The 288358-nt window shown below is 49.5% G+C and overlaps 7 protein-coding genes across 12 annotated transcripts in view; 2 read left to right on the plus strand and 5 right to left on the minus strand.

The window, feature by feature from the left end:
* Positions 1-10050, minus strand: part of LOC120898388 (PR domain zinc finger protein 13-like) — a 14867-nt gene extending 4817 nt beyond the window's left edge. Inside the window, exons 1-2 of the mRNA XM_040304192.1 lie at positions 9902-10050; positions 7734-7852 (exon numbers count right to left, since the gene is read on the minus strand). The gene's annotated coding sequence lies outside the window, so the exon portion shown is untranslated. The remainder of the gene's footprint in view (positions 1-7733; positions 7853-9901) is intronic.
* A 70494-nt stretch (positions 10051-80544) lies between these two features.
* Positions 80545-182849, plus strand: LOC120895226 (transcription factor Sp1-like). Of its 3 annotated transcripts, none has more exons than XM_040298373.1 (7): positions 80545-80654; positions 81811-82368; positions 88322-88394; positions 145527-145653; positions 172394-173545; positions 178703-178900; positions 178993-182849. In XM_040298373.1, exons 5-7 carry the CDS (start codon positions 173108-173110, stop codon positions 180865-180867), a joined length of 2511 nt encoding a protein of 836 aa, XP_040154307.1. In that variant the 5' UTR covers positions 80545-80654; positions 81811-82368; positions 88322-88394; positions 145527-145653; positions 172394-173107; the 3' UTR covers positions 180868-182849. The 3 variants fall into 3 exon arrangements, with proteins under 3 accessions (XP_040154307.1, XP_040154309.1, XP_040154308.1); XM_040298374.1 differs by lacking the exon at positions 80545-80654 and adding an exon at positions 80682-81122; XM_040298375.1 differs by lacking the exon at positions 145527-145653.
* Positions 182850-183026: 177 nt separating this feature from the next.
* On the minus strand, positions 183027-184252 carry LOC120895227 (charged multivesicular body protein 2a). Its single transcript, XM_040298376.1, has 2 exons — positions 183538-184252; positions 183027-183461 (listed from the first exon to the last, which is right to left on the minus strand). Exons 1-2 carry the CDS (start codon positions 184087-184089, stop codon positions 183315-183317), a joined length of 699 nt encoding a protein of 232 aa, XP_040154310.1. The 5' UTR covers positions 184090-184252; the 3' UTR covers positions 183027-183314.
* Positions 184253-184508: 256 nt separating this feature from the next.
* Positions 184509-187725, plus strand: LOC120895225 (integrator complex subunit 4). Its single transcript, XM_040298372.1, has 4 exons — positions 184509-184656; positions 184724-185481; positions 185546-187151; positions 187215-187725. Exons 1-4 carry the CDS (start codon positions 184609-184611, stop codon positions 187623-187625), a joined length of 2823 nt encoding a protein of 940 aa, XP_040154306.1. The 5' UTR covers positions 184509-184608; the 3' UTR covers positions 187626-187725.
* Positions 187726-216656, minus strand: LOC120895224 (FERM, ARHGEF and pleckstrin domain-containing protein 2). 4 transcript variants are annotated; one of them, XM_040298367.1, is made up of 16 exons: positions 216529-216656; positions 211037-211348; positions 210065-210431; positions 209535-209865; positions 209302-209425; positions 208995-209238; positions 208751-208911; positions 208599-208673; positions 207025-207137; positions 205956-206285; positions 190305-190753; positions 190027-190221; positions 189255-189954; positions 189032-189189; positions 188690-188949; positions 187726-188617 (listed from the first exon to the last, which is right to left on the minus strand). In XM_040298367.1, the coding sequence occupies exons 3-16, from the start codon at positions 210263-210265 to the stop codon at positions 188512-188514; spliced, it is 3447 nt and encodes a 1148-aa protein (XP_040154301.1). In that variant the 5' UTR covers positions 210266-210431; positions 211037-211348; positions 216529-216656; the 3' UTR covers positions 187726-188511. The 4 variants fall into 4 exon arrangements, with proteins under 4 accessions (XP_040154301.1, XP_040154304.1, XP_040154302.1 ...); XM_040298370.1 differs by lacking the exon at positions 211037-211348 and having other exon boundaries at positions 216529-216651; XM_040298368.1 differs by lacking the exon at positions 216529-216656 and adding an exon at positions 216005-216143 and having other exon boundaries at positions 210065-211348.
* Positions 216657-217006: 350 nt separating this feature from the next.
* LOC120895715 (replication factor C subunit 1) lies at positions 217007-220626 on the minus strand. The gene is made up of 3 exons (XM_040299282.1): positions 220500-220626; positions 220296-220376; positions 217007-220234 (listed from the first exon to the last, which is right to left on the minus strand). Exons 2-3 carry the CDS (start codon positions 220302-220304, stop codon positions 217082-217084), a joined length of 3162 nt encoding a protein of 1053 aa, XP_040155216.1. The 5' UTR covers positions 220305-220376; positions 220500-220626; the 3' UTR covers positions 217007-217081.
* A 28759-nt stretch (positions 220627-249385) lies between these two features.
* LOC120896804 (pair-rule protein odd-paired) lies at positions 249386-283657 on the minus strand. The gene is made up of 3 exons (XM_040301255.1): positions 281759-283657; positions 252256-252425; positions 249386-251745 (listed from the first exon to the last, which is right to left on the minus strand). The coding sequence occupies exons 1-3, from the start codon at positions 282984-282986 to the stop codon at positions 251023-251025; spliced, it is 2121 nt and encodes a 706-aa protein (XP_040157189.1). The 5' UTR covers positions 282987-283657; the 3' UTR covers positions 249386-251022.
* Positions 283658-288358: the final 4701 nt, after the last annotated feature.

Genomic DNA, 288358 nt, shown 5'->3' on the forward strand with positions numbered 1-288358 from the left:
AGGGCGGCGTCGGTGTGTGTGTGTGTGCTGGCTCGTTTCGTTGCAAAATTTCTGGCAGTCTTTATCGGAGGGAAGCTATCTTGCTTTTTTCGCCTCTTTAAGTGGAGGGAAGATGCTAATCGGTTCGGAAAATTAGGCTTATGATTACGTGGCAGGTGGCGGGGTGCGAGAGACTGTAAATTAACTCTCCATTTTGGCATCGTGTTTTACATTTTCGTGCGCGTTGAGTGGTATCGGATTTGGCGCGAAATAATGGAACCGTACATTTTGGGCAAAGTGACACAAATTGAGAGCTTTTTAAAATGGAATCTGCATCTTTGGCCGCCGAGTGTCGAGAATATGTATACTACCAACGATCAAAATTGGGATGATTCAATTAAATAAAGAATGACCCACCATTAGCCGGCGACAGCGGGAAGTGTGTCATGAGAAATTGGCAAATGTGTAATGTGTTTTTGGAATTTTAAACAAATTAATTGGAAAAATCACTTACATCAATGGGATATACCTGGCTTTTTAAGCTGTTTTGTTGCAAAGTGAGTCAGTTGCAATCAAATAATTTAGATTGTGGTTTCGATAGCTCCATTTTGTTTTTTTTGTTGGTGTTTTGTTGAGCTTTTCGGTGAAACAGAGCAAACGCAAACGCAAAAACAAAACACCCTTTCGAAGGCGTTAACGGGCGTTAGTTTCAACGTAATGTATGAATATTAATTAACTACCCTCCCCGTGTGTACCACCCCGTGTGTAGCAGTGTAAGCATACATTCATCGGGGCTGGTGGAAAAGCCTTTTCCTAGCCTTGCGGCATAATCATAATGGCTAGATGGCGTCGAATTAGTGGAGTGAAACAGCTCCCCCCCGGGGCGGGCAAAACCAGCAGCTTGGCATGGACCCCTGTCATCATCCTTCGAGCGGAATGGAATGCATCGAATTACCGAAAAACGGCACTGTTTTGAAGGTCCATTTGTGTTGATGCATGCAGCCCGGTGCACACCAATAGAGAACGGCCATTTATACGCATTTAATTACATGTTTGTTATCGAACATTTAGGCAGTGTGTGTGTGTGTGCATTATTAGTGTGCTTAACGGGGAATAAAAACAGCGATGTTTTAAGGCGGATAGAAGCAAGTGTAAACTATTGGAAGAAACATTTAGGAAAAGAAAAGGAATAGAATTGCAACGCACTGCCGAATGCAACATTCCAATTCGGTTAAATGCGTGTGCGTGTCCCTCGGTAAGTGGGTTAAACATTTTCCCAATTTCTCCATTTCCATCCCTCTATCGTCGCACCATTATTTGAACGAGGTCAAAAGTCATCTTTCGAGTACGAAACTGGACAGACGACAAACGCGAAGCGCAAGAGAAGATGTTTGGGGCTGTTTTCCGATAGGACCGCCGTGAGAGGCCGATCGGGTGAAACGCGGGCGTGTGTGTGTGTGTGTCGCGGATAAAGCGGATTTTCTTGTCAAGCCGCATTTTCTTTGCCGCATACACGCTCGCAACCGGGGTGGCAACCGGTTAGTGAAGAGCGTGTGCGCAAAGCGCGTTCTATTATATTTTCGCTTTCATCGTTGGCAGCTCGCGATCGGGTCAATGGGGGGGTGGAAAGGGGGAAGCAAGAGGGGGTAAAGGGTGCAATGAATGATGCAAACTATGCGCCATGTGTCTAACGGGATCGGGCACTGCTGCTGCTGTGTGTGTTTGGCACTGTGCGAATGATCGTGTTGTTGTTTGCTTCGCGATCGTCACACAATCTCCCTCTCTTTTCTTCTCGCTTCTTCTCTAGGCGCTTTCCTTTTCCGCGCGTCCGCACGAGTGATCCTCTTTCTCGAAGGCATGTATGTGCGGTAGTTTCCGTTTGCTGCGGGTAGTTGGTTGGTTGCATTACAGGCGACTTTGACCCAGCCTTTGAGCCAACGGTGGCTTTCACTATTTGTCGCGTCGGAAGCAAGCGGAGAGGGACGATGCTTTTTTGGGGGTGACAATTTGGACGCTGGCACTGAAACCCCCACAATCACACACACTCACACACACGCACAGAAGGTGCAATAAAACAGCCCCACAAGGACGTCCGCGTGTGCGTGCCGATACCGGAGGCGTTGTGTGTTTCCTTCCTCCTTCGCCGGTTACTAATAATTACACACACCGCCACCCCGGACCCCGACCGGATGAAAGCACTAAAAGCAAACCAACCGACCGAGCCGACTATAATAGTCTCTCAAGGGGGAGGGGTGGTGTTATACGAAAAACATGCGAAAAAACACCCTAGAAGTAGAAGAAATCGCGACGCAACAGCAAATAAAACAGAGTTTAAAATTTTAAACTTGCAATCAAATGGATCGAAACGAAACGAAAACATCCACCTTTGGGGTGGCAGCTTTAGAGTGTTGATGTTGCTGTATTCGCTGTTGTTTGGGGGGACGCCTTCAATAAAGTCAACCTTGACGCACCCTGGTGTGGTTTTTTTTTGTGTTGTTGGCGGCGTAAAGGAGTGCGTGTTAAGAGGAGGTGAGGCTTAACCCCACCCTCGACCGCGGCCAAAACCTAACCCACGTCCGGTCAAGGTTTTTCTGGTTCAAATGCCAATCCGTGGCGATCTCCGTTCTGTCTGTTTACGGCTACGGGTTTAACACGCGTGTCGCGCCGTTGTCGCATGAAGCTTAATCTCGGTTGGAGTCGTTTTTTTTTGTGGCCGTTGTGTGGTTATTGCAGCTTGCAAATTCCTCCTCCTATTAGGGTCCTCCCGGCTTGGGGTGGTGGTGGTGGTGGTGGTGTGGACCCTGTTGTTTTTGTCTCTGTGCTATGCGCTTTTTTTGTGCACCCCAACTTGAGGTTAGAGGGGACCCTCGAAATGAGATGGTGTTTCGTATCGTGTGGTTTAGGAATAGTGCGTTTTTTGTTGGTTGGTAGGTTTATGTGCGAACTCCAAACCACCACTCCGACTCCCCCTCCCGAATCCCGGGCATTCTGGACCGTCATGTCGACAAGGGACACCAAGGAGGCTGCTCGTGTTTCATGTCTTGTTTTGCTTTGCTCCCATTCCGGGACGATCGTTGCCTCGTTTTTTGTATGACTGCTCCACTGCCGGACCTCACCTGTACATGGGCCAAGGAACGGTCGTTGTCTTTTTTTATGCGCTTTCGTCGAGAATCTTAATTAGTTTCAAATAATCTGCGCGTGTGACCTGAAATGGGTGCGTGTGTGCGTGCCTGTTGCCATAGCAGGGCGTCATTTTGGCGACGCACTTTGGCGTTGCCATTTGCTCGAAGAGTACGTGAGAGTTGTCTTCCTCTGTTGGACGGGAAATGTGCAACGTGCGCAAGGGAAAGAAGAGCGGATGGGTGGAGTGCCTTTTCCAGCCCAAGCTTCCGACCAAGTTTTTTGAAGCCACATGCACACATCCATTTGGGGGAGAGACACTGTCGGCCAGCGTGACAAGGTAAATTTCATCTTCACCGTTGATCGTTCCTCACGCTGGCTGGTGTGGTTGTGGCTGTCTCGTTTACGCCACCCTCCCGCCTTCTCGATGGCCACTTTGCTGCTGTCCTCTGTTCACCCTAGCATGGTAGGAGGAGGAGGAGGAGGGAGGCCGTTTTTATGTTAGGGTGCTTTCGATGATCTAAAACCATGAAAATGGAAATGAGGATTGGAATGAGGCACACTCGAGCGTCTGTGCACGAGTTTAATTGCATGCCAACTGCGGTGCTTGTTGCTGCCGGTGCTTGTACTTGGCTGCTGCTGCTGCTATCTGACTACCAACCTCCTCCTCCACCACCACCACCTATGTGGGTGGGTGGAAGGGTCTGCTCCCAAGAACGGGAGAGGAGAAGAGGATGTGAAACGAGCAATGGCATGCAGGCCAACGATACTCCAGCTGAGGGGTTGTCTCACGAATGGAAGCAGCCAGCGAAGGAAATAGATCAAGTCCGCGTGATAAGCTTTGGAGCTAAGGTGAAGAGTGTCTGTGTGTGTTAGTGTGTGTGTGCTGATGAGGAGGAAGTGAGAAGTGAGAAACAAAAGAGTGCGGGAAGTCCGAAAGCCTCAATGGAACGGGATGGCCGAACGATAGTGCCGAGCCTCTAGGGTACTCATTTGGGTGAAATTAAGCGGTGTTGAGATCATAAACAGCACCACTTCCCTGTAAAGGGCCCCTGCCGAAGGGAAGGGAAGCGCGCGGGGGACGAATGAACATTGATCGAAGAACACGACCACACTCGGGTGTCGCAGGGAACGAGGGCGAGCGGGCTACTACGCGAGCGCTCGAGGGGAAGATGAAGAATTCGTGGCTTAAATTTCACGTTCAAAAGGCTGCGCTGGCAGGCAGGCAGCGAGTATCGCTCCGTCATCGATCTATGTCGCTCAAAATGCCGAAGATAATAGGCTGAATGTATGACGAGCGCGCACTGCTTCAGAAAAGGCACTCTGGAGGACAGGCAACAGGCGGGCCAGGGAAGGCCGCATTGTAAGGGAAAATGTGGAGAAGGCGAACAGCTCAGAGAAATGCATGCGGACGGCAGGGAGGAAGGGATTGAATTTAGATGCCGCTTTTCATAGTTTTCATCCTTCATCATCGTCGACGAATGTGCCGCATGCTCCGTCCTCCCATGTGGGGGGAGGGGGAGGGGTTTCTTGGGCGTTTTTTGTTGTTTTGTTCTCAAAGTTCCACCTACATTTTCCGGATGAGTTTTTGTTGCTGCTGTTGTCGTTAAAACGTGTACACGTTTGTGTTGAAAAGAAACAGTTCCATCAACAAAAGGGAGCTTTAGAAAGAAAGAGAAGAGAAATAGAGGGGGGTGGGCAGGGGAGGGGGGGAGCAAAACAATTCCACCAAATGCACGATCTAGCGTCATAATGCAAAAACGCTTCGTCGGTCGGTTCGTCGCTTGGTAGAAGAAGTCTTTCGGTCGCAATGTAATCATGGGCACAAAATCAACACGAATACTTAGTCGGAAAGAGAGAGAGAGAGAGAGAGAGAGAGAGAGAGAGACAGAGAGAGAGAAAGAGAGGGAGAGAGAGAGCGCATGGGAGCGGGTGCGGATAAAGGGAACGTGAACGCATCGCAAACACTTACATTCTTCCGCTGGTGGAGCCGCAAAATTGGTTGAAAAGAGGCGAAAAACCTACTCGAGGTGGCTGGAAGGAAACTAGGTCAGCCGGTGTCGGGTAACCCGGGAAGTGGAAAATTTTATTACAAAATAAAGAAACGCTTTATTGGCGGTGGTGGTGTTGGGTACGACGCACCAATCGCTATCAACTCCGTGCCCCGTGTCTGTGGGAAAGAATTAGCTCGACGACGGTGGCTTACGGGTGCTACGCGATGTTCAATGTCCAATAATAAAAACCGGCACAAGCTCATTCCCGATAGTGGGTCGGGCTCGGGAAGGGAATTATGGTCTGTTTAAACCGTCCAGCGTCCGGAAAAAAGCTTCCCTTTATCTAGTGCGCTTACACATTATCAGAAAATGGCTGCGAGTGCGAGAGCTGGCAAAAAGGCACACTCCCAGAAACTGGCGGGGAAACGGTTTCCAACGTTTGCAGAATGCCCGCAACCGGAACAGAGGGAGAGTCCAAAGTACCTCCGCCGAACCATTCTAATCCGGTGAATGGGTTATAAAGTTGTTGTTTATGGCCTTGAACCAAGCGCAGGCGAGATTAAGCTACCGGACGGGAGTCGCATTGGATGTGCCGGACTGACCGACTGACCAGACCGACGCGCGTGAACTCAAGGTCTTCCCCCAGTTCCGTTCGCGAAAGACGTCCGACAGACAGTGAAATTAATCGATAGGTGAGTACGCCTCTCGGTCGCCCGGGTTGGAAAAATAAGCTTGCACTGTAAGTGTACAAGTACGTGGGTCCAACGCGACACGCTACTACCGCACCACGAGCTACAAACCGCATCAAGATCATTGGAGAACTAGTTGAGCTAGTTCCGCTTTTGCGTCTTCGTTTTGGCGTTCTTGCTGCGGCGTCCGTTCTGTCTCGCTGTGTGTCTGTGTGTGGAGTGGTCGATCTTTTAGCACGATCTTTCCGCGTGGCCTTGTGCTTAACGAAGAAATAGGTTAAGATTGACATCGTGCCCCCGTCCCCCTCCTGCTGTACCGTCCAGAACCTTTTGCGCTTCCCGTGGGCAAGTGAGTAGGGCAGGAAAAACACATCACAGCTCCTCCACTAAAGGTGGCCATTACCACGTACTTGGTTGTTCGCCTTGAAGGTTGTGTGTGTGTGTGTGTGCGCACGTAAATCCTTGACTTTTCAGCGACATTTTTGCCGATCGTACAGGATCGGCAGGAAACAAAAGTATTGCGTGAGGATATACTTTTTGATTATTTTATAGAATTACTGAGCCAGAGTGGAAGTGGAGAATTAATTGCAGCTTAAGATCAACAAAAATTTACATTCATCCTTCGCTAGAGACTTGGACTGCTTTGGAACATACGTGGCTCGATTTTATGAGGTTCTTGTTAAAAATCTCGTACCCTAGGCTCTGTTGAATAGCTGACCCCAAAGCTCTCCAATTTTCAGCGTGTCATGTTTGAACGAACGGCCCACCGAACGATTTATGGTTTCTTATTGAAATTAAACATAATCTAAAATAAGTGACCGGCAAGTGACCAAGCTGTGGAGAAGGAGCAGAAATAAAGGGCTAGCGGACGTGTGATCTCGAAAGAAAAACAAAAAAAAAAGCCCAAGTCATACACTGCTCACTCGGAGGGGGTCACAACACACGCATACGCCGACCATGAGCGAGGTGGAATGGAAAGAAAGCTGAAAGAAAGTCACCCAGCAGCCACTTTGGATAACTATTGGCAAAGCCTAATCTTATTGGAACTCCTGCGCTTGTTCCCCTCCGCTTGTCACCCGTCTGCACCTGTGGTTCTGCACACACACACACACATTTGGGCTTTTTGAAGGCGCGCTGGCGTACGGGGCGGACGGAACAATAATAACCACAATCATTGGAATAATAACATCCATTATTCGAAGTTGCTGACCGTCATCAGGCCGGGGATCGGTTGAGAGATTGGATTGGCTTGGTTGCAGATCCGCGACAAAACACTATCAGACCCCGGCCCAGGCGTCCCGATAATGACCGACTCCAGACTAGGTGTGTGTGTGTGTGCGACGAACATACCGCTAGAAAAGTCATTTAATTTGGCAATCGAATTTTCATAGCCATCACACGCCGTTGCTCGGAAGCGCATTAGAGGGCGATCGAACTGGACCAGTTAATTGGCCTGCTCGTCGAAGGAGGCGAAGGAGGAGGAGGAGAAGGGAAGTGCCAAAGGGTCACGCTGTCATGCTGTGTCTGGAGCAGCGGCTCCCTCCTATCGGGAGCTCAATTTCTTTTAACTACGCCACGAAAGTCACGTCGCTTTCGGTGCCAGCTCCGCGGTCCGAAATGGGCTTTTGCGAAAGGTTAACGCGGAGGTTAATCGAAAATAATGCTCCGAACGCGACTTTCTTTGTTTTGTCGCGCGCAAGATCGACACGCGGGCGATTGGGCGATCACATCGATTGACCTTAGGCGGCCAGCAGCTTCCGCTTTGTCTCGAGGGAGCGTTTTATTGGCGAACCTTTTTTTTGGGAGATTGTCGTACAACTGGTATGGGTGCGATAGGAAGTATTTGTTGAGAGTAAAAATGAGCTAGATTTAACAAATTAGCTGTGAGTAATAAATGCAACTACCATCGCCCAATAAACTAACAAACTTAAAGTGAAGCTCATATACTTACACGAAGCAGTCAAATGAAACCACGCGGTGAAATCGTTAAGAAAATTACGTCCTATTAACAATTGTCACTGCACATAAGCGCTCGTGAATAGCTTCTCTCAATTTCGCACTTATTTAACGCTAGGTGTGGAGGTTTCCAAAATATCACCAATTAATAATCACAATCGTCGACCTAACGAGCGTGTTTGTACCAAACCTCTCCCGCGAAAATAACAGCAACGCAAACGGTTGCGTTTGCCGTACTTCTCTTTCTCTCTGTGTGTGTGTTTATTTCACTTCACTTTCTTCCCGTGCTGGTGATTGGATGCGCCTTTGCACCTTGCAAACCGTGGCTTTGTCAAACATTTTTAACCTTGCACCTCCCGTGTACGAATGCGGCGCAACCGCAGGGTGTAACGCGCGTGGCAGATTGGGCAAATCGTCACAAAATCAAACAACGGATAAATAAAGGCCACTCGACACGGGAACTAAAACCGCATCATCCAGTAGTGCTTAGATGCGCACACGAAGAAGTAGAAAAAGAAGAAGAAAAAATTGCAATCCACACACACACACACATAGGCACACGGGCACACTTGCACACACTGTATCGCTCACACGCGTACACAAAATATTCGAGTGAAAGCACACACTGGCGCATTCGTCACGCCCCAGGATAATCAATTCATAGGCTGAGACGCTTCCGAGGGTTTCGCGTGGCCGCTGGCAGTTTGAGCGGGCTGGGAGTGGGGGTTTTGTCTATCGAGCGATCTATCATTCGCCTGTTGGCTGTTTCACTCTCGTGCTCCTTCGCTCGCGATGTGTTTTCTCATTTTCCTTTTGCGCTTGTCGTTTGATTCACGCTTTACTTTTTTTTGCACGCTCCACCATGTCACTCTTTTGCGGGGCCAGCCTGCCAGCCAGCCAGCCTTTCTTCACGCCATACACGCCACGGCACACGGCATATTTTTTGTATCCGAATGCTCTTTTTTTTGTTCTCTGTGTGTCACTTCCGCTTTCCCTTATTCTGGTTTGGGAGGAATTTTCACTAGCACTAGGTGTTTGTCCTGATTATTGGCAGCGCTTTTGTTTTCTTGCTTTTCGGCAGATGACGATGCCGAGTGAGCGAGGGTGAAAGATCGGTCAGGCTTCCTTATTTGTACATTGACACTGCACAGCGCGCGGCACCGAATTAGCACCAGCATCTAACGAGATCGCTTTCGAATTAGCACGTCGGGCGAGTGGGATTTACTTTTGGCTTGTGTTTTTCTTTTTTTTCTGTGCAAATCACGCGCATAGAACGATCACCACAAGCTCTAAGCACACACACACACACACATACACAAACATACACACGATAGATCGGCTGATCGGGCACGCACCGTACGAACGACCACGGTACACACGAGGCAGCTGGGTACGACTAGGCAAAAGGAACCGCCGTCATGTCGACATGGGTACCGCTCTCTAGACCGACTGACCGAGTAATACAGTATTTCTTAGATCACAACCGAAGCCGTTGCTCGCGGAGGCCCCCATCGCCATCGTCGTCGTCGTCGTCGTGGTCGTTGTCGTCGTCTTCGTCGTGGCCGCCTGATCGGGTTCGTTTTCTTCTAGCCTTTCCTTTCTTCTTCGGTGTGCATCGGCACCGCCAGCCATCGACCGCCCTGCCCTGCCGGCCAGCCCGCTGCTCTCGCCACACTCGAATCTCGGATCTCGGTCGCGGTGGGGAACCGGCTCCGGCTTATAGGTGTTTGCCGTACTGGTCCACGGACTGATCTACTCTCCTGCACACGATCTTCGGTTGCTCACTGGCATCGAATCCGTTAAACGGACGGCTCAAAATCTCCGACCAGTCACTCGCGCCACTCACAGACTCCCGAACCTTTTGCTTACTCTCTCGCTCGCTCTCTTTCCCTTTCTCGACCCACCCTCTCGTGAGTGCACCGAACGGCAACGGAGCAGAGATTGGGGAGCTTTTTTCGAAGCGATCGCGCGAAACACGAAAGACTTGAACGGGCGCGTAAGCAGGGAACTCTAAAGTGCACTCTAAAGCTCGCGGGTTGGGCTGATCGGCGAACTATTCTGGAGTGAGGCTGCGTGTAGAACCCGGCGTTACGAATCTAGCGGACGGTGGGCGGGATGCGCACAGGGACACAGGTCGACACAGCAGGCACTCGAAACACCTACGGAACGCTGCACAAATGCTAATAGCACACTCGGGCCGGCACACACACGCCGTTTGAGCGAACCGAACCGGCCGGAGCTCTACTGACTGACTGACTGACTGGCTCGCTTGGCGCGTCCGAGCGACTAACGGTTGTTGTTGTACGGCTGATCGTTTTGCTCTCCTCTATTCGCGTTCGCGCCCTATTCTTAGCGTGTAGATGATCGGGGCGACCTCTAAGCGCTGGGTCCTCGGCGTGCCGTGTGCGTTGGTGTGACGGAGTAATTTGCGCTCCACTCTGTACGGGATGGATGAGTTTGTTTGAGTGTGTGTGTCGTGTTGCTTTTTTCTGCTTTGAAACGTTGACGTAAGGGTGAGCATATGTTTGGAATGGGTTGAGATTGAATGTTCCTTTTTGCTGTATGTCATCACGGAGACAGTAGAAAGGAAGCGAAGCTGTGCACGAAGAGCAAGAATGTAGAACGGCGGATGAAATCATTTAAAACATCAAGCGGAGAAAGAGATTTGTTTGCCTGCACCGATCGAAAGGGCAAGTCAAAATGTCAAAGAGCTGTTTGATGGTTGAAAAGCCTCCCCTGTCTGACGCCGGGTACTGTACCAGAAATTGTTTCGCCAGCTATCTCACTCCCCAGTCCGCATCGATTGATATGTATAATCAAAGGGCATCGCAAAGGAAGGATGATTTATTGCCCAACAATTTGCAATGCAGCGCTGGCCATTTCTGCGAGCGAAAATTCGACGGTGGTGTTCCGGGGATCTCGTTACGGATTTTTCGCCCGTCGAAAGTGTGAATATACGACGTGAGAAGTGTTATCAGGTGAGCCATAAATTCATTTTTCAAACATGATGTCTTCTTCAGCCGGGGCAGGATCCTCGGGGCCGAGCCGACGCTTTCGTCCTGCCCTCTGTTGTCTCAATTAGAAAGCTGGAAAGGGGAGGGAAGCGAAGTTCAATTCGTGCCGCCACGATTTCAACCGTGCTGCGGAAGGATGTGGGCTCAAGCTTTAAGGAAGTTTTTTGTTTTTCGGTGTATTTCACTCCGGTGGAACGAGAGATACGTTACGAGAGCAACATAAATGATTGACGATCGGCGTGAAGTAATTTGTGTAATTTATGAAGAAGCGGGACCAACTCGACAAGCTGCGAGCGCTCTGACCGTAAGGTGTGTTATCGGTGTGGTTTCGTTGGGGTGCGAAAACACAACAAAAAACACGCGCAAAACGGACAACAAATTTAGCGCAAAGTAAAGTTCTCAGAATATGACAACGGTGAAAGATTGATTGCGCTCGGCTAAGGTTCAAGGCTCGAAGACGTTGTGCTGCCGCAAGGATAGCATGTCCTTGGCCGATGCCGAAAAGGAACCCGGAACGCGTCTGTTGAAGCTCACCTGAGCGCGAGCAAGCTTCATCAGCAGTAAGAAGGAAGAAAACGGTGAGTGTTCGTGTGTGTGTGTTTTTTTGGGGGATTCGTTAAAAATGTAGTTTGCAATCGATCGAGTTCGCTTGATTTATTGGAACGTGCAGCTTAATATAAATCAGCCAATTATTTAATTTTTCAGTGTCAGTATTGTTTAACAAAGCTTGACATTATGAGATCTTTATTAAGGGTCGGTGCAGCACTGTAATTGAGGTATTTCATTGAAATCATTGAGAGCTCGAGGAGGGGTGGAACGTTTAAACAGCAAGCTACATTCTACATTGTTGCAACTCGATTTTCCAAGGACTTGTGGAACGCAAGCAAAAGAACGCCTTTTTCTACAAGTGAGAATATTGTGCAGTGAAGTGTTTTCTGAGCCCACGCCTGTACGTTAATACCGTGAAGCAGGACGGATTTAAAATTATATTCACTTTTCACATACATTGATCTCGCGGTGGTGGTGGTGGTGGTGTGAAAAAGCGAGCTCAAATTTACCATAATAAGACACCGACTACCAATTATGTCGGGCACGGGGGGGGTATTGGAATAAACAAAAATAAACTGAGCGAAACAAACTCCCCGACACCAGCCGATGGGGCCGATGGGGCTCGTCAGTACGACACGTTTGATAAAATGTACCCCTTTTGCATGTTTTGTGGCATTAAGGCATCGCATGTGAGCGTCACTTACGCGTAAGTACATAGCCGTTTGCACACGGCTCCGGTCAGAAACGTCAACAGGCAGGTGGCTTCGGCCGTCGCGGGTTTTGCGTGCTGGGCGGCCGGTCGGTCGCTAGGGGACCGCTGCGCACCGAGCGGAACTATTTGGCACTGGTTGAGAAGTCCTTGTCACAAGTCCGCACCGGGGCATGCGGCATGCAAATCCAACCGGCAAGTCCCGCAAAAGCGACCAAAAAGTGTAATATAATTGCAACCAATTACTCAAACTCGACAAAGAATGCCGCGGCAGAGGCAAATTATACAACCAGTGAAGTGAATATCCTTCGGGGGTCGAAACACCCCTTGGTCGGAGGAGGCAAATCCGTTAAGCCGTTGCTTAGCAGAAGATGGAGCTGGTGCGGCAAGCAGCAGAGGTGTGGAAAGTGCAGCCGACCAAATTAAAACGCTCACGAAAGGGACCTTCGTCGATCGTCCCAATATTGGGCGAATATTTTGTTGGCTGGAGGTTGGGGAGGATCTGACCCCGGTCGGACGCTTTTGCTTCGTTGCTTTCTTTTCAGTAGAGATCCCGGCTTTGCACCCTTTCGTAGGCTATGGTTAAGGGGAAATTATTTCTGACAATTGCTGCAGGACAGATTAAAAGACGTACGGACGTGCGAAACGCTTTGTTATGTTCGCTCTTCTGCTTCTGGTAGCCAGCGGTAGCCTGCGCAGAGGATGGGAGCACGAGACGAAGGACTGGAGCGTGACCAGGAATAACCAGAACCAGGAGAGACCTGAAGGGCAGGAAACGGAGGGCGAGGTAAGGCAGGGCTGCAGTTTAATGAGTCGTTTAATTTTGACCCAATGGGTATGTAAATTTCACACATTGACCTCCCGCGTTGACAGCGACAGCGTAAACGGGTGACGGTGTGTCAAAGGTGTCCGGACACTTGAATCGTGACAATACACGAGGCTGATGGCTGCTCGCTCGAAAAACCGGGCCGCTCTTCGCGCGTGTTATGTGGAGTGTGCGGAGGTGGCGACTTTTGGAGGACTTTTCTGGCGGACCACCGGCGACGATAGAGACGATAATGACTGCGACGATGGCGCACGGCTTCCAAGACCTGTCAATATGGGCAGGATGCCCGCGAAAGTGTCACTGCTCGGCAACTGAGTGGGATTAGGAGAGTCGAGTGGCCAGCAGGGAGTGCGGGAGAACGGGAGAGAAACAGAGAGAGAGAGAGAGCACTTGACATGAATGTCGATCGGTTTTTGCTTTTGGGGCTATGGGGATGAAGTGGACTTGGAGCTTGTTTCGGCTAGATTTGGGACCCGGACGAGTAAGAGAGCGACACAAATGAGTCAGCGCCGAGTTGGTCAAACATTCGGATGCCGTAAATCGATTAGGTTGTTTGCGCTTGGCGATTCGCTTTGCGGCGACAATTACCGTGCTCACTTAGTGCTGCGATCTAGATGATCGTGTGTGATCTGGCGAACGTACACAACACTCAGTACACCGCCGCACAAGGTGTGTGTGTGTGTGGAGCGAAGAAAGATTTGTCGATGAATGTTGTCGTTGATCGTCGGTGTGACGATCGACATCGATCGATCGATCATACTTGACTTCTGTCGATCCGCGTCTGTTTGTCGATGGGTTTGGTGGCGCACCTTCGACCATTAATCTGCATCTGTACTGCCGATCACACGGGGCGTTCCGCGGGGGCCCGGTCGCTGGGCAGGGCGGGAAGGATTTCGGATCACTCTTGCACTGGTTTCGCCAATGCGCACGCCTTATACGGCGATCATCGATCATCAGCTTGCAACCGCTGCAGCTGCAGGCTGGCGCTGGGGCACAGACACGAATGGCCGTGATCCGAGTGGTCTGATAGCGCGTTGACGGCTCGACAAAATATTTGACAAATTCTCCGTCCCGCGAATATGCATCTCCCTTAGTAATGCCGAGAATATGGGTTGGTGGATTGTTGCAGTTGGCAGCGTCTTGGCTGGGGAGCAAAAAAAAAGAACGTGGAACATTTAATGGAAAAAGCGGGATAAAGTGGAATTCTGCGGGATAACTAATGAATGTATCAGAATCATATTTGTTATTAACATGACAGGCTGCTATCGGGGTGCTTGGTGGGGTAGGCGATGAACAGTTTAACAGGATTATTGAAATGCGATGACTTTGTACTTGTTTGTGGTTGCGTATGCAGAGGAGCTGCGAGCAACAAAATGGCCTTTCCCGCTCTCGCTGTCTCCTTGATTGCATTAAATATGATGAGCTTTTTATTGGTAAATTACCGGTGTCTCCAAACTCAATTTCTTCAATTACAAGGCTTCAGATGGCTTTTGACACACCATTTTTTGGGCAGAAAAGCACATTAACTGGCTTGCCTTGTAGAGTACTTTGCAGCAGCAGCATCAGAGGCACCAAGAGCAGTAAGAAGAGCCGCCTGATGTATATAATTTCACGCCGAGTGAAGAAAGAGCTCGACCCGGGGTAGAATACAAATTTTTCGCATCGTTCTCTGCGCTGGTCGGCAACTCGCACGCCAGGCGAACCAAAGCCAAGGTTCCATCCTCCTCCATCCGATCGACACAGCCGTTTATTTGCATAAAACCAACATCATTACGCTAATTACTGCTATCCAATGTCGTAGATCGACCTGCTTTAGATGAGCGATGAGTGCAAGTAGTTGTGGTAAAAAATAAGTTTTGAAAATATTATAAAAACTGCCCACTCACTTGTACGGCTCTCCCGCGTTCCTCACGCCCGCCAGCTTTTGTGTGTGGGGAGCGGGCCAAAGATTCTTGCCAATGCGCGCCGGCAGCACTATAATCAAACATGCACCATCGATGAAACCTTTGATTAAGTGACCCTACAGCATGGAAATTGTATCAACTTTTCAACGCCATGATGCAGAGTGGAACGCGTTTACGGTGTCGATTCAGATGGTGATGGTAAAAGTAAAAAAAGAAACAACCGTGGCCGAGGGCGCCAGTGGGTCGTCCGGCACGATGCTTTTTTGGGGGGTTGAGGTTGAACGCGGCACTAGTGGCGCTATACGCCTCGGAGGGAATACATACCGGGATACCTGAACGGTTGCCAAAAGGGCCGGATGATCATCATCAGTGCACGAGTAAATGCAGCGCTGGGCATGAGAAAGGGCTTTCGTCTAAGCTCGGGCTTGGAATTTGGTGTTGGCAGCGCTTTTCTCTCAACAGCCGCGAAGCAAACTGGTGCGAAGGCACAACGGTTTAATGACTTAATAAGTGACCACAGTAACCGCATCGCTACAGGTGAGGTGCGAGCTAATGCGCGGGAGTTCGAGGGCTTCGAGCCGAGGAGTTGTGCGAAAAAATCGATTACCGATCGATGGTGCGATGGACCGTGCAGAGCTTTGGACAGTTGTGGGGCCGGTGTAAAGACGTGTAATATCGATTTAAAATAATTTGTTCTCGTTTACGGACACGTAGATAGTGTGGACGCCGGAGAAGATGATCAGCGTGATGATGTGTGATGATGTTGGAGGGTTCTAAAATTTCTCCACTTCTTCGCGATGAGGCTTTTGGGGACGAAGTCATTCTGAATCGTCCGTGGAATTGAACGACGATCGAGATTATCACCGCAATCAATGCAACTGCTGACCAGGTACCGTTTCAAACATGGCGCACACACAGCGCGAAAGGTGAAACAAATGAATTATGATGGATTTGTGCTGGGACGGCTGCACCGTAATACAATACTTTATGTTGCATGCGGAAATGCAATCAGGCGCTGCATGTTTATCACTCTGCATTTGAGCGTTATCTAGATGTTTACGAACCTGTTCATTAGCCATCTAGCAGGCAATTTATTTTATTTCTTTTTCTCTCGCCAAACAACCGACACTCGGCCGAATGTGTTCATCTGCTCGGCCGTGTCCAATAGACGCGAAGACGTGTCCGCTTTGACCTCCGGAGGTCCACCCCGGGGGAAATGGTCAACTCGCCGATGCACCGTTTAATCCGTCGACGCAATGTGCAGCGCGCAACGCGTCCAGTTGAACTGACCAATAGTGCGCACCGTTTTCCTTGATTTCTTTCTAGTACCAACCAACGAACGATGCCCCACCAGCGATGACAGCCAGCGCACAGACAGAGGGCACATGATTTGATTAAGATAATTGGCAACGCTTATGGTTCTCGCGGCCGGCACGCAGGAACGCTCGGTGTGCGGATTTGTGCGGAGAAATATATGCATTCAATTAGCCTTAGCGCCTTCAACAATTTGTTTCTTTTTGCGAGGCCCAGGCTGCTTAGCCTTCGGCCTGAGCCCGCCGGACAGCGGTCAGCGTCTTCGGGGGTACAATCACCTGTTTGTTTATAGCGCCAGCGGACAAAGGTTAAGTAAACTGACACCGGCGGAGGGTTAGTGTGCACCGGAGATCGGGTGGTGAGAATTTCTCGCAATAATAATCCAACCGAAAGCAGGCAAGCAGGTACGCAAACACGCCACGCAGTCAGAGTTCCGATCCTCTAATAGTGAAAATGATTGGGTGATAATCGAATCGTCATACTTTCGTACGTGCAGGGTCGCATCGTTGCGCTCTTTTTCGCTCGCGATCAGGATGCGAAGGTTTCGGCAAAACATTGGGGAAGGGATGGTACGCAACCGCTGTACACAGGATAGTCGGTGGGAAACGATGCTGCCGATTCTCAGCCGTATGTGGCAATAATCATAAACGAGAATTTCTGTAATTTTGTGCAATAAAATGCAGATACGTTGTTCGGGGAGTTTATTTGCGAAGTATCTGCGCCCTGGTCCGAGGATGGTTTTGCAGGATGGTTCGATGCGTAAGCGGCTTTGTTGGATAATGTCCTTCCTTCGGGTTGGTGGTGCGGCCGGGGAACATGTTTCGGTAAGCGAGGTAAGCGATGAGTTCTTATTACACGAGCATTTTATGCGCTTGCAGATACGAATGTTTGAAATTGGGAAGGAATTTATCTCTCAATTCCTTCGGCAGGCACACACAAACAGACAGACAGACAGTCAGAGCCGCGCCGCATTTCGACAATTCATTTTGGAAGATTTTATGACCCATGGCGACCTCGTCCGCCGTTGGGGCATCAACGCGCAACGCGGTAAGTAGAGAAGAAGTGCGCAGCTTGTGCTTGGTGCGCGTACAAAGTTGAGCGGTCGTTTTCACCGCTCATTGTTGCGACCGGCAGCCCTTTTGGGAATGACGGAAAATCGATAAAATTTTATTGTCCCGCCGAAGACGCCCGAAGCCCGTCTGGCCCATGTCAATCATGCTGCAATGGATGGCATCCACTCATTAAGATATGCGATATCGAGTATCGATCGTTATTTAAGCGGCGTTTTAACAGGTCACTGCTGGTTGATTTGGGTTGGAAATTAGGTGCAGAGTGAAGTCTCCGCCAGGCGTGACACGAAGAGCTTCTTGCGCCGAGAAGGGGTGTGGCGTGGACTTCAAGCCCGAAATCTAGCATTACCGGGCGCGTCGTCATTGACGGCGATGGAATTGGAAAATGCAATTTATTTTCATCGCCTGATTGCGTTTGGAGCGTCCATAAAGTATGATTTATTGCAAGGTTCTTCTCGGTGTGGCGTTTATTGATTTCTGGTGTTATTATTTCTGGCCGATAAGCCGGCGGCTAGCGCAGGCTGTCGATACTGAGGTCATTCTTTGCACCATCGCCTACCGATGCGTACGTTTGCTAGCGCTGCAACCTCCAAATGACGTGTGACAAGCGTTGGTGCGTTTCCTTGATGCATGCGAGAAACCGAAACGAAAAATACGGCCAATCGTCAAGATACCGATCGGCAGAGACCTTTTAATGGGTTTTCAGTTTCGATACTGGGTGTCATGCACTTCACGGCGATGACGACGACGACGACGAAAACGACAACGGTTGCGATCCCATCTAATTGGGTTTGGGAGGTGTTTTTGGTCTCGGAAACTCGTTTTACCGCTCTAGCCCAGGCAGTTGCGCGGGTCATTCCGCATCCGCCAATTTGAGATCCGGCCCGTGTCTTTCCCGCCGTCTCCTCTCCCGACGGTCAGAATCGGTGCATCAGAAACTCGTAAAGTGTAGCATTTTAAGTTTTTGTTCGATTTCATTCACCATAAAACGCCGAACGAAATCGAACGACGACCCGATCTTTGCTGCGGCAAGCCATAACATCAACGTCATCATCCTGATGTTCTCGTCCTCGTGTTGCCAGTTCATTCGTCGCAGCCGGTATCGGTACAGTCGAAAATCAAAACGGTAAAGATTACGCGTCGGTCATGTGTGGATCTCGTTGAAAATCTCGTCAAACTGGGCGTTGATCAGTTGCAGCGCGAGATTTTGGGAAGTTGCTCATTCCACTCGATCGTTCTACAATGACTGAGGAGAAAGTTTAAGGAATGTGTTCATACAAAGCATCGCGAATAAAGTGTGTAAAGCATTTTTCGAGAATGAAACGCCATCTTGTTCCTTAACAGTATTTGGCATTACAGTTTTCGATTTGATGAAGCAGTTTAGCTTCATAAGAGCTTTTGTGTATGCTATTGATTCTTGGATCAACGTTTCATATGATCTTTAGGATCACATTCCAGTTGACGTTGTTCGGAATTGTTTTGGAAAGAGCGCTAAACAACGAGTTTTGTCTAAAAAGATAGATTCGATTGTAATTCTACTATTAAAAAGGAATTAGGACAACTTTCATGCATACTTAGGATGTTCATACTTGACAGTTTCACGGCGATCGCTTCTGAATCGTTAAACGTTGTTTATTAAGCTGTAACGATAATCAGAATTAGGAAACTTATTTCATTTTGCGCGTGGCCATTTTTATTAAATATCCTTAAATTCCATACATGACATTCATGTAACCAAAAGCTTAAAAAAGCTGAAATTCCAAACCTATAGTCTGTTTTTTGAGAACTAACGTTCGCTGATAGCACACAACCAACGATCATCGCCATGTCTCATGTCGTGATAACTGCGTGGCAATTCTCCCGATCCTTTTATCTCCCCACCTGCGATGCCCTTTGCTCACTTTAATCAGCTGAGGCGGAGCCAGCCCGGGAGACATGGCAGGGAACTTATCGTCGACTGTCCGTGCGTCCACGGTTTCGCATGAGTAATGACCTCCCGGTGAACCTGCAGCCTCTTCTGGCCGGCGACCGATTGGTCAGCGGCAGCGGTTCGCTCCTCGACGTACGGCGCAGTGCGTGTCTTTCGTCTTGTATCGTGTGTGTGTTTTTTTCTCTCTTTATTTTAAACCGTTGTGCCACGTTGTTGCCCATTTTACGGCTTCTGACACATCGAGAAATGCAGGCGACGAATTTTGGCGTTGCATATATGACATGGCCCGGATCGGAGCGAACATACACACGCACATACACATACATGCTGCACATGCTGCACGTACTGAAGGGTTTTCGTTTATTTTGTGCAGTGCATCGTCGCATTTTTGTTGGTCTGATCAAAAGGGGAAAAGGTATCGGGCGGTCGCCTGTTCGCTGCAAGTGCTGTTGGTGGGTTCGCGTCGCCCGGTCACAGGCATGTTTGTGTGTGTGTGTCCGCGGACCCAAATTATGTGTGAACAATGGCAGTCCATCGTGATTGGTCCAGGATGTGGTGAGGTTCCTTGTCGTTGTTTTTGTTTTCCGCCGCTCCTGCTGCCTGTCGCGTTTCATCTTTCCCCGCTGGCGCGGTGATATTGTTCCTTTTTTGCTGTGCGGATTTTGGGGGATTTTGTTGCCCGTTTTTTGCTGTTTTTCCCTGTGGCAGGTCGAGGCGATACATACGAGCACAAAAAAATGGGGGAAAGTTGTACTGCGATTGCTGTAGTGCGGTTGCAGGTTCCTGTTTGGACTCTTCGATAGCGTCCTGCGACCCGGTGCCCGGTGGTAAATGGCGAAACTGGTGGATCCAGCTACACATTTTACTTTTAATGTCGTTAACGGAAAGACGAATGTTTGCAGGGAATTATCGCAAGAAGGTGTGTGTCGGGGGTAGAGCGGGTTGAGGTGCGGGTGCGATTTTTCCTCGAAGTAGGACAGTGCCCGATAGTACCTAGTGACAGCTACAAAGGCACCGGTGACAATGGGCTGGGTGTGGGTAAAGATTTTTTAGTGTATAATTGTATCGGACATAAGGGACATTAATTAACGAGGCGCTCTTGATAGCGTGGTCCGCGCGTTGTGTGAAAAGCATTCGGTAATAATTTTAGCAAAATTGCCAGTTACCTCGTAAGCGGTTGCGGTGGAAGTCCTTTCTCTTCATTACGTTTGAGTACGAATATCGCCGAGCCGGAGCGTGGAGTCGAATAAAAATGATTTGTAATTAAAATCAACAGGAAGGAATCTTGTCCCACTCCTCGCTCGCCTGATATCTTGCTCAGTTGGCGTGAGATGAATCGAAACGAAAATGCTCAACCTTTGCACACTCGATAAGCGATGGTCGAAATGATTTGCTTCAAATTAAACGTTTTCCCTTTCGTCCGATCGTCTTGGGGAGCCATCCTCTTCAATGTTAATGGCGAGCGAGATTCCTGCGCCAAAAAGTCTCCCCCCACCAAAAAAACGCCGCACGATCGTAAAAACAGTTAAAAATGTGAGCTTTTATAGAAGCAGTAATGTAGCGCAGTTTATGAATTTTTAACAGATCGCATCGTAGAAGCTGGCACAAGTGCAGATGCAGATGCAGATGCAAATGTGTTGCGACTGTGTGCGAATCCTTGCCGCCGAGAAAACGGAGAAGTTGTGACCGCACTGTACTTTCCTTCGAGTCTGATCAAAGTTTTTAATGAAGTGTTATTTTACGAGACAACTAACCAGCTGTGAAACGGTGGACACGGTGCAAAGAGTTCACAATTCCACCATCCACCACCTCTGCCCACTTCCATCCTCCACGAGATGGCTTGCTTAATGCCATCGCACGATAAAGAACGGTACGGAATTGGACCTGCCAGTGGTCTGTGCGAATTGGTTTGCGCTTTTATGGCATTAATAATTATCCCGGGTCATGCCGATCGGGCACCCGGGGTCCATCTTTTCCCCTCCGGCAAAACGGTATGCTGACCTTCTCGGCCCGCCGCGGACCGTATCTCGGGAAGGCTTTTTGCTGGACCCGGGCGGAGAGACATATTTCGGCACACCATTTGGCCACAGCGACCGATCAGTGGAGCTAAAGACAAAAAAGCTTTCTGGAGCGAAATTGGCATCGATTCGTTTCTTGATTGAAAATGGCCATAAATGGATTAGCGTTTAATAATGCCCCACAAAACATTGTGCAATGCACCGGCCGGGATGGAAAATGGGTTCGTGTGGCCGGGAGAGGTCCATCGGAACGTCGGTAGTGCGAAAAACGGTGATGCCGTGGTTGTGCTTGTGCGTTGGACAAATAGTGAACCGGTTTCGGGGCAGCGCGAACACTCCGCACCAAATCGCTACCAAAAATCGAATCGCTGAGTGCAGCGCGCAAAGGAGATCGAATTTTATTGTGTATAAAGATATTAACATTTAAATATTGAATATACATACTAGCTTCGAAAGTGGAGTAACACGGCCAATAATTGTGTGAGCGTGTGCATGTGTGTGTGTTGTGGCAGAAAACACGCAAACCAGTGGGCTATAATCGGCTTTTTTTTGCAGCGAGCTGCACAAAGTGCATTTGTTCGCGGGTTGAATGTCTCTTTTCTGTAGTCTTCTTTGGCGGATTTCGCTGCTGCCTACAATAGAGCATTCCTTTAGCACGAAACCTTACTTTGATTATCGTAAAAGTGGTCATTTTACTGGAGTTGGCTTTTGTGCTAAATAGAGGAGCGATCGTGTGCCTTTTTTGTGTGTGTGTGTGTTTCATTTTCGTTGTGTATTATTGCTTCGTTCGGTTTATGACTCTTATGCATCTCCGAGTTTGAGTGGATTTCTCAAGATCGAGTCAAATTTACCACATTTTGAGGGGATGCTACGGAGGTCACAAACAAGGATCTGCTGCAGGTCGAAGAAGGTGGGAGCGGGGAATAAAGGCACTGATAAGCATGGCGATGCATCTCCCTAACGAGCCAAAATTTTATAGTGGGAGATAAAATTTGGACGAAATTTGTAGTAAACGTGGTGCAGCGTATTAAAAACCATTTATGATTTCGTGATGCCTGCCATCCCCGGAATCGCTTCTGACAGAGACGGTGCAGTACTTTGATGCACGATAATCTCGTGTAAGGTCTTCGGCTCAAGATAATGCCGCAAAAAACACAATCACACAGAATGATCTTGGCACACACACACACAAAAACAGCATCGAACGGTGATGGAAGAAAACGAGCAAACGAACGATGCTGAACATCATCATCGCTTCTGCTACTTTATCGATACCGATTAACGCGCACCCTGGTGCGGCTGTGTGAACACGGATTTTTAATTTACTGTCCATTCCTGTTGGCACACACACGTACACACACACACATTGAGAGGGGAAGGGGAGGCGTTTATGAAATGGTCTGGAGAGAAGGTTGAAGTTAAAAGGTAACAGAAGCAACAAAACATCGATCGATCCCTTGGGTAACGCAATCCGACCAATCCGGAGGTCGGCACCGGTTTTGCATGATGCTGTTCAACGTAACCAAACGAACAAAAACCCAAAAACAAAACAAAAAAAAGCTGCACCGTACACCCGGATACATACTGATGGTCTCTGTCAATATTTCGTGGGGAAAGTGAGAACAAGACTCACGCAAACGTCAACGAGCCGCGCGCAAAGAAGAAGCCGAAGGTGCGTTAAAGGACCTGCTGCACCGGTCGCAGGAAGGAGGTCGTGTGATAGGACATGCCAGCAGCCCATTGGAAAGGGCCGTTGCTCCACCTTATAGTGTCAAGGATTTGTTGGATGTTTTTGGGTGCGCGCGGTACTGCCAGCTCAAGAGGTTATCGGGTTTTACTCCTTTTTGGTGAATTGTGTCTGCTGGTACATGGGAGTAGATGTTCGGTGCTTTTTTGTTTGCGCATGTGGTCGCAAAGGGGAGTCGCCCATTCGCCAGAAAGTGCAGCAAAGAGAAAGTTGCATTGTCGGATGCAACGGTATGCAGTCGGTGGAGGAGATGGCGATCAAAAATGGCCCTGGCTGGAGGAGTGTTGCTAAAGGAGCTTTAAGTGCAAATGCAGTTTATATTAAAATTAATTTTAAACAAGTGTATGAAGAGTTATTTCAACAGTTTCTGAAGTTTCACACCATTAATTGGGGGCTACCGATGCATTCACCACCGGTCTATAGCATCACCGACCCGTGGGACATTAATTAAACATTAAAATTTTGCTGATCCAAAAAAGCGGTCACGACCGGTCACGACAGCTTTATCCCTGAAAGATACACACACACTCCTACGTTCCTTCATCCCTGAGAACAAGCCTGCAGCTAATGCCCAGACACACACACATACACAAACACAAACAGTGCGCCCTAGTTCGCTCCACCCGTTGCACTTGGCGAAGCAACAAAAGGCAAAACGTTGCCTTCCAAATCCCTCCACCCGAACATTTCGGTTCACTTGCTCGTTTGCTGATAAGAAATGCAAAATAAATCATTCGGACTCGATCCATAAGCCAGCATCAGAGAGGTTACGAATAAAGCATAAGCACACACATGGGTTGGGACCGAAGTCCTCCAGAATGTCCTTCCAGAACGCGGTTCGCGAGGCTGGTGATGGTGGTGGTGGAAGCGTGGGATGAAGCAAAAAAGCGGGAACAGAGAAAACGTGCCTCGGAGTCGGAATTTTCGGCTTATCATTCCGTTGATATCAGAGCTTAATGAGGAAGGAATGTTTGTTTGTTTGTGCTGCCTGCATCCTCCGTCCAATGTCCATCCACCAGAGGAGCAAGCTCAGTTCAGTTCCAGAGTTCGGTGCTGGCACCGGTCAACCCGCGTGCGATGTGCAAGTGTGCAAGGGCTCTTGTGGTTGCATTTTTTAGCGAACAATTTCACCACATCCACTGGGCGGGAAACCTGTTTAGAGGTTGGCTTGGTTGGCGGAAAAATGTACGTATGAAATATTAGCAAACTCAAAGCCCCCAAGGTGGAGTAATGTTTCAGCGTGTGATAAATTAGTATTGATAGGGCTAACATTCGGTGTCCGGTTTGATTTAGGTTTGGAAGCAGTGCCGGAGCTGATAAACAAACGCGCACACAAATGCCATCGAAAGTATGGGAACGGGGTAAAAGAAACACTTTTAAAATACAAATACCTTTTCGGAGGGTCGGCGCAGAACGGTAAGATGGAAATTGCCCAAAAATTACACCTCTCGCGCTCCCCGGTGGCGTGGTGTTAAAATACATAAAACGAATGATCTTTTGATGGGCGCCAATCCGGGCGCGGGTCATCATCCCGAGAGTATCATCACTATCGTGCGGCCCAACGCCTTGCAAATCTTCCCTCCTATGCGCGCTCTGTGCATCACTCCTCTGATGATGATGATCACGTTTGTAATTAGTCGGGGCGAGCGTACTTAGGCCCCGAACTTCATCCCCGATTTTCATTTCGGCAGTGGCAAAGCAGTGCATACAATAAATACATCAACCCCGTGTGATGCCGGACCCAGCCCCGAGTGCGGGCAAAGTGTCGATTGCAGTTTCGCATGTTTCGGCGCGTTGCACCTTTGCACCGCAACCTCGCACTTGATTGCAACTATACGTTTGCCTCGCCGTGTCGGTGTGACTGTGTGTCTGTGTGTATGTGTGTGAGTGTGATGTAATTTTTATCACATTTCAAGTGCCAAATCCGCAGGGTGATCATTAAGTGCTCACTGGCAGTAGTGAAACATCGCTTGGTCCGGGCGGCGAGGTGGGTGAAAATATCATTTGCGTTCTGTGTGTCTTGTGGGCACAGGTCGGTCGGAAGGGCGGGCGAGTGCTTGTTTTTACATTTGTTTCAACGATCCGGCGAGCGGTGCTCGGGATGCAAAAGTAAATTGCTTTATTTAGACATCGAAGCGTCGGAACGCAAGCCGTTTATTATCACTTCTTGCTTCGTTGCAGATGGGAAAATGTTAATTCGAATTTCTGATCGATGTATAATGACTGAAAATTACACCGGCTCCTCCTGCTGCACCCGGTCCCCATATGGACTTTTTTTTGCATCCACGAGAGCGATTTAAAGAAGTCGATTTTGTTGCTCCACCACCATTTCTACTCCGTCCTGGCTCGCCTCCACCATCGGGGGGTTGCGGTGTACGGATATCGATCGAGAACGAAGCTCGTGCGGAAGGGAGGCACAACAAGCGAGAGCGACGGGATACAGGGAAGAGGAAGGAAAAAGGTTAAACGGACGAAGGGACAAACAAGGCACAAGACTGTGGCAGAAGTGCCGCACTGTCCGAGGCACACAGTTCGCGCTTCATCAACTGCGCGCCGGGCGAAACCGTGCGAAAATAAAAAAGAGAAATTGAAAATAAATATCAAGTTTTATTAAGTTATTATATTTAAATAAAAGCGATCATGGTGAAAACAAGCATCAATGGGGAGAGATAAACGCGCAAGCATCAGCAAGATCATCACCGGGACCGGGAGAGTTTGTTGTAACGGCGTGTTCGGTGGAGCTCCGTTTTTTTTTATGCTGCTGTGCTGTTGTATGTGCGTTGTTATGTTGTGTCGCTCCAGCCTGCAGCCGGGCGAGGCTTACATTGAGGCAAAGATTTTCTTGCTAGCTTGTTTGCGAGGAAGCTTTTTTGGCTCGTAATTTTAGATGGCTGCTAATGGCGTGCCGGTGGAAGCCGGCCCGGGCGACGACAGAAGAGTGGACGTAGCGGAGGGTGCTTGTTTCATAGCTCGTCTGGCGTTTCATAAATAATAATTTTATTAACCAGCGGTCCCTTGGCGAGGGCTCGACACGGGGACGCTGGGGGAAAGGGGAGGGACGCAGTATGTAACCGCAACGTCCGCGATTTCGGCGACGTCTCGTGATAATGCAGATAATTTGATATAAAAATTATGTTTAAACTTCTCCCTCCGCGATCCTCCGCGCGTCCTGTCCGTGTGCTGTGCGGTGTGGAGGAATTTCCTTCCTGCCCGCTGGCCTATCTCTGGCTGGTTTCTCGCTCGTTTAAATGTTAAAATATTGAGCGATAACATATTTCGGCCTCGAAGGGACCCTTGTTAAGGTTTTTTGGGGTGCATTTTTTCCCACTCCTGCATGCGCTGGGGCACCGTCGTCGTTGTTCCATTGCTCCCTTGAAACCGTAACCCGACCGACCGACCCGCGATGAAGGTGGAGAAAAATTGGCCATCCGAAATAATCAAGCCATGTCTTATGGGAATTTTAACATGTACTTAACCGTCGCCGTGCACCGTCGCCGCTTCCTCGAGCCACCACGAACGGCCCCCACCATTGGGCTTCTAAAATAAGTTTTAATTTCCAATACAACATTTTGCGTGCTCCTGGAACCGTGTAATCATTGTTGAACATCGAAAGCGATCCATTTCCCACCCGCTCCTGATCGAGCGTCTCTGTCGCTAGAGTTGTCGCTGTGTCGCCATGTGTGTGACGGTTTTTTGCTGCTTTTACTGTCGGTCGAGATCACCATGTTTCTTGGGGTTGCATTCGTTAAGGTGGCGCCGTTTGTGCGAGCAAACAATGTTTTCCGGCGCACCGGCGCAGGACGCACGTACGGCGCGCGGGGGGATCGTTAAAATTTGGGCCCGCAACGATTCCGATCGCCCGGACATAGGGGATATCGGGCGAGAGAGTATCTGCCGAAATCTCAGAACACCCGGGCCGCGATTTTGCCGCGTTCAGCTTCTCAAATTCCTCGGCTCGGCTCGGTCGGCCATCCGCTTGGTGGAGGTGGTCATTGTGCTGGGAGGGTAGGATATAAAATCGATTTACATACGGAGGACGTACAGTAAGGGAGTTGAGCGATTAAAGCCCGACTCGGAGATGCAATGCTGACGGGAACGAATGTTCATGCCCTGTTACTGAGTTCGGTATGTGCCTGGGAACTTTGTTTGGGACTCCACTGTTGTTCTGTGCGATCAATGTGCCGATAGCGGGAAAAGAAGTAAGGAAGGTCTGTGCCGAGCTGTAAGACTGTCTAATTGGAGAGTGATGGTGACACAAATGCCGAGCAATCGGAATAGCCTAGGACTTGATGTCCCCGCGGTTGCAGTAAGTTCCTTTGCTCCGCTGTTTTTATTTTGCTTCTTTTCGCCCGTTTATGATAATGTTTTAATAGCAATTATTGGCTTCCCGCGGTTTGCAACACGCACCGTAGAGTGCAATCGAGACCGTTGGTTCGAGGACACGATAATAAAGACCTCATAAAGCCAAATTTTGTTGTACAAAGCTGACGTTGAAAAATGAAATAATTGCTTGATTTGTGTGAAATTAATGTGGTTGCGATAAATCACCCCACGAGGTCCAGGGGGCTGCAAATGGAGAGGGTGATTTTTATCACCTCCCGGGGTTTTCGCGTGCGAGTGCGTGCGATTTTTCCGATTTGCTTTCGAAAGAGCGTGCGCGGTGGTGCTGGAATGGTGGAGCGGAGTGCGTCGATTTTCGGAACCTTCGGCCGCTTAGGCGGGACGACCGTCCGACCGGTTCCAGTAGGCAAGCGTTTGATCTTTCCCGATCGAACATCAGCCGAGAAGATCTTCATCAGCGCCCCGGTCCCAGAGGCTGGCAATCAATCTTACTCTTTGTCGCATTCTTGAAATATTTCAATCGGTCGCCTTCCCGACGAACCCCAACCGACGCTGCACAACAGTGCGCACACTCACACAGACCGTTGTGGACGTACATAAATTTCAATTTTTTCCCGATGATCGTCAATCATCTCCTGGGCGTTCGATATACTTCCACGAAATTCCACACTTGCATAGGGACACGATTCCGAAGTCACCGCTTGGCAGAAAGGAACGGGGAAACAGGAGAAGTGGCAAGTCCCCTCGACACCCGAATGGTGTGCAAACAAAATCTGAGGAAGACATCATGTTTGAAAAATGAATTTATGGCGAACCTGATAACACTTCGCACATCGTATATTCACACTTTCGGTTCGGCTCGGAACTGTCGGGGAGGGAGATGTCGTGCCGTGGGTCTGGGGTAAGATGCCTCGAACACGTCCTAGGGGAGTTTCCCCCGTGGGTCGATCAAGCCCTGGAAACCGTAGCATCTTACCCCTGAGCCCTGAGCCGCGCAGTGCAGGTGCCAACAAAGGGCTTTATCGTGATTGCGCGTCCCAAGTGGCGGCCGAGAGCATCCACGAGCTCCAAAAATAAAAAGCGCATTTGGCGATCGATTTTGTGCTTTGTTTTAGTTGCGGTTTGGCACAACGAGAGGGTAACGAAAATTGTTGGGTAATAAATCATTGCATTTCCGCCTTCGCCGCGTCCTTCCCGAGGAGGTCGGCGGGGCGTGGTAAAGACAGCCGAGGCCGAGAGCAAACACAAGGAGGAGCAGAGCTGGGCAGAAATCATGCCCGAGCGAGCGAGTTGAAGGTGTGTAGAATATGGATTTTCTTTGACAACTAAATTGTGCTGCTCGGGCTGGATGTTGTTCTGCCTCCGATACAGTCTTGTACAAGCATCCAATTAAGTGCGCAAACTCACCCTGGAAAGAGCTCAAAGATAGAGCGGTCTGCTTTGCTGGGTTTGGGCTTTACTTCCCACTTTTGCCATCGCCGGTGCGCCAGCGGGCGCTTGATAATTAAACAACACACGCCGCACATGCGAATGCCTCGATTTCCTCGATCGAGCGCCACCCCGACTGACTGAAGTCGTTCATTTATTTCACACCATCGAAGCCAATCGATCGACCATGTCGTTCGGTTAGACGGTCGCTCGACCGGGTGGTTAAGCGGTAATCCGGCGTAATGAGTTCCTGGTTGAAGTGGTCGTGGTGGTGGTGGTGGTGGTGTTGGCAGTGGTGGAATACCACGTTCGAATTAGGCTAGTCACTAGTCGCTCAGGTGGCGACGGTAACAACAACCACAGCATTCTCTCTCCCCCCACTGCACGCCTGCTGAACGGACCGACGCCCCGGAGACAATTTACAATCTTTCGTTCGATCGGAATAAAGAATCAATTGGCGGTTTATTATGAGGTGGTGGATGTTTTTTTGCTTACCGTGCGGCACACAGTAGCCAGTTCCACCTGACAGGATAGCACAAGCAGGTTACGCTTCCCACAGCAATCGAATGATCGAACGGAGCGGGAGCGCAAGAAGGGAAGGGGAGCGAATTAATGGTCCGAGCTCGAGGTCGGCATCAACAAGAGCAAAAACGGAAGGACGGAATTCATCTTATCTCGTGCTGATCGAATCGCACAATCGCAAAAGGACAAAGCGATCCAGCGATTGTGAGTCGTGTTGAGCGAAGCAACGGCATCGGAAACGGATGAGGTCCTCGCGACAAGAGCCGTGGTGATTTAAATGAGCGACAAGAAGCGAACCGTTAAAAACGAGCCGAAATCGGTTTAAGAAGTTTGCTTACCATTTTCGCTGCTTACCTCAACGGCGATAGGTCCGTCGCGGTTCGTCCGCAATGGGTGCGAAGTAAACGGGGCGAAGCAGCCGGCCCGACCGGCGAGCTTGATTTCTCAACAGGAAGAAATAAATTATCAGCATCATAAAAGATCAATCATGTTAATTTTGTAGAAAAAGGAAGATTGTGTGCCCACCGTTGGCTGCCCGGTCCTGCCTCTCCCGATGCTGATCCTGCGGGTATTTTGGTGCTCCTCCGCGCACACACCGCAGCTTGGCAGCAGCCTCTCAAGCGATCGTGAACGTAAGATGGACGAGCATTAAAGTGACAGCCGAGTGTTCAATCCGTTTTTCGATCTTATGAATTTCGTTTCATTGCATTTCGTTACCTTTTAGATTTCCGGCAAGCAAAAAGGGTTTCAGCCAGCACCCAGGCACCCAATCCCTCCAGCCGAAGCTCTTGATAGGATTTGTCGAGAGTTTAAGCGTTGTTTTCTTTGTGCAGTGTTGTTTTTTGTTATCTTTTCTCTTGTCGACTGCTTTTCGGGCGTTTTATTTGAAAAGTACCGCTGACACTTGTTTCACGTTCCACTAATCTTCGGTCGGATCCGTTGCAATCACATACACACACGCTGCACCGGGGTCGCGGAACGACTTGCAGCGGGGGAAATAAACTTCCCGATTACCTTCTTCATTATTCGTTCGCGTTCAGCTGCACCGAAAATTGGCACCATGGCGGCCAAGGAGCCTTCGCTTATCGCTTTGCGAAGAGGCAAAATAAATATTTGCCCAAAACTGTGCGCAGCCACCCGGCATGGGGTCGTCGTGCCCGGTGTGGTGGAGGCGCCGTAAAGACGTAAACCAGCCGAAGTAAAAGCCGGCATCGCGTCAGCGAAGCGGCGGGATGTTGCACCGGGTGCTGGTTCGCGTTTGGGACTGATGGTTGCGCATTTTTCAACGCACATAGAGGGACTTGAAATTACGCACCCGTGCGCCCAGTGGTGCGAGAATTAGTGCCTGGTGAGAAAAGGGGCATCAATGTGTAATCCTCATCATCAGCCGGATATATGTTGTGTTGTGGCCGTGTTTCCTGGGGGCAGGGATGTAAGTTTTCGCATTTTATCATACGACCAAAACCCGGGCCAGTCAGTGGAGGGGTTGGTGATTTCTTTTGTCAGGTTGAGTGAGCTAATTCACTGGCGATTATCGGCCAAGCGCAGGCGGCAGCGGTGTAGCGATCCGTCAATGCTTCGGCTTGGCGTCGTCAGGCATTGTCATTAGGCAGTGGTCCGATCCTCCGCACAAAGGGAATCAGTTGGCTGCACGGGAGCTTCTGCGGTAACGTCCCTTTCTCCGTCCGTCCGGCGTGTTATTATATGCACCGAGGATCGTGTCATTATGATCGTCGTTTTTTTTTTCGTTACTTGCTCCGTGGCGAGATCTACATCTTTATTAACTCATCAATAACGAGTCGGGAGCATGACAGGGTGGGGGCCAGAGATTTACTTCCCAAACCCGGTGGACGTCCACATCAAATCATACTCGAACAAGAGGAGAGAGAGTGTGTGTGTAACGCGCTGTGTAAGACACGAACGCGGGAAGAGATTTTTTGATAATTAGCTCGATGATCGATTGATCGCGTTTGTCACGAAAAGCGCTGGCTCATTGGGGAAATGAGTTTTGATTGAAATTAGTAGATGATTTATTGGTCCAATCAGTCGACCCGATTGAAGGCACGAAGGCAAGCCATCTGAGGGGGGTCTTAGCAAACGTTGAACCATACGTTGGAGCAACGATTTGTTGCTATTGATCGGTACGTGCGCTGCGCTGCATTATTACGAGCGATAATGATCTCGTTCGCATAGTTTTAATCGATTCATCGTTACTTTGGCTACGCTTGCTGGGTGGTTGGTGAAGTTCACCTTTCCACAAAAGCGATCGCAACCGCTTTGGCCCGGTATGACATTTGCTTCCTGAAGGCGGTGGAAGTGCCGGGAGAAGGCGAAACTGCAGCGACACGGTACCAGACAACGTTTGCATTGTTTTCGACTTCCTGCACGGTTCTAAGTTCTAAGAGTCGGGCGAGGTACTTCCTTCTTCAACCGCGCAAACACAATGGCGCAAGCACACAAAACAGACAGCGATTAGGCATCAATTTCGCAAATCAATTTCGTCCTCCATTCAATGGAGGAGAAAAACAGATTAGCTTGCCCCGTACGCTGGAACGACGGCGTGTCACACCTTTGACTGCGTGCGGCTTGTTGGAGGCCAAAGCACGACTTGCGACAGTTCGTACAAGGTTTCTGTGAGTTTGGTCGTCAAACGCGGGAGGGGTTAGTGTCGGGGGAGCTTGAAAGAGTTCTCACGGAAACGGTGCGCGCGTTGTGGTTGGGAACGTTGCTCTTAAATCCCCGTAGCGTGTCACCAGGGCATGAGAACATCTTCATCGTGATGTGTATCATGTTTCGGGATTTCTGTCGTCAGTTTTCATCGATCGGAACTGGATGGTGTCTCGTACAGGACTGCTGATGTTGGGAGGCTCAAAAAGACGGGATCGTTAGGCTATACTTTATGGGTACTCAAAACCAGTCATCAATAAGTGGGATAAATAAGAAGATTTGTGCTGTTTCCTTTGCTTCCAGAGACTTTGCAATCCTTCAGTGACCTTTCAGGAGTTTCCGATCAAGGCGAATGAACAATTACAGTCACATCAATTCACCATTATGAGCAAACAAAACTTAAAGTGTTAGACAAATTAATCTTCGTGATTTATTGACTGATAATGCCCTCCCAAAAAGTGGTCGGGGAGAAGAGAGCTACTCGCATCACGCACCTCAGTCGTCATGCTGCTGCCTGTTTGTGTATGTGGTTTGGATTGGCTACAGAAGCTGCGATCCAAGGGGGTGAAGATAAGCATACGGCGCGTCGTTAATAACACGTCTTTGGGGCGACGTACCGTGCGGCTAACGGTAGTCTATGCAAATACGCCAACGATCCATCACGCGACACACACGCACACGTTTTGCCTGCAAAAGGCAGCTGTCTTAGCGCTCACCCCCACAGTTTAATTGTCCATCGTTGGGGAGGGCAGGGCAGGCAGGCTTTGTATTTTAGGTGGAAATAATTGGAAAATTTGCGTTTGATTCGTCGATGATCGGGCGCACGTTGTCTGCACGAAAGGCCGGTGCTGCTCATTGTTGCTCTATCTCGCTCGTGCTTTGATCCGCTAGAGGAGCCTCCGGTCTTGGATCCGGTCGATGCAGGCACGCGATACCCATTTGCATGCGGCCAGTGCGGCCAACATTGTAGCAGCAAAAAGTGGGTGATTTTATTGTGTCGAGAGTCGAGAGTGGAAAAAGGAGGAACACAACAAAAAAAAAAAACACATCGTACGGCGCTATCACCTCGTAAGCATCTAAGGAGGAGGTGCCGATTTTCTTCACCCATTCTTTCTTTCGCCCGGTATTCCTTATTCCCTTATCAACGCCGCACGCAGCAGCAGCAGCAACAGGCCTGGGCAACGAGTCGAATATCAGCTAAAGGGCAGATATGCTCAATGGTAGCGCAGATTAGGACGTTTTGGTGCCGGACGTTTGACGGCGGAGCTACATCGTGACGCAACATCAAAATTCCTTCCGCCAGTTCCCGCCCGGCCCAGCTCGTCGCACCCTTCGGAAGCGAAAAACGAGGTAATGGAACAATTCGTTTCAATTTCTTCGCTGCTGACGGCGTCCGGAATAGAAAAAAAAGAACAGGGAACGAACCGACAAAGTGCGCTTTGAAAGGAGAGGCAGAATTCGGTGCGCAATAAGCACACAGATACAAAAAAAAAAATGCTCACATCATGATCGGACACTGGGGCGATCATGATCTGTACGGACTCTGGGGCGGCGGTTTTGTGCCCGATTGGCGTATGTTCATGCGAGGACAATGGACCGATCGGAGCGCTATTTTTCATACCCGTGCCCGTGCCGCCGGGCGCTCAGCCAAGCTCAGCCGCCAAACCTAACCGCGATGACTGAAATGGACATCATCTAGCAGCGAGGGGATGCTGTGCGGTTGCGAGCGGTGCGGTTGATCCGTTTTCTATGGGCTGGTAATGGAGGGAGATCATAAAAAAAAGAAAACCGGAGCATAACATGAGACTTGCCATTTTGTACCTACATTTCATCTTCCATTCATTGATCGGTACAGTTTCATACGGAATTTGGGCCAAACGTTCAAAAGGAGTTTTGGAGTCCTCGTAGTGTGTTCTTTTCCCCCTTCCCCGCCTTCTTCACTAGTGTCTCTAGTTTGAGGATGCGAGTGTTGAGGGCCTAAGCTGCTGCCTCTGGCCTCCATCTCCTAGCCTTTGTAAGCAATTTAATACAGTGCCTATCGGCACAATCGGGTTTGCTCCAGTTGGGGTGTGCTCGGGGACGGTGGAAACCACTGATCTCGTTGCCCTCGAAGCGCGATATTTTGACACTGATATCATCTATGAAGGGTTGATGATCAATCGTTCTGCACTGTAGCCCGGCTGTAGCCCGAACCGACCATAGTGGACGTGTGTCCGATCCGGCCGTATTGTTTGCAAGCCTTCGCTAGTGTTTGGAGGTAGAAACGCCCGCAGCCGCAAGGCATACTTGGTCGTGGATGTAAGGCGAAAACCTAATCTAGGATCAGATAGCGCACGCGAGTGCGAACGAAATAATAAAAAAGGGTTCATTAGTCTTCGGGTTGGCGGTGTGGATCTTTTTTTTTCGCAAAATGATCAACATTGTACGCGATTGGGCGGCCACCAAACGCTACCACACAAGATAAAGCGCCAAGAAGAGGGCGGCAGTTTGCCGAGGGGCGATTCGTTGTGTCCAACAATAGAGATGCCTAAAAATGGAGACACACCACTTCATTGGAATGGAATTGAACGCAGCGCATGACGCGTCAAAGTGGCTGTGGTTGTATTCTTTTTTGCGCGCCCGTGCCCGGGTACGGTTGCGTAGGGCACCGCCGAGAGCTTCCAGCGATCGATGAATAATTCATTCGGCAAGATTTATGATACGGTACGGTGCGGTTTTTTATGGGCGTCGAACGGATGCTGCCTTACCGCCGTATGTGCGATGGTAAATCTCACTTTCGTCTTACCCCCGCGGGTACTGGGCGACCACCGGGACGAAAGATTCGAGCGCGCGGACAGGCGGGAAAACTTTCGCTTGCTAATATGAGCGTGCGCGTGAGGCGTATTTTATAATAATCTTGTTTAAATCGATTGCAATCGTACTTCGGTGTGTTTTGTATCATACTTGTTTGCGTTCTGGCCCGCAAATGGCAACACGTGTACGATGACATCAACTTCGATTCCGCTCATTATTGTACCAGTGAAAGTGAGATTTATAATTTCCCTCCTGCTACAATTCCAATAATTGACTGCATAATTGGCCCTTCCCTCGGGCCGCCGGTGGGAAGTCGGCGGGGTGGATATTCTAACCCAACCCAAAGTCAGCTTCTCCTCTCCCGTGGTGTAATCGAGGCGGCCCCGATACAGTACGCAGGCCGTACATTCGAAATGAAGATCGATCAAGTGCGCTCGGGCGAGATCGCACGGAAAGAACGTGTGGCATTGACATTCATCCGTAATTGTTGTCTCGTGGAACTGGTCACTGGTGTGCCGATTGTGTACGGCAAATAGGCGCGTTTATGTGCAGATGATGGCGATTATTATTTCTCCAATTAGGTCTCATCTTGGACATTCTACGGAAAGTTACGTGACGTGCCGCAGGGGAAACTTAAACGAGGAATTCCACCAATCCGATCGATGGGAAATCGGTGCCAGATGTTGCCTCAGCACCTCAGAGAAGCGCCAACGAGACTTGTATCGTCCACCAACTCCCTTTTCAATATGGTTCAAGTCGTGATACTCAGTTGGCGAATATTAAATGCCTTTTCGCAATAGCTCAGGAAAGGCACTGCTAAAAAAAAAGACAAACCCAATTGCAACTGTGTTAAACTGCATTATTTAGATAACAGCTCCCTCAAGACTTCCACTTCTACATGACATATTTATTGGGGCCGGTTTGCCCTGGTACAGAGCAAAATTGATCGAGTACGAGCGGCACAACTGACGTTACTGCACGGCTGATATCGATTGGACGGCTAATAGTGCAGGGCACATTGATTGAAATATGAGATGCAACGGCACACGATCCGCTACCGGATCGGTAAGGATCATTAAACTCCCCGGGACAAGCCCGGGTGCGGGTGGGGTGGTTCCAGCGTTCACAAGGCTTGAGCTCGGCTTATCCGACGTCATTCCGGCCCCGATGGAGGCCAAACGCGGTCCGAACCGGTTCCCCGGCCTGATTCGCCGTCAACGGACAGTGCGCGTCATCTGTGTAGAAAGAATAGGCGAATGGGGAAAAATATATGGAAAAATAACCTGACATCACTGTTGCCTTCCCGTCCACCTCTTCCCGATCCCGACTGGCCAGTTGCAACATTCGTTCGATTGATCTGAATATTTATGAGAGAAAAAAATAACAGATTCTCAAGAACGCACCGAAAGCAGCAGCGCAAGGAAGCGACGGGTGGCGAGCAAGTTGAACAGTTGGACGATGCTTTAATGATAGATATTATATAATTACGGTGAGGTCGTAACTGACACCGGGCGGTTCAGTTCTGGCCGTGCGAACGCGCACAGCCGTGCCCAAGTGTCCTAGAGCTGTTTGTGTAGAACAAAGTGTCCCCGGCAGCGGTCATATAGCACCGTCACCGTAAGAGCGCCACCCGCCATGTGCCGCGATGTCGTAGTAGATAAGAGGGAACACGGGAAAAATCATTACAGACCGTTATAATTGAATTATTGTAATTTTTGAACAATTCGCAACGCACCGCGTGCTTGATACAGGCAGATAAAAGTGATTTTAATGTGTGGTTGATTGTCGATTGCAAGGACCTGTTGTGGATTAATGATAAGAAATCCGATACTTGCTGGCTTCCAATTAGGAGGGGAAAGGCTGCCACCAATTCTATCCGGTTAAACGTTTATTAATCGTTACTGTCTTACGGTAGACGTTCAAGATGCAAACAAATAGCCATTTTATTGTTAGTTCCTATCGCACGGTTCCATGATCCTCACGCTAATCTGCACTCTTTTCTGCAGCGGAGCTTACACACATATACACAACAATCACACTGCAATTGGTGGTGTGGCTTTCGCTTTCGGTAGCATTATTCCTATTTCACGCTAATTGATCATGATTTATTCCTTCGTCAGGCTCCCGGGCTCGAGCGGGCCGGGCTGGCGATAGAAAAGCGATTCCTTGGAAATAATTAGCAACAGCTCCGTGCTTTAGCTTGAAGCTTCGCTCCCTCCACCCACCTCCAACAGGCGCTTCTGTTCTCGTTACAATTGGAAATGGCAATTACGTAGCGTTTGTTTTTGTTTAACGATTTGCACCGATGCAGTTCTATTTTACGTGCACTCGTCCACGGCCTGCGGAGCAAATCGATTTGTAACGCTGCTTACGCTAAGCACCTAGCCTTCCTTCGTCCCTCCTTCACAACCCCTAGGGCAGCCCGGTGTGATCGATGAATCGAATAATTAATGCGTCTTGTCAGCTTACACACTGGTACACACAGCACGGGCAACAATAAACGCGCGTGTAAGGCGGGACGGGAGCTGGAGACAACCGCAAGCAACCACGCTGGACGCGCGTAAATTGCGTGAATGTTTGCTTTAGACAACTGACTTTGCCACGATACTGTATCCGGGTGGCCGAACTGTGGCCGGAAAGCCGGGACATTCTACTGTCACTCGGTCTCGGTGGGCTGGCCCTCTTTCGCGCAAGGCTGATCGTTTCACGCCACCCGCCCTGGCGGCAGTATCGGACCGTTCGGTAGCGCGTTTGTTTTGGTTTTGGCGCAGGCGATCGGGCACATTAAGGGCAGGAAAGGATCAAAGCCTGGTCGCCGCAAGGAGTGTATCATTTGTCATGCACACACCAGCAGTTTGTCAAGGTGTGTTGCTGCAGTGAAAGCTGCCCGGGGAAAAGTTGACAGGTGGGAAGGGAAAAAAGTGATAAAAAGCAGTTTTGTAGACGATTTAAATGGGATCAGTCGTTGAGAAAACTACCGCTCCGTACGGGGAGGTATTGGAGTGCTTGGTTGCGTGTAGTTTTAATGAGAGCTTCAAAAATAAAGACACGAACATCGAATGTTGGCAAATGATGCACGTGTCCTTGTTGTGGGTTGATCGGTTCAAGCAAAATGAGATGCCTATCGCATCGGATTAATGGAGCTGACACGATCAATCGACCACGATGGTAGATAACATTTTAGCACATTAATGGAAGATGTCTTCGCCTCAACACGATCGTTTCATTTGCGTCACATTTTTATAGATAACTCTTCATTAGTTTCTTCTTGATCGAACACGGGAAGCAACACACAATCACACAAATGGAGGCGAGTTGATTAAAAATTCCGGCGCCAAAACAAAACCCAGCGCTGCTTGAAGGTCGTCGTCAGTGGCGTATGAAGAGTATATGTTGTGCGGTGTGGTTTTCGATGTTAGATAATGTTTCCGCCGTATAGCAGGAAGTGTACTTGGTAAGTACATAATTTTCACGCTTCACCGAGCCTCAACCAAACGAGCCCCAACCCCGCCCTGCGTTGGACCGAGAATTCCAAAGCTCAGCAATGTCGGAGCCTTATCATCGATTCAGTCGTGACCTTCGAAGGGGGTCAGGGAGCGGATAAAATAAAGCATTCCGAGTCGATGGAGCAGAGCGCTAGTTTTTTTTTGGAAGCGTAGCTAAATGGAAGAATTCATTTCAATAAAAATTGGTCAATGATAATGAGAGTATTGTGAAATTGTGCCCGTGCGTTTGACCGGACCAGGGGAGTTGGGTGGATTTCCTGTAAAATACAAAAAAAAAACATGCTTCCCCAACAAAAATGTAAACTGATCACGTCTACGACACCGCGCGATCGGTCGTGTCGATCGATGATCCGATTATGAACCGATCACTTTGATTGTAGTACAGAATGCCGCCGGATGAAGATGCGATCGAAGATCGGCGCGTCTGCCTCTGGGGCTGGCCTCGGTGTCCTCCAGAATTGCCCACTGGTCTCGTTGCGGAACGGGCCAGAGGAAGAGTGTGGAGCATGATGGCGGAGCGAATGTTGCGCTGATTAACGTTTGGTTTGTTAAAGGGGATGATGCTGATTGGGCCGGACCCAAATTGAACTCCGACCGTCTGCCGAACGAAAGGGACGTGACTTTTTCCGAAGTCGTCTCGCTTTGTCCACCGTCGCACCGTCGGCAATGCGATCAACGTGAGCTGAAATTGATTTCATTTTAAATTGAATCAACTGACTCATTGTCGCAAAAGGGGAGCCCACTGCTTAGGTACTCGTGTCGTCTCAAAAGGCGTGCACGATCGGCGAAGGGCTGAGGCTGAGTCGTGGGACGTGGTGCACAATTGGTTCGAAGATTCGACGAGCCGTGGCCCACAAAGAGACGACGCCGTGCTCGTGATGCTGCTGCCCGATGCTGCTGCTGCTGCTGCTGCCGGGGCTGCTCCGGAAAGGTGTCGTGGATGGTCACCTCGCAATCGTACGCCCCTTCACCTTGAGCGACGAAGCATCGGCAAAATTGGGTCAATTAAAATGTAAACAAAGTACGTAATTTAAGCCCTTTTCCACGGCGATCACGGCTGCGGGCATTTGTTTCGCTTTGTTTTCGCTTCGGCTGGATGGGGTGGGTGGATGTACGGGGCGAGGGTCAGCCACAAGCCGCTGCTTGGCGCAGCTCAGGCTAAGAACCTTCGGCTGCACGGCCGGATACGATCAAGACGTCAAACCTGTCCCAGATGTAAGGCTTCAATCAATCGAATTTTCGTCCGCCCGTTACGCCCGGGCGTAGTTTGGGCCTGCGTCGTCGTGCGGAGAGTTACGCTCGTCCGCAGCGGGATGACGGACGTTTCCAAGAAGCGCCGACGAAAAACCAACGAAACGAACTGGAACGAATTGGAGCGGGTGGCCGCGATGAGTGAATGAAGTCGGCCAAAGAATGATCTAATTTGGAGCAGTTTTAACCAGCGTGGGTTGGCTGTATTGGCGATGGCAGCGACACAGAACCACATCCGATTGGGATACATTCGGGTGCACGCGGAGTTTCTTTCGCAGACTGGTCACTACCGTCAGCATTGCAATGTAATTGCCCGAACAAACAGGATTGTAAATCTGACTGTCCGGTTTTGGGCGCATCCTGCAACATCCTTGGCTACCTTGGCCATCGTCGACAGGACCATCGGACAGCCGGCTTTTGGCACGATGGGGCCCGTAAAACGATCACCTCGCCAGCAACATTGTGCACATTGTGTGACCAAAAACAGGCAAGAAAGTGTATTCAAAATATCCAATTTCGGCTAATGACCAGCGGATTGACGGCCATAAAGTCGCTCCAGTTGGTTGGCCGCTCGGTGGGGTGGCTGGCGTCAACAACTGGTGTAGAAAAAAAAGCGGGATAATCTTCTCCCCCGCGCAGTTTTACAACATCCTTTCCCCCCCCCCACCCCTTTTGGCGGGCCGGAATATGATGCCGATAAATCACACCGGGATAGCTGAGCTGGACACCTACCACGGATCAAGCGGCTTTTATTGCTGTCTGCAGAAATTTCTCTCTGTAATTGGTAGTCTGCTCCTCCTCACCATGACATAACGCGCGGGTGTGTGTGTGCTCGTGCGCGCGAATCTCGGTGGTGCATTTGCTGTTTAATAAATATCATCAGCCAAAGCACGGCGAGCTGCCTCTCGTTACAATGTGTACCCGCCGGTCGGGGTGGTAAAGATGTCAATAAAAAAGTGCACAGTTTTTGTTGCTGCTCCACTCCCGCCAATCCCTTGATTATGATGGCCGGTGTAATCATGATGATGGAGATGATCACTCCACCGTCGGCAGCGGATTGTCGGACTGCGCACGGGACTGTTTTTGTGTGTGTGATGGACGAAAAAAGCCACGGCGGCACGAAATTGATTGATGTGAGCAGCTCGAGAGTGTGCACCCAGTTCCCGTAGTTTTGCGTAACATAAATACAACAGGGCAGACGGAGGCCCGAACGAATCCCTTTCGTCCCTAAGATTCCGGTAAGATTCCGGTTGTTATGAGAGTGAAAATCAGTAGCACGAATTAGACGAAGAACCTCGACAGCACAATGAGAAAAGTGCGCAACCCGCGCGAGTTCCGGGGCGTGACATTAAACAGCAATCAAAATTCTGTGAAACAAACCCGACCAATCTAGCATAAATATTTATTTTCGGCAAACCGCCTAACAACACCCCGCCACAGATGAAGCGACCTTTCTCGATCTCGACTAATTGCTCCCGGTCACACTGCTGTTGGGTGGTTGGGTGGAAATGCTCTCACGACCGAGAGCTTCCGGTTTTGTTTGCCGTTATCGGCGCACTGTTGTGTGGGCGTGTGTAGCTAGCAGCGAAGCAGCAACAAAAGCTAGTAAATAAATTCAAATGTGACCATTCCTGTGATAAGTACAAATATTTACAAATGCAGCCCCGCACTGTGTCTTCTAACTGTTGGCCCCTTTGGTTGGGCGGACGAAGATAGGAAAGCAGAAGCACCGGCAACATCAACAAACTCTATGAGGCGATGCATCATGCTCGGCTCGCTCATCAAGGCAGCACACAGCGCCGAACACGAAGCGTGCGACGGTGGTAAAGATCGAGGTGAAAATTGAATTAACTAAGCCTAAAACGATCATCAGCCGGAATTAAAATTTCGTACAAACGACGCATAGAAGTAGACACACAAAAAAACGCTCCGGAAAACGCTGTTTGAATACAATAGCGTGAAAAATGTATTTTCTTGTGTAGTGGTCGGCGCGTTTCTGTGTTTGTGTGTGAGGGAGGGTTTTTTTTTGGCGGTTGGGTGTTAAGTCAAGATGAGGCGCTCGTGGTCGTTCGCGCACCGTAAGAAGGATGGAATTAATCATTTTGTCGATTTTTCACTTAGTGCAATTACAGCGCCACACCGGGGGATGGTGTGGGAATGGGCCGCAAAGGGAAGGAAAATCCGTACTTCCGCTCGTTTGGATAAGTGTGAACAAATAACGAACCGAACAACAACAAAAAAGGAAAAAAAAACATGAGGTTAGAGTAGCAGTATCGTGTTTGTTTTGAGCCGTGTTTGATTGCGCTTGAATCTGTTTCGGTGTTCGGGGGGCTACGGATGTTTAATGTGTTGGAGTGTGTTGGCTGTATGACTTTACGGTTCTCCGTTTTCTCTCCCATGTTATGGCGGCAAATGAAGCTACCGTATCGTAGAGCCTGCGAAGGAACATCGCATTTTATGCGAACGAAAACTTGAGTTTGAGGCGGTGGATGGTCATGAAACAAAAAAAAGGCTTTTTTCGAAAATTAACTATACAGTAGCGGCGAGGCGATGTGGTTTGCAGATGCAAAAATAGCTTGAATAACATCTAGATTAGCAAACCGGATGTGTCGCCATGGTCCCAAACGCAGTGAGCTTTTCTGCATGCTGCTCGATGCTTTCCCGTTAGCCCGTCCGAGGCAGCGGCATCTGTCCTTCCCCGGTTATCTGTCAACTGGTATCAAACAAGCGTCCGTCGGGCGAAAAATGCGAAATAGTTTCTGCCTACTGCCACTGCCCTGTACGACGCAAAGGGTCAAAACGGTTGCGTCCTTCCGTCGGTGCGCGGATGTGTTTCCCTGATCCCTCCCGTGTGCATCACAGGCATTAATCATTGATCTGCAGCCATTGCCCGTGCAATGTGGCATGCGTCGGTTGATTGTATTTTTGCGCGTTGGCGTTGGCACACACCAGCACCAGGGCACTACTCGCTGGCAATAGGCACACAGGAGTAGAAATCGAAAATGGGCAAGAATGCGGGCTGCCGATGAGCCTCGTCCCGGCGCATCGTCTTTTGGATGTGCAATCGGTTAATCATCCTGCTTGTTGCCTCGTTTGCTGCATAAATGCCACGCGGAACGGAGGGCTTGCAGCTGAATACGAAGCTCTCAAGCAACCATTCTGGCAGCCATTAAGCGTTGTCGCGCTTGATAAACGGCAACTTCCGGGGGGTGGAAAGGTAGGATCGCTTCGTTCGCTTCGGTTGGGAGTGAGTTCATCGCTTTCGCTACGCTGCGCGCTGTGTGTATTGAGTCTTACAAACCCTGATGAATCATTATGATTACTCGCGCGCGGTTCAATCAGATTCGTCTGTGACGCAAATATATTATACGTGGTCAAGTAGCTCGAACGGCTCCGTTCCAAGTATGAGCATTATTTTGAGCAGGCTTAGTTTTCACGGTTCTTTTTCGTTGTGCAGATGTTGATGTAACTTTCTCCCACACTGGCAGAAAAAAGACAATCTCAGATTGTCACGAAAATGCAAAAGAGGAAAGCAAGAAGCTCGCCGTACCCTTTCAACCGTCCGGAACTGGGGGTTTCGTGGTTTCGTATTGTTCTCATTTCCTCCTCCCCGTCAAAGGCTCTGTCACTCTGCTAATAGGCCTGTCACTAGATCAAATAAAATTATGAAGAAAATGACAGAAACTCACGAAACAACAGTCAGCGACGGCCATTGAATTACATCCCCTTCCCCCACCGAACGCAGTCGGCATTTTCCGCAGACCCACTGCTATGCAAAAGGGGGTTTGGTTGTCGGGTGTGGGTTGGGTGGATTGTTATCTGCACAGAGAAAGAGTAAAAAACACCCCCACAGACCGACGGTTGAATTAGATTGAGACGACGCGTTTGATCAACAAAGACCACATTTCCCTTGCCGTTTCGCGGTGGAGCGGGTTGGTGGGTTGCGTTTTGGGGCTGAACGACGACTTTCAAATGCGGAAATAGATACTAATTCCTAACGATGCCAATGTTGATAATGATAATGATAATAATAACAAAAGCCGACCACAAAGGCGCCCCTCGTGTCACGGGCGTTTGATGATGGTTGCGATCCGGAGGTGAGATTGTGTAGATTTGGGCCCCGTTTTCTCTCCATTGAAACGTGACATTACACCGGTTGCTGGCGCTCGGGTTGGTCGTGTGCCCGCACTGTGTCGATCAGTCAAGAGAAGTGGTTCAGAACCGGCGTGAATGGGAGTTAGATTTATTGCTCTTGCTTGCAGAACTTTTCCTCTTCGTGCCGTGGACGGTGTGGAGTATGCGAACGGGTTGAGACTCACGACCCCATCTGGTTGCGTTTTGGTGTTTGGTTGTTGTTTGCTCGGATGAAACCGGAAGGAAACGGGCTGTTAAATTGGAGGAAAAAAACTAAAAAACATTGTACAAAAAGAAGCAAAACCCACGGATTAGCTTCATCCAGGGAGCGGGAGAGTGTGATTAATAAACATGGAAAATTAATTAGCGAAAAAATGGCAAAACTAAATAGCCCGAGCATGAGGCAAAATATTGAGCAAAACGAGGAAAAAAAGGGAAAAAACCTTCCCCCCCGGTGAGGTGTTGTTGCAGATTTTATTCAGCAGCATTTATTAAGCACTTTCGCATGTTGTAAACTGCCGTCCGGAAAATGGAATTGACTTGAAAAGGAATTGAGTTGTAGCGGATGAAAGGGGGGGAGAGGAAGGGAGAAGAATTTCACACGCGAATTTGTGCGTTTTTGCTGTTGTTGTTGGCGAATGCATGATGAAGGATAATTAATCGGCCTGTGGTTTTATTTATATTTTAAGCACAATTCAAGCATCGAAAGAATTGGAACATTTGTTCCCCTCTTGCTCGATTGTGGTGAAGTTGACATGTTTTAAATGCCAAAAAGGTCGAACCAAAGCACTCAGCTAAGCAATTGCTTTGCTCTAGTGTGTGACTTTGTTTTCGTTTTGTGTAAGAGCTTCTTCCAAACTCCACAACACTCGCTCGTTGCTGCTTCAATTTGTGATCCATCCGTTAAGGGTTACGATGAGCATTGCTATTAAAAAATCCATCCTCGCAGGTCGGCCGCGCACTTCATTGCGCTGTTCGCACTTCCCTTGTGGTACGAAAAATAACGCGTTTCCATTTCACGCAAATGCCCTAACGCCTCCTTTCCCAGCATTCCCGCTCATTAGCTTTCATTTTTCATCCAGTTTAGATGCATTTGGAGTAATAATTTCAGCAGCTTCCGACACTTATGACCGTTCGGGACGGGACGGGCCGCTTAGGACCGAAGCTATGACGTAGGTTCGAACGGCTACGCTGTTTTTTTTTGTCGGGGGATAGTTGCCCCCAAATTCGAGATGTACACAAACATAATTAAAGAATAAAAGGCCCAAAAGCTGCAATCCGTGTGTGTGAGACAGAGAGAGAGGACGCACGATCAGGTTAAAGCACTTTGATTTCAAAACTTCGAAAAATAAATCAAAACACATTCCATTAAAATGCTGAAAACGGTTCATTTCGGCCGGACGACTGGTGCGTTGAAAGCGAAGACCTCGGGTGCTCGGGTATCTACACCTCGGGGAGGACCGTTGCACTCCTTCCTTGGCACTTCCCCGTTTTGGAACGAAGCGAAGGATGAGATGTGCTCTCGTTTCGGTTGTCATCGTTGGTGGTAACATTTATTTGTAAGATTGCGGTTTTTCGGAGAATTCGTTTATCATTTCGCTGCGTCTGCCCGGCTGTGAGTCTTTGTGGTCATCAACGAGGCCCGAGCCTTTTACCCGTGGTGACATTCCGGGCGTGCAGTAAATAAAAATAAATCCTGCCTGCAATCGTGACGCTGGTAACGCATCTGTCTGGTGTTACGGTGACGGTGTGTATCGAAAGCAAAACGATTCGTTGGTCGGTCGGTCGGTCGGTCGGACGAGGCGCGAGTGTCAAATGACATTGTCAGTAACGGGGCTCTCTTATCATAAACTGGTTCCATTGCGGGATGAAGAGGCAAATGTTTGCGTTGCGATCGGAGCACACTTTTTAGCATAAAAACAATCCGTGAATAATGTGTAACCAGAATGAAGGATTAAGAATTTGAAAAGAGGCCACCACAGAGAAAAGAGGAAAAAGTTGCAATTTCCAGAACAACAAAACGTCAATTCTCGAAGTAGCAGCAGGTATCGTTCGTTGCTGCATCATCCCTTACGGAAGTGCACTTCGATCCCAATCGGTGTAGATCACATTTCAAAACGATCGTTACGCGTCATTAGCGTTACCTGGGGGAGGGGCGTGCCTAGACCAGCTGGGGCATGCAGGACTGCCCATCACGACCGGGGTACGGTATGAAAAATGATCCTCCGGCGTACATTAACTTTCAATTACCGGGCGAATAGCTTCGGGCGCTCCGACCAGGCACTCGGTAGTGCGTAGTTACAGTTCAATAATGCGCAATGCAAGTCTGCAGATGCACCTGCACCAACGCCTTCGACAGAAAGGGAACGGGAGGCTGCGGGAGGTGGGCTGAGCGGTTGTTGCCGCTAGAAATTGAATTACCCGCCCATCCGCTGCCGCTGCTGCTGCTGCTGCTCCAGGGGGCAGATGATGTGCATCCATTACCACCCTAGCTGAAAGGCGATCCTCCTTGCAGGCATCCTCCCGGGAGGTACGCGCGATGCATGTGTACAACAAACGAGCGCTGCTTGCGTCGTGGCCAATCAGTTACAGCCAGCTGACGGTTGAACGTCATTAATCTTCCGCTCTTCCTAGCGAACGAACGGGATGCAATGGCACACTGTTTGTACGCCCCGTCCCGGAGCCGGAGCGCTGCAGAGTAGCTGAAATGCACCGGAAAATCATTCGCGTCACGAATTGTTGATTAAATTATGGAACAATTCCCTGTCGCTCGAGCACTGCTGCTGAGAAAGCTTTGCATACCCCCTTTTGCAAAAGCGTTACATTCTGGGTGGTGTGAGCGAAGCGAGCTAATTAAATCCCTTTCGTACGAGAACCTCTAATCAAGTAGGTGACAAGCAGCAGCGCATTTCATGGCGCCACCTAACACAGCTCGCTCGTTGATCTCTATTAACCTTTCGGTTCGATCGATGAAAACAGATAGCAGGCAGTTGGCGGTGCAGCGATCGCTCGTGCTTTTGTCAACTGCACTTTGTGAGCTCACCTGTGCTGGCCCGGCTGCCGTCACCCGGGCGATCGATCGTTGGCGTTGGGGCGAAGGAAAAACGGCGAGCAGGAAGAAGGGCTAGAATTAACCAATAACATTACGCCTAATGACGATGCACGGGGTGGTAAGTGTGGCTTTTTATGCTCAATCGAATTAGTCACCCGTTGAATCGAAAACGGTTTGCGGGATGATTGATACGGCGATGATAAATGCTGCCATTGGGGGAGGGTCCGGAGACAGGGAGGCCCGAGTGACCGGAGTCTGGCTGTGGATGCTGGGTCGATTGGCTGATGAAATCTAAGACTCTCCGGTTAATGACAGTGATTATGCTTGTTTGCTGAGGCCATCATCTTCCATCGATGCAGCAGTGCGCAGTAGTGTGAGCGCGTGGGGCAGGGAGATGGAATGCAGTCCAGTCCAGCCGTCGTTTGTCGCAGTGATGGGACGGGGTGGGGATGGTGGTGGTGGTGGTGGTGCAATAATTGCCATCGAGTTTCGTTGGCGATAATGAGCTACTGAGCGCACGCTTGCGCGAAGCAGAGGAAAAGTGCATAGCGACAGAACGGTGCACACCAATCGGCCAGATTGATGGTAATAGTGGGAAAGGAAAACTTGCCAACAAGGTCGTATGAAATTAGAATACGGTTAAGTGGTCTCACTTTATTTCCTGCGGCCACCTGGAATGTGGACAAACATTCATGGAAAGCGTTTATGTTGAATATTGTTCGAAAGCGTTCTTTTAACCATCTCGACATAAATGGAAGAATATACAATAAAAATGTAGTAAAAGGCTGTGCGCGAGAACAAGGAACGAAACAGCTGGAGCTCAACAAATCCCTAACATCATCATCATCATCATCATCATCATCCATATTTCATCAGCGACAAATTGCATCGTTATGTTATGTTGACTTCTTTTTTTTCACTTTGGTGTCGCGTGTTTTTTGTGTGTGTGTTATAGTTGTGTTTCGTTTGGTTGGATGTATTTTTTCATGAGCCATGAAACACGAAACAATAAAACAGACGGCCAAGCGACGGCCACCATCCAATGCTTCATCCAGCCGCAGGGATGGGGGAGTCCCAAGGTGTGTAAAGGCGGTGCTGATTTGGTTTACTAATTGCATTTCGTGGCTAGCTGCAGCCCGACTGCAGTTCCCGTCGCTAAACTTTTACGACCCGAAGGCATCACCGGTTCCCATTCACGCTGGGTGTAATACGGATACCGCACTGGGGTGGGGTGGGTCGCCACCAGTAGTGACGGTGTCAAAGTGGCAAAAACCTTCCTGCATGACCCAGCCGATGGTCGTCAGCAGTGCGAAAATGAGGCAAGTTTTTGTCTGTGGCATAGGTTTAGCAGCTCGCCTGCTCGGTTTTATTGCCCACGCGAGCTCTCGAACTCAATTTCGGACGGTGCGGACGCACACGGACACGCTCGCGGACAATACGACCATCCGGGGACGGAACACGGTGTCGGAATTGCATAGGCATAGGCTGACTGGCCAATAAATCACACACACCTTCCTGGCGGTGTTTTAGCGGTTTTATTCGGTTTTGTGTGGCCGCCGGTCGTTTCGGTCGTTTCGGTTTCGATCGGTGTACCGGTTTCGGGGATGGATGGATCGCGACCAATAACGATCGGTCTGTTGCCAAGCGCCACCGGCACAGAGGTGTAGCCGGTCGCGCCTTCAACGCCACCATTTGTCATTTCCTGGGTAGGGTTTCCCTTTCAGTAAGGTTCGTTCAGAGCGTGCCGACTTTGATCCCTTTTGGGAAAAGCGGGACAAAAAGGGGAGGATAAGCAACACTTTTAATTAATTTGTTCGATCACTCGAGATCAAAATCGTCGTATTCCGATGCAGACAGTGTTTGAAAATAAAAATTTTCCTTTTTTTTAAAACGATTTTCAAATAAATCACATCAACAAGCTGAAAGAATTCCTTCGTAACACATTGGTCAACGTGTGTGTGTGTGTGTGTGAAATCGAACATTCTTTCTGCAGTCGGTTCGAAATAAAAACACAATTTAGACTCCTGCCAAATGATGCAACCTTGCATGGATTTCGCATTAAACCGCGCACTAATGTGTATGCTAACCCCAATCGCTTAGCTAATGGTGACAAGCTCGTAAAAATGTCGCTCGCATCGTAAATAAAAAATGGCATGCATTGAACCGTCTGCTGCTCCATCCTCACAAACTCGATCACTCGCGATGTGCAGAAGATGTGCAGTAGCAGCAGCAGCAAGGAGGCTCACCGATCTGGACCGAAAAGTAGTTTACCTACTTTACTTCCATGCGCTTTCAAATGCGCATCGCCATGTCTTCTCGAGTGAGAATCGGCGCATTTGCTGGCAACTATCACCGAAGCCAGCGATCACCAGATCACCTCCAATGCCTAACGTGTGTGTGTGTGACGTTTCGCAATGCCATCACCCTCGTACGGCCCACGACGTGTCTGGGGCTATGTCTTGCTGTGGCTGTCTCTTCCGAAGGCATCATTGTAGCATCTCTCGGCCGTCTGATATCGCGCGCGACAAGAAGCGCACACATTCCAATGGGTGCTCGTTTGCCTAAGTACTGCTGCGTCAGAAGCTTGATGGGCAGAGATGGGTTCTTATGTAATCTAGATTTTCGTGCCACCGGAGTGGGCTCGCTCCGCCAGCACGTCAGATGGATGCGTAGGAATGGGTGCGGAGCCGGGAGACATTCTTGTAATTAAGCGCCAATTAAGATTTGTGAAATGTGCAAGCGAAAGTTGAACGATTGGCAGAGTGTAGTCGAGTTCGATCCGCAAGATACGCTATCCTATCGCGGAGGCCACCGAGATTACTAGAATGTCGAGAGAGTGCTGTCGTTATGATGATTCGCATAAAGTGAGGGTTGAGCAATGCTGACTTGCCAGGTATGTGCGCCAGGGTTGTGCTTTACAAAATAGTATTCATGCAAAGTGACAGTGCTATATGCGATGCTGTCAGAGTGCTCGGATGTCTCTGGGACAGGGGAGTGCACAGCGCAGAATATTATGTTACTGCGACGGTACAGCCAGCTCTGGATACGAGGACGGTGGGCACGCATTCCGTGAGGCTTTTTCGGGTTGTTCAACATGCAGAGAGCGGTTTGTAGGAGTAGAAATTAATTACCTACGAGCAAAAGCAGAGCGAGCGCGGGACTTTCGAATGCAGCAACTCGTGTGCAAGATGGAGTAACTGGGCAAAAAAGCGTGCGCATAACTTCGTGTCTATAGTTTTTCCCATCAATTTTAAGGCGTTCTGTGCAGAGCTGCCGTTGTACCACGTCTATAATTCTTCAGGGAGCGAAGAAGCTAAAGTTGGCTGTACCACCTCAAGCGAAAGCTCTCGCAGGCTGGTGTGCAGGTTCTTCCCGGGTCTGCGTGTAAAATCCCCTATTTGGAGGACGGTAAATCACGGGCCACTTCGATGCTCGTCGAGCTCAAGTGTGTCGGGCCCGGGCAAACTTGAGCTCGAGCAGGTTCGCCCGAACCGTACCGGCTGGCATTTGAAGAAAACGCCGGAGCACGCCACAACATAAAGAACGAAGCCGGGCGCAAGCGATAGACGCGCAAGGGGAGAACATCAAACAATTTATCTAAGCGTACCGGGAAAGCTGAATGCGCGACGCGCTGGCGAACGATGATCGCCAATGATCGATGAGCTGACCGTGGTGTAGCCGTTGCGGGACCGAGTCGTGGTAACTTTGACCTTCATTTCCATGTTGTACCCTCGGCAGTTGGCCTTTCGGGATCGGATGCATCGCAGAAGTGTGGGCTCGGCAACGCCTCCCGAAGATGGTGTGCTGAGGGCTTCCTGCATGAACCTGACCTCTGGGAATAAAGGTGCCCCGTGCGCCGTGGCCGGTGTAAGTGCGCCGTTCTTTCACCGGCGTTGAACCCCAACACCGAACCCGGTGGTGGTGATCGATGGGTTCTGATTGTCCGGCACTTCAACGCCATCTTTCAACACCTCGTTTTCGTTGGATTCGATGGATTCGGTGAAAAGTGTAAAGTGTTGATTTAGCTATAATTCGAATAAGCGCCCCAAGCGACAGTGATCGACGACCGATCACAGGGCAAGTCAGCGCAACCTGTCGAAAATAGGAGACGACGACGATGATGATGATGTTCGCTGGCCGGCGAGCTCATCAATCCGTGCGCGGGACGACGGCTTTTAATTGGACAAGATTCGGAAATATTCTCTCATCGCCAGGCGAAAGTCCAGCCTCCAGCCATGTTGGCAGAAAAGCGAAGGAAAATCAATTAAAATTGTCGGGATTAAATGGTCACCGGCGGGGACTGGACACACACACGCCACACCGGTCGGAAGTCGGTCGCTTGGGATATGTCGGATGAGCTATCCGTGTCGGAATCTCGGCGTTCGCAACCGATCAGTATGGGAAGATTAGACGCTGGGTCGGGGAAGGGACCAGTGTCCCTACGGAATGTTTAGCTCGCGTCGCTAATGAGCCTTGGCGTTAACGAATCGCTTCAGCGGCGAGATTGCAGCCATCATTCAGTCAGTTCTATCGAAGCAGGTTGAACATTTCCTCCTATGTGTTGACTTCCCGGGAGAACCAGAGGATTTGAGGAGATGCCTGCCTCCTCCAAACCCATGATAATCATCATCATTGATCGCTTTTGGGAGCACGGATGCGAGCAAGCCGTAGCGGAAAGAAGCGCTGCACGATCGTGCGAGGTGACGAGGAGAAATGGATTGATTAACTATCTTAAACACGTCTTAATGGTTTCTAATGATGGTGATAATATTGTCGTACGCAACACCACAAACGTCCCCAATCCCGGTGAGGCACCAAGCGGGACGGCGCAACCGAAGGGAACTGCTTGTGAATGCAGCCAAACGGCATAGGGGTTGTTCCTCGCTTGCGTTCCTGGGGATGATCTATCGAACGTTAATTTAACGGTGTTTTTGTTGCGGTCGTTGGTGGTGCTTCCTTAATTTTTTCTTCCCGCCATGTTGGGACCCACACACACACACTCTGCAGAGTGCAATAAAAACCCGCCGTTTGCCCCGCACGGAGGCCGTACGATGATGTATGGTACGAGTTTATAATAATTACACCACCGTCGTAATCTGTTAAATGGAAAATATTTAGGGTTGATAAGCATTCACGGCGAGCACCGATTTTCCCTCCGCCATTCCAGGTGCACGGGAGACGCTGAATCGATGTAGGAAGCAGTTAATTTATAGCGCTAAACGTATTTAGAAATTATGTGTGCTTCGGGAGTGCTCTTTGGGGGGAGAGGTCGTCGTGCTACTCCACTTGCGACTCCAGCGCTACCCCGGAAGGACAAACTAGCTGTTCGATTGGTGTCATAAAGTGTAGATAAATGTTCGATTCGTGCAGGTGAACTGGAGTGCCGTTTGCTGTACGAATCGCGTCTGCTGCTTTTCTCACGTTCCGCTGCACATCCATCAATGTTACACATTCTCAATTCCTCCTCCACCTCTTCCTTCGCGCGCGTCTGTGATCCCGATCTAGGGTCACAGTTTGGGAAATGCTCCAAAATACGGTCTGTCTGCTGTCGCAAGATCGCAGCTCTAAGACACTTCTGCTGGAGGTGTATTAAATCTTCCTTATTGGACAGTTAGTAATCGACGCCCACGGACGGGAGCAACAACACGTCCTCGTTTGCGCCCGGAAGAAACCGGCATCTGCAGGAGGCATCCCGAAAGGAAGATAAGATTTATTTCCAATAATTTGCGCCGATGGGACGGGTTGTTGTGTTGCTGCTGCTGCTGCTGCTGCAGCGGTCGTAAGTCAAGGTTGAGGTTAAGGATGCAACGGGAACAGACTTTTTTCACGCAGCAATTAGTTCCACAGACACACACAAACACACAGACTCAAGGGGCATAACGAGATTTGTAGCTGCAGCAGTGTGAGAAGAGCCAGGCACAGGCTGCCACCAAAGGAGCGTTATGCTGCGAAAATTGATTTTTTAAATGCTGCTTTGAAAGCTACAAAGTGAATTGAGGTAAATATTGGCAAAAGGGCAAGTCGTGCCTACTGCAGCCTATCAAACCAGCTGCATCACACACACACACACACACACTATTTGGAAAGCAGAACCGATTTGCAATTTACCGCATAATGTTTGGTGTCCGTGTGTTAAAACGATTATGAAGTGAGTGTGTGAAGTGTTTTGTTCCCCGTTTTTTTTGTAGCACAAACAAGAACTGGGCCTGTTACATGCACCGGTGGATTGCAGTATGGTTTGGGCAAAAACAAACATCATTACTCAAATAATTGTTATCACCGAGGCCGAAGTTCGATCGTGCCGTGAGTCGAATTTGCCGCAAAACCCAAACCAATGGGGCTGTGTAATCATGCTCGTCCTGTGCCCGAACCACTGATTAAATCGAACCGATAGGCGGACGGTTGGTGCGGTGCGCGGGTGGCACCGAGCTGGAAACGGGGTGCTACGTAAGCAAATTTCGAATGTTCACAAGTGGCATGCGGCGGGATCGGAGACGCTATTCCCAAGCGCCAAGCGCTGCTCCCAAAGCAGGCTGGCATCACGAAAGTGCAACGATGTGCCGCCGCCGACGTGTATCGAGAGCATGCATCTCTTAATGACTTAATAAGTGATTTTGGCGCTCACATCCATCCAGCGGGGTCCGCACGATGAAGCATTTCGCGTGCTGCGTTGCCTGTTTCCGTCCCCGGCTTCCCGGCGTTCCCTCCCAACAGCGATCATGTTTTGCTCTCGAGGCAAACACAGTGCAAAAATATCGATTATGGACGGAACTTTAATCAACCACACCCCGAGTCGCGAATTGGGTGTTGGATGCTGCATTACATTTAGTGCCGCGCGCCGCGTCCTTCTCCGCCCTCGATTTCGCACTCCGGCGCACTCGCTTCTGTTTTTGGGAGCTCCCATCGGTATACGGTTGCCCCGACCTGGCGGTCACGCTGACGTGGCTGCCGCACATAAAAGACCGATGGCGTCGATTTAAAACAATTTCTATACCGTTAGCGAGGGCTTTTTATTTTGGGCCGGCTGGTCGATCGGTGTGTGTGTGTGTGTGTGTGTGTGTGTGTTTCTGATGGTTGTTATCGCGATGGAGTGATCGCGTTTTAACCGAAACTTGTACGCTGCGCTGCGGAGCAGCTCCTGGGACTGCCGGTGAGTAGGGCTGCGCGAAATAAAAATCAAGATCAGCACTACAATGTCCCTGGGGGAGTTTGGACCCTGGTCCCACCAGGAATAGGCACACTGGATCCATTCATATATTGTTCGTACCTTTCCGCACTTTTCTGTGAACTGTGTGCTTTTTTTTCCGTTTTTTCGTTTTCGAATGCAACTCTGTCGAATGCAAACGTTGATGGTAATTGGGCACGAATGCCCCGAGATATTTGGACCAATTTACATTCGGTTGATGTCGAGTTGTCAACGAGTCAATTGTCACCGGCCTACGCCTTTCGGGAACTGCGTGTTTTGCGTGTTTGGGAACGAGGGAAATGGGAAGGGAATTAAAAAGCTTCCCAACAACCCGCATGTTCCGGGCACCGGAAGGTTGCGTGTTGATGGCATGTTGTTTAAGCCGTTTCATTGAGAACGCGCGCAAGCGGAGCAGGACGCAAGGGCGGCGGGGCGAAAAAAAACAAACTCCCCAAAATGCATTTGGAGTTTGCGTGAGGTCATCATGGTGAGGTAGTAAGGGGGGGGGGGGGAAGCGGACCAGCGGCAGGTGGTGAAATGTGATTCCTGCTGCTTAGTGTCACAGCGCCGATGACATGACAGTTTGCATATTGGGACGTCATAAAGTAGCCATTTTTAGAGGGCCCGGCCTGGTGGGATGCATTCCTTTGGAGTGCTGGTGGTGTTGCGCTGTTTGGTTGCCGTTTGGTCCCAGCTCGTAAAGATTAAAATTAATTTATTTTCGATCCTCAAAAACGCTGCGGGTTCTGTGTCACGCAATCGTACGGCGATAGATGATGGAAAAGGTGCGAATGGACTCAGTGGTGCTCTCTGCGTATGTGTGCTTGTTGTACATACTAAGTGTTACACATTGATTGAGGTCTTATTCCTTCAAGTGATAGTTTTGCAGTTGAATAGTTGACAAAATCATTCCCCCAATAATGCATTTGTGAAGCGGGTTTTTTTGGGAGGAAAATGTTTCTCGCTGGGTGCTAGTGGATCACCGAAGCAAAACGCTGCCGCGAGTAAAACAGGTAGAGGTTCACCTCAGAGCCGGCCTGGTAGCGCGGCCTGCGCGAAAAAAGTGAAAGTAATTGAGTTTACCAAAAAAAACTGCACTCAAGGATGAAATTCTTCACATGCAGTCGATTGTTTCTTATGTAAACAGGGGTGGGGAAAACGACAACGATAATCACACACATACACACACACACACATACACAAATACTCACACCCAACGAATGGCTAAAATGCATCGAAAATCGAAAAATGCAACGAAGAGAATGGCTCGGCCGCTGGATACATGTGTGCAAGTGTGGCACACAGTGCAAGATGGCGAAGGGAGCACGGCGAAGGGGAGAGCCGCATGAAGGCACTTGAGTGCCAGCAGGAATAAATCTTTTCCTTATCTCATGCAACGGATTATGGTTGCACGGTACACAAAAACCGTTCAGCTCAATGTCGGAGGGGGAGGTGGCAGAGTAGCTGAGGAGGACTGCACGATGAAGAAGGACCTTTGCGCTATTCTTTGCGCTTGAAAGCGTTGCGGCGGCACGGTAGGGAAGCTTTGGGTCGTTTGGGCTAGCCAATGGAAAAGGGGAGCAGCGCCAAAACGCAGCGAGAGTGCGTATCGGACCGCCTAGTTGCGTAAGAACTGAGGTAAGGACGCAACGCAACGCACACGCGTGTGTGATTGTAATTATGGACTATAACAATCAAGATAAGAGCTGCAGCAGCAAGTGCTCTAATTAGTAGCAGCGAAAACAAATTTTTGATATAGTTTACGATTTCCTGTCCGATTCGGGACGGTAAGCTGCTTGGGTAAGTGCGTCCGGTAGGCACCCAGCCCAGCAGCACCACACCCAGTCCAATTGGAATCTGCCACGCCGAGAGTTCGCGATGGTTGCCTCCGGGTCAATACGGTACGCGAGCGCGGTAAGCCACAATAAAAAGCATTTTTATTAGCTACAACAGAGCGCCTTGGTCGGATGTTTACCGCTTGACTGAGAAGTTGTAAATGTCAATAAATAAATCGTCGGTAAAGATATTCCAGCGCGCAAGGTTATCTTCTGGTAAGATCGGATACCTTTTCGGGGGCAGTAAAAGTGGCGACCCACAAAGCGTTGGAGTTGATACTTGATCGACCATTCTTTGGCTTGCTAAACGGCGCAAGATTTATTGGAGAACTCTTCTTCAAACATGCGATCGAGATTTAATTACACGTTAAAGCAACCGGCGCTGCGTACCGGTTTAATCAATGCAAAGACTTTATTAGACATTGATGAATTTCCACCAGACAAATCATTTCCTGGAAGCGTACGGCACCTCGCGGTGCGGTGAAAAACAAACACGCACACAATAAACGCTCGCAGCGTGTTGCCGAGCGCGCCGAGCACCGAGAGTCTAATCAATCGTGAAGTCCGGCTGGCGGCCCGAACCAGGCGGCCCGAGCGCCCAATAAGGAAAGAAGCATGGCGGAATTTTAATCGCAACGCACGAACGAGTTTTCCCTGCTGAAAAATTCATGATTTTTCATTTCGATTGGCGCTCGGGATAGATTTTTCCTGGGCCACAAGTGGGTGTTTACGGTGGGGTAGTGGGGCAGGGGGTCTGCCGTTTCGGATTCCGAGATCCGCGCGCAGCGGGCCCACATGGAAGGAATGCTTTCGCGATGAAAATAATTCATTTCTGTCACTTTCTATTAATCGCTGTAGGGGCTGTTCCTTTTTTGTGTGTGTGCGATGCGTTGTGTGTGCTTATGGGTGTCTCGTCTCGTCGTCATGTGCAGCTTCAAATGTAAGAATAAAGACCAGTGGCGTGTGGAAGACGCTAACGAGATGTCGGAAAAACGATCGCTACTGGATGGTGGAAACAGATTTACTGAAGAAACGTTAACAGCAGGAAGGGATACCATCTGCTAATTCTTTGTGTGCATTCGCTATGCAGCCAATTATCATCCGTGAAGCGTCTCGCTGGGAAGAGTTTTATTCAAACAACAGCGGCAGAAAGCATGAACCGTTTTGCATAAACGTTCAATAAAATAGTTCACCAATGGGCTCCAGCAGTTGAATAAAATAACGCCATTTCCACCTTTCTGTGTTAGAAAGTGTCACGCTGTTTGCGTTGTTGCATTTTAGTTTTTGAGTACAAGTACATTATACGCATTATTCCACTGGCAAAGACGACCCCAGTGTGTGGGCCGCGTGTGTCCTGTCCGGCGGAGCGTAACTAAGGTTCGGCTTCGTTAGCATTTGACCGCCCGTGCCCGTGCTGCTGAATTTACAAAATGACACACCGGAGCGAAGCGTGTTCGAATACGAAACGATGTGTTAGTGGTAACGGTTATCTTTTGAATGCGGAAATAATTTGTGTCGGATCATTTGAGGCGCCGAATGTGTTTGAATTTAGAGCGACGAATAAACGAACGTATTTGTTACAGTTCGCAAGAGGCGGCCCAGAGTCAACAGGAACCAAAATCAAAACGAACGTTGCGTCCAAATGCAGCAGAGCAAATGATAATTGAATAAAAATTGAGGGAACCAGCTGCATGGTGGGGTTTCCATCGCTTCCAAAAGCAAACCTCCCGGAGAACAGTGATAAAGAGCCATTTGCACGTTTCCGCCCGGCAAACCGGCGATCAGAGCAAAACGGTTTGGCGCGCCGAAAACAAATCGAAGCTCACCTGCTGGGCGCGCATCACACACCGCACTGGTTGTGGTAAATGATACCAGGATGTGGCACCAGCCATTGCATTAAAACATTACCTTTGATTACTTAATAATAGTGAAATGATTTATTCGAATTTAATACGTCCAGATGATGAAATGCTGCCGTCTGCGACTGATGGTAGCTTACAATTGGTTGCAACAGTGTAATACAAATTGGGCAACGGGAGCTAAAAAGACACAAGCAGCGACACGGTTCTATCCGAATGCGAAACGATCCGTGACGATCTTACTTTCGCAATGCCGGCCAACACACGCCGCATATGTGGGGCCGCTATTTGGGTTGGGTTTTTGGCGTGGTAATGCTTACACAATCGGCACCGTCCATCCCGTACTCCCGTAGGTGATCTGCTCCGAACCCGTCGTGCGCATATTGCGTTCAATCTTGTCCAATTGATGTTCGTCATATTCCAACCCTCGGAATGGGGAGCAGCCACCAAAGGCGAAAGGAGATCGTGGTCCGAACATAATTATGCGTCTGTTTCTTTGTTTGTTTCTACAAATGAGGGATGCGCTTCTGGTACCGTCCCGCCAATGCTGCTTCCCGTTCCGCACGCCAGGAAATTCAATTAATCGAAGAATCAATAAGTACCCCTTGGCGGACCGGCAGGATGGGGTGCGATTATGCCTTTGTGTGTGTGTGTGTGTGTGTGCGTTTCGGGACTTGTAGGAAAGATATAATTTCCTCCTGGCATATAAACACACAAAGCAACACGGAACACCGCATCACATCGATTTGGTGTAATTTGCGATTACGATCCCCGTTCAGCTGGAAGTCCGACAAAAAGGGACCAACGCCGTCTTGGAGACATCTCGGAGCAGAGAGAAAGGCCTCGTCCGTCCGGGTAAGACTCATAATCGGACTCCATGACCGGAAGGTGGATGCGCGTTGCGTATTGCCCGCACGGCCGGTACCGCGGAATCGATGCAAATGATGGACTCAGTTAACGCGCCCATTACGCTCATGCCGAGAGGGAGTGTGGTGGCGTGTGTGTGTTTGTGTGCGTGTATAATTTAAACCCTGGCACTGGAAAGTTAGGCACGACGAGCCGCAGTTTTGCTGTACCGCGGAATGTTAGTTTAATTTTGTTTTAATTTGGTATTTTAAACACAACCGCCGACGATGAACGCCGCGCGATAAGCAAATTCGAAGTTTCTTCATTTTAAATGGGTCCGGCCGGGTTGAAATGAATATCTGTGCTTCTCACATTCATGAGGCATAACAATAAAGAGCTACAGTATGATACCGTTTGCTAGCCATTTGGGGGTGGGTGTGCTGTTGCCCCTGGCAGATTGCACGATAAACCGTTTGGAACGATGGGCAATGGTTTTGGTTGAAGCGGTTATTTGCATTGATAATTACTCCCCGCGTGGAAAAGCTCCCACTGGGTGGGGGGTGGGGACGGTGCAATGATAATTTTTCCGTTTAAATTAGCTGCAACATTTCGTAGCACTAATGTCAGCAAGCAATGGGAAGGGAGCTATGAGGCGAAAAGGAAGACAGTTCCACTCGACCAATCCCCACGAGCAGGTGGAAGGTTGAAAAGCGGCCGAGGGAAATGGTTAGAAAGAAAAGCACACACACACACACACAAATTGTGTTGTGTGGGCCGGACCTGGTGAAACATAAAAACTATTAAATATTTCAACAACATTCCACGCCCGGCCACCGGTCAGTGTGCATAAATTATGCTCCCGGTACGATAAATTGCATTTCATGTGTTGCATGTCGTCGGTTGTCTGCGCGAAGCGTCCGGACGTTTTCCCCCCGGGGCTGCGGAAAGAGAGTGACTGCGCAGTGAAAGACGCAGTGTGCGGGAGCAGGAGAAAAAGGGCCGTGCAGCGTCGTTTCACGTGACAAAACGCTGCTGCCGGGCGCGGGTACTAGTGCTCGTGACAGGATTGGCGTGGCTGCTGTACCACCAAAGCAAAATGCTCCCCCATTGCATTGCAACCATTGTCCTGTGGAAAGGGCGGTGGCGAGTGGAGCTTTGGGTGCGGCGCCTGTAGGTCACGGTTAGATGGCCGGTTTATCCTCGCCCTCGCCCGGCGTAGGTGGATTGGGCCAGCCACAGAAGTGAAAGTGAGCATGTGCGAATGATTGTACCTTCTCCCGAGGCTGACTGCAGCATGGGTTTTATGCCTTTTGCATGTGGAAACCGTGGAGCGAGGAAACCGATCAACCAGAACAAGCCGGAAAGTGGTCGTAAAAGAAATGTTAAGAATATCCTATTTAAGCCGCGCTCGCTTCGGGAAATTTACGAGCAGACGAACACGAATGATATGTTAAGCGCGCGTTCTACATACACCGAACAGCCGATCAAAACGGTGCGTGCAGTTTGTCGAGCACCCAATTACAAACATTCAGAACACATTCCACAGCCCGCCGAGGAGAGCAGACACTGTGGCATTTCCTCACCCGCGTTTAATTTACATTCATTCCGATTCGTCCGCTCGCCGATCCATTAAGCTGGCCGAAAGACCTTGCTCACCTTTTAATCGCTCCGTTCTTGCAACCCCCGAAACCGCACTCTTAGCCTCGTTCCCGCGTCTGCACTCTGTGTGAACGATCGATCGATCCGAGCGGAGCAAAAAGCCCGACCGAGCGCAAAGCGATTAGGTGTAAAATGTAATTATGTTTCGCTGAAATTTACTGACGATTAGGAAAAATAAACATCTATTAAACGAGTCGATGCCATTGCTCGGGCGCTTCCAGCTGCTCTCGGTTAGCATTTCGATTTCTATCGAGCAAGCGGTGAGGCCGCAATGACACCGCTGTCAGGTCTCCGTGGTTGGACCGTGCTGTGCAGGCAACAGCATCGCCGCATTCCGGTAGCCACCGCGCACCGCTGGGCAATGGACAACCGGTTCTGGTGCACGGTGGTTGATGTACCTTCGCTTTTTCTTCACCTTCTGCTGCTACCCGCCACTTGGACGGCACAGCATCGAAACATTTGGGAAGCACAAAACATTCAATGAAAAGAAAGTCATTCGAGGGATGCCAGCGAGCTTGTAGGCAGCACAACAAAACAGACCAGGAAAAAAAAACACACACACACAGCCCTATCTCCCTCCCAGTCCAGCAGGAAGGGAAGAAAAATTAGTAACATAAACAAATCCCATGTCTTCATCGTGGCCGGCCAATTCAAGGATCCCGCATCCCGCAGCTTCCGAGACAATTTGTAGATTTGTCGGAATCGGGCAGAAAGAAGGTGGCTTTTGAGCATTTAAGATAACGAGCTCCGCACGGGATCTGGCTTGGATCTGGCCGGACGGGCGGCACAACTTTGAACTTTTTACCCCGCATTCGCGACTTCATTGAGTCATTGAGGCCACCAGCAACTGGCGGAGTCCGGCTTAAAGGAACCTTGTCCCCGACCAGGCCGCGCAGGAACAACAACAACGATGGAAAAAACTCACTCCACTGCTAGTAATTTATTTAAATCCCTTCCTTTAATGGTTGACCCCAAATCTGGCCGGTAATTGTCGAACGTCGGCGGTCGCGAATTATTACCAGTCGCATCACGTCCCGTGATCTGCGCGCGAAGGCACAAAAAATTGAGTTGCAGTGTAGATTTCTATCCCCCGCCGGTGGCGTTAACTAGAACGTGTCAACATCCATAGTGACGCCAGCATTTCTAACGTCCCGCGGGCTTCGCTGGAGCCGTCTCAGACTCCGAAGCATCTTCTTCCCGGTGACGATGATTATTGCTCCAATCGTAATCGAAACACGCCGCAATTGTGCACCGGGAGTCCCTCGGGAACGATTCCAATGTTTCAGACGCTCGATAATTGCGTTGGCACGTGATCGCAGGATGGATTTTTCCCTCTTGCCCGGTCGGTGATGTGCTAGCCCGGTCCTATTGACTGTAGAGCATAAATCAAATGCCAGTGTGTGAGTTGTTTTTTTGTGTGCGTAAATCTCCACTTTCTGGCGTCGGGAAGCTGTCAGAGCCTGCGGCAGGCTGGAGCCATCATAAACAGGGTCGTCGGTACTTAAAATGTACCTACCATATCTTGTTTCGTTCGTTCCGACGGCGAAGGTCTATAAATATTTATGGCTATTTTACGAGAAAGAAATCATACAAAATTGCGTAGAACTTCCCGTTGCAGTGGTTGTTGCCCCCTGTTGTGTCCTGTTGACTTGGGTGGAGTCGTTTCATTTCCCTCATCTTGTTCTGTGTTTTTGGGACCAGTTGACAAGTTGACGCAAAGAACGCGACGCCAGAATGCAGAAACAGGAATGAGGAAAAATATGAACAGGCTCGTAAAACCCCGAAACAAGCCAAGTTATTAACAAAAAGCTCTTAAACGGTTGTACTGCAAGCTGGCAGGGGGTTGCGCTTAACCTCAGCCGGAGAAATGTGTTCCATCTTGGGCGTAGAAGTGCTGCAACCATTTTGAGACCGGACACATTCTTCAACCCGGGCAGGATTAGAGATTATTTCCTTGGAACTGATTAAGGCCAGCGGAATTAGATTTTGGGCTAGTGATGCATATTTTCAAGTGCATCTCGACCGGACCTGGAGCTGGCTTTCGACTGCCACTGTGGAACGAATTGACCGTGTACAATTTATCTCGTGAAGTTAATCTCCGGCCCGCCGACTAAACGCGTCAAAAGTCGTCTCATAAGCCGGCTCAAGCCCTCGAATGTCCTATTTTTCCTTCCTGGTTTGTGGGAGAGTGGCGGGGATCATTTTTCGTTCGTTGCCGGCGATGATTTGTAGGTTTGTTTGTTTCCGAACGGTACTTTATACCCACCCGCTAGGACCGTGGCACCGGTCTAAGTAGTTTCTATTTACGAGCAATGCCCACTCCTTAGCCGTACACAGTGAGGCGCGAATTGGCGCGATTTGTCACAGCGTTTGATCAATTGTTGTGGCTGGGTGGTGGACGGTTCATTGTCGACAGCGTCCGACAGGCCCTTGGAAGGGTGTTGGAGCGGTTCATTACCGAGAGGCATGACTCGGTACTTTACTAACGGTTGGGTTGGGGAGCGAGTTATTTGATTTGGGATGAACTTTTCCTCCCAGCGCTCCTTTAACGTTTTGCGCTGCCCAGCACAAGGGTGGTGCATTGTGAAATTGTTAAAATTGAATGATTCGAACGGAGAGATAAACTGACTGCATTCTGCACCTCCTTTTGATTGCTTGATGCTTAAATGTTATATTATTAGCAAGACACTTTAAATGTTATGATTCTTGGCTATTAGCAGACGTTGAGCAGCGTCCAAGTGATCACCAATGCCAATCGAAGCAGCATTTCAATTCGAAAAAAGGCTCCCCAAACCTTGTCCAAACTCATTAAATAAAGTAGGTGCATAATGTTTGCACTTGTTCGGCTCAGTTGCCAATGTTTCCACCCCCTGCATCCCTATTGGCAAGAACGCACGCCACAGCAAAACATCGCTCTGCACTCCAAAGAGAATGCAAATGACCGCACACCGACACCGACGCAGCAAAAGCGAACACGATGCTTACACCCCCGGCACCCCTGCAGACTTATTAGGGCGCAACAGCTCCACCCCGTGGCGGCCGAGGGTGTGTACGAGATGTGTTGCGCACCCACAAGTCTCCCATTTCCAACCGACCGACCGACCGGACCAGGACACAAAGTAGGTGCATAGGTCAGTGCGGTCCATTGCTGGCGAACTGTTTTTAAGATTTTGCTTGATTTATGAGCTTACCGATGTGTCGCATGGGGCAGGCTGGGTCGAAGGAAGGCGAATTTGCGAGGCGAAGGGTACTGTTTTTTTTGTGTACGCAACTTGACCAAATGTACACCGAAGCGGGGCCCGGGTCATGCCCTCGATGCGCGTGTGCAAGTTCCTGGCAAAAGCATCGCCGCCGCCGTCGTCGTCGTCGTTCCCCTTGTGGGCAAAGGAGCTTTCGTGCACTCGCTCGCTACTGATGACTTTTCCGAGCGTCCCGATAAGCGTCCCCGTTCAAGGGTGGTGCAACAGAAGGGAGAGTGCAACAAGTGTCGCGGCAGCATAGGATTATGCTGATTTAGTTCGTCTCTGGGGCGAGAATGAGGTTCGCCGGCGAGCGAAGCAAAAGCTCAAGGCGTCCATTCGTCTTATGCTGCGGACTGCGTTAATGTCGTCCGTTGAACCTGTTGGACATGGTTTTGTATCATGTCGTCCGCCGTGTGCACACCTGGGCCAGCCCCACGTCATCCACTTCTCCTCCCCTGTTCAGTGCACAATGCAGCTGACCGGCAAATGCATATCACAACCTTCATCACGTGATAATGGTTCCAAGTGGCCGGTGGCAGGCCACTTCCATGAACCTTTATGCTAAAATGGGACACCCTGCCAACTGCCCCCGAGCAGGTACGCTCTCCCCCCACTCCCCATCCCCCTCCTGCAGCACCAGCAAATCAACGATCAACTGTCCACTGCTGCGGTGCGGTCGGGGTTTCGATTCGAGGCAATAAATTTGAAATCTAAAGCTTATGAAAGTGATTTCGTTAATTAACGTGGGATTAGCGCGGTAAGTTACGTGGCCCAAGCCCTGGCAACAGTCTTTTGTCGATCACCGGCCGCACGGTGGTGTGTTGGTCTGCATGTGTTTATGCATTAATGAGAGCCTGCAGGGGTGGGCGAGGTCCGATACGACAGGTGTTGCGAGCCAGCCAGCCAGCCAGCCAGTGTTGCGCCGGCTCATTCTGGCCCTCCACTTGTTGCTGAACAAGTTCTTGGTGCTAACGAGAAAATCGTGGCCCGAAGGAAAGCACTGGCTGCAAAATTATTGTGCAGTGGATGATTGCGACCCTAAGCGAAGGGTCTGGGTCTGATTGTACTTTATTTGAAGAGGTTCGCTTATGGCCCGAGACGGGAAGGATACGCTCGATCAAAGCACGTCGCCGGCGGACAATCGATATCGGAAGCAGTATGCGAAGGAGCTTTAAATTATTTAAAATAATAAATTCAAACGCTAATGTGCTAACGGGTGACGGCAGTTCATAAAACTATTGCCCGTAAGATAAGCCGCAAGTAATATCTATAAACCTCCTTGCTCGGTGTCGGTACTTTGAGAGAGGCTTAACGGTTGCTACAAACGAACGATATTGCCTACGATCAAATCGTATTAAAATCGGTACGGTGCAGCTCTTAAGAGAAGCTGGAACAAAACACATTTTCAGACTTTGTATTAAAGCGGTTTAAGCTTCAGGCCATGCAAAAACTGACCATCATTGGCGGAGTCAGTTTGGGAGCATAATTTAATTAGCACTGTTTCCAACCAGTTTTGGCAATGGGTGATTAAGTGCAAATATTTAACCGTTGCTCGAAATTAAAACACAAGGACACAACAGAGCGAGACCGTGAGCTTAATGGTCTGAACCCAAGGACCGGAAGGTGTTTGCAGGAACTGAACCGATCCAATCGCCACACGCCCCATCGATATCTCTATTTCCAAGAGCGCTTTTGACACTTCACAGCCAGCCCGTCGTTGTCCTTCGGGTCGTGCACGCGTGCATATGATCAATCAATTCGGAGCTGCATTACGTAACGGCCTCTCGGTCGGAGAGTGGCCGGTGTCGCCCAACAAACCGTCAACCGTGCCGCTGCCGCGCATTGTTCGATCGCCGATATGCGAAAACTCAATCCATTCTGCGCCATGATCATGTGGGGGGGTTCGGGGTGTCCGATGTTGCGATCCGATTTCGATATTCACGCTTTGCTGGCGTTCTATTATGGATTTAGGGTGAACTATGTGTCCGTTTTCGTTCCCACTCTCCCTTGCCGCAAAGCGATCAACCTGACGCTTGTCCGAACGGTTGTCATGTCTCGTCAAATCTTACGATCATTGCGAGTCGCTCGGCAGGGCTGCTACCATTTTGCTGTCCGCCCTTTTGCGCATGTACCGAGCCTTAGAATATCGTGACTGACCGATTTGTGGCGCGCGCGCGTGGTACAGAGCGCTTACACACGCAAACAACGTGGAGCATGATCGGTCAGCCAACAGACTCCCACATGTGGTTCGCTTACGGGGAATGGGAAGGTACATGATTCATTGACCTCTTCGATAGGGCCGCGAAAAAGAAAAAAAAAACAAAACACCGACGATCAGAAGTGATCTAGAACGGTTACAATATTGCATCATAGTGGGACGCATTGTAAATAAGGTGATAAGTGTATGGATGCCAGGCTCGTTCATAGCATTACATCAATTTGCTGAGCGGTGTATGTAAATAGGAGATTTAAATTGCTAAACCAACATACATTTGCATTGCTTCTTGTGTATCATAAACATAGCTCCGACACTTAAACCGTGTGTACCAAACACGCCAGTGACTAATCAATCCGCCTGCCCGCCGGGCTTTACGGTGGTTCAATCGAAAAGCGATCAAGACAGTGTGCCGGCCTCCGTTCCACACCCCGGACACGTCGATCAGGTGAATTACACGTCCTGAAATCATAACACGGCCCGTCCAAAACCCGCTGCAAGGCGCAACTGCACCGACCGATCAGAGGGTGTCAGGATGTGTGGAATATTGATGAGAAACTATCTCCACCCCGGAGGGACACCGCGACCGAACCCACCGACCCCTCTCCCCGCCGCCCGGGAGAGTGGGAGTTGGTGCACTAAAGTGTAGCAAACTGCGGCGCAAAGCGGGTGTACGGCTTTCAGCTTCAGCTTCAGTGCGCTGTGCACTTGTCAAATCGTTTCGCCTCCGGGATGTGTTGGTCGGGTTGGCGGCGGTGGCAACTCCACACCACAGAGCTCCGGACCGGTTTGCTGCTCTCATTCGCCCGTCCGCGCGTCATACAAACAAAAGCATTATCGCATCGCCACCACCGCAGAGATGTGAGAATGGAGCGAAAAGGAGAGCAAGAGTGGAGTGCATACGCGCGCGCAAGAAAAAAAAGGTCTCCCCCCGATAAACATCCCACGAAAAGGGCTCTCCCCCTCTGTCGATGGGACCGGGCGGCGGCGGCTGCGGCCTGCAAAAGAGTAATGATTATTTCATTATTTGAGATAAAAAGCGCTGTAAATTATGCTGCAAATTGGCAGTGTTGCGTTTTCAAGGCGACTGTGATTGGATGTTAAAAGGCTGAGGCAGAGAACGAGGCTTACGTGCTAAGGTGCTTAACGTTTTGACGCTGGTTTAGGTGGCCCCGCTGGGCTCCCCACCACCACCCGAGGTGACACCCGAGGGCGGGGCTGCACGGGCAGGAATGCAGCAATCGCCAGATTAATTAGAATGAATTCAAAATATTCTTCGTCGGGCAGCACACTCGGGGCCGCGTAATAAATTGAACGTCACAATTATTGGCCACTTATCAGATTCCGCACGGCGGACCGGCTTGAGTTTCGTGAAATAATTAATTTCAATTAAACAGCAAAACCCAAATACGCCTTGTACGGTTGTGGTATCGATAAATTTTCCAGATAGCAGGCAAATGTAAATGTGTTTTGTGGAGTGAAATTTCGGGAGCTTGTCTTATCGGTCTCCGCAGATCGGGTGCGCTGCTGATAAAGATCCCACACTGCCTTGTGTCTCCTTCATCACACACACCTCAAGGCAGGTGCAAAAAAAAGAAACAGATACCGCCAACTGGACACAGACAGCATTAAGTTCTTATTTTCGGAACACATTTTTCTGCCTCCATTTGTTGCGCGTTTCGCGAGCTGCTAACGAAAATATATTGCACTGATACTGGGTTGGACAACCGCAACCGCTCGAACAACGGATTCTTGTGAGGAGAAATTTCAACATGCGGCTACCGTTGCATACATCAATCAACGGACCAAGCTGGTGGTTTGGTCAGATTATCGGGAGCAACAGAATTCCCTTCAACCAAACTGCAGACAACAGTCCAGCCGACTGTCCAACCCACTGCACGGAAAGGATAATAACATTGGCAAACAGAGGCAACCTGGCAGCCCTTGGCATGGAGTTGTCCGAGCGCCCAAGTCCAAGACATCGATAAAATATGAGTCGATTGTGTTGAGTTCTAGCCATGCAACGCGTCCGGAGTAATTTATCCCTACAAAAGTTCAACCGAATGATCGATGGGAATTGCGCCCGAACAGAACGCACGAAAGCGAATAGAGAAATTGTGCATTCATTGTTTTATTGGTCAATTGTGAAACCTGTTGTGTGTGTGCGAGGCTTTTTCTCTTCTTCTAAACCGTTTAGATCAAGCAACTATGATGAGCGAACAAAGGTGAATGTCGCTCGATGGCTTTGTTCCGCTCTTAAATTATTAACACACCAAATGCGCAATATTCCCACGTGCGCCTGCGGGTGGAAACGATTGGAACATTCAGTTTTTTACATAAACAAATCCTCCTCACTTCTTCAGGCCCGCAGCCATCCGCACACTAATGGGCTGAATGGTGCAACAACACCACACAAATAATGATTAAAGATCGCACAGATCGCGAAGGAAGAAGCATTCCATTCATACACGGTTGCCCAAGCCGGCCGAGAAGGAGGAAATTTCTAATCAAACGCCAATCCGCCAAACACGACCCCGCGAGATGGTTTGTAAAATGCATTTCCTCTATTAAAATACCGACTGCATACATCGATCGTCCATATCGCGGTGACCTCATTACGGTAGCGCATGCTGTGGGCGCTTGTGGGAAAATGCTTAAATGTTGAATAACCGGTAGAAAGCCATTAGCGGTTTATGGGTCCCTGCCCGGTTCGATACGTTGTCGCTTGCCGGTTTCTGGGGTGGATTGCGAAGGGATAGGGGGTGACTCGAAAATCCCAGGAACCTGACACAAGCAAACTTCGTGCGCCTGTGTGTGTGTGCGGATTTTTCCTTTGCGGCGAATTATTTTAACATTTCTTGCGTCTTTTATTTAAATGCAATGAAATTATGCTACATTAAAATAGTTGTAAAAATGCAAATTCCCCTGCTGTCTGTCAGTCTTTTGAAGATCACCCCCGACCGTGTTGTTAATTGTTCGGCACAGAAACTGTGGAATTTCGCAGCCCACAAGTGATTAATGAGACAGCTTTAACTCACAGCCCGTCCCCGGCGCTGGTGGAAAAGTTTAATTTTCTAATCAAATTAAACGACCAGAAATACAATGCGTGCGCTTTGGAGTTTAGATAAAGCTCGGCTGAACTAAATAAAATAAAAAGCTAATCATTAAGACGTGCCACGATGGAGACTGGGCAAAGTGTTGCAGAGTTGCCCGCTGTGAATGAGAATTCGAGGAATCAAGTTACGGCTATAATTGGAGTCCATTTTTTACATCACGCGGCCGCTTAGAAATGGACCGTGCACTAAGTGCTAGCTCACTTGTTCACATGAATAAACATCGCATTCAACAACAACAACGACGCCCAGTTGGTTGGTTTGAGGCACACACACAAAAAATGGAGGTAGAATATGTTCCTGGAACAAACAAAATTCCTCCCCGAAACTAGTTCGAAGGCAATCGCTCAACCACCAGCCAACCCATCAAACCAAACAAGCATGATAATAACCCTGGCTTCTACGGTGTGTGTTACGTGTGTGTGTGTGTGTTGCGTTGCAAAAAAAATCCAAAAACTGATTTGTTTTAAATCCACCTGATCACCGGATGATCGTACCATAGTCGGTCGGGCTAGTAGCCTACCGAACGCAGGCACACAAAAAAAAAAGCTAATCCACGAGGAATAAAACGAGTTTTTACCGGTTCGAGCGGCGAATCGCTTCCGCTTGGCGAAATATTTTGACTCCTCTAGCGGCGAAACCGCCCGCGAAACCATTAGGCTGGACCGATACTGCCTGACATCCTAACCGGCACGGCCTTGACTCTCTCACTCGCCCCGCTTCAAGGCGCTTCTGGTGGTTTGACGGATTCGACTTGTTAGCGTTACGCGCCACGCTTGTTAGCTCTTGATTGATTTGGTTTTTATAGGGGCTGCGTGGCTCATTCAACCGATGCAGACTTGGGACGGCGAGCCAGGGTATGCACATGTGTGTGCATAAAGTTTTTTTGTGTGCCGGACCCAGTCGCGTTTTTGACGTTTGAGCCTTTATTTGCTCAGCGGCTGCGGTCGGTAGCGTGATACGTGAAATCGAGGCACTCTTTCCGGCAATCGGGAACCTCGACCGCGCTCCGACTCCACCGAGCCCCGAGGTGTGGACAGAAGGAACCCGCCTAAACCAGTTTTAAGACACCACCATATTATTATACACTATTTAAAGGAAATATTATAAAACACGACATAAAAGCTGATGGATCCTGCCTTTCGCAGCTACCGCCCCAATCGCCGTGACGACCGCGGTCCAATCGCCCGCAGACAATTGTTCTTTGTGTTGTCACAAGCGCTATTTAGATTCGTTTATCAGACCCGAGCTGGCCAACAGGTGAAGCGAGCGCCCGATCAACATTGGCGAGGAATGAAGCAAAACCTGACGACAGCTACTCCCCCCTGAGAGGACAACATTCTTGGCGGAAGCGAAGCAGAAAACAAACTACCACAGACCAGGCGCAGTTGTCAGGATCCTTGAAGAAGGAAATGAGTGTCTGGCTCATATCCCGCAGGCTATAGTGGTCCCGTCCGCCGAACTGAAATGAAGTTATCGATGATACATCAAAGACGATACGGCACCGATCGTCCTGTGTGGAGTTGCGCCGCCGTTTCTGGCCGATTTAATGACCCAATTAGGAGGAACCCATGTTTAACAACCAGAATGCAAACGGGGCGATCGAACCGAATTGAAATTCGTCGCACATCGCCCGCGAGCCAATATTGCAACAATTTAAAAGCTCCTTAGCTCCGCCAACAAGCCACTGATGCGAGACATTAATTATCGTTCCTGGCGGACCAAAGAGATCAAGGATGTTTTCGCTGCTGTTATCATAATTTCGCTGACCGAGAATGAAGTCTTGCGACTCGGCAGGGCAAAAGTGCAGGACATGTCTTCAGTGTCTCAGGGGCTCACACACACCCGTGAGATGCTTATCTCTGGAGTTGGATCTTTGCTGGCGCGTTGTTTGCAATTAACGTGTGTACTCATGGCACATCGTAAATTACACTTCGATTGAATATCGCGACCAAAGCCGACATTACCGGCCGAATCTCCGGCCGACCGGGTCGAAGCACAGCAAGACCTTGGCATTGATAACGCGTACGCGTCGGATACGGTGTGTGTCTGCCCTGAAGGAGCCCCCTGACCTTATCCGAAACCCCGGCGAAAAGTCGATCGATTGAATCGATCAAATTTAATGAAATAATCACAAGTTTCGTTTTCGGTCCGTCTGCAAACCAGTTAAACTGCTCGCGTTGTTGAGTGGGTTCATTTCGCAAAGCCATTATCGAGTCACCAGACCTAGCGAGCGAATTGACCCTCTGATCAAACTTGATCAGGTCGATCGACAATCAAAGTTACAATTCATCCTTGATCCTTGACTTCTTCGGTACGTTTCCGATGCTCGTTACAGCTTGCGACGGCTCGCGAAATGGGCTTTGAACATGCAGCAATGCGTGTGGTCCCCGAGGTTCGCACGTTTGCTCGCCGTACGTTGCAATGAATTTGTTTTCACCTGCACCCAGTGAACATTTCTTCGGGAGTTTCGGAGATGGCAAGGGGGGCGCAGGAGAGCATTGAAAAAACAGAACACGAGCAGCAAGGAAAAAATTAACGCAAATTGCCATAATTATGACAATTCAGTCTGTCATACAAGATGATTACGATGAGGTAAGGGATTTTCGGTTACGCTACCTCAACGCCATGCGTTCCGGCACTCGAATTATTATTTGTAGATGCTTTCAAGCCGGCCGGATAACTGAACCAGGCACCAGCAGCAGCAACAACCACAACAAAAAACTGGGAGAAAAGCCAAGCAGATGATCTAAAAAGTGTTCGCACGATCGGGGACGCGAGCGATGCAGCGCCCCCGAAAATCAATGGTACAATGAAGCGACCACACGAACCCACGTTGAACGACCCCCGGGGGGAGGGGTGTTTATATGATCGTTCCGACCGCACTGAACAACGACAACAACAAAAAAACGGACGCCTTAATGCGGCCCGAAGTGAACTTTTGGTGTGAAAAAGTGGTCTAAACTCTTTAACATTAAAACGCCGACTACCAATCAAGCTGTGACCCACCGCTCGGGTTTGGGTTTCGGGAGGCTTAAGAGGCCCTTAGCAGCTTGCGGCAGCCCGCAAAGCCGCCGTGATCCCGATACGCACGGACGGCGTTTAATTCGGGTAAAAATAACATGCACACCTCGTGTCAAGCGTGTACAACACACGCAGGGCTTGGCCGATTGTTTTTTGAAAAGGGATTTTCGGGGGGTGCCGAGATTGACAGAGCCCTCGCCCCGACACCGTTGCGTGTGTCCGGTGGTGCAGATGTATGCAAAACAGCATCCCGAGCCAGAGAGACAAGCGTTTCGGCTACTAGCGCGGTGTAAAATAATTGCCAACGATTATCACAAAAGGCGAGTGCGGGCTAAATTGCACTACGCGTCCCGAGCCCCGAACAAAATCACAACTTTGGAAACGAAGGATGGATGGTTTTTTTTTGTTGTTGCATGCGGATCCTACTCGTCGAAGACAGGACTCCTCCGTCGGAGCAAACAAGAAGCAGCCAAACACAACACGGATCGCTTACCTCAGGTCCAAAGACCTCAAATTTGGGGGTTTCTCTAGATGCGGTTTGCCTCTTTGGTGAAATTGTTCCTGACAAGCGCCCGAAGCCTTCGGAGGAGAAAACACGGATCCAACGGTCTCAGGGCAAAGGATATGGTGTCTCTTTTTTACCTCTGCTGGACCATTCGTGCGGCTCTTGCCATTTTTAACAAGCGGAAAACAGAATAAAGTAAGCTCCAAATAGCAGCTGAGGCTTGTTGTATTTCATTTCGGCTCATTGGATGTGTAAATTTCACACTTCTACCTACCACGACGAAACGCAACCGAGCGGACCACACTTTCTGCCAAACAGGATGCCCGGAGAGCCCGGCAAGAAAAGCAGAAGTTGGCAAAATGGTAAAGCATTTAAACGTCCATTTAAATATGATGGGTTTGGGGCTTATGTTTGCTCACTGTTAATCTCCAGCGATGTGCCACCCACATCGCTGGACGGGATGAGAAAAACTGCTCCGGTTGAACTGGGAAACAGACAAAAAGATTCACACACGCACGGTTCACGCAATTGCAATCAACTCAAATAAATACTTCGTAATGCTGCTGATCACAATCGAATATGATTTGTGACTACGCTTTAACACAATAAGAAAGTTTCGCCGACAAAAGCAAAAGCACTAAATCATCTTAAGGGCGTAAAGTTTCATACATGCCTCGTACCCGCAACCGACGCTCTTATTTGGAGCTAAATTAATTTGTTCAATATTTTAAGCCCAAATCTCGGCACGGTGCCGTTGGTGGTCCCGCGTCGGTGTGGTTCGATTCTTGCGGCATATTTTTTTGTGGTACGATCCGCACCCAACCGAGCGCAATTTTTCCACCCCGAAATTGGGCGCCAGTTCTGGGCGGGACGGGTATAATAACATCAAGGATGTTTTAATTAACTTTATCGCCCTGAATAATCAATTGTTTACCTTTGGACGGCCTGCAGCGCTTGGCGCCGCAAGCGAGATGATAAGAGAACACGAGCAGACAAAAGGGAAGGAATGCGTTTTTTTGCTGAAGAAATGTAATTTACTAATACATTGCTGTCGAATATAACTTTGTTTCTTTACTATGGCCACCGTTGTGGCAAGGTTCTTAATTGGAAAGGACTTAACTTTAACCTCCTGCGCGCACAAACTTCGATTCCCATTCCGGTCAGGTCGGGACATGGCCTCATTAAGCTATTGCAGCAACAAGGTTCGCGTTTTTACAACCCTATCCATCCTTCAGCAACATTTTAATGCTGAAACTTGTTTGCCTTATGATGCGTGTCTACAGCGTTTTGTCGCACGTGTGCGTGTGTGTGTGTGGGTGCACCGAAAACAAAACAAAACAAAACGCGAGTGCAAGTGCAAAACGAAAACCAAGAAAACACAAAAAACAACAAACCAGCTACGGTGCAATAAAACTCCAAACCTGTCCCAAAACGCCCAGCACAACCGCTCGTACAAACTGTGCGCCACCGAAAAGTCCGACCCAATCCAGCGCAAAAGCAATCAAACCTGCAGCAAACCCCCGTGGCCGATAGCGATAGCAACGAGAAAGTTTATAAAAACAGAAATTTATGCGAAGACATCAAAATGCTCGCAATAAAAAATAAATATGCAGTTTAAAAGACGCACACAACTCCAGTGTGGTGCAGCCCGCATGAGCTTGTGAGTGAGTGAGTGCAGCAGCAGCAGCAGCAGCAGCAATGACACACGAAGCAGCAGAAAATAAAGCAGCGGAAAAAATCTCTCTCTCCTGGAGTGCGCAGGGAGATTTAAAAAAGGAAACCAAACCAACGCACAAACGAACGCCCGAACCGCACCGCAGGAGAAGATTCGTGGTCTCGTGTCAGCGGCATTGTGTGGCTGCTTCAGCAACTGCACCGGCAGCAGCAGCAGCAGCAGCAGGAGCAGCAACAACCCACGAATCTGACAACGCGCGACTGGAGAGGCATTTTTCCAAACTTCGTCACCTTTCGTCACCGGGCGGGGAAGCAAGGAAGCGAGAAGGATTGAGCGGCGTGTCGTTCGATTTCGGGCATTGAAGATTCCGTTTTGCGCTTGTGGCCGTCGTGCCCCCGCGCTATAGATCCTGGTCGAGTGACAAACGTGAGAGTGAGATGGTTACATAAAGAGCAGCCACCAGCATAAAATGACTCAAATGTCCGTCCCTTTTGTTCCTCGCGGGATCCTTCTGCCCCATTGTCCACCCATCAGTAACCCGGGAAGGACCATTTTTGCTTCGACAACCACTTTTTTGTGGTGGTGACCATGTTGCTTCTTGCTGGTGTCTTCGTACCTCCCTCCGTGATTCGTCTTTCGCCCCGACGACGTACCGTTTTCGGCAAGGGCGTTCGATGGTGCCGGAGTGGGGCAAATGCATTCTGCAGTTGATCGATATAAAATGGCGATTACAGGACAGAACGATGGTGGGGAGAAGCGCGGGGCAGGGGGGGGGGATGTGGAGGAGCAAGAATTGGCACCGAAATAAAGCAAATGTTGCATTCGACGAAGCTGCAGCGAACGAGAAAAGTAAAAACGGGAAAATAACATATAAAACAAAATCCCGTTTTGCCTCTTTAGCGAGGTTCGCGACTTTTTGGGGAAACCGGTTGCTTTGGTGGATTTTTTTTTCGTTCAACCCCGTGTGTGTGTGTGTGTCCCGACAGGCCCACATGATCGTATCATTTGGGAGGAAGTCTGTGTGTATTTATTTGGTACTTGTGGTTTTGGAGCGGTTTTTTCCCTGATCAACCTCAGAGCTACTGGATTTTTGGCTCGATCGAACGTGATCTCGCGAGCGATCGAAGCGTTGATCGAGCTGGCCAAACTGCCCAAATGTGCCGGTCGCCTTACCCCTCGGGAAGGATCATTACCGCTCGTAAGGATAACAAGCAGCGAATGCTTTACGATCATTGCACCAATTTCGTACGCGAACAATCAAAACCAACCAGGGGAGGGGTTGATGCTGCAAGCGAGGGAAAAGCCGAACCATTTAGCGGAGGGAAAATTACGACGCCATGGATGCGGCGCAAGACATTTGATCCTTTTTGGCGGTCCGGCCCCAACAGTTAGTGGGTGATCTGTTCTCTAATTAAGCCCGCAAGTGCAACAAGTAAATAATGTGTGCAACAAACACAAAACAAAAACACTCGGAGCGATGAAAAAGCGAACATAAATTTCGTAGCTTATCACTCGCCAGTTGACAGCCGAGCCCATTTGGCGTGAGGAATCGTAAAGGGGGTTTTGAAGCGACGAACCGTACAGCGGGGGCCGGCATAAATGAGGCTCAGATTTGGAGGGTTTCCCTCTCCACAAAAAAGCGCTTACATAAAACCGAGGGCAATCAACATTGTTCGAATTATGCTGGAAATAAAGAAGCCCTTCGTTCCCTTTGGTCGCACTGTTGACGCACTCTAATGTAAAGAATGCACTTTTGAAATGACACCGGCTGTTTCGAGCGCTTTTTGTTGCGCTTGTAGGTTCAAAATGTTACACGAAGCTTGACATATTTCTGATCTGCCATTGGGAACTGGAACTGTGGCAGGAGGGGCGTAACATTCGCCCGGCATCCGATGAATGTTTATTTGCCTGGTTTTGTTTTGACTATTTGATGACTGAATTCTCCGGCCCTTCCTCTCCCACCCTCCATTGCTCCGTCGCTGTGGCGAAAGGTCAAAAAGCGACCAAAAGGTGACGAGAAAAGGCCGAACATCGGAGGAGAGAAATTTCATTCTTCCCGGCCGTCTGGCCGTCTGAGGGGTCTGGGTTGGGGGAGGAGACATTGTTTTGGCGACACGACTCCGTTGGGGAAAAGGAGTGCATTCCCCCTCCCCCCCCCCTCGAAGGCTTGTCCCGTGGATAGATTTATACAAAGTTTCATGAAATATTATTCCGATTACATTCACGTTGGGCGAAAAGCCGAAAAAATTCACTCCCGAAGAGGAAACAAAAAAGTCAGCCAAAACAAGAGATGGCCAGGAAACAAAGCCAGAACAAAGGTTAGGCCTATGGCCAAGCAAAAGACAAACAGTGACCAAATAAAAAAAAAACAAAACAAAAACCAAAAACCAAAAACACTAAGACTCAGTGCGCGCGCTACCGTAGTAGAGTGCCGACTGTCCAACTGCTACCCCGTTGCTGGTGCTTATAAAATATGTGAAAACAAAAGAATGCAAGTTGGAAACCTTAATTGCATTATTTTAGTTTTAATTGACTGCGTTTATCTTTTCGCTTTTCCTTCGACGGTACGCGGTGGCCGCGACGCCTGCTCGTCCGTGGCAGTAGTAGCGCTCAGACCCCGAGAGTGAGAGAGAGGGGGAGAGAGAGGTATAGAAGTGTGTGACTATGTGAGCGAGTGTGTGTGTGTTGGTTTTCTGGTGCACACTATATCTGGTGCTGAATACAATGCGACAAGCAAATGAAAAACAACAACAAAATCTGCACCGAAAATCTTGTTTCTTCTTCATTGACCGCGCGACAGTTTGGTTTTTGTTTCGAGGGTGGAAAACGGGAGGACCAGAGGGGATGCTGCGGGGGTGAAGGATGCATCCGTATCCGCAGCCGTGCAGAAGAGCTCCAAAATTTGGCCATTCAAGAGTGGGGCGGGAGTGAGTGTGGGAGGAAGCCAGATAAGGCGAGCACGGTCAAAGAAGGGCAGGCGCGGTCGCTTCTGTTATCTGAAAGGTGAAAAACCCATCGAACATTTTAGTGTTCCACTTTTCAACCCACCAAGATATCGAACTCTTGTACGTGGGGGGGGGGGGAAGCAGCACTTCATGAATAAATCTTCGCGCACGGCGGTTTCGCAAAAAAAACATACGATCGAATGTGATCGTTACTTGGTCCCTTGAATCCCTGCTCGCGTATCCTTTGTATGTGGTCGAACAGTCCTGCTTTACAGCAGGTCACTGCTGCAAACAACCCGTGCAAATTTCCTCGCTCGAAAGATATAAAATAAATGTAAAATACGTCGATGCAGGTTCGGCATTGTAAGTGGTTGCTGCTGGAAAGAGGAACGCAAAAAACCGGGGGGGTTGAATATTAAAAAGTGCAAAACGCCCGCCCGAGCCTGCAATTGGAGGGCGAGCGGGCAATAAAAGCAAACCGAAAACCGAGTCGTGCAGGAACCAATCAGGGTTGAAAGTCATCATTGTTCACGCAAAGGAGCACGCACGAGCACGCCTTCCGACAAGACCGAAAACCAGTACCCGCGGGGTCATGCGCGGCAGCGAAAACAAAACAACAACAACCAGCAAGCGCGCAGTATAAATCCGAAACCGGCACCGTACGCAGACATTTCGTACCCTTTAAGTACGGCCTCCATACGGCGCACGGAGGATCCCTTTTTTGGACGGCAGGCGATGGCGAAGAAATATGATTATTACAGCACGCAACCATTTACAGCCGGGACAAACATCGCACTTGCAAGCACACCGAAGCTCGTTGTCCCCGATAATGGCGTTCGCCGCCATTCCCGATGGCAAACCCGAGGCCCCGAAATAGGGCTTTTTCTAAATGATTTGCCGAAATCATCGGGGGGGACACCCGCAAGGCGACAACCGCCCTTAAACTGTCGGCATTCCAGCCGGGACGTACCGGGCCCTCCCAAAACAGGATCAACTTTAACCGCAGGTTCGATATCGCATCCTTGCACGGGGCACGCAATTACCCCGCCCGACAACACCCGTCGACCTCGGTCCTAAGGCTCCCTGCAAGCGCGACAACGAACCTATTTGCGCAAGCGGCCAACGGACGATGTGCAACACTTTGCGCAGCCTAAGTAGTCCAATTAGCGCAGGAGCGACTTCTGCGCCCGCAACAGCAAGGAACACCGATCGGGTCGAATTTTAACGATTCGACTCGTTTTCGTTCCCAGCTCTTAGTACGCTCGGCCGTTTGCAGAACGCTGGCAAGTGGTTTTTGCTTCTTTCGATTTCCTGCAATGCCCGTGACGCGCCACTGCCTGCGCTGCACCGCAACACATCCTTCCCACACCGGCAATGGCAACGGCAGCAGCAGCAGCACCGCGACTCGCACTCAACAATGGCCAAACAAGGAAAGTTTCCTTAATGAAGCGTCAAAAATCAATAAAACGGAGTAATGAATCATATTTTATGACAGCTAAAAATGCGATCAGGCGATGAAAATAAATTGCACCCCCCTGGCTGGGCTCCCGCTCCCCAGCGCGCTGCACGAGCAATGACGGTGCAGGATAGGGCCTTCCGACTCAAGGGCCGATGTTTATCATGGGTAAACTATGTCTTACTTATGAGCTCGGTAAGCACTGTACCCATTCCACCCCTTCCTACCCCCTCTGCTACCTAGCGAGTCGTTGTTTGGAGTCATTTTCGCGTTCGATTCTTGTTTGCGAAATGAAGACAAATGATCAGCTGCCGATGCCGATTGTGCATGATTCCGGGGAAACAATAAAATTTTATTGTTTTTCCATTATTTCGCAGACGCTGCAGCGATGCAGTGTTGCGTTGCGTTACGATGCTCTTTCGTTTGGAGGATGGCGCAGTTTTGGAGCTGCTCGAGGGAACGGTGTGCGTTAATGGTGTGTTGTCTCGGACTGTCGGACGCCTGCAAACGGATCAAATTTTGATGAACAGCATTCGGGGCCGGGAACGGAAGATTGAGATGCGCGATCGACGGCGACGAGCATTAGAACTGGACGAAAATTGACTGGATCGCGCCCGGGGAGACTGGGCGAAAATCCTGTCCGCCCTGCCTGACTGGACCTCTGCCTGTACGGCGTGATAAACGAACAACTGACTTGCAGGAATTGAGTGATAAATTCTTGCACCATGCACGCACGCAGCTCGGCCGCTCGATCAATTATGCGCGAGCAAATCAGCCATCCGCAGGCGGATACCGGGAAGGCCAATCGATGCAAAAATCCGACAGCAACAAAACGGGTTGATGTTGAGATTGGCAATGCACAAGTGGGAGGGGGCGGGGACGCCGAAACACGCCAAACAGGCGCAGTTCCCAATCCCATCCCAATGATATGCCAATCAAGCGAGAAACGTATTTTCATTTTATTGCATAAAATTACAGAAATTTCCGTTTATGATTATTGTTTCATGATTCGCCGCCGCAGCCACATTCGCTTGCGCTGACGAGTGGAGCCGGGTGCATTGCTTGCATTTCGGGTGTTCGGGAGTGCAGCGTGCAATCGATCGGTATTTGTGTGCCGTAATGGCAAGACTGCTTATCGATCGGCCGCACATTGCATACGCAACAGCGCACCCGATTGATCGGCAGTGGTGTTGCGGTTAAACAGCACACGCTGCATTTAATTTGCTCGCATCCCACGGGCACAGGCATGAGCGGTCGAGGGATAAATCAAAACTCTCTTCCTGCAATACCGGGTACGCCGGGCATGGCGGCAAAAGGGGTCAATCTCGGTCAATTATTTAATTGCGTACGTCGCGGCATCCGATAACGGCTGCGCGCAGGGTTTTGTTTACTTTGGACCGGGAAGGCATTCTGGGTAAGGGCGAGTTTTTCGAGAAGAAAGAAAGATTTATTGCACATATTGCCGGGTGCAATTGCACGATGGCCGCGCCACCCAGGGGTGACCATTCGGTGGTAATAAAAGACGACGATGAAAGTTCCGGTGACATTCCGGGTGGTGACTTCATGGTGGTCCGCAGGGACAGTTTTTATGCGCTCACTGATGTGTGTTTGAATCGTTCTGGTTGAGCTTGAATATTCCTCGTAATATGCATTTTTGTTTTTTTTTTTCATTGCATTGTTTCGAAGAAGGTATTAAAATACAAGTAAAGAGTAAGTCTTTTGGAACCGGTGTGTATTTGCACGTATGATGGACGTGATTCTCTGAAAAATGATTTCCATTGCAGTCGATTTCATAAGCGTCACACGTTTTCGTTTGTTCTGCGCGCGCAAAGTAATAGATTTCCTCTCGTAATGACCGAGTCGAGAGCAAATCAGTGCACTCAAATGTTATCTTAATCCATACTGCACTCGAGCCTCATTACTTTACCTCGAACGAACATTAAGCATGTTTTCGCATGGTTCGGACCCAAAGCCGCTTATTAAACAGTTATTAAAATCGCTCGCTTCTACACGCCCGTCCAGGCCGCTGGACATTTTCTTTGTTCGAGCGGTGTACCACTGGCCTGGCTGATCGATCGTCATCGTGCCCGTGCGGTGCGCTGCGAAAGCTCCACCGATCGTGCTGTGAACGCAAAAGGTTCGTTTCATGCTCGCTCGTTGAAGTCTTCCGTTGCTGTGCGAGTTACCGCCGCCGTTAACCGGGATCGAGCCGCGTTGCTATGGCGATGGGTGACTTTCGTGTGCCAGCTTTCTCTCTCTCTCTCTCGCTCTCTCGATACGGCCGTTTGCTCTCAGTAACGGGGTACACGATCTCGCCGTTTCGAAGACGTTCGGATGTTTTACTGCTGGCTGCTGCCGCCTCGGTGAGTGCCCGCGGTACCCAACCTGTTCGGGCGCCCATTGCAACAGAGCGAGGGCGAACGTGTCCTCGGTTGGGAACGCCGAGATACTGTATTACTCGGTCAGTCGGTCTGGAGGTACGACATCAACATAACGTTTTTTTTCACCAGTGCATAGTTTTTCCTTCCTTTCTTCTTCGTGCTCTTCTAGCGTGCGCCGTTTGTTGTCGTCTTCTTTGTTGGTGTGCAGCCCCCACCGTTGTCTCGCATCCTCGTACCACCACCACTTCCTAACCTCACCCCACTCCCACTCACCCCTTTCATTTCTATTACTCACCCGCTCGTGCTGCTGCTGGTGCTACCAATCATCGTTTATTCACGCGTCTTCCCTATCCGGCGATGAAAAGCACCATCGTGGACGCTAATCTAAGCACACACAGACACACGCGAAATACGGTTGTGCATAGCTGTGCGACACTTGTCGTCTTACTGGGTCACCGCGGCTAAGCCAGTGCCGCTAGTGGCGGTACATTCCTACCAAATTCCGCATGGATTATCACCGACGGCATTGTGGCCCTTGTTGTTGCTGGCAAATCGAGCAAAGAATCGCGTCGCGTCGCAGTGCAAATGAAGAAAACATTTTCGAGAGAATGTGTGACAGCTTTTTCCTGCGGATCTAGTTCGTGCGGTAGTGAAATGTGCGAGTTTGAGTGAGTGATAAAGCCTGGAAGCAAATTGACAAGCAATCAAGACGGATGTGCACCTCCAGCAGCACTGTGAACGGTGTCACTGTGCAATGTGATCTTTATCATGCAAACACGGAGGGAAAAATTAACGAAGTGGAAGGCGCAAACGTGAAACATTGCCATTCTTTTCCAACCCAGCGCTTGCAAGTGGATCATTAAACATCTCCATTTCGGTTGGCGTGAGGTATGGGGTGAAGTTAAGGAGCTAGTAGTGGCTTTTCTCTCTCTCGAGAAAATGAATATTAATACAAATGCGGAACATCGCTGCCATGCTGCTGCATTGTTGGTGCATTGTTAGCGTACGATCGCCAAACCGAGATTGCTCGCTGCGAGTAAAAACAAAGCTCCTGGCGTGCCGTGAATAGAGTTTCTAATACGCGCAGGGTTGAACAAGCGAAAGAGGGAGAGAGAAAGAGAGAAAAAAATTGACCGCTCAAACAGTGATAAATACAAATTAAATCTAGCCAGCAAGAAAAGCAAATAAACGGGCGGCCTCTGAAGAAAGCCTTTTTTGCCGAGACCGGTGAGAATTGGCAATGCGTACCGGCCAGTATCCCAGCCCACGGTCCAAGAAAGTGATCGATGATCCGTTTGGTTTTTCGCGACGGGGAAAAAGTGTGTAATTATCTCTTGCCTTTGTTTTTTTTTGCAGCGTTTGTAGCCGGTTCGAAAAATTGCCGCACAGTTTGACCGTGTGCAAGTGTGTGATTTGTGCGAGTTGCAGGTGTGCCGTCCGCTGTGCGTATGTGTGTGAGTGTGTGTGCATTTTCGAGTGCGTGTGACCGCGAGGCGTAGCAAATTGTGACGCTACCACAGCTTCCTCCCGGTGGCCGATAACGGAACGAAACGAGCAATCACGATGAAGTCATTGGTTCGGTTTTCGTCACTCCCGGAGTGACCGTAAAGAAGCGATCGCGAAAAATCCGCCGCCGGCCGAAATTGTTGGATAGTAGTGGTAGTTGTAGCATTGGCAATTTCTAAGCCCCCAGCGGAAAGGGGGCCCCCAGTGAAGAAGCGAAAAGGAGAAAAAAACCCCGCTCTATGTCTGTGCCAGTGCCCTGTGTCGGTGAGAGTGTGTGTGTGTGAGAGAGTTTGTGAGGATTAACTTGTGACCTTTGCTTTGGACCGAACCGACCAAAAGACCGCCATCCACCGTCGTCTCCGTCATCAACGCACACACCATCGGAAGACAGCTGTTCGCGCGAAAAAGGTAGTTTAATTTATCGCGAGCCTGTGCCCGCCATGTTCCACTTTTCTTTGTGCGGGATGAATAGATGGGACCGCGAAAGGCGCGAATGCGACCTTCCCTCATGCTAAATACGGAACAAGCGCGAACGCACAGGATTTGGACAGCGTATCGCATTGGATTTATTGGTTCATTTGTGCTGCAATTGTTTTCGAAGGAAAGTGTATCCTAGAGCGCGTTTGCTGCGGTGAATGGGAACCAACGCACGCCGTAAAGGGTACCTTCATATATGGTGCTTTGGCGTGGTGGTACAGCGTGCTCATCTCTAAAAACACGAAAAACAATTGAGCGCTTTAATTACACCCCAAAAACTATGCGCGCTCCACGTGACTCGCACAATCGTAGCCAGATTCGATTTCGTTCGAATTCACCCAATCGAAAAATGGGGTAAGGGTAGAAAAGGGAAGGGCGAAGCAGAGAAAGAGTAGGGCTGTGTACCACATGACGGCACCATAAAATGCCGTGTGTAACTGTGAGGCTAGAGACTCACCACCACGTGCACACCACGCGAGAGGGAAACTCTTTTCGTTTTGGCTGTGCTCTTACGCTTAAAACTTCGAAGCTACTAAAAGCAATGAATGGGAGCCAAGGGAGGCAAAGGGGTAGGCGAGACAAAAGGTACGGTAAAGTAGCCTCCGAAAATAAGAGTCGAAGGAGGGAGGGAATTGGAAAAAAGAGCCAATGACCAAAATCAAAACGAAAAATCGTTAGAGAAAAGCGAATCTATCCATCGGCACAATAACTAATACGAAGCGAGCTGATGAGCGAGAGTGACACGGAGGCCGGCCTCACCTGCCAAGGGAGTGCTGGTGGTGGTGGTGGTGGTGCTGAGTAAAACAAATCGAAGAAGCATCAACAATTGCACAATCGAGCAGCAGCAGCAGCAGAAGTGGCGGATGTGTTGCCGCGAGGGGCTCCGTTTTTCGTTCGGTTCGTTATTTGTTCGTTTTTCATTTTCCTTCCCAGCTAACAAAAAGGCACAAAAAATCGTGATTGTTCTGTGTTTGCGCGATTCGTAATGCGCATCTCGTACTCGCGGGGCTTTGATTTTTCATCGGCTAGATTTGTTGTGGTGGTGCTGTTGCTGCTGCTGCTTCAGCGCTTCAAGTTCGCGCATAGAAACAGCCCGCACTGCTAATTCCGAGTACAGTCAGAGAGACGCACTTTTTGGAGGTCGTGTGGTGTGCGATGGCTGCAACTTTTCGGCAGGCCTTGAACGAAGACCTGCTCGTGATCTTCTTTGCCCATTCGGCCACGTGCGGTATCGGAGGAGGAGGAGGGAGCAGACAGATCTTTACAATCGGACGCTCGGAGTTCCTCGATCATCGTTTTGTTAGATTCAATTGGCTTAGGCTCCAGCTGCGTTGCGGCGCTGTGATTCAAAGGTCATCAATTTGTGGGTGAACTCTCGACCGCCCCAGAATTTGGAGCAAAATACGCAGGCGCACATCTCCGGGGCGATCACGCAGTCACGACGATCGTCTCCAAACACATTCCAAGGGGCTTTTGCGTGGCGAGCGAGTGAGCGAAGGAGCGGAAGCGAAGGAGTGGAAGCGAAGGAGTGGAAGTTCAATACTTTAGGGCTCTTTTCCCGCTGAGTGCCTCCGGTCGTCCGGCGTCCTTTCGCAACGCGATGAGCACTTCGGTAATTGCGCAAGCGCACGGTAAAAAGTACAATTAAAGTACGGGCCACTTAGGTGCGTTCGACATTTCTCGACCGAATCGCCCGACCCTTGGGCCGCCGATCGTCCATTTCGTAGGTGTGCGGTAGTACGCAGAGATCACGCTGGTTTTATTTTAGGAAAACGCAAAGGTTTCACCTCGAAATTGCGTCCGTCCATTTGGAAACCGTTCCGAAACCCGAAAACCAAACGCAACACGAGCGCTAGAGGGATTCCCAGGGATCACGAAGGTCGGCTGTGCGTGATCTAGTTTCGATATACAGTTCACCCAGCCGCCAAACGCTGCCAGCTGCTCAGTGTGTGAAAGGGTTTACCTTTCCTAATCAAATCATCTCCAACCAGTATGCGTCGTCCAGTGGTGCATGGCGGTCGTTGTGGAGTGGTGGCGCCGAGTCCACTTGTTCCCACAATGGAAACTGAGACGAAAAACAAATACCCGATGCCATTTATGATAACTGCATCTTGATTGTACGTCGTGCACACACCCGATTGAAGCGCCCGATAGAAAATGGTTCCTCATTTGCCTTCCGCCACCATCGTCACCCGGTGGGGAATGTGTCACCATGCGAGAGGTACAAGCGAATCCAGGAAACCCGTTACCGTACATGCCGATGAGTCTCCAGTGGAATCTGGCTGGCTAAAATAAGATATTAGAGATGCAATTTGTCTATTTTGCACCGGTTCGTTTGAAGCGTACCGGCGTCGGCTGCTAACGATGCATCATCATGCTTCCCCCGCCCGTTCCGTTCCGGTTTAACGGCAACATGCGTTGTTTGCCTCGCGCAAGATTGCAATGTGGAAAACTCATAAACAAAAAAAACACCCCCCCACCCCCTAAAACCACCGTTGCTGGTGCTTTCCTGGAACGAGACAATACAAAACGGCAGTCACGAAGCCACGGGGATACATACCGCTGGCCACTTCCTTCGTGCGGTCTCATCGTTGCACATAACTCAAACTTCTCCTCAGCACCGATGCTTTTCCTTCTTCACATTCCACCCCTCGCTTCTGCGTGGGGAGAGGTGTGCGAGGAGCGAGGATGAGGTCGCATGTGGGAAAGTGTCGGTGTAACATGGCACCCGGGAACTCGGCGCACGCCACCCTCCTACCCCCCTCCCCGTTGAATGATGCCGACGAAGAAATCCATAACCTTGAAAAATTACTTATCACGATAACGATAAGAGGAGTCGTGGAAAATAGTCAATTATTTCGTGTTTACTCTCCCACTGCCACGACGACTGCCCGAGCATACGTGTGTGTGTTTGCCCGTGTTTGCGTGGCTTTCTCATGTCGTGGCTCATTGTGTTTATTGGACGGAAAAGGTGATTGGATTGAATCGTTTGCCGGTATCATTAGGATGGGGCTGTTGCGTTTGTTTGGTTCGTGTTCAACGGTGGCGAGCAAACAAACGAGCTGCAATTGCAGCGCTGCCACGACGAGCTAGGCCCCGTCGGAGGCTAGGCCCTTGGTTGGAAATTGGCTCGTTCCTAGAAACTATCAAGCCCAACCCGTGCAGAGTGTGGGGCGACCTTTACACGTTGGGCCTCGGCGAAACCGACCGTGTTTGCCTGCCTTTTTGTTGCCGTCGCCTCCCTCCTCTTACATGACCCAATTAATTGAGAAGCGCTGAAAGGGGGTAGGATTAATTTCTGCTCTCTTTTGCTTATCAAACCCGACCCTGCTCGGAGAGGGAACAAACGCCTAAAAAGCTCCCCAAACCATCCCTCAACCTTTACACAACAGAGCGACCCCCCCTCCCCCTATCGAAGCCACCCGCGTGGGAACCTATAGCCGCGGTTGGCATTGCAATGGAGCAAACAAAATCAAACAGCCAGCAATCAACGAAACGAGACAAAACCTTGCCAACAAATATCAGTCAGCAAATAAAAATGCGCAACAGCAACGCGTAACAACACACACTGGAAGACAGAGAGAGATGGATAGGGAGGGAAGGAGAGAAGCACGCAACGAGGAGAGACAAAACGGATACGAATAAATAAACCCAGCATTAAGAGGAGAACAAGAAGTGCGCCTCGGGAAAACACAACAACGAACAACCAAAAAATCACACATCAAGTAATCGGAGCACAAGTTTGATCGGATCTGTTTCTCCCTCGGTTTCGTTTCGTTCCCATCCACCCATCCCATTCCCCGGGCCCGTCCCGTCGTCTACTGATTACTTCGACAACGAATCATTTCGTCGGAGATATTTACAGCGCCCATAAAATAAACCTTGATTATGCCTGCGATTGCAAACTTGCGAATATTGTTGTGTATGCGTGTGTGTGTGTGCGTGTGTGGTTAAATTGTTGAGGCTGAGATTGTTTCTTCAGCTGCGGTGCTGCGGTGGCGACGCTATCGCTGTCCAAGGTCCGATGATCGCGCTCCAAGGAACGCGCAAGAAGCTGTGTTTAAGTGAGCCAAAAAAGGGATGGGATGGGAAACATACAGCGGGCGGGGGAGGGGAAAGTATTTCCAAGTTCAACAACATTAAATTGGACTCGATGATGCAAGGCAAACAAAGCATGAACAACAACAAAAAACCAACAAGTGGCCACGGGAAACCAAAACCCCAGAAGCTGACCGCTGGACAAAAGGGAGTGAGACGGCTTAAAGGCTGTTTTCGTAATAAGCTTCATCGATTCTGTCCACAGTGCGTCCAAAGCTTCGGCCCCGGAGATGATCAGGTCCGTCAGTCAAAGGGAGAATACAGAACACTCAATCATACATACAAACGCACAGCCACAAAGAGAAAAACAGAAGAGCTGCAACTAAACTAGGACAGCGTGAAAAGTGAAACACATTTGCAAATGGCATCATTTCCATGACGAGCGTTCACACAATTGATCATATAATTATTGCTGATGGCGGAATAAATATACATTAATCCGCAGGCCCCGCAATTTGCACTCGCACAAACGCGGCGGATGGAAAACGCGCGACCGTGCGCGTGTCCTCCGCTCTTGAGGCGATCTGAAAAATGTTTGTCTTTATTGCCGCGAGGAAGCGTTCCTTTTGTGGAGAGCAGCGTGTTGTTTTTTCCCTTTCTACCGTAAACAAAACAAAATTCATATACCATCCCCCCCACTTGACCACTCACAGACAGACGCACACAGATACACACGCCGAGCGCTACAAAAACCCTAGTAGCAGTGCCGGCGTGAGGTCGCGTGTCTCTTCAACCGTTAAAAATGAATGTTAATGAGGCTTTTATTTGACTTTAAATTTCTTCTTTCTTTTGTGCCGCGCATCACGTCCACGGTGAGATCCCCATCGTCGCCACCGGTCGGACCGGGCGGGGGGATATGCATTGGGAGGGACACACCGGACAGAAGAGATAGAAAACGGTGATCTATGGTGAGATGTAATTTAGTGATAATTACTACGTATTTAACGCTACCGTGCCCGGTGTGCGACCTCTGCTCCGCTTCGACCTGTGTCTGGAGGAATGTCTCTTTGCGATCGTTGCGACGTCTTCGTTCGCTTTCTGCAGCCCAAAGGGGAAGCAAGATGTTTGTCTTAGGAACTTACTCATCGCCACTCCGTTTGAGATTGACCATTTCACTTCACCACCGCTGCATTCGTAATGATCTTTTGATCGTAAAATCACAATAAACTGGTGGGATGAGTGGGATTGCTGCACCTGCTTCACCACTCGTGCAAGCGCAATAGCGGAAACATAATAGAGCGAAGCAAAGGGCCAACGTTTTACTACTTTTAAATAGCCAATCCGAGCATCCGTGTCGGATTTTCTATTGGCAATCGTGTCGTTAAACTGCCAAAACATAAGCTGCATTAATTGCAACTTCCCGCAGCTCAAATAGTTAAAAATTCATATCGTAAATAGTTTTAGGAAACAAAACGGTGGTTTTGAATTATTGTTGGATTAAGGCAACAAACATCAAAACTTTACGTCCGCCAGCCAGCAGTTTATGTTTTGTGTCGAACGACAGTAAAGAAAATGTATGCTTCACGGCATGAGGAACGAGGGGGTTCGTGTTTTACGGTGGCATTCAAGTTCTTTATGTCAGCTTTACAGTAATCGCCCGCGCATTACACCACATTTGTCGGACAGATTTGATGGCGATTCGCTCTAATGGCAAGCAGTGCATTGCGCATTGAGACAACCCCCGGGAGGGAAAAGCAATGGATACGCGTGGCGCGTTGTTCGAGCGTTTGATGGGATGATTTGCTGATCGGCATTTTGTTAATTAATCTTTGTAATTCATTTGCAGATAACGTGATTGGAGCCCACCCGTAACACCCGGGCGCGCATGCAGCGAGCGAGCGGAAGGGAAGAGCGGCAAGGTAAGCCACCGGCATCCTCCAGCGCGACTCTACAAGCGCGCTCGCTAATAACAGGATTTCTTCAATTACTATGCAAATTTACTGATTTTTGTATGTCACGCGAAACTCAACGAGCGCAGACGGCCGTGCGCCGTGTGGTCCGTCTGCCAGGGCACGGCTCCAAAGGAGGGGAAAGGAATGGAGGGTGATTATTTCACTCCGAAGCTGCGATTATTTGTTTTAGGTGGAAATAATTGGAATTCACTCGTCCGCCACGCGCTCCAGCCTGTTTGTGTGTGTGCTCTTGTTTTTTTTTCACTCTCTCTCCAACCCCTCCACGTCATGGTGTTGTGTGCTGATAGATTCGGTGATGGCTCAATCGGAAGCGTCTACACAGACGTGGAGACGGGGCGGTGTGCGGCTTGAAGGGCGCATATTTTCGTTGCCGCTGCGCTCTTTCTCATGTCAGACAACGCGGGCATATGTTGTTAATCGCGCATAATCAACTTGCAAATCGAGCTAAGTTTATGATCGCGAGCGCGCGGGCACCCCGCGATCAGTCAGCGGATCGCACCCCTCCCCGTATCGCACTACCGCTGCTGCGTACTACAAATTGGTGAAATTGTTATAATTTGTTATTACAATTAATTAGTGGTTTGCAAGCGGGGCAGCGTTCGAGGCGTTGGGGCGAAGGGGGAATTATGCGCTCATGCAGGGGGCGCTGCGTCGGGACTGGCTCGTCGCGCTGGTCTGGCATGTCTGAAATTGGCACCCTCCGTGTGGCTGCTCTCCCGCATTGCAGCCCTTTTTCGTTTGCAAGCCGGACGTGTCCGCGGCGTTGTAATGCACCGTGTGCTTGTAATGCCGTAATAACAAACTGGAGCATGTTTGATCGCTCCCCGGCCTCGGTGTCTGTGTGTCGGTGCAGACACCCGTGTACCCCGGTTGTTGCGATCGGTCCCGGTGCATTGCTGTGAGCGCGTTTGAAGCGTAACCTTTGCCATTTGGAAGCGATCGAGAAGGTGTGCAATTTGTAGCCCACCTTTACCGGAATCACTTGCCCGCCTGCGATGGGCTTGTGGTTGGGCACGGTATTCAGTTACAAACACGTAGCGATTTGCTTAAATGCTTTTGTACTTCTATTCAGCTTTAACTAGCCCAAAAGGTGTGATATTAATATTGCTTTCCATTCAAGTTAGAAAACTACTTCTCGGTCATCCACAACACGGATTTAGATTGCCTGATTTGTCTGCCAGCGGGCGGATGAGCCATTTCGTTCGCTAATAAAGCTACAACATTTTAATTCCCCTCGAAAGATCGCGACCTGTATTTTTTCAGAATTGGACGAACATAGGGACAGGGCAACAAGAGACAAGAAGAAGCGAGCGTTGCTTAATTTGTGCTTCTGCATACAAAGCTCCCCGACGCAGATGAGATGGCCGTAAGTGGGGAAGGTGGCAGGGCTGGCTGAAAACTCCGGGGTCCGGGAAGAAATACACTCAGCACGGGACGCACCCGCAGGAAGCAAGCAAGCACGGGGAACAGAAGCGCTGAGAGAATAGAAACGTGCAGCTACGGCTCTAATCTAGTAAATGGGCAGTAAAATCTACGTTTATAGCACGAAAGCACCTAGCGACGAGTCTGCTGGTCTGCCTTTGTTCTTCTCGTGCGCTGCTGTGAGTGTATGCCTTACCACCGCTTCTGATCGCTTGGACGCTCGGGCGAAGATGTTGGAAGAGTGAAAAGTGGTGTCGCTATGACGCGCGGCCAACTGTACAAAACGGAACGGACAGCACTTGCAACAACCCGTTGGGCTAGTTCTCTTTGAGGAGGGGTTTGGGTTTTTTGCTGTTTCGAACTGACCGAAGAGGGTAAAGCATTAAAGCGAAGAAACCATTAACGGGTGGTGTACGCGGCACATGCTCTTGAATGCATTTCCTGCTCCGAGCTGGAGGTTCTGGCGGATGATGTGCGACACAAACGGCAGCAGGGAACGAGCAGTTCCATCTCGCGCCATGATCGATCGTTCAAATGGGTACTGTGTGTGGGGTATGGGTGGAGCTTTGGCAGCGGACCACGGCATGAAACTAATGCATATAATCGGTTAAACGACTGTGTTGACATTTTATTAATTTCTTCCCTGTAGCGAGCCGCTTCCCTTTGCGAGAGCAGGGTTTAGTAGGGCAAAATGGTACATGCTGTTTGTGGGACTTCCAGCCAAAGGTGCAAAACGGAAGCAAACAGCGTTTATGATACTTGCGTTCAGAGGCTTGGTTTTGTTTCGAGTCTTACCTATTTAAGAATGCATTACGGGGAGGGGAAATTCTCCCCAAGAGAGCGATCTAGCAACTTCATTCGAGATTAATATTTTATACACGATAATCCAATTTCCATCCCATCATTACCGCTGCTGCATTCGTTGGTTCGTTGTGCTGGCCGAACGAACGAAGATCATGCCGCAGCCAAGTGGCGTTTTGCGCCGGAAATTACGTGAATGAAATAACTAGCCTCGACAGTGCGCACACCTACTCATTTCATACATCCCTGCCCCATGCCGGCTCGCTCCTGACGAGCGAACGACTCAGGACTCAAGGGTAAGCTTCCCTCTTTTGAGGCTGCAGCTAAGGCTACTTTGTCCATTGCCGCCCTCCATTGACCAGTGCGCAGTGGTGGTTGCCGCAGCACAGAAAAAAAAGAAACTAAATCAAAATCGAGGCTCGTGAGCTAAGCTGGGTCAATTGGCATGTACGAGCAGGGATCTGCACGGATTTGTACACCCAACCCCTTTGCGCGCGCGCGCTCGCTCGCTTTGGTGAGTGAATTCGTTTATTCGTTCTCCTTTAAGTCGCTCACACCGTGCCGCTGCGCTGGTAGCGTGCGCACCGCGGTGAGATGATTTCAATTTTCGTTCATTAGTCAAGCGACGAACCTTGCGCATTTACACAAACGAACTGCAAACCGACACAACAGAGCCTGCGGGGCTGTTTTGACGGTTCGTGGCCGTCGCGGCCCTTTTGCGACTAGGCAAAGGCAGCTCCGCACGCCAACAGATATGCTTCTATGAGTGATGACACTCGTGTTTAGACCGCGCACTGGTGCCATGTCGGTAAACGGGGAGCTCGCCCCACGTACGTGGGTCGGCCTGCGTCATGCTCAGGCGCGCAAAAGGGGGCGATGGGAATGCATGCTCGCGCTAAACGTAGACCCCGGTGACAGTACAATCACGAAGGCATTCAACACTTTTGACAGCGAGCAAAAGAATATGTCGCCTTACCCCTTTCGCACCCAGTGTCAGAGAGCGAGCGAGCACGTGTGTGTGTGTGTTATGCGGTTCGATGTCGGCTGGGACGGCCAGCTCTAACGATCTACGCTTATTGAGCTGACAGTCTTCCCAGTCCTTCTCTCGGTCCTTCCTGGCTTCGAGGTGGCTCTTGTAAACGATAGCTACTTCGCCGAGAGCACCAGCTTGTCCTGGTTGCCGGTTTGAAGACTTCCTGCACACTCAAAAAAAAACACAACCTTAGACACACCTGGGTTCTTCAGTGGGGCAAATGTGGCGGAGAGCCTCCAGATTCCGATGATTCATCGTGGTTCAATTTAGCGAATGGTCGTGATTTTGAAAGAAACTTTATCTCAAACCGCAACCGAAATCCCTTCAGCAAACACACACACACCACCAACCCCTACGACACTCTCGCGCGCTGTAGTGGCCAGTGCCTTTTGTAGTGGCAGCATGAGGTGGCGAATTCGTTTTTTGCTGTTGTTGTTATTATTATTCGGTCCGCAGGCCCTCGTCAGCGAACCCTGCCCTTGGGTTTGGGTGCGGCTGTGGATGCGCGTCGCCCGACCCGAACACAACCCTAGCTGCCACGGGGAGCGTGTAATTGAAAATCTCATCCGGTCACGCCAAAGAGGCCAAGTGCGCCAAACCCTCGGTCGTGGCCGTCGTCGTTAGCGTTAAGTCACGGCAGCCCATTTTGGTGGCTTATCTCGACGTTTCAATCGATCATTGGCATTGTGCGAAAGTTGTGAAGAGTGCAAAACATTGTGACGAACTTCGGACATGCCGCACCGGATGGGTCTATATTTATGTTTATTTATTTCTTCTTTCGCGAGATCTTCCCCCAAGATTCTGCTACGATGGAGGACGGAGAGGAAGCATTAGACACGAGCGTGGTTGTCGCTTTTGAACAGGTCAATCACTGTTGCTGGCGGAAGGGCATGGCTTTCTTTACGTCCTTTATGCACGTAACATCACGATTTCATCCTGAAACATTTGTATGTCTTCATGTGTTGAGGGGGCCATGCTGTGGCCCATTTCATCCAAGAAGCGAATGATGAACAATATATAGTGCCTCGAGCACCAGTCACAACAGTCCAATAACTCCACAAAACATCAAACAAAACACGGCTGAAGCATTGCGTAATGGGTGTAAATGAAAATTAAACACGCAAATTACACAACGCGCGTATGATTCCACCAGAACGCCTGCGGAACCGGCAGGAAATCAAACACGCGAACCGTACGGCGGGGCGTATGTTTACTCACACCTTTCTGCTACCAGGTTCGGGGGTCGGTTTACGGTTGCAATCGCGTACGTCACGTTTAATCGCGATCCGCGTTTGTTGGTGACACGCGGATCGTAAAGTAGAATGACCAAATGGGATAATCAACATTATTAGCCAATTATCCGTTCTACGGCCGGGTGGCGGTGGGCCGGATTGGTGCACAAGATGTCGAGCAAGTTTCGCTCTCGTTTGTCACCTAGCGGGCGTTTGATCGAACGACAAGACGGGGTAGGGTTGTTATCGCCCCTGCAGCACTACCAGTGCCTGTACCTGGCCTGGTACCAACGACGGGTCGCGGCCGAGAGTTATTACCGTCAACGCAATCGACCCGGGCGGCTGTGTAGCATCCGGTGCGCACGGTCGGCTTTACGCAACACACACACACACGCGTACGTACAAAAGACACGCAAAGGGTGGGAAGGTAAAATCTCGCCAGAAAAGAAACCACCGGCCTCGCGTTACTTTGTAGTCCAGTACGCCCGGGCACATCGGAATGTTCCTACAGCGTCGGCCCCCCAAACGAATGTCCCGCAAATGGAGCTCGACGCGAGCGACGCAAACGTGACGCAAACCCCCTTTTTCCGCCTCCCGCTGCAAAGCGTTGCCCGTTCCTTAGCGCATATCGCGTGTGGGCATCATTATCAGATAAAAAATGAGACCCACATTTCAAACGCTTCGGCCATCGATCTCTCACGGATCGACCTTTTACAAAATTTCCCACTCCCCTCGGTGTGTGTGTGTGTGTCAATTGCGCCCTCCCGCGGCGCTGGTGATGATGATCCTTTTTGGCTGAAATAGATCACACCATACATCACCGCACCGTTTTGGCGGTGCACGCTCTGCCTGGACGGATCCTGGACCCCGCGGACGATGGGGCCGACGAGCGTCATTAGCGAAATCCCACCGCAAGCGCGCTGGGGCAAAATAGAGAGACTCATTTATCCCGCTCAGACCCCCGAAGGCAACCTGCGATTGTTGATGAACGGTCATGATGAAACAATTTGCCAAACTGCTTCGGCAATTCCTCCAGCAAAACGCCATCGCCAGCCAAACGGGACGGATTGCCCTGAGCTCCAGTTTCCATTGCGCGCCAATTGTGTGCGCGATCCTCCGGTGCCGGTTGCGCAATGCGGGCCAATTTCCGACACAAGAAAAGCGTACTGTCACCGTGCGCCGTGAGGACCTCTTTCGTATCTCCCCCTTCGTCCCTTTCCTGCTAGGAGTTTCCTTTCGATGGTTCTCTTCCATGCCGCGAGCATGCAAATGACACATTCTAGACGAGCAGCTTGTGACGGGACTTTTACTTTTACCGCAACAGCGCCACGCGATCATCGCAACGACGGGCTGATGAATGATCATCTCGTTTGACCTATTTGTTGGGTTGTGTTTTTGTGTGTGAGTTTGTGCTGCTCGCATACCCGCCGGTCCCGTGGTGGTGATGGTAGTTTCGCTTGCTTTATGGTCTCGTTTTTGTTTCGACTTTCTAGCTTTTGTTTCGTGTGCCATTTTTTGCCCTCTCTCGTTTGTTGTTCCTTAATGTTCTTGGTTACAATCGGTTGGGGTGTTTTTTGTGTGTGTGTGGTTCTTATGGTTAGGTTCAAATAGGCTCAATCTTTTGGAGCCCCGAGGGTGTCTGGCCTTTGGTTCACACAAAAAGAAAAAAAAATACATATTTCGAGAGCACCTAATTACGCCCGAAGTGATGTGGTCGGCTAAAGGGTCGAGTAACGCCTGAGACGATTGATGAGAAATGCTGCCTGAAACCGTACACCCCGCGTTCATTTCAATAATTGCTATTTTATGTTTTAAAATCATATCAAACGCTATCATATCTGCAAACGTTTCGAAAGGAAATTATGTTGCCTTGTTGGACCGTTGTTTGCTCTTCATTCATTCTACCTCCCCGTTACAGCAACGGCAACTGGAGCAACGGCAGCAAATGTGTGGCAAACGCCGGTTCTGGTTCTGATAACTGGGTCATAATACATAACACTTTCCTTCCTTTGGATCGAGGTCCGCGGCCCCGCAGGCTAACCAACAGGTGGGAAAAAGTTGACGAACGGGCCAGTGTCTAAGTGCACTTGCTGCTCTCACTTTCCAATCGCACTATAGACAAACACACACACACACACACACGCGTACGGACCCACGTTAGCCGGTGCACACACGATCGCAACCCCGATCAAACACACATACACACACACACACTAACATTGCATAATCCAAAACGGGTTAATTGCGCATAAATTAAAGGCACAGGGGTGAAAGAAAAAAAACAACAGCGATCAACACACACACAAAGGAAAGATCGCATGCAGAACCCTTCAAAGCCCTGCGTGGTCCTGTCGGATTCCATCGTGGCTGCAGGGGTTGTACGTAGTGTGTTTGTGTGTATAAAAGTGTGTTATCACGTCACCTGCATACAGGGGCGGCGAAGGTTTGTCGTCACCGATCGATCGCCCGATCGATCGGGCGGAGTCCGGGTGACGAGGTTCGCGATTTACGATTACGGGGCGTTAGGCGTAGAAAAAACGAAGAAATAATAAAACAGACAACGAAACCGGATCAGCGGCAAGATTTGCATCACTAACGCTGGAGGTATCGTGGCGGCTGGGGGATGCAAGCGGTAAGGGCTAACAAGTCGATCGATTAATGCATCGTTACGGTGACAATAGAGAGTCAGCCAACCAGCCTGCCGGGACGCGGTGGTGGTGGTGGTGGTGGAGGTAGCGACGGCAGTGTTGAGGTGACTTGCCGAGGACCCTCTATCGTGGGCTTTTGACGGCACTGATTAAACACAATTTCTTTCGCAAACGACGACTACAACCACGGCGACGACGACGACGACGAACCTTTTCTGGGGGCCTCTCATTAAGTGGTTAAGATATTTCATCACATCACACCGTCGAAACACAGACCGCCGCTCAAGACACCGCCATGCCGTGCTGGATGGTGTAATTGGACGGGTTAATGAAAATGAACGATAAAATTGGTAATATCGCCGGCACGGTGAGGTTAATTTTGGTGCAAGTGTGTGAGTGTGTGTTTTCTTTGCCTCACTGCATCAAACCTCCGCGAACGAGCAACCTTGATGTCATTTTCCGCACCAAGTCACACTTACGATGTTTGTTCAATGTTCTGCCAAAACACTCGATGCACCAGCACGCCGTACCGTTGGGTTGTCCGGGCTCCGAGGGAAACCCCCCACTCGATCGCTAAAGTGTGCTCGATCCGCCAACTGCTCAATTCCCGCAGCACCGTACCGGAAGGAGCGGAGGACAGCAGAGGCTCGCAAAAAACGGCCTAATGCCCAGCGAAAGTGATTAAAGGCGTCACGATGAAGCACACTTTGGACGCCTCGAAGTCACCGGAGTCAAGTCAGGCGCTGGTTGTGTTTGCTCGCAAACGGTCGTTGCAAACGTCGACGTCGTACCAATCGCACGGACCTGAGGAGAACGGCGACAGCAACGGACGGACCAGCGGCAGCAGCTCAAGTATTGGCCGGGCTAGGGGAAGATTGATGCCAAACCACTTGCGGTCGTCGTAGATAAGCTCTTTTCTCTTGCTGCCCACTCTTGCTCTGCGCTCTTCCCCGTTGCGATCTCTAATCGCGCTGCTCTAATCTCCCGTTTGACAGGTTTCGATGGTCGATCGACGAGCAGATCAGTCACCGTGCAAGGCAAGTGTCGCACACTCGCCACCAAACTACCGCCGGCTGGACCAGACACACACACACACACACTCACAACCACAAACAAACTAAGCCAAACCAACGACAAAAAACGCTCTATCTTGCGTCTGTGTTGGCGGTACATACCCGGCACTAGGCTCGCACTCGATTGTTTAGATACGAATCCGCAGAGGACGGAACAAACAAAAGTACAAGAAGCAAGTAGGGAGGAAAAAAAGCCCAAGACACAAACAATTCCTCCCCCTTTGCGCAGTCCTCAGGGGAGAGAAATTCCGTGCCCGTGTGTTCCGTATCTTATGCAAACATTTGTCATATGGCTTCCAGCGAAAACGTAAGGCGCAAAGTCAGGGGGGGAGTTCAGGCGAAATGAGTGAAAATTGCACTACTCACTACTCCCGCTGCCATCCATCTACCATTCCACACCCGTGACAGTCAGTTTGATGACAGCACAGTCATCTCTAATTGCATCTCGCAGCAAGCTTTCCAGTAGAAACACACAACACTCACACACTTACAAGCCAACTCCACTCCTCTGCGCCCTTTTTATAAGTGATCGCTACGCTGAAGCGCTGGAGAGATTGAGTCGCTGTTCGCATTCTCCAGTACCGCGCTCCACTGTTCTTGTCGCTAATTTTCGATGTCGATAGATCACTATCTACACAAACACAAACATACACACACAGCCATAGAAACGCTAACACTCATCGTCAGCGTAGAAGATGACGGTGGGCCATGCGAACCTTAACCAGTCGAGGGACTCTAACAACAAAAAACTAGATACATTACAGTGGAGCGGCCCTGGGAGAGGGAAACTACCGTTAGTTGTGCGTCCTTGAATTTCCTTCTCCGGTTTAGGCCTGCTAGACTGTAGCTGTCACCGTGAATGTGTGTGTGTGTGTTGGCCAAGCGAGAGTGCGCGGGAGGTGTGCGGACAATTATCATACCATTTAGACGTGTTTTATTCGCAATCATTTACCGTAAAGCTGCGCGTATTAACGGCACGCCCGAAGGTATCGGCCATCTCCTACGCCACGCCGCCCTGGGAACAACGACGGCGACGACGACGACGACGCGGTGTATTCTGGCATTTAATCTGACGTTGGTGCTGACGACTTGCGCCGAGCCTGACGTTGACTGATTGCCGCAGCTTAGCGGTTGTTGGTGAGCGCTGGAGCCGTATGGTTTTCTTGGCCCGCTGTGGGAAGTCATGCAAGGAGATATTTGCTAACAAAATCTTCATAATTTCTTCCCCTAACTTACGTTTAGTTCGTACAATGTGAAACAGCTTGCAGACGGATATAACCTCCTCACCCAACAAACTAGCAACCGGTTCGATAGGCCGTGCCGTTGTTCCGTGCCGCTCCCCAGCACGGTAACCCCCGACACGAGCCTTATGCTTGATAGTTTTTTGTTGTATCGCAGTCATTTTACTACTAAACCGGGCGGTTGGTACGTGCATTCGACGGCGGATCACGCTTCGCGATCATCTCGATGTCGCATGGAATGTCGCAAATGTCGTGGCATGAGGTACAACACTGCGCTTGATCTGAATATTCATGAGTGTAAGGAGACTTGGTGTGCTGATATGTATGCTGGGGGGAAGGGATCGTATGGGAGCGCAGATCTAAACACACACACTTGCACAGATGCAAGCATCCCGGCACTACACGACCCGCTAGGGTCTGGATACTGAGGATACTGCGGACTTGATTGACACAGCCACAAGGCAACAGTGATAGAGCGATAAAAAAAAGTTGGGCGAAATCAGTGGAGCAGAGTGTGACAGCTACGGCAACGCAAAAAAGGCGAAGGAAAAAATACTTTGCTATAAATTAATAATCGATATTATGTAATTATAGGGCCCAACACGGGCTAGGCTTGGTACTCGCGACATGCCGTTTGCCAGCAGGCTTCGTGGGCCCCTTGACAAGCCTTTATTATTATTGCGCCTTACACACTACACCTCAACGACCCTATTTATTCGCGGATTCTAGCGCGGATCGGTGTGCGAGGGGCCGGAGGAATAGCAATATAATGCGGCCACACATACTTGTAACGGTCCTGCCATCCGGTTTGGAGGCATCCGTGTTTCAAATCCACACACACACAAAAAAAGAGCGACCGACGTCAAATCCGCGTCTGTCAAAAATCGGTGATGACGATCGAGTAACTTCATCGGAGGTGGAATAAAGCGGAGAAAACAAAACCCACAGGAAGGTGGATTTAAGGCCCACTAGGATCAGCTATCGGGAGCATAAGAGGTAGAGAAATAACGGGAGAGAGAGAAAAGGAGAGAGAGAGCAGAAGAAAGAAAGAGAGTGGGAATTAGAAAAGCTCCCTCGATCCCTCTGCCACACTCCCGAGATCCGGTATCGATAATTTACAAGTGTTTGTAAGGGTAAATATTATTGAAGTCGTGACTTGATATTCCGCTACCACCGTGCGGACGATCTGAACCGCAAAGCAGGCAAGTAAACAACGGAGCAACCAACCGACCAGCAGCACCCGCCTGCCCCAGCAAACGGCCACAACACACACACACACACACACACACACAAGAAACATTGACTTTTCTTCGGTCATTGTGGGCTCTCTTTACGCGGGCTGCGGTCTCGAGCTGTCAGTGGGTTCGTTTTCATTCAACGTCTTCTAAGACAACAACATCCTGCTCGCCGTTCCGATGCGGGAGTTCGGGCACGGGCCCTGCTGGCCTTTGCATGCGGCCGACATTAGATTGGATTTTATCAGATTAAATCAGTTATGTTTGTGGCTTGCACCAGATACTTCTTTATGTGGCAACGGATGATTTGTTGTGTCTGCCGCGCTGCGTCTTATCGGGAGCGCAAGCGTTCGCATGCTATGACACAGCCATTTGCTACCCAATAGGTCAAAGCAATAAGGTTCTCATTAATTTAATATTAAATTGGATTTCTTTGTACGCTTCGGTGTACGCCAGTGCAGCATAAAACCCCAAATTCAATCCAGCCGTCCGGCGTGGGGCGCTTGTGGGCTGGAACACGCCGTATTGATACGTCAAGCGAAGCGTTCCATCGTCACCATGTCCACGGTCCACAGCCTGCTGGGCGAATCATTATTTTCCCCATCGGACCGTACTGTTGTTGCACGACTTCAATCTCAAAGGAAATTGAACCGGTTAGTGGCCCGGCCCCGGTAATTAGACCAAATTTTGTTCAAACCGCTCCGCTTCCCTCGCCTGCGCCCAAACCGATGGCGTGTAGCAGAGGAGGGGACATGCAATCGACCGGGTTGAAGTGTGACTCTCGGACGAAGGAGGAGAGCTTTTGTTTTGGTTGCGTTTTACGCCACCTCGCTTTCGTGGAGAAAGTCATCGACTGGTAATGGCTAGAATCACACTACCAGCAGCATTAGTTTCACTTTTTCCCCATTTGAGGCTCTTGTTTCTTTTTACTTCTTCCTTTTTCGGGGGTTTCAAGTCAGACACACACACGCATTCCTTCCGCGGTTGCGTTGATCCTTTGTTCCCGTTCCACGAAACCGGTACATTTGACGAACAGCGAGTTGACGAAAAGTGAAAAAGTCAATTAGGCGTACGAACGGGTAGGGGAAATAGAGGGAGAGAGAGAGAGATAAAGAGAGTAGCCACAAATTATGTCACTCTCAGAAGCGTCGATCAAACGTCGCGACGCTGCGATCGAACGCGCCCGATCGCCTGGTGTGCGTGCATTAGCCCGAAACGGAACGCATGGACCACGCCACGCTGAGCGGTCGTATCTAGTCCAAGTCTCACCCGCGACCCACCCGACGAAGTGAAGAACGGAGCAGGAGCAGTGGGATGGAATTTCCTTTCTTACGTACGCCTCACAACCGTGTCAGATGCTATCGACGTGAGCTGACCCCATCTGGTGCAAAAGACAATGTGGCAACTGTGCGCGGCGGCGTCCAGCTCGTGGGAAAACGGGAGAGTGGCATCAAATCACCGAGTCCGAATCGGGGTTTTCGGCATTTCTGGCGCCCCGGCCCTTTGGCTCGAGTGTGCGAATCAATTGTAACGAATATGCTAATTACCGTCGGGACGGAAATAAACACCATATAAATATGACCCGACGGCGCGGGAAACTATCAGCCCCTACGTTTTGTCGACACGGGTTCGTCGCTTGCTTGCTTCGTAGCCCACGAAGTCGAACGTTGCGCCGGAGCACAGTGTTCTTTGGAGCCGGTTTCGTTCGCTCGCACAACAGGAAACCGATTTGCTGGAGGCAGTTATTAGAAAAAGAAAAATCTAAACCATCTCCGCCAGCGCCAGAGTCTCCCATCCCCCCCCCATTCCTCTACTCTGTTTCTAGATGCCCCCGGCGAGATAGAGCAGCGCAAGGGCACCGTCGCTCCAACGGTCCACGGCGCAGGAAGGTATTAGCTCTTGCCGATATGATTTATGCTGCTAATCAGAAGCGGGTCAAGTAGTTATTTAGTAGCCTGGCCGGGCAACGAGTACCAATTAATTTCCACCGCCTCTTTAATCCGGTGACCTTTGTCTGCGGGTCCACCGAGCGTCCACGTGTGGCGCTTGAGCCGAAGGCTCTACCAGTAGTGGTAGCAGCAACAGCAGCAGAGTTGCTATCGGAGCACCCGCGACCCAGAAGCTCCTGCCAGTCAGTCGGCCGGCGCACTGCGATCGACGCTTCTGGACGTCTTCGGGCCGCGCACGACATCTCTAGCCGGGCGACGCGCGGCAGTCCGTACGCGAGCGATGGTAATAGTTAAATAACCTCTTCTGACCCAAGCATCTGAAAATTATTGCCTTCATGCACCGGCAAAAAAAAATGGGCAGCCCGCGCAGTTTTATGAAGCCCCCTTTTTTGATTTATTTCCCTTGAACTTCGGAAGCTGCGCGGCTCCGTGGTGGCGTGGCGGCGAAAGCAAACGGCACCACTGAGCCACGCTGCCACGGTCTAAAGACAAGGTTACGGGCAGCGACGACCAAGACGCTCAGGCCGCAGCTCCGTGGGGGAGTGGTTCAAATGCTCAAAGGCAGAGGAGGACGATCCACCAGTGCCGGTGCCGGTGGACGGGTGAAACAAACGGTGGCGGAAATAAATTCACCGCACGGGTAATAAAGTGTTATTAAAAGCAATTACAGTGCTGAGTGGAATCTCTCAAGGCTGCTAAAAATGGACCACTTTTGGCGCTGTGTTTGCTGATGGCGTCCGAGAACTTTTGACGGACGAGAGCGTTCTGGAGGTAGGTGAAATGGTGCTCGGCGCTTCATGACAGACAATTTGGAAGCCATTTCTACGGGGTCATTATGTCAAGTGTGCTTAAGCTGTTGGAGCCCCCTTTGGATAAGCGTTTAATAAACGATGCGTTTCGGCGGAATGATCGGCAAAAGTGGTTAAGTAAGAAGCTGCGTAATATAATATAAGTTTGCTGTAAATTGATTTTGAACAGCATTGATTGAATGCACCTTAAAAGAGATCTTAGAAGAAGAAAAAACTTCCACCACAGTATTAATTAAAGGTCTCCACCGATGACAACCCCGGCCTGCTGTGAGCTTATTCGATTATCCAAGCATTAACGGTGTCACTTTTTCCTCGAGGGCTCAACCTCCGCTATCTGTCCGTCAGGCCGTTGTTGCGTGCCAGGCTTGTCAGTTTCCTTTTGGAAATTATAAAAAAAAAAACCGTCCCAAAAACAGGTTTTAGCACCGTGCGGCCGCAGCTAACGCCACCGTCGTTAGATTTGACCGGCATCGCCTGCGGTAATTTTCATTTCGTTCGATTTCGAAATTCCTTCCTGCAGCCAAACAACCTTCCCCCCATGCAACGGGCTCCATCGCAATGTTGGTGGAGTTTTATTCAAAATCTCCGTCACCCCAAACAAATTGCTCCAGGGTAGGAGGGAGAGAAGAGAAAAAAAAATAGCGATGATGGATTTCTCCGCCCGGGATACGTTTCTTTACCCGTGGAAAGAAATTTCGGGTTCGCCGCCTGCAAGAGTCTTTCAATTTCAAGAGTTCGTTTGTTTTGGTTTTCTGCTTCTTGGGCGCTGGACCATTTTTTTTCTCTTTCTCTATGGCTCGATCAGATTGCTCTGCCTACGACGTGATTTGTGCGGGCAGAGAGCAGCCACCAAACACACCTTTCGTCCTCCCCCACCCCGCAGTGTTTTTCGTCGGAAGGATGGCATAAATCATACCGTCTTCCTGCGGGACGGAAAGCTATAAATAGTTCACAGGCTAGTCCGTACCACCGGATGGCTGATCTTGAGCGACAATGTTTGGCTAAAGCAGTAAAGCAGTCGGCGGTAAAATAAAAATAAAAAAGCGAGATATAAGCCAACTGACAGACGGGGACGTGGACTGTTTTAAAACATACATTTTAGTGCGCGCGCTTTGTTTCGTGCAGTGGCATGATGGATCGGTCGAAACCGGACGGGCACGCGGGAAAGCAAAACGGTCATCAAAAATCGATTAAAATCCGAGTAATCAAAGCTGACAGCGCATACGAATGCCGAAGCGCGTTGCATTCTTCTCGCACGTTCAGCGCAACGTGTCTGTTGTTCCTGGCTGACCGAAGGACCTCGCCAACTCCATCCATAACGCAAACATGTTTGCTCAAAAAATCGCACCAGCATCCTGCAGCTTCCGCAAAGGATGCGACTGATGATGATTTCCATCCTCGTACAGCTGCAGGGCTCGTGATGCGAGCGAGCTCGTCCCGAAACCGTGTCGTGCGGCCTTGACAGAAGACGTCTCATTTTTCATCAAGCCCGCAGGCACCTCGCGCAGTTCGCGCCGTCTTTGAAGGCCGCGGCGCAAAACACGGCGTTCTTCGTCGAACGCGCAAAGGATCAAAGGTACCGGGAAAGCCGTCCGCGTTGCAAGTTTCGAGCGGCGAAATACCATTTGTCATGTCACGCAAGCACACGTACAGGCACGCAGTTCAAAGGGCCCCAGTGGAAGGGAAGCACAGCAGAAACAAAACAAAAAAAAAAAAAACCGCTGGGCGCCGGTTTTCCCGATGCAACAGATTAATCTCTTAATTAAAATTGAGTCAATCGGCCATCGATCGTCACCATTACATGGCGAGTCGGTGGAAAGTTCGTTCATCATGCGGGTTCATCATCGACGGCGCAAGAATGAAGGCAAAATGGTGGTAACGGAGTTTTTTTGGTTCGATGTAGCAGTTCTTTCTCTTTACCGCAGAAGAAAACCCTCATTCTGTTTCTGTCTCGTTTTCTCGCTCTGTATCTGCTGGGTGCGTCAGCGATCGATCAGTTGAAGGCGGTTCGATGCGATAAAATTAATAATTGCTACAACCATTACGCCATTAAGGGCGACACGGTTTCCAATGAAGGGATGTACAAAAGGGCGCTGCTGATGGACGGGCCAGGGCGTGTGGTTGTGTGTGCGTGCAAAGTAAGTAATTAATTTTTAATTAAATGTTAACCGATCGTTGTTGTAGAAAGAACTGTTTTTTAGCTTATTTTGAAACATTATTGCTTCCTTATACCGTTCGAGAGGATTCCGCTCTATAGTCTATAACTACCGATGCATTGGTTTCTAATTCAAAACAAATCGTTACCCACCCACACAGCAGCAGTGCTAATCGCCCTTCGCACATTCCACCAGCGGAGAGTTTAACGTATCCAATGACATAAAACCACCGCTAAAGCGCCACCAGCGCCGCGTAACGTTCAAAGTCAAGTTCAAGCGTACTGCAATTCGGTAGCCCTTTTGCCTTTGCCTTGTCAAGTTCAGCGCATTCAGGCGAATAATGGCAATAAAACAGGGCGAGGGAGGGGAAACCGTTTCGCACCCGCAACGTCTAGCAAATCCAATCGAAAAGACGAAGAAACGTTCGCCACCAGCAGGGCCAAGCGGAATCTATCCGAGGAAGGGAAGGTAGGGAGGGGGTTTGAGAACAAATTTGACGCCCGTATTCGATACCCTTTCGCCCTTCCCGCCGTTAACGTAAAAGCGAAACACCGACCCGACGCGGACCACCACCTGTCAGTCAGTGCCCGGTGGTGGTTAAGTGATCGCGAAATGGTTTCCAACGAAGCGAAGACAAAAAAGTGAGCGGCCAGCTGGTCGATCGAACGAAGCCGGAGTGAAATAAATACCCTACTGGCTGCCCTGACCGATAATGCAAAAACTACCCCAGCGTGCCCGACAGACTAAGGCGTGATTTATCGGAGGCGTCACATTCGTGGCATTTGCGGAGGTGGAAAAACGGCCCCATTCCTGCCAACAAGAGGGAATTTAGCAAAGAGTTGTTTTTTTTCTTGCTGGCTTAGAAAACCACAGCCTCCCCGTGGAACGTGGCTGTGCGCGCGGCAGCAAATGGGAAGAAAATCGTACACCCAGAAGCCGAGACTGATTAGTACGTGTCCTCGGGGCGACATGGCAGCACGGGTGCACTGGGAACAACAATGGGAGAGAGCGAGACGGAGGAAATCGCATTATTGGAGAAGGGATAATTTCACGTTCAAGGGCAAAGCAGTAACGCGCCAATTCCGCTCGCATACCGATCAGGAGTACTGCAGTAGATCGACTCGAGCGAAAAGAAGGGTAAGAATAAAAATGCCACTCACACACCCCCTAGGAGGGTTGGCGGGAATTCCACTCCCTTTCGACTGGGATCGATTTAATCGGAAGAGACGACGAACCTCCGCGTGGGTGGACGGAATAACGACACCAAAGCGCGATCTTCTTCGCCGTCGTTCTTGAGCATAGGACCCGGAAGCGGTCGACGAACGCGGCGAAGAAACATGCCTCCTCCTCACAGCCAGGCTCCAGAGACGCTGTGCTGTGTCTTAAGCTTAAGCCCCTCGAGCGACAAATGGATGCCATTTCCACTCCCCACTTAAACCTCGCCGACTGGCCCGGGCTGGGAAGGAAGATTAATTATAATTGCATAATTAAATGATTTATGATTGCCCTAACGATGGCATGAGACGGGCGCTCTATGCTGTCGCCCACACTGGTCGAGATTACTCGGGCCCGACGACGGCGCAAACCGAGTGCCGCTGCACAGGTGGGTGGGGAACAGTTCTGAGCTGCTGTGCAACATGATAAGCGAGATTAAGATTAACCCAACCCCGGCTAACAAATGCGGACAGATCGACGAAACAAAAAAACGGAGGATGCCTTTTTGCGCAGGTTAGTCGTACCGCGTTAGCCACGGGAACAGAAATCGTGACCGCAGCGATTGATATGACAGATTCTGCCCCCGAGGGGCGAGCTGACGCGGCTACCAACAACGCCGGTGCTACTACGTCAACCGAACGGCAGCGGCAGCAAACCCGATCACCGGGGTAATCGTGAGAAAGAAGTAGCCTTGAACCATTATAAAATCGTTCGCGACCGCCAATCCCCTGCCGGAGCGGGACCGCAACGGCTGGCGTTCTTTATTGGATCTATTATTGCTATCAATGGCGAAGCGAGCTTCTGTTTGTATTTGAGGCCAAACACTGTTGTTTGCTTCAGTGGATCATGATGATGATGATGATGATGATGATGATGGTGAGGATGGTTGGAAAGTTGCGAGCGAAAGAGAAAATATGTATATTTTCATATTTAAAACAAGCCCTGCCCGTGACTGTCCCGTGCACAAACGACTCAATTATTCTGGTCTGGTTTGTCCTATGCATTCCAGCGAGGGGAGGGGAAACAGTGCGCTTCCTCGCTGTATCGAGCGTCAATTAGCGCATGATTCCTATCGCGTTCCTTTTCGCACTAGCCTTCCTTGAGTCGCGGGCAACATGTTGGGGCTTTAGCAACGGCCCAAGGGCGCCAACAACTCGACATGCCCAGCGTCCTGTTGCTGGGCGTAAGGTCTCCCAATCAGCCAGCGCGGACTCATGTCGGGATGTTTTCTACAAACCGAGAGCCAGAGCTCGTTCCAACACGGACATGTTTTTTTTTTTAAATAAAAACAACGATTTTTGCCATCATTTGCGACGAAAAGATGTCACAGGAACGATGTTTTTCTTTTTACTTGTGCTGCCTCGTTTTCCAGAAGGTTCGTCGCTTGTTTGCTGGTTGATGTTGTTTGTCAAAAAAAAAGCCAGTAACACGGTATGATCACTGTGTGACGCAGAAAGAAAGGAGGGAAAAAGGTGGGCATGGCTACCTGTTGCATTTCGTGCATAAATTATGCACTCATGTTTCACACAAACATACACAGACACGTACTGCATAGGCCCATCTACAAATGCATCCCTTCCCGGGAACGATCTTGCGATCGTTTCCTCGATTGTACGCCCGGTGAAGGAAGAGCAGCAGAACATCGTCGATCGTTCAGCCTGTACAACTTCACTTGAAACCCAATAGACAAACGACGAGTTCTAGTGGGCCGATTGACCAACAACACCAAACAGCCAGCTGGAAGACGAAGAGCAGCACGATGGAGGCAATGCAAGAAAAGCATGTTAACCCATTAACCATATGGTCACGAGCAGAGGGAAAATTTTCCACCCCGTGCGCTGTTCGACGGCCCACGCCTTCGAACGGTACGGGTGAGGTTGGCTGCGGCTCGGATGCACCGCTGCAAGCCGAGGGAAATGTGTTGTGTATTATATTTCCCTACCCCGCTCCCTGTGCTCTCCCTGCCCCTGCGATGCAGGACCTTATTTACAACCTTTGCAGGGTGGACAGGTTTTCTCGAGGCCATCCCTAGGTTTTGCTCGGTTTTTGGGGCCATTGGGACATCGAAGGCAGTGCTCCGACGGTGGTAACCCCTGCAGGCTTTGGAGAGTATTTCCATTCAGTGCTTCATCATGGGCAATCGAATAGCAACGAATATGGATGGAAGAGGACTGCGCTATGGCCGTGAGCACACGAGCATGAATTGTACGTCCGCACCAGCGACGAACCCGCTAAACCCAAGCTGTGCCAGAGCCCACGCGTAAGTTCCTAGAAAAAAGGCCCTCCGCAACACCGTTATGTTGTGCGTTTATGAGCTATGGTCGATCATTATTCCGGATATTGGATACAAACATTCTATCCGGGTTGGCAGCCACAACAATGGTGTGCGGGATCTTCGCTTGTGGCACGCAGGGAGGGACAACGGGTAAAACACAAAATGGACTTAAATATCTTTCTTAAAAACGCAATATTTCTCACGACATTCCTGATCGAGGTGGAAGGATAAGTTGCAGGCTTTTGTAATAGGTTGGCACATTCCGCAACAACCCAGCCAACCGGCCGCAACACACACCCAAACGCAGGCCCAAACGCAGGTCCAGTTGCGGGACATTTGTCCCCAGGGGTAATCATTCCAAAGACAGTCCGGCTACGTAGCTGCGACAACGCTACGCCCGCAGCTATCGCGATCGATAAAGCACGTACCTCCGGTGCCCCGGTTCGCAGTAGCAGGGCGAAATAAATGACTCCGGCGTAAGTAAACGATTTTCAAACGATTCAACTCCGAAAAGGAGTGGCCACGCACTACCCGCACGCGGTCGCAACTGGCACACTGGCAGTAGCCGATCGATCGATCGTGTCGTACGCTTCGGTGGTACGCTTTTTTTTTAAACGGGAGCAAAACGGAGCAATGGAAGACAGAGACGGAACGGTTACCCACCAGCGCAAGAAGCGATATGTTTACGAACGATAATAAAATTTTATTTCACCGTGCAAACACGACTGCGGACACCGGGGAACGGGGGAGCGAGGGGCTTACACGGGGCCAGTGAGATCTCCGCAAACAGAAATAGAGACATTACTGCTCCGATTGACGTAACGTGCGCACACTGTTTAGTGGTCGAATGTTTACGATAATATCACGAGCATCAGCATTCGGGTCGGCCAAACCATTATAACGAGCCTTCCGTTTGCGCCCAGAATCCGGCCCCGGCGTAAATGAGCAGGCAGTCGGGAGGGTCTATCCACCACTATTACACCACACTGTCCCGATTGACTGGGTTGGGCACTGGGCAATTGCAGTTGGATGATTTGTAGATCCACCAGGCAAGAGTGTGCGCGTTCGCGATGGTTTGCTGTTTGGCGCAGTGAGTCACACACGCGCGCCACGCGGGACCAGTGTTGCGATTTAAAGTGCTTGTTTAATTACACGATCTATGCGTCGTTATGCTACTGGTGTTTGGAGTGGCATTGCCGCTGGTAAACATTGGCCGTTTAGGACGCGTTTCAGCTGTGTTTCAAGACGGTTCCACACGGCCCTCAAGTGTGGGAAGAAATAAAAATTTGCGTTTTCTCTTTCTTCTTGCAGGTAAATAAAAGCAATCTTCTTATGCTGTGTGTCTTGTGGCTTTTGGGTAAGATAATAATGTCTTCATGTATGAACCCCAATCATACGATCCCGCAACAAAGTCTCTGCCTTGTTTTGTGAAATCCTACCAGAAGACATCATTTCGGTCCCTAATGTCGTAGGTCCTAACGATTGAAACTCCAATCAGTGAAGCGTGCTCATCATCCTACTACGCAGGCACCACAGCAACAAAACCGCTCCGAGGTTGAGGCCACACCGTCATAAGCGTCGCGTTTTGCCCTTCGATACACACTCACACACATCGAACGCTTTTCTCTATCGGGGGCGGAAAAGACGTCACTACTGGAAATAGAAAGGTTTCGAAAATTGCGCGCGGTCCCACTCTTGCGGCCCTGTGCAATCAGCGTAATGATAGTTCATTAATCCGTTGCCACGATCGAACTTGTGTGGCTGGCTTTCCGGGGCCCCGCAATGTGTCTTCGTTCGATGTGTCCGAGTATGTGTGTGTGTGTGGAGCGACAGTTTTTGTTGTTTTTATGTGCCGCTCCCCAAACACCGTCTTGGGTGGGCAATGGAGCCGAAAGAAATTCCAGACGCCATACTCCACCCGGCGGGAAATCTGCTGCCCGATCCCAATTGCCGATACGTTTTGCACGGATTGTGGTGAGTTTTGTGTCTGCCTTTTTTTGAGGTTAAAAGAACGCTTGTACCTTGTACGATCCGACGAGATGGAAATGTTGGGCCTGACAAGTACATTATCTCGAGCGTGCCATTTCACAACCCGCTACATAAATTGTCAACAATTTATTATTTTTTAAGCAGCACACAACGCCCCGATTTCCTCCCCTTGTCAGCGGCAGAATACACTGAGAGCCACAAAGAGAGCTGGTAGAAATACCGAAATTATAAACTCCAACCACTCCAACGAGGGGGGGGGCAGGCACGGAACGCCTCGGCAAACAAGGTGAACAACAATTAGCGACACATTTCAGATATTTTGCCGTCCATTTCCCACGATTGGTGGTGCTCGCGAGGGCCCACCGATTCCTCTGGACGCGCTCAAGCTTAGCCTAGGCCCTACCATTTGTTCTCATGTGTTCGCTTCCCTCTCCCCATTGCGCACCGCAGTCGGTTGGTCTAGGACCGGGAAATTCCCTAGTTCAATGTCGCACTGCTGGAGGGGTGTACCTTGAGGAGGTGCCATTGGGAGGAAGACAAGCCAAAGATTGAAGCTGTCGGATTTGGCAGGTGGAGGCTATTGTGGCGTAGCGTCGACTCTTCCATGGACGCCCTCTTTCGGTGTGCCTGATTCGTTTTGCATTCTTTCGTCTCGGAATCAGATCAATGCTAATGGATGATTGATTTTGGAAGGCTTGATGGGTATGGGGATTTGGTTGATTGTGTGTGTATGTGTGAGTGTGTGTGATTTTGTGGCAATGAATCATACCACCACTCGCATACTGCTTCGTGCGCTATTGAAGGGCCTCCAAATGGAAAGATTAATTATGTTACTTCATTCAATTAAATGCTATTTATTTTAATCAAAAGGCTGCATAAAGCAAGTGTTGACAGCAGGGAAAACAGGGTTTCATCTTTTGCCGACACACACAAACACACACCGACACGAACGACCATAAGAAAGCTACCGCAGCAGCCTTGTGTGAAACCCGCAACCCAACCCGAGACACATCATAGCTCACCGGGAAGTGGGATCAAGTAACAAAACCTACCACCACCACTACCTGCTTGCTTGCACTTGGGCTGACATTCTTTCGTTCGACGAAAGCCGCCTTTTATTCGCCACCGCTTGACCCTATTCGTCGGGCAACGGGGGACGAAACCCCAACGGCAACAGCACCGAGGAATGGGAAGGGAAAACAGGGAAAACGAAAGCGAACCGATTGATAGAAGCGTCGAATTTTCCTCGCCCCAGCGGGAGCTCTTCGGGGAGGGAGTCGATACGGTAAAATGATACACTTTCATCGTCATCTCTGCGGATACTCCGGCACATAGAGATGTGTTCAGAGGGGAGCGTCCCCAAGCGTCGGATTCTTTTCATCGTTCGGCCCGGCCACTTGGTTTTGCGCCGACATCCAAGTGGCTCTGCTGCCTCTCGCTCTCCCCCTCCCATCATCCCCAGCAAAACGTTGTTCACCGGTCGTGTCTGCAAAAGGTCTCAAATTGCAGGTGTTCGACCTAGATATTGCTCACCCATTGCCCCGGCCCCGGCTGCAAGTCCCGCGCAAGACACGAAGGTTTCGTATGACTTTGGCGTATCCTCTGTCTCGCCACCTCGCTCGATGCATTTGCGCAGCTCGCAAAGGGTTTGTTGAAGCAAACACACGACAAACGTTCAGCAATTCAGCGCCCAAAAGTACATTCGGAGGATGTAGGACTGCCTCCCGCACCGAGAGAAATCAATTTTTCGTGCCGAACACCGACGTGTCAACCTCGGCGGAACTGAGTGGCCCCCTTGGATCGGTCGCTGTTAGTTTGTTTCGGAGTTCGCACGCGTCCCAATCGCAGCCGGGGAGTCATGCAGAGCTAATTTCTCGCTCGGAACTCCCCAGGTTTGCACCCCCGAGGTTTAACCTCTTTGTGGCGTGCTGGGACACGCTTTATCAAATGCTAAATAAATTATTCACCTCAAACCGTACGTATGGGGGCGCGCGCCCATGTGTGTGTGTGTGTGGGTAGGGATCGACAGCACACAGGACGGTACCGTTTGCTGGCACTATTGGTCCTTTCGTGGCTCCGGCGTTTCTATATCAACCACGCGCAACACACAGAGCCGATCGCACCGGAATGGTTCCACCACGATAAGAGGTCGCCACAGTCGCTACGGTGCCGGCGGTTTTGTTGCAGACCGATAGTGCGCTGTTCCGTCGCCTCTGCAACCGTCGGCGGCTGTGTGTGCGTCGGCGAGACAAGTGAAACGATCACTTTACCGAGTGTGCCATTGATCACGCGGGACTTTACCCGATAGCTGACTGGGGACTGACTGTACCTCCCAGGGACTGCCGCTTGGTGCACGCTCTGATCAAATGTCGCAGATTTATTACATTGTAAGCGGCCTATTAGGTGCACATAATAGGATAAAGGCGGACACTTTGTTGAGGGAAACATAGGGCCCACCTAAGCAAAGCGCCCGTGCGGGGCGATAGGAAATCGCAAAACAAGCTGTTAAAATTAGCGCCCAGTCACGTTGACGTGCCGTTGACTGTGGTGCCGTGTTGCCGTTGCAGGCTGGCTTTATGCAACTTTATTGCCTTTCGTCGGTGATTGCAAGGCGACATCCTCGTTTAGGTTCTGGTAACGATCTGCACGATCCTTATCGAGCCGCGATGCGTTGATTGCCAAAATAAAACAAACAAACGAGCGCCGTAAAATGTCACCACTCGTGTACGTCCTTTCGCATACCATTTGCCATCTACGCAAGCAAAGCAACCAGAAAAGAGAGGGAGATGGGAAAGGGAGAAAAATGAGCCACACTACAACCCATTTACGGACGGCAAGCCACACGCCCGCCCAACAATGCAGCACGGGGCGGCATGATCTTCATCATGATCAGCATCGCTTCCTCATCATCGCTGACCATACGTAAAGCGACGAACACTCTTCCCTGGAAGCAGCCGGTGGTACCGAAGGGGTCTTTTATTTATTTGAGAAAACTGTCCAAATTTGCGAAATGCACCGAAAGCTGCAAAGGAGGCGCTTCCCACGCGCGTGCACGCTTTCGGTCGGGCTTTGTGAATGCAAATGCGCCAGCGCACACCAGGAAGAAATTGCAGCGAAAGGAAAGGAAACTGAGAAACTCGGAACCAACGCAACAGGGGGAAGGCGGGGCACACTGGCAAGATTACGGGCTTGACAATGAAGAAGCTCGTTCGCTGCTGCACGACACGCCAGCCCGACTGCGGAGCGCGATATGTGCATCGAATTTCGGAGCTAATTAAAGATCTCCCACATAAACAACAACCTGTGGCCGCAGAAACTGTGCGGCCGGGTCTGCTTTCGGGCAGCGTAAAGGCGTAAGGCATATCCCGGTATCGTTGCGTCGTTGTCGACGGTCGCTTCTTCCGGATGAGCGTGAAAATCAATAAACTACCATCTCGAATGCAAAATGTGCGGCACCGGAGCAGCGGTGACTGGCAGGCAACATGGTATGCACATTTACCCCGAGAACGAGACAAGCATTTCTTTCTTTCGTCTTCCTGCCGGTGCGTCTTCGCTGGCCAAACGGACGATCACTCCTTTTTCGCTATCGGAGCATCACCCGTTGCCCATTTCTTTTATTTTTCCCTTCCTTCGATTGGTGTGTACGGTCCACTCGAGCTTAATGTGGACTTATCCCACCGCGGGGACCCCAATGTGCAGCCTCCCCCGGTGAGCAGTGATAATGCATTTTTTGAACCATTTTATGCCGTCCCGAGCTGTGCGCGTTTTGTACATATAATATCTTGCTTTTTATTATGATTGCACACGTCTGATCCGCTGATACGCTGCTGATGCAGCCCAAAATTGTCCAAAAGCTCGCATCATCCATCGAAAGCCGCTATTTTGGCCATTCGGGTTCGGGTGTCGCTCGGCTGTGACCTCTCACCCAAGGCGGCAAGGCATTAAGCTTTCTACAGACCACCGTCCGTCCCTGGCGTCTCATCCCATCGCCGAATGGTTTAATGAAATTTGGACATTGAAACAAAAATCTCTCACTCGCCCGTTGGTTGGGAGGGTGGAGATCAGAATTGTAGTCTCTCGCCTCTTTTTCGCTGTTGTTGTTTGGTTGGGACTTCATTCACTACTCTTGCCGAACGACCATTTCAGTACGTTTGTTTGTGAGATGCCGCTGATTCGGTGTGTGCGTTATTTTGTGTGTGTGTTTTTTTAGCGCGCCGGCCCAATGATGATGGCGTTTCTTTCTTTTTTTTTGCCTTTTGCTGACTGGCACCTTGACGAAAAATTACCGTTGGCCGTGTTCTGTGGGGTGGTTTTTCGCTTCCCCCTCCGTACGCACTCCATCCACCGCTCCGATAATAGGCCTTTACTGTGGCCGACCGTTTCACACCTTCGCACGGGTGTGTGCACAGCTTCGCGAACTCCCCGATCGGGTCGCGCTCATCCTCCGTCCAGAGATTAATTTTGACGGACGCGTATAAAAAGGCGATGTTTAGTGGCAATTACTGTCGGGGTGGATTCCCATTCCTTGCACACCGGCTCCCATCCGCCCCTGCTGACCTTCTTCACGCCCCAAACCGCTCGCGTAATGTTCTCACACCGTCATGCTTTAGTGGACGCGCCAGACGCGTACGTACGTGTATGTGCGTTTGGGGTGCCCACTCTCCAATCCCCCCCCCCCCCCCTCAAAACAACGATGATCGCATTTTTCCGGAACGCATTATTTTACTTTTAAGATTCCGTTTGTTCCAAAGCCGCCCTACACACCCGCCCCTTCGCGCGAGCCGCCAGAGAGCACCAACGCTTCAGCGTGCAACAAATGAATGAATGGAATGAATTTTAATGAATTTTTCCACCTCTCCCCCTGTCGAATGTAGTGTTTTTTGTCTTTTCGTTTACGATGGCTCTCTATCGCCGTCATCTACTGCTTCGTCTTCATCCTCCCTAAAACACCCTCCGAACCATCCCAAGCACTAATTGTGCATGTCCCTCGAGCAAAGTTTCACGGAGACAAAATGTGCAAACTACCGAGAAATGGTGCTCCGTGTGCTCCCGCATGCTACCGCTCGGCCGGGAAGAGAGAGGGGGAAATTAAAGTCAAATAAGTAATTTCTTTGATAAGTACAAATATTTACAAATCCGTAGTTGCCTCTGGAATTTCACCTCACAACGATAAAGCGGAGCGAAGGAACGTGGGTGGGGCAAGGGTACGCCACGAGCTGGAATAATGATGATCAAATCAAATTAAAATTTCGACAAACACCCAACAACACACTGTGTTAGGCGAAACTAACGCTGCTGCCCGGGGGCGAAGGTGTGAGCACGTGAGAGAGAGAGGAAGAAACAATAGCTTAAGCAATCGTTTTGAAGCTTATTACACTTTGTTTCTTTCAACACCGATCTCCGCCGCCAGCACAGCACCGCTCCGTTTTCCGGTAAGTGAAGCAAGAAAACAAAAGGAGAAGTGAGCGTTTGATTTTCTCATTTTATATGATTGACGCTGGGAGGAATTTCTAGCTGCACACCAGCATGGCTGGTTGCAGGACGTGTGCGGGCGGCCAGAAAAAGCGGAAAGCACAATCAAATCATCACAACATCGAGCTGTTTTTTGTTTCTCTGGAAGGTGAATTATTGATAATAGCCAGCGTGCAGTTAAGACACGCGGGGAGGAGAAGCCACGGCGAGCTAATGCGATTATGAAACGAGTGATTTAAATGCCACAACACGAAAGGAAACCGATGATTGATTGATTGGAAAATTAAGAAAAGCGTTCCGAACAAATGATGCTGATTTCGCCTGGGAATGGCCCAATGCCCAATCAGCCTTCAACTTTGAACTACATATTTAGCAGCCATTAGAGGTCGATTGATGAGTTTTAGCTGATTGGAAAATTTTCGTAATTTTTGTAACGCTTTGCCAAAATGCGTGCCAAAACCATTATGGCCAGGGACGAAACGATTGGAAAAGTTTTCGCTGCTAATGCGATGGGAAAATAGTTTTATCCACTATCTGTTGCCCATTGCCGTACCGAAAGGCTGCTAGCCATTAATAGTGAGCAAACTATTGAACAAATCGAATCGAAACTCTGCCCCCCTGCCCCACCGGTCCATATCGAATGAACAGTCGCCTGCAGCGATGCCTGCATCCGACCCCGACTCCGAGCGTAGCTTATCGCACCGATTTTCATCTCCAGATCAATCGATAACTCTGTGCAGCCTTCACCACCAGAATGCATCCCGAAAATGGAGCCCATCACTAGCAGCAACACCACACACACATGCACAGACATCGCACTGGCTCTGTACATGCTGATGATTATCTGGCTGAACGGCCCTCGGCCCAAGGCTGGCTAGCGAAATTAATTACCAACCGTCGCCGGATTCGGTGAAGCGCCGGATCGGTTCAGCAGGACCGAAACAAAACCCTGGCCGCAACCCCATCAACAGCGCAAGGCCTTCTACGGGAGGGCGGTAAGCCGTTCGGCATCCAGAGAAGAAGGAATTAGCTTCACTTGGCAGCGCAGCTCACAACACACAGCGCATGCTCGGCAGGGCCCCATTGCCGAACCAAACGAGGAAACGAGTCAATCTTGTTACGGGTGCAACGGGTGTTTGCGGATTTGCTTGCTGGATCCAAGTCTAGAAAACGATGTAATTATCACCTGCGAATCGACAGCCAGCGGGGCTCTGCGGCGATCGTCCCGACCGAGACACAGAGAGAAAGAGAGAGAGAGAGATCTTCTCCGATAACCGTCCACAGCGCTCCAACGGGACAACACAAAGTAAGCGGAACCTACCGAGCCGGCGACATGGACGGAGAAGAAGCAACGAAACCCACGACAGGGGAGGCGAGACCTTCGGGGAGAAAACTCATGTCCAAATCGAATGCGTATGTTCAGTGAGCTGCAGAGACATTTGTTGAAATGCTTCGGCTTGGATCGGTCGACTAGGTCCACGAATCGGTACGAGGAGGAAGGAGAAAGAAAAGTTGGTCCGATATCGCGCACCTCCTTAGGTGGCTGTGGTACAACAACTTGCCTCTTTTTCCTGTTCGCCTCGCTCCTTCTCCTGCCGCCACGCCACACCACTAGAGGGCATATTTATGTCCACTCTGGCTGTCATTACATTTGCCACTTTCTAACTCCCGGTGTTTGTAATGGTCATAATTATCATTTTTGCATAATTAATGGACTTATCGGTGTGTCTGCTTCTCGGCATGCCCAAAACCAAAACGCGGCTCAACCCCGGCCTTCGGCCGCTACGAAGGGTTTCGATATAATCCTGCCTCGCCCGTGCATAAGGTGATGGTGCCCGTGGTGCCTTTGAGCGCATGATAAATGATTAGATTTGTTGGGGAATTAGGTTTCATGTAGCAATCAGTCATGGTAAAACATGGGATGCATAATTTTAGTCATGTTTTAATGATAATTATCTGTCTTGTGAGTGATCTGTTCCAACGAAGAGTCCAAAATAAAAAGCTGTTCTTAAATGTGGTTTGGACTTTGGCTATCAAATAGTCAAATTTTATAGAGAGAGTATTTCCAACTATTTGCCTGTGGCAAACTCAAACCATTATCGTAAAAGTTGGGATTTTCCGGTACTTTTTCTCCAAACTATGGGAATGAAACGTTAATCAAACAGTCGTGGTTTATCGATGGGTTTTTCCAGACTCACTTGGATGACACCTTTAATGGGAAATCAATTAGTTGTTTGCAGTCATTCGGGATTTTAGTGATGGAAAGTCCTCTACAGAAAAGGAAACATTCAGCACGTTAATTGATGATTTTAACTGTGCCCTGCTGGATATGATGCAATGCCAAAAGTCTTATAAATGAACAGATTTCTTTAAGTTCCTTAAGATGATAATATGGATTTGCTCATCATTATTTTCACTCAAAAAGGATGTTCAGAGCGAAAGTCAAAACACGAAACGGGTAAAGTAATCCTCCAAATATTTGTATTCCGCCATCCAAACCAAGCATGTATCAAACCAGCAAGAAATTATGTTCAATCGCAATCCAAACCAGCACAAAAAAAATGTAAACACACTCTTCCCTGTTGGCCGTTCGCTCGACAGCTCGACGTGCGGCGGAGGGATAATCGTAATTTAGAAAAGCGTGAATAATGTTGATTGAGGCAGCTGGTGGCGGTGTGTGCGCATTGTGCGACCCCCGTGTGATAAATGCTGGTTCGCCCATCTCGATCCCGCGCTAAGCCGGACTGCAAAAGACCAGCGTGAAACGAGGCAATAAGCATACGGGCGACCAAGAAGACGACGCTACGATAAAGACGTTGTCGAGCTCGCCGGTTCGCGACTCGTTCCCTTCGGTGCCTGGGTCAGTTTTGCGAAAGACAATGCTGGAGGACAAGGGTTCTTTTTGTATATACCCACCCCGCCACGCTTGATTGAGTGCCAAGAAGAGGCGGTGGCATGTTGGCGATTGGCCACCCAGGCCTTTTGTTTCCGACGGATGGCCTTTGCCCTCCAGCTCTGCAGATTGCGTTCGGCGCTCGGTTTCACCTTCAACCGATCGGACCACGCGGCCACGCAAGCGGAATTGCACCGTTAATGGGAAAGTAATTAAATTTTAATAATTGATCGGTGTTTGAAAAAGGGAATGAACCTTTTACCGGGAAGGAGGAGGAGATCATTCAACACTGCCATCAGCGGTGTGGTGTTGACGACCGAAACTAATCTCTGGTGTCAACTGGGTCTATGAAAACGATGCTTGCAGCGAGACGTGCCTCTTGAGGTTGGTTCCTTGTTTATTGTTCACATTCACATCATCTTAAGATAGTGTCAGGACAGCATCGCATAACAGTGCAACAGGTGTGTGCAAGGGAAACGCCGCCAGCCGATGAGACCTCCGTGTGAAAGCCCCTCGCGAACGACCTGTTTTATTCGCAAAAAGAAAGGTTTTAATCGTTTAATCATCCTGCCGCGCAAAGTGCCCTGTCTAGGCCGAGAGCGGTGGTGGAAAGAAACCTCATTCCAGCCCAGCCGCCGAGCCATACCGACCGGTGTGTGGTGTCGCCAGTGCCCTGAACGCAACCCCACAAAACGCACATAACGTGGCGATGGTATTTATCGCTTCACGCGATAAACGCAAATGGAAACAATGGCATCCCTGTTTCCGCTCCGTCCCATACGCTCCGAGGCATATGTGTGTGTGTGTGTGTGTGTGTGTGTGTGTGTGTGTGTGTGTGTGATGTGTGTAAAAGCATGCTCGTTTTGCATCGCAGCTTAGGGCCTGCGACGGACGCGTAGACGAAGGTCGGAAGCGAATCGCAATTCGCCTCGAAGGGTTTTTCCTTTCCGATTCCAAATCTGAACCCAAAAGACACATTACCGCTCAGCTGCGTGGCTGCGTGAACAAATGCCGCCCTTTCGCACCCGCCCGAAAAAAAAGAGGTAAAAGAGCTCCATTTCCCAGGGGCTAAATGAATAATCAGCTTTCTTCGATCAGATCCAAAGTCTCGCCCCGACCGCGCGACATGAGAAAACACGGCCACGATGAGAATGCGACTGGCCACGCGCATTTCCGCAGGATGATCTCCCAGCGCGAATGCGGTCCCTCTGTGTGTGTGGTGTGTGAAGATCGGGCGGCATCCTCCCGCCACCGTCACACAAGCGCATTTCTGAGAAGATGTTACCGGCAGATTCTCTTTGCCGATGGGGGTTTTTTTACAGCGTTTTATGCGTTGCCGGGCTATGTGTTTGCCTTTTGCGGCAAGTTCAGTTAATTGATTTTTTTTTTGCACCCCAAAAACCTTCGCCATCGGCGGCATCGCTTTTAAGAGGCGGTGTGTGCGCTGCGTAAGCTGATACCGACGCGCGCCCTATCGTGTCCATCTGCCTGCACTGTTGCCTGTTTTTGGAACTGTTAATGGCGTGATAAATATCCTGCTGCAAGACCACCTCTCACACACATCCGCATCACGCAGGAGCTGGGTAGAGGGGGGAAGAAATTCGCACAAAAACGGACACATTTTATTCCCACCGGCGCTTTCGCTGTAATCGGTGCGTTGGGACTGCCGCGGTTGCGTAATTGAAAGTAAACTGTTTGGCAATATCGGGCGGACAAGTGCAAGTGCCAATTTTTGTCCTAACAATGGGACGGGGTGTTGCTGGTATTGATTACAAACAATCGCTTCCCATCGCCGCCGGTCATGAAATGAGCTTTGAAAAATTGCGTTACCGCTGCGCCACATCCTGCCCCCCTTCATGGTGGCTTATCAAATGGTGTAATTGTGCCGAACGGGAACAGTGAATGTGATGCGAGAGTGAGCGGAATGCAGCATACAGGACCCTGTAGCCTTGCCGGTGCGCGTACATATTGTAAAGACTCTGGCTCTGGGGCGCAAATCACACAAGACTTCAATGCTACGGCAAGCGAGGAACGCAACCCTTGTTTTCCCATCCCGCAAACCAAACGCTATCATTATCGCAGCAAAGGACTGGGTATTTGTTTTCACAGCCTGCCGGGCACACACACACACACACTCCCTGCTGACACTTGTCTCTCCCGCTGCCTTTGATTGATAAGCAGTTGCGGCCTAAATGCAAACATAAGGAAGGTGTGCAAACCATTCGCCAGCCACTCGAGTCGATCAACTTGATCGAGTCATTACTTTGACATTGCAGTCATTTCGCGTCGCGGCGTCCTCGTGCACCTGCATCCGGGAGCCAGGGGTGCCGGTAGCACTGGCGTGCGGGGTCGCTCCGGTTCGGGTGGCAAATGGGAAGCAATTATTATGACACACCAGCTCATTCCAGTTGAAGCCCCCCCGCTGGAAAGCCACACGCGTATCATTTCCATTGACCTCGTCCTGATTTTACTGGCGTCCAGCACTGACAGCGGGCTGCTGTTTTGACGTACTTTTGACAATTCTGACTGATCGCTGCCACTCGCGGAACAAACGGTAACAAGGAGCAGCTCGCTGTCGAGCTAGTTTCATGCCAGCCACCTTTAGAGTTTGCGAAAAAAAGGGTCACAATTATCACCCTGAATCACCACAGTCGCAGTAGTGGTCGTAAAATGAGCTACTGTAAATTGGTTCATGCCTTCCTCTCGAAGCACTCGAACGCTTCCCTTCCCCTAACGGAGCCGGCGAAACGGAGGGGAAACGACACAGTGTCAGAAGCGCATGCCCTCTGGCAGCGCAAATGCAACTGCAACTGCAACAGCAAACGCGCACACAGTCCGCAATCCGCGGTGCAAAACCGTTTTCAGTTTCAATTAACTCGGAAACCGATTAAAATTCTTTCGCTTTCGCGAGCTCTGCCAGTGTGCACCGCGGTGTCAACCCGTAACGGTCGTTGGAGCACTCCGCTGAGAGTGTGAGCGAGTGAGGAAGAGAGCGCGATCGCTCGAATGAATTTCACACGCTCTAAGAATTTACGGCCTGCCTCCATTAGAAGCAATCTATTATGCTCCGAAACCCTGCTGCGCAAAAGTCTGCGCACTGCGTCAACGAAACTCTACTCCTCACCACCACCACACACACACACACATACATACGGGAGGCGCTAACGGTAGCCTCCATAACCACCATAGCTCACCGGCATCAGGCAAGAGGAAGGAGAAGGAGTTCCCAACGACACCAAACGAGCGCGAAACGTGGCTCCTCCGAGCGTTTGCCCGCGGTGGAGTAGAGCAGCGAGCGGGCACTGCGCCGGTGGCGTCTGCAGCAAACCAATTAAACTGCAAACCCTCTGGACGCTTGCTCTCGGACGAGCAAGGCTCACTTGCATGCTGCTGCACATAGTTTACTCTTTGTCAACCTCCGGCTCCAGTGAAATCTCCTTACGGAGCAGCTCAAACTGCACGGCGAGACCGACGAGAGACACTGGAACGCTAGCCGGCGCGAATCATTTGGCGCATTAGGCTTCCTCGGCGGGACAAAGAACCGAAACGAAACCGACGAATAGATCTTCCGTTCGAGCGCGCGAAACGACCGTATGGCACGCGAGTTTGCGCAGTCGCCGACGATAACGAATGCGTTGCATCGGTTGCGATCATAAATTTTCATACAGTAATTAAATCTACTTTGTTTCATTTTTTGTTTCACTCTCCCAATCCCAATTCCCCCGTTTCGTCGGAGCAATGTTTGATTCCGGAGACGCGATCACGATCGTGTCACAGTCACGTTACCGATGATGATGTTCAAGATGAGTCTCGGTGGTGCCCGATCGCAGCAATCCGTCGGAACCGTCGCACGGAAGAGAGTAGTAGAAAGTGAAGCATTGCACCACATGCTACCGAGGTGAAAATGAAGCGATTTGTAAGCCACGCGCAATGATCGAGTATGTGGCGAATGGGAAATTTCACTTACGTGATGTGCAATCGATTAAAGCCGCCCCACCGTCGCCGCTCGCTCGATCGCGTTTCGCTAATCTATCTTCGTCGGGCCCCTGCCGGCCTGTGATACGATTTGACAACGATAATTACCCATTCTTGTGTTGGTATGAATTATTCCCCGGCTGCATTCCACAGCGCTCAACAAAACAAACGTATCACAAACGACGGCTGCGATCATCTACCGATAACCTCGCAGTATTCTTCAACCCGCCCTTACGCTAATGATTAGTTTATTTCTATGAAATCGCCATTACGAGGATATATTGTTGCCTTTAATTAAACTAACGGGACCTGCCGGGTAAACCCCCTCCTGGCCATTCAGTCGTGATCGTGAGCTCCGGGCGGTCCACTTGCTTGCTCCGTTTGGTTCTACTGTACTCTCCCGCTCCCCCCCCCCGGAGCTCATTGAGAATGCGGAGGAAAATTTGCTTTCAGCTATTTACAGTCGCAAAAGGCTGTAGCACGCCTACCCCCGTTTTCGCCCGGTGTTTATCTCCCTCCGGTGGCATAAAATGGGGCTGAAACGTACCCGCGGGCCATTCTGCCATACGCCCGATAGTGGGCCGACAGTGGGCACACGGGCCCATCCTGCGGGCCCATTACTCAAATGTTTGTTTACATCGGAACAATTCCAGAATTATACGGCCATTACCGTAATGTAATTATCACGTTGCTGCAACGAGCCCCGTCCAGCCTGTGTCTCTTCCCGCAGCCGTGCGAGAAGGTGCCACACCGTTGGGCCGGTGTCACGCCCCGAGGGAGCATTAGAGAAAAGCCCTTCGTCTGTCCATGCTTCCCATTCTGGAAGCACTCTGGACGCTCTTTGATGTGTTAAATAGCCGTATCGAAAGAGGCAGAGAGACTAGAAATGGCACCGATAATGGACGATCGAGTGGGAAAGTATTTTCCAGGGCGGACCCGAGTACGCTGGTTCGTTTGCGGCAGTAAGAGTAATAACTGCGAAACAAAGGAGCAATAATCCCAAATCGGAATCGGAAGGAAAAACGGTTTCTTTCTTGCGGCTCCCTTTTGCACAAGCAGCGACGATTGATACGCTCGGTCCATTATATCGCTCGCCCCAAACACTGCAACCAACGCTGCAACGCAACAAAGTCCAGGTCCGATCAATGCGATGATGGCCTAGTTGCAACCCAGGACCCAGAATGCGCACCCAGCGCCTCGTTGGAGAGCTTCTTGTCTAGCAGCGGGCATCGAATGCTTGGACCGATTTCGCGTAACGGCGATAAATTATAACGACTGCGTCCTGCGCTGAAAGACCCGTGTCGAGCGCTCGACGGAATGGCAACGTTTATGCGGTCGGTGCATTCGCGAGACCATTTAATTGATACCATTTATAATTCATCGCATCGATTCCACCTTGATACCGCGTGCTCGCCAAACCCCGATGGCTTTTCGTTCACTTTCTTTTCTTTCTGCGATCGGTCAGTGTAGCATGCGGTGGAGGACGGGAGGAGGATTGGGTCTGGAAATGGATCTCCGGGATCAGCAGGGAGCAACGGTGCTGCGCTGGGCAATCAATTGATGTACTTAGAAGTGGAACATTCATCACGCGGGTTCGTTGCCTTGGTGTGCGTTGAAATCGTTTGTAGTTTGTTGGAAGAAACAAGGAAGCTCGTTCGAGCCGTGGCGTAGCGTTCCCGAGTCGCGAAGGTTAGCCACAAGGTCTCTGGCCTGGTTTTGAAAAACGACACTGCGCTGATGAGGATGATGATGATGATGGTGATGGTGATGAGGTTCTGTAATTTATAGGCTGCAATATGTTGTGTTCTGTAAGGCGCTACATTAGCTAGTGTATTTTGCAACTACTCCCAAGTCACTTGGGAGACCTGGCACATTCCAAGGGCTGCCCAAGTGGCTACGAGCTGCCTGCCACAAAGCATGTTTCCCCCGGTCCGAAACGTTTTTCCATTACGATCACAATCGTTTACACAGTTAATGCTCAATCCACAACGAAATGGCTTCTTGATGCACGATTTTACACTCCCCCTTGCTCGGTACGATTTAATTTCACCCACCCAATATCACACCCTCCCGACCGGGGTTTTGCTGCTCAAACAGACGGACAAGCACAGGGGACAGTTTGGTCAAGCATTTGTTTGACCTGGTGTACCCGTGGTGTACACGATTTACACTCCCCCCCGCCATTCCTTCCCTCGTGCTCGATGCTTGTTTGGTTGAAAGCGTGAAATCTTGCACAAAACTCCTCATGCTGCTGCCTGTCGCGGGGGTTTCGCTCTCGCTTCAGAATGTTTGATTGCTATCAGATGGAAATTATAAAACAACGCCAGTGTTTGCATTCCATCCATGCAGCATAAGTTGCGTTTTCCCTGCCCGTGCCCAGCGCACCCGGCCCTACGTACATGCGGCCGCTGTGTTTGCGCATAAAACTATATTGTACACAGAAAATCACTCCAGCACTCTCGCCGGGATATGGGTGAGGCAGTAAAATAGAACAGCAACCATGACATGTTGTCGAGAGGAAGGGCCCCCACCACACTATGAGTCAGCACGGAGACCCTTCGCGGAGCGCGATTGGCCCCGATCCCTGTCCGCACGTTGATATGAATCATAATAAACGTCCTTTCCTCTCCGCGATGCGATGAGAAATCGTCTTAAAAGGGGTACGATAAAGCCTCCCTCTCTCTCTCTCGCTCTCGCTCTATCTGTCTTCCCTATGAATCCAGTGGAGCGTAACGGGGGCCCTGCTGCATGGGGATCTTGAAGTGCAGCGGTAACAATGCAAACGGGAAATTATGGAATTATGCTTCACGCGCTCACGCTCCCTTTTATGCCTGCTCCATAACCATAAAGTACCGGGGCCAGCCCCCCTCTGCATAGAAAATGAACCACGCTCCGAGCTGGACACAGAAAAACACACACACACGCCCTCCCGCCGGCAAAAACAGAGGGTTGAAGGAAAACGTTTGTCCCCCGAAGGGTTGCCCCTTATCAAGATTGCTCGGCGAGGCTGCGCGATTAACCCTCGGCGTGGTATCACAACCCAGCCAACACCCTTTCCTTCACCCCTTTCCCCTCCACCAGCTGAGCAGTTGAGTGATATTGTTTTAAAAGGAATACGTACGTCACGCCGGACAGTTGCTTTCGGATGGGGAGGGAACGCCCGCGATTTTCGTTTCTGTCACCTGGTTTGCGGTCGCATATTTTGGACCACCGACTGGCGATCGCGATCGACGCCACATTGACAATTAGCAAATCAACTTACGCGTGGGAATCAACCGGCCGGCCCGTCGAGTGACAAATAGAAAACGTAGAAAATGCACTGCAAACAGATAAAAAGCAACCCTCTCCCACCGAACCGGTGCGCGGCTGCTTTGCAGTGAGAAATGATTTCACAACGAAAAACGCGCGAAAGCATTCCGCTTATCAGCACGCTCCAATCCGATCCGCCACGGTCCCCACCTCCCTCATTCGCATAGCAGGCGCATCGGATAGGTGAGATGAAAAATGGAAACGACTCAATTCGCTAACATGGCATCATAAATTCGTGCTTATCGCACCCTTGCAATCGGGTTTCGCTCATCATCATCATCCGACACGCAGACGCGCCACTTGTGTGTGAGAAGTGCTCGGGAGGGTAGAAAAGACGAACGAGCGCCCAACCTACCCGATGGTAGGTGTATGCCTGATCTACTTAGGGACTGTTTTTCGTTGTAAGAGAGACAAAAAATGCGCTTCACAATCGTTCAAGTGTGACTAACACTAAAAGCTCCAAAAATGGTGACTCTTCTCCGTAGAAAAGGCGAAAAAACATACCGCCTTGAAGCGATTGCGCCTTCCCCACCGTGATGTGGCCTTGTTGTTTTGATTTATGATGCGACTGTGACAAAAGCCTAGATGCTTATCGGCGCCCCCCAACCCCTCTCCCTGCCACCCATTTTAACCCATCGATCTCAAAAGCCCGTCGAACGACCCCCGTGTGTCATCGATTTTGATTTATGCTAACACTAGCATGATTTATGTGTGGCGAGCGATTAAATAAAATGATTCCAATGTATTTACTGCTTGTGCTTTCGGGGAGGGTTTTTTTTTGTCTGTCTTTGCATCATTGTTTTCGGACCTCACATGCTCTCTCAGTTACACAAGTCACCCAGTTACACACGATGAATGGGCAGTGTGACGGCGGTTGACTCGAGTAGTTGAATTTACTCATCGTTGAATTTAAATGAAAACGTCTCCGCGTTAATGTCTCCCCGCCCTGTCGTGGTTTGCTTCCGTCCGGCAATCGCCCCGCCACTGATACCGTGCGCCCCGTTAATATTTCTAATTTATTTGCTAATTCTCGCATCGGTTCTGCTCGGGGAAGCAGGTTAAGGTAGCGTAGCCACGCAACGCACGGAGGGAACGGTTCACAGCTGGACTGACTAATTCCTCTCCGCTGTGCTCCGAGGCTCGGCGAGCGAACAGCTTTCCATGCGTAATGGGTTGCGCCGTGGGGTTTGTGCATTGGTGATATCTAATCTTAATTTAAACGGCAATCGCATCCTCCAAACCGGCGATGACGGTGCCGTTGGATGCGCCACGATGCTTGGTTCCGCCGTCGCCGCTGCCGCCGAGCAGTTCGTGCTGCACATTGATTAGCATCTGTGTAAACACGGCGCATACATTTCCTGCTAGATGGGGGGAGGGGGGGAGGGGTTGATGGTGTGCGCTGCTAGCGAGGAATTATGGGCGCTTTTCCCGATCGGTAAGGTTGGGCTAATTTTACCACTGCATGATGTAGCTGTTTTTCGCTGCATTACGGGACGGATTTGAATGGGTGATTTAAAAGGGCGTAGACTTCATTTTTACAATCACACCAAACGCATCGGAGCGTTCAGTTCTTCATCATCATCCCCGCAGCACCGTGTATCTTGCTCGAGGGTCATACACGTATTAATTGCTTGTTAGAATTTACGACCAACTCTTCCCGGCTCTTCGATTCCATAAGCGCAAAGCCATCAAAAACAGGCCCGTAAAACCGATCCGACTGTGCCCAGAACAGCGGTTTAACCGGTTGAAACGAAGTGCCCATCAAATTTTTAATACCATTTTTTCTTGGCAGCACAAGCGGACCACCCCAAGGCACAAAATGACACAGAAACATGTTTTTTTCGTAAACTAAATTACGCATTTTTTTGTATGCATCCAACGGCTATGAACCATCACAAACCTTCTCCCTAGAAGACGGACAGTTTCAGGCGCATCCTTGGTGCGCCAATAGTGCATCGGCTGCAGCACCGCAAGGGCTCTCAAATAAAAAATCGATTAAAACCTGTTACTTTCCAATTTACGAATGTACTAATCACGGTACAACTTAATTAAGCGGGCGAAAATCAACCGTCCACGACGGTCCGGAGAGGCCAAACTGACACGATCGGGGTGAGACGGGGGAGAGGGGAGAGTGGCAGTTTGTGAAGAGACGAATTCCGCATGCCCTTCCTTGCGCGCCATCGGAATGTGCCCGTAAACTGACTGCGCGGTGGTGCCAATCGTGCTACCAGCGGTTCGATCTGTACCGGTTCGCAGTTTTCCCCTTAGCGATGGTGGAAAATGCGGCCACCACCCAGCACTCCTCCCCAGAGAAACACAGACTGAGAACGAGCGAGTGATAGAGAGAGAGCAAGCATTCCCTACTGAGCGATGGAAAAAAGCGCGACCCATCGCGCACACTCGCGCAAAGGCTATCGGGCGCTGTTGGCGGCTGCTGGCTGTTTTAGGAAATTTGCCACATGCCATCGCACGGGGCCGGGCGACAACTGTGCCATGCTCCCACCGACGCTCACCCCGAGCTGCTCAAGCTAATTTATACCTGTTTCCGATGGAGATTGCGCGACGCGGGCCCGGCATTTGCTTCGTTATGGGAATTCAAGGTAATCAGTGGGAATTCGTCGCCATTTCTACGATACACACACACACACACACACACACACACACACACACACACACACACACACACACACACACACACACACACACACACACACACACACACACACACACACACACACACACACACACACACCGGGGACGCGAATTGTTTCGGGCAGGGGCACTGGGGAGGGTGGGCAGTACCCACCTGTGGCAACGTAAATTACTAATTATCGTACTAGACGGATGAATTTAGGCGGCAAACTGTTTAGGTGTTTTGATGAATCTATCGCTGATTGGTTCAAGATGGGAAGAGAGGGACGGAATGGGGAGGAAGAAGCCTAATTCGAGTACTAATGACTTGGCTGCTTTTTGCTCCCCGCAAGCAAGCTGTCAATCAATCGCACCCGCGAAGCGAAGTTTTGGTAACTTTGATGGTTTCTCAATTCTCAAACAGAGGACAAAAAACGCCCCCGTGGCATTTACAAAGCATTTTCCAAACAAACTTGCAACACACTTTTCGCGGTGAAAATGCGTTGAATACAGATGGGATAATTGTAGTATCCCTGGATGGTAGCGCGGTGTGTCGCTCTGTCCAACGCTAACCCCACGGCCCCCTAGCGCTAGGGCAGGAATTTCAACAACGGTCCCTTAAAAATGTACTAATGAGGAAAACATTCTTCCACTTGCCCAAGCCAAACCTTGCACCACCGCCGACGCGATCGGTCACGCAATCCGCCCTACGACTCCCTCGGACGGTTTTATAACAAACAAGCGCGGTCGGTCGGTCCCGGCAAAATCGTGCGCGTTTTTCACACAGTTTTCCTCCAACAGCCCCCCGGCCTACACGGCCTGCACGATGCAAGTTGGTCCACGCCCAAGCGCCAAACTCGATCGCCTTAACGAACAGCGTACGCACCACCGAATCGAATCGGATCGAAACTAAACGCCCTCCGCTGGTTGTGGTGGAACAACTCACTCCTGCACTGCACAAAAAGGAGCAGCAGCAGCAGCAGTATGTCCAACAGTGCCGCTGCAGCTCCAAAGAGGAGAAAAACGAAACGACACATAACACAGACACGTAATTACATAATGGTTTAATTATGATTCGTAGCCAATTTTAATTTATTTATCAATTAGACTGCAAAACGGTGGCCCCTGCTGCGCCGTACGCACTTTGTTCGATGTTTACCACACTTTGGCGTTCAGTTTTTCCCTCGTTTTCGTTCGATTCCATTTCCAGCACCAAACCGTGCCGAGCGTGATGGTTTCGGACGGTGTTGTTCCCTTGTGGTTGTTCCCTTGCGTGGCCCATCATGACGAGAAGATCGGGAAAAGCGAAATGCAGCGTGTGCACGCCCAAGATCGCAATGTACGCGCACTCGGACTAAACACACACACAGCCCAAGAGCACCTCCAACTCGGGAAAACCCCGTGCAAAACCGTCCCTCACCGTACGCAGACACGTTCTCGCACTTGGCCGTTTCTCAGGCGACGCTTTCGGGGTGTGGCCCGTTTTCCAATCCAAGCGCTACGCTAAAGAGCAACCAGGGCCTCCAGCATCATTGGCTTGGGCGCTTGGAGGACGCTGGACTGTACTCGGGGTTCGGTAGAGTGTGCTCGGGTGTGTGCACTTTTTTTACTCTCCCAGATGGACCCGGCGGACTGGTGCTCTGGTGTGTTCGGAGGGCTTTTTGGTTGATTTATGAGCTTTTCGCTGGGCAGTTGTGTGGCGCGGCGGATCGCTTTTGTAGAGGGCACACACACACACCCCCAGCACAAGCAGGACTACGGGCGTGCGCGCGCGAGCGCAGCACAACAACCGCGCAAGTGCGCACGAGATTGGGAGGGAAAGATTTATACGCCCGAGCAGCCGGGGAACTGGAGTATGGCGCGAGTCCAAAGAGGTAATGCCTCAAGTTGCTGAGGTGTGTGTGTGTTTTTCACTCCACTGCAAACAGTCGACCCCCTCAATCCCTCCCCCTCGATCGGTCGCATTCGATCGATCCAACGAGCAGCACGATTCAGTGTTTAGATGGTTGTTTTACTTTTCATTCAATTTAGATTCCAGAACCGGCTCGCCCTCTCTGACCACCACCACCACAGGGTGGAAGGGCGAGCGGATTGGATTGCGGTGGCGTGCGAAGAAGGGACAGGAGAGAGAGAGAAAAAAGGGCACGATGCAGCAGGTTTTACGTTGTGCTACAATGTCCGCGCCGCGATAAATGTCAGATGCAACAAGTTACAACAATTGTGTAAAAAGCATATTATTAGGGAGGACGGCGCGCTGTGGATGAAAGTAATGAGTTAATTTACCTCCGCTCCTGTCCTGTGCTCCAAGCCCCGCTCGTTTGGCCCGACCGGAGGAAGACAGAAGGCCACACACTCGGGCTCGGGTGCACAAATCAATAGAATCAATCAAGAATGCCTAATTATAACGTGACAAACTGGATTATCTCGCACGGAGCCCCGACCGTGCATGTGTGTTTATGGATTTTGGAAGCTCTCGGTAAAGGTCAATTAAGCATCGGGAGGGGGGAGGGAGATTTGCCCCAGCAACTCACCAGCAAATGATGGCCCGGCGTAAATTGGAATTTAATTTTATTAGCCCACAATTCAAATTTTCATAAAAACCCCTGCACAGGAATGTCGGTAATGTCGATCAATGTGCGGCGGCGTGACATGTTGCAATTGTTTCAACCCTTTTAATTCCACATCCCTTTGTGGTTGTGTCGGTCGTGGTGGTAATTGATTGTCAACAACGGACCTTTAAGCGAGCGAATGATGAATAATGTCCTGTGGTGCGTAATTGTTGAGCAAGAAGCGAGTTTAATACCGATTCCTGCCTTGCTTTTCGTGCGTGTCGACCGATCATAATCTGCCAAGATTGATCTGTCATTTGTGACGGCTGTAATCGCTTCGAGAGCGCACAACTAATGACGCATTCCCTAATCAATGCGCTAATGACATTCGTGCCACTAATTTGCATACACTTTTGCGTCTTTTTCCAGCCCGTAACCTACATAACTTTTGCACCAATGACATCCAGCAAACAATCCAGTTGAAACGATGCAAAACAGTGTTTCATTCACCACGGACAAGCGCGTTTCATGTTTCGGGCAATGTAAATCTTACGGCCATCTGTGTGTGTATGTGTCGTGGCATGTTTGTGACCGTAAAACAAAGTCATCAATCGTCTAACGAGCTTTTGATCGATAGAATTTGCCAATTTTCCACGATCGACTCAACTCACACACACACACACTCGGACATGTGTCTCGGGTTGCACAACATCGAGGTTTTAGTTATTTAGTCTTTCGCTCCATTTGTCCCTCTTGAGCATTCGGGCAGTGTGTTTTGTTGGAGTCTTGCAGAGGTTGCCCTCGAGTGGACAAACTCCACGAATCGTACGCCATGCGCACGAAAACAGTCCGACTGACTGACTGACTGGCTAGCTGACTGACTCGTCAAACTGATCGCCTCGAGATCGATCGGCACTAACCACGGTCAATGATTTTTGCGAACCACTTCACTGTCTCGAGGCCCCTCTCTCAACCATGGGGGACGACATTTCTGCCAAATCACGAGATTAATGATGGCAAAACTGTTTTCACCAATTGAAATCTCGCAAATCTCGTAGCAGTCGTCGTCGCAGACCACCGAAATCCGCAGTCGACATGTCGCAGCCAGCAGACGGACACACGCCCGGCACAATGGGTTCCTTTTAGCTCTGCGACTCGCTAATCCGCTGTCCCCGCAGCTCTGGATCCGTTTTCGAGTATTTGTCTATTTCGACGGCGTCCACCCGCCGCCAGCTCGCTGTGACAAAGCGTTGGACCAAACCTCGAAAATACGCAAAGCCCCGACCCCGTCGAACCGAACTGGGGGTGCGCTGCGTACATGTGCGTGTTTGTCATGCTTGCGTGCCAGCGCCGGGCCACGCAAAGTGGACGCCAAAGTCCTCGTCGCGGCGAAACTTGAGATTGATAGTCATCAATCTCGGGTCCCCGGGAGCCCCGAAAGCGGCCTACACCTTCGAAGGAGACACAAATCTGATCCGCGCGATCGGTTCAAGTCGAATCGCTCGGTTTCGATCTCTTTCGCTCTTTCGCTCTTTCGCCTCGACGAGGCATGCTGTGCCATTTTGTGGGCACACATGCGAGGCAACCTCCAACGGTTACCTTGGAACTGTCCTCGGGTTGCATCACGATCAAACAGCCGATCCTTCTCATCGCGGCATCAACGCCATTCATTATGTGTGCAGGAGATGTTCCTACCTGTGTCTGTGTGTGTCTGTATGTGTCTGAAGGGTCACATTTCTGGGCCTAAACACCCCATCGCACAATCGCTTCTGATTTTGGAGGAGCCCTTCCAAACCTCCAAAAGCGAGCACCCATTTCCCAACACTAGAATACGGACGAGAAAGCTCTTTGCCCGCCACCAGCATCCAAGAAGTGTGGCGGCTGCTGGCAAGACAAAACGGGCGGCCACATCAAAGCGCCAGCGAAGATCACAACGGGCAGGCGAACGTGTCGGAAGATCGCGTCACCCGATCGCTGCTCCAAAAAAAGCTCAACTAGACAAAACAACAAAAACCGCTCCCGCCAGCCCAAAAGGTCTTGGCTCATTTCGCTCTCAATTGGAGGCTCCATTGATGCGCCGTGAGACTGTGTTTGATCCACAAAAGGAGGCAAAAACACACGCACGCATAATGTGATGTGTGACGCAAAGTGTTTTTCACGATCCCGCTGCCCCACCTCCCACCGCCCGAGGGTGTCAGATACAATGGATTAATTATGATGCTAATTCAAGAGATGCGACTCGCTGCAACAAAAACGGGAGGAGCTCAAGTGTACCAGTACCTCCTACCTGGGGGTCGACTCTTCACAGTAGCTGCCGTCGGATCCGCCTATTCAATTTTCGACAGTGCTCTCACAGTGTGTCGCTTTCGCTTTCGGCACTGTGGCACTGTCAACCGGCCGACCTGTCCTCACCATCCGTCATTTGCTGCATGCTGCCCGATTGCTACTACTACTACGACCACTGCTACTACTACTTCTCCCGCCGGCGTTACGAGCCGCGAACGAAAAGTAGGCGGACACTGTTGTTGACTCCATCTCGAATGTGGTGCGAACGTACCGTTTGCGCGTGGTCACGGTTTTCGCATTCGCACTCTTCGCGCGTTCGCATAAACTATTTGCCCCCCACACACACACGCATTATGTAATGCACTTCTCGCCGGTCTCGATTGCGTCCTGGGCACTGGTGACCGTGCGCCATTTTCGATCGTGCTCCTGCGCCTGTTCGAGCAGTATTATGGCAACGATCTAGATGACTGAAACGGTGGCATCAAGTCCTTCCTCCTAGCTTTAACTGAGTGGAAACCTCTTAAAACTCTTTTAAATGTTCACTTTTTCAATCATACAGAAGCTTGATCGAGATCTCTATCACGTCCGACGCACAAATCGTCTTTCAATTTACCCTCAGTCGTTGCCGCTAATCAAGCAGGACACTCTGCGCGGTGCTTCGACTCGAAGCTGGTGTGAGGATAATTTTCAATTAAAATGTAAATTAAATGCCCTTTTAGCACACCGCACAGCACACGATCGATTGCCACCGGTCGAGAGCGAAAGAATAATTTCCCGCTTCATTTTCATCGTCCAACCGAAGCCAAAGCCAAACGGTAGCCTACAATCGTCGGCTCTACAGGTCGTAAATCCGTTTCGCTTCACCACCGAGCGAGTGATAAAAATCGAAGAAGATATCAACGCTTTAATCGATTATGACAGCTCAGCTCGATTACAAACGGCTGCTGCACCCCGTCGTAAAACGGTCGCCCATCGGTAGCGCTTTTTTGTAACTGGCGAACAACACAACCGATGAACACCCGGAACACTGTTATTGCACCAGTTGTTGGCAAACGATGAACTTTTGCTGCTAGAAATGTGTGACAAATGCGAACTCGATGGTGTACCCCCCCTATAAAATCGAACCCCTCACTTGAGATTGACCCACGGACGGCACCACGGACGGCGCACGGCTGGGAGAGCTTCAGCCTGTGAGAGCCTGTAGAGCAGAAGCATAAGGGCATCGGGTGTCTTTGTGCATCGCCGACGGGCACAATCGGCGCACACGCTCAGCGCGCTTAGTGCTCTTGCCGTAACTAATCCGTAGCAGACTAACGCGTCCAGTGTGTCGTGTATGGTGCGGCTGGACCCTACAACATCTACACATCGTCCACCGTTTGTCTGGAGATGGATGGCACAAGGGGACGTGAACATTGGGGGAAGCGAATGCAAAAAGGACCGCTCCACAGCAGTACATAAATTACGACGCTTCGCTAAGTGACAATAATTGATTTCAACCATTTACACGGATCAACTGGCCGAGATTCGACGATCGTTCGGCGAGGCCTAGGCAAGCGGCCTAGCGACGGCAAGCAAGATTAATGGCAGCTGAATGAGTCGCAAAGAGGCCGATCAAGCGGCTGTTCAGGGTTTGGTCACTTGTCAGCCGGGACAATTGCCGGGATTGACAGTGGAATCGAGCTGCAGCATCGCACCGTTAGGATCCCTGGTTCGGTCCAAAGTCCTTGGCGCGCTCACTGATGCTTTGCTACCTGTGCGTCCTATGCGAACTTTGCCGCATGTCCAATCGATTCCGACCATAAACACGACAATCAATTAAAGCTTCCGTGCGACTGATACTGACGGCTGGGCGCAATGAAGAAGCTACTAGAAGAAATGGGTTGAACCCGTCCGACACGTGTCTAATGGGAATTTAATTTGCCAAACAACCGCTGCTCTTCGTGTGCGATCGATCAATCTGCAATCTGTTTCCACCATCTTGGATTAATGGGTTGTTTTTATGCTCGCAATAAACAAATTGATTCAAACGGTGATCTTTAACCTGCGCCAACGCGAGCTGAAGATGGGTTCGGGTGCCTTCAAATATTCCCAGAAGAAGTGTACAACCGCTGTTAAGATCAGTGTTAAAAACTGCTTTTCTCAATAAGAAAATGCCTTGAAAGCACACACATATTGCAAACCATTCCTTCATTAGAAAACGAACAAATATCTACAAGAAGAAACGAATGTATTTGCTTGTTTCACAACAACATAACTCGCACAAATATTGCAAATGTGTTAACTCACGGAACGTTTCCTGCAGCGTACTTATGTAGTCCGTCTTGTCCTCTATCCAACTCCAACCTCCCTCCTTCGTGGTAATCTTTCCGCAAACATTAATGAACACGGGCGTAGTGCCCGTGTTTTTCTCCCACATTTGTAACGCTTCTCCGGCCGTGGCGCAATCGATGGTGTATTAAAGCTCCATTAATTCTTTTACGGCTCTGGTTTTGTTTTGTTTTACGTACGAACAACAGCGCGGATACGTGCTGCTGTATCCACCACGCCTCGGCAGTTTCTCGGCTGCAGCTGGTAAAACAACACAAAAGGACAGACCCTTGCCATCCCGCAGGGCATTCGGGTGTTAAAGGTCACGGTGAGTGTGGTTCTTGGCGGGAGTTGCGTGCTCTACACCCGATCTGGCATTGATTTTTCGTGTTCACTTTTATTCAGGCTGCTATTGCATAGCCCTCTCCCTTGTTCCATTTGTGATTGTTGTTTCGGGCACCAAATGACTTGCATTTGATTCGTGAACATCTCAACACCACTGGATGGCAAACCGAATGGCTGATCGCATGGACCGTAAGGGAAAATGTTGAACTTTTGCTCTGGAAATGGTCATTAAATTGGATGATAGCGTTACTTAGCTTAAAATATTGTTTTAATCAAGCTTTTGTCGTAAAGAGACTCTTTTTACTAGTATTAATTACAAAACATTATCTTACTTACAGGCTCTTCATGATCATACTTAAACATGATTTCGAGAGCTCAATCGCACAATAACACAAATAATTTAATAATATATGGCCTCGAGTGCTTTAACCAATGCCAAAACAAAGGGAGTTTTATGACCGACAAGAATCGTACATTTAATTTCAGCCCTAAGGTATAATTATTGGCTGTACGTGTGTCGCTGCATCTTACTTGTATCTAAAAGCATATGAAAAGGGAATTCTTCACAGAAAGAGTCAATTTATAATTGAAAATGATTCTGTTTCATTGAACTTGTTCATCGACACTGCATTTTTAAAAGTCTACAAAACATAATGCGTTTAATTCCTTTATCTTTGTGACTGTACTATCAAACCTTATGTTCCATCTTGCAACCTTTCTCACGAATAAGTAAAAGTACCGTTCTTTGGCATTCCAAAGAGGTCTACAATTATGCACCATTTTCCTGCTTCCATCCATCATATCTGGTAGCTTGGTAAATGCGCTTGTTAACACCTTCGATTAGCTCGTCTAGCAGAGTAAATCGTTGCCATCTCCCCAAAAGGACATCCACAGGTGCGATAATTGCCTTCACCTCAATTAGCTACCGAAATATTTCAGTGCGCGTGACGACACCCGTATGCAGTGGAGAGGAAAATCGTTTACCGCTAATACTCCCTCGAAAATCCTTAACTACATCTCGGTGCAAGATGATTTCATGTGTGTGTGTGTGTGTGTGTGTGTGTGTGTGTGTGTGTGTGTGTGTGTGTGTGTGTGTGTGTGTGTGTGTGTGTGTGTGTTTCTACTGCCTTTTAAAGAGTGTGCACTCCGAAAAAATCAATTACCCGCGTGATAAATCGAATCCACTCCAGCTTGACACAACGAGGGCAATGGCAAAAGGTATCAAGCAATGAGCATTTATCATTTGCAAAGCTGATTCCGAAACGATTGTCTAATTAGTTTCCATCCGCAGTGTCTCGGAGGGTCTTTCGGAGGGCCATATCGATCGAGGCGCGCAGCCAAACGGGAGCCAAACCGATCGCATTTCGTTCGTGATGTTTCGCTTGGAAGCGGATCGCACCGAGAAATCCCCTTTCCCACCAGCCGTCGGGGTCGGGGTTTTTCCGAACTCTCGCAACTGGATATGACTGGTGACTAATGAGCAACAAAGAAGAAAAATTGCACCGAGTGTCGTACCCCGAGCGCGGTGTGGACCACGCGTGAACCACAAAAACTGAGGCGTGGTACTGCAGATTTCAACCAGCTTTTGCACCACATCGGACAGCACCACCACGGGAATGGAAGGGAGGAGAGTGCATAAAAAAAAACATCACTCGCAACTTACTGATGCTGGCCGGACATTCCGATTTGGCGGCCTACTCTCATTGGCCACCGGTTCGCCATCAGAGTGCGGGCCCGTGTCGATTTATTTGCCAATGCGACCCTCCCGCCGAAGCGATGGAAAGGACCACCGGTTTGCCAGGGAGCAGCAGCACCCATGCGATTGGACACAGTGCGAGGGAATGATGAAAGAAGTACATTTATTTCGTAATCACGATTTCAAATTGCGACCCATGCATCATGCACACCATGCACCGGAGCTCCATGCTACAGGCCCTGGCCACTGCGTGGCGCTCTGATTTCGCTTTCGCGCTCCGAATTGCGCACGCTGGTGCGTGTCAAAGGCTAAGGAGTCCTTCGGAGCGCACCTTCATCCCGAGTGATCTTACTGTGTTAGCAACAGCAACCGTGGCTCGCAACAAACGCACGATTGGTGTGTTTTGCTGCTCCCCCTCTCTGGCACGCATAGAACATCGACAGACCCACACACACACACGCACACGGGGAGCGCTTAATGACCACTTGTAAAACTATGACGATCGTTCTCCTGGGAAGTGCAAACAGTTTGAGATCTATCCTCATCAGTGCACGACAGACCATCCTCGCCTTTTGTCCAGCGAGGGGGAGGAGGATGTTAGATGCTCATGCCCGCGGCTAGGAATTGGGAAGGCGGCAGCTACGACAGCTCGACAAGCGGCACACAGCGGTTTGCGACATCTCGATGGCATCCCGCGACATGGCGGAGCGATGATCTTAAGCGTGCCCGCGCGCACCCGAGCGCGAATTACGACGATCATCGTGCGGACAGGATCCCATATTCGGACCAGAAACACTACATTTCCCTCCCCCGAAGCGGCTACTAGGCGCGCAACATAGTTGGGACCGTTGTTTCTGGCTGGAGGCCACCACATTCAGGTCAGCTTAAGTGGACCTCGGTGTGTGGAGCGGTTCGGCCAAACGAACAACACGTCCCATTCAGACGCACACCGACGGACGGACACTCGCCGCGCAGTCTCCGGGGGGCTGCTTGGGCGAAATATTCCGATAATCTTGCTGCTTTGATCTCTTCAACCGTGCTGGCAGCTTGCGATGGGAAGATGATGAGCGCACGCGGAGGGCGGAGGAAGCGTGTGCATGTAAATATTTGCACGAACTTTCCGCATTGGCGCATTTTCACACGGAGCGGAGCGGCAAAGGGAAATGAAGTTCGGGCGCAAAACCTGTAGTGCACTTGATCATCAGCGGCGATCAATCTTGCGGATGAGATCGTGCCGTGTTAGCACCATCCCTCGCATGTAAGATTGTGTATGTCCCAGCCCGTTTCCTTGCGTTTGCCGCACGTGAAGTGCCATACTTTTCGCCGGACTTTCCCCCGCTTGCAGCGGGAAAGCGAAAAGATGCTTCGCGTCGGAAAGCGATATGAGACGGCGAAGCCTTATCTCTCTAACGCCACGGCACCGCGGCGGTTCGTTTGCATATGACGGACACACATTCGCTCGCAAGCGCGGGTAAATTTGAATCAATCAAATGTGCGCAAATGGTCAACCGGACACGCCGGCAATGATTCGTCACGGTCGTGGGTCGCGGGATTGGAGAAAAAATTGGAGATGCACCCCCGACTTGGGAGCTTGGGAAATGCCCTGCCGCCGCAAGAGTTCACTGGTCATAAATTCTTATGGCACGCTGCGGTGCGTCACGTCCGCTTGGGTCACACTTCACGGCATAAGGCACACGGAGCTACAAGGGCCACTCTTGGCAGGGGGAAGAAAATGGACAAAGAATTATTGACCAATGCTAAGTGCAGCGTGTGAACCGTTCCTCGCTTCACCTTGCGCCCAACTCACCGGACGAAACAAAGCGAGATGAGGCGACCATCTCCGACCGCGATTGCCGTGTGTGCAGTGGATCAGAAATGGTAACGTAGATTGACACCGGACCGATGCGGAGATTTCCCAAAACCCAAGACACTTCCCGCTTCGCCCCACCCCTCGGTCTGACAAGACCAATTTGGAGTCATCTTACACGAGTTCATCATTCGGACAACTCCACCGCATCCCGTTGGCACTCTACCGGGATGCTGTGGTGCCTCGGGGCGTAGGGTTGATGCATTTTTACTTTTTGGAGTTTGTCCTTTGTGCGGTTTTGTGCCGTTTTGCGGATGCAGGACGATCTGCCAACAACAAACCGCATGCAACACGATGCACCTCTCCCGTCTCTCTTTCTCTCTCTCCCCCCTGATGTGTACGGTTGGCGCGTCCGGGATGCAATCAGGTGGAACAACACGGCCCCGAGCGTTAAAACATGTGTCCTGCCAACGGACCGTGTCTGGGCGGAATAAGTCCAGCATAAGCATAGCCAGCCGGAGGTACCATCCAGCGAAAAACCGGCTAAATGCACATGACACTGACAAAATTTTGTGACTGATCACTCTCGGGCCGAACGAGCCCTCGGGATCCGGCGATATTGGATTACCCGGGGCAGTTCTCGTTTCAGCATTTCAGACGACCTCGTTCGATGCACTTTTCGGTGCGTTCGGTGGAGGGTCCGTTGCTTCATTCAGTGAGCACACGCACTTGACGCGAACCGACATTGCATTGGGCGGTGTGAACTCACTTGTCCACTGTTCGATCACATCACCAATCCGGTGAAGCGTGAAAGCTCGTACAGCCGGAGTAATTAACTTGCCACTACGCCCGAAGAAGACCACACCGAACTGCTACAATGTTTCCGAGAACTGTCGCTCGCCAGAGTCCCTACCGTTTTGGTCGTGATGGCGCAGTGCAACTCGCAACTTGTGGTTTGTTTTGGGTTTGTATCGGTAAGAGGTCAACCCAGTTTGCGGTCATGCAGGGTAGCAGGATCCAACAGATGCAGTGCACGGTATGTTCGCAGCACAACCACAGGCGCGACGGATATATTCACCTGCCGACCAATACGGCAGGTACTTGGCAACCGACTACAGACTCATGACTCATGCAATATTTATAACCTCAACCTCCAAGCTGCAAGCTGCTTTGCATAAACCGCACAACGCACCGAGCCGAGCTGCTCGCACTCGATAATCGGCCACCGGTTCGTTCGCTTGCGTGCATTGCCGCGCCGTCCTGTGGTCACTGTAGCGCTCCTTATCGCTGGAAGTCCACTTCGACTACCCACTTTCCCGACTTGGGCAGAAGTCCGACGCGACCCCAACATGTATGTAAATACGGTTGCGCCTTTGCGTGCAATCTTTTGTTGCCAACTTTGCCAGCATCATCGCGGCGAGGAGCTCCGGAAGGTCGGTGGAGTAATTGGACAGCGCGGCTCCTTCCCCGCTCGTCGGCGGCTTGGACGAATTTTGACCAAACCCCGATTGTGGTAGAAATTCTGCGTCGTTTGGGTGCAGTTTGGTCGGTCCCCCGCAGAAATACCGACGGCGCTCAAGTCGGGGTGCATTTTCATTGCTCACAAGCTCGCGCGCGCGCCCGATCGAATGCCTGCTGCTGCTACACCAAATATGGCACCACTAATAGCGACAAACGGGGTGCGCTCCTTTGCCGCTCGGAATCATTCCGCGAAACGGTACCAACACACACACACACACAACAAAAAATGGCACCCAAACCGAAACGGAGATCTAGCGGCGTCGACGACAAAAAATTATGCAAGCCGCAGCACTCGCGCACCTAGGACACCCCACGGGAGAAAGAATTTCATGGCAAAATTCCAACGTCCCTGTCGAGTGTGGCGCGCGCGTTTGCATACAATCGGCGCAACCACCTCCGGGGCCCGCGCCTCGTCGGTAACAATCATAATTATAATGGTTTGTGAAGTCATTAAATAAATTAACTGTTTTCCCTCCATTGCCTTCCTCCCATTCCGTCCCAAAACACACCTGGCTGCATTGGGGACGATAAAAGGAAGTAGACCTTACACACTCCTTCTTCGATTCTGGGAGCGGACGGGTTACAAACAACCCGCACCTACACATACCGCATCCATGATCTCATCCAACGTTCATTTATTTCTACCACATTTGTGCCCTGGTGCACCGATCTGTTTGCGGCGAATAGCCTCGGGTTACTGTCGGAAGTCATTTTTCGTGCCTCGTGTTTGCGTGTCATTGCTTCCCGAAACGAATCGCTACGCGAAAAGCGCGACAATGAACGATTCGTATCTGAGCGATCGTTGTACTAGCTCAAGAAGCATTGCAACGGAGCATTCTGGATTGTTGCCACTGCTAATAATTCAATTATCCATCCAATCTAACAGGACAATCTCGATGTTCCGTTTTTGTGCTCCAAAGCTCCTCCCCATTCCACCGTTTCCATCTAGATTATTTGCCAAAACTTCCCGCAATCAGTCCGCGAGCTACGACAAATTTTCCGGACATCCTTTGTCGTCGCTCTGTCCCGAGGCAACTCCACGAGACCACGAAATACGGTCAACTTCGTCCCATACCTCCAGGCATCGCGACAAACCGATGTCTTCCGGCAACCAACGTCGAGGAAGTGTCCGCGCGAAGCTGCTCCAGATTTTTCAGCCAAACCGAGCCAAAGCCAACCACCTCATGAATAATGCAAATATCTACGCCCCGGGGCTCCGGACGCGTTCGATCCGGTCAGAAATGGTCTCAACAAAGAGCGCGTTCACGTTTTGTAGCTGTAACAAACCACACCAACCGTGCAAGCGGAGATGATTCATTGGAAGGAATGTTTCTGGACAAAGGCGAAATGCCAAAACCAACCTCAGCGGTGACAACCCGATAGTTAGGCCGGGAGTTTCGTTCCGGCCAAACACACCTGTACGCCGATCCGGTCGAAGTTTATCATTATACTCCACTCCCGGTTTGGTTTGGGCACGAAAGCTTGATTGTTTCTTTTCGTTTGGTGGATGTGTGTATGTGTGTTTGTGTGTCGTGTATTCGAGCGAAGCCAATCGTAAATCCAGCCACCGCCGCTACATCATAATGACATTCGATCGGTATTGGTTCCGGGGACCCACCACACAAACCGTCGATTATGATGTATTCATTCCGTTAAGCTGCTGCCCCGCACTCTCTCTTTCCCTGCCTCCTGCTCAGGACGCACATTAGGAGGCAATTTCTATTGATGATAAAATCACGATTTATGATTATTTGTTCCCTCGCCGAATCGAGCGCGGGCGCAAGCACGGGCCCGAGAGCAGAGCCCTGCTCGTAAGAACATACTCAATAAAGCAAACGTTGCGATCGTCGGGCGTTGTGAGGGAAGGATGATGGTTTCCACGTTTTCCAATCGTTTTCCAATCGCACAAGGTGCTTTATGGAACACGATCGTTTTGTTTCCTCGTCTCGGATCGTCCGGCTCGTCCGGCACGGTGAAATACAGGCAGTCCGCTAGCTAATGTTGAGGTAATTTGATGTTAAATTGTTTTGTTTATCATTTTTCATTCACTAGCGAATGATAAAACATGTTTCGCTCGCTGCGATTAGATGATCTGTGCGCGGCGATCGCCGGTATCTTGGCGATAGGTTTGGGCCCCCGTCATCAACGCTCAACACAGCTGCACCGTGTTCTGCCAGGTGACGAGAAATGGAAGAAAATTATGGCCCTCAACTCATGGTGCGGCTCAGCGGGTCGAGATGGGAGAATATGCACAATCGCTTGCTCGCCAGCTCGGTCGGCTGTCGGCTGCTATCTCTTAAATGGCTTTTATTTTCTGCGAATAGATCAGCCCGGCTGTGCACTGTCCTGCCTAATGGAATTGAAGATGCAACGACGACCAGTATCGTTCCCGTTTCACCAATCAACGCGCAGATATTTATTTCCCCTTTCGCTCATCATTCCGGCAAAGATTGCCTTCATGATATTTAAAGGATTAGGTACGATTTGAGGCAGTGAAAACTCGTCCCAGATGCCGTCTGCACAATTTCTGTCCAATCCTAGCAAAGGTTAGCCGAGGGCTGGATAAATTTCAACAACTTTCTTCACTTTACTTTACAACCCTTGTTTTTTGTAAGAAAAAACCGATAAGTGGAGGATGACATCCAACGAATCAAACAGCGCGCGTTTACTAGTTCATCATAAAAACATTACTGTCGCACGCTCACTAAAGTGGCTTTCGTTTGTCAAATGAACAATAAAGAAACAACGCTCGATAGTGATCTTCCCGACCCGGACGGGCGCATTGCTGGAATGATCAGTCGAACTGAACATGACTTTTCTCATCGCATCCAATCGCACCGAACCATCGGAGTGAAAACATCTGTTCCCGTGGCGTGGCAGGTGGAAAGCATGTCCAATTTATTGCACCCGGGAGTACGCGTAACCAGGTCGTGGCTGAGAGGTCTGTCGAGTCCCAGACCCCCGGACGCCTCGTCGCTGGGTGCTGCCCGTCTTTGGCTGACGAGCTAATTGATTGCGTACTTGTCCGTCATTTGTTGGGCATCGTGCGGTGGCCATCTCGTTTGCATACCCCGTGGCCCGATGGCGGAAATAGTACACCTAATTGAAACACCTAACGTTTGGGGTCAGTCCCTGCCGCCGCCCGTTCGTTGGGCGGACTGGCCGCAGCCCGTATGACGATTTACGAGTTGTCATAAAGCAGCCGACGAACGAGGCGAACGAATTCCCTCCAATAAACCTCGGCATCCGGACGGGCCAGTGTAATGGGCAAAGAACAACGCCGATCCGATCCGGCTGATGCCGCGTACTGGATGCCATTTTAAATCAGCTGGAAATTTATGTTTTCGCATTGCGACAGGTTTCCCGACCACACGACGATGGCGACGGCAAACGATGGTGAAGAGAAAAGCTCATAAACTCTTTCCACAACCTGCGCTGAGGACGATCTAGGAAGTGCATATCGTGTGCCGCTGGCCAACTGTCTCCATTTGCTCGCCCATCGGGTCGGAGTCACCCAAGGTAAAGGTGGTAAGTGGTGCAGCGACATTCGCACACTCGTGGGACGCAGAATGATTGAACAGGTGGGAAAACGGGTGGGAGTTCGGAGCTCTTGCTCGACTCGTTAGGGGTAATGTGTGTGTGTGTGTGTGTGTATGTCTGTTTGTGTGTGTGATGGTGAAGATCATCTGCTCCATTAGCGAGAGACATCGGCGCTCATCAGTGGAGCATGTCATGCGCTCTGCCACTCATAAATCTCGATCCTCCGAAATGGCTAAGAGTAAATTAGCTCGCTTGGCTCGTATGAACAAATAAAAGCGATGTTTTTTTTTGCGCACATCTTTACCGAAGCAACAAGCTGGACTGGAGGGGAGAAATTGCGTGAGAATTGGCCCACGAACATGCTTCCCAAACACCTTTTTCAGGCACGACACAAAAGCAAGCGCTATTTTCGGTTCCTATCGATCGGTGGTCTGGTGTGAACCGACGCAAATGGCTTGGCCCCCCCTGCGTTGTCTCATTTTATTCAGCAGTCATTTGAATTCATTCGATGCGCTAACAAGATTCGACCGCTAAGTCGAAGAGTAAGCGAGTGAAACGTTATAATTTTCCATCGATCATCCTTTTATTACGAGCCCGCCGAGCCCTCTAATCTGGTTAGATTTTGATTTACAAGCTAACGACCCGGGCCCGGTTCCGTTCCGCGAGTTACCTCAGCGGTCGGTGCAGCTTTTCCGCAGGAAGTCTTCTGCGGGCCGACATCCGACGACGAGTGAGATCAAACACACCCAAAACGGAACACGCATAACATCTAAATAAATGTTTTCCTGCGGCCGGCCGGCTAAACAAGCACCCGGGAGAATCTTATTATGATGATGGTGATGAAACCCCGCCACAGCCACAACCGGATGGAAATGAAAGGGAAACCGTATTGGGTAGTAATTAGATGAAAACGAAACACACCTCTCTCTCAACTGGTGTCGTTGGGTGGATCTCAAGTCGGGAAAATTCCACCACAACCAATCCCAGTCTGTATTTACCAGTTCACATGGAATTTATATTTCCTCCGCCATGCATCGTCCCCAGCACGCTCGCTGGCAAAGAGATGCGGAGAGGAAACTAATCTATTAAAGTTACAGTTTTACTAATTATAGTAGCCAACTGATCGGATCTTGTTATAAATCACCCTTCCTTCTGGCCCCATTTCTTTCTCGCAGTGACATCTACGATCGGTGGTCATCGGACTCTGCTAAATACCGAACGGGTGTTTACAGATAAGATCGAACAAGATCGTCGGTGCAATATCATCAATTATCTCCAGTCATGCTCTAAGCCGCCCCGAACCCATTCTCAGCGGTGAAGCCCTCTCTAGCTGCGTATGTTGCGGCCATAAATTAAGAACCCCGTTTGGGTCCTTCGAGTCGTAGTTGTTGTTGGTTGTTTTTTTTTTTGCGCAACAAAGTCACCTTCTTCACGGTGCCGCTCTATCCCTAACGCGATAGTCGAGCAGCGATCGCATGAAGATGATAGTTGAAATAAAATTTAATTAGACTGTCACCATCGGTGACGGAGGGAATTTATGCAGCTCTTTCTCCTTCTCGCTATGCTGCCATGCTGCCCGATCAGTGTTTGTATGGTTTTAGTTTTTGCTCAATTAAAATCTTACCATTGCGCTCTTCTCCGCTCTTTTCCCCCACCATTTCATTCGCAGAACACTTCGCACGAGGCCGGCTGGTGGTCTGCAGTGTGTGCACAAACCATTCCGACTGATGCAAGATCAGGAGGATCGAGCTGGAACACCGACAGCGAGCGATAACATTAAGCCCGTAATGATGATGGTAAGTACGAATTATGTTAGCGAGCGCACCTTTACGGCTGCCTTTTCCACCGGCCGAGCGAGCCGAGATCTCGATCGATCTTGCATAAGTGACCTCGGCCGAACAGTGAAGAGCTGGACAAATACTCGAGTCGGGATTAAAACGGGGTGGCCCCCGACAGTCGGCACAGCAGATCGGAAACACTTTTAGTAACATGTCGGGCCTTGGGCACTCGGGCTTAGAGGAGCAGAATTACAAACTGCTGTTAATAGCAGCGGGTTGCCCCAAGGACCCCCCCCGATCTATTTGCTCTCATTCGTTGATCGACAGGCCAGGCTCGACTGTTGATGCATGAGCCGCAGGATTTGCAACTATTTATGATGGCTGTTGACGCCTCGGATGATCCGGTTTCTCACAGGGTATCAAAGGGCGATAAGCGGCACACGAGGGATGTAGCCCGCGCGGAGACACAAAAACGTGACGGCATGCACGATGCGTGCGACATGCACACTGGGACGACCCACACAGCCACACACACACACGACCGGCACCGAGATGGATCGAGGGTTGACTCGGGGCATCATTTATCTTTCGTGTCGATTCACGTGCTGAAAAGGCGGCGAGACGATACTTTTCTCACGCTGCCCGGGATGACACCCGCCGTACCCGCCGGTCGAATATCAATTTGTTGTTGGCCGGGACCTCGGCACACAACATTGTTGGCCCATTTGGTTCCATCGATCGTCTGCCAGCGCGTCTGCCAGCTGACGGATATGGATATGTGAGCTGCTTTTCAAACATTCGCGCAAGTTCCGGGACTGGTGCGATTATGCACACCTCAAGTACGGACACACACTCACTCACACACCTGTCAGGCAGGAGTGGAAGACGAATGGCACCTGGGCTGAATGCGCTATGACTTAGTTGACTAGCTAAGGCACCCTCTTGTGCTGTGCCATCGAAGTGCCACCATTCAAATGCATCTTCCCGTTCGGCGAGAACCTCAAACCGTCCGACCGTCGAGCAATTCACAAACGGACAGAACCTACCTCGTTTTGGTTCGCACTCCACTCGAAGCTCTCGATAGCAATAAAGTTGTTAATAATCATCTTCAGCGGCGGGTCGTTGCGGAGGCCACCGTACGCCGTCTCGATCATCAGCAGACGATTGTGATTATTATTAATTTTCCTAATTTTCATAATTTGATAAAGCTCGCGCAAACGCCAGCCAGCCAGCCCAATCGAAGGTGCTTGAACGGTCGGCGGGGTCGCGTGTGCCCACCGAAACGGCCAATTCCGGTCAGCATAATAATAATAAAAAAAATACATCCCGTCCATAAAATCCGCAAATCACGCGCGTGCCTCCGGTTCACGATGTCGCAATTACTGTTTATGACATTTTCTCTCACTCTCCCCTCATCTCCTTTTTGGTTCTTGCTTTCCCAAACCAAACTTTTCTCCCTCGAACGGGATGGGATCGAAGCCCTTGATCGAGACTGGGCCTAGCTGATGGTACACTGATTGGCTATTTCGGTTCGCGAGCCATCCCGAGCCATCCTGGGCAAGCGGGCCTCCCTTGAGGATGGACCTATCCGAACAGATTGCTACAGCGCACAACCAAACACACACACACTCACGGCTCGAGGTAGCTTGCAATCCATCGATTGATTCCAAATGATCTTCGTCGATCACCGGTCAGGAGTGGAAGATCTCCCCTCCGCTTCGGTTTTGGGGTCGGTACATTTTGGGCTTCGAAATGGACGATAATATGGGAAAGGCAATGTTTGATGTGGAATGTTGCGCCGGAATCGACCCATCCTTCGTGGCAGGGGTGGTGGTGGGAAAAAATCATAATCAATTTCAATTATTCCGTCATTTATCAAATTGTTGACCCGCACGAAGTCAATCAATAGCTCCGAATGGCGCAAATCTCTTCGGGCCTGATCGGGCGCGCGCTCTGTGGGGTTTTTGGAGGTATTCCCGCGTGCCCGAAACGCTCAGTAAAAAGTGACCAAATGCCCGTCAGCGCGGAGATGGAGCCGGACGGAAACACCGCGTCCAGCGGTGAGTGAGACACGCAGCTCGCCTAGTGACGCGGGTGACTAGAGCGTTCGATATGACTCCATTAATCATTGTTCGCTGATGACGGTGATGCATTGACCACCCAGAGACCCCGGGACACTCCGAACCCGTCCTTTGCCATCAGAAACTCGGGCTCAAAGTCTGCACACGAGCCCTCGAAGACGTCGAGGGACGACTCATGACAAATTTCTCAATTAAACGGATGGGTACCGATTCCGCGTGCGTCGCTGCGAACAATTGTGACCTTTGAGAACGCATTGGGCCCTAAAATTGAAACGTTTTACAGCCTCCTTTTTGAGTGATGTTTAACAAATTGTGCCGTTTGAAAAAGGTTTATCGTCGCGCGAAGGTCGCAACTTTCTAAAAGTGAAGAATGGAACAATTATAACCCAAATTGTACAAGCTATTGGTAATAATCAATCACAGACAAATGTTGTTGAAGGAGAGCTACACATTTGAAGGAACGGGATTGCCTAAACAATCCCATGACATGTTGCTTGGCCAACACACAACCCAGCTCCCATTGCCAGCATGCAGGAAATTATAAACCGTTCAAACGCGTTAATTGGACCACAATAAATGAATGAACCAATTCATTCATCATCACACCGAAGCCACTGTGAATGGTCACCATTTTCCCACGGTCTCCAGATAGTTAGAACGCAGCCCGGGACCGTAGGACACACAGCTCGACCCGAGGGTGCGAGCTCTCCGGTGACGAAGAAAATGTGTGAAAAGAACCCATCATCCCCCCGCCTTCAAGAGACCAAACGCCAAACGTGAAAATACATATTTGCATAGCAATTTGCACATGCTTAGGTATCATTATCACGCCGATGCTTTTCTCTTTGCCACCTCAACACTCTGTCAATTTGACCGTTGCTGCCTCCCCGGGTCTTTTGCTGCCACTTTTGCGGGTCAATTGGTTCCGGATGTTTATGTGGCTGACTGGCTGACTCATTGACTGACTGACTGACGGACGGACTGACCAGATGGACGTCGGGCCTGCAGGACCGGGCAAGGCAGCTCGGTAAGCACTCGGACACGTCCGATGACAACCTCGTCGGGGCAGAAGACTCCAGTAGCAGTGCTGATGCATTAGGCGAAGCCAGGCAGCGAGAAAAACGCACTCTCATCAACGTTTGCCCCGCTCGGTTGCCGTTGCCGAGAAAGAGGAGAAGGAATGAAAATTGCGCATTCGATCTTGCACCCGTCTAGACCGGCTCGTCTACTGGTCCTAGCGGTGAACGGGAGCAAACGATATTTTGTCCCCCCATCCCAGTCACTTGCACCCTAGCCCCGCACTGGAACACCAAACGTTCGCCCAACGGTACACAACGGGCGCAACGAAACGGCCGCGTGCAGTGCCCGAGGGCTTGTGTGAGCCCTTCGCACGAGAGAGTGTGTGTAATGAGCATGATTGAACGGCCGATTGTGCAAGATTATCGCATTCTGATCGAGAGCACACGATCCTCTTCGGAATCGGTCGGTGCATCTAGGCCGGAGGACGACGACGACGACGCCACAATTAATGCTCGTCGCTCGATCGATTCTCCCGATCTCCGCGGGTTAGATCGCGCACGCTTGCGCAAGTAGACAAACGGCAAAAACAACAGCAACAGCACACACAAAAACAACACAAACAGATAGACACATACCGAGCAATGCCGGGGCTGCTGCTCCGTAAATCACTCGCTCGAGACGCTTCGTTTGCCGACAAGCCAGGAACTGGTTCTTGTGGCCGACAAGCATCAAACCACAGCGACGATCCCTTTGGGTGGATCACTTGCTCTCGAAGGTATGCTTCCAATTGTATGTGTGTCTGTGTGTGTGTGTGTTTCCCGGTTTCTGGCAAAGTGAAAAGGGCAGAGAGCTTTTGCTTGGAGGTTATCACCCAGCACAACCAAGATATCAAGTTTTGCCATTTTATCGCGCCGTATCAAAAGCGCTTAGCGGCACGAACTCACACGAAAGCATATCTTTCGATATGTTGAGTGGAATTTAATCGTCGCCCTCCCCACTCGCACTGTGCGGTGAATTTCAAGGAGTCGATTACGTTTCGGGCCAATGAAATCTTCGCTGGAGATTTGTCGTCATCACGCCTTCAAGTCTGCGCCTGCGCCCACCGAGCCTGCGGTCCCTCTGTTTCGTCTCCAGCCTGCAACAGACTCAAGGAAGCATGCGGAGTTTTACGATATTTGCACCATAAAAACAACCTGATTTGTATGACAGTTTTTTTTTGTCGTCGGTCTTATTTTCGCTGGCCTTCTCACTACCTACTCCGCTCGGTCTTTCATTTACTTTTAATGGTTATCGCTGCCACCCAAACGGCATATATCCAAATGTGCGCTAAAATGACCCCCGCCCCCCTACCACACATGGCCCCACAATTCTTTAGATCAGACAATTTCGTCCCACGCCAACACGGTCGAACTGGTTTTGGGGGAGTGAAAAGTGACGGCATTTCAGCCTTCTTTCTTAATTTTCATCTTCGGGGAAGCCTTATCTGCCATCGAGTACGGTGGAAGAAATTGGCAACCGATGTGGGGAGGGCAAATGATAGGTAATATAATGTCGTCGCCCGAGCTTACGCTCTTAATTCGTGGTACTGCGAGCGGAGGGGCCTAATGGCCGACAGCTTAGGAACGGAGTAAAACTTAACGGCCTTCATAAAACCTGCAAAAAATACTCCCGAATCGGCCGTTTGGAGGAAAGCTTAATTCTTCGATAATCGATCCGAACCGGATGGAATGACCGGACGGGTCCTTACGTCGTGACAAATGGGCTGGGACGATGCGCGCCTCGGGGCAGTGATTGATTGAAAAGAAAAAGAAAAATTTATAATGATCCTAAGAAAGTGTCACTCTTGACACTAAAGCATAAATAAAACAGTCAGCTATTAAGTTTTGCTGTAAAATGAACAATGTTTAAGCTGCAACTAATTTTCATTCTTCGACCATGATCAACAATTAAAGCAGGGAAGAGAAATCACATACCAATGATTGAACAAACTTCCAATGTAGACTCTTAGCACAGCGTGAGGTTCGTTTCATACTACCTGCGTTGAAGTCTTTCGTGTGTTTCAACACGCCCCCGGTATCGCCAAACTGCTCCATTTGGCCCAAAACGGTCCACGATTACTGATCCGCACGCCAAATTAACGTGCCGATTGCATCAAACTCAAACCGTCGATACAAAGTAGATCATCGTTTGGGCGATCGAACATGGGGTGCACCCGTCGCGCGCAAACTGCAGGCGCAGCAGCACGACGCATCACTACTACCGGGAGTGTGCGACCAATCACCCTCACCCTTGACAGGCGTGTTGCGACAAAACTCGCACACCCTAAGCACGATTTATCGCGATCGTTTCTGCTGTCGTTCCACAATTTATCGTTCGCCTTCCGAAATCGCGCTCGATCGTGATAAAAGTGATTTGCGTTGCATTAAGCGCGCCAACGGTGCCGTCGGTACAATGCTTCTTCACACCCCGCGGGCTCGAGCATGGAGATGCTTCCCATGTTTGCCATGTCATTGCGAAACATTGAAACACAAAATTCGGTCCTTGAAAATTGGAGCAAAAGGGAGCGATGATTGAATGTGGTCGATTAGTTATTTCCTGTGAGTGCGCCCTGTCGCACGATGGTTCAAAGGGAGCGCGAGCGCTCTGTTTGCCTCACGAAAGTACCAAAACGGCTGAAAGTAACAAACACAAAAATCCTCGATCACACTTTCCCTTAATGTTGCGGATCGCTTTAAGGTAGCTGCAAACCGTTCCTTACAAACTGCACTCTCATTTATCATTGGAGCTCCCAACTAAAATCGTTGCCTAAAAAAATCCTCTCTTCATCCTCTGTCTTTGTGAAGCAAAATTGTGCCTTTGCTTTACCCGGACGCCACCCGACAACAAATGATTCGCTTTGAACGAGCCCCGACGTTCTTTATCGGTAGTGATTTGCTGGCAAGAACACAAAGATGAGCGACGAACCTTAATTTATTCAAGCCGACGTCTTTCGCACCGTTTGGCCCCTTGCAGTACTTTTGATTGATTGCTGTTTCCACTCCGCCAGGTAAGAAAGAGACATTTAGTAATGCTTCGCTAGAGGTTAAAAGTGCAACATTGCACATCGCGCTGCAATCTTCAAACGATATCGGTCGTTTAAATACGACTATAAGAACCGTTTTGATGGTTCAAGCTACGAAATAAGCGCTTGCAAATGTGTTCTTCTTTCAATAGTTCCACAACATTTCATTTCCCGCCTGCCCTCCAACCACCAGCACTATCGGGTCCCATAGAAACATAAACATGAATTATGCATCTAAATGTCGATTTAATCGTCGTTTTGATCGGAACAGTAAACAGGAGAGCGGAGTGGAGCAAAAAATCGTAGCAACATTCCACGCCGGGGCCTGCGATCTTCCCCGAGTCGTGCAATTCGATCTGATGCACCCGATAGACGTTCCCTCACCCTTCGTTTACACTGTTTTATGTACAGCGCTTCAGCCCGCGAGAGCAAAGAGCAAATCGAACATCGATTAGAGCCGATCGCCAGACGGCAATAAAACGGCCCGGACTGACCGTGCGCGGGGTTCAATCTTCGCAAATCGCAGAAAATGCGTGAATCGCACGCGTCCCGCGCCAAGAAGAAGACGACACGAGACGGTGAAGCAAAGAAACAGCGCACACCAGGGCAAACAAACCGAGCAAGGGTGAAGAGACAGAGAGAAAAAAAACTGGAATATTGTGTTAATTAAGTGATGTACCCGTGCGGCTAACTGCAAGCGAATGCAGCCGTAGCCTGGCACCGGTGCGGCCTTTAATCATCTCACCTTTTAGAGCGACTCGGGTCACCACCATCATCACCCAAACGCGTCTCCCCCATCCTACACACCCATTTGATTGCTTTTCTATTTGCGCGATGCACCGCCAACGCGCTCCCGGTGAGCTTCGAGAAGAGCTTCGCTCGAGTCTGTTATTTTTCTTGCGCCTCCTTATACGTTCGAGGCGACGAGGCGGAATGGAATCACAAACTTGCTGCATCGTAGCAAAAAATAAACATCGCACGCACCCTTGCATCCAAATGCTGACAGTGCACACACACACACACGCACCCATCGGTGTGGAATGATGCCATTTGAAACCAGTCGGTCTAGTCGCATTCCGCATTCTATGCTCGATTATGGGGAGCAGTCAACGGCAACGAAAGCAACAAAAAATGGTTCGACTGTATTCCGTCAGTGTTTTGCATGATCTTGTGTCAGGTTCGTCGCTTGGTAGAAACATTAATGAAAGAGAAATACTAGCGCAATATTTAGCTCATGTTAACATGTAAAAGCTTACCATCCTTCACAAGTCATAAACTATCTAGAGCCGATTGATAACGATCTCGAAATGAAGCAAAAACAATATCCCTCCCCAGCAATGCCAGAAGCCAAGCACAGTTTCTGTCTTCATTAATCTGCCAAACGAATCCGCTCCGTTCGACAGTCCCGCATGCTAAAGTCCGCGATTGTGATAAACTGCAGGTGGTCGAAAGGCTCACTGTCGAGATCGCACCTACCTGCCCTGCCCTCCCATTGCGTCACGATCACGGTCATGTAAAATCGATGGTGATAATTAAAATTCTCATTTTTAATTGAAAATTCGGTAGCACTCATTTGCGCGCCAAAGTCGCAGTGCGCCCGAACCGAAACAGTACAGCGTAAAGTAAAACATTGCCGTTGATTAATCAGCACACCGAGAACGCATCGCTGTCCCATAAAATGGCCACAGGAAGCAATACACCTGCGATAGCAATCAATAAGTTTTGCGGCCGATCAGATTCTGGCGAGATTTTGGCGAACCCCGCAAAGACATTGGGCACCCATTTTTCACAGCCCCGTAGGACAGAGAGGGGGGGAATGTGACCAATTTGAGCCGAAGGTCGCGTCGCTGCAACGCTTTCACGATTCGCGAATTGTTTTTCACGTTAATTAAAATTAATTATTTCGCAAGTGCTGCGGGAAAGGATCGCGCGCTCCCCGAGTACGATTTGCGCGCTTCAAACGACGCGGCAACGACCTGCCCCCTTGGTCCTTTCGGGAGTGGTGGTTTGCTGCGGAGACCAGCAGAGTACAAAACACGCTCATCGCAATCCACCAATCGTCGATTTCATTTCGTCCACAACCATCCAAAACACACAAAACGAACTCCAAACACACAAAAACTGCGCGCGCTCGTAATTAAAAATGTATCAGGTTTCGATGCCTTTGCCCTGTGTGCAAACGACACCCGACGACATTCGCACACTGGCCCCTCGGTTGGATGAGCCCCCGGGGCAACTGCTCGACTGGCCCTCGCCGCACCCCGCTGCCATCGTTGCCCTGGGGACGGTGATATTAATCAAAATAATCAGGCAATATGTCAAAATGTGTTTTCTCCGTCCGTTTCGACCCGGAGCGGGAGATTTGGCTGCCAACCGAATCGAATTTAAAAAGGTGCAATTGCAGTTTGTGGCCTTTGTGACCGAGCGTCCCCAAAACAGACGCGAAATAAATCTCCGTGGGTAAACGATTTTCGGTGCTGATAATTCAATTAAAACCATTTCCCAATGCTGGTTGCCCGTTTTGCTTGGGTTTCTATCGATACCGAAAGCTCTTTCCACTCGCCTCTGGGACCTCTTGGCAGGATCAAATGGCCTTTGCACGTTTCTGTGTATGTGTGTCTGTGTGTGTGTGTGGTGTGTCGTTAAGAATGAGTCGCTACCATTCCGGGTTCTATTTAATTGGCTCCGTTTGGCCACCAATTAATGACCTCTAATCTATTTCGAAACTTTGTTGCACTGCACAATGTTCGGTCACGAGTTTGGAGCTTTGGTTGCGAATTGAATGGCTCCACCTGACTCACACGAAACCACGCTGTGCGACGACGACGACGACGACCAGAAGCCAATTCATTCCGATTTCGTTAAATCATCCCCAATTAAAGCATGCCGCAATGGAGACTTCCGTTGGGTGGCGCGTGTGCAATCGACTCGTCGCTGGGTACCGGTACGGGGGTCAATAAATTTTGCCAACTCCACGGTGTGTCCCCGCACCGAATGGCCGGCGGCATCGACCAAAAAACAAAACCAACACCCCATCCGGAAGGTGGCGTAAACTCTGCGGGGGTCGGCACAAAATCACCTGCAACCTGCAACCGACCCACACGGCGGTGCGGGCATGTGGCTTTTTTGCGACTCGCTGAACAGCAAAGACCCACAGACAGGACGCGAATATCTCGCCGTGGTTTCTCAGTTCGCAGAAATACAACTAAATCTTTTCCACCGCCTCGTGGCGGGGCGGTGTGCACGGGAAGTGTCCTACCACCACACGGTCCTCCAAAAAAGACAACCAGACACATCGCCGACCGCGGCCCAACCTTCAAAGGAAGCACGCAAAAGATAAAACAAACGACCCTGGCCCTCGCCGCCCGACCGCATGGTGCATTAAAACGAATGGTTATAGCAATTCCTGGCGAAATGGTCACCACCAGACCCGCCCTCCATCCTCTCGCACCTGCTGCGAATGGACAAATTTCTTTCCCCCCATCCCCCTCCCGTGTGTGTGTGTTCTGGTGAATTTTAATTAAATGGACTTTTAAAGTGCATCTGAATTATGCTGCGTTGTGCGCCACTGGAACTGCGCAAGACCCCGCAAGAGGCCCGCCAGGGTTGCACCGTATGCGATCGTGGCCTACTTCAAGGGACTGTGTGTGTGTGTCTGCGTGTGTTCAGTTGCTGCTACCAAACGCAGTTGAAATGATTTACGAGAGGAACTGATCTCTTTATGACACTTATGGCGCAATGTTCCTTAGCGTCGATCACACACACACACACACGGTTCAAATCACTCATCTACCCGTAGTGCAGGTGGAAAGGAAGCAACTCCCTGATTTGGGTCGCACGATAAGTAACTCCTACGGTAACACGGGTCGCGTGAAATATGAGTTATTATTTTAATCTTTTCCGAGGAATTTTCGGTCCCACTTCGCTCACTCGCTGCCTCACTGTACCAATGAAAGAAACCGATTACGGATAAAAGCTTCTCAAATCGGTAGCCCTTCATGGCATCTTTCCTGCACCCTTGAAATGAATCCTCTCCAAAAATCGAATTATCACCTGTGTTCGTCGGCCGGCGCAAACCGCTCCAAACTTAAAAAGGAATGCGTTGTTGTTTGTCTTCGCTGACTGGCGGCAACAAACTGATTGCCTCTGATCGCTTATTTCCAAGCACACACACACGCAGGAGAGCGAGGAAATATGATGGCAATTATTTTCGAATTTATAAAACCTTTTTTTTTTGCTGCTCCTGCTTACCTTACTGGTTTGTGCTTGTGCTGCGCTTAAACAGTGCCAATAATCGTTAACGAAAAGTGCGGTTGCGATCATAATATTGATTTTTTTTGTTTTGCGGCTGCTGCTGCTGTTGCCATCTTCCATCTGAGAAGACAGCATCCGGACACACACACACACATCCGATAAGCATCCGGCAAAGCCGCCACCGTCAAAACCAATAATTTACGATCATTTAGTGACCACCGGACAATATTTTATTTTGCATCTCTTATTAAGGCTCCGGGATATGTGCGCGCAAAGCTCGTTCGCCGGCCGTTCGGTGCATCCTCTTTCATCACCCGAAGCGTTCCGCGTGTGTTGCCGTGTGTACGTGTGCGTATATTGCCCCCGGTGGCTCGAAGGGGGTTCATTCGCATCTCGATCGCAGAGGTTGAGCGTATAAAAATCGTATCGAGGCTAATGCACGCGACGCAGCAACACATTACGGCGTCTTAATCGTACGACGCTGCGAGCCCTCGACCTTGCTATCCAGCGAACATCAAAACTCAATATTCATAAAATGCTGCTACGATTCATCCCCCTTGTCGGGGGTTTACTTTTGGAGGGGGAAGGTGAACAAGAGGTCAAGAAGAAGAATTATTACCACTGCAGAATGCATTTTACCTTCGTATCAACATTTTTCGAATCAATTTTAAAATAAGGAATCGTCACATTGCGCAACATTTCTGTTACACATTCTGTGTAGGATTATTTTTACACTTGTCCCCATTTGCTGTGATCGACATTGGTCGAGCTCCCGCACCCGACAGGTTAATAAAAATGAACTTTATCTCCCTGGGGACCATTGCCGCTGGTCAAACGCGGCTCGCCACATAACTATGTTGCGAAAGATCCCGAACAGAACAGAAGGAGTTAATGCTAGATGAGCCGGCAGGCGGCATGATTTATAAAACTGCCCTTAGCAATGCACACCTTGCGCACTTGGCAATGCGCACTGCAAAGCGGTCTCCATGCTGCTGCTGCTGCTGCTGCAACAACAACGCGAAAAAAGGGAGCTTGCACCGTGCCACAACCCGCGCCGCTAGAGCCCTCTCCGATGCGGTGGTCGATTAGATGCTGAGTGTGTCTATTTTACTTATGAAATATTACCTTCAGATTACATGCCATAAATAAGCCCTGCACAGCAGCAGCAGCCGGGCCCCGCTTTATTAAGCGATACGACGTCGTCATCGTCGATACACACCCTTCCATCCTTACATCCCTTTCCCCAATGCCCAATGCTTTCGATTTGGCGCTGCGTTGATACGGAGAAATAATACACAAGCTGTGACGAGAACGGGGTAGTGACACTCGAAAAGCAAAAAAAAACCAAACACGCGTTCGCCTGCTCGAAATGTACACCTACGCGCCTGTGTGCGGCGGGCGGTATGTAATTATTATAAGTTAACATGTTCATTTGCATTTGAAGTTTATTGTACGCACGCCGCACTCCAGGCAAGCACGGTGCGCGGTGCGATGTCTGCGCAAACAAACACCTTTGCGCGGTCTGGCCGGCGCGCGATGATTAATTGGACAAACCTGTCACCGAAAGTCTGGCTTAAAGTTTGCGCCTTCCTTTTTGTCGCTCGCTGGCAGTATCGATACACGCATCGCGAAACGATGCTGTTGCGAAACTCGCCCCCCAGCCCTCTCATTGCGGCTATCAATTCGTTCTGGCTTCCTTTTTGCACCTGCGCCAAACTGCACCACCAACCCAAACAACAACAAAAAAACGAGTCGTGTCATAATGCATTTGAGTTGTTATTTAGTGCGTGTTGGGGTGCGTTTTTTTGGCTCCTTTTGCCTTCCTTTTGTGGCCCACAAAAGCGACTCCATTTGCCTTCTTTATGCATGTTTTCACACGCTATAAAAGCAATCAATTTAACAAAAGCTAACAACACACGCCACGGTACGCTCCGCGGCAGGCGGTGGCAATAACTTACGGCCAAACAAACAAACATCGAAAATAAATAAGATCTTCAGAAAGGAAGCGCAGCCAGCCAATGGGGAGCAGAAGTGCACCGAGAATTGGAATCGGATGCATCGGCAACAAAAAAAAAACACAGTCACGAATGTGTCGTTTGGAGCATCTGCGTTTTACGCGCTCGCTTTGGCGGTGTTCGTCCGCCCTCCCTGGCCTTGTTTTTTTTTTTTTTTGCCCTATAAGTGTGAAAAGTGGTCTCATTTTAAGCGAAAAACACCGAGCAAAACCGAGCCAGCCAAAAACCGAAACCCACGCGGCGGATTGTACAGAAGTGGAGAAGAAAATATGATATATTGTTATGTCCTCCAAACATGCATGTGCCACATCCGCGCGGGAACAGGATTCTCCCAGCGCGTCGCAATGATGCTCGGTGGCGTTTTACTACATTTTATGTGTGCAAATGTGTGCAAACAACAGCGGGCAACACGGCACACGGAATGATAAATGTGTGAACTTGCGCCATCCGACAACTATTAGCCTGGTGATGTATTAATTGGAAATTCGGGCAGAACCGTCGGGTTGGCTAGCCTTTTAACTGCCACCATCACTTGCAGTCAGCAATCCAAAATCATCGTCAAACTTTGACAGCATCACAGGCATCAGAGAAAGACGGGAAATTCAGTTAATAAACTTCATCCCGACCCTTTGCAACACATGCAACCCGCCCCAGACAATGATGGATGCGGCGTTGAGCGAAACTCCTCGCGCTCCTTCACGAAAAGATGTCCAACACCACGGGGGAGGAAGATTAAATGGCTTCTGAATATGTTGCCCCTCAGGGGTGAACGCTTTAATCCTGTCTACTGTGCATGCAACATTATTTCTGCCCCATCAACATCAATGGTGGTGGTGGCGGATGATCATTTTTGACGGCAGCCGAAATTTTCGCAGAGTAATAATGTTTCAACACAACGTTCACATCTTCCCAACGCCCAACCACCACCCCCCGCGAGACGCCCTTGTTTTGCAGATTCCCGCCCGAGGGCACCAACAGCCAGCAGTGACAGTGAGCAGCCGGCCTGGCATGGCAGGGAGAAAACGCAAACGCACATCAAACAGGGTGAAAAGCTTCCCCGTCAGAAGCCACCTCATTAGGCGACATTGAAACGCTTGATCGTATCTCGCGCTTGCCTGCCCTCTCCTCCTCGCTTCTGTCACTGTCACTGTGGAGTTTTTCATTAGCACCGGAGATTGAACTGGGGAAGCGTGGGAATGCTCGCGAGCACCGAGAAGCACGAGACGAACTGCCAAAGGGCAACCTCGTTTGCTTTTCGAATAAAATTAGCAAAAACACGCTTTTGCGATCGAACGCTGCGATGAAATAATTTCGTATTGATATACAGCAGCTCTCCTTCTCGCTCTCTTTCTCCAGCTGCGGGAAGCATGTACCATCAAGGGAAAGAATTATTTCCCTCCCGAACGGTTGAAACAAACCGTTTCCACTGCTTCATTAGACTCGATCGATCGAACGATTTAAATCAGTCGCGCTTCCACGCGAAAACATAAACAGCGCGGTTTAGTACACGGACCCGTGGTTTGGTCTACTTTAAGGTATCGCCAACTTTAATCAACTCCACGCAGAATGCCACTCAACCGACATTAATACCGTGATGATAAATAGCGCCGGTTTCCGCTTCCACGCTGCACAAAGAGAAACGAGTGAAGAAGAACTGCTGTGTGATAAAGCGACATCCCCATTCGTCCATCCGGAAAATGTCTAGCTCTTTCTCACTTGCTCCCCGTTCACTGGAGATCATCTGTGTTGCTTCATTCATGCCGAGCCTCCCCATTCATGCTTATGCTAACAAGGGGCCCGAAAAAAAAGCGCGCTCGTCGATCCCCACCGACCGATCGGTAGCATATGGAAATGAAATGTAAATGTAAATACAATCCGATTCCAATCCGGTTGAGTGGAGGTTCGTCTTCGGCAGCTCGTATTGGTCGTATTTTGTTGACCAAGCGCGCCTCAACTTCACACCGAATAAAATAAACATTAATTTACAATCGACGCGAACGGGGTTCGTCGCCTGCGCTCGCTTGCGTGCCTTTTGGCGTGCTTCCCCAGCCAGAAGGACGAGGATCCGATAGAGCAGGCTGGGAGCTGTTACGAATCATCAATGAGACGACGGTGAATCACGCCCTTCGGATCGCAGATTAGGCGCTGTGAGGGTGTGTGTGGGTGGTGACTCCAATTATGTCAAAAAGTCATGCTTCATTAGGAAGGTCGTGAGCGCGGTAGGTGACGTGCGATTGGCACCTTTGCCACTCACTGGTACTGCAGCAAACGAGGGGGGGGGGGGAAGAAGGGAGGGGATAAATTAGTACATGCAACCAAGAATGCACCCAAGATCGCGCTCAGGTTGGGCGCGGTGCACAAAATTGTTTGGTAATTTACCCGAACACGACAATTTTGACAGTACAACCAGCGCCCAGAAGCAGCCCAGACTGGGCGGCTCCCCTCCGGTCCCAGCTGGGCATGTGGTGTTCGGCATGAAGGGGCAATTTGTTGACTGCACAGAAACAATCCCGATGGCATGCCCGCGCACCTCCAACTCCTCTCCGCGTGGCTCTGGTAGCGATCAAGCGACTTGCCAAAACATTAGTTATGATTCATTATTAATTAACTTCTACCCGTGCACTAAACGTGGCGCAGGGGCGTTGGTAGTACGCGAAACACCTCCTTCTCCTCCTTCTTCTCCTTCTCCACCGACTGTGAGATCAATTTATTTTGATCTGCACCAACAGCTCACTCTTGTTCGTACGCTCTCGGGGCTTCAGGGTGGTCCCGGGTTGGAGCGATCGCGATCCAATCTGGCCGCGATCAATGGCGATCGTGAATGCTGATGCATACGTAATCGCGATTCGCCCCAACCACCGGGTACGATGGTCAAGCCCTTGCAGACAACTGGAAAGACCATTTTTCCAGACCGGCAACGCCCCAGCTCCAATACATTACACGCACATTTTGTAGAACATGCTGAAAGTGTCTCTCTCCCTCTCTCTCTCTCTCTCTCTGTGAGTCACTGCAAATGGTATGTGCCAAACCATTTGGAGCTCGACATCGTTAGCCCGCACCTTTAACTACCTTGGCGACCCCTGGAGGCGATGGCGGCTTGTAATGCATTAGAAAGAGAGAGAGAGAGAGAGGCGGCAAAGTTTTCCCACCGGCTACAGCGCAACGCAAACGCAGTGCACACGCATCAATGCGCGCGCGGAGGGCAACATCACCGCCGGGGTCGTTTTGCAGTCAACTGCAGGCGCGCGATAATCATGTGCGTGCATCTTTATGACCTTGCTCTAGTCGACCGCCCGCTTCCCTCCCACCGCTCGCCGATGAGAAAAAGTCAGCAAAGATCAATTTCATTTCATCCGGTAGTGGGACACAACGCGGTCCCTCGGTACTTGCTCTGCTGCAGCGCAATCGGCAGGGCAGCCCCGAGGAACTCGGCAGTAATTGCGTCTGTTTTTTTCTTCTCTTCCTCTCTTGCCCCTTCTTCTTCTTCTGTTTCCTTACCCACCAACCCACTTTTGCACATCCGAGCAGGCCGCCGGTACACTTGGCGCAACATTATTTATGCGCTAAAGATCGTCGTGTGTCCGCTTCCTCTCGTTAAGGGCTGCCCGCTGCCGAGGGCATGACACGGAGATGTTTACCGGTAGGACAGAGGAGAGGCATAACACGAAAGGGAGAGGGAGCAGTGGAAGAAAATCACGCATACCTTGCTTCTGGCGCTTGCACACACTCACACACTCACACACACACGCCAGCCTGTCTAGTTACGGTTTAGGGACCACCGTGAACCTCCGATGACTGCCGAGCTGCCACCAGAGGTCGCAAGACCCCGGCAAGTTCCCATAGATCTCCGCTTGTGGAGTGTTTCGCAGGAACCTAAATCAAATTACTGCATCACGTTCGAAATCCAACACCCGAATTGCACAATTCCACCCCGCGCGGCCTCCAGACAACCAGCGTTTGTCCGTGTTTGTGTGTGTGTGTGTGTGTGTGTGTGTGTGTGAATGGCGCTCCCGCGCTTCCTCACGACACACAAATCGAGATTCGTCGTTCTACAACTGCCACACAACGAATCGGCAAGTTGTCTCGGTGCGCGCACACTCCAGGACACAGCTTCCAGGCCCCTTCTGCAGCCACCCCCATGTGTGATGTGAGATCGTGATGTTGGTTTTATTTATGGCACTCGACACTTATTAGTCGCAATGGTTAATGATACCAGCGAGGCCCTCGAACAAAAAGAGATGCTCCGCAAAGAAGGTAGCCCCGGTTGCCGGTATCAGATCGCACACTGCTGAGCGTGATTTACGTAACCCCTTTCGGCAGCTTCTGGGCCATCTTCTTCGGGGCGCCCTCGTGGATCAGCTCCAGATTCGCGTACGTTTCGCGCTGTGTTTGCCAATAGCGTGACAGCGACCCGGATTACGGAGACAAACCGTACCCAGCTGTCGGGGGCGTACAGAGACGTCCTACACCTACACGCGACCGTCCGCGCCGGTGTCGGTGTACGTGTTGAAAATGGCGCCACTTAGAATCTCGTTGCGCGAGCTACCGTATCTTTCCCCATGCTGCAGGTAAAATTGGTTCCACTTCATTCACATCTCCGTTCGTTGAATAATTCATCGGCGCTATCAACTACCGCACCGGCCCTATCGGCACGCTCTCATCTTCTTCTTCCCGCGTGGACGGCGCACGGCGCTAGCCTGCTTAATCATTTGCGCACCGGAGGACTCGTATGCGTCACCATATTTCACCAGCCCGCTTCCGTTGATGCCGTCCGTGTCGCTCGGTATCGGACGCTGGTTTCCCAGCAGCGAACAGGCCGGCTGCCTCCTACCTACCTCGCTCCGTAACGGCGATGGCACGACACCGTCCAACGTCCGCCACGACGAACCACGGGAGAGATAAAGAAATTGTAAACAGCAGAAATACTCATAATTAATTGGTCGCCGTCAAAACGGTCGCCTACCGGTAGTGCGCGGCTCGCCCGCCGTGCGACGTGCGAGACCCCAACAAATCGTGCTTCAGCTGTCACATTTCAAACGGGCCCCGGGAGGCCTACCACTCCCCCGGCAAGCCGCTTTATCGTCCCGTCCTTCCCGGCCGTTTCGTTTCTCGAATCGCTACGCGCGTTCCCAAGCCCCGAAGAGTTCGAGTTGATTAGAGCGACCCCGGGCTGTCGGGGAGCGCTTTTTTCGGGAGGAACACCACAGATTGGATTCGGTTCGGGGTTGCCTGCTTTTTCCCGTGTTCGATCGTCAAACGCCTTCCTCTCCCACCATTTCCTCCATTCGAAAACGGGCACGTAAATGTCCCGTTAGGTGTTGGTTTCTCACCGTTTATCAGACGGTTTTATTAGCTCGGAGTGTGATATAAAGCTGTCCGGAGGGTTTCGATCGCGACTACCACGCTTTCCGATCGCGAGGTGTCAAAAGCCGCGTTCCAAAGTAGTACAAAAATGCCTCATCGAACTTAACTACGCTTTCATTTGCATATGGCAGGCCATTTCAGGGGTTCGTGTCCTGCCAGCGATCGGAATCTGTGCGGTCTCGCTGTCACATCAACACACCGCACCAAACGGATGCGATCGGGGTGATGATGATCGGTTTTTGCATTTTATGATCGTCCAAACACAGTTTCATTTGCTCGACATTCGCCTGCAATCGGTGATCGATCGCCTGACGGATCCATTGCTGCTAAACTCTGCCAATCGAGGGAGAAGAAGCATTTTATCTACTGACCAAGATTTCCACGGCTGAAGCAGGGACGGGGTTTTCCTCTTCAACCACCCATTCGCAATCAGGTGGCACTAAATCATCTGCTTTACGAGAGCAACCCTACCCATCGTGCCAGCCAGCGACACACCACGGCACGGAAGTCGATAAAGATTTATTTTCGATAATGCCAGCTCGTCTAGGTCCTGTGGGAGAGCTGCTTAATTAGAAGCGTCTTGCGAGCGGGGCCCTTTGGAGCCCGAACGATGCGCACCCGTGGGGCGTAGGGTAGGGTTTAATGTTTGTCACGGTTTTCGCACTACGCGCACCGAACCCATCGGGAGGGGGGAAATGTTTCATAATTTATGCGCTCAGCCTTTCGCGGCAAAGCTGCATCATTTCTCTTGCTCCCACCGATGGGTTCACGGTGGACGGCAAGAATGTGTGGTAGCGCCGGTGCATCCCCCGTCCCATCGTCCCGCAACCCCGTGAACGTGATGTGCGAAGTCATATTTTGACATTAATACACGACCATAAATTAAAGCGAGTCCGCGCGTCGCTTCGGCAGCAAAGTTCATCCTTTGCCGCGGGCGATCGATAAAAAATCATGGTAAAATTGTGATGCGCAAAACACACACACACACAGCCTCTTTGGGGTCTCTAATAAGTGGCTCATTGATGAATAGGATCAGTTTTTTCGCCCGATCGTTTCGTTGCACCTCTACAAAGTAGCGACCGGCTTCGCGGTCGGTAAGTGATTTTGCGATAAAACCTAGCATTATCTACATGGACTGATCGGATTCCTAGCTTCAACGAGCTATCGGTTCCGCGTTATCTTCATGCCTTCCTTGCGAAAGCAACACATGCAGCGTGCAGGAGACGCATGGAACAAGTGCATGTGCAACAATGTATTTCGACACAGGCAGCATGTGAAAACCCAGTCCCCACAGCGAATTTGCGTGAGATAAAGATGGGGCTCACTGCTTTCGTTACGCCTTCTTCGGCGAGGTACGCTAAACGACCAAATCGTGACACACCACAGAACGGTGCACTGTTCTAATTTCCCTTTCAAAGTTAGACAGACTTCAAAGTTTTTAATTTCACTCCACTCAAGTGAAGGAATCTCCGCGGCCAGCTTGCACAACTAGTTCCCTCTCGTCGTTGTTCGTCGCAATGCCTTGGTGGAAATGTTCAAACATTAAACACGCAGCTCCTCCATACACACACACCGTAACGAGCCCCTTTCGGGAGGACCCTATTGGAAACGGAGCAAAGGCTTCATCCACAAACGAAATCGAACACAACGCAGCCCGAGATTCGCCATAATGAGAGCACTCGCACCTTCCGGGCATCACGTGTAGCCGCACCGCGGTGATGCCTTTTTTTCTAGATCACGACCAAACCTCCTCCGCCTCGGACCAGGCGCTCGGACCACCGCTCGCGACGCCCTTAACGAGCGGGGCCGAGGGCCGCAACCAGCGCTCATAAGCACCTAAGCACGCGCTCACACCGAGACAGCCGAACGGATCGGGTTGTAAAATTATCATAGCCATTACCATTTCGTACGCGCCTGTTTGGCCCACTGCAGTCAGTGTGCGCTGTTGTTGATTTTATTAATACTCGCCATGCTTTTGCCTCGGCTGGCCGCGTCAGATGCGCATTAGGACGCAGAGGCAACCCGTGTGGTGGCCCCCAAGATGGGGTAAATTGGGAATTGCTCTCGTTTTTTTTTTTCGAGGCTTTCGCTTTTTTCCACCCTCCACCGCGATGTGCTCTAACCATCGTTTGTAATGTTTTTGGCCCCAAGTCTAAGTGCCGGCCCAAATGCCCGCTCCAATGAAGTGACCCTCCGAACTGGCCACAACCGTTCATTATGTGACACGACTGGAAATGTCGCAGCAGGGATTGTCTGTTTCAAGCCAGACTGTCCATGAAATGGGCATAATTTAGTTTCGGTTAAATTTATTAAATTGAAAACACATTGTTTGGCCCGCGCAACGGCTTGCTAATTTTCCAAATGTCAACCTCCGGACGATTCGGTGAGGTGCTTTAGTAAAATTATTTTAAATCACTTTACCACCATCTCGAACGTCCCATGCTGCAATTATGTTTAGTTCGAGGGGGGAAGAAAATGAAATAAAACACAAAATTACTCTCATCAACGGGTTCGGCTTTTAGGTTTCGGCACAATCGCGGCGGCCCGTGAATGTCCAGCTGCAAATTGTTGTTTGGTTTTGAAACGGTTTCGGTTAAAATGGTTGCCCTTTTGAGGAAGTGAATGCTGCATCACCACCAGCGACACACTTTCTCTTCTAGCGAGGATGTTTCAATATTTCCCAAAATCAATACCCGCGTCCCGCGTGGAACAATACGCGCCTGACACTTTGCCACCACCTTCTTAATTGATGTTATCGCCCACTGCGGTACAAGCGGCCCTTTCAACAACAACAGCAACTGCATAACTGCCCTGAACAAAGGTCCCAAATTCGGTGTCGGTAGCCCCACGGGTAACCTCATTTTGGGTCTAACAATGGCTGGACAAGCTTCTCGCCCGAAAAACTCTGTCCAACGATCAATCAATACGACTCCCGAATTGAAATCGATCGCGCAGTTTGTCCAGCCAACTGCATCATTAGCACTGGAATGTCCGATCGTCAGTATCGGAGGCGGCCAGGGATTCAATTTTCCCCCGACGGGCGTGTATATCCGGTTAAATTAATCTCCTTCACTAACGGTGCGAGAATTGAAATTCATTCCCAATCGCTCGATCACCCACGTGAGGTATGTGTCCCTCGGGAACAGAAATTGATCATCACCAGGGGGATCCTGCCAAACGTATACGCTAGACCTGACCAATTGCCATCACCATCGGCTCTGGGATGCTGCGTGTATGTGTGCGAGCGATCATCAATTCGATCGGTTAGCGCTATTATTAATCCCCAGCCGAACGGGTACAACATGCGCCATTTCCCTCACGTGGGACGACATGGCACTGGCAAAAGATGGTGGCCACATTTGTTTCTCCAGAACCGAAACCTTTCCGATAGCATCCCAATGGGGGGAAGCGGTGGATAGGAGGGGAATTATTAATTGAAAAACGATTTCTCGAACAAAAAATAACACGATCCGCGTCCGAAACGCAGCCTGCAAACGAGCGAACCATCCCTTTGGCCGCCCGGTTGGCGTAGAAAATCCGGAGGGAAACAATATTAAAACCCACCACCGCCACCACCATCGCCACCGCCATGATTGATCGAAAGAAAGTGAGCGTGCGGGTGGCGCGTGAGGCCGACCCCATCCGGACGGAATGATGATGGATGTGTGTGCACCGTTCGGCAGACGAGTCCCGCTTGTTGCGAGGCCCGGGCGGCAACGCGCGATTTTTCGCCACGTCAATTTTCGACCCGCAATGGTGGAAGCGGGTGAAGGATGAGAAGGAGAAGAGAGAGTCCTAAATCCAATCTGCCTCCCGGTTTTGTGCCGCTATGAGTTTTGCGATAATTTGCCACAACCAAGCCCCGGTGCCGATGACCGGTGGACGGGGCCGCCGGGAAAATAGAAACCTCCCCCTTTGGGATTCGTGATCCCGGATGGCGGGTGCAGAGTGAATTGAAAAGAATTTTCTTCTCGCCTCCCGTAGTGGCCCGTAGTATCGTACCGCACCGCATCGAATGACGGTGGGTGGGTGTGGGTGTTGGCACACAAAATCCATTAACCTTTTGCGTGCCTTCGCTTATCAAAGCTGCCCATCATAATTCACCCCACCGCGGTTTTGCGCTGTGTGGCCTCCCGCTCCATACAGCGTCGTCCATCAAACGCAAACTCTCGACGATTCTCTTGCTGAGCCAGAGGGAGTTTGAAATGGCGATTCACCAAGTCCGCTTTGCCGAGTTACGGGGTGGACGGTTTCACTGGCTCGCTCCAATAACGCCGCTGCCCAAAATGTGCTAGAGGTCGCGCTCACACACACTGGAGAACTGAAGCAGCAACTGGGCAGATTTGATGCGAAAATCTCCTCCCAAGCGTCCAACGCCCCCATGAAGGACCACTAAACAATCAAAGTAGCCTATGGTTTGGGCGATTTCGGCTGCTGCCGCTCGTTGCCATTGCCTGACGACGCTGTCGACCGGGTCAAGGCTAATTTGACCGTCCAATCTAGGTTAAGCTGGTGTGATGGAATTCCTACCACCACTACTACTACTGCGCCGTGCAGGGTGGTGCGTGCGTGCTGCCGAGTGAGTGACTTGACAATAAAAAATAGCTCCACTGCAACGGTACGACCTACGCCCGCAGAGAACGACCCCCTGTCGCCAAAGCCCCCCCTTGAACCAGGGTCTCCACACTCAAACACACACACGTACGTACGAGCACACCCAAAAATGAAGAAGAAGTAAAAATGCTACCCCGCCAACTCCGGGACCAAGTTCCGTGTAATTAATCATAATTTTTGATGAATCTAATTTCACCTCTATTCAACCGCGAGTGGGTTTTCTGTGGCCGTGTTTTTGCTTCGCTCACCCTTTCTCCTCCACCTCCTCCTTCTCCTCCTCGGTCAGTATCGCAACGAAAGTGTCCATTGATCCGGGGCAGGAAGGCGATGAGATTAACATTGTCCATTGGCCATGGGGCAGTGCGGTTGTGCGGTTGGAGCCGGAGTCCGCCCGGCTCGAGCTGTGTATGTGCATAATTATCAATTTTTCTCCTCCTATTGATGCGTTGTTGACGTTTCTGCTTCCAGAACAGACGAACAATGGCCCGCAACCCCCATTACATGCGCGGGAAAAGGCAGTGGGCCCGGGTGATGGTGATGGTGGGGACCCAATTTCTCCTCCCAGGCCTAGGTTTGGTAGGATACAATATTCCTTTCGACCGTGTGTTTTTGTTGCTGTCCCCCGTCAGCTTGTGACTGATTTCTAAACGACAGCCAACCTGTTATTGACCGCTCCACACGAGCGACGAGTCCGAGGAAAATGCGACGCGACCGAGAGCGTTTGCGTAGAGAATGAAAAATGGTCCGGACCACAAATTGATGCGGGGCGCGATGCGACGAAAAAATAAACCACCTCCCGACATCGCCAGCCCAAAACTGTGCTCTAATGCGTGTGGAGCATTTGGCGTTTTGAGGGTTGGGGGGGGGTTCGCGGGGACCACCACGCAAATGTGTCCCGCGATGAAATGATTGATTGTCCACCGTACAGTGCCGGGTGCATCGCGATCGCACACAAATTTAGTCGCTGCTCATTTGAGGCATGAGAAGAGCGCGAGCGCTCGTGCCCCTGTGTAGAGTTTGTTTTGCTCCACTTTCTTATCCTTTGCTTCAACAGTGCTCGCCCTCCCCTAACTTATGCTGTTTTTGTTCCGGGAAGTGTGTGCGTGTGCCGAACACAACGGGGCTTTCTAATTTGTTACGGCGAGTGAGGAGCTTTGCGACTCATCGCCCCCGTCGGTTAAGCCCGGTCCGGCCACTCATTTACCTATCCGTTGCGGTCAATCGAGCCAACCGTGCTTGCGCATGTTTGTTATTAAATATCAATTTGTGCATGCCGTGTCGTCCCAAAATTTCTCTCCTCCACGACCAGCGGCTCACGCTAATCGTTCGAAATTGCACAAGCCGAGAACGAATGACTTCAACGACGCAGCAACAAGCGGCGAACCCGGCTGCGACGGCGAACATTTGTGCTTAGCCTGGGCCAGGGGTAGTCGCCGGGAGTCGCCGGGGTCGGACCATTGTTATTTTAATGAATTACAGCCAATGCAGCTAATCGGTCGTAGTTTCGTCCATTTCGTAGTCGATTTCGCGGGCCCGCTGCTACCCATTATTGCGCCCATTGCGGGAGCGGGAGAGTGAGAAAATGACATCCGACTGTGAGTTGACCCGACGGAACGGACCCGAAGACCCCTGTGGCTGGGCTGGCCAGCTGTGATTACGATGGAGGTCATTAGTTAATTTGTGAATTAGTGCTACGGGGGCCGCCTCGAGTGGTGGTCAGGTGTCCCAAAATAAGTCCTCAGGCGCAGGCTCCCTCGTTCGCCCTTCATGCGCTGCCTGGATTTTGCTGGTTGCTTTGTTGCCCGTTTCATGCGGCAGCAGAAGGGGGTAAAGTGTCAATTTTCATCTCTCAAGAACCGAGCCCGCGGGCCAAGAATGGCCGCCACAAATGGAGATTCCACACGACCCCCTCGCGCGTTCGGGTCAATTGCGGGTTAACCGTGGGTAACGGAGCCTGAACCTGCTCAAGCATTCGCACCTGGACAAGCTCCAGCCACTCAAAACATCCCGTGTTCAAGCTCCCCCTATCCCCCAACACCCTCTCTTGCCAGCAGTGCTTTCTTATCTACCGTGTGACTCGCTTCCACCCCAGTCGGATGCGCTTTCTTGTCGTTTGAATTCCGAAATTTGAATTTGAATGGAAGCCAACGCTGCGAATGGAGGTGTCACTGGCGCGGGCGCGTAATCTTCCCCGCGTGTTTGCTTTGCTTTGTTGCGCTTGCGCGTCTACCGCTCGCGGTGGAAAAGCGCCCTAGCTGCCTGTGGAAAAGAGCGCCCCATTCCACGACCATTGCTCGGCCGGAACGAAAACAAACTCGCACGTTCGATTCACGCGAGCGACACGAACACGAGAATTATCATAATGCGATGCGATGTCATTTGGAAAATTATGCATTTAGCGTTAGTTCGTTCGCTTCCGACTGCGTACACGGCCGTGTAAATATGTGTGTGTAGGAAACGAACAATACGCGACAAGAGGTGCGCGCAAAACCAGCAAAAGCTGCACAATCTAAGGCGCAACGCAACACGCAGACCGCACTGCACATGCACTTCTTGAAAACCGAAGAGGATGACGACGATGATGATGATGATGATGATGCAGAGGTACGCGAACTCGCAAAGTGCATCTACTTTGCATGCAATATTTTATCAACACATTGCATTGCGCTGAGGGGCGCTCCCACGTGCACACCAAACGAGCGGCGGCTCCGGACTGCTCAAGAGGGCATCGCAGGTTGGCACGACTTGCCAACGGTTCGCTCCGCCACTTGGTGGAACTTTTGTTTTCATTTGTTCTCGATTTGTTTGTTTGCTAGTTGGATGTGTTTGCTAGCTGTTAGGGGTAGTGCACCTATGGTGCTGGGGCTGAAACGGCAGCTAAAGGGTGCATAACAATGTCTAGTACTTACAATCAACACATTCAGGCACACACATGAACCCTCTGTCTCTCCCTCCATCTCTGTGGCAGGCATACAATTGCATTGCATTTATTGGTACGAGCGATCTTGAGGTCGAGCCGGGAGACAACCAGGGGTGTACATCGATTCGAATTTATGAATCGTTTTGTCTCAAAAGCCATCGACAGGTCGGACCGCCGTCGGCTGAGCCCGCAAACTCGCTAGACTCGCACTGAAAATGGCACCGAACGACGCTTAGACGATCCATTAAAACCGTGTGATCTACGTTTAATTGTGTCCTTCGTGCTGCTGCCCCTTGTTAGAATGTGCATACTTTTGCCATAATTTACGTTTTCTATAACTTTATCTCGAATTTAACAATCTATTTTAAAAGTACTTTTAATGCTTTACGTACGCGCACGGTGCTGCGCGCACGGTTTGCAAACGTTCTCGTGCGCCGCACACACACACTGGACGAACGTGCGGTCGGATTAACGTGCCGCGGCCCTTCCCATGCGGTCTCTGAGAGCGCGGCGCTGCGCAACACACCAAGCGCTTTGTTAGGCTTTCATTGGTTCCGCACGCCCCATACGGAGGGAGTGTATATTGGGGTAGTTTGGTGCATGAAATTTATGATTTTCTGCACCTCGATCGATCGGCTGTGCTGGGCGAGTCGGCAATGCATGTGCGCGACAGTGACATACACGGGGCCCGCATGTCGTAATAATGTCAGGCGCTAAACAATGCTTGTCAGGGGATTAGTAGTGTTCACTTGCTGTTTAGCGCTGTTTAACATTATGAAATTATTCCCTACTTACGCGATAACGCAATACGTTGTCTCGCTGCTGGCAGCAAAAATGGCCGATATCGGCCTCGCCAATCCCTCCGAGCAGCTTGGTACCATAGAATTACCCAAAGTCATTCTGCACTTTGCCCAGTTTTGGCCGTCTCATCCGGGTTGTAAAAGAGGATTATGTTTACGACCAAATTTTACCCTTTTCATTGCCTCCAATCATATTTCAATCAAAAAGTTCTCTTCGTGCATCGGGAACTGCAACCAGCAGTCCGGCAGCGCTTAAGACATTAAGAGCCTTACAAACGGAAGCTGCCGATAAAAAACTTCCAAAGCTAAGGATAAACGGTCCGGGATTCAACCACCAAAGCCAACCAATGGAAGGCAAAAAGACGCACAAGAAATGGCATTTTATCGATCCGCAAAATTCTCATTAGCATTTCCATTAACATTTCGCCTCTTCCTGTCGGCGCACCGACGAGCCTTTGACGCATGCGTGTGCACTGCTTATTCTTCTTCTTTTTCTTCTGTTGTGCCTCCGTATTTAAATTCTCCAAACGGGCCCTCAATTTAGCAAAATGTGTTTATTTCGCTTTTTAACTGATCTCCTGCATCCTGTGTGTGTGTCTTTCCTACTTTGTTGGGATTTTTCATTCCAGATGTCAATAACCTGAGGTACACGGCACCCCGGCTGCACTACATTCCGGAGCGGTTGGCAGCGACGAACTTCACGCACACTCTACCACGCACACCCATCGATGTGACGCCGAATGCACCTGCACTTTTCACCCTGCGCCACCCTTTCGAAGCGCGCACCGAAAAACCCGTCGTTGGATCGACAGTCGATTGATGCGCACGACTAAATTGCCACCGCAAGCCCTGAACCGCCGTTTGCACCGTGTGTGTGTGTGTGCGTGTTAATCGACTTTCGGGGATCACTGCTCCAAGCCAAAGCCAGCAAAGCTTAACCACTGTGGCGTGATCCCGTGACGCCAGTGCGACGCCCTTTTCGACGGGACCGAGCGCAGTGTACCAGACATACACACACACAAAAAAGCACTCGCACACAGCGAGATAGAGAAAAGAAAAATCATTCAAACATCCCGACGCACCAGTGGTATCGGAAACGCATTAACCGTGTGTGTGTGTAGCCCACCAGCCGAATGTGAGAACCATTATCGATTCCAAAACAAAACGAAAAACCGTGCCCCGAACCTGCCAATTAAAACCGAGCGTTTGTGTCTGTGTGTCTGTGTGTGTGTTTGAGTCCCACACAGTGCCACTGAGGGCAGCTCTGCTTCACTCCCCCTGAAAGGTTGGTGGTCACACGGTCACACGGTCCCGGGACGCGGTGCTGAAAAGCCTCGGAGCGCATGCATATGTTGGAGCTGATCACCGACATCGCGATGGCGTCGTCGTCGAGCCCGATGGAGATCAGCGAACCCTTCCGCACGGAGGACCTGTCCAAGACGGACTTTTTCGACTTTGTCACCGGCTCCGCACCGGACATGGCCATCAGCAGCAGCAGCAGCAGCGGCAGCGGTGTCCCCGGCGGAGGTGGCGGAGGTGGGAGTGGTGCCAACAACAGCAGCAGCAACAGCAGCAGCAGCAACACCGCAAGCAACAGCAATACCTGCAACCGTGTCCTGGCGGGTGGATTGCCCAGCATGGGTGTGAATGGGGTGACCGATCGACCGCCCGGTGGAAGAAATGGAGGCGAAGGGTCACCGATGGATGGAACACCCGCGAACCGAGTGGCCGGCAGCACCGTGCCCGATGCGAACGATCAACCGCTGCAGGGATTCGATCAGGTGAGAGATCATTTTCTTCACACTTTCCTTGCACACTCAATGTCTCAGACATCACAGCTGATTCAATCAGGACATTAACCCACGTGCGATTGGACATGCCACGGCTCCTCGTGAGCTCGGGCTGCATTGTCCCGTATCATACAAATTCTCATTTGTGGCCTAGAGTATATAAATTTCCCGGTTTAGTTTTAGGCTATTCTTACCAAGAATTGGATGTCTTCGTTAGCTCTTTCAGGATACTCTAAGGTCTGCATTGCGCTACTTCAAAACGAATCTTCTTGAGATAATTTTGACATACTGATGATCTTGATTAGGTGTCCAATAGACATCGCGGCAAAGTTTCATCTATCTTTTAATCTTATGGAACAAGTTTGGATCTTGTAGTGGCATGTTCAGATCACATTCATCCACGAAATACCCTTGTAGCTATAACAGCTCCATCGTATCTCTTTTTCAACAGTTATTGGCCAAAAAGAAGCATCTGCCGCTCGTTTGAAAGTTACCTTTCCTGCGTCCAGAGCCAGTGCACGGTTCATTCCCTTTCTTTCATGTGTGCTGCAGCCGCTCCAGCCGCTCGGCCACTTTGAATAATATTCTTGCTCGACGGTAAATAATAAACTCACCGAGAGCGCTCGGGCAATGTAAAATGTTGCATTCATAAGGCCTGCGAGTGCAATCATCATCCCTCATAAAAGGGGGTTCTCTCGCATAGACCCTAGAGGCAAAGCATCGTCGTAAAGCCTTCTTCACGCCGTGGCTACTGCTACTGCCGGTCTCACAAACCCCTTGACCACAGCTTAATGATCAATCGTTAATAAAGAAATTATTATTATTTAGAAGGCACCGGGTGGTGGTGGTGGCGGTGGCAATGATCCCTTTCCTTCGCGGTGAAATAAAATTCCCTAACCCTATCCCGCGCACACCAAACATCACATTCGTTCCCATCACACATGCGATCCGGCGCAATCCAACCGTATACAGCCCCGAACACGATCGTTGTAACGAAAGCGAAACTTAATAACACCACACGCCTCATCCACCCGCTACCACCCACACACACGTGTAATTCGCGGATTTGTGCCGGTGAAAGGAGGATGAGTTCGCTTCTAGCCCACATGTAACCGGGAAGGCGGCTGTGGTTCCTTTTCCCAATAGTACACACTAATATAATAATTGGCTCAGGGAATGGGAATGAACGAAAAAAAAAAAACGAGCGGACCGACGACCATTACACGATCAACCAACATGCCGCGCGCGCGATGTAATTTGTTTGAGTGCGGCCCGGTGGGTGGATTGGCCACCAGGCAGCTTGCAGCAGCAGCGATCCGCCGCACCATGGCAGCACGATCGTGGCGGCTCGTAAAGTAAAGGCAATGAAGATGTTGCGCTGCACACAACCTGTACGCCGCCTGATGGATTGCAGTCACGAAATGTGCACGAACGCGTTGATTGATGGAAGCACACGAAACGGTGGCCCACAACACGAAGCTTCGTTCACAAGCGATCGTATAAAAAGTACGCTCCGGGTTCGAGTTCTAGATCGCGTTGTAACGTACGGCAGCACATAGTTCACACCTGCGAGCATAAAATATGCTCTCCTGTGCGTTTTTTTTTTCTTCTTCTTGCCATGCGTTCTAGAGCCGTGTGCATGCGTTGTATAATATGCTCCACACGTCCGAACCTTTTTCGAACTTTATCGGACGTCTCGATCGCGGCGGCCGCGTAGTTTAGAACGCACCGAGCCGCATCGCTCGGGCCGATCGTTAACAGTTTAATTAATTTAATTATTGCTCCATTCCTCACTACCTGGGCTGCACTCGCTACCCCAGCCCTCCAGCTCGGTGGGCCACAGAGCAGATTCAAATTCATCAGGGCATTCGTCATCGTCCGCCGTTCGGGACGGAATTAAATTGTCTGCCTTGGAGGTTCGTTGCTGTGGCCAATTTTTCCTCTGCGCAGAGCCCCGTGGTGTCTTGCATGCCCGAATTGCTCCCCTCCTTTTGGCACGACGATTTTAATCTTAATCACGAAACATAGCAAAAAAAAACAACGCACAAGGTTTTTCCAACGCTTCTCGCACACCAGAGCCAGAGGCGCTTTCATGGTACGCGCGCGTGCGTCCAGCGAAGCCCCCGGGGCGATCTGCGGCCAGTGCAAGATAAGATCAGTTGGTGTGTGATCGATTTTTGAAACGAAACTCACCTCGCCTCCCTTTTCCCGGGGGCTCTTCATCAGTGAAACATTATTGACCAGTGTACCGCTCCGCAAGGGGGCTCAAATGCTTTTCGTAACAGAAACGATCTTTATTATTATGCGGCTCCGGTTTGCTTTAATAGGGCCCCGGCACCGTTTTACGACTGAACGCATCGATTCGCCGGAAAATGACAGAAACGGTGGAAAACCATCCGATCCGATTGCATCTGCGCGTTATGTCATCTTCATCAAAAACGCTCAAGCGATCGCGAGCGGTGCAAAACTCGCATCGCAGTTGATTGAGTGTCTGCTAATGAATAAATTAATTATTTCTGTGCTGTGCTTTGATTCATGGTTCGGGCTCGTGTGGCGGGGGATCTATTTGCCAATTTAAAGCCAAAGCCATGCCCTCCGTGTGGCACAAACAGTGTGTGAGTGTAAGGGAGCTATTTGTTTCACTTGGAAGGCTCCAGCCAACCCTAAACGAACGTCAAACAGTTTATACACCCAACCATCAACCATCTGGACTCCATTTCACCGTTCTCTGGACGACACACACACACGCACAATCTTCAAATGACGCTTCCTAACATGTCCACCATCACTTAATGACCCATCCGTGTAGTGTCACTCCCGACCTCAACTGAAGTAAAGACATCTTACCGTTTGACCGCCGCACGGTGCCACCGATTGTCAACCGATCGTTACAAATCCGTGCGATCGGTGAGCAAGATATGGGTCGGAGATCGCAGATCGCCGATAAGCGCACTGCATGACATTTCCCCTTCGTATCCTCCGAAACGTATGACAGGCGCTTCTTAGCGATTGTATCTGCCGCTATCAACTCCCTGTTCGTCGCCATGTACACCCAAACGCCTAATCCTGGACGCCCGGGCAATGGCCGGGTTCGTGCCCACGCACGCACCCAAGTCCTTTGGGCCGCAAAACCGTGCCGACCGTGGTTCCTTGGCTTTATTTGCCCTTAATGATGTTGGTTTACGATGAACTGAGTATCCAGCAACAGGTCTAACAGGCTCTAAGCATCTTCTCTCCCTCTCTCTTTCTCTCTCTCGCGTAGAGACGTTATCTACACGCTCGTCTTCGCCTTCACTCTCTCGCCCTGTCTCTTCCCCCGCCCAGATCGCTTGAGTGATGATGATTTAGTGCCATTAGGCCATAGGGCCACTAGCCGATGCGGCGCTGCAAGTGCACGACTTCTTTGCCCAACTGTCCAACTGGCAGCATACAAGCGGACCGGCACCAGCAACTAATCAGCCGCCTTGTATCAACCGCCGACGCACGGCACGGCAGGAGAGAGCATCCTCGCTCGCGCAAACCCGTTCCCAAATAGATCCGTTCGCATTCGTCAATCAATTAACGCGCAGTATGCGTTGTTGTACCGCCGTATAATCGTCTGCCGAGAGCGGTCCCCCCTTACCCCCCCCCCTCTCTGTGGCCTTTTTTCGCCCTTCGAGCTGCCTTCCGCCACTCCACTCCGGGAAGCGCGAAATGACTTTTGGATGAAACTGAAAGTCCGTAGACCGTTTTCAACGACGTTTCTCGACCACTCGGCGTTGGTGCCCATGGTGCCCTCGAGGGTGGCAGTGGGAGTGGAGGCTCGGGATGGTAAGATTTATTAGCAAATCAGCAACGCGAAACTAAACCGGGGTTCGTCGTGCAAACCGGTGCGCGCGATCATTAGCTTCGAAGGAAACGCGCTTTGCCGACGGCGGGCGGATAGTTAAAGCACCGCTTCCTTCCCGCACCGCTTCGTGCACCGGCCAGTTACGACCACCCTCGTAGTGAGTGAGGCATCAGGTTACCTTGCTCCCGCAAACACCTACTACACCAATGTGTGGAATGCGAATGCGAATAAATTGTCGTTAAAGTTTAACGATTTAGCGTTTGCTATTTTTAACTTGATTTACTAAGTTTTTTACTATCTCCACTTCCTCCACGCACGCACAGAAAACAGAGGTCTCTTCTGCCACCGAGGCCTAATGTAGCCACCGATAACATCTTTTTAATATACATTTTCACCGTCAACGAAAGGCCAGACCACTGTTCGAGCCGACCTCTATCTTGATCGATAAGTCCCGATTTTCGTACTCCCACCCCATGCGTCTCACTAAGAAGCTCAATTTCTAGCCTTTCGAAAGCGATATCCCTCCCCTTGCCTTGCACGCGTGTTGTAAAAATTGCACCCAGTTATTGGACGGCTCCAGTGGGTCTATAATTTACCGCTGCCACGACCAGTCTGGAGGTAGTTCCGAAACGGTATGAAGCTGTCTTAAGCCGTTCAAGCCAATTGCTACTCTCTCCGTTGCACACGATCGCTGGTCAGAACCTGGTAAAGTCTAATAAAATAGATAGCAGCACGTTTAATTTTACATATTGCTCAAATTGTATAATGCACGGGCTTTATAGAGCAGTGGTTGAAATTGCAAAGCGATCTTGCTTTTTTCAAGCGATCGAATTAAGCTCTTTGCAACCACTTTGCACGTGTACGATCATCGGCATCTTCCAGGTTGGCTAATGCTCACGACCTGTTAGTCCATGTTCCCTAGTTTTTATTTTATTCCGAACACCACACTCATCAGCATATTTATACGAGCCTCGATCGTGACCGTTTCGCAATGCAACAACCTGCAGCACCAATCGTCGTAAAATCCTTCCGTTATTCCCCTTAGTTTCAGCGAATGCATCGCTCATCCGGCATACGTGCAATAAAGGTGTTCAAGGTACATCTCGCACGGCCATAAATCAATAAGTGATCAAACCTGCAGCGACCTGGTGGCGTTCGTTTTTAATTAATTCAATCCTTCCCGAACAATCGCTAATCGCAAGACATGGTTTTGTTTCCTTACTTGGGAATGTTTCTCAGATTAAGATCTCCGTCTGACCATCAAACTAATAACGGTTTTATGTATTTTGTTTTTTTTTGTTTGTGTTTCCACTTACCAGTTCTGGGGTCCAGACAAAGATGCCAACCGGTTGGATCCGGCCATGTTTGAGGATCTGAATCGCTATTGTTGGATACAGCAGAGCAACACTGCCAGCGCACCGACCAGCAACAGCACCAGCAACAATGCCACCAACAGCAACACTAACAACAGCAACAATGGAGCACTCAACAACCAAGTTGCCGATACAGATGGACAGGTATGAGGCATGCACTTCTCCAACACACTACCAGCTGCTCTCAACCTTCTTCTCTACAACCAAACCACCTTTTCGCTTTTTATCCACAACAGATCTACACACTAACAGTATTAAATGGAGCGCCGGAACCGTGGGTACTACGGAAGGACCCGAATGGGTCGGAACCAGCTGCTCCCGCTTCCAATCTCGATCTCGACACCATTCTGGGCGGATTCCCGGGCTACGTCAAGACGGAATGCTTCTCCTACGACGACAGTGGCTTCGGGACGGATCATCACGCAAAGGAAGATCCGCACCATCAGCAGCAGCAACAGCAACATCAACATCTTCAGCTAGTTCAGCAACATGCGGCCCACCACGCCCACACACAACCTCAACTCCAACAAGTACAATCGCAACAGCAGCAGATGCCTGTTACGTCCAGCAACATCGTCCTGTCGAGCCAGCTGCTTGACCCCAACAGTGTGCTGGCGTACCAGAACAACAACAACAACGACTGGCAGATGTCGGACCACAACGTGATACAGCAGGACACGGCAGAGTCGTTGCTGCGCAGTGCGCTACAGGGCAAGGGCTACACCAAGGGCACCGGGCTGCCGCTGCCCAACGGGACCATCACCGTGCTACCCGCCACCGGTCACATGAAGGACGAGGAGCTGCGACGGGTGCTGTACTCGGGCGGCGATCCGAACGACTCGCTCGCCGCCTATGCCGACTCCACGCTGGCCAGCACCATGTACGACGAGTCGGTGTTACACTCGCCCGCTTCCACCAACCAATCGGCCACCTCCCAGCAGCAGCAGCAGCAGCAGCAGCAACATCAACAGCATCAACATCAGCAACAGTTGGTCGCATCCACTGGACAGGTGACGGATCTTGGTGCTGGAGGACCGGGTGGCCCCGGAACAGTGGTGGTGGACGACATGTTCTTCACGCTCGATGCCACCTTCCCGGAGGACTACGAAAAGCTGAAGCGGATAGCGACGGAGGTGCAGCAGTTCTGCACGGACAACAACAACTACACGGAGATCATCGTGGAAGCGCCCGCGATGGGCAACGGATGCAGTGCCAATGTCCCTCCCAACGCGCTGATGGCGGGTGCCAACAACCATCAACATCACACGCTGGGCGTCCTGTCACCCACGGGAACCGCCGGCACGACCCTCAACCGACAGCCCTCCGTTTCGACCACCTCCTCGGACGTAGTAACGACGACCTCCACGACCAAGCCGAAGGCGCCCCGGACGAAGAAGTCCTACAAGCGATCTCTCAGCAACAGTGCGGCCGGAGCAGCCAACTCCAACAACAACAACGGTTCCACACTGACCTGTCTCACCAACAACAACAACAACAACACGAGCATGAGCAACCTCAACACGATTGCCGGTGGTGGTGGTGGTGCGATGCTGAGTCCGGGCAGTGCGAACGGAACCGTGTCCTTGGCGACCACTACTACCACCAGCACAACGACCAACACCGCCACCACCAGCCCGACCCAGTGCGGCAACGGGCAGCGCAAGGAGCGCTCCCTGCACTACTGCTCGATCTGCTCGAAAGGCTTCAAGGACAAGTACTCCGTCAACGTGCACATACGCACGCACACGGGCGAAAAGCCGTTCGCCTGCTCGCTCTGCGGCAAAAGCTTCCGCCAGAAGGCCCACCTGGCCAAACACTACCAGACGCACCTGGCGCAGAAGAACCCGCCCGGCGGCACGGTCACGAAGCAAACCAAGCAGAGCCGCCTGTCAACGCCACTGGCGGCGTCGTCGTCCGCGGGCAGCGACCCGAGCACAGGACAATCGATGCCGGTCGCTTCCGTCACACCCGTCACACTGTCCGTGGTGAGCGTGGCCGGACCGCTGCCACCGATGGTGATCCCACAGGCACAATCACCGCCGATGCTGCTCACCACCACTACCACCAACAACAACAACACCAACACTGCCACGATTGTCGCCAGCAGGTGAACGCACACTCAGCTCAGGCCGCCATTGCCGTCGCCGCCTACTAAACAAATTTTACTTTGTTCCTATTTTAATGTGTATTTACGCAAGTGTGAGTGCGTGTGTGGGTGCGTTTGCGGACGCGATCGTCGGAATGTGATAGCGCATTGGGATTATTAGGTTGGGGGGAGAGATGAAGGGGCCATTTTTGTTTTGTTTTCGGAACTCTGCAACTCAAAATTACCTGTGATGATAAAAAAAACGCTGCCTGGCCCCTCTCATCCCCGGTCGGGAAATGCCGGCAGAACGCGGTCCGGAAGACAGTCCGGAAATGCAGAGATACTCTTCTTATCATTCGACATTCTTGCCATTTTTTGTAGTTTTGTTTAAGTGTGTAAAGCCCGAGTGTAATGACGCCGCCGGAAACGGTCACTGCCGCCACAGAGTACTTACTGTTGTTTTTTTCACTCTCTCTCTCTCTCTCTTCGTTGTTCACGTACAAGGATAGTTTGCGGGAGCCGTTAAGTGTATAGTGTAAGCACCGAAACCGTTCTGTTTGGCGGGAAACTTACATTTGTATTTACGTACGCAGCGAATTAGTAGGCTTGTAAGGGTAGTTGCTTAGGATACTGTAATGTATAAGGCTAGCGAATGTTTTTTTCTTCTTAGGACAATTATTGCTTATTTGTCTGGACAACGAGTTTCGTTCGGCGTGTTTTGTTTTGTTTATTTTAGAACAATTTCCCTCGCCCTTCCCCGCATTTTCTTCCTCAGTTTCCTTTCCCACGTGTTTTATGTTTTAGTTCCCAACTATCCTTCACTGTCCAAATTTTAGTTTGTTGAGCCAAAATGTTTAGTGTTTTTGGAAGCAATAGCAGAATGGTTGTTAAAAATTGTTTGTTAAAATTATTTGTTTGTCTATAAAAAAATTTAAAAAATATGACAAAACTAGACAAAAAACGAGATTGTTACCGATATTATCTGTGTGTTAGAAGTAATGTTAGCAGAAGCTCCACTAGGATTGAGATTTATGTGTTTTGTTGATTTGTTTCTCCGTTTTGTTATGTTGTTCAATCTTCATTTGATGAGATTATTTGATGAGATAACCCAATTACTGCTAGCTATTTGCAATCGAGCGCAAAATTTGCCATTAGTTCGTAGGGAATCAAATTCATAGAAGATAGAAGAAAGCTCAGTTCAACGCTTTTCATCCGTTGAAAGTGTGATGTCTTATAAGAGATTAAACTGTTTTTTTTTTTGTGTTTTTCCTGTAAGCATTCTGTTGAGTTGTTGTCTCAAAGCTCAAACACTAACTAACAAACAAACAAACAAAACTCTTCCACAACCAGCTGTAAATACGTGTGTGAGAGATTGCGTATTTTTGGGACCATTAGCTAATACACAGCCTAGCGTATATCCTGTCGTCGCAGTGTGGACGAACGGACACGCGCTCAATCTAATCTAAGGCTATTGTTTCGTTTCGTATTAGTTCAAATTTATTTAAAACCATAATTCCGTCCTCTGACCACTCCTCCTAGCGCTTGCCGCATAAGGGGGTGGTTTCAGGGCCAGGAGAACGCGGCAAGGATAGACAATCGTTAACATAGTCCTGTAAGACAACGGTACAACCTAAGCGAATAGCGTTTACTACATTCATATTTCATATTTACATTTACAACACAAAACACCACTTAGTAGTAGTAGTAGAGCACGTAAGCCGCAAATATACAGATGAAACACATTATTTTTACTCTCGTTCAGCCTAGGTAAATATGTTAAAGTTTGTGTATTATTTTTGTTCCACTTTATGATAGAGATATTTTATTGGCGCGTTCAAACTATTGTATACTTTATTTGCTAGCGAGTTGAGTGTTCTGGTGAGCAGAACTGGACCGGGGGTGGGGGAGAAAGCGACTTCCGGTTCCAGTTACGACTCGAGTGCGATTCGTAAAGCATCATTCAGAGAACGGATACGAATAAAATGTTCTGCATTGCAACACAATCAACCATTTGGTGGGAGTGTTTTCTTTGTCTAGTATTTAAGTATTTAAGTAACCCCTCAAACTCACCTAAAGCACTTTGTGAACACGTTTCGATGCAAAATTGTATGGGAATATAAGTAGAAACTGCATCTAAACAGCAGTATGAGAAACGTACCGCTAATGAATTACGAGAGCAACAGGTTTTGCTAGGTTTGAGACGCCGGACGCGCCGAACCATTTTCGGTACTTTATTCTCATATATACATTCACGTTCGCGTTGATTGCGACAAAATAAAGCAGCATCAAAAGGGGAGTACAACTTACGATTTAAAGGAAAATAAAACAAGCTCAAACAAAATTATCGTCCTTAATGACTTACAACATACAGGAGCGTATATTAACCAACCCGCTACGTGATCGTGCGCGAACTGCGCGTCGCGCTCACTTGAGACGTAACCCAGGATCGTTCATGCCAGCCCGAAAACACGGTTACTCTCGTCTGAGATTGTCCAATCGTGCCTGTAGATCGGCATCTGCGTCCGACACGGGAGATCCAGCTCCGCCGGAACCACCAGCCGCTCCCACTGCTGCCGCCTGAGGAACTTTCGCTCCGGACACTGCCAACGAACCTGACGCCTGCAAGAATGCAATGCATGCACGGTTTAGAACGCAACCCGCGGAGATAGTGGAACCATTTCGGGCGAGCACTTACCTGAGGCAATCCGGACAGCTGGTCGTTGAGCTGTAGGCCCAGCTCGTCCAGCACCTGCGACACGATGGCATCGGTTTCCTCCTCGTCGCCTTCGTCCTCCATCGCGTCATCCATCGCATCGTTGATCATCTCCTCCTTCATGTCCATGATCTCCGACTGCTTCTCGAACTCGTGCAGTATCTTCTGGATCTGTGGCATGTTTAGCTGGCGGTTCATGTTGGTCATCGCCTTCGTGACGCCCTTCATCGCCTCGCCCATCGCGTTCTGGGATTTCAGCGTCTGTATCTTGAGCGACACCGCCTGGATGTTGGCCTTCATCAGCATAAACTTCCGCACGTAGCGCCGCGTCCGGACGAGATCCTTCGCCATGATCTTCACCGCGTCCATCTGGTTTTCCTTCGCCAGCTTCTTAATGTCGGCAATGATTTTCTTCTCCTGCTGTTCCATTTTCATCTTTTCCCGATCCAGATCGCGCATCGCTTTGTTGAGCGCCCGCTGGTTCTTCCGCATCATCTCGTCCGGCGACATGCGCTTCCCGAACAGCCACTCCATGGTTGAGGAACGTGATGTATTTTATGCTATGGCTAAGACAAACTGTGAGGAAATCAGCTCCGGATGCACAAGTTTTCTGAATCACTACCGTTTTTTCTCGGTTGTTTTTGCTTTGCTCCGATGCTATTTGTTGTGACTCATCCGAAATCTCGTATGAGTGTTTGGGAAACGTCAGGTTGGCTCATGGAAGCCATACAGCGCTCGAGAATGACAGTAGCTTTTCCTGCATTATAATTGACGATGAAATTCGTTTAATTGCGTGAAAAATAATAATGTTTCTTCGTAATGATTCTTTTTCTTCCCTTTTTCCAATTTTCTACCCTACGAAACAGCTCAAATAATCAAAAATTGTTGGTCATATTCTTTTGCTCTAAACTGTCAAACCGACTGGACCGGTCACCAACACACTGTCGCTGTCAAATCACTGCTGGCTACTGCAAAGATATAAACAAACGGCACTGCTCGGCCACTTTCTATGGTGCTGTTTAATAACAAATTGGATATATTTCACCCACAATCATGGCTCTGGCAGTGAAACGATCAATTTCGGAAATCAGCACACTTCCGGTAAGGTTCACAAACATTACTTCCTATGTATGAACGATTGATTGCAGTGTTGCATTACCCCTGCCAGGAACCGGCCACGATAGTCCCCCAGATTACAACCCATCGGCTCTACAAACGCATCCGTCGCAATGCCTGCAAATCCAGCGGCACACTCACCTCCATCCTGTCCTACGTAAACATGCTCGAAGATGCGTCCAGCAACGATGCGCTGCAGATTCTGCTCAAAATCACCGACTCGATGCACTTCGATGAAAGCGAGTTCCCGGACGCCATCCGCAAGCTGGTGGAACACTTCCAGCGCGAGCCGGAGTCGGCCGTGCGGGTGAAGATTCTCTCCCTGTTTGCCGATCTGGCCACCGAAACCGGCATCGATGGGCAGCAGCTGATCGATGAGGTCATTAAGCTGCTGAAGGTGGAGCAATCGGCCAAAGTCATCTCGCAGGGGCTGATAGTGCTGGAAAAGATTGGCAAATCGTTCACCCCGTCCGTGGCGTACATCAATCAGATGGTGTTTTTCGCCAAGGTGAAGCTGTTCTCGCCCAGCCACAATGTGCAGCGCCATGCCATCCTGCTGTTGGGCGTGTTCGTGCTCGTTTCGGACGCGGAAAAGGAAAGTCTCGAGCTGATCGGAAAGTACACCGATTCGCCGGATGCGCGTGTCCGTGCGCAAGCATTTCGTTCGATGTTGACACTGGGGGAGCGGGGCGTGCAGCTGCCACCGTCCCTGTATCCGAGGGCTTGTGCCTCACTAACGGACGATTATGAGTGTGTTAGGAGGGAGGCACTAAACATGGTTTTCGAGCTGGGCGTGCGGCATCCGGAAGAGTGAGTAAAACCTTCTCGATGTGTTGTTCTATGTCGCTCATTTGCCCCTTCATTCCCTTCACAGGATGATAAAAGTGCAAGACTCCGAACAGGAGGTGCGCCTGATCGATGACGCGTTCGGCAAGGTTTGCTCTGCGATTTGTGATCTCTCGATGAACATTCGCACGCTCGCGGCAGAGCTGCTCGGTGGCATGACGATGGTGAGCGACGAGTTCCTGCACCAAACGCTGGACAAGAAGCTGATGAGCAACATGCGCAAGAAGCGAAGTCTGCACGAGCGAAGCGCGGCCCATTTCGCAAGCGGAGAGTGGTCGAGCGGCAAAAAGTGGGCCGACGACGCACCGAAGGAAGTCATCAGTGCCGATTCCGTGTCGCTGATGGCGTCCGGCGCGTGCGGGGCCCTGGTGCAGGGGCTGGAGGATGAATTTCTCGAGGTGCGTACGGCTTCGGTCAACTCGATGTGCAAACTGGCGCTCAAGAATCCGCTGTTTGCGGTCACGTCGCTCGATTTTCTCGTCGACATGTTTAACGACGAAATCGAGGAGGTGCGGCTGCGGGCGATCTACAGCTTGACCGCCATCTCGAGGCACATTATCCTGCGCGAAGATCAGCTCGAGACGATGCTCAGCTCGCTGGAAGATTACTCGGTGGAGGTGCGCGAAGGGCTGCACCTCATGCTGGGAGCGTGTAAAGTGTCCACCAAGGCGTGCCTCACGCTCGTTGTGCAGAAAGTGCTGGATGTGCTGCTAAAGTACCCGGAAGATCGTCTCTCGACGTTCGGGTGCATGCAGCGCGTGGGCCAGAAGCATCCGGAGATTTGCATGTCCATCACGCCACAGCTACTGCTGGACCATCCGTTCTTCGATAGCGCCGAACGAGACGTTGAAGATCCCGCGTACGTGTGCGTACTTATCATGCTGTTCAATGCAGCGCAGCATCTACCGGCCATGCTGAGCTTGTTCCCCGAAACCACAATCAAACACTACGCGTACCTGCGTGACACGATGCCCAACTTTGTGCCTCGCCTGGCCGTTGGCGGAGACACGAAGGAGCTCAATCTGATCGGGTCCACTGGCTCGAGACAGTTCCTGGAAACGCTGCTTAGCAACATTCAGCGCGCCTACTCCGCTCCCCAGGCCCGGCAAGCGTTGCTGAAAGCGGCCCAGGATGATTTGGATCGCTTGGCCGAGATTGATCCGGCCTTCTCGGGAACGGCCAACTTCACGTCCGTGTTTTTCGGCGCACAGCTGCAGATGGAGCAGCTGCAGCTGGCCGCCACGGGCCATTCGATCAAGGCCCCGATCAAGGAGTGTCTTCTGCAGCTGATCAAAAAGTGTCTGATGCTGCAGAATCTCTTCTCGAACCTCACGATCGATGATCAGTTGTTGGTGAAGCAAATGTGTCTACGCGCCAGTGCCCTCAATCTGGTGCTAATCGTGAAGGACCGGTCGCAGAGTGCCCTCGGGCCTTGCCAGCTATTGCTGCACATTGCAAGCGATGCGAGTAGCTTCCTGCAGGAAAATACCCCGCTCATTGCGGACACGTTTACGAGCGCCATCCTGACCAAGCTGGCATCGGTGGGCGATCCGAAACCGGGCCGTGTTTATCGAGAGATTTTACCGATCGTTCAGACGGCTGCCCCAGTAGTTATTCCCCAAATCAACACAAATGTAAGTGTGCGGGCGGCTGTGTTTCGATTCATCTCACACTAACACTATTCTATCTTTCCGCAGATCAAAATGTGCAAAGCACGAATCATTGAACCGACCGAAAACTCGTACAGCGCGGAGAACGTCATCAAGGTGACGGCGGGGTTGATCGCTGCGGTTCCGTTTGTGGCCGAGTTGGAAAATCTGCAGCAAAGCCAGCGGCAAGATCTGCGCCTGAAGGTGAAGTATCCGGACCAGAACGTGCACATCATCGTGCCGCGCAAGCGCGACCTGAAGAAGGTAATGACGGAGCAGGGCGAAAGCGAATCGCAGTGGCGATTGCGGACGAAGGTTCTGCTGTCGCACGGCGTCTGGACCGAAGCATCGACCGTTGAGATAACGATCTGTTTGTCGGTAAAGCCCAACAATGAGCTGGAGCTGTGCAAACCGGTCAAGGTGCACTTTGCACCCAAACCCGTCAAACGAGGATTGTAAGACGAAGCTCACAGTGGGTGGACTGGCGCACTAACTAACTAACGTTAAGTCTAATTTGTATGTACATTTAAAACAAAATACAAATACTAAAAAAGGAGAATCTACTTTTGCAGCGTTTTTGCGTTTTGTTCAAATATTGCTCACTTTTGCTTTATTAGTGTGTATAATCAATCCGTTTCTGCCTTTTCATCCCCGGTCCACGCGCCTCAGTTCTTTGCTCTGCATCACCCTTTTTTTGCTAATAACACATTCTCTCTCTGTCTCTCTCTGTCTCTCCCGTACTAATTACGCACACACGCTTCGCTTAAATGTTTATCGTTAACGCACTTAAAAATTGTTCCTACATGCAGCTGATGTAAAAATTGTAAGATAAATATACCACTGTCGGTCTGATTCACTGCTTCCTCTCTCTCTCTCTCTCTCTCTCTCTCTCTCTCTCTCTCTCTCTCTCTCTCTTTACCCGGTTGCCCGCAGTCACCGGTATTTGCTCATCACTTTCAAATCAATGTTCTTTCTTTTTTTAGTTTGTTCACGAGATGAACCGGGACGAATGATGAAATCTTACCGTAAAATGCGCAAAATCGCATACAAAAGCGGAACGACGGAGAGAACGGTCTGATCGGATTAGGATAAGGGGGGAAAGGGTGGATTTTTTCTAGTATCTTGGATTGTTTTACATAAAAATAGCTTTCACACACTTACAGTAAACGAATACGATTGATCATATCAATTGTACGGTTTAAAGGATGCACTTTGCGTGTTGCAGATGTAAAAAACGCTTTAGAGGACACATACACAAAGGGGGAAATGCGTGCGCCAGCTCCGTCGCCTTGATTTTCCGCCTTGCTCACGGTCACTACTACTTGTTTCGATGGCCTTCGTTTACTTAGTTTCCGTTGCTACCGTTATTGTTGATTAGATTGTTCGAGTTGATTGTGGGCGATGAGCGGGATTCCTGAATTTGAGTGGCGCTACGCAACACCTCCATCCACCTAAGAGAAAAGAGCATTGCAAAATTTAGTTACACTTTAAACCCATTTAAGCCAATTTCCTTCCCTCCTTACCGATTGTACGTGTGCTCACTCTCTGCGCGGAAGAAGTAGGTGTGGTTTTTGAACGAAAGCTTAAAGACGTACTCCTTCTGCACCGCATCCTGAATGCCGGGAGGCCCTACCGTGTACCCGAGCAGCGGCAAGCTGGCAAGGGCCGCATCGTCCGAGTAGCTCTTGTAGAAGTACAGACAGAACGATGTCAGCACGACCCACAGCTTCTGCCAGCCGGAGCTGTTTTTAAACTTTCGCAGCAAGTAGCCCGAAATTTGATTCTATTTCAAAGGGAACATCATTCATTCGGATTAGTAAAAATGCGGACGAATTTGTTTCTGTTCCGGACCGGCCAGCACTTACCCTTCCCGAGCGAAGATGATCGTCGAGACAGATCGTGACGCCACGATGCCAACACACGTGCAGGGCCGTGTTGTTGCGAGGCGATGGCTGCCTGGCTGCGGCCGGTGGCACAAGCCCACTGCTCAATCCGCAAGCTTCCAGATTTTCCTCAGACGATGCTAAAAATAGCAAGAAAATTCATCATAAAACTGCGCACCCACACAAACACCGCTCTTTAACTTACTGCATGTTTTGATCGACACGATGGGCAGCTGGGTCTGGGGTTTGTACTTCAGACTGTTGGCCGCCTTCGCCAGCTCCTCCAGCCAGAGCGTCTTCTCGACCGTGGTGCCCGCACTCACGGTGATTGCCCGCTGCCCGCCAAATATCACAAACGCGTTGTGCTCCGCATTCTCCGTCAGCAGCGAACGGACCGGCACGTGGCCGAGCACCTTGAACGTCTGCGTCACCGGGGACTTTACCGCGTACAGCAACACGTCGGAGAACAGGAAGAACATGCGCTGCTGCAGCCCGCGCTTGGAATGCTTCAGTAGGCAGCCCTGCCGGATCAGCTTCCGGTCCGGCTGCACCAGCCCATCGTACCCGTCGATGTCGCGCTGGATTTCGCACAGCAGGCTGTGATTTTCCGACGCCGTCAGCTCGCGCCTAATCACCTCGGTCGAGCGGGTCAGCATCATCAGCGTACCGTGGCAATCTGTGCGATCGAAGTGATCTTCGCCGTAGTGCGCCAGCAGCAGCTCCAGCAGCAGCTCGTAGTGCAGCAGCCGGTGCAGTGGCTTCAGGATGAAGTAGCTGATCGGCAGATAGCATACCTTCTGCAGCTCAAACTCCCGGTACGTTTGCTGGAACTTGTCGTCGTTGTCGTACAGGTCGTTCAGACGCTCCAAAATTTCGCGATGACTCTCCACGTACTCGTCGTATATCTGGTGGAAGGCCGAAACGACACGCTCCGTTAGGAATGCGGTATCACACTTTAAGCGGAAGTTTCTACTTACCGGCAAAACGACCATATTCTTCAGCATTACGTCGCCAATTCGATGTGTTTCGTGACCGCCGCGCCCTTCCCACAGCAATATCCGATGCTCGAGATCGCGCAGAAAGACGCTGTGATGCTCCAGCATCGACTCAAAATACTGAAACAGAGGTTGAAGATTTTCCAAATCTTCCGGTGTAAGCTCCTCGCGGAACCACTGCAGAAAGAAAGAGAGATCAATATTATTACCACCAACTCAAAGGCAATCTCCTTGCACCTTCCAACCCTCCCCTCCCTTACCGTGTTGATAACGTCCAAATCCTTCTTGTACGTTCGCTCCGTCATGAGCAGCTCCTTCGCGAGGAAGTAGGCCCGATCGGTCGGCCACTTCTTCTTGCGCATCTCCTCGTCGATCGAGCGCAGCGTGCCACTGTTGCCATTGCCCAGGCCGACACCGGACGACGTTTGCCCGTTGGTGGCTGAGGGCTGTTGGTTTTGGTAGTTGTTGTTGATCATGTTCTCGTCCACCGTGTGCAGCGCACCCCCGTTGCTGCCACCGAAGTGGCCATTGTTGTTCCTGGCTCGAGCTTCCGCGCTGCCCAGATCGTAGCTGCCCGTTTCGCCCCGGGACAGGGAATTGTTGTTCGACTTATCCGCCGTGCCCAGGGCCAGCTCGTACCGGTTCGGCGATTGCACGATCTCGCTTCGCCGGTCGAGCGAAACGTTCCCATTGATACCGTGGTAATCATCTGCGACGGAAGGAGACAAAAGGGAGTAGGGCTTTGTTAGACACATTTTATCTTCAACTTGCATCGCTTACATCTAAGAATTGCAGAACTACACAGCATAGACAAAATACGTAAATTATCTACAGAAAAAAATCAAACTTTTCCTCTCTCTCTCTAACAGACGAAAGAGAGAGAGAGAGAATTTGGAAACCAAAACAGATTGTTCATGCGAGGATCATAATTATGGTACATGAGATGAGCGGGAAACAGCGAGGGCCAACTTAAACACGTAAACTTATACTTAAATGGAGTAAATCATTCTTAATCCTAATTACTATCAGCTATTGGACTATAAATAAGGATTTACATGCGCACGAACGTGAACTTAATAAGCTAGGTTTTGACTAACGATAAGAAGCGGATTGTGCGATCGCTCGTCTGCGATTGTTCACTTACTCTCGTTAAACATCATCATCATCATCATCATCATCATCGTCCTAGTGTGTTACTCTTGAAAGCGTTTACCAAAACTCGAACTCATAACGTTTAAAAAGAACCAAATCATCGCAACTGCGTTCGCGATTCGACACACAACTAACTGACGCAGATTTGATTAATTTTGCCTTTATTTATCACCTTTACTTATTTCGCCAAGAGCTGCACACAATTGGGTGCAATTCAGATTTGGGGGGTTTGTTATTCGCATTTCTCTGACTGACGGGGTGTTCTGAGAGTTTGTTAGAATTGATGTGAGCTAGTGTGTTAGCTTAGTATAGAAAATAATGCAATATTTCACAGAAGAATATGGTTATATATGGGCGTTTTCTTACTAGCGTGCCTGTTTTGCTGTTGCTGTCTTGCTGTTGCTTTTACTTTGCTAAAACCTATTCCAATCATCGTGAGGATCAATCGATCGTACGTGTGTTGTAAGTCTATCATTGTTTAACTCGTATGTTGGTGAAATGTATTACGAAAAATTGCACCTACCTCTGCGCACACCTTTGATGATGATACTCTGTTTTGTAACGTTTTGGCGAATTACTAACGAATTTATTTTCTTAATTTTGTTTTGGCAATCCTTTTTTTTGGCCTCGTGCCTGAACTTGTTCAAAGAGTCAAAACTATCAAATACATCATTGCATCAACACCACTTCTTCGCACCATTCTTCACTTTCTTCCTTTTCGAATGAGATCGATCATGCTCCCCCCCTCTTCGAGTAACTAATTATATTATGTATGTATGTGTTTAATAACGTTACTCAACTTTCGTATATGCCGACGCCGCCCGCCCTTCGTTTGCCCTTCCTTCATCAATCTTCATAAATGCTTAAGTAAACAACATTTTCTATGATAATAACGTACTTATCCGTCATGCGCTTATAATATGTTTATAGAATTTGCCGCCCCCTCTCTCTCCTCTCTCCTCTATCTCCAGGTGAATATAAATGGGTTAGTCAAATGATTACGAAACGCTCAAAATACGTTATAAAACATGTCCCCCTGTCCTCTCTCTATGTCGCACCTTTCTTTCCTGCCAGAACCTTTGGCCATCATTCATTGTTAAGTAACATCTAATCTAATTTCATTTCGCTGTGTTTTGTTTTGGCCTCATTGTTTGTCCTCAGCAGCACTGTACCGTTCGTTTGTTTAATAGTAATTTAAAACATTCAATGACTGTGTAACTTGTTCGAGATTGATCTAAATGCGGCAATGTATTTGCATCTTGTTTTAAACGTATTAACTTTAAACTCATGTTAATAGGACGTGGGGAGTAAGGCCAAGAGATATTTTGCTAACGTTCGAACCAAAACATTGGAAGTAACATGAGTATTTCGTACCATTCTTGTAGTCAGACACAATATAACGCCTTTTCATTTGCCACGCAAATTGCTAACGAACGAACCAAAATAAATCCAAACGGGTTCCAACACAAACGGTAAGAGTAAAGGCTCTCATCATCAATTTTTCGTTCAACATTTCATAAATATATGCATGGTTTCTATTAAGTCTAGAACTCTGCTGGATTATTAGAATATTAGCTTTGCTTGCCTTCCACACTACACTATACTAACTCGAGATATAACGATGCTCTCCTGTGGCTTTGACACAATTTTACTTCCTTCATTTCCATCCTCGCCCGATCCCTTTTATTTTATTCATTTCTGAGTCATTTTCTGCTTTTCGCTAAGTTAGGCTGAAACTGCAACCTAAAAGGGGAAAACAACACACGAGACGACATTCATAAGATACGCATTTCGCAATGTAATGACCGGTGGTGGCTGTCGCTTCGCTCGCAAACTATTGGCCTATTAAGCTAGCCTGTCCTTTTATCGCCTAATAAATGCAGACTAACACCCACACACACATAGACAAGAAGCAATTTTCAACAACTTTTGCTACTCTCCTGTCTCTTCGCTAAACACAGCGCAGTGAACCATTTTACGATCGTTTTGGAGGGGAAAAACAACCCAAAAGTCGTAGTGTAAACATGAATATAAAAACCTCAGAATCAGACAAAACAAGTAAACAATACAGGTACGTCTAGTCTATACTCGCTTGCGGGGTTTTCTCGATTTGTGCCATGTTGCAACATAACAAACGAGTCTCGTCTCTCTTTCTCTAGTTGTGCGGCATTAGTTATGGCAACAAGAACACAATCTTTGCTTCAACGATTCCTATCCCTTTTTGTTCATTAAAATGTGTCGCAATACCCTGAACACATCCATGTATATATATATTATATGAGAGAAAGAGTGATCGTGAGCGATAAATGGAATAGATCTTAAAGATTTGGCATACTTCTTTCACAACGTCGATCAGTTTTCACATTGGCACTGTGTTTTCTACGGAGGCCCTACGCCAGCACGCGTCCCAAGACATTCAGCTCATTTCGATTCGCTTAAACAGCATTGTCCTGCTCGTCCTCCTCCTCCTCCTCGTCGGGCCCTTGTTGAACATCACCTTCCTCTTCTTCCTCCTCCTCCTCGACATAGATCGGAGGTGGTAAGGCTTTCAGGTCGAACGCAACCGACACATCGACACTTTTGCCCGCTTCCACGTACCCCAGCTGCTGTTGCTGCAGCTGTTGATGTTGCGATTCCAGCTCCACATAGCGCGGCCGACCCTGCTCCATGCGCCGCGCATACGAGCAGGCCGAGGAAGACTCGTTCTCGTAGTCGGACAGGAAGTCGGGATAGGGAATCTCGACGTTCTTCTGGTAGCGGGAGCTGGTGCCCGGTCCGGCCCCGCTGCTACGATTGTAGCCCGCCGCGAAGCTGTCCTCGCTCGAGTAGCACACGTCATCCGAGAGGCCAGCCTTCGTCTCCGAGCAGCTGCCACTTTCCGGCGTGTACTGCACACCCTGGTACTCCAGGTCGTGCTGCTGATCATCGCGCTTCGTCTGGCGCAGCCGACGCTGCCGGACGGGCTTGACCGGCGGCGACGGAGTGTCCGACTTGTACAGATTCGGGTTGGTTATGTGACCCAACCGATCGTACCGCGGGAAGCCCATCTCGTCGACGTTCTCCGTCATGTCCAGACCCTCGAACTTGTTCGAGTACGACGCACTCGGGTACACGCCGGCCCCGTTGCGGCTGGGCGTCACCTCGTCCTCATCCACCCGGTACGTCTCGTCCTCGTAGTCTTCGGGCAGCTGTTCCAGCTCTTCCTCAAAGTCCGGATAGCGCTGATGCTGCTGCTGCTGCTGCTGCTGCTCCATCATTACCGCGTCCGACGAGCCCGAGTCCAGCTCGGGGAAGTAGCCTTCCGAACATTCGGAGCTTTCCTGATGCTCCAGCGGTCGATCGAGCCGGCTCTTCTTGAGCGGAACGGTTCGCTTCTTCCGGTAGCCGCGCGCTCGCAGCTTCGGGTCCTGCGCCCGGTGGTCCAGCGAGCTGTCGGTATCGTTGCCGCTCGGCGGACTCTTCGGCACAAAGTTCCTCGGCAGCGAGCTTTTGCGTGGCGGTTTTTGCACCGGTGGCGGCAACTGATTCGGTGCAATCGGTGGCGACTCCGAGCTAAGGCTGCTCGAGTAGTAGGGCGAGCAGCGGACCAGCTTCTCGGGCCGCGGGAACATGGGCGACGAGTTGTCGGTGCTTGTCGCTTCGCTGGTGTGTGTAGTGGTCGACGAGCTGCCGAGGCTTTCCTCCACGATCTTGTTCAGATCCGACGACACCAGATGCTCGTGGAAGGACTGGCTGTGACGCATCTTCGTAGTCTTGTACTCGCGAATCTGCGACTTTGACAGCGTTTTGTCGTCGTAGCTGTGATGCTTCACCAGCGGCTTCTCGGCCATCGGCGTCGGGCTGGTGGAGGGCAGCGAGTCACCGCGGGGCGGTTTGCTCGGTGCCGGCGCCACGGCCATCGGCGTAAACTCCTGGCTTTGGTATCGCTCCGTCAGCTTCTCGCTCTGGCCGTACAGTTTCTCCGTGAACGTTTCGGTGTCCGAGATGTCCTGGCTCTGGTAGCGTTTGGACATCATTTCGAGCGACTTTCGTTTGCTGGCGCCATCTTGCGGTTCAATCCTTGCAGACGAAAGCACTTTGCCCTGTGGAAGAGGTTGCTGTGTTACGGGCATTCTCTTCGGACTCTTCTCGATCACGTCCACGATCTTGGGCGGTAGTCTCGTTGGACGTTCAGGGATCACCACGTTCGATTCGCCGGAGGCCATTCTGGAGCTTTCTCCCGCCTCGATCGGGTGGTAGTGCTTCGGAATCTGAGGTTTCACGTGCACTCCCGGTAGATCCTTGCGATGGTCGTCTGGTGAGGCGACAGCCACCTTTTTCAACACCTTGGGCGGTTTCAGTGGGACATACTCGAAGGTTCGTGTCGATGTAGCACCACCAGCAGCTCGTTCCAGCGAGGAGGTACCTTTCACGCCATTACCTCCACTTTCCAGCTGCTTCAACGCTTCGACTTGCGCGATCAACGTGTTGCTGCTGCTCGTCGACCACTCCGTAATGGTCTGAGCCATCTCGGTGAGCGTCAGCGTGGTGTCATCGCTCTTAGTGCCCGACGAGAACTTGGTGTCCGTTTCTGAGTTGCTGAACGGTTCGTACCGCGGACAGCCTCCGTTCTCCGACACGTTCTCCAGCGAAAAACGCTTGCCACCGGCAGCATTGTTGGCCTGGTTGGTGTTGCTGCTCGAGAAGCTGCCGCTCGTCTTCTCGTCCAGACTTTCGGTCGACTTGTGCACGCTCGAGCTGATCGAGCTCTTGGTATGGTTCGATTTCTCGCTCTTGGCATTGCCGGAGTGGTTCGAGACGGCCGACAGACTGTCCGAGCCGGACAGGTTCGCATACTGCCGCACCGTGTTCGTACCGGTCGACCACTCGGAAATGCTAAGCCCAATCGAGGTGTCCTCCGAGTGCGAACTGTGCGTGCAGCGCTTTTGCTGCAGTCCCATCTTTACCGTTCCGTCCAGATCCGTGCCGAACGAGCTCGTTTCCTCCTCGGAGTGTGAGCTGTGGCTGCACTTCTTGCACGACTCGTTGCTCAATCGACGCGGCTCCAAATTGCGCAGCCGGACCGTTTCCTCCATGTACGTGCCACAAGACGTTGACAGCATGTCGTCGATCGAGGTGTCGGAATTGTTGGAGCTGCGGGAAAACTTTTGCTGCTGTCCACCGTACTCCATACCGCCGGACGAGGACGGTTTACTATCGTCGGGCGATATCTCGATCTTCACCGTGCCCGGACCAAAAACTTCGTCGTTCATGAAGAAGTCATCGTCGGTGATGGGACTTAAGTTCTGCGGCGACTTTGTAGGTTGCGATATGATAACCCGGTCAGGGTTAGGTTCTCCCCTTCCCGCAATACCGCCCGTAGTCGTCGAGGAGCCCAGCGCACGTTGACTAGAGCATATGTCGAACGTGGACTTGAGGCAACTTGTTGGACCAAGTGCACCACTCAGACAGGTCGCATTGTCGTACGTAACGGCGGTCTCGTAGGTCTTTGCATCTTGCAGCGCCGACACCAGATAGGCCGTGCTCTCGTAAGGAACTACCATCGAAAGCGAAGGACTCGGCGATGAGCCCGACTTTCCGGAGAGAGATGAGCCCGAGTACGACCCAGAACCGGATCCGGTTGGAATGTAGTCCCGTTTCGGAGGCTCTGGAATATCGTCTCCAGCAACCTCCGCGTAATCTGGATCGGAATCATCGGACCCGCCAGTAGTCGGCTCGGTGAACGATTCCACCATCACTTGCGTTGGGTGCTGCGGTTCGTTCACGTGGAATGTCTGCACGTTTTCCACGATTGGAGCGTGCTCCAGCATGCTGGACGGGGGTGTTGGCCAATTGTCCGACTCTTGCGACTGCCGGGCACCAGCCATTGCCTGCTCCGTCCAGTATGGTCGCATTGGAGGCGGCATAATCACACCCGGAGGTCCTCCGACGCTCGGATCAAACCGCTCTCCCGGCGTACTGTCGTACGGTATGTCCGGCAAGGGCCAGTCTTCCGAATCTTGACTGCCACCACCTATCGAAAGACACTGCAAATCGGGTTTGCTTTCCGCCGTCTTTAATCCGTTACCTCCCCCCGCTCCACCCCCTTCGGTTACGTGGGACACAGTGAAGCGACCGTTCTTCACCACATTGCTCTGGTAGATCTCCGACAGCCGTTCGGCTGCGGCCGAGTCGCACGGAATGTCCGGCATCTCCGCCGACGTTCTGCGGTCCGCGTCGGATATGTACGCCGGGTTCGAGTTGGAGTGCAGATCCGAGCTGAGACTCGCCTGATGCTCGCTCGAGATGGCCGACTCGTCGTGTACGCTCAAATCCTCCAGGCTCGACTTTTCCGCCTCGGCCACCTCTTCGCCGCTCGATTTCTCCGAGTTGGTGCTGCGCTCCGAGATGCGCGACAACGTTCGGCCCACCCCGAAGCTCGCTCCATACCCAAGTATATCCACCGGATTGATAGCGATACCGAGTGTGGAGGTCATCTCCGGATAGCCGAAGGTCGCCGGGAAATCGTTCAGCTCGTCCTGTATGTCGGAGTCGCTCTCCTTCTGCTCGTCCGGCGACAGCTCTTTCGAGTCTTGCAGCGGAATCTTCTGTATTTCAATTGTTTCCGTCGCCAGCTCGAAGCTTTCGTAGCTTTCCTGCTCCGGTGGCAGCCAGTTGTCCTCCACGCTCGAGCTGCCCGAGCTTTCGATCGGATACGGGCGCCAGGTGGACATTTGTTCCTTCTGCAGCAGATCACCCTTTCGCTGGGCAGCGCCGAGCGATCCGGAGCTACTTTCGGTTTCGAACGATCCCAACGATCCTTTCGATTCCAGGCTCGATTTCGACTCCAGCGAACTACGATCGCCTCCGTCAGCGCTGAGCAGCTTCAATGTGCCCGATTTTAGTTCTGCAGTCGTTTGCTGCGTCTGTTTCTCATTCGAAGGAACCGTACGACACACTTTCTTGTGTAGCAGCGTCGTGCGGACGGGCTTCACTACTCTTGGCTTGAGGACTGCCCCACCGCTTGCTACAGCACCTCCAGAACCGGTACCACCCATGGGCCCTGGTGCAACTGGACCAACCCCATTGTCTGAGCTTGACTCACTTTCTTCACGCTGCAGAAGTCTGGAAATACGATCCTCGGGCGTTTCTATATCCAACTCGGATCCCGAACCCAAATCGACCGGATATTGTTTCTCGAGCGTAGGCGAAACCTTCCTCATCGCCACCGACCCATCATCGTACTCCTCCATCTTCAGCATAGCTTCGCGCAACTCCCGACATTTCAAGTGATCCATCGAATCCATATCTTGCGATATACCGAGCGGGCGTGATATGGAACAACTGACACTCGATTCTTCGTCCAACGATCCCTTTCCGCGCGGTGTGCTAGAATCATGTCTAATGGGGCTGGTTTCATTCTCCCGACTTGAGCCCGTATCCGAGCTGCGCGATCTTTCAATGGACAGCCGCAGGAAGTCACCGCGCCGTTGCGACGCTTGCTTTTTGTCGACCTCTTCGCGATCACGATCCACTGCCGACGCTCGAGCGACCCTTTCGCGCAACGGAGACACCACCACGTCCGGCTTCTTCTCGGGCACTTGTGGCAGCGGATGATCGAATGCCGACGGCGAAGATCTGTTGGATTGCGGTTGCGATAGCACCGGAATCTCAACGGACTCAACGACCACTTCCGATTCGGGCATCGCATAGTCTTTCACATCTTCAAACGTTGCCTGTGACTCGATTTTGTAGTGCGACCCCCCAGCCACTTCCTGCAGTTCTTCCTGCTGACTGCTAACCCCCTCAGTGCCGGTGAACTCTTCACATGCGATCGTCACCCATGAGCCGGTTTCATCGCTTCTGCTTCGTTCCAGGTTTAGTTTTCCCAAAATTTCCTTCTTATTGTTCGTCTCTTCAGCTTCTAGCTCCTCCACCTCCAGCTCGTCTACCTCGTCCACAATGTCGTCTTCTTCGAGCGATGGTTCTTCGTACTCAATGGTCGGTACACGCACCGGAGGTGGAAGATATCCGGTGTCTTTCCCTTCAGCATCCTTCAACTCACTCACTTCAGTGAGCGATTCTTCGCTGCCAACCGTACCAGAAGTTTTCTTTCCCTCCTTATCTCCACCCATCTGATCTATCGATTCACCCATAAAGCTGGTCGTGCTGGTATCTACTGTCTTTTCCTCCGATCGTCGCTTCATCAGGTCAAGCGTACGTCGCTCGGATATTATGTCCTGCATGTCGAGTTCATCTCCAAACTCTGACACTGGCTGTGAATGTGAACGTCTCTCGACGGCTTGCGGCTTATCCTTCTTCTTCCCATCCTTTTCCGACGAAATATTGCTATCCAGACTCTTGCCCTTATCGAACCGCGACGCCGGACGATGATCATCGATCGATTTACTGTCACTGTCCGTTGTGGATTTACGGCCCCGACCGCTCGGCGATGCACCACGGTTACTACTATCGGCATCAGGCGAATCCATCTTGGCAGAATAGTGGACATCAACCTTTACCTCCTGCTTCCTGCCTGCCATCATGCCATGACCAGCAGCTTCTGATTCGGGCGAGGTGGCATCACCGCCACCATACGAAGAAGCGCTACTTTCCGTCGTGTAGTTTTGATCCAGACTGCGGGTCTTGTACTCAATATCCAAGTACTGTGGTTCGGACTTCTTCTCCAGGCTTTTCGATTTGCCTTCCATGCGTCCCTTATGTACGACCGAGCCTTCGATCTTCTGCTTCAGCTCTTGGCTCTTGCTCAGCCGCGTCGGACTCTTGATAACGATGCTACTCTCGTCCGCCGACCGATCCGAATGATCGTCAAACGATTTACTGCGATCGTCGAAGCTACGGCTGGCCTTGTCCAGCTTTTCCACACTCTTCTGATCCTCGAAGCTGCGGCTTATCTTCGACAGGCCACAGTCCAGCTTACGCGGTGCCTTCGCGATAAACACGTGATCTTCCGGTTTCGATTTTATGTCCGCGTCAATGATAATCTTATCTCCCTCCGTTTTCACCGATATCTTATCCTCCGGCGCCGGAAACTGGGGCAGTTGATCCTTCACCGGACTGAGCATGTTAATCGTTTGCTTCATGGCCGATTCGTACAGCTTCTGTTGGCGCTCCTTGCGCCGAGCGCGCTCCAGTTCGCTTTCCTCGGTAGATTTCCGTTCCCGGCTGCCTAGCCGCTTCAGCTCCATCTTTTCCAGCGATTTCGACTTCTCCTTGGCGCTAGAGCCCTTTCCCTTGCCCAGCGCTTCCTGGCTCTTGGTGCGTAGCATGTCGTTCGGGGACGAAGACTTCTTCACATCGTCCGAGGAGCGTCGTTTCGGTTGGACCAGCTTTTCCGATCCTTTCGGGCTGGTCGACTTGCGCTGGGGCTTAATGGCGGCACCACCTCCGGTCGGTGTCTGGGTGCCACTGTCCGTCTTTTGACGCGCTTTACCAGTGCTTTCCACACTGCTGGCCCGGCTGATGGCGGGAGAGGTTTTGATGGAGCTGTTGCCCGAGCTGAAAGGCTCAAACTTGTACTTTGGTATTTCCAGTATCAGCTGATGGCCGCTCTTGAGCTTCGTTTTAGTTTTGCGCTTTTCCTTTATCTTCACACCCTGCAGCTCGATCTTCTCGATGTACTTCAGCCGATCGAGCAGCTCCAGCTCATCTGCATCGATCCGTACGGATTTGCGTTCCTCCTCCGTGGTCGATGTTTGGCGCGAAATTGTTGGATCACGGATGACGATCGCATCGCCGCACGAGTGTACCGAGTCTTCCTGCTCCTCCTCTTCGATGACTGAAGCTTTCGAGGGTTTTTGCTGCTGCTGCAGAGGTTTCACTTCCAGCACTTCCTCCTCCTCTTCATACCCCACCGTGTCATCCTTCGAGGAGAACGCATTCATTGGAGGTAATTTGTGCAGAGAAATAACCGGAGTATCGAGACTCTTGGCGCGGCGCCCGGAAGTAGGCGATTCTTGGGCCTTCTGGCGTTGCAGCGAAGCGAAAGCGGATCCTTCGCTAAGATTTAAGCGAGCGTGTGCAAACAAGATTGGCGCATGTCCCTTCGAACGCATAACAATCGATGAATCGATCAGCTCTTCAATTAGTTTCGTCCGTGACGGAGACAACTTGGTGGTCGTCGACGTTCCGTCCTCCTTGCCCGACTTCTTCACTCCCGGATCCGGGTGTTGTTTCGAAAACCCCAACCCGCCATCCTTAGATTCACCCACCTCACCACCGTGGGCTTGTGTTTTCGACGACTCTTGTGACTTTTCCGCCGTTTGGAGTGCTTTGATCGATTCATCCGCTTTCGTTTGTGCCTTTTTGCCTTCATCCTCCGAGCTGGGAATGGAAAACGATCGTTCCGATATGCGGCGCAGCTCGGTGCTGGTGAGCTGTGTCGTTTCCAGCTTCACCGTGTGATAGCGACTCTCCAGCTCCGCCAGACGGCGACACTGGGGCGGCGATCCTTCGATCTCCGTCGAGCTCATCGTTTGTCCCCTGGCCCACGCGTTCGATGCCATCTTGCTGGACTCGTGCTTCAGTATCGGTTCGATTTCCTTGCGCGACTGGGGCGGAGAAAACTCCAACTTCGTTGGCATCGCTTCCGCGGACCCAAACACATCATCCGAATCGAGACTCTCGTCGTCCGAGGAGAAGGAAGTGATGCGCGTTTTGGCGTTACGCTTCGACTTGCCGCACTTGGTCTTAATGGGAGCGACACGTGTTTTCACCACCCGTTTCGGGACGGCCAGCTCGATGCACTTCTTGTCCACCAGCAGGTAGGGCAGATCGACCGGCTTCGAGTCGAACTTTCTGGGCTGTGGCTGCAGCAGCTGCTGAGCGGCATTGCTGTCCGTCTTGGAGCTCGTGGCCGAGTCGCTCTCGATTTGGCTCAGCTTGCTGTTCAGCTGCTCCAGCATCAACGGATCCATGCGCTTCGTGATGTCTCGCTTCGGGCTGCTAACTAGCTGCACCGTTTGCACCGTTTTGTCCACTTCCAGCGTCACAGGATCCACCTTCGACAGGTCAATGTTTTGGGTGAACAGGAAGCCCGGCTGTTCGTCTGCCCCGCCGCTTTGCTCGATCAGCAGCTCCGTGTCGTCCTTCACGCGCAGCAGATTTTCCTTCGAACCGACAAAAGCTTGGTTTGCTGCGTCCCCTTTTCCACCGTCCGACATGAGCATCTTGGGGGATTTCGGCGATTTGGGAGACTTTGGCGATTTGGGACTCTTTGGCTTCGGATAGCTACGATGTGGGGTGCCCGTTTTGCCCTCCACCAACGGTGACGGAGCCGTCCCGTTCATGACGTGCCGTTTGTGCAGCACGTACGGTATATCGTCCTTCAGGACGGCTTTGTGCGATGAGCGACGCTCCTGATAGTCCTTGAAGAAACTCTTCGGCATCTCGAACCCATTCCTGGGCAGCTCTACGACGTCGGGGATCACATTCATGTCGTACGATTGCGGCAGCTCAAAGTGACTGCCGTGAGATTTGCAGAGCGGCGGTGCGCTCGGTATCTGTTTGTACAGATACTCTTCTTCGCTCGAATCGGCCGGCGTAAGATCGATCGACTTCTGGTGCATCAGCGTATGGCGTCGCGAGTTTGGTCCGAGTCGGGGCCGATTAGCCAGCGAGTTTGGATCGGACTTCGTACGCTCAACGGTCGCGTGCGCGTACGGCGGAATGCCGCTGATGACCGATGAATCCAAGCCCATCATCTTCGGCGTGTACTCTTCGAAGTGCGTTTTTGCCATCAGCTCCTCTTTGCGCGTCTTCTTCGGTAGAATGTGGGGCGATTCGATCTTTTGCTTGTCAAACTCCGACAGCAGCTCCGGGGTTAGCGGGTAGTCTGGGCTTACCTTTCCCTTCGCCTCCACCATGATCGCGGTAGTGGGCGTTTCGTCGTTCAGGCTGCTCGTTAGCGATTCGATCTTTTCCTTGTCAAAGCTGAAGATGTTCTCACTGTCCGATTTCTTGCGAAACGCTCGCGATCGATCGATCCGCTGGCTTTCGGTGATGGTCGTGGGCAAGCCTTCAATTTCCTCCGGCCAAATGTGCGTCGTCTTGGGCGGTTGCTTGTCGATCGGTTTTGGCAACGCGGTTGGCAGTACTGGCGAAGGAGATTTGTACGCGGAATAGCCCACCGAGCGAGAGTTCCGCTCCAACTCCACGTTCTGCAGGCTGATCGAGTGAACGTGCGAAGTTTTGCTGCCTCCTCCGCCGGTATCATTGCCCGCGCTGGTTGGCTTGGCCTGGGCACTCGGGAACGTGGACGAGTATATCTGATTGTCGTAGAAGCTGGCCGCCGTCGCTGAGATCCCGTTCTTTACCATCGACAGTCCATCGTCGTCGTCGTCGTCTTCGCCCACCCGAATGTGCTCGTCCGAGTGACTCACCTTGGCACGGGAATAGATTTCGTCCGACATATCGGCACCGTCACCGTCTAGCTCGTGCTCGTGCTGCAGCTGCTGCTGCTGCTCGCTGGCATCGTAGTAGTCACTCTTCGAGTCTTGGCTAGAGTTGCGAGAGCTGCTATCGAACCGCTTCGACAGCTCGTCGCGTCGTTTCGCTGTCAGCGATTTACTCTTCAGCGTTTCGCGTGAGTTGCTATCGGTCACACTGTCGAGTCGAGCCACTGCTCTTCGAAAGCTTCGATTCGTAGTAATCGCTACGCGACTCCGGGCTGGACATTCGCGACGAGCTGCATCTTGATTTTCTTGTGATTTTCGCGCGGAAGATCTCTCGGGTCTTCCATCAAAAACATATCGTCCAGATCGAGTCGACAGGCGGGAATGATGCGAATGATGGCCCGACTGTTGTTGCTGATCCGGAATGCTCTCATCGTCCGTAGTTGCCCGAATCGTAATCAGTGAACTTGTAGTACAGCTCGTCGTCTGACTTTTCCAACAGCTCGTAGCTGTCGTGCGAAATATCGTCCTGCGATCCGTACTCGTAGTTGGAATAGAAGTTCTGATTGGTGTGCTTGCGATAGCTCGTATGATCGATGGTGTTGTACGTGGTGCCAGGATAGCTGGACGAGTACACCTTCCCTTCGTTTGCCAAACAGTCCTGGCTCACCTCCACCGAGTAGTTGGACTTTTGCACGTACATCGAGTGGCGCGAGTCGTCGTAGCGCGTCACCGGACTGTCGATCCGATCGGAGGTCAGGAATTCACGCTCCATCAGCGAAAAGTCGGCCCGTAATCTGAATTTCGCAACCAGGCTTCCTTTGACGCGTCTCTATCTGCGCCACGCTGACGCTGGTAATTCATGTACTCTTCCTCGTCGAAATCCTCCTCATAGTTCTTGTACTGTACCGTGAGCTTCGACAGCTTGCCTTTCCGAGTTTTCTATCGGATCATCCGCTATCAACAGTAGTGCATGGTCACCTTGGACTCAGATCGAGTGGTGTCCCATGAAATTGTGCTCCCCAGAGCTCCCTCCTGTCCTACCGGGGTAGTCGATAGTCGTCTTGGCGAGCTGCGAATTGCGCGGCAGCGAATGCGAGGTTCGCGGATGAGGCGGAGTGGCCGAACTCGTGTACAGTTACTTGTTGTTGTTGTTGTTGCTGTTGCTGCTGCTGTTGTTGCAGCTGCTTGTTCAGCTTACTTTTCCTATCCACTGTCGCGTACAGTTCGTCACTAGGGACGGGCTTCGGAGCATCGGATGCAGCGCCGGATGTCATCGCTTTAATCTGCGTAGCAGTCGCATACCGGATATCGATTTCATCGTCATCGTCGTCGTCGTCCTCCAGATAGGGGCGGCGGATCGCGTTCTCGTCCTCCACCTCATCCATGATCTCGTCATCGTCTTCCACCTCCTCGGCGGCCTCTTCATCGGCCGCCGCGTTGGTGCGAGCTTCTGACGCCGATCCGCCGCCGCCACCACCACCACTGCCCCCGGAGGTGGTCGATTTCCGATGACGATACAAATCGTTGATATCCGAGTAGATGACATTATCCGGCGCTTCGTCCGATAGGTCCGTCCCGGTGCTCACTGACTTAGACATCGAATAGGTACTCGTATTGCTATAACGGGCTAGTGTGGCACTGGGGTATTGAGAGCTGCTGGCTCCCACCATTGAGGGTGCCATTCCCGACCCCGAGGCCGCCACCCCCGGCAGCAGCGCTGAAGAGCGCCTGGTGCGAGTGTCCAGCGGCAATAAAACACTCTCCCGGCTGGTGGAGGAGACCGTTGTCTCCCCCATAGAACTGCTGCGATCCCCCGGTTGGCCCAGCGGCCCGGCTGAGGCCCGACGCTGCTGCTGCTGCTGTGGCTGCTGCAGCAGCTGCTGTGGCTGCGTGGTAAATCTGTGGCTGCGATGAGTGTATTTGGGGGACATAGTGGCATAGAGCCGGTGGTTCAGACCTAGGATATAACACGGGCGAGTTGGGAAGGCGGTTACGATCGTGTTACGTTTCTTGTACAATTCAGGTATAACAGTACCAACCGAAACGTGATCATAAAGTTGAAACCCATACAACAAAACAACACAAAATATTTGCACTCATAAACAACAACAAAAAAAGAAGTCCAACTAAACATAACTCGCCACTTCGTACAGTTGAAAACGAAACATGTTCTTTGAAAATAAATAAAACACTTCCAATCGGCTTACAAATGCTGCAGAAACTGTTACAAAAATATCCCCAACATATGGAATCGAACAAGAAAGTTCAAGTTCAACACAAACAGAAGCAAACTAAACGTAACATAATATAGATACGCGCCAGCAGCATCGAGCAGCGTGCCGGTATGCTTATCATTCCACTTACCGGAACTGTGACCGTCTTGACGTGCACGAGCCCGATCGGCTTCGCGCGCATGGCTGCTGTTGCTGTTGCTGTTGTGGTACGGCGAACTCCAGGTGCCCCCCGGGGACGCAGATTGGCTCGAGTCCTGCAGCGGCGTGTGGCCCGAGCCCTCCATTCCCATTTGCTGGGTATAGCTCTTCATCGGATAGGTCTCCACCTGGGCTTCCGTGAGCTGAGAACGACTGTGGCCGGTAGGACTGCTGGGTAGGCGATCCACCTCCATATCCACTTGTCTCCTCGTCTGAGAAGGCGTCCTCAATACGTTGCTCTGACTGCGACGTTCCCATTCCGCTGCAAGTTGAAAACCGAACCCGTCAGAGGCAAAATCAAAATCAAAACGCGGCGAACAACATCAGTAGCATGATCGAAAAACAGCCGTGCAAAACAACGAGCGAACCCGTACACTCTCTGTTTTTTTTAGGTGCAATTGTTGAAGGAGATCTTTGTTCTTTTGTTCCATGAAATGTTCTTGTTTTAAGGACTAAAGGCAGCGGTCATGGGTGACATTCGCATTTAAGAAATTTGGTAAAGATTTATGGATGCTCCACGGATAGGACTCAACATGGATCCGGTGTGTAACACCCATGGAACACTGCATTTAGTCCTACATTTGTTTCATAGTGCCTGAAAACACACTCAAATCTCATTCTGTACACAACAATTATTTGGTGAATTCACACGAAACGAAAGACATTTTGATTGTAACAACAACACATCAATTAACTCAACAAAAGTAACAATCATGAAAAGTACGAGTAGCATCCTAGCTCTAGGCACTAAACGAATGATGTAACACATATATAAATTTGCAAAACTCTGTACTCGTAATTGTATGTGTACTTCTGTATTTACTGCAAGGTGCACGCGCGCGTGTACCCTGTCCGTGTGAGTGTGTGTGTGAGTGTGTCGGTGTGTAGAAGAACAATTCTCACATAACGAAACAGGGTAGCCACAAACGAAACGAAGAAACGGCAAAATGAGAAGAAATAGGAGATATAAGAAAAATAAACATAATAGAAATAATACAAACCGGTTTCGATCGGAAGTAAAGGATGAGCCGAGATGCTTTGATTCACATTACATGAAGTGCGTGATTGACTTCTGTTACTTGAATGTAGAGGACCCTGCCGAAAAGACTGAGACCTGTTTGTGATTATAAAACAGAGAGATAGAGAGACATATAGTAGAGAGGATGTGGAAGGAATTGCGTTCATATGCTTTGCTAGTAGTATCACTGCTTAACTTATGGGGAGAGTTTGCAAAACAGAAGCCGTGTCGAATCTCACTGAATGAACAAATGAATGGAAAACAACGTCAGCTAGGCGTTTAACGTAAAAGCTCACACACTCAACTAACGAAACGCAACGAGTTTAACACGTGAAAAGCATGATTGGCTCATACTATTGGTTCCATTCATTGGGACTATGATTTTTGAGCAACTGTGTATCATGTTCTATCGCTAACGTTTGCCCTAAATGATACGCATGAGCTGGAAAATGATTAACATGATGTGTGCAATGGTTGTTTGGGAGAGTATACAAAATAGGAAACAAACGTATCCAAACGCATTCAAACGAATAGAAAATGTACAAAAGTATGTCTGTGTGTGTGAGAAAAATTGACAACAAATTAAAATAGCATGAACTCTCTTCTCTCGTTGGGGTCATCAAGTACAAAACAACTGTACAATAAGGAAAAGAACACACCCCGACAATGCAAGTTTAACAACACCGCTGAATGCTTGATTCAGAGGTAGATTAAGAGTCTATGACAAACAAATTCATTGCAGCTGGGTGGCCACCAAATGTCGCAACAGTTTTAAAACCATCGTAAACCAGTTTCCTTAAACATAATCATGTCAAAAGCTAAATTAAAACAAATAAATGCATTAAATTAGGATCAACAGGTAACGAAAACAAGCAAAACAGAAACTAAAACAATTCACCATTCGCTAATTTCTACACATGAGATTTTTTTTACAGATGACTTTTGGGATAACCGGGAACTAAGTAAAGCATTTTTTCATTAATTTTTCTTCCCCAAAACGGAAGCACCATAAAACATTCTTTAAACCAAGCGGAATTTGGTTACACCACAGAAGTGTTTTTTATGAACTATAGTATCTTTTGGTAGCATTTCTTGTGCTCGTGACTTGTGAAGCTACTTAAGCATGTACTTCTCCTCCTTACGAAGTTACTCGATACCAAACATTGGAACACAAACAACGAAAAGCGAACGTAAGAAATGTTTAAATTAATCTGAGTACATAATCAGTTGTGTTGCTTAATAGTATAGCTCAGACTTAACATATGACAGGAAAATTATGATTTCAATTAACGATCACTGTATCATAACTAAAAGACTCATCATGATATGGGAACTAACTTATACGCTTCAAATTGAAAATGATTGAAAATGAGGCATGACTGTTCATGATCTTGAGAGCAATTGTACGATAACAGCACTAAATGAATGCAAACACTTCTTCCAAAACAAAAGGTCTATTGGAAAACGATTCATTTTATGTATTGTAGGCGCACCGTTGTAGCTCAACACACTCTTACAGTACTCAGTACTAATATTTTAGAGAAAAGCAATCCTTACCTTTGAAATGTTTGCCGTTTTACATAATTGTCGCGAACGAATTCGATGATTTGTTTCTGAGTTTTGCCGCTATACCTACAAACGATGGAAGAGTTTTTACAACGTTAGAAATGTTATTTAATTCGTATTAAATGCAATCTAAAAACACATACCTGAATGAGCTACCTCGCGACAGTACCCGTGCCTTGCGCCGTTGCACATTCTGTACAGCGGTGCAACGGAAAAAGCCATGATTCTCGACGCACTTTTTCCAAAAGTTTTTGCACTCATTGCGACCTTCGAAGAAAAATTCAACCGTGTCTTTATGGTACACCTGCAAACGAGAGCAAATGACAATGGCCCCAAGGAATTAGTAAGCTGCTGGGGCATATGCGGGCGGGCGACTACTGTACGCACATAATTTTCGGGATGCAATTTGATCAGGAAGCGCTTGCGTTTGAATGATATTTTGCGAATCTTCGCCCACGAGAAGGTATTGATCCGCGTAATGCCTTGAAAGACGGCAATACCCATGTGAGCAACGGCCAGATTCAACGGCACACCATCGTGGTCTTTGGCTGGATGCATCTTCATGCCGTACAGCTCGCATCGTCGCGCAGTTTCTAGCAGATTTAGATCCGCTTCTGCCGGCGATTGACCCCTATGAATGGGAAAGTTCCGTCGTTAGTAGTGACTCCATTACACGTTGCCTCCACATACTTACACATGCTTCTTGTGGTTCTCCATAATTCTTCTCTGCATCGTATGATCTTGCTGTGGCACAAAGCGGTACGACGACAGATAGGTGTGATCGGGATAGTCCTCCGCCGCATAATCTCCACAGGAAGCTGTAATGGAAATACAGAACACATTAAGTACCATTATTGCTGTGCGCGGACTGCGTCTCCAGACAGCCGGACGAATAAATAACAACACAACAGCAATGGATTACACTACCTTGCACAATGTAGCTTGCCATCAATGCTGCTGTATTGTCGTTGCATTGTAAGCTGCCAGTGGCAAGATCACGCTTCACTTGCAGGCAGAACAAATAGCGCGTGTATTCTTCCTCCAGCTGCAGCGGATCGGGCGTGTAGAACTTGACGCAGAAGCGCAGCACTGGCTCTACCAGCGATAGCCCAACCTGCCGGTTCAGCGATTTCTCTAGGTCCAGCCAGTATTTGGTGCCGGATGGCGCTTCTTGATACTCCAGCCCGAAGTAATCAGCTTCCAGCAGATTTAACTGTCGGCACACTTGTTCGAATAGTACTTTTCCGGTGGCTTTAGCCTGAAGCAAAAAGAAGCAACAATGCATCAGATAAGTTGGTAATTTATGGGCCTGTGACAATTATTCGTGTTAGGCGACATAAAGCATAGCTAATCGTTCCTTTTTTTTTTGGTTCAGCTGATAACAACTGACATTACAATAGCGCACTCTTCTATTCTATGGTTAGAACATTAATAACTGAAATTATATTTTAACTTACCTGAACTTGAAACATGGTGACAGAGTCATCCAACATTTGGATGCGCACGGCCAGCTTCTTGCCGCCGCGGGAATGAGACGTCGACACTGTTCCGTCCACACCGGACGGTGTGCTTAGCGAGTGGATCATCCTGGTGCCGGACAGTGTGCCGACGCCTGAGCTGCCACCCCCAGCCGAAGGGCCCATCGAATCCAGCGACATTTTGAGCGTTGCTTGCTACTCGCACCACTACCAATCCGACGACTTGATCTTCTCTACTCCACTGCTTCTGCCTGACAAGCTGCTATTATTGTGTTGTTTGTCTAGTTCGTTCGTGGGTAATTTTTGGCACTGATTTCATTCGCACTTCCGCAGCTTCACGGACATTCTTCACGGAGCAAACAGAAATGAAAAACAAACATCAGCCGGCAGCCGGAGTGATTCGAACCAAGCGCGCCACTGGATCTCTCGCGGGCGCACTTGATCGAGGGGGTGAAAACAAATACACCACAGCGCCCGTGTGTCGTTACGCGCGTTGTCGTGAGATGGTGTTCGTAACCGGGCAGGCTACACACACTTCAGACACAAACTACACAAACCAAACAAGCAAAACAAACAGAGATCGCAGCACCGGTCGTGATTCTCGGCCCACAACTTCACAACTTATCGCACATTCAATCGCACACAGCAGATGATTCGATTATTCCATCACTGCTACTGCACACGTAGCGCAGCGAAACGAAACTGATTGATTCTAAAATTAACTCGTAATTTTGAACAACTTACAGGACACGAAACAGAGTCCGCCGAGCTTAATGGAACAAACGGGGGCACGCAAAACAACGTGTTTGTTTGTGTTCTACGCGGTCGTAGCGCAACGTAATGCAACATAACCCGTACAATAACAGAGCATAATCTTAATAATTCACTTTTCCCTTCCGATTCCTTCCGATTCACTGGTGTGTTGTACTCGCTTATTCTCTCTTCCCTTACCGTATGATCTAAGGCTGCTACTGCAACTAATATTCGTTGATACTGACTGATAGTGATGTGACTGTTATTATAGGTTGTGATTTTCTTATTCTTCAATTAGCTCTCGACGAGGAAAAATAACGCCCGATCCGGCGACTCTAGCAGTGTGTCGCTTATGAAGCTTATGTACACTCCACGACTTCCATCGGTTCACACTACTGCTGCTGCTGCTTCTTCTTGAGCTGGTTGTTGCTTTTTTCGGTGATGAGGGCCGGCGAGGGTCGCGATTCGCTGGTTCATTGTATCGCGTGTTTGTATTTGCCGTTTAGCGTCCTACAAACAAACAAAAAAAGACGGAGAAGTATTTTAAAACTCTTTTCTTCGGGTTTTTGCCAAACAGCAAGACAAAGATACTGTTGTTATTCAACGCCATTATCTATAATCTTTTATATTTCCACGCGCAATATGGATACTTGCTGCTCCCTTTTCTTCGCATCATTTGTCAGCTGCTGCAGCGATTAACTTCCATCGTAATTGATATCAATTTAACTTGATCAATTATAAACGCTATTTAGTTGCCCTTTGTTTCCACCAGCACTACCAGCACCACCAGTGGCACAGCGAAATGTTCAGAAAATGATGATTTATGCCGGGAGTTTAACTGAAACTTGCTCCACTTCATCTCTTCCACCCAGACGCACATACACACTCACACACGGGCCATTCTTTTCTAATTTATTACACATCAAACAATAAATCCCTCCTGCGTCGCCTTTATCGAACCACCCACACGACCTTCTCCGTCTTTATGCTTCCCGTTCACCACGCAGTCATGCATGACGAGTGTGCTGCATTTTCGCTCGTCCCCCCGCACTGGAACAATTGTCCGTTCGTGTCGTTGTTGGAGGGATTTGCAATGTGGTGAGTAAGTGCTGGAAGAACAGACCGACCGCGCGGCTGAAAAGGCCGCGTTTTAAATAGAAGGGATCTCTCCTGGATGGAAAACAACAAAGAACGTCACACCGGGATGCCTCAACTCCTCACGCCCGGTGCTATATCGGGGAGCCAGTGTTGTTACCCCCATTATGCCACACGCCAGTGAGTAACGTACGGCATTGGTCGCGTTGAACGTACGCCACCACAGCGTCGTAGGTTCTGGAGAACGACAAACGGGCGCGTTCAAAGTCAGTCAACCAACCGAGGGGGCACAACGCATCCAAGCGCAAAGATGGTGTGTGTGTGTGCGTAAATAAACATTCCGGTTTCAGGGGCTTGTGAAAAACACTGATCATACGCAACGGGATCGCACCAGTGCGCGAGTGCAGCATACGCATCGCGGTGGAGGCGTACGACCGCGTTTGTCGATCCCATTTATAGCCATACAGCCAGCCACTGGGGCCCTGCCGGTTTAGCTCTCGTGTTTTAATTTTAATGCGGGAAATATGTGACTTCTGGAAGTTCCTGCAGCGTTGACTCACAGTGCGTTACTCTTTCTCTTTCAAGCATTTCTCCGCTTTACCACACACACCGACAGAACGCGCAGAAATAAACACGCTGTCGGTCAAAAAGGACCAGCACAAATCCATAAAACGCACATCACGCAGCGGATTCTCCATCTGTCCCAATGGAACGCTGCTGTGGTGGTGCTATGTGCAACCACGAACATAATCGGGTAAATTGTGCAAAACACCCCAGCAGCACCGGATGACGACGAGGAACACTCCGGCCCAACCTTTTTCCATGGCTCCCCACCGCACCGCACCTCAGGGGGAAAAACAACATTCACCGCCCCCAAACAACTCGCCAACGAAACCAGATCCATTTTCCACCACCATCGCTGCGCCCCCGTTTTGCTTGACTTTGTACGGTTTCTTTGGCCAAACCGTTGGGCCGTACGCGAGAAGGTCGTCTTTGTGGCAAAGTAATCTTCTAACAAGAAGCGGCATACGGAGGAGGCAAAAAAACCAACGTCGTATGAAATACACACACAATCCCTTGGCAAATAAAACCCAACGGGGAACGACGACGACGACGGCGGCGGTGGAGGAGAGCATTGCAAGTAAACAGAACAGAGAACGGAAAAAAACCACACAAACGGTGATTATACGGCAGCGACAGAAGCTGATTGCCGCAATTGGACGATGGACGACGACGATGACGACGATGACGTTCTAGCACCAGGCTAGAAATGAAAAGCGAGTTTTCCACTGGCAAACAAACCCCTCCGGCCGTCTGTCTAGTGACCATTTATGTGTTTGTGTTGTATGGACTGCCGGGAAAGGAACTAAAAAGAGACACAAAAGAATGAACGCAGACTAAAGGCCTCTAGCAGCCGTCTCGGAACCGTTGAAGCTTAGATGCGATACATTACCATCACGAAAGGGTCTTGAAATATTTAATCACACTTCTCCCCCAGATGGTTGATTGCAAAAACATCAGCACGGGTTCGGTTGTGGCGACTGCTGCTTCTTCGAAAGGCATCATCACAGCCCATATGGATCATCGATCTGGCGCTCCCGGGTTCACGTTTTCCTCTTCTGTCTTCTGAGCGGTTGCCTCTCCACAGCTAAAACTTTCCGTCGCAGCAGACCACTGCCCACCAGAGACTCATAAAACATAAACATAATGGTAGTAAAACACTTCTGCCGCTCCTTGCCTTTGCGTACCATATTGCTGGCCACAACTGGAACTCGAGCAATAATCCAGCAGCGCAAGAAGGAAAAGTGCCACTCGATGGGGATGAGATGGTTCCATGTTTGCATTGGACCATGGCAGACGCTGCTCCACAGCAAATTTGTCCCTTTACATACATTTTACATCCCAATTTGCCAACTCCCAGCGGCGTCAGTGAGTATTACGTGGACGTGGTATTATCGAACGTGCTCTAGGATCGGCAACAAGCACACGGTCCGCCCTCTTCTCTATGCATATTAAGCTGAAGAGGTCTCTTTCGATGGGCCACTAAAAAGGAAAGCTTTCGAAGGATTTGTGCTGATAAAGGGAATGATAGTTTCTTACCACAACCTCTCACAAACCTCACTCTCCCCGTCCGCGCACTCTATCCACAAGATGCCTCGCTCTAATCAGTGGCCTTCGAGCGTACCAACAAGCCAACAAGTCTGTGGTGCAAATTGCAAACAATTGGTTCGTCAATTTGCTGACTCGGCGCTGCTAAATTTATCGCCATACAAAGACCGCACGGGATATGGGTGGTTTTGCTCGTCTCGACGGCCTTTTATTAAGTTTGTGAGTGTTTGTGCACTTTCCGTATCATCTCAAATTGATACGCCAAGTCAATTTGTCTCCTCTAGCGGATGGTGGATCTAGCGGAGAGGTACTAGAGGTGCTAAAGAGTTAATACTTGGCCCCGTAGATCTTACCTTCAATCCACTGCCCGTTAAGCACAACACAAATCAGCAGCGAAGGTGACGTCCGCGTACCTTTCAGATGATTTCCTCTTTTGCTCTAGGGCAAACTGCCTCACCAGCTCACCAGCGCCACACACACACACCTCAGACCCGAAACTAGGTCACAAACCCCCCCGAGCGCACACAATTTATTATTTACCATCGCAAGGACCATCTATTTCTTCGCGGGCACATCTCTCGTTGGGCTCTGGGCTCTCGTCGCCTCCAACAAGCGCGGAAAGAGCACGAGAGCGAGGAGCAGCTTTCACTTGGTGAGAACTTTACGCGATCGCAATTTCCGACACGGAGATGGGCGCTTGTTCTAATCAAAGTCTGCTCCGCTAAATAAGAAATGAGCAGCTGAATAGTTAAACTTTTCTTACAAAACTTATACCATGCAGCACTACGTTGAACCACCAGCAGCGCGAAAAGGGCGTCCGTTATTCGGGGCGAGTTTCTTGGCAGCAATCAGCAACCGATGCTGACGACCTGGGGCGACCTGGTACGATGACTACTCCCGAAGAAAAACTTCCGCTCCCAAACGTACCTCCTCTTTCGGCAGCATGCCAGCCAACTCGAGCACTGACTGCGCACACGCATTCCAAAAGGACACAACCTACTATCGGGACATGGGTGTGTGTGTGTGTGTGTGTGTGTGTGTTAGTGCGTGGCTGAGCTTGGAGAGGAAGGGATGCGAGCACAGGATATCCGTTTGCTTATTTATCATTCACGATTCATTGCCCGGAGATGAAAAACCCTTTTTCAACACTCCAAACGGGTAAACACACACACACGCTCGTCTCTGGAAATTGTCAGCTTATCAACAAATCAGCCTACTTTGCAGTCCTTCCTAACGTATTTCGCCCCGGTGTGTGAGTGTGTGCATGTTTTTTTCCGAGCACAGGAGAGTGTCCTTTCACACTCTTGCTCGCTCTCTCTCGATCTATCTTTCTCTCCCTTGCTGTCGTATGACACACATTTGCCAGGACTGCTGGTGAGGTTCGTTTCCGTGTTGTCCTATCCGCACCCCATCCCCGCCACCCAACGGCATGTTCGGATAGGTTCGGGAAAATCTAGGCTAGGGGTCAATATAATCAAACCTCCCGTCACCGTAGAGACGACGATTGGTGGTGATTGGAAGGGAAGGGAAGTCGCGACGACAGCCAGTCTCCGGCCAACTACGATTGTCACAATTGTGTTTGCATAGAAAAATTACTAGGTCAAGCGAGTGTTCCACCCACCCACCAACCCACCCACCTGGCAGTGCAGGTGAGCAAGAACACAGAGCCATTTCCCAATTCCGCTCACGTACTGCACGTAATGTGTGGTGCCTGCCTTCCGTATTGATCTTCCCCCGTTTTGGTGCATGTGCTCGGAGAGAGGAGGGGGATGTCACCACAATCTAATTTGCCCCTTGGGTAATCGGCTAACCCCCTTCCTCCTCTACTGCCTGAAGCTGTTCCTCACGCACGAACACACCAATTACCTGGGTGTCCCTTTATCGCGTACTCATTCGCTCATCATTTTTATCACCTCGTAAGCCTTTCCATACACACACAAACACACACAAGGCCACACTAACCGTTCTGGAATTAAAATCACCACCAAACCCGTATCTTTGGGCCGCGATAACGCGCTACCGTCATCTTCATCCGCATTCGTCGCCGTAGTCGTCGTCACAACCACGCAAATGCCTTTTCGAGGGTGTTCTTCTTCGCCAACCAAGCCCTGTTTTTTTTTCTTCTACCACTTCGTGTTAACACCCCGTGAAAAACCTGCCCTAACCGATGGCAACCGTTTCTCCTTTGCCAGCCGCTTTTTCACACCAATCCACACACTGACGACACACGCGGCACGGAAAGATTTGCAATTATTGCTTTACAATGCTGCTAATTACAACCATTCGGTACGATTTCATGTTTTTCAGCAGCCCCCACCCCACTCGCAGGCTGTCGCGTTGTATGTATGGGAATGTGTCAGTAAACTTCCACCCGTTCGACACATTCGGAGGAGGAAGGAGGGTGGAAAACATGACATGTTTTAGTCTCGCGTCCACTTTCTACCGATTTTTCACCAAAGTTTTCATGCCGCAGCGCTACAACTTACATTTTAGCAACACTTTTTCGCCACGGAATGACGCGCCCACTTTTCACGACTGATTTTTCTGACCGTAATGAAGGCAGGTACGTCCACGGCCCTTTTTCTCGCACCAACACACACACACATACACACAGTCGAGTGACTTTTGACAGCGCTGTGTACGAGTGTGGAGAGTCGAGGTGCGCTCGTGGAGACTTTTCGTGGCAGGCAACTTTGACAGGTCAGCGTAGCGCGTAATTACTGACAAAAGCCGTTCGAGTGGGAAAATACAACTGTAGAATCATTTTAAATGCTTCTTATTTTAAATTAATTTCAAATTTATGCTACAATCTTTATTTCAACCGATGCTGAAATTTATACATGCTAATCGAGAAAGGTAGGAATTCATGAAATATCATACGCAATAGAAGATATAACCTAAACAAAGATGCAAATTCTACTTGAAACAACATTTTCGCAACATTAAATAATTAAACACACCACATTTAACATTCATTCATTCAGGACTTTCGCATCTTATAATTTATTCCATTAAAATAACTTCTCCTTCACAAACATTTTACTTTTTCTTACCCTTTGCTCCGCCGGCCTTCGTAGTGCTGGCTTTCGAAGTGCTGGCCTTGCTGGATGCTGCCGACGTCGCCCCTGCTGCTGGCTTTTTCTTGATTTTTATGAACGCATTATCGTCGATGTTTTCTTCCATTTCCTCTTCGTCCGATTCGACCTGCGTTGCGCCGCCTTGTTCGCCTTCCTCTCCGTACAGACCGTCCATCTCGTCCTGGCCAGCATCGTGCACCTTCTTTTTAACCGTTGCCATCGCCGAATACGAATACGGACCAATTGCCTTGTTGTAGGCACGGGTCAGCGCGGCCTTTACCTTCCCGTCGACCGAATCCAGCAGGCTCTTGCGTTTCGGCCACGTGCTCAGCTCCACCAGCGAGTCGATGTCTTCACGCAGTAGACGATATTCCTTGATCACTTCCAGCGAATCGTGCACCCCCTCTGCACCACGATGTTGCAACGGCTGCACAATCGAGCGCAGCAAATGCGGCGCATAGTCCAACCGTATAGCCTGCCTCGAACCAGATGTGGCCACTCTCGTGTGATCGTGTATTTCTTGCGCCAGGCGTTTGCGTTTCATCGACTTTGAATTTTTCCCCAACCAGCCCGGGAAGTTGATCTGGCCGGTAAAGTGTCCCTCCATGAACTCGCCTGGCATCACCGAGCTAAACATTGCCTGCACCGGAAGCAGCGACCAGGCCATGTTCGATCGAATCCGACGCTCCACCATATCGCCCCGACTCAAACTGTCCGCCGTCAGGGCAATCCGGTCCAGCCACTCCGTTCTCGGCGCCTTCGGTTGCACCTTGAGGTAGTTCTCCTGCACAAACAGGGGCGCAATGTTGTAATCGTGGAAAAACAGGTCCGCCTTATCGTTCAGCGTCATGTGCTTATGGTCCTCGGCAGAGAACACCTTCCGAATGACGTCCCACGGACCGATCTTAATGTCTTTCTTGGCGGAGTCCGCTTGCTTCTTGGCCGAGTCCACCGACAACGAGGCGGCCATCGATTTCCCGGCACTGTACAGCGCCAGATGGTTTAACGTTTGACGCACATCACCTCCCGTCCCGGCAATGATCTCTTCCAGTACGCCCGGAGACAATTTCAGCTGCTCCTTGAAACAGACCGACATCATGGCTCCCTTGATTTGTTCCACGCGTGGCCGATTGAAGCGCAAATCAAAACAGTAATTAACCAGCGATCTTATCTTCGGATGGTTGCGATCATTGCACATGCAAATGACCGGTATATGGCTCTCCTTAATCAACGCGATCAGCTCCTGCATACCGCCGCGATCCTCGTTGCCCGCCATACCGTCCACTTCGTCCATCAGCAGCACGTGCTTGCTCGACACCTTTTCGCTTCTGCCACCGAAATAGCCGGCCAAAGACTTGCTGTTCAACAGCTCCGACACCTCTTCCTTCAGCAGCCGCTTGCTACGCGTGTCCGATGCATTGAACTCTACCGTATCGAACCCTAGCTCCTTGCACACCAACGTAGCTGTGGTCGTTTTACCCACTCCCGGTGGCCCAGAGAGTAAAGCCGCTTTAAACGCTGCTCCCGAGTCATTCTTTGCCCATGGATTTGGCTTGGCGTGCTTCTTCGTGCCGTCGTTGTTCTTGTACCAGCTGGAAAGCCATACGGTTAACCGTTGGACGTTACTATTAGCGCCCATCTGGCCGATGATCTGCTTCGTGCTGGAGGGTTTATACTTTTCCACCCAGGCCATGTTGTCCACGCTTTTGATGTCTTTTTGGTAGTCGGATAGTTCACGCTTTACGGTGGTTGAGGGTTCCAGCTTACGGGGAGATGTTTTGGTCCCGTCCGATGGTTGCTTGGATGGTGACTTTTCCACCTTAACTTTTACCGCTTCCTTCGAAGCTTCCGATTTACGCTCCACGGTCGCTTTACCAGGTGAACGTCCTTTCGACGATTCTGTTTTAATTTCTTTCGGTGATTTCCGGGGAGATGGTTCCGTTTTAACTTTCTTTACCTCTTTTTCTTCCTTTGGCGATTCTTTCCGTTTCGAGCTAGTGCTGCTGCCACCGGCACTTTCTGTCTCCTTGATCGAGCTGCTCTTTTTCAACGGCTTCTGACCAGATTTCACCCGAATCAAGTCCAACAGTTCATCTTCACTCAGCGTCACGATGCCGAGCTCTTCCGCCTGAGCTATCTTTTTCGGGCCGGCATCATCTCCCACGACCATGTGAGTGCATTTTTTCGACACTGCGCCAACGACCTTGCCACCGAGATCCTTAATCACCTGTGCACATTCGTCCCGCTCCATCGACTCCAGCACGCCCGTTATGACGAACTGCAAACCCTGCAGACAGTTTGGCTTGCCTTCGGGAATCTCCTTCGAGCCCGGATTGGCCGGACCCTGGCGGTTTTTGAACTTTTGATACAAAATTGCCGACATTCGCTTGCGTTCGTGGCGCTCCTCATCGGTAAGAATGGATTCGTTCGGATCTTTATAGTCCGCGGCATCACTATCGCTCTTCTTCTTAGCTTTGCTGCTGGCTTTCTCACTGCTAGGGGAGGCTGATTGTTGCTCAACCGATTTTTGTTTGACGGGACTTTTCTTCGACACCGTCGGACGCTCTTCGCTCGTCTCTCGTTTGACTGGCTTGCTCTCGGGCGGAGTAGCTTTGGGCTTTTCCGGCGTGCGCTTCTCGCTTCGTTCGTTGCCGTTTCGATCTTTTCTGGCCATTTTCTTGTCCGGCTGCGGCGTCACTGGAATGACCTCATCGTCGTCCAGCTCCTCTAGCTTCACCTGCTCCACCGGTTCAAGCGTTTTCTTCTTAGGAATCTTGGGCAATTCGACGCGCTTCACCGGTGCCGTGCTAAACACATCCGCCACATTCACTGGTTTCAACTTTTCCGGTTTGGGTTTGGTACTTTCGTGCCTTCCCTTTGCCGGACTCTTTTCCTCGTCGTCGGATTCAATAACACGCCGTTTCTTCACCGCACCGGTAGTGGAGGGGCTATTCTGTTCGGGTTTTTTCGATGACCGGCTGGGTGAGGCTTTGGTTTCATCTTCATCGTCGCTAATAATTACGGCCTTTCTTTTGACGGTGGGCGTTTTAGCCGGTTCGGGAGCTTTGGCAGGTTTCGCAGCCGAACCTCCACGGCCAAAAAATGCTCGAATGTCCTGCAGATACAGTACCGGTTAGGGAGCGATAATACAGGAGCAATATGCGTATTATACTAACCATTGACATGATGATGATTTCCGGAATAAGATTATCTGTGTCTGATCGTGGTTTAATTTGAGAGAAGATAGATTTCAATCCCTAAAAAGAGAAATCAATAATGAGTACGGAATGTTGTGATGTGATGGGGCTCGGAGGATGCGTGATAGTCTGCAAACAACAAACAAACACGGAGCAACTGCAAGTTGCACACAGTTAACTCACAAAGAAATTCAAATGTTGTAATTTTTGTACAGATAAATTAATAATGAACTATTTCGAGAGCAAAATCGAGAAAATTGAAGCGCAGTTTCGGCTGCTTTCGAGCCCACAACAAACAGAATCCGCGCGAACCAACGAATGACAGTTGTGCGGCTAACCTTACGTCAAATTTGACATTTTTCGCCTTTGTCCGTTGCCCTTTTTTCTGCGAAGGCGAAGTGCACACACTGGGATAATGGCGTGTGTCTTTTGGTCAACAATTGTTTTGTTTAATTTAATTTGAATTTAAATTAACTGCAGTTTGATAAATTGGTCTTCGAGTTTTTTAATTCAATAGTACACTGTACAACTTTCCGAGGCTTTTTTCGTATTTTCATGATAGAATGAGGTATTTATGTGGCCTATACAACAAATAGTAGTTTATAAAAAGTTTGTATTTTTTATCATTAGAAATAACGCGCGTTGGGCATTGAAATAATCTCGCTAATGAATGATTTCGCCACAAATATTTTCACCATATCTTACCAAGCAAACAAGTATTTATTCAAAAAATACGCCTAGCAATAAACAAGTAAGGTACCATGGCATTACTTCATATTCACATGGCCATCCCGAAATAGAAAGCAACTCAACGAACGAAATATGTGCCGCAATACGAAAACAAACAAACCGAAGCAAAAACCAACACAACATTGATTGATTGAACATCTTCGGATATTTCGGGGTGGAAGGATCTCGAGATGGCGCCAGCGATTATTTCGATCGCGTGAACACAAAAACCAAATCAATCACAACAGAGTGCAGCGGGAACGGGATTGGGGCACAAAAACAGAGCTCCGAACTCCAATGAATCGATTTGAGAATTGATCGGAGAAAGAAGACTAGTGAAACAAAAAACACACTCCACCAGCAAACGTACAATTTAATAATTTATTTGAGACAATTTTATAAATGTCAAGAATGCATAAATCGCACGAGCAAGCATAACAGCGATTCCAGCTATGCATTATTCATAAACCCACCAAAGTACCAAAGGCAGGAATAGAAATTGTCATGTTTTGCCCATTTTTTTGTCGCTTCCCTTTCCCTCGGGAACTGCGAATGAAATGTATTCAATGAAATTAGTTCTAATTACAGTTTGATAAACAACGGGCCAGCATACCCGTCCTGCTGAGAATGGGTATTGGAATTCTGGCCTTTCTTTTCTGCAACCGTTACAACACGTAGAATGTGCTGGTATGTTGCAGTTAGATTCCATTTCAATTGCAACCATACTTGATGGTATTACATTCTAATGAATGTATAGGCTTTAAAGTGCATGTGTTTTGAATTAGGTGGATTTAACTCTGCACGGTGCTTTTCAATTCATTCAGCTACGCCAAACTGTTGCAGATGGTAGCATAAGCAAGTGATCCGGTGCTCTCTTGGACTTTGGTATCGCTCATACGCTCCTCGATTGATCATCAATCAGAAGATTCTTCGCTGACCCTTTTTTTGCACCCTCCTCGAGGTTGGATTCGCTTTGCTTCCGATCTTACCTCGATCACGATCGCATCACGACGACGATGACGATCATCATGACAAACTGGCTGACGGAACGAGATTGGCAGTTCGGAATCAAATCAATAAACCAAAAGCCCAGACAGTCGGCGAAGAAGAACAGCCCGACCACAAACAGCCGGACGGTAAAAACACCATCCCGATCCAGATACGTACCGTATCGGTGACATTTCGCCGTGGGCAGTCGGAGATATCTTTGAAGATAATCGATTTATAAGTCAGTTCATAAATTATTTCGTCTGCCTGTCTGCCGGCGCTCATCAGCATCATCGCTGTGTGGTTCGCGATCGACGGAGACACCGCTGACATTATAATTGTTTCGGGAAGGACACGGATGCCAAATTATGATTTATTTTGTGGACCACCACGCCAACGAGCCCGCGAAGTCGACGAAATGTTGAAGTTTTCTTAAACATAAGGACCTCTGCTGGTTGTGTTTCAGATGGTCCCGAGGCAGAAATTGTACTGTTTGCTGGATGATCTCAAGGGAATGATCTAAACCGTTACGGCAACCAACACTCACCGTAATATTCTTGCATTGTTCGGTCACAATTACCGTACGGCCTTCAACTTCTTCTGGAGAAAACATTCCAGAAATCCTTTTACACATTCCCAGCTAGGAAGAGCACGATGTAGGTCATAAGATCCAATGCAAAAGCTCGTCGTCTCGTTGTCTGGCACAAGGTCACTTTTATTTTCCTATCACATTCCGCATTCCTTTCGAGCTAAATCATCTTCACGCTGAGCTGCCCTAAAAGCTGCTTGGGTCCATAAAAAAGGGGTCTGTGAAATATGTTGCGTTAGCTGGTAGTAACACAAAAAAAACTGCTACAATCAACCATAAAACTAAATTAGAATAAAAACAAACAGGATGCAAGAGCAAACCCCCTTCGAGAACCATTTAGGGGTTCAGGTAGGAGGATGGTCCTATTGGTAGATCACCGTGACCTTTCTGTAGCCATTTTTTAACATCATCCTTTTTCTCGTTTTGCACCTTCCCTTTTTCCTGCTCCTTCCTTCGAAACCGCTGGCAGACGAATTTGAGCAGAAGGATTAATAATATTTGGTTTTTGAAGAAGAAGAAAAAACCCAACCCAGCCGATCGTGTTCGATGAGCATAAGACATTTAAAAAGTCATATATTACAATTTGGAGAGAAATTAGCTATGCATTCAGTGTTTCGAGCACTGCTCCTCCCCGTGCTCGGTGCAGCAGGATGCACCACTTCAGGTAGAAACAAATCACGCCAATCGAGCGAGTTTGGTGGCGGCCCGGTACGCGGATGACCTTGTCTCGCTACTCCGCTGCTGCTGCACAACCGGCTGCACACGGATGACAAAAAACAACATCGCCATCATAATTCGCGATCTGCATGTTTGCGAGGTTTTTGTTTAATTTCTGCAACGATCCCTCGAAGAGGGAAGTGTGGGGAAGATGCGAAGCGTAGCGTCTAAAAATGAATCCAAAACACCCCAGATAGGGGATGATGCTGATGGGCCCGGAGCGGGGATCGGTGGACGACCCAAAGTCTGGAGCATAAATAAAACCGATGGTCATTAATAATAAAATAAATATTGAAACACGTTACTCACAGACACAGATATTTTCCCTCTTTTGCCCTCTCAGCTCGGAGCTCTCCGAACCCACCGAATTCCAACCGGTCTAGATCCTAACCCCTGCGTTGGATTCGATCCTTCCCCGGGATCTCCCTGTCGCACCCGCGTCACTTATCTGAGGCAATCTGATTCTAATCTGGCTCGCTATCACCTCACCTCGTGGTGCTGGTGGTGGTGTTTGGAGATCGCCATTCCGCTTTTATTTGGGTAGTTTAATCCAAAAAGGGATGAATAACACGGGGAGAGAGAGAGAGAGAGAGAGAGAGAGAGAGTGGAAAGATCGATTTAATTTTATTATCATATCTGTTGTTCTCCTTTCGGTGAGCGGTGATGAAGGATGCGGCTGTTGTGGGCCCGAAACGAAGTTAGATAAATTTGTAAAGCCTTCCAGGAAAATTAGCCTGGCCCAGATTGGGCTTAGTTGGGCCAGTGGAATCCCCCCTCCCGTATCCTCCCAATTCATCACGATCGCGTTACGATTCACGGCAGTTATGAGTGATCGAAGGGTTTTTAAACATGATTGAGGAGTTCGTCCGACTGTGGAGTGTGTTTGTGTGTTTGTAGTTGGTCCAGCGAGGGCAGGGAAGGATAATAAATTTGTATCAAAACACCCAGAACCCCCGGGCTGGAGCGGGAATCGAACGAGTCGGCCTGGAATGTAAAGTCAGCTCGGACGCGATTCTGAAGAGTCCCATACCCAATTTACGCGTCTTCTTCTGTTTCGTTTGTGGTGTGATTTACTTCACAGCACGATTAGAGCATTTCTGAACAGGGCTGCTGTTTGCCCTTTTGACGCGCTCAACAGTGTCAACAATCTTGAGCCACCCACCAGGCCCGGGGGGAGCGGGCTGGTTCATCATAATTGAATTATTGTGCCATATTTTGCTACCACTTTGACCCGTTCTCAATCAACTCGTTATCGGTCGAGCTGCACGCCCCGCTGCGCAGCAACGAACTTCCCATTTGGCCCAAGTGAATGCACAAATAAAAGTACGACAATCTCTTCACTTGCTTCACCCGCTGTTAGAACGCAAAATGCAGATGCAGCACACGCAGGATAGTGAATGATGCACACAAAAAAACGCATCATTCACCGTTTAAATGGCAATAAAAATGCATTTTTATGGTACACCCAACACTCCCCCCATGTCAAAGGTTGATGGCACGGGGGGCTGCTAGCCACAGGTCAATGGCAGTCAATCAACCGATATGATCCTCTCCCGAAATCCCCCCCCCCCTTTTAGGGCATGTTACGAGCAAAAATAAAATACATCCATTAAAAATGACAAAAAAGCTTATCAAAAAAGAGAGAACAATTACGCGTGCCGCGGAAAGGGATGGATGCGAAAGCAGAGATGAAAAATAAAAGAAAGCACACACACGCACGTAGGCACACACAATATAACTGGCCACACAACGGTGGGGCCACACAAACAATGGCCAAACTGCATGTCGAACTGATAACAACACATTTTAAAATATTTAATTACGACAACAGTCATCGGCAGGCCTTGGACAACCATGTCGGGATTGGGGGGTTGCCCCCTCCATTACCATTTTTTGAGCTCCCCCCTTTACGGTGTGGGGTATGTAAATGGACAAATAATACTCTAGCGGAGAGAAAAAAAACAGACGCAGGACAAAATTGGAAGGATGTGTCGGCTATTGGCACAACAATCGACCGGTGGAGAGCAAATTGAATTATATCAAACAGATTTTTCAGTGGGTTGTCGTGCAATGTTCCCGTGCACCACCCATACACCGGCCATGCAGTGCAACTGCACTCGGGTGGGGGGAGGAATGCAGTGTGTCAACCGATGGATGGTTTGTGATTATTTCATTTCGTAGACCCATTTTCTCCATAACTGTCACAGTGACTGCAGGTGTAGGTGTATGGCGGGAGGGCTGTTTTTTACCATTTTTTATTAAGCTGAAAAGCTTGCTGTCATTTATTCAAAAATCAAAAACATGATTTTTAATACTTTTCCATCGACGGGGTGGCTGGATTGTGCTTTTTTATTCTTCTCTTATGCAGCTGTAATGTGATTGAAATTGCATTCAGCTTTGTCGCAACGGGATGGAAGCTGGTTGCGTCACATTTGATTTGATTGCTAATTGTAGAACCACAAAATTAAATTTTATTATTTTTTAAATGAAAAGAGCAACCAGATGAGTGACACATTCATTTATCATTCGATGTAACAAAAAATAGGAGACGATTTTGCTTGCAGGACTCGAACGCAGATTCAAACTAAAACCACACGTGCCACTGCTGTTTGCCATCCACTAGCCTTGTTGCCCAGTGAATCAAGGATGTGTGTGATAAATAAATATTTTAATAAGTGTAAGCACCGAAGGATTACATTTCTGTAAGTCTCGGTGGCATACTTTCTATTTTCTTCCGTTCCATTTTAGGGTTAACGCAAGCGGCCTAACGACACGTGCCGCACGGATGCGTTCGAGCGGTTCTGTGCACAGTGTCTTACCATACCGACTTGTGCGAAACTCATAAATATCATCGTCAGTAGCAGTGCGATCAACGCCATCATCATCCTCATCATAATGCAATGCTGTGACGGCTGCATCGAGGCATGTTAACAGCCCGGAAGGCAACGCCGCGACGATGAGTGGGAGCGAGCCGAGGGTTGCACAACATCCTCCGAGGGCGAAACAAGGATGCTACTTTATGATTCATAACGATTCGTCCACCAGTTATGAATCGTTTCCTGTTTCCGGGGGCGAAGTGGGCTGCTGAAGGAGCTGAAGAAACATTCCACACGAACAGGGACAGTTTTCCCCCTTTTTTTCGCTTGCTGTTGGTCGTGAAAGTGCGCCGCAGCAATGTCCTTGCGCGACTGCATGTGTTTTTTCTTCTCTACCTCTCTCTCTCTCTCCCTTTCTCTCAGTCATTTCCCATCCGAACGGTCGCTGTTGTTTGAATTGAAGTTTAATGATGCGTAATTTATTGAACGTGGGCCACATAGACACCACAACGACCGCAACACCATTTTGCCGCTTCCTTTAGCAATTTAGCAGCCCAGAGAGATAAGTAATTCTCACCGAAACTGTTTTCCACGAATCGTTAAGGATCGCAGCACCGTCTTGCGGTTTTTGGAAGCTGTATCTTAGCGATCATTATGCTTCGCTGGAGGACCTTTTCCCGAAGACATTGTGTAACAATTGAGTGCAACAAGCATTCGTCAGAGCCAACCTTTCAATCAATTCATTTCAACTACCATTACCATTGTCATACCGTAATCATTAAACGTCTATTAACGGACGCCGTGACGGACAGACACACTTGATCGAAGGTATGGTTCGACGGCGGGAAACAGATCCTTCCCCACACTGCATTGATTGATGATCGTGCGCAAGAGCCATACACTCGCCCAACAATACACGGGCACAATGCGAAAAGGTTGAAGGATAAATGATACCGAGCTCGGACTCCCTCGGAAAAGCACAAAATGGTCCGTTTTGATCGTCCTTGTGCAATGGTTTGATCGTCGCACGAAAAGGACACCCAGCAAAGGACACCTTACACCCGATTGTGCCCGGTCCCTATTTCTGCTTACAAATGTTTCCTTAGAACAGCAAAATCACTTCGTTTACCTCCACAAACCATAAACAATCATCAATCTCCCGGTGAAGCACTGCGCTGCTCCTAGAGAATGCCGTAAGTGGCAGTAGTTTCGTGTGAAAAATATTTCCCAAATAGCTACTTACAATACAACACGGGGAAACCCAATGGCAACAGTCCATCTTCCATGAAGTGGAGCCTTTTGTAAGATATACTACTTCTCGTGCAGCGTGTTGGCCACCTTCCTACCCCGGGATTCCCATAAAAATGGAGATCACATCGTAACTCTTCTCCCACTCTCTCGTAACGTTCGTTTTAGACAGCAAAAAAACGCTCCCAATATGCATCGGAATCGGTGTGAGGATACATAAATTTGGCAATCGCTTCGCTTCTCACACATGCCAGTGGCCGTAACAAACGACGGCCAAAGTGGTTACCGCTGGTCGCTTCCGTGAGGAAGGGCCCCGTGTTCGTACGTGTCGTTTGACAGCAGCAGGAAGCGCGAAAGCATCTTTTCTAGGCGTGCTTCCTTCGGTGCTCTAACGGGGGGAAATATAACGACACACACACAAGCAAAAAATCACGTCCTGTACCGCGGCTTCCAATGGCTTCCATCACTTGGGAAGATCTACTAGCGATGGGGCACTTTTTCGGGCAGTTTTATTGACTCAGCAGCGCTCGGAAAACGGGGAAAATATGCTTTCGCACAGCATCAGAGTCTCTATCGCGATACTATCACGACGTCCACCTTCCAAAACGCTATCGTTTCGCCGGATGAATAATGTGAGGGCTGGAACCACGGACGGCGAAGAAGAATTTGGCTTGCTGTGAGAGATCCCACAGTACAGCGAGGATACGCAGCGGATATTGCCGGAAACAATGTAGCTCTGTTTTTACTCACTTTTTTCCCAAACAGTTTAGGTGAGACGATTGCTATACGAGATGTTACATCACTGACTGGATAGAGTTGAGAAGCTGCTGCTTTAAAAGAACGTTAAATGTTACTAAAAAACAAGGGCGCGAAACGCGACCCCGAAAGCAAGAATGCAAGAATCCTCGCAAAGCGGAAGGGCAAATATTTTGGACCATTTCCGTCCGATTGGCACACAGCATTCCATTCCACACCACTGCACACCAAAGTCAATTAAAAGTCCGCGATTCCCAAAGGGACGCATAATCTCAATTAATTTGTTTTTCCACCACTGCACTGGCGTCGGGCAAATTGGAGGGAGAACACTGAAAAGCTGATTAGTTTGCAAAAAGTGCGTTCTACGGCGGTGCTATTGATTCTATGATCCTAGTTTATTGGTTGTTTTCGTAACCGATCCGATCCCTATCCTGCGTTGATATCTCTCTATCTCTATTCCGGGTGTTCGTGAGTGTGCGTTTAGTCGCCGTTTTGTCGCTTTGGTCCTTTTTTCGTCTGTTTGCAGATCCCCGGCTAATCGGATTACGGAATCGTTGGTGCCGTGGCGTTCCCGTTTGATTCGTATGCAAAAAGTCAACCAGGGTCGTCTGGATGGTTCACCTGATTAAACATCGGCTTACTGCTAAGGGTGGATTCCTTGATTCCGGGGAAGTGTTTCATTTAAAGAAGCTCCTTAAATTCCTATTTAAAGCTTATGAATCTAGCACGGACGCCATACAAAAAAGGCCATTGTTTTCTTACGTAGAAAATCATTATCTCAAACATTTTGTGATGATAAAAAAACATAAAAAAATGTTTGATAACCGAAACAAACAACCTCTTGTGTAGCTATTGTTGCCATCTTGCCCTCTCTTGACGTCAGGCTGCAAACGGAGGAATTGTTTTCCAGCTAGCTATGGGTATGGTTCGGTTTTGACAAATGGTCAGCCACACAAAACAGCTGCACTGGTCATCGAGTGCAGAGAGAGCGTTTGACCGACCGAGTTTGCGCACCCATAGAAAATGGGAAAACATCAAACAAGGAAACAAAGGGAAAAAAGTGACGTTATTAATTATTCACCATTTGAGATGATGTATTTGTGTGGTGTGGAACCTATTGGGACCTTCGGAAAGCCCGCACACAAAGCGAATTCCACTCCGATCGTATGAGAAATGTAAGGTACAACAAGCTGCTGCTCTCCAGTAATAGACATAGATTTGAGAAACAAAACACAATTCGATGCGAGCCACGTTGCCTTGCGCTTTAGTTTCACCGCGCAGAGAGAAAACCTGCAGACAGCTAGGAGCCACAGTGAAATAGGAGAGATAGCTTTTTGGATTTGGAAAGTGCGATACAAGAGGTATCAAAATAAACAGTCGCCATGATGATGGAAAGCGTACATGCTAGGGTGACGAGTTTTGAAAACAAACTTTAATTTTAATATCAATAAAACAAACAATCCTCCCCAAATACAGACAAACACACACACGGCACAATCGGCCTGGTTATATGATCGAGTCGATCGATTCGATCGGGCAACAAAAATCGACACCGAAACTGAACCGGCGCTATTATCTAAACAATCTGTCAAACGAACAAAGTATCACTGACGGTTCTATCTCCAACTCTCGATCTGAAGGGAGGAGAGGAGGAGACCGGTGGTCGCGGTGTAGTGTATTGACATTTGAAGAGATCGAGAAATAATGGTCCATCCATGGCTAGGCTTCAAATAAAATCGAATGACCCCTCCGGTCGTAAATCAATCAGCTCGACTCCTTGTCCGGGGCCTCGCGGCTGCTGAGGTGAACCTCCACGGGGAGACCGTGACGTGATCTAGCAGACAAACACACACACACGGCTACTTTTTTATCTGATATGCTCCATTTATGGGTCGCTGCATGGCTCGATTCGTATCTGTGTATCTGAGAGAAGACGAAGAAAAAATCAGTCAAAACCTGCTAAATCAAACTTTGTGCAGGCACTGATTGTGTTGAACTTCTTCCCAGGGTGACTTTTTTAGTATGGGGACATGGGAGCGGAAGAGAGGATGCGCTCCAGGTTTCACAAACCTGTCCGATCGAGCTCATCGACACACACACACACACTCTCACACAGGCTCGTCAAGTGTGAGATCATAAATCTATCATTCGGTTTCCGATTTCCTGCCCCGATCGAAGGCGAACGACTCCGCCAGGTTGAGAGGTAGCATAAAACTAGCACAAAACACGCGGTAAACTCTTCCGCAAACTTCCCCTCTCTCTCTCTCACTTACTTTGCTGGAGTTGCAATAGTGCTCCAATAGTGCCGGAGTACCGGAGCGACAGGAAGTCTAAAGCAATTAGTTCTCAATCGTCAGGCTAACACATCAAAAAAACAAACTCACAAATCTTCACTACTCCAAACGCCCCAAAACGCGTTCCAGTTCCAGCTGGCCCGGCCCAGCAGCTCGGCAGGAACCTATTCGAGCGCATAATTCATTTTATTCATTTATTTTTGTTTATTTATGTTTGTTTTATCTGCACTTTGGTAAGTAGGTGGAGTGTGCTCGAAGTACGGTGGAGTCACTTGTTAGCAGCTTATAGGTAAGAAACGGGAGGAGGCTGGCGAGCAGGAGGCTCTTGTACGCGCTAACAAGAGCACATCCTTCTTGCTTCGTGGTAGTCGTACGCAAGAGTATGTCGCGTGCTTCCGTGCTCTCCAGTGGTGCTCCAGATTCACACATACACACGGACCGATGCATACGTTGAAGAAACATGGAAAAGATACAGCATAAATATTATTATGTTCCCAACATACCTTTCCCGAGTGCTTTCCGCTTTGCATCTGGCGCGTACGTGCGCGCGCGCGCGCGCCAAACCAGCCTGCACACAGGGATACAGCAAGAGCGAACGCCAACCGTAGACAGCATGTCTGCTTTATGTTTCCCAGACCCTCCGGCAAGCGGTACCGAGCAGCCCTTCGGTAATGGGGTAGGGGGGGGAGGGGGGGGTGGTGTACCAAACTCCCCGGCCATCTCCCGGAAGAGCCAGCTCAGCAGCGATCGACATCGCCGGAGGGTGTCTACAGAGTGGGAATCCGCGCATCCACGGGGATCTCCGGCACCAGGCTTTCTCTCGCTCCCTTCCTATCTCTTTCGGTATGTGTGTATGTGAGTATGTATGTTGACCGCTGTTGGTGAGATGTATCCTCCAGGAGAGACCTTCTGGCGACGGAGTAACCACACACACGCCCTACGATCCCTGCACAGTCACGGCAGACAGAGCGTCTTTCCCTTTACGCTGCGATCGCAGCACTATCCGCGTTTGACCGATCAAAGGAAAATGGCCGCCATTCGACGAACCAGCAGCATCATCATCATCATCATCATCATCACCCTCAGCATCATTCTAAACCTGCAGAAATGGAGAGAAAAGATGAGATAACATAATGACCAGGGTTTTTTTTTGGGAGCCGCACATTGGCCCGGTAAGTCCAACGGGCCAACGGGCCCGGTAGGCAAACGTTCATAAAATTAATAACACAGCAATTCGTTCTGTTTCAACGCCTACTAATGGATCGATAATTGAACAATGGGTAGAAATGGTTTCTCTAGGTGTGTGCGTGTGTGTGTGTTGGGTTGTTTCTTTCTGCTGCTAGCTCTCTGCAAGCACTGGGACTATGTTGAGCCATAGTCCCCTTTGGAGTCGAGAGGACGGCCGATGGCGGCCAAATGGGGCTCCAATGCTCCAAGGCCATACAGAAAACAAAATGTTGATCATGCTGAACTCGAATGAAATCGAAACGCTACACAAAGCAACAAATCAGGGTGAAGAATAGAACCCATTAATATGATGTTTCTTTGTCGGTTTACCAATTTGTTGTATTTGCAAATAAAAGGGGTTTGTCGGTGTCGGTGTCGCTGGGCAGAAGTCACGAGGGGTTAGGCAATAGTTTCAATAAACAGCTCTTCTATAACAAGTCAAGCTGGATAGATAATTTTAAAGTTATATTAAATTACACCATTATCCTGTGACGCTTATCCGATCCATCAACAATGAGTTTACATATCGTTTAAATCCAAATTTTCGAATGATTTTGTGGGGGGGAAGGCACGCGTTTTATTACTCAGCGTGGTTGAAAACGAAGGGTAAAAGTCACACTTTGTCTTCCCTTTCGACGCTGAACGACAATTTTCAACATCATCAATCACCGCGTCACTGTGGGCTGTGTGCTTGTGTTCTGTTCAGAATAAAATAAAAATACGAGCCTGGAATGAGACTAATATCGTTCGTCCGTCTCGCGCCGGAATCGACAGTTTAACACATTTGCTACGTTCCGACCCGTTGGTAGATTGATCTTTCATCGGCTATTGTACACGATGTTGTTAATGTTGTGGATCGACAACGTTGCGTGGTTAAAATGAACACATGAACTTCGATACTTTGTTTACCCCTTTCGTTTGAAAAGAATTATTACCCTGCTTTTTTATTGAATTTTAGCTTCGCTGCTATCAAACATCAGCGATCTAGTGTCAGGTTCACCTGATCTGATGAACTCCAAAAACACGAAAGCACATTGCTTGTTGGCTGTGGTCGCGACCCAGAGTCATTCATTTTGGGAAAAGCTGGGCCGGCCAAAGAAGCTCCTCCCATGGGAATGGGTCTCCGAACCCAAGCGAACGGCGACGCGCGACGGATGTCCAATAAATCATTGTCAAATTCACGGGCAGGGTTTATTAAAAAGGAAAAACGAATAATTTAATTAAAAAACTTAAACAACGCACACCGCACACCGAAGGGAACTGGATCGGGTGTGGAGGGTGTGTTGGGTATGTCGGGTTGGGTGGTGGCAAACGCAATAAAAAGCACAAATAAAACACACAGGACAACCTGCTCGCGCGATTCACCTACCCGACGATGGCGACAACGGCGACGACCAACGAGAACATTAAGCCCCCACCAAGGCCTAAAACACGTGTTGATCATTCACCGCGTACGCCGTGTGCTGCTGAAAATTGGGAATAAATCAATACTATCAACGTCACCGTACTGGCGCAGGGCGGCAACGGAAAATTGAATAAGGCCGAGGGGTTAACCGCAAAGCAGAGCAGAGCGCCCGAGATGAAGGATTTTCTACCGTAAATAGATCATTGCCGCTCATCATCACACTTGGGTTAGGGGTTGGGAGGGTTTTTTTTTGCCGGGAGGGTAGGTGCTTGCCTTCGGTATATGCAATACAAACACACCAGTCACCCAGCCCTTACATTCGAACGCTGGTTTTCTCCTGAGAAAGTAACACCCTTGCCAAGGATCGTTATCGTTTTATTATGATCATCTCATTTAATTATGAGAACGCTCAGTCAGGCTTACTCTATCTTATAGGAATCTCTGCCACCGTTGCCACGGCGGTAAAGTTGATTCCAGACCGCAGAAAAGGGAAGTGGTTTACCTCCTAACTCAATAAGGGTAACAAGTTTCCCTCGAGGGTAGTTTGTTAGCCTGGGTCGGGGTGAGTGAAATGCAGTAGAAAACGACGTTGAGGAGTAATATAATGAAATGTTTGGAAATATTCCTTATGTTTGTTTACTTAATAGCAAATCTGCTACACTCAATGCATATATGCGTTACTCCATATCTATCCCTTCCATATAATAGAAGATAAAAATCATGTTTTGACACTACATTTATCGAAAAACTTTATCATATTCCGAATCTTCCAACACCTACACGAATTTGCTCCCTCCCAACCACCCCAACGAGCCAGGAAAAGTGAGGGAAATTGAATCAGTGTAAAGTGAGCAGCATACGTTTGCAGCATGGATTTCCATCGAATAAAACTGTTTCCCTTTTCCGTCCCTAGACGCATCGGAAAGAGCAGAAGTGTGAGAGAGAGGGGCGCAACATTACAAACACCCTTCAAAGCAAGGGGGAGACAAACTTTTGCACCGATTTTTCTCACTGACTCATCGACCTTTTTCACCCTTGTTTATGCGATTTCGGTCGTGATTTCCCAAAACAAGAAGGAAATGTGCCCTCCAACGACCACCAACACAGATTACGATATCCCAGCGGACTTAATGAACTTATTTCCCATCGCTTACTAGATTATCCTAGAATGTGATCGAGGTCATTGGCATGTTTAGGTTTGTTTTGCTGTAATTATGTGGGCCAAATGAAGTGTACTTTTGCTCTTACTTTCGCGTCGTAGAGTTGTTTTGCTCGGGATGAAACATTCCTTATGGATAGCTTTCACAAACTAAACAAGGACACACAAATCAGTGCATCAAATGGAACTGTTGGTAATTCACTTTGGATACACATTAATCATACTATTGCGACAGTTTTACTCATTTCTTCGGTCAGAGGAGAGCTATTAGTTATGTTTCGAGCCAATAAACGGCCATTTCATTCTGCATCCTTGCAGTGAAAGACATCAAATCGAAAACCTACCGCATTGCTGCCAAACTGTGGCCAACCGCATTGTCTAATGAGCTTGCACGATGGACCACAACGCTCGCCCTGTGTGTGTGTGTCGCAGAATCGATCAATGGATCGTGAGGTAGCTGAAGTAAAAAAGAACTCCATCCACCACGCCGCAGAAGACGCCGAGTGGGAAGTCATTGGATGTGATGAAAAATAATTTATTGTGCAAAATATAAATACCTTCCCGCTTACCCCAAGCCCATCACATTTCGGGGTGAAGGGGTGAAAATAAAACTGCAACAGCAAAGAACTACACCGACCTCGACGAACCAGATTTCGGACCAACCAATATCGACCAGATTGGCGTTCGAATGAATTATTTATTGCACGTACCGTGCCCGACCGGCCGGCCACAACTTGAGGCCCCGACTTCTAGGCCTCCCTTGACGGGGAGGTCCGTGTGTCAGTTTATAGTTCTGCAATCGGAAAGCCACCTCGGTTCCTTTCCCCCAGTTACCCACCCCCGGGGTCGTTCCGGATCGTGAGTCTCTAATTAATTACGTCAAGATCGGGTTGGCACAAAACGGGGCACACAAGCTCTCTGGGCGGACGCTCGTCTTTCGTCTTTGGCGGCATTCGGCTGACCTAAACGGTGGTAGACACTCGCGATCTGATCGAATGAAAAGTGTGCTTTTTCTGCAATCGCGGCTGCTGCTGCTGCTGAAGAATGTTGTCCACGTCAGTTTGCGCGGCAGCGCAGCAAATGGTAAAGCAAAAGACACACGGCCGGTGGTCATTCGTAGTTCATTTAATCTTCCCGCGACTCGCACAGCATTGCCCTGTCTCCCGCCCCATGCCCAACCGGCACAGTAATTAATTATCCCGTGAGCATTAACGCATCCTGCCGAGGAATGTGCGCTCAAGTGATCGGTTGGAAAACTCGCCATCGGTCACGGTAGACTGTCAGACGTCAACCGTTCGATCGGTGGCGCGGTTTTCGCTTCAAATGGACCCGACAAGTTTTTCGCTACGAGTTTTCCCTTTGGTGGAAAAATGGCGCGATGGCTTGCGATGGCTCTTGGAGCGGCCTTTTTCTCGTACCTTATCAGAAAACGATTACACCCGGTCTATGGGTTCGGTTCATTTACAAAAGCGGAAAACTCTGGCGAATCTGCCCAAGTTAATTAGTAACCATAAATGTCTTAATTGAATTCACGACCCGATCGGCTGGCTGATTAAAGACTCCGCTGCCACCACGCACAACAGGCAGCCTAAGGTTCCCTGAGGTGTTGCACGACCAAATTCCGATCGATTTGCTAGCGATAGGCAAATCAAGGAGCGGTCATGGCATCTCAAGAAATTGATCTAATTTGGTTTAAACCGGGAAGGGCGTGTGGTACGAGCGGAGAAGGGCCTTTTAATTAAATTTGTAAAACCTTCCCACAAGCACCTCCCCTCGCTCTGTCGCTCGTCACTCATTCGATTGGGCTTCTTATTTATTGAGGACACCCACTGACTTCGGTTCGTCCGGGGCCAGAGCCTTCGTTCGTCATAATCGAAGCAAGGAGCGCACTTCTCTCGTTAAGGTTTTGCGTCCCCATCCTTCCATCGTTGTGAACGTTATGCAGGAAGGTAAAAATAAAGCACAAAACGAAGCAACAATCTGGTCTGAAAAGCTTTCGATCGATATTGATACGCGATGAAAATAATAATGACTGCAAGCGACGACTGCCAAACCACGGTAACCAGCGTCATTCGTCGTGCAAATCCTTCCCTTTGGCGTTTGAACTGTCTTTTTAAGTTTGTGATACTTTTAAAGAATCTCCAAAGCACGTGTTTGAGCACTGTGAGATGTTTTATTCAACACTTGTGACGAAGAAGCAAACATCAATGGGCGTAAATTGACAGCAAACGGGACACAGAACCTCACACGATTCTTTGCATTCCTTGAAGACACCTAAGCCACGACAATGTATCCATATCAAGGATCATCATTCGTCAGAACCTATGATTTTTAATTTATTTTAAAATATTCAAGAAGTTTTGGAACAGTAGAACACTTTATTTAATTCAATAATACCTCTTGAAGGTATAATTCCAGGTGATGATTAGTTGTTCCACCGCAAGCGTGCAGAACAGAAGCGATCAATCACTCACTCTTCAACGATTCTTCTGCCAAAGGCAGCTCGATCATTCCTCAACAGACGTGTTCCGGCTTCCTGATTTCCCGTTTTCTATTCTTGACTTCTTGACTTCTTCAGTTCCAACTTGGTCCAGTGGCGTCGTGTACTCACTTCCCGATTGACTACTGGACGAAGAAAAACTGGAATGGATCTAACTTCCAGAGATTACATCTCGATGAACACCGGGATTGATTGAGACCGAATACGAGCGGGCATAAAGAGAGAGAGATAGAGAGAGCGCGGACGAAGAGGAGAAAGAAGTGTGACACATTATTCAAATGCGCGATAATCTGTTTGTCACTCACTGGGCTTCTTTCTTTCCTTTCGCTGATAAACAAATGCTGGGCTGCGTCGCACCGCGCCAGCGAGTGCCCACGAAACGGGATGGAAATGAAATGTAAATGAAAGGATATCGAGCCACCTGAAACCACTTTCCATCTCACGTCCATGCTATGTTCCGACCGGCCCGGCAGATGGTTGTTCGGCCCGGCACGCGGGTCGATTCGGGGCGGGGAGCTAAGCTGATTTAAATTTATTGCCTTCCGATAGAGATCTGTCGTAAAACATCTTGTTTGACATTGATCGGATGTCATCATTAGCCGTGCCTCGGTGCCGCAGCCTAGGGGAGAGAGCTAGCGAACCGGACCACATCCTTTCCACGCGCCCGACACCACGGCCCGACGATGATCGATGGTGAGCAGGTGCCGCACGGGGTGACTTTTTAATTGCTAAACTACTCACCGACATGAGCTTGATCGATAATTTTAAGCAAATCGTGCCGGACCGCTCCTAATGGGTTGGAATGATTCATATCGGGGCCGAACGTAGCGTGCGGCAGAACTAGATTTGTGCGACTGTGTGAAACTGTGTTTCTCGGAGGCAATCGCCAGTGCCCGGTTAGTAGTTAAACGGTTGGCAAGCAAATGAGTAATTAAGTTCCATCACGATAGGCTCTGCTGCTGATATTATCCAAGGTCTTTTTGCTTCTGAGCTGAGTAGATACTGCCCAAGATTAGAAACCACTAAGCATGCCCAACTACAACATATTCTGCGCTTTTATGGACAGTTCTACAGGAAGCTTGAAGGTAGTTCGTCAAATGGTTTCAAAGTTTCTTATCGCACGACAGCTCAATTAATCTCGTCCAATCTGCGTCCGATCTGATGCGATCGACAGCTCCCAACGAAACGCTTCTCCAAAGATGCAACATTTTGGGAACGCTAGCAGCGAGAAATTCGATCATCAAACTAAATACATCAGCAAGCAAAACAGAAAGACAATACTGATGTAGTTATTTTTACATCACCCAACTGCACTGCTCTTAATTTGGGTGCTCTCCCTCGCTCTCCGTCTCTTTTGACCCTTGAGGACGGTGCACGTATGGCGTGTGTTTGCTGTCGACGCCTAACGAACGCGTCCCTACGCATTTTCTCGTAGCCAGGCGCGAGAAGGATCGTCCGGGAACATAAACACCCTGTTACACAGGTCAGACACTTGTTGTTATTGTGTGTGTCAATGACTTTGGGAATGCCTCCCAGTCCCTAGTGCCTGATGCCCTCGGAACAATGTTTTTGTTTCTTGAGCAAGCTGACGAACCGTTTTGCACCTTCTAATTGAACGTTTACTTTAGCGCTGCATGAGCTTCTGGTGCGCCTGTTTCCAGCTCGCCAGCCAAGAGCTCTGTGCGGTTTACAACATGAGTGACAGTGATCGATACGATGCAGGTTTGGCTACCGGGGGATTTTAAAAGCCTGTCACTTGCCTCGCGGCCATTTACGCTCCCGCGCGTATCTTTCGCCACCGAATGTGTCTCCAAGGTGTGCGCTCAAAAATCCGTCCACCCGAATGCGCACAGACACACACACACATGCTTGATACTGTCCCTCGTGCGATAACACGCAGCAACGGCAGCATCGCGATCCGAAGCTCCACGAACCGTGCACAATGTTGCGTAACAGAAGCCGGGGAAATGCCTATAGGAAAAGCTGTCAATTGCAGGCTTTCGGGCCGGTCCGTCCTCGGGAAAATCCATTAGCATTACACCGTTCCTTATTGTATGCGTGTGTGTGTGTGTGTCGAGGCGATTGTGCTGTGCTTTGCCTCGATCTCCTCCGTCTATTGTGTGGCAGTGTTCGGGCGTTTCTTGAAAAGGATAAATCGATATCATCAAAATGAAAAGTTGCCTTCTGCCGTGCGCCGCCAGCAATTCGAGATGCCTCATAAAGACTTGCCAGTGGAAGGGACATGGGACAGGGCGAGGGGATACCGGCCCGAAAGACGTCAATGAGCCGAGGACACTGACGACAACGGCGAACGTCGTCCGCGATTGACGAGCATGGTTATTATATTTATTTCAATGTAACGCTTTTCCGCAGCTCCCATTATCTCGCCTAGCTCCTTCGCTTAACAATTCCGCTTTATCGGTCACTGAAAGGCAGAGAGAGAGAGACCAGATTTTCCGATCAACTTGATACATCACTCAAGGCAGCCCAGTACGGATAGGATAGACGGAAAATTGCAATGCCCTCGGATGTCAGTCTTCCCTAACGCAGCCTACCGCCGAACGGTGCCGACAAACACAACATGATGAATTCCCGTGTTTGGCGCTGATAGGGCCACACGTCTTTCCATCGTTCGATTGTGTGCCCTTGCGTCCGCACCGTCACCCTTCGCGGAAGGGAAGCTCCGTGACAACGAAGGCAACGCCTACTCGTTCAACTGCAGCGTTCCGGTTGCGGAAGTAAATTACAGGGATCGCAATACGCACTCGCGAGACCTTACGTTCGAAGGGTCGCGATGACTCGCGTCCCCGCGTGCAGGACTCGTCAGCAGTAGCAGCAGCAAGGATTTAATTCTCACGCAACAGTTGCAACTGTGCGGCATTCGGTATCTGCTGGTGAGAGGATGGTTTATATTTTTTTTTGTTTCCACCAACACGTCACTAGTTGCAATATAAATATGCAGGAGCCGTGTAAAGGCAAGAGGTGTCTTGGGGGAGTCCACCGAATGACGTCTGTAAACAACGACGTCAGCCCGTACACGTATCGACGGGACCTGAAGATGACAGCTGCACCGGCGCCCGTGTCTGCTGGACCTGAGCAGCTCTAATCGTGAAACTTTTTCCGAGCTACAATGTTATCGTTATCGTGGTTATGATTTACTTGCAACATAATCTACAATCAGTCCATTCTTTTGCAAGCCAAGACCATTAGATATGACGGTGTGTATGCTTTTCGGGGTGATGGGTGATAGTCGTGTAGGAGTGGAATTGCCTATTTTCACGTAGGCCTTCTTCGAAACTAGAACTAGTCGTAAGGCCGAGATTGCATTGTTTGACCTTTACAGATACAGAGCTCATCGGTGCCGCTGGTGTATCGTAAATACTCGAACGGCACCGTAACCAATAACAGTAACAATAATTTGCTCGATTGTTATGGTTATGACGTTGGTGGTAAATTAAAATTATTCATCCTCCACCAACTTCGAATGTGTCACTCCGGTTGGGTAAACGTTACGAGTCGTTTTTGTTTCTATCTACGTTGTTTCCTTTTTTTCTACTTTGAGATGATATTCCGTTCGAGACAGTTCGAGGAACTTCTGGTTCTGAGCTCTCTTTATTCGTGGAAACGAATATAATTTAAATTTTCATCAAATCAACTTCTTCAGAAAAGACTCCAGCAAAAAAAGTGGTACGATAAATTTAAAAACACAACAATTGGAATGCAACGCTACCGAGTTTTAAAACGCAACCTTCGAAGGTGTATGCAAAGAATGTGTTTGTATTTCTTTAGGGCTTCGCTTTAGCTGGTGTTATCGCACCTTGCGCTTCCGTTAGCATCCTGGGCCTGAATTCTACGAACCGTCATCTTTATTGCAAGTCCTGCTTGTCATATTTATAACAGCCACTCAGCGTTCTTCAGCACAAACCCCCAAATTCAAGCCCCAGAAATAACCAACATCCCACTTTATTATTCAACGATTCATTAACGATCGTTTCGAATCGTTTTTGAATAGAATCCCGAAAAAAATATCCTCTCGCGTGCTTGTCCCCCACACATACCGCCGTTCCGTTCGTCGCCCAGCAATCCCAGGCTCATCGTTTCCAAAGGCCATTTCATTCATTCCCATTCATAAAGATTAGTTTCAGCGTTTTATTGTGACTGGGCGAGCATAAATTATAATCTCGCGACTCCGATCGCGGCTCGCAACTAAACTCCGGTGACTTTTGCCCGGTTTTTGGTGTGTGTGGTTCTTTGGAGTGGGAGCCCAGGCCACAGCGCCGGAAGAACAGCTATCTAGCGCAAGAAATCTGACTCCAAAACAGGAGTAACGACATCGGGCATCGGGACTAAACAACCCAAACATCGAGCCAAAGCCACCACCGATGGCACGATCGTTCTAGCGCAAGTGGGACCCGTTGCACTCCCAATGGTCCCGATCGATGAGCGATCGATCGATGGAATAAGTTATTTAAAATCGTATCTAAAACACGTGTTCGGAGGAGGATTAGATTTCCATGCTCTTATGCGACGCCCCACTCGGCGACAAATCATCACCAACTGTTGCCTCTCACTCCTTCTCGAAAGGGGGCGAAAGCTGCCCATTCCACCGATCCAACCTTTCCATTGATGTTTTCTTACATGACGTGATTGTAAGGGGGTGGGGGGGAGGGAGAGAAGGTAAAAAAAGGGAAACCGCAAGATATATGGAAATTGCTTTTTTGAGATATCTAACGTACTACGGCACCATCCTCACCAGCCCCAGCGGCTATTTGCGTTTGTGCGCAAATCGTAGTATGCGCTCGATCAGCATAATTTATCTTACCCGTACAGCGTAAGTAATCAATTACAAGCCGCTATGCGCAACGCCCAAGTATTACAATCGCGCATAGCAAAGCGCAATGGACGACGACGACCGAAAGGAGACATCAATTAGCCGACAGTTCAATAAAAATGTCAATTATTTCAATAAGAGCGATTATGCCGTGCCGTGATGCCGAGAAGATTGCGTTTTTTTTTTTTCTTGGGAGGATGAGCGGCACACACCGTACGATCCGAAGAGAAGATCCACCACCTCCCGGGAGTACGTTACGAGCTCGCGTAAAAGGGTGGAACGGTGCGGCGAAATGACACTGAATGAAAGTTATGACCGTTCCAAGTACATCTAAATATCCTACCAGACCGTTGGTCGTTTTGTTGCAACACGGAGGACAAGTTAATTTCACAGGTGTCCGTCCGAACTAACCATGCAAAACTGATCGTCCCTCTCGCTCTCTCCCTCCCTATATCTGACTGGACACAGGATGGCAAATGGTTAATTTATTGGACAGTCGAATTATAATTGAAGTCGCGCTTGGTCCAACCACAAGCCCTGGAAGACTACGGTTGTACGGCTCTCGTTCGGTCTGGGTCCGTGTCTGGGCTTGCTTCATTCATGTGTGTGTGTGTGTGTGTGTGTGTATGTGTGTGTGTGTGTTTTCTTGGTGCGCGGTGTGGCCACGATTGCACAAAACGACCGACCGAACGCATCCATGGCGGGACAAAATGTGGTTCAATCAGCAGCACAACATAGCCCGCTCATATTAACAAATTTGTACCGTGCTCACCGCCCCGATCTGGTCACCGACTGGCGACAGTCACCCGGGTGCAGTAACATGCTGCCATGTGGCTGCAGCTTGTCGCTCCGGAACAGGTCCAAAGGGAGTGGAAAACTTTTTAATGTTACATTTGTCGCAGAGTATACGATACTCCAGGTTTATGTAAATGATGTGTACCACGCGTTTGGTTGAGAATATGTAAAGTCACTGAACAGTGGAAGTGTCCTCGACTAACGATTCAAAGACCATTTAAAGTCCTATGAAAGAAACGATGTGTTTTTTCTTTAAAACAATCCTCATATGTAGCATAAAACTTCTTTTTTACTAACAATTTACAGAATATATTTGCCTACTTCACTTCATGCCCGACCATAGTGCGGTGCAATCGAAGAGCATCTTGTTCCCTTTGCGAAAGCCATGGTTGACAATTTGTGCCGTTTTGCAATACATCTTACTCGTGCATCTTCGCAGCGCAATCGTCCTCCAAAGATACTTCCGTGTGAGGCTATGATTCCATACCTTCGCCAGGCGAGCCAAAGGTTCGCCGTGGGTTTGCCGTTTGCGTGTATGGCAACTCTCGGCGCAGCAATCGTACGTGATGCCTTCCCCTTCCCTGTTACACGTAAACGATGCAATTATTTCTACACAACCAACGATGAACGCTGTACGTATGATAGTTAATAAACATATTTTATGCAATAGGGTTTTACCCACACTGGAACGAGGACGATCATGGTACGTTTCTTATTATTATTCTCGTTCGTAGTGGATACTGATTGATAAATTCCTTGCATGCAGTTCGCATTCACGCGTTATAACCTACTGAAGATAATGACGGCAGAGCTATATTGATATTTCTCTCTACATTAAATAAAATAATCTTCTGACATTGCGATAAGCAACAGTTTCTTTCGCCTGTCTCAACAAGATGCTACAGAAATACGATCAAGATCGTGACGAGTGCGTCAGTTAAACAGGTGGATCGTAAAGAACTCGTAAACGACGACGACGGTAACAACACTATTCCACAAAATGGCCCCGTTAAAATCTTATTATCCTACAATCGATAATCCATTTGCGATCGATTTTAAAAGAGCATGCATAAATTTCACGTCCAAATCTTGAACCCGGGTGATGGGGCTCGCTACGACCAATCAAATGGTGGTGAGTTTTACGGGCTTACCGATTCATTGAGGAAAAATCTAAGCCGTTGCAAGCGACAAACGCCAAACGAAGCTCCTCGGTTAACTTCATCTTCATCAAAAGTGTCGTTCAACCAAACGAAGAAGAAGGAAACACTGGAAAAAACATCAAGCTCACATCCACACACACAAACACACACAGCAAAGTGTCTGACTCGTAAAGGGACGTTACGTTAAAAACTCCGTCCCATGGCACGGTGGATGATGGTGTTGGATCTATAAAACGAAAGAATTTATGAGCGTTTGATAGCTCGCCGTAGGGTGGAACTTTTGTCTCCACTTTGTTTCGATTGCGTGCGGCTCTGGGTCCGCTGGAGTGTGTGTGTGTCGCGCGTTTTCGGTTGTCGCCTTGCTTTTCCCCAAGGCAAGAATACGCCGCCCAGACGCCCAATCGGAAGAGCCCCAATTCTTTCGGTTCGATGCGAGTGGACTACGGCAACGACGACGACCATTCGGGAAGGGAGCTTTCACAGGGAGTTATTTCCTCCTTCCCATGCGTGCTTTCCACCCGTGCGGGCCAGTATGAGTTGCGCTTACTCCCGGAGCAGTTTTATGTGTGTATACAAGTCGTTTCGATGTTCACCATAAAAACCGTCAATAAATTTCTACCCTATATCGACAACGACGAGCTGACAAGACCGAAAGTCCTGTGTGACCGTGACGGAGGAAACTGGTTGTCGCAGTAGGAAAAGCACCACCTTGTGGTTGTTCGCCCAGTTGGTTGGTTTGGCTTTGGGGCGTGTGTTGTTTCTTTCCAGTGCGCCACAATGGCGCGCCATCTAGCGGAAATGAAAGATAATCTGGCGGAATAGAATGCTTGTTTAGTTGCTTGTTAGGATAGTGGCATGTCTGGTGGTGGCATCCGTTGTCCGCTGACGGAACGGAACGACACTTTAAACAACCATAAAACGCCATCATAAGCTGGATGGTGGATTTATTGTGACAAAACCGACACGAAACGACACAGACGGGCGCACAACAATTGGCACCAGACCAGAGCTCTGCTAGATGGCTGGTTGTGAATGAGTCCTCACCCTCCACCGTGTTGGTGGGAAAGCAGGAGATGATCGTGCAAATCAAAGCGGAAAATTCAATGAATTCCAGAATTGATTGAGAATGAATTAACAACCAAACCCAACAATCAGAAAACACAATCGGAGGACACAATGAGAGGAGCTATTTCCGTTCGTCATATTTCATCGGTCTGAAGACGCCCATAAATGTTCATTATCATCATCGGATCACGGGATGATTGGATGTTTCAGCGACGACGACGACAACGGGCTTGGCACTGGCAACTATCTCCAACAGCCAACGAGTTTGTGAATGAATTTTTGGCCTATGAAGCCACACACACCTCTGTTGCCACGCTCTGCAGACTGACTAATTTATGTTGATGAGGCTCACTTTATCCTCACTTTTGTTGTCTCGCGAGCGGTGTACGATTTATTGCTGCCTCTTGCCAAACCGTAAATTGAACAGTCGTTTCACAATTACTTTACATTTGAGCACGATTGATTTGCTGTTAACACACCTTCCGGCCTGGCAAGCACTTCTTTTCCCGCGTTCTATCGCTTCACCGGATCGCTGCGTCTTCGTACTGCGGCCCCAGAAACGGCCGTGAGCCGTGATTAAGAAGCTGAAAATCTATTAAATCTATTTTCGTGTTTTACTTGAGAGTGAAAGCTACCTGGCGGTTGTTGCTTCATCAGTATCTGTAGCAGCTGGAATAGGCTATTTATTGCTTTCTGCTTCTACTATTCTCATCAGTCAGTAGTCTTCGCAGGGTCTGGATGGTTTTTGACAGCATTTTTGGCAAAGATATCAATCAAGTTGAAGTATAGGGTTTTTTTCATTTACTTCTCTTTACATTCTTTAATATTGAGAGCTTGTTAGGACGATGACTTGGTTGTCTTACCGAGCGGTTCGTCAATTTGGAGTTAATTTAAAGAAATATAGTTAGTTTAAGACCTCCTCCAAAGTCATGTTGGATGTTGAACATAGGTCGTTAACCAACAAGTTCTAGGGCATTTTCTTGTAAAAAGTTGTTCATTTCCCAGTAAAACGAAGGTACGCCCACGAACAATAAGCAATTACACTGCAGATTTAATATCACCTTAGTGCGATCAATATTCACCGCACGTACCCCTTGTTGATGATAACGCTAAATGCTATCAACATGTGTGATGAAAACTTGCCTCGTTGCCCGTTTCCAGCAAGGCAGAACCCGATCGTGCCTTCTGCAACTGCACAGCCAATATAAATACAATACGAAGGTGGTGGCATTTGTATGCTAATTGTTTTATCGCATAATGTGCATTTCATTTCATTGTTTTCCTTACCAAACATCGATGCGCGCGCGCCGTTCTGCCGTTCATAAAAAAGTCCCATTGCCCTCGTTTCGCGTTGTTTCGCCGCCTATCATGGTCAGTGCACGCGAGCAACAATTTGTTTCCCAGAGCTAGGTCTCGGTTTCAAATTTAACGATTATGATAAAACATGATTAAATTAAGCATTTTCCCTCGGTGCACTTCCGACCGATGGCCTGGTTTGTGTTCTTTTTTTTTGGGTTCTTGAAGTACGCAAGCAGACCCCCTTCATCGGTTGAGAACCATGATAGGGTTCTGTATGATACGGGTTGGCGTTCTTCTTGGAGGGTTTGCCGCGGGTTCGGATTGTACAATCAACGTCACACATTTCAATAACAAGATCTGGTACATAACCGGAAGAAGGTCGTCAATGACTCAGTCCAATTACGTACTTTGCTCAAATCTGAAGTTATGATTTAATGGCAGATGAAACTCATCCTGTTATGCAAACGAGTAATTAATTAATTATTTTAAAAAGTTTGCACAAGTGGCATTCATCCTAACTTTCAAACAGATCTTCAATTTTCTAATTCCCTTTCCCTTTAACTAATTCCTCTCCTCCTTGGCACGTTCGCATTCAGATTCGCCTCGATGTCAAACACCTCATTAGCAAAATTGGATCTCGCTTCAGTAAGTTTGCGGCGATCCTAGCGACAATGTTTCCAATCTGTTGTTGAGGCTGTTGTGCGGTAAAACTGTCACTGCTTCCCGTACCGTTTTGGTTTGGTGCCATGAACGTCACATAAACTATTCGGCCAGAGGGTAAGGCAGACGAAGCCACGATCATGGTGGATAGAGCTAAGCTATTGCTAGGAAACGAGCTACCTTACAGTAAAAGAAGAGAGCGAGAGAGAGAGAGAGAGAGAGAGAGAGAGAGAGAGAAAGAGGAAGAGCTAGGGAGAGATGGGGCTTTTTATTATTTGCCACAAAACAAGCAACCCATCGACATTTCAGCAAAAGGCAAGAGACATTTCGTAGATAATAAAAGCAGCAGAAAGCATCACTGAATGAACGTAGCTGAGAACAGGTTATGACAAGGATAATTTTCATAAATTATATTTTATATTCATATTTATGTTAATGCTTCTCTCCCCCCACCGTCCATCTCCCATCTTCCCCTTCGCTCGAAACGGTAGTTTTCTGCGGCCGAAGATGTCCCCAAGTCATCCCGCACCGCGTAGAAATCAATCGAACGGTTCTGGTTTCAAGCCCGATGAAACCCGAGATAAACGCTTAATCTGCGCGATGCCCAAACCAAACTGCCGCACGCGCAAGGTGCAGTTAAGTCGCTTCCCCCTCGGGGTCAATTAAACTTTAGTACCGCGCCTGATTAAGGGGCAATTTGCTTCTCGAGACAAGGCTGGCTAGTGGTGCTATTTTTCTCTTATTGTAATTGCGCACCGATGCGCCGTTGCGCTGACCTCGAACGAGGATGAGTCCGGGCCGGCTGCGTTCTATTTTTAATCCATGCCCGATTGGGGCCACAAATCGCTCCTAATAAATTTATCGCAACGTGAATAATACGCCACCATTTAGGGTTGCATTTGGTGCGGCGAGTTGCTGCTAAACTGCACAATCTTTCCCCTCCTGGCACCCAGACCTCCTGCCCAAGAAGGAGGCTAAGATGATTTAGTTTAGTGTCTTGATTTTGCACAAAACCCGTGGCCTTGACTGGCTTCCCGAACCCTCTCGCCCGCCGGCCACCGATAGTTTCTAGCCAACGGTGCACCCAAAATTAGCAAAACCAACCTTGGCTCGGTTTGGGCTCCTCAAAACCGGCGCGTCTCGAACATAAGATTTGTTGTGTTTTCTTATGATATTTTGTTCGCCTCGCTTGGTCTCTTCGCCCCCTGCTCCACAACCCGCCTTCACGATTAATCGTTCCGCGCTGGCTTATTGATGATACAAAACGATTTAAATATTTCATTTCGGGAATTCGTTTCGTTCGTTCCATGCACCCCGTCTCGGTCCCGCGTGTCTGCGTGCTGCCCCGATCGTGCAGCTTATCCGTTGTCATCTGCAGCTCCCGAGGATCACGATGACGACGGCTACGACGACGACGACGACCACGGTTCTGTGGTCAGCCAGAACACACCGAAAACCACCGAAACATGGGGGTGGAATAACGCGCAATCAAATGACAACAAGCGATACGAGAAGGAGAATTCAGCGAAAGAGAGAGAGAGGGAGAGGGAAAAATTGTAAACGATCACAAACAAACATCATAAAACGAACACTCTATAATTATAAATATTTTATCTGTCATAATTCGTTTCGGGACCCAAGCGTCCTCGCCGTCGTCGCCCGTCGCATAGCATTCCCTGCGTCGTTCGTACCAGCAAGCACGGGACAACGGGCTGAACTCGGGGCGCGAAGTGCGCCCGCGACTTGTCGAGATTCTCGCGTGAATTTTGGACTCTCGAGGACTTCACGATTCCACCGTGTCCCGCGATCGCTCGACACCCAGTCCCGCACCGATCGCCGGGGATTTGTTTTGTTCGAGTAGATCGTGTTTTTTCTTTCTTTCGGTGCTCATTTTCTTGCCCGTCCCGTCGGTGCTAACTGGTCGAATGATTCAAAAAATTAAAACAGGGTGGAAATCATCCGCCACTACCACCGCGCGGGCTTCACAAAAACTCCCGGAAAGGTAATAAGATGGGGAGATGTCTTACGTCTTGTGAGAAGTGTTGCAACGTTTAGAAGGAATACTGCATGCGTTCTATCCCTGGATGTGGAATCGTAGAGGGAGGGGTCGGGGAGGGGAAAATGAGCACCACAAAAAGGCGACTAATTTATTGATAAAAATAATATAAAATCATCAAGAGACAGGAAAGCTTTTTTCTTCGGTTAATCACACACTCACAGAACAGTGTGCTTACCTGACTCTTCTGTTGATCTTCGCGCCCCCTTCGCGCGTTCTGACCGAGGCCCAGAAAAACCAGAACGAAACCTGGCGCTGAGATGGGAACCTGGGCGAGCGGGCAACTAAACGATCAACCCTGAAAGCAAACGATCGTGGCCGAGAAGCGGGAAAGAAAAATGGAATTAATATTTATGAATATGAGCATATAATTAATTAAATATTCATAAAACAAGACCATAACTCCACTTTTTTCGTGTCCGGAACGGGCTCAAATTGGAACAAGAATCCTTCGACACACTCGAGACGCGTACAGACAAACCAGGGTGGATTTGGAAGTGGCCCATATGCTTAGAAACTGTCCGAAATCCATATCGGTTGTAGGAGTCGGTCGCCCCAGTAAGACGCGGACCATTTTCGGTCATTATGGCAACCATTTGCTGTGCTGTTGGGGTGGTGCAGGGGTCAACAGCAAACCTCTCTGCCTCACCAGGCTCGTTATCGTCGACATCGGCGTCGGGTGGAAAAGATTGATTGCCCACAACACACCACATTTCGGATGAAAAGCATTTCCCCGTTTCACAACAACATACACCGACTGTTTTGTTGAACTATAATTTTCACATATTTTATTTTCGATAAATTTTTCTGCCCATTTTCGCACGTCTCGCATTCGTCCTCCATTTCGCCATTTTTGTAATTATAATAGTTTTGCTTTAATTCTCTGAATATACTCTAATCTCCTCCCTCGGCTGCGTCGTATTTGTGTGTTTGGACTTTTCTTTTGCCTTAAATTATACAAACGCTCTCCACCATCATGTTACTTTCGTAGGCTGAAGAGCGTTGGTTGAACGTGTTGCGATCGTCATTCCCCGACTACAACGTGCACAACACTCCTTCGCTTCGGTCAACATGTCAACGGAACACGCCACCCGTTCATCACAACAGTATCGTTCGTCTTCGGCGCCTTTTTTGGTCCTTACTGTAAACATTGTCACCTTCCCTTATTAGTCTCTAGGTTGTGCGTTACCTTTACTATATGCTTGCTTTGTAATACAATTTCACTAAGCATCTTTTAAATACCCTTAAGCACTACCCTGCCTTAAACAACTGTACACATACATACATATCGCGGTAAGTACAACAAACACACACGCGCCACTTTGCGACCAAATGGACACACTGCCATTCCCTCCCACTGAACTATACCTATCTTTGCATCTTTGTTTAAAACATCGATAAACTCTTCGTGCCGTGTCGTAGCCGCGAGTGTGTGTGTGTGAGTGTCTGGCTGTGTGTTTGAACGAAAATTCGCGTAGTAGTTGGCTTAAAGTCACTTCCCTATTCTGCATCCCCACCGTCAGCCATCTTGTAGGCAGCAGTGTGGTCTGGTTTGTGTCTGGATCTACCAAAACAATACCACCCGCCAAGCTTTCTCGCGCTAATCACACTACACCCTTTTCTCTCTCTCTCTCTCTCGCACACACACACACATAGTCCCTTATGTACAGGTTCTAACCGAACATTAATATATCACACACATATAACGTGTATCGCCTTTTTGCACTGCGAGCAGCTAATAAAAGCAGTGGCCCTCTGTTTTTGTGAAACAAACACTGATTGAGAAAACACCATTACCCATGCTTTCCTTATGCAGCACCTCTCTTTCTCTCACTTTCGCCTACGAAACAATGTTGCATTTCTTACTTTGGAGTGTGTAACATGTGCACCTAAGCTACGACGAAGTGGCTTTTTGCTGTTCGCTCGTCTAGCAAAAGCATTCAGGAAGAGGAAGATAAACAAACAAAACCGGGTGCAAACCGATCGGCGAACCAAAGCTGACACCCGATCATCCGCAGTGGTGGCGGCAACCATTGTTTGAGGAGGAATTATTTGATAACAGGCACAAAATGGTATCAATTTGCATCGGTTTGGGTTGGTACGCACGCACTTGATCTGCCGCCAGCTGGTTTCGTTACTTGGGAAAGGTGGATATTTTCATGCATTTGTCGCGACTCCTCTTGATGCACTTCTTATGTTGTTATCTTCGTTTTTGGTATATTGTTTACTTGGTGGAGTGTCCACCGATGCCAGCGAAACGATCGCACTGCCACGAGGAGCTGATGAGACGTGAGACATTTTGCGCTACTGCTAACTCTCCGATTGGCACTCCCATCCCCTGGCGGGTCCTAAAGGCGGGATCGCACCCGGATGCTTAGTAATTAAAGCACAGCTCCTCCAGCAGCAGCTAGTCTCAATAGGCCGTCGTCGGTCCGTGATGGACCAGATGGTGGTGGTGATGGTGGCTGAAGTGGTTCAGATGATTCATCGTGTCCGGTCCAGCGGGGGGCGTCGGCGAGTACCACTCGTTCGGGTGGTGCTGCGGGTGGTGGTACAGCAGGTGGTGGTTGTGATGGTGCCCGACCAGCATCGAGGACGGTGTAGTTGCCTGCGGTGACACGGAGGACGCCGGCGTCAGCGGTAGCTGGGGCGGTGGCGGGGCCAGGCTGGTCGCGTGGTTCTGCAACGAGGCCAGATGGTGCTGGTGCGAAAGGTGCGACGAGGACGAGTGCAGACTGTGGTGCTGGTTTTGGCTAAGATGCGACGACGATGTCGAAGATGACGTTCCACTGTTGCCACCGCCGCCGCCACCACCACCACCTCCACTTCCACTGTGCGGCGGTGAGAGAAGGCTGGATGACTTGGAGGTGCTACTATTGCCGGCATTGCTTCCAGTTCCGCTGGTGTTGTTGTTGTTGTTACTGCTACTGTTGTTGTTGTTGTTGTTGCTGTGGAGCGAATCGGCGGTCGCGCTCAGCTTGCTCGAGCCGTGCGTACTGTGACCGTGCGTATCGTGCAGCCGGCCGATCGATGGTGGCGTTTGCGTTCCACCCGAGATGACGCTCTCCGAGCTGGACTCCTCGCCGTCACTGTCGTAGTTGTGTGATGGGGACTTCTCTCCCAAGCTTCCGTGGACCTGTGAATAAACAAGTAGAGAGAGAGAGAAAAGAACAAAACAGTTAGTAACCATGTCCTGGCAATCAGAAACCAAATGCGGGAACGTAACCTCCGAAATAAACGTGAGAATTGAATCATCTCCAAAAGAGAACCGGAGGAAACATGGGGAAATAGGGATAGGGGGTTGTCGGAAAGGTTGGGAAACGAATGACCTGGCCGATCGCGATGCGTGCGCGAGTTAAAAAATCATCATCTCTATCAGACCGGTTGGATCTCGGACAATTTATTTTTCACTCGCTGAACGTTGCGCTTTCCTTGCTGGCCCAGCGGTGTTTCGCCGTTTTACATACCAACAACCGTTTGCTTGTCAGAGGGAGTTTGCACGGAGGGAGTGGCAAGTGGGGAAGGTGAAGGAATAAGGGAATGAACGTTACTCCAACTCCAACGCGTCTTTTGCGTTGCGTGTGTACACACGTACGCAGACGGCGCGCAGACGGGGGAAACCGAGCGAACGACGGCTGACACTTACCTTCATGTGTTTCCTCAGCGATGATGGATGAGTGTACGATTTATCACAACCATTAACACGACAGTTATACGGCTTATCAGATGTATGGACGTGTGAATGTTTCTTTCGATCGGATGAATTAGCGAATCGCCTATCGCATCCCTCGTGCTCGCACTTGAACGGCTTTTCACCTGTAAATCACACACGGAGAAGAGGGAGAAGAAACAGAGCGTGCGTTAGTAAAGAAATCATACACTGGAAATTGAGCTGAAAAATTACTTCCAAAACCCCTCCCCAACGCTTACACCCCCATGTTGGGTGGAATCTTCGTCTGCGCTTGACAGTTGCATTCGAGTCGTTCGTCTTCGTCGTCGACTTCAGTGTCGTGATCATCGTCCATCAACATGACGCCAACATGAACAATGGGAGTAGTTTGGGTCGCTTTAGAGGTGCATGTGGTATTACTCCCACCTGTCCCACCCAAAGATTGGAGTTGGAGGAGTTTGTCATCAAGTTGTGTAGAGTGCCTGTTCATCTTGTCCCGAAATATGCCTCCCATTTCCGCACACTCATATTCATCAAGTGCTATCAGATCGAACACTTTTCATTGCAACGACCGAAACAAAACTCTACTCCCTACCATCACCGCCGGAGGTCCACCGAACGCTCGAGAGCATTTCTTTCTTCCCTCAACCCTCGCAGGAAATATTCAAATCGTCGTTTCAAACCATCGCAATGGCAATCGCAAAAACGCAACATCCATAAATCATAAATTTGCCAAACAAAAAAAGAACGGAACGAAGAACGACAACGATACCCAGCGGAGAGTGCGAACAAATCTCCCGGGTCCCGGTGAGAGTGCTCGGAATCTCGACTCACCTCACAGCACGTTGGGCGACGAAGGCCCGAGCCAAAGCGAATCGGTCGAGCATACTTTGAATGCCTTTCGAGGAAGGTGCACCACACTCGGTGGGTCAGACTGGAGACCAGCAAACAAGACCGGCCCAAGACACATACACTCAAACACCACGTACTCACTGGACGACGGACCGGTCGTGAGAGGACCTTCGGAATCTACGCTGGACGAAAGGACGACGATGAGGCTAGAATTTATGGCTGGGCGACGAGTCTGAGCTCGGGGTCTGCTGCCTCGGTACGATATTTATGACGAGTACCAGAATTTTGCTTGCATGATCATGTTTTTTCTTCCTATGCGTGCGTGTGTGTGTGTATTTGTTGTTGTATTTATCTTGCCTTTTTTTGCAATACTGTCTCTCTGATTGTGGAATGTGACCTTCCTTCAGTCTGTTCCCAACAGGCCTCCTTCACGCAGGGCTTGCGTATTTCGATTTTAATGGATTTATGAGTCTTTGGAAGGCAAAATTAGTCAGTCAGAACTCTCTTTCACTGTTTCCCTCTTCCTCCTGCATGGCTTGTTCGCATATTGCCCATGCTGAAAGATGAAGGTCATCTCCGCCAGGTACATGTTGGAAGCTTGCGTTGCAACAAATGCAACCATTGCTAGCTCTCGAAACGCACGGATGAGTATGGAGATTTTTCCAAGAAACAAGGAAGGAAAGCATACCGGATTTGCTTACGATAGGTAGGTTCAAGTGAAGCTAATGTGCCTGCGTGTCCTGCATTCAGCTGCTGCTGCTGCTGCTGCTGACTCACACGATGCTTGAGAACGACGGACCACAGAGAGTTCAGAATTTTATTAGCTTCAGCGAGCTGAAAACGTAACCTGTCCCACCAGCCCCGCATTTCCCAGTGCATCTGGACTATTTCTCAAACTCATAATAACTTTCAGGATAGTAATAAAATTTTCTCCTTAATTTATCTTCTACGCGCAATGCTGCAACTGCCCAATCAAATGGATTACTTTTATTCGTGTTTGTCCAACTTCCCACAAACGGAGCTGCGTTCGGCCTTTGAGGAGGAACACAAGGATGCTGGTTTGCTTGGGAAGTTAAAGAAAAAGAAAGGATAACGATTGCCTTTTGAAAAGAATCGATCGAACCGTTTACCTCACGGTCTGTGCTGATCGATCGAGGATGGCAGGTTCCCTCGCATTCTGTCCCGTTCCTCTCGCGCAAGCCACACACACACGGACACGAACACGAGCACAAAAGAAACTGTTACCAAAATATAAAAATACTTAACCTTTTTTCTTCCCAAATAAAACTGTCAGCCGGGATTTCACAAAAGGCCCAGCACAAAACCCGCGATCGATCGGTTACGGAGTAGTCCGGCCCGGAGACCTCGGGCGCAACCTCGGGAACGTAATAAATGATCGCTTTAGTATGTTTGTCCAACGTTTGCCGAGGGGCTGTGTTGAGGGCAACGAATCTTTTCAATGCTTGCCCCGGTTCAGTTCCCAGCATAAATTATTGGAATACAGCTCGGCGGATGACACTGATGCAGAGGGAAATTAAACAACTAGCAGCAAGAGCAAGACTGTTTTCGGCATCGTTCTAGGATCGTTCGATGATCTTTATCCTCTTTTGATAGCCGCTGTTGTGTCTCTCTTTCGGGCACACAGCGCTCCGCATCTTCTGGACAGCAAACGACGATTAACGACGGTAGAGGAGACGACGATTAAGGTAATAAATAATTTTCGAATGATTTGACAAGTACGCTATTCTTTGACTCCTTTCGCTTTTCAAACGTTCGACTCCTTTCCGTTGTACGTTCGGGTAGACGTTTTTCCTAACCAAGAATTGACGGACCAGCAAGCCAGGTTCAGGATGCGCACCTTCGTTGATCCTTTTAATAGTTTCCCAACATCGAAACGAAAGCGGGAAAGAACACCAACCACCCGCATTCGAACCCGCGCAACATATATACTTGACTTTCCCGCACAACATCGTTACAGTCAATAGACCAATGCTTCCAAAATAATCACTTTATATTCTCACATCGTCTTCGAATCGTTTCTACCGACTGAATCCTAAGCAGAAATCCTCCCTCCCCGTTCGATGGCAGCCGTTCGCTTTTCATGCGGCTAAGCGTTATGATTATATATCATCCGCAAAACGGTTTTTATTAAAGTCAAACCTCTTTCGATTTTTCGTCGTTCTTCCCGATTTCTCTCCCTCTGTGTGGCTCGCGTGGACGGGAAGATGACAACGTTTGCTAGCGACACTTGCCATCGTGCAAGGTCGGAAAGGACTGCGAATCAGGCTCGTAGGGTGATGCGTGTGTGCGGTGGTGGTCGGGATGAACCGAAAACCGTTTATTATGTATTCAGATTCAGATTTTCCACCCAGATCACCCACCACCAGCACCACAAACAGAAATAAATGTGTTATCCTGGATTTGTTGGCCCATTACCTTCCCCTTCGTACAGGGCTGCTGCCGACATTGGCGAGGCATTTTAACGCTATTTTTCCCCTTTCTTGACGCTGGCAAACTTTTGCCTCCGCACAGCAAAGCCTTCGTCCAGCAAAAGAGGGAGCGTTTTTTTGCTGCCACTGCCAACTTTTTGGGACGAAGTTTTTATTTGTTTTCTTCAATATTCGTGCACGTGTTTGGTTAGAATATAATCACACGCTTTGCCGTAGAGTCAACGCGTACGCGGAGTGTATTTTCCGGACTTGTTTTGTTGCCGACACATGCACGCGATAAACGTATGATTAGTGCAAATGCTCTCGCTTTCTTTATGTTTGGTCTCCTTTCCAGCAAACCAACGATGAGCTGGGATTACAGCGCAAGACAGATTGATCTTGCTTATTGAAATAAATCGTTCAAATTGTGCAGCAGAAACGAATAGCGGTTGCAGTACGAATGATCGATAGATTTAAATAAGTTAAATTAAATCATCCCTCAAACGGATGGATTTGCTTTCGCTTGAATTTGGGTTTTGAGCATGACACACGAGAAAGAAACCCGTATCCCGATCTAGATGTTTTCCATAATGCGTACGCGTAAGGCGATATTCGACACGAGAACCGGGAGGCGTCCAATTACAATGAATACCTTTGCCCTTGGTCCATCCCATTTATCGAGCGCCCAAGCTTACTCATTTGAATATTTGACGCCAGGCATTACCGAATAAAACTGAAACTGAAATCGAAGAAAAATTACCCAGAACCTTCAGCCCACGACGACCAGAGCGCGTATAATCCCTTTTTGGAGAGACCAAATCTCTGGTCCGATCGCCGAGAGCACGTGAAAAGAGCACACAGAAGGAACACGAACGAACCAGCGCCAGAAAGCAAAGCGGAAAAGACGTACAAATTAACCGTTTCCGAAATTATTGTCTCTTAATATTCGAACGAACGCGTAATCTTCATCTTAATTTGACGAGATTCATCTTGGCTGTGGCTTGCTGGAATGCTGCTTGCAGCAGTGGCGCTCGGCCGTTTTCCCCGGCGAGAACATCCAATTGGGCGCGTGTGCTTCGGGGGAAAAGGCGTCCCGACACTAAACAGGAAGACAAAGTGTGGCGTCAACGGAACCGGGCGCACCCTTATCGTGTCGCCGAGATCGAGGGAATTCCTTCTCCCTGTCTTTCTCTTTCTCTTTCTCTGGTTCTGTAAACATTCACCCCAAAGCTCCAAATGGAATCGATCCACGAAGGTAAGGTGTTGGGAGGTGATTCGGGCCAAAGCGCCAGCTCGGGCCAGACCGATCGATAAGGTCCCACCGTGCACAGAGAGGCCTCACGAGACCACGAGATCGATCGTGATGAGTGGCCCCAGATAAGGGTTTAATTAATGAGTGTGCGTTAATTATTACAAATGACCGCAGTGAGAAAGGAGCGAAACCGGATCGATCGGGACCCCACGATAAGGGGCGGGATGCTCCCCAAGAGCGAGAAACAGCCAGTGCACACCTGAAGGAAATGTGATCCCTCCACCGTCCGCAGTGGGGCAGGTTTTTCGTGGTTCTTTATTTTATTGTGGAATTTTATGTAGCGGAAATCATTTCAATTCCATCCAATGTGACAACGTCGACATCGTCGTCGACGGGTAGCGCCCGTTGGGAACGCATTCCGCCTAGCCCGTACCCGTGTTTCGTGCGGATGTCAAATAAAGTCCAGCGTGGGGATTTATCAACCATCAAACTAGACTCGAGGAAAGCAAGAGTCCAGTTCCAGTGGGAGCTTGCTGGCGTGTTTTCTACACATTGGCAGCTTCTGATTCACGTTCGCTCAAACAACATTCCAGCCCCAGTCAGAGAACCACCTTGACGGAGCAGGGTTTTGATCGACAGTGATTTATGGACAGGGCTAAAGGGTCGCTTCGGGTACGGTAGCTTTAAGCCGAACCACACATTTCGGTAGATTAATCTGTTTTAAATATTTGCTTTAAATAATGCCACCAGCGAGCACAGAGAAACAGAGCTTGGTTGGTCTATTTTGGACTGCCGAAACCAAATCCGCACTGACCTAAGAAGGCTTTAAAATGCAATACATTCCACCTCGCACAAACACTGAAAACCTTCGCTGGGGAGACTTCGTTTTTTGGTTATATTTAACATAAACATAACCACATAACCGACAAGCGACGAGACGCTGACGATGTGCCAGCGCGATTTGATTGTTGCTGTTTGCCAAAAAAGCCATTTCCAGCATTTTCAGAGCGTCATAAAATCGTCATAAATTTCGCAGAAAGTCGGCGCCAGCCGGCAGTCAACACAATCACCCTACCACTCCTCCGCTGGGCAGGATGGATGGTAGTAAAATATGATTTTAAATCATTCATCTCATTACACGCTGCACCGTGTGGCTCGTAGCGTTCCTTGCCGACCAACTGCTATTTCACGGGCAGACCCCGTCTGTGCTGGCGAAATCAGCACCAACAACAAAGAACCTGTGGCCACACGATCCTGCGGGCATATTTTAATTGCAACCAAACGCCAGCATTGGCTAACGAAAACGTCCTGTCGACACTCACCGACCGTTGCGATTTGCTGTGGGTCGTGGTTCGCAGGTACGAACCAAAAACCCTGCAACGACGGCCGAGACAGAGGCCTTTGAAGAGCTTGGAAAATGATTATGGCTGTGATTACAGTGGCTTTTATATTGAAATTAAATTATTCACCTGCTTTACCGGCCCTGGCAGAGGGTGTCTTAATGAAAACTTTGTCACAATAGGCATTATTAATTTAATGCAAATGAATTACGAGCCCACGACCCGTACACGGCCCGGTGCCACCATGTAATCCGGGAAATGAATTAGACTATCATCTTTAATGGTGGAAGTTGAGGTACGTTGTACTCGCGCTCGTTCCGACACGACAAACAGACACTTGGGGCACAAGAAAATGGCGAAAACTTGGCCCACGACCACGGTCTTCGTTCAAAGTTCAAAATTTCCCGTTCTTGGGCACGCCTGGACAAAGTACTGCTACTGGAAAGGAAAGTACACCTACACTCCCGAGCACACTGCTCACTCGACAAACCGCACGGTTGACTTCACTCCATTAAACGCATAAGCGCATACACTCTTTACAAGCACGAGAGCATATGATACGGTCCCTCCTTAATACACACGCCATGATCCACCCGATATCGTTTCGGTCGCGTGTATGATACACCCCCGTTTTCGCTCAACACACACACACACACAGACGGCCACCCCGCCCAACATGAATCGTAGGTGTCACCAGCAGATAACGAACGCGTTCTGCTTTCCTTCTGATGGGGGAGGTTTTTCCTCTCACTTTTCGCTATGTCGCCAAACAACAACAACGACCCCCTTCTCTGTGTGTGTGTGCGGCCAAACACAAATGTATTTATCTCCGTGTTTGGTGTCACGCAAACATTGCCATTTTTGGGGGAGAATGCTCACCGAACGTTATGGCGCTGCCTAATGAGATCTGAGGGCGGGGTGGACACAGAATGGAACGATGGCACGGAAGGAGGGTGTGGTTGCTTCAGTTGAGTTGTTGCTGATGATGTGACTATCCCGGGGCTTGGCCTCGTCACCATTCCGAGGGAGCATAATGCCTCAACCTCAACTCACTCACCCTTTCATTGCGCAAACGTGAGCAAGATGAGCGATGAGTGAGCGCTCACAGAAGCCGCTGGGTTCACCGTGAATGAAGACCACAGAGCGTAACCCGACGCTTTGGGGAGCGTAGTGTAGCACCCGTTTGCAGGGACAGCCCGAGGACCTTTGTCCTTTGTCCTTCGAACAATTGGATTTCCATTCAGCTTTCCATCGGTAGCTGTCGTTCTTAAGCTTTACCGTCACACCACACCACCGTGTGCGTTGCGTGCGCTGGTATATAAATTGTGTATTTAGCTCTTTTATGTCCACCTTTCGCAGCGTTTTAGGGAACGACGAAGTGGCGTGGAATGTTTACATTTCAGCTCCTCAATTGGGGGATGTCTTCTTTATGGATGAAGCAGATGGTGCGTGACCAAGGACCGTAACGACAGTTACTACTCCGCTTCACTGTCCCCAATCGAATAGAGATATCCCGCTTCTCAACGTTTGAATGAATAGTAAATTAAAAATCAATACCCTTTTAAGCGTTGGTCATCGTGCAATAAACGCGCCTGTGTTGGTGTTTGCTACAGCCTATCGATCGTAAAACGATGCTTGCAATTTTAGTACTCAATTGTTGAAATCCATCTCCAACGCAATCACCACAAACACCGTTTCGTCTTCCACAGCTCAGCCGTACAACGCGCAGATGCGAGCGAGCCGACCAGTGAGGCAGTAAATACTCACACGATGAATCATGTTGCGTTAATTGACATGTTGATAGATCGTTTAAGTTGCCTAACATGAGAAGCGAAGAGTAATAAAAAAATAACACATAACGCTTCGGAATTCGGCCTTCGGGCGCAAACTTCCATCAGGCAGGACACGACGAAACAGTAAATGCACCTCCAGCTGCACACCACGCCCTTCACCATGCCACCAGCAGCGTTCCTGAAGGATATCGCGTGTGCTGACAGGCAAAGAGGATACCAAACCCCAGTCCGCTTTCTCGCACAAATAAAAAACAAGAATGCAAATGGTCGGGTTTCCAGCAACAGTTGGATGAAATTGATTTCAAGCTCGTTTTTCTGGTAAAAATGTAGTTTGGTTGGATTTTTGAAGTCCTTTTTTTGTCTATTCTGTTCCTTTGTGCGTGGTGCACATTGAGATCGAATAGGAAAGCGACCCCGAACCATTAGCAAACAGGTAGGTCAAATATTAATTAACAAATTATGTCTATTTTTACGCCGGCAGCCAGGTGAGGTCCCAGCTCGTCTACTGCTAGTTCCGAGATTCCCTGAACATTCCCGCCGATCGTTCATCTTCGATTATTCACGTACAAAGTACAAAGCATGGACAGACAGAGCGCTGAACTCCGCTTGCCAACCACCTTCGCAACACCCCCGTGAGATTCTACAGCGCGAAAAATCCGACCTCACCCGCTCCGGTATTATGATTAATGGTTTTCCGATGCCCAGCGAAGGTGTATAGCGGGGGCAAAGCGGAGACATGGAGCGTAAACAGGCACGAATGGTATTGATGGAGATTTTTCAAATTCTCCTTAAACAATGGACTTCGAGCCTGTCCGGAGAGAGGGAGAGCGAGCGAACCAAGAAGAGATCCCACCGAAAAGACAACAGCCTCCGGAGATACAAAGTTCCTGGTTTGCGCGTTCTTGTGGTCTCTCGAGCCTCGAGACTCCGTCCCCGTCGTGGTCAGGTGTGCGAATGTGGCCCGCGAGGATGAGAGATCCCGAAGGGAGGTAGTTCGGAACATACAATTCAGCAACCAGTACAACAACAGAAACGATCACTACAAACAACATAAACAAAAACATAACAGAGCACATGTATCTGGAAACCAGATATGGTGCCCGGTGTGGATCTTTTGCGGGAATGTGTTCATTCTCCGGCAAGCGTTTTTGCTTTCTTCCCTTCTTTCTGTTGTACTGTGCTGGAGCCCATGTGTGCGATGTTTTGCGTTATGAGACCGATGCGAGAGTTTGGCTGGAAATCGTGTCTGATTGGAATGTTTTCCTTCCCTTTTTTTTTGTTTCGTTTGGCGAGCATTACACACAATCTGGTACCTGGCCATCAAGCGTCCGTACGAGCAGATCCCCACACACCACTCCGTCGCTTGGTACTAGCTCCCCCGGATCTATGGATGGAGTTTCACTGAGCTACTGACCCGCGAAAGGAATTTGAATATCACCACAGCTGGACGGTTTCGTTCAGGGAGTTGTGCCCCGAGTGCTCACCCCAAGCTATAGGGTCAGCAGTATTGGGATTAGGACCCCCGAAAAAAAACCACAAGAACTCAACCGAAAGGGGAAGGCTTGAAACTAATTAAGAAATTATCTCACTTTTATCATCTACGTCACGGCTGTCAAACACCGAAAACCGGACGACGATCAAATCGGCCCGCGATCTCTGGTACAACACCGATCGATTGACTGACCTAGCCTGACGGCTGCTGGCAAACCGTTTCGTCATACAATCGCGACTGACGCTGACGCACACCGCATCAACATTCCGCGAAAAAAAAAAAGAAATCCCCAGCACTGACCCAGATGTGTTGTTGACCCGGCTCTCCCGAAAGCCCTGTCAAAACGGACTCGTACGAGCGTCCACGAGCTCGTACTACCATCGGTGACGCATGTACTTGGAACAAATCTGACAACCGAATGGAGCTAGTTGACCTCCGAGACGGATCTTACGTAAACCATTTGTCACTTTTTGTTCCACCACCTCACCAGCACCCAGTCGTCCCGTGCGTAGGAGCGTTTGGCATCCGCTTCCCCTCCCTGAATTAGAACGCTTGTACTCTCTCACGTGCATCTTACTGTACATTGTTTACAGCACCCCGCTTTGCGCTGGTTGGTGTGTGGAAGTGATTTCCAGGTTCCAGCGTGTCTGCGCAACCACAACAACACCAACACGCCACGTGCGCGCGTCCAAGCGCATGTCAGAATAATATTCAAACAAACAAATAGCGTGTAAATTAATCACTTGCCTGAAAATGTGTCTTCCCGCTGTTCTCTTCTTTCCTGCGCTTTCCTCCCTACCTCCCATGCTGCGATTAAGTGCAGCGAAAGTGATCACACACATGCTGCGTTGGGGGAGGAGAGGAGGGGAAGGAGCGTACACTTAAGTGCATGTTGTTTATCCATGCTGCAGCGATCGTTCCCAACACCAATCATACAGCCCAAGCAGTGTACTTGGTGCACCTTCTTCCAACACACACACAAGCGAGGAACGCACGATCATGGCCGCTTTTCGATCAATTTCTGTTCTCGTGTTTCTTCCTTCCGTGGCATATGACAGCGAGATGTCAACGTATAGAGCCCATGTTCTGCTCACAGGACAGCAGCAAAAAATGTACATGAAAATTGAATGCTTGCACATTTTCATTGTGAGTTATTTTTTACGCCGCCGCAGAACATGATGAGTCGCACAAAACTGAAAATGATCACCTGCAATTCAACCGTCGCCGTCGTTGTTTGGATAGAGAGGAGTGTGGTTTTTTTCTGTTTCCCTCCTTCACAGATGGTCCAAGCTTCTGCTGCTGCCGATGCGCATATATGGGATCAACATTTATCTCTTAATGGTTTTAGCGTTATTTAGCGATCCTCATTTAGATCGCTGCCCACAGATAATACGCAGGGGAGTGCAATACTGCGCCGTCGTGTGTCTGTTTGTGTGCTCCCGGCGGAGGCACACGCGCGCGCGCGTCCTCGCATTTCGGTCGCATAAACGTCGCGGCGCTGCTTTCCATCGCACACCGATCACGCCGCAGCAGCAGCAGCAGCATCAGCAGCAGTAATGAGCGAAACGGGCGTGAGCGTGCGCGAGCCTTCGGGCATCGAAAAGGATTATATTTCATGCTATTAGTGCCTTTGTTATTAGAATGGGGAGATGTTTTACAAGATAATCGTCGAAGCGTCTGGAGTAGAAATAGACACACGTGAAGAGCTCGAGGAACAACACACGCATACACACACATACACACACGGGTATGGAGGGGCGATCAGATTCTGTTTCGGGGCGAGTTCTGGTGGACGACGGATGCCTGGGATGATTAAATTTCTTACCTCACTGGCAGATGCCCACTTTGACGACGTTTCCGATGTGAATCATCGTACGTCATGAGGGTTTGAATGCTTTTATCCAGAGATCTTGGGCGATTTTGTACCGTTTCTAGCCGATAACAAGCGTTCATCCCCATTTCCAGTAGGAATTTTAATTATTCCACACCGTTATATTTTGCGGTTTCAAGCATAAACAAAAAAACACCAATATATCATCGTCCAATTGGATCGATCTACACAACTTGCAACACAAATAACCGATTCTGTTCCCGCCTTCATACGATGGCACTTCATATGTTGCCACAACTACCACATTCATGACCGACCGGGCCTGACCAGTCAATTGGTATCTTCCTTTTTAGAGAAAATAACAATTTGCGTCGTTTGCAAACGGTTTTTTGCACGAACCAACTCCCCCAGGCAGTTGAACCACCACTTTCACGGTTCGCATGCAGGTCGTTGTTGCAGATGGCACAGACAGATGCAGCCTGTCTGGCATAAAAGGAGATCACAATTGCGAAGCAAATAATTTATATCCATACTGGACGAAATTTATGCACAGTCCCCCAACATCAGGTCAGGTGTGTGTTAGTGTCTGTGTGAGCGGGCGGAGAACCCCAAACGGAGGATATGTTGTGGGAGAGCGAGTCAGTGTGATTCGTGGAAACCGAACCGAACCGTACCGATATGTGTGCAGCAGTGTTATCGGGTGAAATCAATAAAAATATATAACACTCCCTTAAATCAAATTGCACGACTCTACTCACGACCTTTGTCCTTCCTGCAAGCAGCGGCAGCAACTGCCGAGGGTGTCCCATTCGCATCCCAATATACCACCGAAGACACCAGCCCGGCCGGGAGACCAGACCAGACCAGGCCAGCCAGCCATAACTCTACCCCGTACGCTTCCTGCTGTGCTCTGCGCCTCACTCCATCAACAGGGCAACACACATGAATGGGGAGTCACTACTCCCGGGTTCGACGACGGGCAGGCCAAAAGGGCCCAAACCTGCCCTGCCCTCGGGAGCAACCGGAGCGAGTGGAAAAGTGAGTATGTGTAAAAAAATTAACAATCTCGATCTATTGTCTTCGCTTCGGAGACGGGAATCTCTCTCAACCCTTAAACAGCGCGTTCGCGAAGAACTTTGTTTCGATTCGTTTTTCTTTCACCCGCACCCTGCCTCAACCCCTGGTTTCCTTCCGCTTAGCAGCTCGTGTTTTCATTGGAAAATCGTGCCATTCCACAGCGCGACCGTGTCTGTGTTGTATTTGAGCAAGCTCTCGTCTCCCGTCTTCCCATCATTGGACCACTGTGACACTGCGCTGCAAAACCCAGCCGACGTAATGGTTTAGGAGAGGCGAATCTTTGCATCTTACAAACCCGCGAATGCCAGCCATATTTTCGCTACATTCCGATCAGCAACGATCGATTGCGTCCAGCAGTTTAGCAGTACCCCTACACGGCAGACAGACACTTGTGCTCACAGACACAGCACACGATCGGGTTAGTTGGCCCTGTCTGTTTGGGGCCTTCTGTCATCTGTTTAGGCATCGGCACACGTTCCTAGCGGGCCAATTCCTCGGTGATCGACATTTTGGCGCTAGCCGCAACTAAACTGTGCACGGTTACGTTTGCCTAGCTCGACTCAATATTTCCTTTGGCTTTACCTGCTCCACACCTTCCCTTCCTCTCTCGTGACAAAGATGATGATGCTGATAATCATAAGTCGTACGGAAAATGTCTCATGGAGCAAGCGAAGTAAGACGGGGTTGGAGCTGGCAGCAGCCAAATACCACTCGCTGCCATGTTGCCATATTGTTCCACCGTCATTCAGCACGTTTTCGAGGACCGTTTTTGGTTTGCTTCTTATCTTCCCGTTCCTGCCCGACCAGAGCTCCGTGACCAGACGACTGTTAGGCTCTTGTTGCTTTTTTGCTATACTCTTAACAACATATTATATTTTTATGGAGGTTTGCAGTCGAGAAATGTGCAGCGGATGCTGCTCACAGCGCACAAAGTAAAATATTTGCATACGATTATTTCGATTACAAAGCAATAAGCATTTTTCGCCCGTTTGCTAGATAATAAATTATGTATTTCATGATTTTTATGAGCGGCATCACGAACAACCCGCCGTTTCCCTGTGAGGATGCGGCTTCATCGGCTTGGCTGTAAACCTATCGCGGAATAATTGCAGCAGCATCCATACTCTTCTGCTCACTTCCTGTGGCTCTGTGTGCACAACTACTGAGCCTGGTGTGGACGCTATAACCATCAGGCCAGCTCAATGTAGCAAATAAACGATACATCGTATTGCTGCGGATGATCATGCCGGCTGAGCTGAGATGACATCGCCCCGTAACGACCTTCTACGGGTTTGCAAACAGTGAAGGTTTTCCATTTTTTATACACCCCATTACCAATCGGTCATTCGTCAATGCACGTCGAACTTGGGAATCGAACATGATTAATAGCATCGCCACGATTGCTGCCAATATAGAGGATCATTTCTACCTCAACTCTGCGCAGTACGGGGGGAGTGTCGCTCGCCAGCATGTAACGACCAGCAACAAAAAAGTCACAACCGTTGATTATTCCCGCGCACACAACACGATTGCATCACAAAATAATTAAGACTTCAAAAACATTCACACACTTCAACGGGTCCCATCCATATGGCCGGGTGTCATTTATAGTGCGCGCCCTATTACCGTGCGTCCTTCAGCCTTCGACCGTGTGTATCGTGCGAAAACCGGACCGGAATGGCGTTCTACTGCTCGCGGAACCACTCAGCTCCGGGTGTCATTATGGCAGAAATGAGCACAACCATATCAATACACGGAATGGTGTCCTTCCAGTTGGCGGCTTTTGGTGCAATCGCCTAATAGAAAAAGCACACTAACGACCAGAACTAGTTTCGCTTGTAACCTTTTCGACTGGCTTCTTGGACGTAATGGCGCCCGGGTGTTGCTACAACCGGAACCGGAATCTGCAAAGCGCAACACGAAGGCAACGCAGACACACATCTTCAAGCGCAAATCTCGACCGAACCGTTGCGAATAAAGCCGTATGACATTTGACCAGCAGCCCATCGCCAGATGACAATTGTTACCGTCCCTCATTTGTCTGCGCAAATATGACGCCAATACACAAACAGCTCGACCCAGCTACCGTGTGCTTTATTGTACCGAGCTCTCTTTGTGCACGAACTATATTTGTATGTGTGTGTGTGTGTTTGAGCGTCGTGATAAGTCTGCTCTTGAGTGATCTTTTTTTCGTCTCGCTCCTCAGCCAACCGCTCAGGACAGTTGTTTATTTATTTCTGTTTATGTGCCAGGGTATTGACGCGACACAACTACCGGGCGGCTCGTGATTAGGATGATGAATGAACTGACGAAAACAATGGCGGTTTAATTCGCCCCGTCTCACTCGACTCGGTGGTTAGCGTCCTCTTCTGTCGCAGTCAGCCAGCGTGTTGTTCGCCATGGTATTAAGCGCACCGAGGGCAACCAAGGGGCCAGACCATTCAATGAGGCAGTCTACCTCTCCGAATCCGCTTTCCTCCCGAAGGGTGGAGGGTGAAAAATGTCCCTCATTTCCTGCTTTTGTACGCAGCCCGAAAGCAGCATCATCGCACACACTTAATCGCACCCGTGCTAAACGGAAGGAAGACAACCCCACGGACCGCATCCGTAGCAGTGGTATCGCCCCGGTACAGAGCCCGGGGGTAGGATGAGCCGATGACACAACGGGCAGGAAGATTTGAAGGTCCTCCAGGCAATGAAAAAAAAGGTCATGAAATCGAGGAAGAGAGTATTTAACATTCAGTGGTTATTAGCAGAATATTTTCGTACACTTCACCCAACAACAAAGGAAAGGGGGGGAAGGGAGAGGGTGCGATCACAAACAGAAACAGTAATTTTGTTCGCTTCCTTGAAGCTAATGCTTGTGTTGAAGCTGTCTGCAACTGTACGCAACACACTGCTAAATGCAGGTAGAAACAAAGATGTTTTCACCCAAAAACCAAAAGACCCTCTCATCCCTCTTCTTTTGCTGCCATTCAGCAGGATGTTAAAAGCGTCCTTCGTTGCCTCAATAGAAAAACCATTCGATTTTTGAGTTTTGCAGTAACCGAGCTATCACCTCACAAACCGATGCCCAAGGATCATGGCCCAAAGGATCGCTGTCTGTTTGTTTGCAGAGCGATCATCCTTCAAGAGGGTGAGGTTACACGCACCGGTGGTGGTTTTCACGTCATCGCCTGCGATGATCCTTGGCAGGCGTACCTATCGGTCACACACACACGCATACACAATAGCACGAAAAGAACAGTACGGACACAATGGAAACAAATCTCACCACCGTTGAAAAGTGCGTCTCTTTTAAGGACGAAGGTTTCTCGAACGAGCGAGCTTCGAAAAAGCATCGATTCCACGCCAAAAGTTTGGCTCCGTACATCTCGGTGATGGCGCTGTTGTGCGCGAATGTCAGTTTCGATTTCGTCGGCACACTTTGCTGAGCGAGGTTTCGTTCTCGGTAGTGGGATCATGATGATTGCACGGCGTTACCGTTTTGCCCAGCCGTTGGGCGGTTCGAATGACGAGTTTCCCAGGGTGTCGAATTACGCCTCAATTCTCGTTGCGTGATTGAAGGTGGTCGGATCGCTCTTATTCCGTTTTTTAAAAGTTGGCACCCCCTTCCTTCTCCGCCCTCCTGTGGCAAACCATGCCCGTTTATCGCATTTCTCGTTTCGCGTTGGTAAGATGTTTCCACCGCACGACTTACGCAAAGGCAAAGTAGCTTCATGCCGGAGGAAAATCGAATCACATCAAACCCACACCCAAACTCCACTGTGAGAACTTTCCTAACACAGGACGGGTAAAACTTTCAAGGTTTTGTGCGCTCTCCGCAACAGACGCTACACCAGTGCCCAGAGTGTGTTTTACCTTTTCTCACTCGCTCATAAATTAAACTTTTTGACAATATTAAATTCGCTGCAAACCGGCCAATGCTACCACGAGAGATATGCGATACGCGTGCTGCTGCTGCTGCTGCTGTCTTCCAAAGGTGGAATGGAAGGACCCTGCTAACACACTGCCAAGAAGCTTACGAAGTCCAAGAGGGAACGTGCTGGAACGTGTCGAAATTGAAACAATAGAAGCGTTGGAAAATTTGTTCGCACGAAATGACCATCGATGGTGTATACCGCCGGGGAGACGGGCGAGCCCACAGACAGAAGAGAATAACAAGATAACTCAACTGTCAAAACGATCAGCAAATCGTGAGATCCAAGCCTCACCAGAAGGAACCGACTGGGCTGTACGGAGGGTGGAATTCAAAGACCCGGTACAGTCCCAACAGGCGCAACATTCAACCGAAACCCTTCCAACGACTGTGGGGCTGGGATGGTGATCGCATTGATTGCCTTTCTCTGGAGAGCGACGGTGGTGGAGTTGGTGGCATAAGAAATTGCGTTATTTTCGTTGCTTCTTTCCGTTCCCTCGTCCAAAATGTGTTATACTGTCAGAATATTTGACTCTTGCTTACTCCTTGTTAGACCGTTCCGTTTCCCTCAGTGGCAGGTCCAAGATTTTAGAAAACAGATTGCCTCAATTTCGATTAGTGTTTAGCTTCTCGGGAGCAAATGTATTCGTTGCATGACTCAATGTTAGCCTGACTAAGATTGACCTCCGTGAATAATATTCCACTGGTTATACCGATCTGCCCAGCTTAACCTACTTGTGTCAGTGGAGATTGAACCCGAGTTTGTCATTTCCAGGACACGATGCTGACACGCAATACACTCACAACAATGAAGCGAGCAGAATTCAAAGTTCATCGTCCTCTAAACAATGTCCTGCTGTGTGAATGACGCACAAAATGCACTCTTTTTTATGGTCTTTTCCATGCTTTTCAGGTTAGGTCCTTGCCAGTGACATACTGGTCGGACGTTATGAAACCACATCTCCTAGTGCAAACCATCTTGAGCCGAGCAGTTGGATCTTTTCCAGCAACTGCTTCAATTAAAAACATCCCCAATGGCTGAACTGCTGACCGATTGGTTGAGCAGCAACCTCCAGCCGATGAAGTTCCACTGGAACCGGAACGGACCAACAAAATGCGATGCACTTTAATTGGCCGTGGCAGTGCATTAAAACCAATAGCAGTTAATTGTGGAATGGGACGCGAACGGGCGAACACGAGCGCCATCCTTGCGGGCCAAAACGCTGCTGCTCCCCAGGGCGATGGTAGTTGACTCGTTTTCGCCCTCTAACCGACCGATCGATCCTTTCTCCGGTCTCTTTCATCGGTATCAAATTACATCGTAAAAGTAAATCATTTATTTTATTATCGCTATATCACTCGGTGGAAGCACGTTTCCTTTGCGTGCATATCTGTGTCTCTCGCTCTTTCTTTCTCGCTTGTTTGGTTGCCAATAACAACCTCTCGGAGGGAAAACGTTTCTTATTTAGCTTCGAACACACACTCTGGGCGTCTTTCTTGCTTGCCCGTGTGGGTTCAGTATTCTTGCGATTTGCCATCAAGCACCAACAAGCACTCGTCAGCTTGAGGATCGTTTGGAATCAGAGTAAACATTAAACAAGCACACACACACACACACACACACACTGCTCCGGTGCATAAATTGCCCTCGGCACTTGGAAAGGTGATTAACTCACCTCGTGCTAGGTAGTGGCTTGTCTGTATACACCTTGTTTAACGGTGCGCGAGACACTTCTTCTCACGGTAATGGATGTCCGAAGTGAGAACGAGAGAACAGGAATAAAACTAACATTAACTACCCTTCGCCATCCGCCCTCCCGAACGACGTCATGTATGGGTAGGCGTTGTTTCTATATGTGTGTGTGTGCGTGTATGTGTTCGCCCCCCGAGAGTGGGAGGCTGCTTTGTTTTCCCATATTGAGATGTCGTGCGCGTTGGTTGTCTGCGTCTCCCTGCGGACCTATCTGCAGCTCCATTATTCTCCAATCATCATCGCACCTCTTCTTCGCATTACTCTCTTTCGCACAGCGGTATCGGCTCAATGGCGTCGCCCGGCAAGGCTTAGATGAGACGATGGCGTTCTAGCTAACTCACGGCGAGCCGATTCGCTTCTCACTGTGCCGTACCGTGTACCGCACACACTCGCACAAACTCTGTTGCCCAGAAAAAAACGGTGGAATGTAAATGCGTATTGAAATGTCATTTTAACAAGTTACCCTGCCCCACGGGGCGGCTCTTTTCACCTGCGTCTGAAGCGTTTTCACTCGCTCTACAGAACGCTGTCATACATTTACATAAAACAAACATAATTCTTTCCATCCCGTTCTGGTTTTCTTGCTGTTTTTTGTGTTTGTGTTTATATACCCCATCGCTACAGAACTCTACGGACTCTTTACACTGTTGCTTCGATCTTTGGGGCCAACTTTTTGAATGTACCCTTTTCTGATTGCCTGTTCAGCTGGGAGAAAGATTCCCTCAAGGGTTTCCCCGTTGGAAGGCAGCTCAAAGGGATTTGACAGTGGAGCAATAATGTGGCCAATCTTATGCTTATTTTCTCATACTTCACCCCGTGCCTGGTCTCTTTCTTGGTTGGCGTGCGTGCACGCACACAATTCGATTTTGCTCCCATTTTTATACACACCTAATTTATGGCGTGGTAATGAAATTTGGAGGAATCTTTTCCCATCACAAACGAAGGACAACAACAACAACCAAAAAGCCCACGAATCTTTTGCGAAGCTCCCTTCGGGAGAACCGCTCGGGAAAGATGGGAAGAAGAGTTTTATTTGATAATTTATCGCATTATTATGGAAATTCTAGCCCGTCCCGACCCGATTGAACAAGCTTTCGGAAGGTATGATTTAGTGCACCCGAAACCGAAACCGTGGCGAAAAATTAAACGAAAGAAAAATACTTCCCCCCCCCCCCTAGCCGGGGAGGTGAAGTGAACAATTAAAAGCTTCACCAGAATGGAGCTCGCGTTGGTTTTGGAGAGGGTTTGTACGTCTTCCAACAAGCGCACACACTCATTTAAAGGGGACGAAGCACAAAACGTTTCGATTGTAAAATATGGTGTGCTAAAAGTTTCTATCCTGCCCAGAATGTTTTGCCTCATTTATTATCACACGCGGCAAGGGTTTCTACCTTACCGTTGCGATCGAGACATCCAATGTGGAATGCGCGAACCAGTGATAGAAAGAAGAAGACAAAAAAGGATACATAAAATATTGGATAATATATTTGCTATTAGCTTAGCACATCGTTAGCGCTCGGGCAGGGGAGTGTGACAAAAAGAGAAAGCTTAGCAGACGGGAGAGAACAGGATCGCCTCAATGACACACCGTATGATGCAACAACAAGGGATGTTCGTATTCTATTTCCAATACGCAGCGCAAAGGTCCTCGCCTTCCTTTTGATGTGCAGCAAAGCGCGAAACCCTTCGCGCTAGAAAGGACGAATCAACGCTGGGCCATCCTACGAAGCGGCCCTTGCCAGCTAGAACCTACCCGAACAGGCACAAGCAGATCGAAAATTTAGGGGAGGGATTCCACGGCCGACCGGCAGCCAGGGACGTGAAAGATCATCATGATTAGGCTGGTTATGAAGCGTGAAACGTAATGACGATGATAAGTATCATCCAAACACATCGTGAGGGACTACAACTACGTCATCAGCATCATCACCATCCAGCTCATCGCAATCATCGGCAGTATGGCACGATAGGAAACGGGTTTGTAAGCCGCTCAACAACGCACGAATAAAAAACTAATAATACCAACACACACACACGCGAAAGAGGGCAAACAAAGCGGCAACTAGCACCCCAAAACACTGGCAACTGGGTGCGTACGAGCAACAGTGCAACAAGCAGCAAATGGTTGCCGTCGAGTCAATGCGGGATAAAATAAAGTCCTCGAAATCCACCACCGATTCCAGTCGTCAACCATCCCCTCCTCTGCGCCAGAGCGAGTTTTTTTTTGTTGGTTCTCGCACAGATACCCTCAAAATACTCGCCGGTGATGACAGCCGAGCAAAGGGGGTAAAACCTATGAAGGATTTATTTTTTAATAACAATTCGATCATCTGTTCGTATTTTTTTGACTGTCGGCCATCTTGTGTACGGGACACACCCTTAACCCCCGAAATGAAAGCGGATGGATAATTTTCATTTTAAAAGCACAATTTGAAGGTAAAAGAACTGCGCGGGATTGGAAGCGGCGTTTTGGTTGAAATCATTTGTCATTCCAGTTTTGCAAGCGATACATATGGCGATTTAATATGGCTGCAGGATACCAAATGTCCAAACAATCATTAATTTGCTTTGCATTGCATGGTTGGTTCAAGGATGTGATTTACTATTCCTGACAACTCCACTCAATCCATTCAACTAATCACTCAATCATTTCCATCACATATCTTGAGATCTAAAGCCAATGGTAGAATTATCATCATCCAGTTCATCAGCAGAAGCGGGTAAGCATGTTCTACGAACTAATCCTCGACCCAACGCACAAAGGCAAAACACGAAAGGAACGAATACGTGTCAGCCCACGTCGCTGCTCATAATCGATCCATTTCACACGCTTTTCAACAGCTTTCCCGAACGACACCTTACACAATGTCCCCGGCTAATCCTGCCGTTGAGCCTGCATCCGTTTCGAGTGATCTAATCCAGTTTCTAAGTAGCTTTACTCACTTTCGCTCTGAATACGGCCCAGGAAAACAATACTCCCAACAAGGACGCTGACAAAAAACACATTCCCTCCTCTCTCTCTCCCTCGACAAGGATCGAGCTGGCTCATAATCCATGATGGCCGTGTGACAAGCTCGTAAGGAACCGTGTATGTGCGACATTCCTGTCCCGAGCGCCCACAATACACCTTTCACTTTGCGCATACCTGGCACGCTCTCTCACATACGAGTCCTCTCGGGCAGGATACTTATATGTTTATTTATACTTGCGAAAGTTGCCTCTCTTTCTCCTCTATCCCAAAGAAACTTCAGCACCATGTTGAAGTTGAACAAGGTCGATGGGTAGAACAACAAACAAACTTTTTCTTCACCAACGCAAACAAAGACTGCTATTGGACAGGCAAGGAAGGGAATGGAATGAAAAGGATCCACCCAAGAGCTTCCAGCAAACAACACCATCTAACACCGGTTAATCCTTCGACCTGCATGGCCCGAAACTATACCGCCGTACGATGAACTTTGAGCAAAACAGTTACCTCCGTGCCATCGTTCTGTCGGCCGGCTTGATTAGTTATTGAATACTTGTTCATATCCTTCCCTCGCTCTGATCCTTTCTGATCCTCGCTACGCCCTCTTAAAACCAACTTAGGAGTAAAAATCGGACCATCGGCTTCGAACTTCTTTACAGCCTGATGCTTCATTCTTTGGAGAGTGCGAAAATTGTGGTTCTTTCAAGAACGGTCGGCTTTCGGGCGGCAGACGTGTATGTCGGCGTTTGTGGCTTCAAACTCCCAGCACAAACATCATACACCACCAAGCGGTTCGGATTAGTGTTACATGATGTTTCGCTCTCGAATAGGTCAAATAGATCTATTTCCAATTGCACGCTTCCCACAAAATTGCAGAAGGTTCCGAGATGCCTATCACAGCTAGACGAAAATATTGCAAAATTAAGATAACATTATGAGCTTACAAGATTTATGTGCTAAAAATGCTAAGATCTCTTATCAGCCGGCCCAGATCGAAGGATGAATTGCTGAGCTGTTCAGGGCTGTTGGGAAGAGGGTTGTGGGCCTGTCAGATATGACCCGAACATAGGCAGCGAAAGAAGAAAAAAATCCAAAAAGATACAAAGCAAAGGGAAATGAAAGGTACCTTCAAATTGAAATTACCTAAGAAGTCAATTTTCAAGCCGCTCGTCGTTTTTCTCTCTCTTTCTTGATCTCCTCTTCAGGCTGACTGTTTTTGATGTGCGTGATTTTCTTACACCGCACTCTTTTCCTGCCGAGCTGCCGTTGGAGCCTTTTTTTCCAAGTGAGAGACGAGGTTTATATTTTTTCGCTTCCGTGCTCTACTTGGCGCCGAACCAACCCGCGCCAGTCACTGCTCCGTTCCGCCTGCTACACACCCTTGTCAAATAACAAAAACATCCTCCGAACTGTCATATCTTGATGTACACGAGACGTGCGTTTGTTTCTCCCCAGACCTCCATCGATCGTGGCCAAGATATGGGCTTCGTGGCCCAGAGACAGAAACCCACACACACATACATATCCAGATATTAGACGTGTATGCGCCTTATAGCTCGTTGCGTTTTTATATAAATGAGCACTGGGATTGAAATAAGTTTTACTCCTTCTCTGCGCAGCCCCCTCCCTTCCAATGTTCCTTTTCCGTTACAACCACCAACCTCAATTCGAAATCGATTCGATGCTCTGATGTTTATGACAGTTACTACGAACAAACACACTCACTCACACACACACACACCGTTCTAGCATGATGACGTCGAACAAACAACAAACGACGAATGCGATGTTGATGATGATGACGACTCTGGGGGTGTAGCTGGTGTAGGAGCACCGTCTTCGGCCAAAGAGCGAGGGAAATAATCATAAAATGAGCGCAGAGACAGCACCGAGAACATGGCGGGGAAATAAATTTGTTCCACCCAAGAGACCCCACCTATCCCGGGCGCACTCGAACGCTCCAGCTTGAGCTGGATAATTTTCTATCTAATCAAACTACCCAACACGGCCGGCGCACACGGGCGGCTTCGGATTGGTTTTTGGGATGGACAGGCGCTCTCGCAGGTTGCCGTTGCTAACTGTTGCTGACACATTGAGGTATGAGTAGCGTGCTTGTTACGTTCGACCAAATACACCGTCGTCCAGCAGGCACATGGAAGCGTCACAAAGCGCTACGCTACGTAAAGTTGTAGATAGTAATCATCGTGTTCCGAGAGATGTGTTTAAGCAGATCGGGCTCGAGTGTCCTAAATTGTGCGCTGCCCTGTTAGGGGAGTTTATTGTGGGTCATTGGAAAAACAATTTACTTCGACAAGCAAAATGACACGACCTTCCAATTTTCTGATTAGCAGTGCAGCACGTGGAGCTCGTGTTTTGATGTCTTGCTTAGTAATCTGTTTGAGAGATTTTTTTTTCTTTAAACTTCAGTTACAGATACCTAGCCGAACATTGCTCATGCTTTAATTCATCTCATCCCTTAATATCCTTAAAGTGATGGTTTTTGTGTACTGTTTAAACAACGCTTAAAGCGCCATTTTATTGCCACACAAAAGCAGAAAACGCTTCTACTAATAAAAAAAGAGCACCCCAACCGGAGATTGAAGAAAAATCACGACCGTCGTCGTCTTTGGCCATTCCTTTAAGCTCTGTGTGTTACTCTGTGCGGGAGGGATTTTCCCGCCGACATTGGCGACATCGATCGTACACCAGTCCGGAAAGGTAGGCTAAGCGCAAACCACAACTCCACGAAAACACACACACACACACATACATTGACACTTCCTTCTTTCGCACACCCACGGTGGAAATGGTCACATGGCAAGTCACAGCGGCAAGAAAGATGGAGAAACAGTGTCGAAGAAGCAGGCCAAAGGGAGTTTGGCCGTGGTCATTTTTCATCCTAGAACCGTGTGTTTTTGTCAGTTTTCCTTGTGTCAAGCCCCACGCTCTCGCCCCAACCGACAAGCCGGCCAAAGAAATCTTGCGCTGACGTCGTCGTTGGTCACATGGGGTAGAGAAGGAGCGAGATAAAAAAACGAACAAAAAGTTTCCCTAAAACCCTACCAATCGACCCATGTCGATCTAAGGGATCGTCGATAGATAATGTGGGGTGAACACGCCAAGTAAACGGGGGGAGCGAGTGAGAGTGAAAATGGAATAGAGAGATGGGTGGAAAAATGGCCACCCGAAAAAAGGAAGAATGGTCAAACGCGCTGTTTTTTTTCATGTGGATTCGGTGGAGGTTTGGAGAAAAAAAAAAACACTGACACGCTCGAGAAAACCCACCAAAAGGAAAGACCGAAAGAACATGCTAAGGGTAGCTATTTCTTTTCACTTTTGCTATGGTGGGTGTTTTTTTTTCGCTTCGCCGTAGTTATGGAGCAAACCACCGAGAAATCATGATAAGGAAATGGCCGTTCAAGGAGCGCTGAATGAGGACGCGTTAAGCACTTTTCCCTCTTATTGATATTTCTTTGTACCAGCAACGGAACTTGGAGACATCCTTCCCCCTATCACAGACTCCCTCTGCTAGCGTCGCTATTTATTATTTTGATATTAATGTTGATGATAGATTTTTAATGGCACCTCGATGGCAATCGTGGCCAACGGAAGGCAATCCAAGAAGCGATAGAAAATAAAAAAAAAAACATCGAACAAAAAAACCCGACCCGGCGAATGAAAGAACAAACCATCCTCCTCCGCTTGCACCAACCATCCCAAAAGAATCGATAAATTATGTGTCAGTTCCGCCATACACACAGAAGACACTCCTTTTGGTCTTTTTTCTCCCATTCGGCCATTGTTCCTTTACCATCGCCACCATGCCCGAAGTGCGCATTACATTGTTTGACGTGAAACGAATCGGAATCGAATCGAGGAACGAATCGCAATCCCCGTCAGCCCGACAAGGAACCGGAATCCGCACATAAATGAGCGAACGAGTGCCTTTTGTGTCGCGTAAATTGGTTTGTTTTGATTTGCGGCGGAATGTTGACGGAAAATAAATGACACAAGAGCGACACAGAAGAACGAGAAGGACCCCTTCAGGAGAGATCGCTGTTGGCACGCTATCTAAAAGTAACCGAGGAAGAAGAAAGCTGTCCCATGCCAGATGTGCTTCCGAGGAGAGCCCGGGAAGAACGTACAAAAGGATCACGAAAAGATCAGTCAAGGTCCTCTCGGAGTCTTATCTCAAGTGGTCACTTAAGCTCGTGTTTGACAACATTTCAACATCACGGCTTGTTTTGGGATGAGCTGTGACCCACCGTAGACGCAACGTGCCGCGACACGATACACTCAACCCGTCACGGACGACCCCAAACTCGAGCCTTGTCGGTCTGGGATCGATAAAATCAATGTCAACATTTGAGGAGGTGTTGGAAATGCTGGAAAACGAAACCACCGCAACCGGCAGCCGAGTTTATCTGGGTGGCAAGCAAACAAAACGAGGAAGCCGATTACTAGCCACTCTTAGCCTATCTGTAGGTCGTAATATGATCTTCACTCTCTTCCCATCCTTAACGACCAGCCGCCGTCTGTCGAACACCACTTCAGCTCCACGGAAAGCAATTATGTTTTGTTTTAACAGCTCATTTGTCGGCAGCACGCTCTGCCGCTCGTGATTAGATGTGTGAGTGAGTGTTCCACCGCTTCCAGCTACCAAACCACGGTGGAGCGAAAAGGAAGATAATCAATTTTCTTCAAGGACTCTCCCGGTACGATGCGCGAAAAATGGGCGTACTAAAGTGGGCGGGTAAATTATACACCAAAAACTGCGAGATCTTGTTTGGCCCAATCGACTTCCGTAAACGAAAAGAGCCAAAGCAGAGGGCCTATGCTGGCCGTTGCCTCACGCAGCCAACACCTTCAACCATATTCAACCGCCAAATGGAAAACCTTCAACCGCTACGGTAAGCCCTCAGGCCCTGTGGCTTCAAACTTCTTTATTTATTTTTGGAAGCTTGGTTTGGACGCAAAAAAGCGCATTTAACGCAAGCTACCGCTTAAGAGCAGGAGGAGGATCGACCAACGTCCGATGGAAGCTCACGCTGTGAAAATGAACACTCAAAATTATACGTTTCGAATCGGGGAGGTAGAATTAGACGTACCACAAAGTTTTCAAGCTCGTACCATCATCGCTTAGCTCCTCGGACCTTGTCCGATTCACACCAATCTCTCGACGCTATGAGAACTTTCAGCCTCCATCGTGGTGGAGGACTTGTGCAAAAAGAGAAGCTGCAATTTTATCCAATCCAATCATCCTGCACGAGATACAGAGCGAGCTGAGGACCCCTGCTAAGGGATCTGCACAGTAGAAGGGGTAAAAAACGGAGATGATCGAGTTCATATACACACACACATACACACACATCCAATGAAAAGTAGACACCCAATTTCAACCTCGGATGATTGGTAAATTAAGACGTTAGTTGAATGCAGCCTATTGGAACCTTGTACCAACGAACCTATCCTAAAGCTGGACGGTTGTGTTACAATACAGGTGGGAAGGATATTCAATATTTATTGTAACCGTGGGGAGCTTGGGGAACCGAACGCGCCAACCGTTTCCCTTTCAGGACTGAAAAGCGTGAGAAAATTGTCTTTAAAACCTATATTTCAAGAAACAGTATTTTTTTCGCCACATGTACCACATGAAGTAGCAAATGGTGTTGCAAACCATCTGCTCTCGCATCAGAAAACATTGTTGTGCAAAAACTGACAAGTTCACAGGTTGTCATCGTTGACGTTGGTTGATAGTTCATTTGAGGTTGACCCTGATGAATAACGCCTAGTTGATGCGGCGGTACTTCAATCATTGATGCACCCGGCGATCATGATGGCTAGCCGTTATAAAAGTGTCAAAACCAAACCACACTCTGACATCCTGAACGGTTCAAAACAATGAAAAACAAAACCCCAACCACACGTCTCACACTGTTCACTGTTTCATTCAATACTCCACTAACCTATGACTGCATCTGGGCGATGCTTTTGGTTTCACATGCGAGGAAAAAAACCTTGCCTTTTTTGTATTACATTTCGCATGTTCCATCTAGCGGCTTAAGCCGATGCATCGCGCCCAACAATGTCCACACAACACCAATAAATGCTCTACCACTGGTGACACAAGTTTGCAACGGAAAACGCAAGCCCGAGAAAGTCAACCCAGTAAACACCAGCTTCTGTGTCGGTCAATTTAAAATAACTGTGTTATGACTTCGATTTAATTGTTTGCTCATTGCACTCCCCTCCCCAGACAGAAACCGACGCCAGTGGCGTTACTTGTTGTTGTTTGTGCACGGATTTCTAGGAAAAACGATGCAACTGGGTGGGAGTGTAACAGCAGGATCACTTCCAACTTCCATGAACTCAATCTTCCACGGCAAAGGATGCGAACGGACGTTGGCCTCGGGGCCAAGTTTAGCCCGTAGTCGTAACCGTACCGCACCATTCCACCGGCAAGCATATGCCAATGACAGCAGGACAACGGAAGCCCTAATATCATGCACAACAAACACCAACACACCGACAAACTAAGCCACGGGAAGGACGCGGTTTGCAAGGGACCAGAGGCACACGTCGCTTCAGGATCAACCCAGGCGACCCGTTTCTCCGACCCGTTACCGTTGTGTGTTTGTGTGTACGCGTGCTTGGGGCTTGGATTATGGGGTCGTTTGAAGGTTGGAAAGCAGGCAAACCCATTTCACTCCACCTCGATCCTAGTCGTCCTAGTTTGTGTGGCTCAACAATTGCTTCTGCTCTGCTTTTGTCGCCACTGATGGCCGGTTATTGTGTGTGTGTGTGTCTGTGAATGTCCTTCCTGTCTCCCTCCTTGGAACCCTCTCCTGTTGGGGGGAGGGAAGCAAAGGCCACACTCACACAGACTCCCCCAGTAGCAGCAGCAGTAGCAGCAGTGGCTGTTGTGCTTTGTGGTTTGTGTGTTTGGTGCGTGTTGAAATAATCTCCTGGCTGCCTGATGGAAAAATCGATATTCTCTACGCTTTGAAAACTGCGCTCGGTTTTGTGTTGAAATACTCTCCCATTTTTCAGACCAATTTCCACCCTGTGTACACATTTATTGAAATCGATTTCTAAGCACGGTCTAAGCTGGTATTCCATAATAATTTATCCCAACAATTAAAGCCCAAATGCTCCACTTGAAAGGTCATGCTCTCACTCTCTTTCTCTCTTCGCAACTGTCTGAATGGCTTGAACCACCTAGACGAAGTGCGAATGTCGATTTTTAATGAGCTACATGAAAACGATCGTTGGTGGCAAGCAGACGAGCGAAGAAAACCTGTTCATATTTACATGCCCTATCAGACGCATACACACACACATAAACACAAACACCGATCGGGAAGGAAGCGCGATCAAGCGCACTCCAAAATCACCGCGGAGGTGTGAAATGATGGACGAACGAAATCAATTTGTACGGGCCCGGGCGCACGCCCCGAGGCCACGCTTGGTCTCTGGCCGGCTGGCTGACTGGCTGGTGGTGATGAACGTTCGAAAATGGAGATTAATTACTCCTTTTTCCTTTCTGAATCTGCTGGCCCGGGGTAAGAAACAGAACCAAGAAGAAGAGAATGGAATTCTCATCATTCTTTGCCTCATCTGATGGTAATCGACACATGGGAAGATTCTCTAGTTGTTCGCTCAGACTAACACATTTTTTTGTACCGTTTACCCTCAAGATTGTTTACTCGAGGAAGGAACCGGAGAACAAAAAATACAACAACATTATCCCAAGCTAACACCCAAAACAAATCGAACTAAAAGGAGTTGTTGCGTAGCATTTAGAAATTAATTAAGATCAATGTTTGAATGAGGCCGAGGAGCGATTAAAGAAAACAAAAACTACACGGAACGGAACGATTTGAGCCGACCGATCCGTTGCACAACTAATCCTAACTTTGGTACCGCCGTGTAATTAAATTTGTTCCTACACTTTATACATTGTGCCCCCGTGGAACTAATTTAAGAAACAGGAGCGTGCAAATTTGCATTGAATTTTGTGAAAACTCGCCTCCTTGGCGATAAATTATCTACCTATGTAAACAAACCCCGAGTGCTTAGGTCTTAATTTATGAACAATGCTCAACCGAAGCTGAGCTATTAAAAACGAAACCACTTGTTTACTCCACTGTTTTCCCCAATCACGGCTAGGCAGAGGGGGAAACTTCATAAACATCTTGCCAGGGCGAAGCGATTGCCTCTTTCAAGTCATTAATTGAAAGGCACACTTTCCACTTCAACACATTCGAGGAGCTCTCTCGCTCGTTCAAGTTCACACTCATTAATCACCATATACAAGCGCAACTCATTTTTTCTTTCGGCAATTAAGCTTCCGCTGCGTTTTGAGCCGAAATGAGCAGCTCAAACAAATACGAAAGGTAGGAACAATATAATTACTATTTTGATATGAAACTACCCAACAAACAAGACGTTCAACAACTCCGGGAAAACAATCCAATCTCCAGCACTGCACAAAACAATCCTCGTAAGGACCTCCCGGAGGAAGCGTATTGCCCATTAAAATGCTCCTTCCCAGAGTTGAAGTTTTGGGAAAACAAAGGCCTCGATTGCCTTTTTTGCGCTGCCACAGTCCGTCGGTAAACAGCGTGCAAACTTCTCCTTGAGGTCTTGCTGTTTTTTTTTTTGTCGGTATTTTTCCTTAGTATGGTCTTGCGTTTTGTTCTTGGAAGTAAAGAAAAGGTCCACCACCCCCCAGGGTGAGGTAGGATATAGATCCGCCAGGACGGTGACTTACCGGTATGCGTTCGTTTGTGGATTTTCAGGTTCTCCGAACGGGCAAACACCTTCCCGCAGGCCGGAAACGGGCACGGGAACGGCTTCTCGCCCGTGTGCACGCGGATATGATTGACCAGCTTGTACTTCGCCTTGAACGGCCGGCCGTTGCGCGTGCAGCCGAGCCAGAAGCAGGCGTGCGTCGTACACTCCGGCCCACCGACGTGGTCCACCGTCAGGTGCGTGACGATCTCCTGCATCGAGCTGAAGATTTTGTTGCACGTCTTGCGGCTACCGCCGTCCGACCCGGCCCCACCAATGCTGGCGGCCAGCGCCGACAGACCCAGCCCGAGATGGTGGTGGTGGTGGTGATGGTGCGGTGGCAGCTCCGGTTCCACCCACAGACACTGCATCTCCTGCTTGATCGCCGGCGGGTGGCGCATGTACCGGAAGAACGCCCCGGACGTCCCCGGGTTGACGGGCAGGTTGGCGAGCGGATGGTGCTGATGGTGATGGTGCATGGCCGAGGCGTAGTTGCTCTGGTGATGCGCATGGTGGGCATGGTGAGCGTACGGATGGGTGTAATCGCTGGCCGTGGCCAACCCGGCCGCCGCCATCGCGCGCATCGAGTGCGCCCCGGCATGGAACGGATGGTGCCCGATGGCTGCAGCCGCCGCTGCCGAATGATGGTTCAGCGGGCTTTCGTGCGCAAACAGGGACGTCGGATCGGCCGCACTGGAGGCGGCCGCGGCCGCACTCGACGCCACCGCGGCCGTGCTGAAGTAATCGTTGTCACGCTTGAGCGACAGGAAGTCCCGCGAATGGTACGGGGCCATCGCGTGCGACGACATGTGCGAGGGAGGCGAGAGATGGTGCGAGTTGTAGGCTGATCCACTGCCTCCGCTCCCGCCACCACCACCGGCCCCATTCGACGGACTGCCCTGGTGGTGGTGGTGATGATGCGGATGGTGATGGTAAAACATTGCATCGGACGCGTTTGCATTGGAGGTGGCCGAGGAGCCGCCAACGCTCGCACCGGACGCACCCGTGCCGGATGCACCCGGGGGAAGCATACTGGCGGCGGCGGCGGCTGCAGCGGCCGCCAGACTTGCACTAGCGGCCGAACTTGCCGACGATTCGATTTCACTGCTCTGCTCCAGATGGTCCGGCGACATCTTGATGCCGAACGTGGCCAGATGCGAGTGGTGGGCCGCCGACGAGCCACTGTCCATGAAAGCGTTCATCATCATTTTGTGGCAGGATTTGTTTGTTCAAGTTACCACTAACCGAAACACTAGTGAATGTTGCAAAGCCCCTTTTGCCACAACAGTTCAAGCTTACTCTGTTTTCTAGCCGTACGGTATTATACTTTGGCTCACCGGATGAACACCAATAACAAACACTGATTCATTTCGTCTTCACTTGCGAATGCAATTAATGCTCACTGATTCTTGAACCACTGGAACTGTTTCAAATGTGTGCACGTTTATGTTTCACTTGTTTTTCACATTTACATCGTTACAAGAAAATCTTACGTATTTTGATGCTTCAGTTTTGACACACTACGAAACTCCCGACGCGGCTAGCGACAAACACTGCACTACAGGATAACCACAACACTTCCTTAACCGCACATAGCACTTGCACAGTGACGGAACCGAGCTCACTACCGAAGCGTGATCACAACAGTCGAACGAAACGAGAACGCGCGTAACACTGCACGCGCCCACACGCGGCGCGTCAAAACGTGTAAAGTGTGTATGTGTACGTGTGTATACTGCGATAGGATGTCAATGATGCTTCGAAACAGTCACAGATCACAGATCACAGATCACTCTTGATCGCACACGCTACAGGGGACGACTCCCGGGATCTCACGGCTCACGCGGCTTCGCTGTGCGGACACCTATTGCGAGCACGAACGTTGGCAGCATTCTGAGTAGCGCTGTGCGCTCCGACCGGCAACCAGGGTTCCCGATCCCGAGAAAGGAGGGTGACGCACACACACATACACACGCACGCACACAAACACAGCCGTTACGCTTCACAGCCGAGGAGTCGACGCTTCGTTTGTGCTTGGGTGCGATGTGAAACAGGCATGCTGCTGCTGCTGTCACCGTCACGCCCAATCGGGGTCCGGTTTCCAACGCCGGGGGAGTGGCCAAAATGGAAGAAAATGGTTGTGTCCTTTGCTGGCGCACGTATGCCATGTTCGCTCTACGCTCATGGTAGAATCGTTTGTTGGTAGTTGGTTTACACGGGACGTGAATGCAGTTGGCAGACTTTGCAAACTGTTCGCAAACGCTTATAGAGAGCTGCTTTGGAAAATGCAACATTGTAGCTGAATGGTTTTCTTTTTGTTACAAGTAGAAAAAAATGCTCTTTCATATGGATTTAAGAACACAAAACAACCCAGTAAAGGTTTCTTTTACTTTAGCAGAGTTTAGTGAACTGATCAAACCTGAGTTGTATTAAACATTACTTTGAACATTTCAAATATCTTTCCAAACTCTACAAATTATCTTGAATAATACGTTAATTACTTCTGAAAGTCAGTCTAACAGATTGACTTTCGAGTTACGTGTAAACTGGCATTCAGCACGACCAAACAACTCACATACATTTTACTCTCTTACTCTCACGGTGCATCGCTTCCCATCCTACTCCATCCGACGCAGCCTGCGCACGCACGAGCGAGACCGAGCACGGTCTTTGTTATTAATTCCACCAAAAATTGTTATTGTTAAAATATTTGTCAAATTTGTCAACCTTAGTCAAATACGCTCGGTCGGGGGGAATTTCACGACCGCAGGACCACAACAGGACGGCAGGCGTCCGTTCTGCGGTTAACGATAATCTTTCCCCCGGGGTTGCCCATGTCGAGCAGTGTGTGTTCGATCTCCGATGTCCCAGCGATTTGTGTCATTTTTCTCATTTTGTGCGCGTAAATTTGATAATTGAGTGGTAACATTTTTCGGACCAACCGAACACACCGAAACCATCAGCGATCGGCGGACGCGTGTAACATCTCTCCCTCCCGATCGGCAGATCCGTTCGCGCGGGATCGTCACAAAAGCAAATGGCGACAATCATCGCATTCGGAGACGATTTAAACGCAGCCCCGTGTGTGTACCCGTGTGGAGCCGAGCGAGCAAACGGGATCAAGTTTCAGCGCTTTTAATTGGTATTGCACTTTTACGATATTGGCGCTGGATGGAAAACTACTCTCCACGGAGCAATTAAAAGCAGGGCACTTAATGATCCCAAATAAGGGGCCCGTGCCCGAAACCGAATGGGAAAGCGCGCCCCAAGAGCAGCACAAGAGCCATCCTTTCCTTTTGCGCCAGGCTTACGCGGTCGACTGGGGGAGCATCCAACGGACCTAAGACATTTTCACTTCTTTCTTTATGGTCACGATCTGCAAAAGGAAGCGCGTCGACGACGCACCAGATATCAGTGACAGTGACACGACGCGCGTCTTTCCGCACCAGGGAACGGTCAGAAAACGATCAACAATCATTACAGATGTTAATTAAAAATATGATAAATGTAGCATTCAGATGGGCGATAAGCAGCCCCGCTCGGGTTGGAACGGTGAAGACACAACACAGACTTTCTACCACAATCATTGGAGGGGTTTGGAGGGGGGAGGGGGGTTCTTTTCGCCCGAGTTCAAAACCACAGAATGACAGCAGACGAACAGGTCCCTCTTATTTATGGCAGCGATTTGTATCTGACTGATGGGTGCCATTTGTTTTGCTTTGCCAACAGGAAGTGGTTCTTTTGCTTAGGAACTGAAGAGCAGCAACCAGATAGGGTTCATCTTTTTTGGCTAGAAAATGATGGGATTTGCAAATTTATTCTAAGATCCACTTCTGAATGGTCTAAGATTAGATCGCTCTCAGCGGGACGAGGAACCTAAGAGGGTATTAAAAACTTCTGTGAATATTTCTCATTTGTGTCAAACCTAAAGAAGCGCTGCTTCCCGCACGTGCTGAACCTGCTCGACGATTGGCTGTATCAAGAGGAAAGACATTAAACCTAAACCAGTTTTGACGTTTGCGACTCACAGCCAAAGATTACTAATTATGTTAAAGATGGCCGCGCGTGACAGTGAATTTGTTGCCTATCAAACTCTTTATCACTATTTTTAGCCGTTCCTAGTCTAATCATCATGGCTTTGAAGCAAACGTAATCGACCGAACAGTCGGACAAGCGATAATTTATTCAGTAAAAAAAACGCGCTGACAACATTTGGGGCCTCTGCTGTACCATCTGCTGTCGCCATATGAATGTTCAGTTTTCAGCAAAACGCAAGTTGACGTTTCGTCAAAAACGACCAGCAAGCTCATTCTTCATCCACTGCCCCCAAAAACACGGGCGACCCCCAGCCAGCCGAACAACAACACCATTCGGCTACCACTTTCTGCCATTCGCACCCACGGCCAATCAATTGGCTACCAGGTCCACCCACGCAAATGTTTTCCCTTTTCTGCCGCCCTCCAGCTCGCTCGAAACATGCCCTCACCGGTCCACACCGTTGTACAACACATAAATTAACATATAATTCAATTTACATATTTTTACATCGGTTTCGCAGGTTTGTGTGCGCTCACCACGGAAATAAGGCTTGCTTCTTTTCCACACGAAGAACAGCTTACGGGTGCCCACAGCCCATGCTCTCTTAACAACCTTTCGTACACGGTTCTGTTCTGGAGCTCTCGGGAGGCTTGTAAACCCAGCCCAAGTACACTCACACAAGTGGGCTACGGCAGTGATTGTTGTTAATGTTCGGTACGGCGTACCTCTTCCTTACTTCCTTCCGCAGTACAAGCCGTACGATCGTACAAGCTCGGGAAGGTGATGAATTGGTGGAATTTGTATTTTTGCCTTCATCTTTTTAGGTTTTTTTTTTCATATTTTTTGGCGAAGGTTAATTCGACGTAGCAACAGAACCGAAACTGTACACACAACAACAAGCTACATTAAAATTATGATCGTTCGGGGTTTTTTTTTGTGTGTTAGTGGCGGTTTTTTTAATCGTTCTTTGTTTTATTTCGCTCGCAGGTTCTTAAATCTCACAATCGTCTTTAGATACCCCTTGGGGTGCAATTTTTGCGTTGCTGTGTTTTGTTTTAATTTTACGACTCCTTTACCCCAAACACCCACCCACGGTCACTCTTTCGCTCGCGCTTGCTCGTTGTCCGCACTGAGCCTCGCTGATTAATTGGAGCGATTTCGATGCGCACTGCCGAATTTATAATGTCCATTAACGGGTCAAATGGAAACCATTTGTTTCATTGGGCGAATTCGTTTTGAACAATACAGTGCCTCCCGGTAAGGTGGGGGGCAAGGTGCTTCTAGAGGGCGGGGGAAATTAGTTTTCCTTCTCGTTATGCTTCTTTGCGAGTGGTGTGGTTTCACCGAGGGCCGTGGAATGCAACGATAAATGGATGCACTGGCGAGTGGTCAGCACAGAAGCTCAACATATCATTACGCAGCATCGGAAGGTGGTCTTATTGGTTCGAAAGAAGAATTGCCCCCGGTGGGTGCACTGTTTGCGGCAATGCACCCCCCCCCCTCTCTTTGTTGGCATAATTTGTATCAACGTCTATTAGGTTGGAGATTTTATGCACACCGAAGGGGTAGCCAATTGAGCAGTCACAGTTCTGAAATTAGTTTTTGGAGACCGAGTATAAAATGCAACATATAATTAAATCTGTGATGCATCTGTGTTCCATTCTTTAAAAAACTTGAACTTCAAAGAACTATGTGATTTGACTCCATTACAAAGCTATATAAAATACAACTGGGTTTGGAAAAATAAGAAGATCACACAAAATTTAATGCAATGATGACAATTTTGTAACTGTATCTATAGTTCATGATCATGTTAGTCTTAAAGTTATCTCAGCAACAGGACCTCTGAGACTAAGCACAAACTCAATTCTTGTCTCAGCGAAAATCTTGGTAAATATTTGTCTTATCGTAGTTCTGCATAAAAGACTCCTTTCTGAAAGAGTCTCCATCTCTCATCTCGGCAACGTAGTGGAGCCAAACCATGTTACCCAAACACCGAACCGAACAGTCAGTCGTTGCTACGGATGTACGTCCAAAAAGCTAATCGAACCCATCGATCCCTCAATTTGTTTTGAATTTATTTCATTACAAGTACAATTGCATTATTCAGTTGTTTACCAGAGTAAGCCTAAAAACAACCAAACAAAACTCCACAGTTGGTGTTAAAATCCTTCCAATGTTCCTCCCCGAAATCCCTGACATTCTAAAACAAAGAAAAATCTCACCCACAACGCTTTAACCCGATTGTTTGTCTTTTCAACCCCTTTCTGACTAGTCATCGATCGCTGTGAAGCTCCTCCATTTCTCTCATCGATTGGGACACATCCATCTCGGTAATTGAAAGTCAAACCTGTAACCTGTCAGTGGAACATTTGTGTCACATCGCCTTGAGCGTGTGGTGTGTGTGTGTGTGTGCGTATTGTTTTAATCTTCCCATGCAGTGTTACCAAACAAAACCTACATCCTCCTACAAGCTGAGGGGCTGAGAAAATGTATTTCCCTACGCAGTTGTTGTGGTTTTGTTCATTCTGCTTTCCCAAGC

This window comes from Anopheles arabiensis, chromosome 2 (assembly GCF_016920715.1).
Source record: "Anopheles arabiensis isolate DONGOLA chromosome 2, AaraD3, whole genome shotgun sequence".
Classification (NCBI taxonomy): Eukaryota; Metazoa; Arthropoda; class Insecta; order Diptera; family Culicidae; genus Anopheles; species Anopheles arabiensis.

Bases quoted from the DNA above. Each gene is read 5' to 3' on its own strand.
- LOC120896804 (XM_040301255.1), bottom strand. From the start codon at position 282,986: ATGATGATGAACGCTTTCATGGACAGTGGCTCGTCGGCGGCCCACCAC. The intron at 252,426-281,758 runs GTAAGTCACCGT...TGTGATTTACAG, and splicing joins CCACAAACGAACGCATACCG to GTGAAAAGCCGTTCAAGTGC. The intron at 251,746-252,255 runs GTAAGTGTCAGC...GTTTATTCACAG, and splicing joins CGCTGAGGAAACACATGAAG to GTCCACGGAAGCTTGGGAGA.
- LOC120895226 (XM_040298373.1), top strand. From the start codon at position 173,108: ATGCATATGTTGGAGCTGATCACCGACATCGCGATGGCGTCGTCGTCG. The intron at 173,546-178,702 runs GTGAGAGATCAT...TCCACTTACCAG, and splicing joins CGCTGCAGGGATTCGATCAG to TTCTGGGGTCCAGACAAAGA. The intron at 178,901-178,992 runs GTATGAGGCATG...TATCCACAACAG, and splicing joins TTGCCGATACAGATGGACAG to ATCTACACACTAACAGTATT.
- LOC120895225 (XM_040298372.1), top strand. From the start codon at position 184,609: ATGGCTCTGGCAGTGAAACGATCAATTTCGGAAATCAGCACACTTCCG. The intron at 185,482-185,545 runs GTGAGTAAAACC...TTCCCTTCACAG, and splicing joins GGCGTGCGGCATCCGGAAGA to GATGATAAAAGTGCAAGACT. The intron at 187,152-187,214 runs GTAAGTGTGCGG...ATCTTTCCGCAG, and splicing joins TTCCCCAAATCAACACAAAT to ATCAAAATGTGCAAAGCACG.
- LOC120895227 (XM_040298376.1), bottom strand. From the start codon at position 184,089: ATGGAGTGGCTGTTCGGGAAGCGCATGTCGCCGGACGAGATGATGCGG. The intron at 183,462-183,537 runs GTAAGTGCTCGC...GCATTCTTGCAG, and splicing joins AGCTGTCCGGATTGCCTCAG to GCGTCAGGTTCGTTGGCAGT.
- LOC120895224 (XM_040298367.1), bottom strand. From the start codon at position 210,265: ATGTCGCTGGATTCGATGGGCCCTTCGGCTGGGGGTGGCAGCTCAGGC. The intron at 208,674-208,750 runs GTATGTGTTTTT...CATCGTTTGTAG, and splicing joins TCGCGAGGTAGCTCATTCAG to GTATAGCGGCAAAACTCAGA. The intron at 190,222-190,304 runs GTAAGGGAGGGG...TTCTTTCTGCAG, and splicing joins ATTTGGACGTTATCAACACG to TGGTTCCGCGAGGAGCTTAC.